This window comes from Trichosurus vulpecula, chromosome 5 (genome assembly GCF_011100635.1).
Source record: "Trichosurus vulpecula isolate mTriVul1 chromosome 5, mTriVul1.pri, whole genome shotgun sequence".
Taxonomy (NCBI): Eukaryota; Metazoa; Chordata; class Mammalia; order Diprotodontia; family Phalangeridae; genus Trichosurus; species Trichosurus vulpecula.
Window position 1 is genome coordinate 166,348,851 of NC_050577.1, and position 288,358 is coordinate 166,637,208.

The 288,358-nt window shown below is 38.3% G+C and overlaps 1 protein-coding gene and 1 pseudogene across 5 annotated transcripts; both read left to right on the plus strand.

The window, feature by feature from the left end:
• Positions 1–68,938: 68,938 nt before the first annotated feature.
• BEND7 (BEN domain containing 7) lies at positions 68,939–221,804 on the plus strand. 5 transcript variants are annotated; one of them, XR_005010531.1, is made up of 10 exons: positions 68,939–69,448; positions 71,899–71,982; positions 113,515–113,817; positions 116,698–116,820; positions 120,858–121,120; positions 149,039–149,264; positions 194,771–194,890; positions 203,891–203,944; positions 210,362–211,991; positions 221,725–221,804. XR_005010531.1 is itself a non-coding variant. In XM_036762085.1 (9 exons), exons 1-9 carry the CDS (start codon positions 69,388–69,390, stop codon positions 210,421–210,423), a joined length of 1,296 nt encoding a protein of 431 aa, XP_036617980.1. In that variant the 5' UTR covers positions 68,939–69,387; the 3' UTR covers positions 210,424–212,831. The 5 variants fall into 5 exon arrangements, 4 of the variants coding, with proteins under 4 accessions (XP_036617980.1, XP_036617983.1, XP_036617981.1 ...); XM_036762085.1 differs by lacking the exon at positions 221,725–221,804 and having other exon boundaries at positions 210,362–212,831; XM_036762088.1 differs by lacking the exon at positions 221,725–221,804 and having other exon boundaries at positions 211,907–212,831.
• A 9,736-nt stretch (positions 221,805–231,540) lies between these two features.
• On the plus strand, positions 231,541–232,016 carry LOC118851922 (annotated as a pseudogene).
• The last annotated feature ends 56,342 nt before the right edge of the window (positions 232,017–288,358 follow it).

The following is a 288,358-nucleotide window of genomic DNA, read 5'->3' on the forward strand; positions in this document are numbered from 1 at the left end:
CTTCTCTTGATTCTTGTGTTTGAACCTCAAATTTTCTATTCAGCTCTGGTCTTTTCACTGAGAAAGCTTGAAAGTCCTCTATTTTATTGAAAATCCATATTTTGCCTTGGAGCATGAAACTCAGTTTTGCTGGGTAGGTGATTCTTGGTTTTAATCCTAGCTCCTTTGACCTCCAGAATATCACAGCCCAAGCTCTTTGATCCCTTAATGTAGATGCTGCTAGATCTTGTCTTATCCTGATTGTGTTTCTACAATACTCAAATTGTTTTTTTTCTGGCTGCTTGCAGTATTTTCTCCTTGATCTGGGAGGTCTGGAATTTGGCTACAATATTCCTAGGAGTTTTCTTTTGTGGATCTTTTTCAGGAGGCGATTGGTGGATTCTTTCAATTTCTATTTTACCCTCTGGCTCTAGAATATCAGGGCAATTGTCCTTGATAATTTCTTGAAAGATGATATCTAGCCTCTTTTTTTGATCATGGCTTTCAGGTAGTCCAATAATTTTTAAATTATTTCTCCTGGATCTCTTTTCCAGGTTAGTGATTTTTCCAATGAGATATTTCACATTGTCTTCCATTTTTTCATTCCTTTGGTTCCGTTTTATAATTTCTTGATTTCTCATAAAGTCACTAGCTTCCACTTGCTCCAATCTAATTTTTAAGGTAGTATTTTCTTCAGTGGTCTTTTGGACCTCCTTTTCTATTTGACTAATTCTGCCTTTCAAGGCATTCTTCTCCTCATTGGCTTTTTGGAGCTCTTTTGCCATTTGAGTTAGTCTATTTTTTAAGGTGTTATTTTCTTCAGTATTTTGGGGTCTCCTTTAGCCAGTCATTGACTTATTTTTCATGGTTTTCTCATATCACTCTCATTTCTCTTCCCAATTTTTCCTCTACTTCTGTTACTTGCCTTTCCAAATCCTTTTTGAGCTCTTCCATGGCCTGAGACCAGTTCATGTTTTTCTTGGAGGCTTTTGTTGTAGGCTCTTTGACTTTGTTGACTTCTTCTGGCTGTATGTTTTGGTCTTCTTTGTCACCAAAGAAAGATTCCAAAGTCTGGGTCTGAATCTGAGAGCGTTTTCACTGCCTGGCCATGTTCCTAGCCAACTTACTTGACCCTTGAGTTTTTTGTCGGGGTATGACTCTTTGTAGAGTATACAGTACTTTGTCCCAAGCTTGAGGGGCTGCGCTGTTGATTTCAGAGCTATTTCTACACAGCAAGCTCTGCCACACCAGCACTCCTCCTCCCCCAGGAACTGCCAACCTGGACTGGACTCAGATCTAAGCTGGCTCTGTACTCCCGCTCAGATCTGCTGCTTAATTCCTCCCATCAGGTGGTCCTGGGGCAGGAAGCAACTGCAGCTGTAGTTCTGTAAGCAGCCTCAGAGCTGCATCACCTCCACTGCCCCCAGGGTGGTGGCCAAACTGCAAACTCCTTTCACTCTGTCCCAGAAGCTTTTCCCACTAACCTTCTCTGTTGTCTTTGGTGTTTGTGGGTTCAGAAGTCTGGTAACTGCCATAGCTCATTGATTCAGGGCGCTAGGGCCTGTTCTGCTGGACTTCTGGTCTGGTTGGTCCAGGCATGGCTCACGCTGGGCTCTGCTCCGCTCCACTCCCAGTTCCGTGCGATAGGCCTTACTCCCGACCATCCAGGCTGTCCTGGGCTGTAGCCCTGCTTCCCTTTGCTATTTTGTGGGTTCTGTAGTTCTAGAATTTGTTCAGAGCCATTTTATAGGTGTTTTTTGTAGGTGTTTGGAGGGACCTGAGGGGGAGCTCACTCAAGTCTCTGCTTTCCAGCCGCCATCTTGGCTCTGCTCTCAAGATCCAAATGAGATATTTTTAAAGATCTCAGTATAGTGCTCAGAACATAGCTGGCAGTATATAAATGCTTGTCTCCATTACATTCCATGACAAGACATTATATCACATTATACTTCATTACATTTATCATAAGCCACAGCTTACTCATACTGTCTATGTGACTCACCATTGCCTTCTCTGTGACTGTCAACAAGTGAAAACTGTTTTGACTGGTATGGTTCCAGCCCCCAGGTTCCAAGTATACCAAGACTAGTAAGCCCAGAGCTTAGATATTAACCCTGTTCAGCCTCTGGTTGGAATAGCACATTTGGGGTTAAGTTCTCTACATCCCTGCCTCTCATTCCCCACTCCTTATTAGCAATTTAGAAAATACCCTCATTTTACTGGTTCCATAAAAAACGAGTTGATTTCCTATTGGCATCATACTGCTTCCCATATAAGTTTGAGCCCTGAGGGGCACTTGGCTATCCCCTTCCATGTGCTGCCCATTGTGGGCATGGAGGCTACACACTAAGACTGACCTTAAAAGCAACTATTCTCTTCCGCTTGTCAGCAGCAATAAACTTTGCTAAAAGCTGTCTCTGTGTGATCTGTCTCTTGTCATCTGAACTTCCCTGAACTATCATTTTTAATTCCTCGTAGACTGAAGGGTCCTGTGAATCTAAGCCATAAAGCAACACTCATTAATATTGATATTAATATTAATATTAAATAGATGGGCCTTTGTTCCTGGGAAAATTTAGGGTCATTAAAGAGGCTTTGCAATTTTCTAAAAGCAATTCAGCTCATTCATCTCTTGCTTAATTCTGGGGTCAATTCACTGCTGATTTGCACTTTCTGTCATGTGTATATATGTAAATATATACACACACATATTTACACACATATGAACATATAAATGTATATGGACAAGTTCTATAGATTATACATTTGACTTAATGTCATTATTTGGGCAATAAATATATTTCATCCACTTGGCTTTTCCTATGTATACGGTTAGACTAAACTCTTTTGAGTGGTTATAGATTTCTTCCAATAGGTTCTACAATGTTTCAGGACCTAATGCAACCATGGCAATGTCATCTCTAAACAATAATATCTGAAAGACGTCACTATCCATATAAAATCTCTCTTCAACTTGAATTTTGTGTTAAATCTCTTCTATCATAAAGGCAAATAAATATCTTTGTCTAACATCGGTCACTTAAGTAAATAGACAAAGGGCAGCTAGATGGCACAGTGGATAGAGTGCCAGGCCTGAAGTCAGAAAGACTTCTTTCTGAGTTCAAATCGGGCCTCAAACACTGGTATGACCCTGGGCAAGTCACTTAACTCTGCTTACCTCAGTTTCTCATCTGTAAAATGGAAATGGCAAACCACTCCATTATCTTTGCCAAGAAAACACCAAATGGGGTCATGGAGAGTCAGAAATGACTTAACTACAACAACACATAGATAAATAGCTAGCTAGCTAGATAGATAGATAGATGGCTGTCTGGCTGACTGGATAGATAGGCAGACAGATAGAATCAAAAGAAATGAAATTGATTATATTTTAACATATTGGAAACAACTCATTACTGATATGGGAATCATTCTAGAGTCAGTTGTTAAGAGCACAGATCAAAATTAGTACAAAGCTAGAAGAATAAAAAGGAGAAAAAAGATAAGGCATGCAATTGAAATAATTAAATCATAATCTATTCAAACTATTTATGGACAATAAAATGGATAATGGATAAAAAAAGCCATAGAAACAGACACTAATAATTTCTGATAGTTGTTAATTGATGTAAACCACTTTTTATAAAAAGGAGACCAAATGAAGTTGAAAACACCTTAGTTAGCACATGATTAACAACCTGCTGAGCAAATCAATCAATCAATCAAGTATTTATTAACCTCTTGCCTTGTGTTTGGTACTGTTAAGTGAAGAGAGATAGCAGCCAATATCAACACCAGTTTAGAATATAAACTTTAAAAAAATCTCATGGAGAAGAATGACAGAAGATTATGAACATTATTGCCTCATGAAAAAGTGGAAAGTAGAAAAAAGTTGAAAGTAGTGGAGGATAAGCTCGATTTAAATAATATTTGATGAGAAATAACAAACTAAATTATCACAACAGCCTTCAATGATAAAAATTAAAGAAGGACAAAAAAAGAAAAATGAAAACAATCCACAAAGGTGTTTATAAGAAAACTGTTCCACCATGAAGGACAGGAGAGACACCATACTTGGTCTCTAACTTCACAGTTGCGTTTTTACTTATAGTGGACATAAAATTCCTCCAAGTAAAATAAAGATGGGAAAAGTAGTTGGATTAGACAAAAAAAAGAGAGATCCATACTGGAGGCAACACAATTTTGAAGGCATTAGGTGATCCATTCATAAGGCATATCAGAAGGAAGTGAAAATACTAAATACATAGGAAGGAAATCTTAGACCTTCCTAATATTAAAAAAGATAATTGACATTAGCAATAAAGCTGCATTGCCAATTCCCCATGTTAAAAAAAATTTATTAGAATCTCTTCACACTGACCTCTTTGCTGTTCCTCAAACAAGACACTCCATCTCCTAATTCTGGGCATTTTCACTGGCTGTTGGCCATGCTTGGAATGTTCTCCCTCCTCATTTCTGCCTCCTGACTTCCTTGGCTTTTTTCAAGTTCCTGCTAAAATGCCATCTTCTACAAGAAGCTTTTCCCAATCCCCCTTAATTTTAGCCCCTCCCTCTGTTGTTTATTTCCAACTAATCCTGCATATAACTTGCTTGATTGCACAAGCATGATGATATCTCCCTCATCAGACTGAGTTTCTTAAGAGCAAGGACTGTATTTTGTCTTTCTTTGTAACCCCAAAACTTATCATAGTGCTTGGCATGTCACAGGTGCTTAATAAATGTTTACTGATTTTATGACTGACTGAAGGATGTTAGTAGGGAACAAGGAGACTTTCACAATTGATATTCCACAGTGAGATAATATCTTTACTGTCATACAACTTACTGAAAGGTATGCAAAATACAAAATCCCACTGTGCTTTCTTTTTTATTATAAAAAGCATACAAGCTGGTAGAATTTCAGGGCTCTCTTCCAACAAAGTGTCTCCCTTCCATATATCAAAATCATTCAAGATTCCTTGAAAAATAAGTGATAATCTTTTTTAATGACATTCTGATGATAAATTAGGTGAGAAATTTGTCAGAAAATTTTTTAAGATTTCCTATCATATGCCTAACCCAACCCTAGACCTACCCTACCCATTTCCCTGAACCAGGGGTGGGGAGCCTGTGGCCTCATGGCCACACATGGCCCTCTAGGTCCTTGGGTTGGACCTTTTGATTGAGTTCAAGTTTTACAGAAAAAAAACCCTTTTATTAAGGGGATTTGTTCTGTAAAGTTTGGATTCAGTCAAAGCACTTGAGGACCTAGAGGACCACATGTAGCCTCAAGGCCACAGGTTCCCCATTCCTGCCCTAAACCCTAACCCTAATTTATCCCTTCTCCAACTTACTCTCCACATCTCTGCAAGGAGTTGGTCCATGTCTTAGATGGACACTATTGAAGGACAATGACCTGCCCCAGAATTGAAAAGGCAGAGAAGAGCTTGACTGGATTTGGGAAATTAAGTATCTCTCTCCCTGAAATAAAGTTTCATCTTTTTAAACATCCTTATTCTTCCAGGATTACTGCAAGCCTCTGGGTCATGAGATACAACAGTAACCAAAAGATGACAGTCACCAATCATTCAAGGGCAATTCAAAGACACATATTGAACATGAGTAAAAAACTAACCTCTATCTATGTAGATATAAATAAGTTTTTAAAAGAGAATGGTAATTTCACAAGTGTGGTGAATTGCTTTCCATCAATATAGATAAGCAATTCTGTAATTTCTAGTCTTTGAGATATACCTGAAGACACTGAGCGGTAATTGCCTTACCCACAATCAGAGAGCAACGTGTCAAAGCAAGACTTCAGGTCTGACTCCAGGCTAGTCCTCTATGTTATCCTTCAGCATATTGCCAACAAAGTATTTTGTAGAAGAAGAGTATCAAGGATATCAATAGAGAGATGCATTCCTAGGGAGAATATGCCTTAGGAGCCAGTATAGCGCAGCAGAACATTCACAGTGTCTATAAACAGAGGACCAGATTTCATCTCTGATACTACCTGGTGACCCCAGACAAGTCACTTAACTACCATGTATTTTGTAGACCAAGATTTTAGTAGAACTGGGATGTCTTTAGTTAAGCCTCACCTTTGTTATTGTGAGACAAGTTTTCGTGGGGTAGATCTGGGGCAGTTACAATTAACTGTGCCCCAAGGTGGACTGACCCAACTGTGGGTCCTTTGGCAAAGAGTATATGAAGACAGCTTTCAAAATGGTGGAGAGCTCCTGATGCCCTAGGGATCTATTTGTGCCAACTACTTTTATCTCCTTAAGAGTAGATTTTATCTGCTTATTGACTGACTGACCGACTGATTTTACCTTCCTGTGGACTGATTTTATCACCGTGTCGATTGCTTTTATCTGTAGGTTACTGAATATGTTTTTATTAAAGGTACTATTCATTTGAATCCATGGACTCTGAGTTATTCATTGCACCAGATATGAACTATGACCAGCACACTGGGCATCAGTTTCCTCATCTATAATGTGAGAGGGTTGTACCTGATGGCCTCTGATGTCCTTTCATGCTCTAGATCAATGATCTTCATATGCCACTATTATTGGATAACTCATATATTTAAAGTTTTTCCATTGCTCTCCCTTGCCCACTCAATAAAATACAAACTGATCTTGGCATTCAAGGCACTCCACAGTCTGGTTTCAACATCTTTGTCCAGCTTTACCTCACACTGCTTCTAGTTCATATATTCTACATTCCAACAATACTCTCCATTCACTAATTCCATCTTGCCCTCTATTATCTCTTTGTCTTTGTTCACATTGTCCTCTGTGCCTGGAATAGATGTCCTTACTCCAACATTTTCATCTGTTTATGTATTCCTCTTTCTTTGTGGCCCAAAATAGATTCCATCTTCTCCAAGATGTCCCCTTTACCCTTCTCTTTCCCCATCAGCACTCCCATGCTAGGAAAAAAATCCTGCCTTCAAATTTCTCCTAGCACTTTGCTTAGACTTCTCCTTTGCACTGAGATTGTGGTTGTTTAATCATTCAGGCATGTCTAACTCTTCATGACCCTATGGACCACAGCATGCCAGACCCTTCCAACCTAAGGGACTCACCTTCTCATGCCATATCTTTTAGCCCTTTGATACTGTCCATGGAGTCTTCTTGGCAAAGATACTGAGGTAGTTTCCCATCTCCTTCTCCAGGGGATCACCTTTTGTCAGAATTCTCCACTCTGATCTGTCCATCTTGGGTAACCCTGCACAGCACAGCTCATGGCTTCATTAAGCTATACAAGTCACTCCTCCACAACAAGGCAGTGGTCCAAGAGTGGATAAATGAGCACAGGTTAAGTGACTTGCCCAGGGTCACACATCTAGGCAGAAGTAGCATTTAAATTCAGGTCTTTCTGACTTCAAGTCTAGCATTCCATCCTAGTCTACCCCATATGGCTGCCTCAGATTACTGTACTAAGATTACTCTACCTTGAATCATTTATAATTATCTGTGTCCTTGTCTTTTCCCAAGGTAGGGTGGGAGGATCAAGCCTAAAGAAGGGTGGCACCCCTCAAAATTAACCTTGGACCTTCAGATTTCAGGCATTTCTAACAAGAGAGTCACAGGAATTAATTTATGATATAGCTAGGGCTGTTTTTGGTAATCTTTAGGTTTTTAATGTTTTAAATAGCTTGGTTTTAAGTGCCTTTGAAATGTTCTTTAAAAAAATGTTTAATTTTGCCTCACTGTTATATTACAGCACACAAATGATAATTTATTAGTCCTAACATTCCTCAGAGAAGAGATTGGAGGAGTTGACACAGCAAACTTGAGGACTGGCAAGGATACAGTAGCAGGGGAAGTTCAGAGAGTCTATTAGAGCAGCTGTGTGGTCTGATAGAGAGGATCAGGGTAACTCAGAGAAGCTGTTAAGAGGATCCAAATAAGCAGATTAGTAGCATACCATAACACATGCAGGCTACTTTAAAATTTCCAAGTCATTGATTTTGATGCATATGTAAACATGTACATCAAAATCACACGCTATATTACTGGCCCTAAGTTGAGAAATGGAATACAAAGTGATAGAATATGTCCTGAAGGTGCAGAAGAAAGGTGCTTGTTTTTGAAGGATGGGAGAATGAAATGACTGAGAGACTTCTGAAATAGAGCAGCATAGCTTTCTAATGTTCTGGTGTCAAAGGAGAAGTCATTCAGTTGGAAAATACACTTTTCAAACACCAGGCACCTGCTTCATCCTTTCGTGCAAATATAATGAAACATCTTTATAAAATTGTCTTAGCTATGTCTAGTTTTTTTTTAAAAAAATTATACATAGCCTATCCTCAAATAATTGTAGTGAAAGGGGGATGAAGAAGATAAAAAGGGCAATACAATAAAATATAAAAGTCACTATAATTTATCAAATTCAACAAGAAATTATTTAGTGCCTACTATGTGCTCAGCACCAATACTAGATATCCTGCTTCTCATTTCTTCTAGCACAATAATATTCCATTACAACCACATACCACAGATTGTTTAACCATTCCCCAGTTGATGGGCATTCCTTTGATTTTCAGTTCTTAGCCACCACCAAAAGAATTGCTATAAATAAAATCAAAACTTCTTGATGCACTTACAATCTAGTCAAGGAAACAAGACACAGACACAAAAACTATTAGAGAATAAATAGCAGGCAGCCTATAATCAAGTGATAGATTGTATAAATTTTAAGATATGCCTAAGTATTTAGAGCTTCTTTGCTATACCTAAATTACGACAAATCAATAAACATTTTAAAATTTGGTTTTCACTCTGTTCCATGTTCATTACTTTATCTATTTCTATATCTTTTATATCAAATTAACTTTCAACAGTCAGATGAGCAGTGATCTCAGTATTATGCTGATATTAATCATTCCATCAGTGAGCATTTACTAAGTACCTACTATGTGCCAGATATTGTGCTAAGTGGTGAGGATGCAAAGACAGAAGTGAAACAGTCCCTGCAGTCAGGAAGTTTGCAAATTAGCCAGGGGAACAACATGTGCATGTGCAAAATAAACACAGTGTGATTGGGACAGGAAAGTACCAGCTACTCAAGGGTATCAGGAAAATTTCAGGTTGAAGACACTTGAGTTCAGCCTTGAAGGAAATGAGGGACTCTAAGAGATGGAAGTGAGAAGGGAGTTCATTCCAGGAATAGGGAATAGTGAAAACAAGATTACATACATAGAGGGCTATGTATGAGGGAAGCCAGTTTGAGGTGACCAGTGTGCCAGTATAGTGGGAAAGAATGTTGACTGTGGAGTCAGGCAGGAGACCCAGTGCTGCTCCGTATTACCTAGATGGTACAGTGGACAGAATGCTGGAACAGGAACCAAAAAGATCTGAGTTCAAACCCAATCTCATACTAGCTGTGTGAATCTGCCTCAATTTCCCCACCTGTAAAATGGGAATAATAATAGCCCCTCAACTCCCAGGGTTATTATGAAGATAAAATAAGGCATTTGTAAGGAGCTTTGTGAACCTTAAAGTGCTATATAAATGTCACCTGTTATTATTCCCTATATGATCACAGGAAAAGTTTTTAAACCTCTCTGGCCTCAACTTCCCCAACTATAAAATGAGGTAATTAGAGGAGATGACCTCTGAGGTTCCTTCTAGCTTTAACTCACAGAAACTAAAGAAAGGAATATGGCAACTAATTACTTATAGTTTCCACTTACCTACCAATGTCTGATTAATAGGAACAGGATATTTAAAAATCATGGCGATAGTAAGTCATGGCTTCTATAGGAAAATCAAAAGCTTTTAATTTCAGGTGGGCAAATATTTTTAAGCACATTCCTGAAAAATGTAATAGGTGCTTAATAAATACTTGTTGGCTTTCTATTAATATTTTCTAACATATTTTCCATCTAAATTTAATATTTAAAATTTCTAATTGATATAACAGTTAGTTAATAGAGGAATCCAGATCTCTTACATGTATTCCAGTAAAGATCTAAAAGTACACCACATTGAATAATGATCAAGAAATCCACTGAGAAACTTCTTCATCCAGCCCAGTATTTCACACACACACAAAGAAAACCAGAAGCCTCTAGGTGATGACGGAAGGATCCCACCAACGAAACAATCAGAAGCTCAGGCAAACAGGCCAGAAGCCTGCCTGGGCTCTGGCTAGGGAATACTCATATGTCACTGTGACAGGAGATATTTCAGAGGGCCTGATGCCTTCCAGCACTCTACAGATGCTGGAGGCACAAATACACCAGAGGAGATGGAAACCAGCAACAGGAGTCCAAGAAATCAGAGATAGGAGCAAACAGTCTGACTACTCTTTCCAAGAGTGCAGGAGGGGCGCAAAGTCCCAAACCAGGAACTGAGGCTAGAGATATGAGTAAACAGAGGAAAACACTATACGTAATAAAGAAATCCCATGGATCAAAGGATGCCCAAGAAATAAACCCAGAAGAGAATAATTCCATAACAAGCACAAGAAAATCCTCAGGGGGAAAAAGGCCACAAGGATTCCAAAAGTGGCTGGAAGAAATGAACAAGTAAGAACGAAATTACATATGAAATAAGAACTCTGGAGAAAAGAATGAAAGGAGAATAAATAGCTTACCCTAAAGGTAGAATCCTTATCCCAGTGGCGAACTCCCTGAAAATTAGAATGGAACAAAAAGAACTCTATGACTCCAAGAGATAACAAGAAATATTAGAGCAAATCAAAAGACTGTAAAATAGAAGACAACATAATGAATCTATGGCAAAAAGGAAAAAAAAAACATCCCTGAAAGTAGTTTGAAGAGAGAGAGTTTAGACTCCCTGAAAAACACCTGGATACCATATTTTAGAAAATCATAAAAGAAACTTCCTGGATCTCTAAGAACCAGAGGATTTCAAAATGAAAATACAACCAAAAAAATAAAAAGAAGAAAAAAAACAAATCACCTCCTATAAGAAATTCCAAAAAGTAACTGAAATTCCTGAAAGAAATGGAAAAATATCCAGGAGTATAATAGCTTCCAGGGCTATTATTACATTAAGGGCTTCTAGGACAAAAGAAGAAAAAGAAAAAAAAGCTTCAACAACCCAAAATTAAGGAGTTCAAGTACCAAAGAGCCTGAATCAAGATCACACAAATTATTCTAAAATTACTTAAAGGAGAGAAAATATTTTAAAATGACATTTCAAAAGATAAAAGATTAAAAGACAAAAGATAAAAACTAGGAATAACTTACCCAGAAAGAACTGGTATGCCTTCATTTTCTCTCTCCCAAAAACACACTGGGGAGGGGGAGGTGCTGGAGAGGGAGCGAGGATGGGCCTCAATAGAATACAGGACATTCAAGCAATCTTGGTGGAAAAAAACAGAACTGAGCAAAAAATTTAAAATCAAAACCTGGGAGTCAAAAGCAACTTAGAAAGTCAAATATATATTAAGTATCAGAAGAGACTAAATGAGGATGATTTGCATACATCTTGATAGGAGGGGGAAAAGAAACAAATAAATGTTCCCTCAAAATTCCACTGCCTTCAATGTCCAAAGAGATAGCTAAGAAAAACAAATACAAGACCATGAGGTGTTGTTGTTGTTGTAACAGTTTTAAAAGAAGAAAGAAAGAAGAGGGAAAAGTAATGTACTGGGAAAGAAATCAGAAATAAGGGAGAGAAACTCATTATTTTTCATAAATGGGGGTATACAAAAAGGATATACAAGGGATGGATTCAGAGAAGTCTAAGAAGACTTATATAATCTGATGCAGAGTGAAGAGAGCGCAACCAGAAGAACAATTTATACAATGACTAAAACATTTTGAAAGAAAAAAATACCTTTGAAAGATTTAAGAACTATGATCAGTAATAACCAGACAACTTCATAAGACAAATGATGAACTAACAGAGAGGTGATAGACTAAAGGTTAAGAATGAGATAGTTTTGGACATGGCTGACATATTTATTTGGTTTTGCTTGATTTTTCATTTTGCTACAAAGAAGGGTGGTACTTTTGGAGGAGAATGGAGTTTAAGGGGAATAACAGAGAAGTGATAGTGGTGCCAAAAAAGAAGAAAAGACAGAAAAGAGAATCAATGAAACATTTTAAAGATACACAGACAGGAGCATAAAGAAGTGTAGAAAGACCTAAGACCCATAGGTCAGTTTTAGATGAAAAGTTTTAAATTTATTCTATACTTAAAAAAATAAAGTGGCACATAATAGAAATTCTCAGTTTTATATACAACACTTTTTGTTCTTTGTAAATGGAAATAATTATGTCTGTACATGTTTGCAGTATAAAAAAAAACTTTTAAAAATACCTAAAATTAAATCAGCTATATGATCCAACATATACATTATGTTTAGCAGAAAGCAGCACTGAGAGACAACAGATTAAAAAAATGCAGGAAGTAAATCTAAATTCAAACTAGGAGAATCTACCATGATGAATGCTCATTTTCAGCCCCATTCCAAATCAGCTGTTGGTTCTTGGCAATTCTACTTTCACATCTTCTTTTACATGTAATTGTAACCAGAATGGCCTTTGTTTTCTTTGAATGACTCAGCTTACCTCATTGAGCCTCTGGATGCTGTGGCTTGCTCTTCTGGGGCAGGAAGCCCAGAGAGCATGTCAGGAAGCAGAAAACTTCCTGTGTGATGACTCATGGGGCTGGCTGAGGGGAGGTGTTAATGTCTACGCTAGGGGGAGGGGCCAAGTCAAGAACCAATCGTCCCTGGTCATTCAGGAGGCGCTTGATGATGTCAAAAACCCTATAACAGGGGAGAGGACAGCTTGAAGCTCTCTCTTTCCCCTTCCGGTTGGTGTGGGAAGCAGTGGCAAGCAAGCGTGACTCTGGGCCAGCCCTTGCTCTCGGGCCGAGCCCAGATGTTGGTAACTATGAATTGTATTGGGTCTGTCTGTTGATATTTGTAATTTGCTTGTATTTTGGTTTCGAGGTTCGGGGTGCTGGTTTGTTTTTCCCCTGAACTAAATGAATGTTTTGAACCTCAGGGTGCTGGTTTTTTCCCCTGAAGTAAGTCAATGAATCTGTATTTGGTCTGTCTCTTGATGCTTGTCTGTATGCTCACCTGAACTAACTGAATGCTAATTGAATGCTGGCGTTTTTCCCCTGAACTAAATGAATGTTGTCTGTATGCTAACTGAATGCAGGATTAAAGTAAGCTGGTCAACCCCTTCACCGTGCTTTCCTTGCTTAAGCAGATAAAAAGAACCTGTGCTTTTCCAGCATCCCGGCAGCCTCCTGGGTGCATCTTACGCCCCCACAGAAGCTGCTAGCTGGGCTGTTAAAACAGTAATATTAAGAACTATACCTATAACAGTACCTGGCACATGATAGGTACTTAATAAATATTTGTTAAATGACATATACAAACAATTTAACTATCAGTTCTCTTAATGTGTAATCTTTTGTTCAACAATCAATGACTTTGATGTGTTATTGGAGAAACAATGAAAGAGATAGTAGGAGAAGAAATAGGATAGGAAAAGAAGTAGGAGGAGAACCAAGATGGTGAAGTATCCCTAAGACCAAAAGAGGAAAAAGTGTTCAATGGGATAAGGATTGGACTGGGGCAGGGCAGGGAGTATGGAGTAACAACGGTTTCACAAACTGCATTAAGACTAAGGATGATAAGGAGTCTAAAGGGTCCATGAATTTGGTGATTAGCAAGTACCTCTCCTAATAAATGCTTTTGGGATTTGAAAGCGCATCAACTCAGGACTTTTGATATCAGAAATCTAAATAAGAGTTAATAAACATAGATACAAAGCTGGTAGCTCTGAGACCTGAATGTGGGTCTCCTGTTTCCCATTCTAGTGTCCCTTTCCCTTTGGCATCTTAATTTATTGACATAGACTTTTTTCTGCTCTTAGTCAATCTGTTGATTCCCTCTCCCATGGCTATCAACCTTGAAAAAGCTCTGCCCTCTGCCTTGCCTGCCTGCTCATCAAAGGCTGATCGCTGAACTGCTTCCATGTCCAATGGATGAAAACAGCAAGGTATAATGGTCAAAAGCTAAGGGCCTCTGCATTGCATTTTGCTGTTTGGGGCTTGTAGATAAACATGTAGTCATAAACACAGAGCAAAAGACCCTAGGGTTACATAAAGGGTGACTTAATTTTGTGTGCATTTCTGCTCTGAAGAGTCCCAGCTGAAGTTTTGTGTGAACAGTACAAATTGTAAAAGGCAGAGCTGCAGAGTCAGTCATAAAATGTCTTGACTCTCGCAGTCACCAAGAGGGTCTCTGTTAACTTCTGTATAGTTCCATTTGGTAGAGGACACCATTCTTGATTAGTAGCAAAAAGTCACCTCCATGCCATTTGGAATTTTGTGGCTAAGCACAGATCGAGCACTGTTAGGTGAAGCATCGGTAGTCAAGACTGCCCATCTATATTCTTTGTAATGTACTAGCACAGACAGAAAAGTCAATAACTGTTTGATATTCCAGAAAGCATCCTCACACTGGTGAGTCTAATTCTACAGATTGCCTTTTTGTGGTAAGCAGGAAAGTGACTCAGGAATGGTTGCTAAATTGCTGTGACCTTTTGTGAAATGAAAATACGGTAGCAGTTGAACATTTTCAATAAGACTTGAGGTTCTTGCCTTGTTTTTGCAAAAGGAATTTCATGGATTTCACATACCTTGTCTTAGTGGGAGGTGAACAATAGTTTCAATAATATAGTAGTATTAGCTCGCATTGAAAACTGTGATTTAACATTTCTCCTTTCTGAGTTTACATAGACAGAGGGTTTGTATGTGAGTTGATTATGTTAGAATGATTTCTAAAAAAATAAAGGGGTGATAAAGAGGGATGCACTGGGAGAAGGGGGAAGAAAGAGGTAGAATGGGAAAAAGTTTTTCACATAAAAGAGGCACACAGGAAGAGTTTTTACAGTGGAGGGGGAAATGAGGGTGGGGTGGGAGTGGGCAAGGCTTGAACCCCAGTCTCATCAGAATTGGTTCAAAGAGGGAAGAAGACATACATACATGCATGTGTATATGCACATACATATATGCATGTGTGTATGCATGTCAATATATGCATGCACACACCCTCAACTGTATACTGAAATGTAAATTACCTAATAGGGCAAAAGGAGAGAAAGTGAATAAGAGAAAGGAGGGAGGATAAGAAAAGGGACGGTAGGTTAAGAGAGGTAAAACAGACTTTTTGGGAGAGACAAGATAAAAAGAGAGAGAAGAAACAGAGGAAAATGTGATGGAAGGAAATACACTGTTAGTAATCATAACTGTGAATGTGAATAGGATGAGCTCACCCACAAAACAGAAAAAGCAGAATGGATTAGAAGCCAGAATCCAACAATGTGCTGTTTACAAGAGACATACTTGAAACATAAAGACACATGCAGAGTTAAAATAAAGGGCTAGAGCAGAATCTAATATGCTTCAGCTGAACTTAAAAAACAGAAACAAAAATGCAGGCATAGCAATTATGATCTCAGACAAAGAAAAAGCAAAAATAGTCTAATTAAAAGCGGTAATCAAGGAAACTACATTTTGCTAAAAAAAAAAAAAGGTACCATAGACAATGAAGTAATGTCGAAAATTTTTACAGCAAGTTTCTCTGATAAAGGTCTCTTCTCTCAAATATATACTGAGTACAGAACTGAATCAAATTTATTAAAAAAAAAAAGAACCATTCCCTGATTGGTAAATGGAGATGTTAAAAAGGCAATTTTCAGAAGATGAAATCAAAACGATCCATAGTCAAATAAAAATGCTCTAAATCTCTATTGATTAGAGAAAGGCAAATTGAAACAACTCAGGTACCATGTCACACCTATAAGAAATGATAAATGCTAGAGGGGATGAGGGAAGAATAGGTACACTAATGAACTATTGGTGGAATAGCGAACTGGTCCGATCATTCTGGGGAACAATTTGGAACTAAGCCAAAGGGTTATAAAACTGTTCCTCCTCTTTGGTCCATTAATACTACTACTAGGTATGTATCCCAAAGTGACTAAAGAAAAATGAAAAGAACCCATATGCACAAAAACATTTATAGCAACTCTTTTTGTGGTGGCAGAGAATTGGAAATCAAGAGGATGCTCACCACTTTGAGAAGGGCTGAAGAAGTTGCAGCATAGATTGTGACAAAGTACTGGTATGCTATGGGAAATGATGAGGGGGATGGTTTCAGAAAAAAAAAACATGCCAATAGCTACATAACCTGATGCAAAGTGAAGTAAGAACAGGGAGATCATTGTGCACAGTAACAGCAAGGGTGTAATGGTGATCAACTGTGAAAGACTTGACCACTCTGATCAATACACTGATCCAGGGCAGGTAGGTACTTCAGTGTGGATAGAGTGCCTCCCCTGGAGTCAGAAAGACCTTGAGTTCAAATCTAGCCTGAGATACTTACTAGTTGTATGACCCTGGGCAAGTCACTTAATCCTGTTTGCCTCAGTTTCTTCATCTCTAAAATGAGCTGAATAAGGAAATGCCAAACTACTCCAGTATCTTTGCCAAGCAAACCCCAATTGGGGGTCACAAAGAGTTGGACATGACTGAAACTAAACAACAACATGACAGAAAAATGCTATTCACTTCCAGAGATAGAAGTGATGAACTCTGAGTGCAAACTGAAGTATAATTTTTTTACTTTATTGTTCTCACTTTTTAAAAAAATATGGCTAATACAGAAATGTTTTGCATGATTTCACAGATGCAACTGATATTATATTGCTTGCTTTCTCAGTGGGTTGGGAAGGGGTGGGAGGTAGGGAGAGAATTTGGAACTCAAAATTTAAAAAGAAAAGAAAGCTAATAAATAAATAATGAATTTTAAAATTTTCTCCCTTTTTTCTTTCATTTCATTTTCTTCTTTCTTTCTTTCTTTCTTTCTTTCTTTCTTTCTTTCTTTCTTTCTTTCTTTCTTTCTTTCTTTCTTTCTTTCTTTCTTTCTTCCAAAACAAAACTGAAGGATCAGTTAGAACCTCCTAAAGTCTTTCTGGGAGTTCATCATTTATTGATTCCATGCTAAGACTGACATTGAAATACTGGGCTACACCTTTCCAGGGCTAAACAGCAGCATTTTCCTGAAACATTGGAAAATTCCTAGACAACAGAAATTTGAAACTGATAAAACTTAATTAAGAAAGCTCCTTGATGAGGGATGATTGTTTTACCAAAACAATGTACCACTGCACGTAGCTGGAACTTAATAAATGCTTGATGAATGAGTATCTACAGTAGCATCACTTGGTGATCTGTTGTTGATTTGCTTTGTGTTTTACAAATATCTCTGCCCCTTTCCACCACTAAGAGCTTATCGATTGGTACAAGTATGGGTGTTTTCTTGTGCCTTCCTCCACCTCTGGTTTGAGGGGCTCTTGGTATGGCATGTCTGGGAATCCTCCAAAGCATAACCTGAAATCTCATAGAACATGGTATCATGGGGCCAGCACCAGGCAATGTGGGCAGATCTGTTGCAGTACAGTCTGGCTTTGAGGGGAAAAGTTCAGAAACACATCATTTATCCAATGATGAAGATAGTTTATCATGGAATGTGGTAAAATTGCTCTACCAAATTATTCAGGCTGGGTGAGAATCAGCTAATGTTTCCATATGCCCTTGCAATCTTATTTGTAAGTACAGTAATCACATTGACCTTCAGGGGAGCTCTTCCACTTCCCCAGGTGCCAGTTGCCCCCAGGAGTTCCCTTCCCTTCTGCTGGTAGAACAAGTAGACTTTTTAACCAAGTAGTCAATCAATCAATGAATGAAATTTATACTTCTATATACCAAGCACTTTGCTAAGAGCCAGGGATGCAAAAAGACTCAAAAGAAAGTCACTGCCTTTGAAGGGAGACAACAAGCAAACCAATATATACAAAGCAAGCTATATACAGGATAAATAAGAAATAATCAACAGAGGGAAAATACTGGAATTAAGAGGGATTGGGGAAGGCTTCTTGTAGTAGGTAGGATTTTAGTTGGGACTTAAAGGAAGCCATGTAGATCAGTAGTCAGGATGTAGGACAGAGGAGGAAGAGCATTCCAGGCATGGGGCCAGCCAGAGAGAATGCGTGGCACTGAAAGCGAGAGTTTTGTTTGTAGAACAGCCAGGAGGCCAGTGTTACTGGATGGAAGAGTATGTGCCAGGGAGTAAGGTGTAAGAAGACTGGAAAGGTAGGAGGGGCTAGGTTATAAAGGATTTGAATACCAAACAGATGATCTTGTATTTGCTCCTAGAAGCAAAAGGAAGCCACTGGAGTTTATGGAGTAGAGGGGGTTGCATGGTTGGAGCTGTGTTTTAGGAAAATCACTTTGGAGGTTGAATGAAGGATGGATTAGCATAGGGAGAGACCTGAGGCAGGTCGACCCACCAACTGGCTATTACAATAGTCCAGACACAAGGTGATGATGGCTTGCGCTACAGTAGTGGCAGCATCACAGAAGAAAAAGGGGAATATTTGAGAGATACTGCAAAGGTGAAATCAACAAGCCTTGGCAAGAGCTTGGATATGGAGGGGTGAGAGATAGTGAGGAGTCAAGGATGAATCTATACCTGCACAGGAATACCTTAAACAACCTCCCCAATAAATGGTTCAAGAGGACAGATGATGAAGAACTTTTTGTGCTAGTAAGAGTTTCTATTTGATGCTAAAAAAAGCCACCAGTTTACTAAATGCTTGCATGGGAACAAGGGCCCTTTTCCTTTCATTGTAAATTAGATATTGGCTGGGGGTGAGGGAGGAAATAAAAGTCAAAGAGAACCTCCAAGATTAAAACAAATCTATGAAGAGCTTTGATTCTGGGCCACAGCTTTTATAAGCATATGGTTTGCTCATGGTCCAAGGTTGAATTCATATTTAATAACTTAAGTGTGATACTTGTAATTTTCTACTGTTATCATTGTCCAGGCTTAACAAGATCCCTTCCCTTGTGAAAATATGTATTGCCATTATGGTGCAAGAAATTATGAGGGGAATGGTTTCAGAAAAACCTAGGAAGATTTATATGAATTGCTACAAAGTGAAGTGAGCAGAACCAGGAGAACATTGTATACAATCACAGCAATACTGTACAGTGATCAACTGTGAACGACTTAGCTATTCTTAGCAATATAATGATCCAAGACAATTCCAAAGGACCCATGATGAAAAATGCTATCTCCCTTTAGAGAGAACTGATGAACTCTGAGTGCAGATTGAAGCACACTTTTTTCACTTTCTGTATGTTTCTTGTTTTTTATTTATTTATTTTTTGGGTAACATGACTAATATGGAAATATGTTTTGCATGATTTCACATGTCTAATTGATATATTGCTTGCCTTCTCAATGAGTGGAGAGAGAGAGGGAGAATTTGGAATTCAATTTTTTTTTAAAACAAATGGCTGAAAATCAATTAATTAATTAGAAAAACATGTATTGTTGAAAATCAGCCAAAACAAAAAACAGCAAAGGATAAGCAGGCCTTTAATATAACAATATTTTATTACTACAAAAATTAATCCGGGCTAAATCCAGTTAATTGTTGCAGCATGGAAATTATGGAAGGCAAAAAAAATCATGAAGCCTAATAACAAACACATAACAATTAAACACAAAATGAATGGTGCAGACAGTAAGTGCTAAAGAGTTCGTTGTGAGTTGTTTTCGGTTAGGAAAGACTCCATGGTGTAGATATTCTGTCACTCTGTCCACAATGCTAGAATGCCTTTACATCCTTGATAGACACTTTTAGTGATTTGTCTACATGGCCTCTGAAGCTCCTTCCAACCCTGAACTTCTGTTATTCTGAACATGTATTCATCGGATCCCTCCTCCTCCCAATGTTACTTCCCTGTGACTATTTCCTTTTTGTTTTTGTATGGGCAATACCTAGCACAGAGCCCCCCACGGAGTAGATGCTTAATAAAGGTTTGTTGAATTGAATGACAACATTAATAAAGATGGACTAGCTAAACTGGCCGGTAAGGAACAGCTGCAGGCCATAGCCCTGAGGTCTTCCTTTCTCCCATCTGAGAGTGATTTAAAACAGGGAGAACTAGAACTTCTGGGCTAATATGAATCTTAGGCTAGCCCATTATGCTGCTGGAATTATGGAAATCAATACTTCCTTGTGGCAGAGTAGCAAGACTTTAGGAGTCTGGTGTTCACAAGTAAACATGTTTTCTGTAATGTGCATATCTCTGTGTGACAAGATGTAATATAATGGGTGATCCTCCATACTCAGGCTAGTCCCCTGTTATTTTAGGTTCTGGGATGGCATGAAATGAGACACTTGTAGGTCAGCAATTAACAAAAGGAGAATTACAAAATCATAGCATAAAAAGGATATTCAACAAGGGCATTTCAGCATTTATCTTGTGTAAACACAGTATCACTAGCCTCCACACGGCAGTAGGGCTAGTGGGCAGGGCATGACATTGTGATTGATGGGGTCTTGAAACACACACACAGTCTGAAAGGACCCAAACTTCACATAGGTGTGCCTTTAATAGGTGACCTTAAGTTACCAGTAAGTCACATCAATATGGTCAGAGGCCATCGGCAATCTCCTTCAACAGAGATGCTGTTTGAGCCTTAGCCCTCTGCACTAGTCAAGCTTGGGGAAAACTTCCTTGCCTTTTAGGGAAAGAACTAGCCCAACCTTTGTAGGGGGAAGGTAGCCAGATGGAGTGTGATTCTATCAAGAGAGGTCTTGTGTGCTAGGCAATGCTTTCAACTTCCTGAGCTCTTAGGTACAGAAAACACTAGAAGGTTTTGGTGAATTCCTTGACAATAACTTCTGGTTCCTTTCCTATTCTCTCAGTAGTGCCCATTTCAGAGACTGCACACCTGCCTGACATAATGCTGGTTTCCCCAGTCACAGAATCACAGAATCTCAGAATTGGCCTCATTCTCCAGCTATCTTACCCGTAGCCTTACACTGAATGGTGAGGCACCGTTTGGGGAAACAGTTGTAGTGATGACAAACTCTGCATGTGAGGATTGCAGCTCAGAAAAGAATCTCTGATTCAATCTTGTACTCACAGTTTTTTACACAACCTTCTGAAGAGGTTGGTTCTACTGTAACTTGGTACCGCTCAAAGAGACAGTAACTATCTTTCAATAGTGTTAACTGCTTGCTAAGACGGCCCCATGTTTTATCAATTGGATGAGGCACTGGTACCATACATCAAAGGAGAATGGCAAGGAGCTTCATTTGATTGGATGGTGCCCTTGATGGAGGAGGGAAGCCTTTTGCAGGTGTTCTACCATCGCATTAAGCCTAAGTTACAAACCATATTGGGATATCTCCACAGGAAACATGGTGCTTTGATTTCTACGCTAGAATAGAGAAAGGCAGTGAATTAACCCATGGATACATGGATGAGATGTATTTATTTAGAGATTTATTTAGGGCTGAGACGATCATAGGATCATAAATTTAATTAATAAGGGACCTCAGAGGACATCTATTCTGCCACCTTCATTTTACATGTAAAGTATATACTGTCCACATTGGATGTGTATTATCTACATGGGGATGTCTAACTATACAGAAAAGTGGCTCACAGGGAGGCATTTTTAGATGTCTTTGGAATCTTGCCCACCCTTTTCCAAGAGAGACTGTGAATAATGACTTGAGGGAGTGGAGGAGAGAAAGTAGAAGGGACCATGAAGCTGACCCTTTTGTCCACTGGTTTCTGAGACTGGGGTACTAGACTAGAATTATATCTCACTGCTCCCCTAAATATTGTGAGCCAGGGGTAAAACAGGATCAATGCAAAAAAAAACCCACCACCACTTTTCTATTACTATCCCTTAAGGGGGAACAGGGGAGAAGATAGTCTTTCACTTACACCCACCAGTTTGACTGTCCCCCGAATACTAGTTACACAACATCATCACAAATCGGGAATAGCAAGTAAACCTATTTATCACTGCAAATAGAAATCAAACAAGTTATATAGATCAGCATTGCCCAGAAAATACACAGAGGGAACGAGTTCTTCCACTGGGAGCTAGACACCTTGGCTCAAACTAAGTGACAGGCCCTGATCTTACTCAAGGGGAAATTCCCTGAAGTCTCAAGAGCTACAAGCTGGAAATCAGGGTCATGTTGAGGAGCTGGCTTCCCCTACCTATCAGTTGCTTTCAAATCCTCTCAATCTCCCTGTGTCTGTCATGCGTGTGTTTGTCGGTATCTGTGTCTGTGTGTCTTTGTCTCTCTCCATGTGTCTGAAGTCAGTCCCCAAGAGAGCCTGGAACCACATATATCTCTCTCAAAAAAGAAAGAAATGATGAAAATGTCTCCTCCCCAGAAGCTCTAGCACCAATTCTGCTCTTCACACAGGTACACAGTGTTGCATCAGGATTCTCTCCACCAATTATGAAAACCTCATCCAAAATGCCTCAGGCATGCATGACTAGAAACCCAGGTTACATTCAGACAAGGAAATTGAGGCTCAATTGGCCTCAGGTCAAAGTCAAATTGGCCAAGGTTACATAAGTAGTAAACAGCAGAAGCAGGATTCCCCCAATTCCATATCCGATTTTCCACTGTGCCAAGATGCCTCCAAGTAAACGGTGCTAATGAAGATTTTTAATAAGGGCCTAGATGAAGGGGAAAAGAAGGGAATAAACATCTATCATGCACCTACCATGTACTAGGAACTGTGCTAAAAACTCTACAAATAATATTTCATTCAAATCTCACAACCCTGCAAGGTAGGTGCTATTATTATCTCCATTTAACAGTTGAGGAAACTGAGGCAGACAGAGGTTAAGTGATTTCCTCAAACACATACTGCTAGTAAGTATCTGAGGTCATATTGAAACGAAGGTCTTCCTGACTCTAGACCCAGAACTTTATCCAAGAGGTCTGGGACCATTTGACAGGCTATCCCTCTCTGATAGATGGAGTCACATACTAAGTGACTTCCAGGTACAAAGGAAGAATCAGTCTATGTTTTGGGTGTGGCCCAGAAACAGGAAGATTTAACTTTGCAAGTTCAAATCTGACCTCAGACACTAATTATCTATGTGACTCTGGGCAAGTCACTTAACCCTGTTTGCCTCAGTCTCTCATGTATAAAATGAGACAGAAAAGGAAATGGCAAACCACTCCAGTATCTTTGCCAAGAAAATCCCAAATGGGGTCAGGAAGAGTTGGACACAACTGAAATGACCTGAATAACAAACACTATCAATACCTCAATACAAATTAATTTATCAGATCCTTCCTAAACTGACATAGCTAAGAATCAGTTTGGATAAAGGATTTGAAATAGAAATCTAGAGCCATAGGTACTGCCAAGAGATGGCAGGTCTACATAGGAGGCTTTGATCCTTCATGCAATGAGATCCATTTAACATGACCTCTCTCTCCTCTCTCTTCTGGCTTGCCAAGTCTGATACTTCCTTGGAAACCAAGTTCACCATCCATTATCTTGACAAAGCTTTCTCTTGCTAACTACAGTCCCATGATTTTTCTTTTTTCCCCCCTAACCCAGAAACGAAAAGGTGAATAATGGTAATATGCAAAAGCATTAGACCTTGGTATTTGCGCTTAATTTTATAATGAAAAACACAACTTATGAAAAGTAAGACTGGGAACTAGGAATTTTTTTCCCCATCTGTTCATGAGCCTACCTGAAAGAAGAATGGTCAAATAAGGGGAAAAAATGAATGTGTTCATAAAGAAGTGGTTAAGCCATGGAGCTTTATTCTTATTCCTGTTCATGGGTCTGTTACTTATTACAATTCCCTTTTCTGTTTTCTCTTTATGGTCAAATGCTCTTATTTATAAGTTAAATAGGCTTTCTTCTTTAACTATCCATGCTGAGATTGTCAAAAAGTGCCATTTACTATAACTAAATTATTGTTTGGTCATTTTCATTCGTGTCTGACTCTTCATGACTCCATTTTGGGGTTCTCTTGGCAAAGATACTTAAAGTAGTTTGCCATTTCCTTCTCCAGCTCATTTTTTACAGATGAGGAACTCAGGCAAACAGGGTTAAGTGACTTGCCCAGGATCACACAGCTAGTAAGTTTCTGAGGCCACATTTGAACTCATGAAGATGAGTCTTCCTGATTGCAAGCCCAGTGCTCCCTCCTCTGCCCCACCTAACTGCCCCATAACTAAATTACTTAAAAATGGCGGTAACTTTGAGCTCTCGAAAAGCAGTGAATTTTAGGCAACAAGCACAATGTCTATATAAAGATCCAGAAATCCTTTTCAGATTGTTTCTGCAACAGAATATTAAGCCTGTATATGGGAGAAGCATAGAGATGATGTGTGTGTAGGTGTTTCTATGTGTGGTATATCTATAAAGTAATGAGGCCAATTAAAAAAACAAACAAACATAAAAATTGTAAGAAAATTTGAATATCCAAATATGCAGTGTCCTTCAAATAAGCCATCTTAGAAAGTGAAATTTTTTCCCAACAATGCTACTAAAAATGTTATTACAACACTATTAAATTATTATTATTATTATTAAGTGTTTATTATTAAACATTATTAAATTATATCATTAAAACATTTTTGGAGCTCTTCTTTTGTAACTAACTTGAGAGGCAATTTATGAGCCCCACAAGAAACTGATCTCATTTCTTTATAGGCACATTTTGTTTCACCCGCAAATTGTGTTACCAACTTGATTATACAACTTACTCAATATCTCAGTATACTTGGTTTTGAATGACTTTTCACACACACACACACACACACACACAGATTCACATAGACACACACATATATACATGTGTATATGTATATACACACATATACGTTTAGAAATTATCAATACCAAATGTAATGTTATTTGCCATTCCCTTAATGATCCCAGTAATATCAGAATGTCAGTAATATCTTTATATTCCTTCCTTTAAGATATTTACTCTCAATTACATAGAGCTGAACCATACCCTAAGTTGCTATATTACCTTGTAAGGGAACGGAGCTTCAGCTGGATCTCACCTTCTAATGTCCTTGTCCCCTTCTACTGGGATTCATGACATGAAGGGTGAAACAGCCAGAATGAAGTGGTTTTACTTGTCTGGATTGCCAAGGGTGACTGGGTGCTCATGACCAGGCCTTGCTGCTGCATACTGCCTTCTCCCTCTCTCCTCCAAAAAGTATAAGATGCTTTTTTTCATGGATCTTTGGGTTGGGAAATCCACTGTGCTTTGTATGCATGGAATAGGTTTGCTGCCTTGTTATCTTAGTTAAAGACCCTTTATTTCTCAACTCATGGCTGATTTATTTCAGAACTGGATTATATGTATATACGTATGTGTATATACACACACACATATATATATATATACATACACATATGTATATGATACATATACATGCATATGTATATTCAGAGGATGAAAATTTACCAATGTTGAGGATATTTATAGGAATGTGACCTAGGTTCTGAAGGTAATTTTCAAAGTACCAAAACCAATTTTCCACAATAGTAGTAGTATTATCAAAGTCAGTATGTAGTCTCCCAAACACAAGGAAGCCCTCCATGGTGGAGAATAGTAGCAGGTGGAGGAAAGAACACTGGATTTAGAGGAGCTGGGATTGAGTGCTAGCTCTGTTCACTTACTGCCTATGTGACCTCTACGGAATCTCCTAGCTCTATAGCAACAAGCCTAAAGTTGCCACAACCAATGTAACATTATAATTACACTTAATACGTTATCATTAAATCCCATTGTAAAATTGCAAAAGTATAAATAACCTCTTCTAGTCAATGATTGCTTTATAGCTATGGTGTCAAACTCAAATAGAAATGGGTCCCTGAATCTCATGTTGACTTATAAACCCACAAATTAACATCATCTGTGTTTCATTTTATTTTTATATTATTATTTTTATTTATTATTATTATTATTTAATTTATTTTGTTAAACATTTCCCAATTACATTTTAACCCAATTGGCAGCATTTTGGAATTTTGCTGATAGAGGTCCCAATCTTGAGCTTAGATTAAATATCACAGTCTTCTATGGGTACCCCTGTTCTCTAGCCACCTCCACAACTGGAATATTAGGTTAGGTAGGAGCTGCCTTTATATTGGCCTGTAGTATACATACAGTAGGATTTTTATATATGGTCTATAGCCTGTAGGCCTCACTCTTGTATTTGTAGATAGCTATCTAAATCCACAGACTTGCTAATCCACAGTTCTACCTCAACACTCCCTCATGGGGACCCAGGACTAATCAGGAATTATTGGTTATACATGTTCTTTAGAAAGGGGAGGGGTCTGAGCACAAATGGCCCAAAGGAAGGAGCTATAGTACAAGTCCATCTCCACAATGCTCAGTGGAATAGTTCCTAGCTGCACATCATTTTGCCTGACATTTTTTTTGAGACTAATTAATAATATGAAGCAGGTTATATTTGTACTTCAAGGGGAACAATACTAATTTGTATTTTAAAATCCTGTTTTTAAATATGTTTCATTACCTTTGCCAACAGAACTTTCCCCCCACCCCCTCATCCCCTATACCCAGATAACTGGAATTATTGGTTGTGGTAAAGACTATGATAAGAATACTACATAAAATATGTAAAAAGGTATCTCATCTTCCTCCTTTCTTCCCCTCCATGAAAGTCTTCCTGATCCCCATTGTTGATTGCATTCTCCCATTCCTTTACTTGCAGGTGTCTTTGACAGGCCTCTTCCTGCCTCCAGGCCTCCAGGGGAAGGAGAGATATGCCATTCCATCATTCTATCTCACAGAAGTCTCTTCTTTCACCATGCCTACACACACACACACACAATTTCATCTCTTGCCTCTCTTCTCAATTGGCTTCTTCTTCCCTATGGGGGAAGGAGAGATATATTCCATTTTATCAGCTCCCTCTACTGGCCCACTCACTTGAGCTGCCTAAGTCCCTGAGAGGACTCCACCCTGAAGCCAGACCTCTAGGGATGTCGATAATTTACCTGAAATCATTCCTTGATGATTAACAAATATCAATCTGGTCATACTCTCTTCTTCTCAGCGATTCTGAACCTCTACTGTCATCATTCAAACCCTAGTCTTTACCTGCCCACCACCTCCACTATCTGATTCCTTACTCTCATTCTCCTAACCCGCTGCCCAAATGTCCCACTCTAAAGCTACCCACTCCTTCCATTGAGCTTTCTAGGATGCCTGTTCCACAGGTAACAAATTTGCTTTCATCTTAGTTTCTTTTCCCACTTCTTCCACGTCCTGATTCTGAGACCTGGCTGCATCTTGATGACTCAGCTTCCGGGTCCTCCCTTTCTAGCACTAACCACACTTTCATTCATTCCCTCTTCCTCCCCATCTTCCCTCCCCTCACTTGCTCACTCAATGGTCAAAGTGGGAAAGTTGGAATACAACTTGTCTCCCATTGCCACTTTCAGGCTCTCCCTCTACCATCACCACTAATGCAACATCTCACGATTGGAGGATCTCTCAATTCATATGTACCAGAATTCTGGTAGCTGTTGTCTACTGACCAGCAAGACATTCCCATTAATGAGTTCAATGCCTGGCTCACAGTCTTTTCTCCCCTCCTCAATTCCTACCCTTATGACTTCAACATACATATTGATACTCTCTCACACACCTTAATCTCTCAATTTCTCAATTTACTCAGTTTTACGCATTAAGAGGATCTACTTCTCCACCCTACTTCAGCTACATACAGATTTAGGTGGCAAGCTATGAGAATTTAGATACATTTTCTGTTATACATCCGTTCTTTGCCAGCATATACACCTGTGCCCAAAAGCTCAAAAAAAAGTGCATTTGGCATAATTACAGACCATGTAGCTCTTATAGTGCTTGGATGTTCATGGCAGGAAGGGTGCCTCAAAGGTACATTAGGAGGGACTATTAGTTCAGAGGAGAGGGAGATTAACTTCATCTGACAGCAATGTTGAATAGAGAATCAATCTCAAAGCCAGAGAGTCCTGGGTTCAAATCCCACCCCTGAAACATACAGAATGCATGATCCTGGGCAAATCACTTAACTTTTCAGTATGCTAGGCAATCTCTAAGACTATAAATTGGAGAGAAGATGCTGATCCACATTTGTAAAATCACCTTCCTCAGCTGGGAGTTTCCTATACCAAAGAATTCACAATCCCTATTTCTGTATATCTATAGAGAGATATAAATATACATATTAATAATAACTATTTACTAACTCAATTGCCTAGATGAGTTCCTATATATGTATATGTAGTGTGTGTGTATTATATTTATGCACGTGTACGTATATTTATATATTTACATATATATGCATATATAGTGTGAATACATTAATACTTCAAAAGATATGTTCTATTAATGTAGGCACTCTTTCCACTGATAGATCCCAACCGCTTAATAAACAACTTTACGAGTTACTGTGGCTGAAATCATCACCCGGTGGCCGGCTTTCTAGTGATAAACTTCTCTGAACTTAACTAGGTTGGTCTTTGAATTCTAGACAGGTTTTTTCCTACCATTTGACGCTATTTTCCAACTTGATGCGTCTGTTCATTTGTGTTCCACTGGCATAACCTTTGAGAGCTCTGGGTAGCTTACTAACCATGACGATGAATCAGGCAAATTTTAGGGGAAGATGTTATACATAAAACATATTAGTTATATAAGTGCTGAGATAAATTGATAGATGATAAATCATTTTCTTTCTCTCTCATCTTCTATATCCCCTTATCTACCATCACCTTCCTTATCCCTTACAAATATACTCAGGTCTTTTTTAACAACAAAAACAATGATAACAAAAGCCCTTCACTGTACCTTGCCATTCTATTAAACTACTATCTTATATTTCCTCCCTTTTGTAAGAGATGGGGGAGTAGTTTTGTTTTCACAGAGTTGAAAGCATTCCTCTTCCTCCCCCTCCCCCCCCCCCCCCCAGCTTTAACAGAATGTAAGTCAGGTGACTGGTCAGAACTAGTTCTAATCAAAGTTCTGGGGTGAAAAGTTAGAGGCTTGTACACATGCTTAAAGGAGCCATTTGAGGATGGTATGACATAGGCAGTCAGGGGGTTGTGTCTGGCCAATGAAGAGCCTGGCGAGAGATTTGAAGGGAAAGCTAATAAAAGGACTGGCATCCATCTGAGTCCTTTGTACTCTGCTGTACTCTGTTCAGGGGACGTGCCCATTTATTCAGACCAAATAAATGTAAAACAAGTGGCATCCTTTCTCATGAGAAAGCAACAAAATTCCTTTTTGCCTTCTCTCAAAAACAGACTCTGTCTATTTTTAATGTGAGTAGTGGTCTCTGACCCACACACTTTCATTGCCGAAGTTCTACAAGGAACTGTCTAGACTTGATGCCTCCATTTTCTCAATAGCCACTCACTTCTTAACCTAATGAAATTTGATTTTCAACCACAGCACTCTTCTGAGACTTCTCTCTCAAAGGTCACCAAAGATCTCTTTAATGCTAAAGCTGACTGTCTTTTCTAAGGACTCATTTACAGATTTGACTGCAAATGCCCTTAGGCCTTTTCCTAGCAACTTTTTGCCTAGGGAAAATGCCTTTTCTAGGGTCTCCTCCCACCTGTCCAACTACTTCACAGTCTCTTTTGTGATGTTATTGTCTACAGCCTTTGCCCAAGCATTGGGGCATTCCTCAAAGTTCAGTGTTGAACCTTCAACTTCTTTACCGCTAGCAGTAGTATATATATTGCTATACTTTGCTCTCTTCAGCTGTCTGAGCTGTGAGTCACCCTTACTTCCTACATTTTTATGCATTATTCCTCCCCTTGCTATAGCTTTGTGTTCTTTCACTCCCTTGACTCCTTCCCTCTGGGTGTGGCTTTCCAACTAACCAAGCCTGGGAAGACGGCAGATTTTTGCCTCCAGCCTCCAGATACAGCCTCACTGTTTACTAACTCAATTGCCTAGAAGAATTAAAGTATGAGCATTTTCTCTGCTCTGGGAAGTAATAAAATGAATGAGTAATTCTATACTATAGCTCTGGCAGGAAGTGGGTAGTGTTCTTCATCTTTGCTCCTCTGGAATTATGCTTTATCATTGTATTGACCAAAGCTCTAAAATCTTTCAAAGTTTTTTTTTAATATAATGTTGTCATATAAATTGTTCTCCTAGTTATGTACACTTCACTTTGCATCAGTTCATAGAGGTCTTCCCACTTTCTTCTGACACTCTCTATGTCATCATTTCTTATAGTGCAGTAAAATTCCTTTATATCTATATGAGAAAATATATTCAATCACTCTTCAATAAGTGGGCACTCCTCTTATTTTCCAGGGTTTTTTATACTATTAAAAGACATGATATAAATATTTTTGTACATATCAGATCTTTTCATCTTACTTTGATCTCAGGATATATGTCCACTAATGGAATCATTGGATCAAAGCGTACGCAGTTTAGTGACTTGTTAGGTATTATTCCAAGTTTTCTAGAATGGCAGGGTTGGGGAACCTGCAGCCTTGAGGTCACACATGTGGCCCTCTATGTCCCCAAGTACAACTTTAATGGATTCAGTGGAAAGCTGCACTTGAGGGCCTAGAAAGTCACATGTGGCCTCAAGTCCGCAAGTTCCCCACCCCTGGCCTAGACCAATTTACCAACAGTATATAGTCACCGCTATCTTCATGGTTAGTCAGGTTCATCTTGTTGTTTTACGTCCTTCATTTTTGAAGAGGCCCAATGACATTACAGGGTGATGTCTTGAATCCAGGTTCATACTTCAGTTATTTTAAACTATTCCCTCTCATTTACTACCATTTACTAGTTGCCAAGTTCACCCAATTCTACAATCTCAATATCAGCCTCTGTCCCATTTGCCCCATTTACACTATAAAGACAAGAAATGTCTTTCGGATATCACAAAGTTCCACTTTAATGACCATCTATAGACTATATATTAGAGGTTATAAGACCAAAAATCCTCTATCATTAGCCCATAAGCCCCCATCTGTGTGTTTCCATTGTCAACTTGTCAGTAAATCATTTAGTTCTTTAGGAAAGGCATTTACTCAAATGGCATAGCAAGGTCAGTAGTTACAAAACATTTCCCTCAAAATTAGGAGGGAGGGTACTTTCTCACCAATACACATAGAATCTGTGATGAGGGGAAAGAGTAGGCACAAACTTAGGGTAAAATGGTAGTGAACGTAGGGAACACACATGGCCGAGGCAATTCACAATTCCAGAATATAGGGCCTCCATGTCCTTTCATTCTTCATTGGGGTCTTCTTGAAGTTCACTGAAGGGCATGATGTCAGTGATGGATGAATCACTCTACTGATCATCTATGATGGTTTCGTTGCAGGGCACAGCTTCTCTGATGGATAGGAGACTGAGCTGGCTTGGTCCTTACAAGGCATAGCATCAGAATATGATGTGCAAATCCCCAACTGGGCTGAATCAAGTAGGTTACTCAGCCACTGGGCTCTTTTCAGGGCACAGTGCCTATGCTGGATGGATCAACCTTGGGCTTATTCTTCAATAGACAACTGCAATCTTCCACCACCTTTACCTGCTGGCTCAGCTTGATATTGTGTTCTCTTTTAGCTCTGGTGTTACAGTACTCTTTTCAGTAGGAGTGCCACTGTCTCCTTTTAATCAGAGCAACCTAGGATTGGTAAAAGTCTCTCCTCTTTGACTCTCTAAGAGTCAAGGCTCTGAGGTTTGCCACCTCCAGGTAATAGGTTGGGGAGATCTAGCCTCTCCTGTTTGATAATCCTTCCTGCTTCAGAAATGGTTCCCTCAGCCAGGGGACTCTTCCTTGGCTTTTTTATTTTTATACCCAAAGGCTTTTTCTTTTACTATTCAAACTTTCTATCCTAACATTTTTGGCAATCTTTTACCTTTGCTGAAATCTACTAGGTATATTCGTTTTTGTGCCAAAAACATAGGCTTGATGCAAATACTCCAGAGCTACTTTCTCAAGGTTTGCCTATAATCTGAAACCATCTCTTAACATTTTTGACAGAAATATCTTGTTCTTATATATTTACAATGGTTTGCTCACAATGGTGGGGCAGCTAGTTGGTACACTGGAAAGAGTGCAGGGGCTGGAGTCAGGAAGACTCATCTTCATGAGTTCAAATCTGACCTCAGACACTTACTAGCTGTGTGGCCCTGAGCGAGTCACTTAATCCTATTTGCCTCAGTTTCCTCATCTCTAAAATGAGCTGGAGAGGAACTGGCAAACTACTCCATCATCCCTGCCAAGAAAACAACCCACAATGGTGTGGAGAACAACAACAACCCCCTCACAAAAAATAAAAAATCCCTAATTCAGCAACATCAGCTGTAGAAATAGTCTGAGAAAATAGCAATGTCAGAGATAGTTTGGAGCATTAAATTGCTCAAGCATCTGGAGATGTTTTATTTACAAACTGTAGACACAGAGACTAAATCAGCTTGTACTTAAAGGACGTGATATTGTAACTATCTGAAAATCTACTTGCCCATGCAACAAAAAGGAGCTCCACTCACTTATCTTTTTGGATTCCTGGTATAGCATGCTACCTTTGGGGGACAGTCCTTGCTACACTGGTAAGGGGACTGAATAGTTTCCTAATTTATTATTTTTTAGTCATGTCCTACAGTGGTTTGCCATTTCCTTCTCCAGCTCATTTTACAAATGAGGAAATTCAGGCAAATAGGGTTAAGTGATTTGCCCAGGGTGACATAGCCAGTAAGTGTCTGAGGCCAGATTTGAATTTAGGAAGATGAGTCTTCCTGACTCTAGGCCCAGCACCCTATCCATTGTGCCATGTACTTGCCCTAGGTATTTCCTAAGACCTTAGAGATATAAGACTATATAGTTTTCAAGTCACTTTCACATATATTCTCACTTAATATCTAAAATAATCCTGTAAAGGGGAAATAATAGACAGGGCAGCTATGGCCCCCACTTTACAGATGAAGAAACTGAGTTTCAGAGAGTTAAATGAATTGTTCATAGTAACACATCCATGAGAGGCAGCATGGTATAGTGGATAGTTGTTATGGGAGTTAGGAAGCCTTGAGTTTTAGTATCCCTGACACGCACTGGCTATATGACTCTGGGCAAGTTACCCAACTGCTCAGCACCCTAGGTACCTCTCTGAGACTGTAAGTTGCAGGACAGGTGCCAATCTACATTGGTAGAGGGATTTTCCTCATTGGAAGTGATGGGGGGGGGAGGATATGGACCCTTGAACTTTCCCATACATTTCAGCAGCCCAGATCCCTGACATTAACCTGAGGCATCCAGCCTAGCCCAGTACAATCCTTTCAACTGTCCTTTCATTGTGGCCTCTGACCTAGCCCAGCCTTTCATTCTCTGTTACCTCTGGACAACCTCAGGCTACTTTCCACTCCTTAATCCCATCAAGATCTTTTCATTTCCTTTTTTCCTTTCTCAGTATAAAAGTACCATTCTCACCCCCATTAAGTGCAGACTCAGGAATCTTGCCCACCCAACTGGTGTCATAATAAACTCCCTACTTGGCCCAACAAAAGGCTTGAGTGGTCAAATTCTTTCAAGGCAGACCCGCCCTGTACCCTTGCATTTCAGGGTACCTAGCACCCCTAGACTGCATTAGAAGTTCCCTATAACAATGAAATCACAGCTCTGGTCTAAAAATAAAACATGTCTAGTAAATGATGGGTCCATGTCTTATGATTCTAAGTTACATCATCTTTTTACTACATTGTAATGCTTCACTCAAATACAAAAAAGAAAATAATAATGTAAATAAAATCTATTTGTATAGCAATAAAAAGTAAGGAAAATTTGAGAGGATTAGGGAGAAAGGAGACCTTGCAAAATCCCATGACTTTTTTACTTTTCTTGAAAATCACTAATAAAGATTGAAGGGGAAAGTGAAAACTTGAAGTGCTAAATACAGTCAAACCTAGCTAATTCTCACTTTGCTTAACTGCAAAGTCGATCATTTTCACAAAAAAGGCAATCTCACCCCAATTTGCAGCAGAGATTGCTAAGTAAAATCCTATACTGTAGTCATATTACTAACCTTTTATTTTTAAAACCTGCTATTATATACTTTAATGTATAAAAATTATTGAAGTTAAACTAATGAAGAATTGTTGAAACATATCTTGTTTGATAGAATTCTATATTTAACTAGAGAGTTTCACAATTTCTAATTATGGGACCCAACAAAATGGTCTCCTCTTTGTAAAAAATCAGCAAGATTTCACAGTGCATATGAAAACTGCCTGAAGTGCTATAGTAATAATTATACATACATATCATATACATATATATTAACCAAATTGTCCAATACAACACAGAGCTCATTAAAGTCATCTTGAGCAAAATATCTGAAAACTTAAACACATCTATAAACTGAGTTCCAGCAAGAGTAGAATAGGGCTTGTGCTAGTCCATGGGCAGCAGTTACAACAGCGTATAACAATAATAATAGCTCATGTCTGTATATTGCTGTAACATTTCCAAAACACTTGGCTTAATGTTTCTAGTCCCTATTACTGTTGCCTGAGTGGTGCTGAGGATGAATTGTCAGTCTGGAATAATGATGGGGTAGAAGATTGGTGGGCTAAATCCAAGCTAGTACGGAATGGAATGGAAAGAAAGATAGAGAGCTCATCGTGTTATTAGTGAACAAGGAAGAGGGGTATAGCAGCAATTAACTGGTAAACAGAGACTAGTACCTTAAGATGTATACCAAATTATTTTAAATCCCAATATGTTTTTAAAGGAACAGTATTCATTTATGGAAATATGCCTACTGTATTTCAAAAGATCCATTCTAAAAGAAAAAAAATTATATTGGTGGTCTCTGAGATGAATTGGGTTGGGTTTCCCAATGCTCGGGGAAAAACTGTTTGGGGAATCCTTTTGTGCCGGTCATGATAGCCAATCAACAACTTTTATCCTTTTTCCTTTTCCACCTTTCTTTTAGGGAGAAGAATAAATGAGTGAAAAACATTTTATTAAATGCTTACTATGTACAAAGCATTGGGATAAGCTAGGGATACTAAAAGAAAAGTAAGATAGTCCCTGTCTTAAGAAGCTCACATTCTAACGGAGGGGTTTTCAACTGCAAGTCAAATTAAAAGACCCAGTGATCCTTAGTATACAGCAAATAGTAATAGAGCTTCTTTGGTGTCAATTCCAATAACAAAACCCTACCAGTTTCTGATATTGAACCATTTGACAACATCAAGGATTTTGGTGGGAAGATTTTTTTCTGGGTTTTTAGAAGTGGTGGTAGCATCTACAGGGGGAATTTCAAGATCTCATCTCAAAAAGGGTCAGGATGGAAGCAGGGCTGGTGGTCTGGGGGAGCTGCTGTTCCTGGAGTTCTTGGGCTTATCTGCCTATCAATGGTGATTGATTAACAGATAATGATAGTGGCAGGATGATGGGCTCCTTCTCCATAAGGATTGTTCCTCTCAATGATAGCTGCAAAGATTGATATGGAAGCTGGGCTAGTGGTCTGCCAACCATTGCTATCCCCAAGGTTCTTGAGCACAGGTTCCCAGGTTGTCCTCGTGAAGGTCTGAGGGAAGGTGGTGGTCAAGATGGTGTGAACTGCATAGCACATGCCATCTCTGTGCCATCTCCTATCTATCCCCCAAGTGCCCTGTTGCTTCAACTAGGTTGTATTGTCTGTCATGGATGCAATATGGAGGAGAGGGTGTACTCCCATAAGACCTTTTAACAGCTTCCTTACATCAGAGGTACATGGGAAAAGCTGACATACGGACATTCATTTTTTTTCAATAGGGGATTTCCTGGACAATGTCAATGACATAAAAAGAACTCAGTGACCAATAAATGCATTTTTTTAAACTTAAGAGTCCTTGTATAGGAAATGAAGGCTCTGTTACTATTTCTGTGGAACCTAGACATCAGGTATATCTAAGGTTTCTCAAAGAAAACTTTGGGTAGGGGCAATAAAAATCAAAGAGAGTAATATTTTCATGGCTATTGCTAAGAATAGATGCAGTTCCTATAATTCAATTCAGTAAACACTTAATAAACACCTACTATGTGGCACATAGTACTGTGCTAGAGATTTGGGATACAAGCTAAAAAAACAAAACCATCCCAGCCCTCAAGGATCTTATGTTCTATTATTATTTGGAAATGTCACGGACACAGGGAAGTAAATACAAAATATATTGAAAGTAAATAAAAGTAATATTCACAGAGGAAGGCACCAGCCAGTGGGAGGATGAGGAAAGACTTGAATAGGAAATGATATCTGAGCTGAGTCTTGATGGAAGCTAGCATTCTATGAGGCAGAGATGAAGAAGGAGTGAATTCAACTTCTAGGAGATAACTATGCAAAGAAACAGAGACAGAAGACAGAATATTATGGGGAAGAAAAAGTATCTTGGCCAGTTTGGTTGGACTATAGAGTGTGGGAAAGGGAATAATGTACAATTAGCCTGGAAATGTAGACTCAAACAAGATTGTGAAGGGTCTCAAATAATGAACAGAGAGGTTTATAACTTTTACTGGCAAAAAATACAGAGCAATTGAACTTCCTGAACAGAGAAATAAATGGCATGGTCAAACTGTGCCAGGAATCAACAAGGCAAAGCTTACTACATGCCAGGAACTATGTTAAGTGCTAGGAATGCAAATACAAGCAAAAAGAAAATCTCCGCCACAAAGGAACTTACACCTGATGGGTAAAGACAACACATAAAAGAGAACTGGAAAGAGGGAGTATCCACCTAGGAACACAGTGAAGAAGTCCAGAGAGTGAATAGCTGAGCTGGGAGAGGAATGAAGGAGTGAACATGTTGGCCTGAGCACTTCCTCAAAATGCATGTTCCAGGAGGAATTTACCAATCAGAAGAGGAGACCATAGGAATAGAGGATCTTCCAGAGAAGACTGCAGGGAGTCATCCTTCAGGGTGAGAAGGCTACTGGGACATGGTGGAGAATCTAAAGAATCAAGAGCTGAGCTAGGTGAAAAAAGGGAGTCAGCATGGCTGACTTAGACACTTTTCCAAATGGAGATTCTAGGAAGAATTCACCAGTCAGAGGAGGGGACTCCAAAGAGAACTGACAAAACTTGACAACTGATTGAGTATAAGGGGTGAGAAAGAGTAATGAGATGAAAGTAATTCCTAAGTTGTTAATCTGATTAACTGAAAGGATGGTGGTGTACTCAACAGAAATAGGGAAGTTAGGAAGAGGGGTGGGCTTAGGAGAAAAGATAATCATTTCCATTTTTGATATGTTGAGTTTGAAATGCTTACTGGGATATCCAGTTGGAAATATCCAAGAGGCAGTTGATAATACAAGATCGAAGCACAGGAAAAAGACTAGCACTGGATATAGAGATCGAAAAACCATCTACACAGGGATAAAAATTTAAAATATGAGAACAGCTAAGATGACTGAAAGACAGGGTACAGAGAGAAAAGAAAGATCGGAGCTTTGGGAAACATCCAGAGGTAGAGCATTGGGAATGGATAGAGATCTGTGGCTATGCCAAGAGCTCAGAGTGCTAGGTCACAGGTTACACAGGTAATAATGTTGGTAAATTGAAGGTCTGTGTGAAGTAAATTGGCTGATTTCCATTATATTGATAAAAAAATACTGATATTGTATCATAATTATCAATACTTAAAGAATGCTAATTACAGGGTAGATAGGAAGCTGGCCTCAATGGCAGGAAGATAAGTTCAAGACTTGCATTTGGCCCTTGGGCCATAATTTGGATCCCTCCCCTAGACAACTCTCTAAGACTCGGAATTAAAGACGATGTGCCAATACGCATTGGTATAGGGAGTTTTCTCATCCGGAGTGAAATCAAAGATCTAGTCTCTGTCTTTATGCATAGTAAACAGGGTCAGCTCTCTAAAACTCAAAGTTACAGAGAAATTGTTGTTGGAGAGATCTTCAAGTTCCTTCAATTGATGAAATCACAAAAAGGAGCCAGCTTCCTTTCCATCATCCCCCACCCCCTCCAACAAGACATTACTTTGGTAGTCTTAAAGAGAGATGTCAAAAACTCAATGGACTACAAATTTTGTCTTGCCTTGAAAGTCTGTTTCATTTGGGCAGTCTGCTTTCCGGAGCTGTAGGTGAACAAAAGAATATAAATGATAGCTAGTATTTATATATCGCATGAAGGTTTACAAAGTACTTTACAAATATTATTTCATTTGATCTGTATAACAACCCTGTGAGGTAGGTATTAGTATCATCCCTATTTCACACTGAGTCAGATTAAGTGACTTGCCTATGGTCACCTATATAGTAAGTGTTTTGAGGCAAAACTGAATTCAGATCTTCCTGAATCCAAATCTAACACTTTGTCCACTGTGCCACCTAGCTGCTGTTCACTTGTTAATGATTCAGATCAGTTATTTATTGAGCAAAGGATATGTATAAAGGGACACATGCTACTCCTGTTACAAAGTCATCCCAAGATCTCTCAATCACCAAACTCTGGTTTATCCAGCAGCATGGTTCTCAATAGAATTCTCACCAACCAGGAAAACCACCACTTAGGGCCAACAGGACTAGCTGAGGTGACCCAAGAAGTGAATGTGAGCAAAAGCTTTTTATACCATGAGATGTATGAGTCAGAACCAAGTCACCGGGAAATGGCTCAAAAATAGATGCAGCCTGATAAAGGAAGTAGGTACTATAACCCTTAGACTGTAAAAACACAAGAAGATGTAACATAGGATGAGGTACATAGGGCTTGTTGTTGCCAGAATGCCTACTCCTCCATGATCTCTGCTGCTCTGGTATACTAGACCAGTGTTATCAAACTTATCTAGAAATGGGGACCACTAAAACACTAAACCATACATTGTGGGGCACAAATTGACTTAGGAAACCACAGGTTTACTATTTCTTTTTTATCATTAATACATCAACAAATTAAAATCAGATGGGAACTAAATTTTAATCTGATTTGGGCTGCACTCAGGAGTGCTGTGGTTCAATCCCTCTGCTCTGGACCACTACCCAGCCCTACAAGGGAATCCCATTGCTCCAGGTCAACATAAATCATTAGGATAGTACATAGCTATCAGTTTGGCATACTCCCTCAACACTAAATTAGCTATAAAAAATGAATATAAGCGCTGTCAGTATATTAGGTACATATGGGAAAAGAACAAAATGAAAACATATTGACAAAATATGCCTCTTGTCTATAAGATGTTCATTTGATCTCTATTCCAAGTCCTCTTTGACTTGATTAGCACAGGATTGAAAACTGTAGGATATGAGGCATGCAGAAAGCTATTAGATCATCCAGTCCACTTTGGAAGACAGCATATAATTATTTGTTCCCTATAGAAATATGTCCTAGAAGTTTGTCTAATCCAATTCAAATGACTGCTGTAAGAAGCTTTAACCACTTTTCTTGGGAGATTGTTCCCGTTAAGTATACCTTAAATAGCTGAGGTTTTTTTCCTAGACCTTCTATCCCAATTTGTCTTATTTTAATTCAATCCCATTACTCCTAGTTAGACCCTTTTCTCTTCCATTCCTTGTAGATAGTTATCATGCTCCCTTTTAGGCATAATTTAGCCATGCTCTACACATTAACTGCAGCAGACAGTATATGGTATAAATTACAGAAAACAGCGATGTGTGAAGACATTCTGTGGTGAATAAATTAAAGCATTAATTTCAGACATATCAAACTAACACTCTCTTAATTTGTGGTTCCTATAATTTTCAGACCAGTTTCCAGACCAGTTGCCAACTCTTCCTCATGGGAAAATTAAGTGGAGAGAGAAGAATAAAATAGATTCTTTCATTTTATAGAGCAGAAAGAACTTCAGCTCCTTTCAGGATAGATTTGTTTTAAGAGGTCAAAGGTGATGGGGAAAGATACTTTAATTAATGCACTGGGTTGCAGAGTCGGAAATCCTAGGGACTATACAGTTTTTACCATGAAGAGATTTTCTGAAACTGATTTTTCTTTTTTATCTGCAAAATTGGTATAATAGTATCTACTTATTTCACAGAGATTATGAGGATTAGTTAGATAAAAATCACTAAGCAACTAAAATTCTTCAAGAGAATTAGTACATAAGTATGTAAATACATATGTATATATATATATATATATATATATATATATATATATATGTCTAAATGGCAGAGTGAACCAAATAACAACATGAAAAGTTTGGGAAATATGAAAGGGAAAGACTGCCATTTCTTCTCCATATTTGCTTCTAACTTATTAATAAAAGAAAATATAGCACCCTTCTCACACATAGGGTCCTCAGAAAAGGAACTCTTATTCAAGGTATTCTGTCCCTTGCTCAAAAGCACCCACCAATGTGACTACTTTGGCTAGTCAACCAAAGGTCACAATTAATTCAAGGTCCAGAAAATTGATGAAATGGCATAATAGGGTAAGAACTTCCCCATGAACCTACGGCATATTCTCCTACAAATATACACATCAGTGAGAAGAGTGGGTACGCAAAGGCATCATGCACGCTGGCACATGTAGGGAATAGATATGTTCAGGGAATGCAAGGAAACATTTATGGATAGTTCACATACACAAAGGGGCGACTTACTCTAACCATGAAGGGTTGCGGTTGGTGTCTTCCAATGACGTCATCAAATTGTTCTCTCTGGAAGTTGCATCGCATCTCTGCTGTCCCTGTGTGGGTGTCATATCTTTGTTAACTGTCATCTCTCTTGTTGTTCTGGACTTCTCTGCTCTCGGTTGGGTATGTCCCTCCACTGGTCTCCTTCTTGATACCCACATTGTTCCTACAACCAATAAATGAAAATTTATTAAATATTTACTATATGCCAAGCTTAATCTTAAGGATAGAAAGAAAAAGCAGAAAGAATCCCTACTCTAAAGGAGCTTACATTTTGATAGGGGAGGAAATGTATATAAATCTGTACATAAGAGATAAATGCATAATAGAAGTTAACTTTAGAGGAGATGGCACTATCAGCTGGGAGATTAGGAAAGGTTCCCTGTTAGAGGTTGAATTTGTTCTAAGACTTAAAGGAAGCCAAAGTTTTCACTAGTTGGATGCTGGGAGGGAGAGCATATGGGGGAGTCAGAAAACCTATTGAAGCGAGTGGCATTTGAACTAAACATAAAGGGAGTTCAGAGTTCCAAGAGGTTGAGATGAAGAGGGAGAACACTTCAGATATAGGGGTGTGGCAGATGGGGAGGGACAGCCAATGTCATTCCCCCATAAGGAGAAGCAAGTAGGCCAGTTTGGCTGGAACAGAAAATATAATATGATATGATATGATATGATATGATATGATATGATATGATATGATATGATATGATATAATGTAATGTAATATAATGTGATATAATGTAATATAATAAATATAGAAATGTAATACAGAAAAATGTGAAATTAGTCTGGAAAAACAGATTGGAGTCAAGCTGTAAAGGTCCTAAATGCCAATCAATCAATAAACATTGATTAAGCCCCTACTATATGCCAAACCCTGGAGATAACAAAGACAAAAATGGAACAGTCTCTGCTCTCCAGGGACTTTCCACTCTATTGGGGAAAGCAACATGAGCACATATAAGAATATACAAAATAATTACAAGGGGATTTCGAAGTTGTGGAGCTTCTTAAGAAAGAGTGATATGGCTGGGAGAAAGCTGGGTGCCCGAAACCAGCAGAGATCCCCAGGCCTCCCAACATAGGACGGCAGTCTCTGGGAGCGACGAGAGGCAGCGCAACGCCACCAGCCGCGAAAACACCCAGTCCTGACGCTTGCAAAACCCAGGAACTCGGACTCTTGAACTTCCGGAAGACTCAATGGCCAGGTAAACGGCTCTAACCCCTCCCCCCCTCACCCAGAGAATTCCTCGGGGAAAAAAAAAAAAAAAGAGAACTGAAACAGAGGAGAGAGTAGCGGGGCTTCACAGGACAAATACTAGAAGCTCATTAGTCCCAGAGGGGAAGAGTCGGCAGGGGGCCAAGCCAGGAGCCCAGACGTAACCTTGCTCCCCCAGGGGAAGCGCCAGTCATCAGCTCAAACAACAAACAGCTGAGACCATTGCTGAAAAGCAAGTGCTGGAGAGCACCCACAGGGAGTGAGACGCCAGGGAGCCAGACCCCTCCCCCACACCTCAGGAAAATGAAGGTTATAATTCTAGACTCACAACCCCCAGAATAAGAAAGCTGGGACAGAAAGCCCTGAGACTCACAGATAGAAATTCGTTGTAAAGCCAGCAAAAGGCAAACCAACATGAAGAAGAACACAAAAAAACCGAGGACAATAGATTCTTTTTATGGAGACAGGCAGGATCAAAATATCGACATAGAAAAAGATAGCAATGACACGGTAGATACATCAGATACCTCAAAAGCTAATATGATCTGGTCTCCAGCCCAAAAAGCACTGCTGGAAGAGCTAAAAGAGGATTTTAAAAACCAAATTAGGGAGCTAAAAGAAAATATGGAAAAAATGGAAAAAAGGGAGAAAAAATCCACTGACGAAATCAAGTCCCTAAAGAATAAGATTGGCGAAATGGCTACGGAGATTCAGAATCTAGAGAGGGAAAAGGACACCCTGAGAGGTGAAATCAACCAATTGAAAATGGAGGCTCAAAAGCAAAATGTAAACACTAACTCATTTAAAATTAGACTTGAGCAAGTGGAAGCTAATGAATCTATGAGGCATCAAGAAGTAATAAAACAAAACGTAAAGAATGAAAAAATAGAAAAAAATGTGAAATATCTGATTGGCAAAACAACTGACCTGGAAAATAGATCCAGGAGAGACAATTTGAGAGTTATTGGTCTACCGGAAATCCACGATGAAAAAAGGAGCCTTGACAGTATCTTCGAAGAAATTATCAAAGACAACTGCCCAGAGGTCCTAGAACCAGAGGGCAAAATAGTCATTGAAAGAATTCACTGATCACCCCCTGAAAGAGATCCCAAACTGAAAACACCAAGAAATATTATAGCCAAATTTCAGAGCTATAAACTCAAGGAGAAAATACTGCAAGCAGCCAAAAAGAAGCAATTCAAATATCGTGGAACTACAGTCAGGATCATGCAGGATCTCTCAGCTTCCACATTAAAAGACAGGAGAAATTGGAATATGATATTCCGAAGGGCAAAGGAGCTGGGACTACAACCAAGGATCAACTACCCAGCAAAACTAAGCATAATTTTCCAGGCAAGGCGATGGACATTCAATGAAATAAGGGAATTCCAGACCTTCCTGATGAAAAGGCCAGAACTCAATGGAAAATTTGATCTCCAAATACAAACTTCAAGAGAGACATAAAAAGGTAACCAGGGGGAAAAACCCCACAAACTTCATTAACCAATAAGCTTAGGTTGTTTACATCTTTATGTGGGATTATATCATCTTATGTATGTTTTTTATGTATATATCTATATACATATACATATACATATATAAGTCATTCTTGTGAATGGTACAACTATTGTGACAAATGAAAGGGATATACATAGGTTGTGAATGCCTGTATAAATTAACTGATGTAAAGATATAAAATATAAATAAGAGATATAAAGGGAGGGCTATGAGGGAAGTGGTAAAGAGGTTGTAGAAAAGGGTAAATTACACCAAAGGAAGTGGAAAAAAAACATATTATAGTAGAGGGAAAGAAGGGAGGGAGAAGAGCAGTATTTGAGCTTTACTGTCATCTGATCTAGTTCAAGAAGGGAATAACATACTCTGATAAGTTTAGAAATCTAACTTGTCCTACGGGAAGTGGGAGGGAAAGGGGGGAAAAAGGGAGTGGGGAGGGCAGAAGGAAGAGGAGAGGTAGCAAGTGGGTAACGGTAAGATAAGGGAGGGGAATAAAGAGGGAGGGTTAACTGAGGAAAGCGGCGGTCAAAAGCAAAACTTTGTTGGGGAGGAGAAGGAGAAAGGGAGAAATAAAAGCATAAACAGGGGGAATTAGGATGGAGAAAAAGACACAGATAGAAATCATAACCCTGAACGTGCAGGGGATGAACATTCTCACAAAACAGAAGCAGATAGCAGAATGGATTAAAAACCATAATCCTACAATATGCTGTTTACAAGAAACGCATCTGAAACAGGGGGATACACATAGGGTTAAGGTAAAAGGCTGGAGTAAAATATATTGTGCCTCAGCTAAAGTAAAAAAAGCAGGTGTAGCAATCCTAATCTCAGACAAAGCAAAAGTAAAGATAGATCTAATAAAAAGAGATAAGGAAGGACATTATATCCTGCTAAAAGGCACCATAAACAATGAAGCAATATCATTGCTTAACATATATGCACCAAGTGGTAAGGCATACAAATTATTAGAGGAGAGGTTAAGGGAGTTACAGGAAGAAATAGACAGCAAAACTATAATATTGGGAGACCTCAACCTCCCCCTTTCTGAACTTGATAAATCTAACCTCAAAATAAATAAGAAAAAAGTTAAGGAGGTAAACAGAATTTTAGAAAAGGCACATATGATAGACCTCTGGAGAAAACTGAACGGGGATAAAAAGGAATATACTTTCTTCTCAAAAGTACATGGCACATACTCAAAAATTGACCATGTACTAGGGCATAAAAACCTCACAATCCAGTGCAGAAAAGCAGAAGTAGTCAATGCATCCTTTTCAGATCATGATGCAATAAGAATCATTTTTAATAAAGTACCATGGAAAAATAAGCTAAAAACTAATTGGAAACTAAATAATTTAATTCTAAAGAGTGAGTGGGCCAAAGATCAAATCAGAGAAACAATTAATAATTTCATTCAAGAGAATGACAATAATGAAACAACATACCAAAACTTATGGGATGCAGCAAAAGCAGTTCTTAGGGGAAGTTTTATATCTCTAAATGCCTACATGAATAAAATAGGGAAAGAGGAGATCAATGATCTGGGCATACAGCTGAAAAAGCTAGAAAAAGAGCAAATTGAAAACCCCCAATTAAATACCAAATTAGAAATACTGAAAATCAAAGGAGAGATTAATAAAATTGAAACCAAGAAAACTATTGAATTAATAAATAAAACAAAGAGCTGGTTTTATGAAAAAACCAATAAAATTGACAAACCTTTGGCCAATTTGATTAAAAAAAGAAAGAAGAAAATCAAATTACCAGTATAAAAAATGAAAAGGGTGAGGTCACCTCTAATGAAGAGGAAATCAAAACAATAATTAGGAATTATTTTGCCCAACTGTATGCCCATAAATTTGACAACCTTAGAGATATGGATGAATATCTACAAAAACATAAACTGCCCAGACTAACAGAGAAGGAAGTGAAATTTCTTAATGACCCCATATCAGAAAAAGAAATTGAGCAGGCCATCAATGAACTCCCTAGGAAAAAATCTCCAGGGCCAGATGGTTTTACATGTGAATTCTATCAAACATTTAAAGAACAACTAATTCCAATACTTTGTAGACTATTTGGGAAAATAGGTGAAGAAGGAGTCCTACCAAATTCTTTTTATGACACAAATATGGTACTAATACCCAAAACAGGTAGAGTTAAAACAGAGAAAGAAAATTATAGACCAATTTCTCTAATGAATATTGATGCAAAAATTTTAAATAAAATATTAGCAAAAAGATTGCAGCAACTCATTACGAGAATAATACACCATGACCAGGTAGGATTTACTCCAGGAATGCAAGGCTGGTTCAATATTAGGAAAACTATTAGCATAATTGACCATATCAACAACAAAACTAGCAAAAACCATATGATCATCTCAATAGACGCAGAAAAAGCCTTTGACAAAGTACAACACTCATTCCTATTAAAAACACTAGAAAGCATAGGAATAAGGGGAACCTTCCTCAAAATTATAAATAGCATCTACCTAAAACCATCAACAAGTATTATTTGTAATGGGGATAAACTAGATGCATTCCCAATAAGATCAGGGGTGAAACAAGGATGTCCATTATCACCCCTATTATTCAATTTGGTTCTAGAAACATTAGCTGTAGCAATAAGAGAAGAAAAAGAAATTGAAGGAATTAGAATAGGAAAAGAAGAAACTAAATTATCACTTTTTGCAGATGATATGATGATTTATCTAGAGAATCCTAGAGAATCAAGTAAAAAACTACTTGAAATAATAAACAACTTTAGCAAAGTTGCAGGATATAAAATAAACCCACATAAATCCTCAGCATTCCTATACATTACTGACAAAGCCCAACAGCAAGAGATAGAAAGAGAAATTCCATTCAAAGTTACTGAAGGCACTATAAAATATTTGGGAGTCTATTTGCCAAGACAAACCCAGGGCCTATATGAACATAACTATGAAACACTTTTCACGCGAATAAAATCAGATCTAAATAAATGGAGAAATATCAGTTGCTCATGGTTAGGCCGAGCTAATATAATAAAAATGACAATTCTACCTAAATTAATCTATCTATTCAGTGCCATACCAATCGAACTACCAAAAAATTTTTTTACTGAGCTGGACAAAATAATAACAAAATTCATTTGGAAAAACAAGAGGTCTAGAGTATCTAGGATATTAATGAAAAGACATGCTAGAGATGGTGGTTTAGCCACACCAGATATTAAACTGTACTACACAGCAGCAGTCATCAAAACTGCCTGGTACTGGTTAAGAAACAGGGGTGTGGATCAGTGGAATAGGATAGGTACACAAGTAGGTGAAATCAACAAGTTTAGCAATCTACTCTTTGATAAACCCAAAGAAGCCAGTTTCTGGGCTAATAATTCACTATTTCACAAAAACTGTTGGGAAAATTGGAAAATGGTAGGGCAAAAACTGGGCATAGACCAATATCTTACACCATATACCAAAATAAAGTCAAAATGGGTTCATGATTTAGGAGTAAAAGTTGATACTCTAAGTAATTTGGGAAAGCAAGGAATGGTTTACTTATCAGATTTGTGGAAAAGTAAAGAATTCATGACCCAACAAGAGATAGAGAGCATTACAAAATGCAAAATGGATAATTTTGATTATGTCAAATTGAAATGTTTTTGTACAAAAAAAGCCAATGCAACAAGAATTAGGAGGGAAGCAGAAAATTGGGAGAAAATCTTTGCAACTAGTATCTCTGATAAAGGCCTCATCTCTAAAATATACAGGGAGCTAAGCCAAATATATAGGAATACAAGCCATTCCCCAATTGAGAAATGGTCAAAGGATATGAACAGGCAGTTTTCAGAGGAAGAAATTAAAGCTATCTACAGGCATATGGAAAAATGCTCTGGATCGCTGCTGATTAGAGAAATGCAAATCAAAACAACTCTTAGATACCACATCTCTCCTGTCAGATTGGCTAAAATAACAAATCAGGAGAATGATAAATGCTGGAAAGGATGTGGGGAAATTGGAACATTGTTGCATTGCTGGTGGAGTTGCGAGCTGATCCAGCCATTTTGGAGGGCGGTGTGGAACTATGCCCAAAGGGCTATAGAAATGTTCATACCCTTTGACCCAGTAATACCACTTCTAGGGTTGTATCCCAAAGAAATCACGCAAGCGGGAAAAGGACCCATATGTACAAGAATATTTATAGCAGCTCTCTTTGTGGTAGCCAAGAATTGGAAAGCAAAGGGATGCCCATCAATTGGGGAATGGCTGAACAAGCTGTGGTATATGAAGGTGATGGAATACTATTGTGCCATAAGAAATGGGGATGATGCAGACTTCATAACAACCTGGAAAAACCTACACGACATAATGCTGAGTGAGCGGAGCAGAGCCAGGAGAACGTTGTGCACAGCCACAGATATGTGGATTCCGTGAGGACCAACCCTGACATACTGCGCTTCTCTCAGCAACCTAAAGGGGCAAGGACAACTCCAGGAGACTCACGATGGAGAATGCTATCTTCATTCAGAGAAAGAACTGCAAAGTTTGAATACAGACTGAGGCACACTACATGCTCGCCTTTTCTGCTTTTTTGTTTTTGTTTTTGGGGTTTTTTTTTTTGTTTTTTTTTTTTTGTTCTGTTTCTTCTTTCTCATGATTCATTCCATTGGTCAAAATTCTTCTCCACGACTTGACTAGAGCATAAATTAATTCAATGCGAAGTTATACATGACAGTTATATGAGACTTCATGCCGTCTTGGGGAGGAAGGGGGGAGGGAGGGGAGAAAAACTGGAACTCAAAACTATGTAGAACTGTGTGTGGTAAACTAAAAATAAATAAAGGAAAAAAAAAAAAAAAAGAAAGAGTGATATGATCAGGCCTGTGCTTTAGACATACCATTTTGGCACCTGGGTGGAAGGGTTGCCAATGAGTGAGTGTAGAAGCAGAGAAGTAAATTAGGAGACCACTGCATTAGTCTAGGCAAGAGATGGATGTCCACTCTGGCTAAACCCTTCTGCTCTGGAGTGATGTCTGAACAGAATTAACTTGAGCTGGGAGTAAGGTGAGGTTTGATTTGCTACCCCCAATCAACAAATCTCAGCAGCTCTGCCCCAGAATGAGTCACAAAGCTAAGTGAATTAACTCTCCCAGGATGGAAGGCGGGTAGAGTCTCCCAAAATCCAAAGGTGACAAGAGGAGGGTGATGGCAAGGAAGATGGCTAGATGCCCATTCTGGCTAGACATCGATAGTGGGATGGATGGATGGGATGAAGTTTTATCTGGGATTAAGGTGAGGTTTGATTTCTAATCATAGAGTTAGAGATGGAAGAGAACTTTGAAGTCTCTTCTTCAACATCCTCATTTTACAGATGAGGAAACTGAGGCCCAAAGAGATTAAGTGACTTGCCCAAGGTTAGGTAGCAAGTGGCATAGTCAGGATTTGAATTCAAGCCCTCTAACTCCAAATCCAGCACTCTACTCCCATATTATTGCAAAAAGATTTAAAAGTTCTTTGCAAATTTTTGCCTAGGAGCCCTTCAGGTGTAAATTGTATCCTGCCCACAAACATATAACACGTAGAGGGGCTCCCCTCTATCTAAAAAAACAAAACATCCAGTAAAGTGCTTAATACAGTGCCTGGCAGAGAGTAAGTAGGCCCTTCACAAATCAATCCTTCCTACCTTCCTTCCTTCCATCCTTCCTTCCTCCCTCCCACCCTACCCTCCAACCATATAGGGAATCATACCCTTACCTGTGGGTGCTCTATCAAAGGAAAGTAAATTTTGATTGCTGAAACCTCCTAAGATATCTTGGGATTTATGGGCTAGATTTCTTTTTTCTCTTCCCTTTGCCCCTATAGTCTCATTAAGGATTTCTTAAAATATAGCACTGGAAAACCAGGTTTTGATAAAATTTCATTCAAATAGAACTACTTGACCATACCTTAAACCCAAATCACTCTGGCTCTCACTGATTGGTCAACAGCAGGTCGCAGCCCAAGCCTCACTTGGTCATAGTTTGGGTTTTGATGGCTTGGAGTGAGTGTAAATAGCAATTACTTCTGCTCTGACCAGAAACCCTGAGTGTCTTCCCCTCCCAGACTGATTTTTGAATAAATAAAAGAGGCCATTTTTTGCCTCATTTCTTACCTACCTTTAATCACTGAATGGGTGTTGCTTCAGACAAACTGTGACCTAGGAAAGACCTCAGCTTAAAAAGGCCAAGGTCTCCCACTTCACCCAGGGCCATCTCCACTTGTCTAATGTATAGCTTGCTACTGGACCCATTAGGCTCTGGAGGAGAGAGTGAGGCTGGTGACTTTGCACAGCCCTGCCTCACTTAAATACAATTCACTTCCAAGTCAAGACATCACCTTCCTGATGTCACTGGTCCCCTTTGAGAATGAAGGACAAATAACAACAATGTGCTCATAAGCAAGCCAGCAAGTCTCTCATTGTCTTAGTTTTCTGATCTACAGAGATAATTCTTATGTAATTAGAAGTATCCTGCCTGATCTGCTCAACTTGGGCACCTTTCCTGGAACTCTGGAAGCATACAATGGCCTTTTCTGGTGGGCAAGCCCCTAACCTGAACATTTGAAAACAGAAGCTTCACTTGTCTCCAAGTACCTCCCACACTACCCCAACCTTAAAAGACAGACAACTTCAGACTCACTCTGCTTTCTTCCTCCCTACTGAAAATGTGGTCCGACACTTTGAAAAGCTCTTCCTTGGTAATGGTAGGAACAACATTCCTATGGCACTGTTACCTAAACTAGGCTAGTTTTTCCAATGGCCCTACCCCATACATGCTATGCCAATTTTTCCTTAAAAGGTACCAAAACCATTCTTGAGACTTCACTATTCCAGGGGCTAAGGTTTGCGCCATTCATTAGCCTCTTGCTGGCCCAAGCACAAAAGTCAGCAAATTTGATGTTAGGAGTTCTTCCTTTCCTCCAGCTTCTGAGTGTGAACCAGTCTGGCAGACAAGCAGGCAGAGAAGGAGGCACTCTACTGAATCAATGTTGCCTTCTTGCTGAATATCCCTTCCATACTAGGTCTAAGTAACTTTCATTCTGTTGTTAGATAGTCCATGAGTACCCTCATGTGTTCTAGTCCTGAGCCTGAACCTGAACTACCAGACTGGCCTGACTCAGGACTGGAATAGCACATCTAGCAAAAGTCAACAGGATGAGATCAAAAAGTCACTGGGTTCACAACGTGGTCAAAGTAGGGAAAGGGTGATATAGATGCAGAGGAAGGCAAACTTCAGGTAGCTCCTGTGTTTCTGGTAGTGATGCCTCTAGCTGTGACTTGTTTTTGTGGTTTGTCCTTTGTTTTTGAAAGGGACCCATGATATCATGATATTGAGGTCGGGGTACGGTGTGTTCAGTTGCGGCTGATCAGTCCAGTATGAGTTTGGAAGGCTCTACCACAGGCTGAGCAAAAGTCATTCATTAATAAAACAGTAAAATAGTGGTGATGAGTGATGTCTAGACTTGGAGGTGAATTGGATTCAAGTGAGGCAGTCACACAAAGTTTTCGGCCTCGTTCTCCATTCCAGAATCATCAAAGTATAGTGACAAGACAAAAGTGAAGACAACTGGTGATGGCTTGGGATGCAGTGGATTACCTTGGTGTCTTCAATGTCTGACCAAGCCCTAAGTGCTCCACAGCGCCTGCTTTAGCCACCTTTGGAACAAATTATTCTCATCTACCCATTCTGCCCAAGGAAGTCTTTACATGCTTGGGGTAGACATCTTCCTAACCTACCTACAGGTTTGAGTCCTATCGATTACTCTCAACCTGGTTTAGCCCATCTGCCAAGACTGTTTTACTGGCGCGTGCCTGCTGCACGTGCTATAGCTTCCTGGAACCACAGGTGAGAGTTGAGTGACAAGTGGACACCTAAGATGTATGAACAGCCCTGAAAAGGGCTTGGCAAGCCTTAACACCAGAAGTGCTAGCTCTCACCAAACCTCCCATACACCCCTGACGGTGTTAGATAGTAGATTGTATTCAGGAACCAGAGACAGGTATGAATGTGCTCTATATATTCCAAAGGTGATAAATACTGTAAATGGTTGAATTTTGCATGGTTTTTAAAATTTGGGGGTGATAGTGATCTCTAGGCTCACTAGCTGAGGAAAGCCTAAAGTCCCTAAAGTTTTGAACTGGGAGACTAAGAACTATACTGAAAGAAATGGTTGGGACTTTTTCTATGGCCATTTGGGAAGTTCTTGGGAACTGGACCATGTAGACTAAGAGTCTGGAAGAGGCACCTGAAAAGTGTTTCAGCATTGAGAATAGGGACAAAAGTGTGGACTATACCCTAGGATATCCTGGGAAGGGGAAGTATACCAAATACACCCAGATCTCTGGGGAAAGTCAGTTTAAAAGAAGAGACAGGGACAGCTAGGTGGCGCAGTAAGTAGAGCACTGGCCCTGGAGTCAGGAGGACCTGAGTTCAAATACGGCCTCAGACACTTGACACATTTACTAGCTGTGTGACCTTGGGCAAGTCACTTAACCCCAACTGCCCTGCCCCCCCCAAAAAAAAAAAACTAAAAGAAAAGACAGCTTCACCTCTAGCTCCTCTGAGTTATGTCTCTTTCTGACTGAAGGATAGGTGAGGGTCCTCTGCAGAGTGGAGTACCATCCCTCCCCCTGGCAGAGATGATGATGTACAGTTAGAGTACATAAGGGTAGTGCTCAGGCTGCAGCATAGGCAGCACATTTTGCTAAGCTTAGCCCAGCCAAGGTGGACAATAGCAGCAGCTGTGGCAAAAGCAACATTTTTCTGGCACAGGAAAACACGTGGGTATGGCACTTAGACCCAAGCAATAGCAGCACCCATGGCCACACTTTAACTCCAGCACAAGGTGGAAGTGGGGAGCAGCAGCGTGACATAGTATGCAGACTCAGACTGTGGCACAGGGGAGTGACAATAGGCTTTATCACTGGAGGCCAGCACTCAAGACACCAGCAAAATGGAACAGTGCTCAGGCCCTGGAACAACGGGCAGTGTAGTTAACCCCAAGAGCAGTGGGCAGCAACGAAGGCAGGCCTAGCACAGCTTGTAATCTGAAACTACTAGAGCTTTTCTACGTTGTTGCTTCCAACATAGTCTCCAGTGGTTTTTGGACATCTTCTTCCGAAAGAGGGCTTAGGACCTAGGGGATGATGTTGTTGGAAGATGGTTTGCTTTCTGGCAACAGGGCAGGGCCCCTGGAAGAAGGGGCACAATTCCTCAGGAGAGACATCTAAAGGGACAATGAATTTAGTGTTTCCCTCTCCTTGTTACTGATAATGAGATTGCATTGACTCTCCTTATTCTGGTCAGACCTCACTCAAGCTGGCAAGGAATTTAATCTAAAGTGGGGAAGCCCACTGTGTTCTACACAAGCTTGGATGGAGACAGATTCTTTTGTCTAGATAGCCCAAGACTGGGAGTGGTCTGCTATAGAGATATTTTCTCTGTCCAGGGGTGAAATGATGGAGTGACATCAGCCCCTGTTGGAAGGGTATATAAACTGTGCATTCTAACTCCAAAGGAGCTCAGTTACAACTGCAGCTCCCATGCATTCATATGCATGCCTGCCTGCTTTGAGAGAAATAAACACACATACAGCCTAATTGTTTTTCTTAGACTGAACTCTGGAGGTTGACATCAGGAAAGGTTAGCTTTTCCTTAAAAGGTATTGAAACTACTCTCATGATGAAATTTTTTTCCCAGATTCCTGGTCACCTAAGTACAAAAGCTAGCACAACAAGAGTCAGAACAGTCTTTTGACGACTTGCCAACACATCAGCATGGTCTGTACAGAGGTAAGAAAATTGCCATTAACTGAATTAGTGTTTTTATCCCTGCTGAATATCCTTTAAATGCTATGGCTAAATAAACTTTCTTTTGCTTATTATTAGATGGCCTACAAGTGGATCTCATTTTGTTCTAATCCTAAACCTGAATCACCAGACTGGCCTGAGTCAGTCCTGCACTATAATGACTTGGACTTCCTGACTTGGAGGATTTCTTTCCCTTTCCTACCCTGTCAGCTGTGGTGACTGCTGTACATGGCAGCAAGCTGATGTGCTTGCCTAGATAAGCCCCTACTATCTGACTACCTCTTCAACTTTTTGTTTCTTTTCCAGAGCACAAATAAAAGAACAGGAATCCTGACATGGCTATTTCTATCCTTTGTGGCAAACTTATGGCTTTGAGAGATTGGGAGTTCTTAGGTTTCTCAATCAGTGCTCACTGGCAGTAAGAGTAGTTTTCTGCAACTATACTCTTCTCAAAGAAGATGATCACAGATGGTAGAATGAACTCAAACCAGGTGGTTTGCCAGGAGATACAGGCCTTGCATGAGTTGTTCAGATAGTGTGAAGCCAAGGTGAAGGCAAAGTGTCTATTCAACAGTCTCATAAAGTTTAAATATTTTAATGTTGTAAATATCAACCTTCAAGAAGAGTATGATAGGAAGAATGGGTTATTTTAAATATTTTAATGGAGGGAAGGGAGGAAGAAGGAAGGAAGGAAGGAAGAAAGGAAGGAAGGAAGGAAGGAAGGGAGTTTTGCATGGCTTACTTACAGCCAAGCACTGAGCAAAGAGCTGGAGATTCAAATACAAACAAAAAGAATGATAGTGCTTGTCCTCAAGGAATGTACATACTAATGTGGGAAGAGGACACACTAAAGGGGGGGGAGGGGGGATGAAGGTACTTAGTACTGAGACTCTTTGGAAAAGACCCTGAAGTTAAGAAGATTGAAAACAAAAGGGAAAATGGAAGCCAGAGAATGAGAAGGATAGATGGTGTCATGGAAACAATGAACATGAACTTGGACAGAATTCAAGAGATAGTGGAGGATAGGCCTCGTGTGCTGTGGTCCATGGGGTCACAAAGAGTTGGACGCAACATGGTTTTGAAGTCAGGAGGCCAAGTCTGAGAGGGTGTGAAGTCTTACCTGGGCTCCTCCACAAAATCAAGGCCGAAGGAGGAACTCATCAGTGGGAGAAAGGAGATTTTACAAAGGGATATTCCAGGTTGAGAAGGCTATGAAATGGTTGGATACTTGTAGAGGAGGGCCTAAGCAAGGAGGTAAGTTTTAAGGCTTTGTTAATGCACCTGAGGAATCTTTTGTGTTCTATACATTTCTCTTGCACTGGAGAGAATATGTGACAGTCCTATAATGGATCTGCTTTGTACCTTCTGTGAGAGACTCTAATAATCCCTTTCAGGCAGGCCACCTAAAAACTTTAAGTGACTTTGCCATGGGGCTCCATGGTGGGGTCATAAAAAGTCAGAGACAAAGAGGAAAAGAATGAATCAATTTCCTGAGAGTCTGGACTCCTTTCAGAACTGAACCAAGTCAAGTCTATGTGAATTCAGAACTGGGGACCCTTGGTAGGAGGGGTACTTTTGCTCCCTGGGTAACTAGATCTGTTACACTTGCACTACCTTTCTTCCAGGGGTGTTTTAAGGAAAGTACCTTGTAAACCTTTAAAGCACTATATGCATATCTTTTTTAAAATTCTAAGGTGGTAATTGCCACAGATGAGTCAATTTTATGATACCTATATCCAATAAATATGCAGCTAGTTGGCTCAGTGGATAGAGTGCTTGGACAGTGGTCAGCAAGATCTGAGTTCATGTCCTGCCTCAGACACTGTATTGTTAATGTAGTTTTGCTTAATTTGAAGATGTTCCCATCCATTAATAGGCCCATGTTGACCTGCTTAGATCACATGGAAGCCTAAGTCACATGTGGTGGGAGGAGCTTGCTGAAAGGGTGGAATAGGAAGGGTGGGGCAGCAAGTTGGTCAGAGCAGTTGGAGCGGTGGGAAGAGAGAGGAAGCAGGCAAGCAGACAGCTGGGATTGTGAGCCATTTGTTTGTGGGAAGGCCCTAGCAGGGCTTTGGGATGGTGTTGCTCCCTGCTGTTATAATGTGTATTAACTTCTTTGTTGCTTTGATGGGTTTGGTTTACTGGTGTTGGGATTTGGCTTTCTGGTGTCTGAATGAATGTTTTGATTCTGTCTTCTATAGAGAGAGTCTATTATGTTTTGCAATTCAGAACTATGCCAATATATTCATAGTCACCTTTGGCGCTGTGAATATTGCATTGGCGTTACAGACACTTAGTAGCTGTGTGACCCTGGACAAGTCACTTAACTTCTGTTTGTCTTAATCCACTGGAGAAAGAAATAGTAACCATTCTAGTATCTTTGCCAAGAAAACCCCAAGGACAGTATTGGTATGCTATGGTCCACGGGGGTCTCGAAGAGTTGAGTACAACTGAACAAATAATAACAACAATAAAATATTCAATAAACATTATCCAACGTTAAAAAAAAAAGCTAGTACACGTGTTGGGGCTGATGGAGCAATGGAACCCCTGAAAAAAGAGTCCTTGAATTTTTCCCAAAATTTCAGCAGCCCAGATACCTGGTGTTTGCCAGAGGCATCCAGCCCATCTCAGTATAATCCTTTCAACTGTCCTTTCAATGTGGCCAACCCTCCCCCCACCCACCAGCCCAGCCTTTCATTCTCTGTTACCTCTGGATCACCCCAGGCTACTTGCCACTCCTAAATTCCATCCAGATCTTCCCACAGTCTTTTTCTATATAAAAATATCAGTCCCATCCTCATCAAATGCTCAGATTCTTAGAATCTGGCCCACTTGTATTGGTGTCACAAATACCACAGACTCACTAGGAATCTTGCCCACCCAACCAGTGACTTAATAAACTTGCTACTTGGACTGAAAGAAGGTTTGAGTGGTCGAATTCTTTCTAGGCAGACCCTTGCCCTGTACCCTTGCATTTCAGGGTTCCTAGCACCCCTAGACTGCAATATACATACCATAAAACCTGTCGAAAATTGAATAACTGTTGCTAATATCTTATCTTTACTGATGTTTGGCCCTGACCTCTGCCATGCCTTTCCTTTTTTCTATTTTGATAATTATTATTTCTCCCTCTGCCCCAAGGCTCATGATAATGATTTAAAGAGAGTGAGTAGTAATATTGTTTTTCACTTTTCCTCCCTCATCAAGAGTTCTGTTCTCATAACTATTATTTTCATTTCTGTGGGAGTCTGTAAGAACATGCTTTTGGAACAAGCAAGAAGCCCCAAGACAGGATGGGGAATTAATAAAAGCTATACAGGTGAAGAAATCTGGAGAGTCTTCTTTCTTTATGTTTCCCTTAGCAAGGACTTTCTTCCTGTAGGCCAGGAAGGGCACCTAGAATGAGGAGGTATTGCAGTCTAACTGAATATTCTGGATGACCGTGTTGGCTGCAGCAGCCATTGAGCACTGATGCTGATGCTGATGCTACCTGAGATTGTCTGCCAGGGGTCAGGACCATGGGAAGAAAGTCAGTAGTGCTTCTCCAATCAGCAGCACCCAAAGGACAAACAGCAACCAAGCAATCAACAGTGCCTAGAGATACAGATGACTGACACCCTTCCAGTGGGGGCAAATTGGTAGCAGAAGAGACTGGCAGATCCTGAAAAGATCTATAACCCTTGGATAAAGATAAAGGTTTTTGGATATGTTTAGGGCAGAAGGCTCCATTTTGGAAGTTTTGCTTTTCTTTTCATTTTTGCTACATCTAATAAAACTTTGTGACCAAAATTCAATGTCTTTGTCATGTGAATGAGGGAGCTATTTGAGAATAGAGATTCCAGATGAAAGGTGTGAGATAGAACCATAGATTTTCCATTTTTAAAAAAAGTTTTTAAGCAACATTTTCCATGATCCCCTAGTTTAAGTTTACAACCTTACCAGTATAGGTTGTAAACTGTAACCTCTGATGGTGTGGGAGCTTCTCTCGTGTGTGTGTGTGTGTGTGTGTGCGCGCGCGCGCGCGCGTGTACACCAGAAACACTCTGATGAAACCACTTAGCTGGGAGCTTGAGTAAAGCATCACCTGACAGAAACAGAAATTATATTTCCTTGCTGGATAATTAATAAACATATTGCCTTTTTGTAGGCTTCATGGAGATAGCACATGAGTTGATGTGGCCTACGTATACTTTAGAATCCATCTGGCATCCTACTTTAGGTAGGGCAGTTCTTGAGCCGAGTGCCTATATTACTCACTAACACACACACACACACACACACACACACACACACACACACACCCCCTTAATAAATTAATGAGTAAAATGCTGGTGCCAGTAATGTCTGGGTGGTTTTGGGTTTTTTGTTTGTTTCAAATGTTGCAAGAGAATCACAGAATTTTCAAGTTGTAAGGGACCTTAGAGAACATGTGGCCCAAGCTATCTGTGAAGAAGGATAAATGGTCATCTACCCTTTGCTTAAAGAACTAAAGTGAAGGGTCCTTCTTGTATTTCTTCAGGCAAGCCATTTCAATTCTGCTGTGTTGTTGTTCAGTTGTGTCCTACTCTTTATGACCCCATTTGGGGTTTTCTTGGCAAAGATACTAGAGTGGTTTGCCATTTCCTTCTCCAACTCATTTAACAGATGAGGAAACTGAGGCAAACAGGGTCAAGTGACTTGTCCAGGGTTACACAGATAGTAAGTATCTGGGACTGAATTTGAACTCAGGTCTTCCTGACTCCAGGCCTGGATAGACTCCACTAATTTTGGAGATCTCTAATTGTTAAGCAATTCTCCTCCCTTCCCCCCACCCCAAGATCAGGTTGAAACATTCGTCTTTGCAATTTCTCCCCATTGCTCTTGTATCTGACCTCTGAGATGAAATAGAACACATCTAAGCCCTTCATGTTGACATGAAAGCCCTTCAAAGATACCTGTCCTGATCTCTTCTTTAGGTATAGGGATAACTTCAATGTTGCCTTCCTTATCGTTTTCCTCTGGACATTCTCAGTTAATTACAAGTGCTTACATATGCCAGGCATGGTGCTAAAGCTTAGGAACACAAAGGAACCCCCAAACACTCTCCCTGCCCTCATGAAGCTCATGTTTCAATGGGAGAGATAATGAGTAAATAAATACGTACATATGAGATATACACAGAGTAGATGGGAAGTAATTTGAGAGGGGTGGTCACTGGGGCAGTGAGAGGAGTCAGGGTGTGGCAGAGGTCAGGAGGGAGAGCATGGAGGACAGCCAGTGAAGAGGCAGGGAGGAGAGAAATTACTTTGTGTTCCAGTAACATCAAGAATGCTATTGTTACTGGATTATAGAATATATTTGAGGAAGTAAAGTACAAGAAGAATGTAAAGGTGGGAAGTGGCTATATTGTGAAAGGCTTCTAATGCCTAATTAAAGATTTTATATTTGATCTTGGAGCCAATAGAGAACCACTCGAGTTTACTGAATGGGTATAGGGGAAGATGGGTGATATTCTCCATCTTACCAATATCCCTCCTAAAATGTGGTTCCTAACACTGAGTACAATACTCCAGGTGTTGTCTGACCAGGGTGAAGTATAGAAAGACTATCAATACCTTATTCCTGGACACTATGCCTTTCTTAATGCAAGATAAGATGGCATTAGTTTTTTTGGCTTCTATATCATCACACTGTTGACTCATGTTGAGTTTATAGTCATCAAAACCACCAGATAAGTTTTAGACAAACTGCTTTCTAGCTACTTCCTTCATTTTTCACTTTTGAATTTGATTTTTGAACCCAAGCATGACTTTACACTTAACCCTATAACACTTTATCTTATTAGATTCAGTCTAATTTCTTAAAAGATTCAGTTCTGCCCAGTCAATATTTTTTAAACCTATTATTCCTCCTGGTTTTGTGTCTGCATGTTTTATAAGCATGCCATCTATGGCGTCATCAAAATCAATGATGAAAATGTTAAATAACAGGGCCAAAAACAGATTCTTGGGGTACGGCATTAAAGACCTCCTTCTGAGTTGACATAGAACAAGTAATGACTATTCTCTACGTTCAGCCATTGAAAAAATGCTGAATTCACCTAATTGTACTATTGTCTGTCCCCATCTCTCTATATCTTCCACTAGAATCAAAACTTTTTGCTAAAATCTAGGTAAACTTTATCTGTTGAATTTGCCTTCATTTTTGGTCTTTATACCCCCAGCACAGTGCTTGGAATAGAGCAAGAACTTAATAAACCATTATTAACTGATTCTCCCCTATACAGTAAAAACCAAAAAAAATAAAAACCAAGAAAACTGACAGCAAAAAACTTTCTTGTTATCCTTAACCTTATTCAGCCTCACTTCATTTTAAGCTTTTCTATTACATTATTCTTTTAGAACAACAGTTATCAGGCAGCTAGATGGTGCAGTGAGTAGAGCACTGGTCTTGGAGTCAGGAGGACCTGAGTTCAAATTTGACCTCAGACACCTGACACACTTAGTAGCTGTGTGACCTTTAATAGGACTGAAGATAAAGTCTTATACATGGGTTAAAAAAAATTAACTTCATAGGTCACTTAACCCCAATTGCCTTGCCTTCCCACCTCCAAAAAAAAAATAACTACAGTTATCCCTTCCACATAGAGACTTTACCAATCTTGGTTTCAAGGTCGGCACAAAGAAATTACAAGGGAATTTAACTGGAGTTTTGTGGAGGGTGCAGAGGACATATGAAGGCCAGCAGATAACAGAGTCTATGACCAAATACTTAACCCAAATTTTACAATAAGGTGCTTAAAACATTCCATAAAACAAAGAGTTGAGACTTCTTCTCTGGTATGAAGGGAGGGCCAAAAAATTTTACCTGGATTTTCTAGATCAACAGGGCACCAGGCCCCTAACCCTGGCTATGCGGAAGAAATAACTATACCACACTTTTTAGTCATCTTCTATTATCTGCCCTTGCCTGCAAAGGACCACCAGGTGGAGTTGGTGAGCAAGGCTAGTCATATAGTCAATCACAGTGTAAATAGACTAAGGGGCCTCTGTGCAATTGCTAGATAAAGGCAAAAGCTTTTTTTTTTTTTCTTCTTCAATAACTCACCTCTATTTTTCTAGAGGCAATGGTTTTCTTTTCAAATCCAGTGATCAAAAAATGGTTATTTGCTTGCTCAGCAGCCCTAGGCTCATTTGAGTATTTTTCTGGAGGATGGTTTTTCTCTGTTTATGTTTCCATCTTTCTGTTTTTGTCTTTCTCCGCATCTATGTCTGTCTCTTTCTCTTTCTGTCTCTCTCCCCTCTCTCCAATAATACTTTGTTCTATGGGATCCTAGCTACTCTTCTTTCTGTGAAAATTCTGGAAATGCTCTTTTACCTGTGTATTCTGCTCTCTCCAAATCTAGGACACATGTCAGATTATTCTCAGCTCTCCTTTTCTCTACCACAAATTATAAAATGAAACAATTACTTCCCCTTCTCAAGGTTCTGATCATTGTCATCTCATCAACCAGATCTTCCTTGTGGGTCAGAATCAAAACCAGAATATAATTTTTGGAGGACAAATGATCATTAAAGAAAGTCAAGAAATTATTAGCTGCTCTGTTTTTGGCATGAGGAGCTCCATCAGATGTCCAAATAATTGAAATTCCTCATTACTATTACACCATGTTTCTCTGCCAGGCTTTTGATCTGTTTTAATAAAAGATGGAGAGATTTGGGCTATGTGAGAATACAATTAGGCAGATTTGGAATTATTTGTGTCAACAGATACCAAGTTGTCCTTAATGGCTTGATGCAGATTTGGAAGGAGGTCTCCAGGAGAAGAGTACCCTTGGGATCTGTGCTTGGCCCTGAGCTATTTAATATTTGTATCACTGACTCAGATATAGGTAGAGATGGCATGTTTGTCAAATTCACAGATGAGAATAAAGTGGGAAGGTGGACTACTGGATGACAATATCAGTATCCAAAAAACCCTTGAAGAACTAGAGCATTAGCTTGAATCTAAGAAGATAAAATTTAATAGGATTGAAAATAAAGTCTTATACATGGGTTAAAAAAATTAACTTCATAAGTTCAAGTCTCAGTGATATCTATGACATCACATTTGCCTTCTACATTAGGATCCTTTCATTAGTTAATCCTGTTTATTCTCTATGTTTTGTACATTTATTTATAGACACCTGAGGCCAATGAATTAAATATTGGTACTTCATTGGATTTTGCCTCCTATAAACTTCTAGGTGTCACTAGACACCTGGATTTAGAATTGATCTCAGACACTTTCTAGCTATATGACCCTGGATAAGTCATTTAATTTATCTGAGCCTCAGCTTCATTTATAAAATGGGAATAGCAAATATATTCCAGGGTTGTTGTGAAGATCAATTGAAGTAATATATTGGGCGCTTCGAAAATCTTAAAACACTACATAAACATGGGCTACTACAAGTCTTACTGTATTGTACTTATTTTCTATGATATTTATCTTGGTGGATATACATAGGATATCTTCTCCTTCCCCCTTCTTTTTCAGTTTAAAGTCCTTTTAATTAAAATCATTATTTCCTGACAAAATCAAAAGTATATACATTATTTTTAAAAAGTATAGGGTCTTATACAAAGTATTTTTTCAACAATTATTTGTTGATTTGACATAGATATTGACATGATCCAGTCTGTGGTCCACCTTTTCAGAATAATGGTCCACAAACAATGCTTTTGAATAAGGTATTCCCTTTCTGAGCCATATCCTAGTCCTGGGTCTCATGGTCAGGCAAAAGATTCAAGGGAAATCTAACTGAATTGTCCAAACCATTCTATTATATTTGGCTTTTATTCTTAACTATACATATACTAGTCTCTATGGTAAGTGGAATTCATATTCCCACTTGAACTGGAAGTGCTAATCTGTTAATAGCTTCCCCAGGGTTTTGCATCTTGGTATGACAACTTCAATGATTTCATCATAGTTTAAGTGTAATAAAACCTCATTGTATATTCACAGGCATTAAAGTTCCTAAATGTCTGTCTGTTTAGTCAGTCTGTTTCTTAACTTTGTTTTGGTCAGAGAGTTTTAAAAACTTTAAAAAGACAAAGCTGAGTACTAAGACTTGTGACTTTCCATTTAGGGTAGTCAGAAAGGAAATAGGGAGAGTAGAGGAAAGAAAGGAAAGGAAAGACAAGAATAGATTTAGTAATGTATGGATTTGGTTTGAAGGGTTGAAGACCTGATACTACACTCACAAACAAGACCTCCAGTAATGGTGAATTCACTACATTCCAAGGTGGTTTAATGCAATTTTTGGATAGGTATAAATGTTAGGAATTTTGTCCTCCTAGTGAACCTAAATTTTTCTCTTTGAAATTCCTATCCCTCTTAACTGCCCTCTTGAGCAAAACATAAATTGAGTAACCCTTCTACACCGCAGCCCTTGAAATACCTAAAGATTACTGTTGTGTCTTGTACATATTGTCCCTTCTCCAGGCTAACCATCTTCCAGTTCTTCAGTCTATGCCAAGTCTTGAATTTTCTTTTTTTTTTTCTTTTTTTTTAAGTTAGTTTTCAGCATTGATTTTCACAAGAGTTTGAATTACGAATTTTCTCCCCATTTCTACCCTCCCCCCCACTCCAAGATGGCGTATATTCTGGTTGCCCTGTTCCCCAGTCAGCCCTCCCTTCTGTAACCCCACTCCCCTCCCATCCCCTTTTCCCTTCCTTTCCTGTAGGGCAAGATAAATTTCTATGCCCCATTGCCTGTGTATCTTATTTTCTAGTTGCATGCAAAAACTTTTTTTTTGTTTTTGAACATCTGTTTTTAAAACTTTGAGTTCCAAATTCTCTCCCCTCTTCCCTTCCCACCCACCCTCCCTAAGAAGTCAAGCAATTCAACATAGGCCACATGTGTATCATTATGTATAACCCTTCCACAATACTCATGTTGTGAAAGACTAACTATATTTTTCTCCTTCCTAACCTATCCCTCTTTACTGAATTTTCTCCCTTGGCCCTGTCCCCTTTCGAAAGTGTTTGTTTTTGATTACCTCCACCCCCCTCTGCCCTCCCTTCTATAATCCCCCCTTTTTTTAATCTTCTTCCTCCTTTTTTCCTGTGGGGTAAGATACCCAAATGAGTATGTATGGTATTCCCTCCTCAGGTCAAATTTGATGAGAGCAAGATTCACTCATTCTCTCTCACCTGCCTTCTCTTCTCTTCCTACAGAACTGCTTTTTCTTGCCACTTTTATGCGAGATAATTTACCCCATTCTATCTTTCCCTATCTCCTCCTCTCAATATATTCCTCTCTCATCCCTTAATTTGATTTTATTTCTTTTAGATATCTTCCCTGCATCTTCAACTCATCCTGTGCCCGCTATCTATCTATCTATACATACATATATACATATATACACACTCACATATCTATATATCTATATCTATATATATGCATGTTCCCTTCAGCTACCCTAATACTAAGGTCTCATGAATCATACACATCATCTTTCCATGTAGGAATGTAAACAAAACAGTTCCACTTTAGTAAGTCCCTTGCAATTTCTTTTTCTTGTTCTTTTTCTTGATTACCTTTTCATGCTTCTCTTGATTCTTGTGTTTGAAAGTCAAATTTTCTATTCAGCTCTGGTCTTTTCACTGAGAAAGCTTGAAAGTCCTCTATTTTATTAAAAATCCATATTTTGCCTTGGAGCATGATCCTAAGTTTTGCTGGGTAGGTGATTCTTGGTTTTAATCCTAGCTCCATTGACCTCTGGAATATCATATTCCAGGCCCTTCAATCTCTTAATGTAGAAGCTGCTAGATCTTGGGTTATTCTGATTATTTCCACAATACTCAAATTGTTTCTTTCTGGCTGCTTGCAGTATTTTCTCCTTGATCTGGGAGCTCTGGAATTTGGTGACAATATTCCTAGGAGATTTCTTTTTGGGATCTATTTGAGGAGGCGATCGATGGATTCTTTCAATTTCTATTTTGCCCTGTGGCTCTAGAATATCAGGGCAGTTCTCCTTGATAATTTCTTGAAAGATAATATCTAGGCTCTTTTTTTGATCATGGCTTTCAGGTAGTCCAATAATTTTTAAATTATCTCTCCTGGATCTATTTTCCAGGTCAGTGGTTTTTCCAATGAGATATTTCACATTGTCTTCCATTTTTTCATTCCTTTGGTTCTGTTTTATAATATCTTAATTTCTCATCAAGTCACTAGCTTCTGCTTGCTCCAATCTAATTTTTAAGGTAGTATTTTCTTCAGTGGTCTTTTGGACCTCCTTTTCCATTTGGCTAATTCTGCCTTTCAAGGCATTCTTCTCCTCATTGGCTTTTTGGAGCTCTTTTGCCATTTGAGTTAGTCTATTTTTTAAGGTGTTGTTTTCTTCAGTATATTTTTCAGTATTTTTTGGGGTCTCCTTTAGCAAGTCATTGACTTGTTTTTCATGGTTTTCTCACATCCTTCTCATTTCTCTTCCCAATTTTTCCTCTACTTCTCTAACTTGCTTTTCCAAATCCTTTTTGAGCTCTTCCATGGCCTGGGACCAGTTCATGTTTTTCTTGGAGGTTTCTGTTGTAGGCTCTTTGACTTTGTTGACTTCTTCTGGCTGTATGTTTTGGTCTTCTTTGTCACCAAAGAAAGATTCCAGAGTCTGAGACTGAATCTGGGTGTGTTTTTGCTGCCTGGCCATATTCCCAGCCAACTAACTTGACCCTTGAGTTTTTCAGCAGGGTATGACTGCTTGTAGAGTTAAGAGAACTATGTTCCAAGCCTGGGGGGATGTGCCAGCTCTGTCACACCAGCACTCCTCCTTCCCCAAGAACCCCCAACCCGGACTGGACTTAGATCTTCAGCAGGCTCTTCACTCTTGCTCTGATCCGCCACTTCATTCCTCCCACCAGGTGGGCCTGGGGCCAGAAGCAATTGCAGCTGTAGTTCTGTAGCTGCCCTACCTCCTCTGTCCCCAGGGTGGTGGCCGAACCCATGAACTCTTTTATAAACTCTGTCCCCATCAGCTTTTCCCACTAACCTTCTCTGTTGTCTTTGGTGCTTGTGGGTTGAAAAGTCTGGTAACTGCTGCAGCTCACTGGGCATGCTCCGCCCGGCTCCTGGTCTGGTTGGTCCATGCTGCCCACACTGGGCTCTGCTCCACTCCGTTCTGTTCCGCTCCCAGCTCCGTGCGGGATAGACCTCACCCAGAGACCATCCAGGCTGTCCTGGGCTGGAGCCCTGCTTCCCTCTGCTATTTTCTGGGTTCTGCCTTGAATTTTCTTACCTTACTGATTTCCCTTCTATGGATGGGCCCTAGCTTTAATGATGTTTCCTCTCCTACCTCTGTCAGGCTGTCTCTGGTGCCTCCAAAGGCTCCTTCCTCTATACCACCACTCTTAGAATCTTTTGTTGTTTAGTTGTTTCGGTCATGTCCGACTTCGAGTTTTCTTAGCAAAGATACTGGAGTGGTTTGCCATTTCCTCCTCCAGCTCATTTTACAGATGAGGAAACTGAGGTAAACAGGGTTAACTGACTTGCCTAGGGTCACATACCTGCTAAGTTTCTGAGGCCAGATTTGAACTCATTAAGATAAGTCTTCCTGATTTCAAGCTCAATGCTCTATCCATTGCCACCTAGATGCTCCTCTTAGAATCCAGTTCCCCTCAAGGTTTTGCTCAAGCACAGCCTCCTAGAAGAGGTCATTCCTGATTCAACCAGATAGTGCTCCTCCCAAAATAATTCATTTTATACATATTTTGCATTCATTTATCTGTGTACATATTGTTTTCCCCTAGTAATACAGGAACTTCAAAGGCAGGTACAATATTTTGTTTTTATGTTTCCAGCACCCAGCACAGTACCTGCTACCTAGTGTAGGTGACTAATAAATGCTTTTTAAATTGAAACAGGAAGGGCAAGGAGGATATAACCTCCCCTCATTCTAGACTAGAAGTTCTTAACCTTTTTTTATATCATAGTCCTGTTGGCAGTCTGGTGAAGCCTAGGGACTCTTTTTCAGAATGTTTTTGAAAGCATAAAATAAAATACAAATGAAACCAATTATATTGAAATACAGTTACAAAATAAGAGAAGTCCGTAGACTCCAGGTCTAGAACCCCTGTTCTATCGAGTAAGCTTTTCTTAATGCAATTTCAGATTCCATGAACTTTTTCGGGGGGGGAGGGGGCACTGTAAACTCATATTAAGCTGGAATTCCACTAAACCCCCCAGTTCATTTTTATATGAATTAGTCATATCTCTCCCTGTGTTTGTACAGGTAATTTTTATTCCAAGTATAGAACTTCAGATTTATCCCAATTGTGAGAGGTTCTCTCACTTAAATATGAATATATGATTTCTACAGAATTCTTCTGTCAAAAATGAACTAAGGAGGGGCAGCTAGGTGGTGCAGTGGATAGAGCACCAGCCCTGGAGTCAGGAGGACTTGAGTTCAAATGTAACCTCATACACTTGATCCTTACTAGCTGTGACCCTGGGCAAGTCACTTAAACCAGATTGCCTCACAAAACCAAAAAAAAAATGAATTAAGAATAGTTTGGTGGGAATTGTTTTTTATTAACCCATGGTGGCTGATATTGATCACTGCTTTAATTCCTAAGTATTCATAAAACATGCCTTTAATAACGGTGTGGCAGAATCTTGCTAAGGCAGCAAGCAGGTCCTGGGAACACATTGCCTTCTTGCCAAAATCAGCCTACTTAAGCGCAGAGATAGTGATTACCAATAGTCTGGCTGCAGGACTAGCAATTCTTCCTATGGTAATTCACTAAAGCTGGGAAGGAAGGAACTGAATGAAATGTGGGCAACTGTCAATCATTGTAGAACAGGTATCATACACAGATCAACACTTCTGAGTGTCTAGAGGAGAATTAGAAGAAAACATAATTAGGAAAGAGTTAACAAAATAAATAAAAATGCAACAGAACATAATGTTAAACGTGGTTTCCTAAGGCGACATGCAGCTGGCAGAGATCTTTTTTTTGCACAAACTTCTGTATGAGTTTGACCCCACTGGTATAGTCTCATTGGGTGGGGTCCATGGTGAAATATGGTGCTACTACCAATCACCATGTCCTCCAATCCTCACTAGCCTGTAAGTTGACCAGGGATTTGTTATACCTGGTGTCTCCAAAGACCAAGTGGGACACCCTGTACTGTAACCCAACTATTCCTCCACCTAAATTCCTCATGCAAAATGATCATGTATCTACAAGGCACCTCAGGGGTCATCTAATCCAACCTCTCCTTTTATAGAAGAGGAAACTGTGGTCCAAAGAGGTTGTGACTTCTCTCCACCAATCACCCTCTCCCTTTTCCTGTCTCCTTTTGTGTGGTCTTCTTTCTTTAGATTGTGAGTTCATTGAAGGCAGGGATTGTCTTTTTATATTGTGTCTGCAGTGCCTGGCACATAGTAGGTACTTAATATTTATTGGATTTATTGGATTGGATTGTCCAAGATCACACAGGGAATAAGTGACAGAGATAGAATTTGAATATAGGTCCGATGACTCCAGCTCAATGGTCTGTGGTTCTCACTATAGTGCTGTACATCCCAAGAGATAGATAATTATTTTTTCCCTTTCTCCCAGAGGATGGTAAGAAGAAGAAACAAACAGTGTCCTTGATGTGCTCTGTGCTCCTTAGAGATGCCTATAATAAGTCTAATGAAATGCTTATTGTTTATTCCTTTTATTTTGATATCATTACGCCAGTCTTTTGCATTTGCCTTAGGGATTTCGAGACATCAGAGACCGCTAATGCAGAACCTTAGGGATGACAAGTTTTCTCAGGACGACCCTCAATCCACACGTGTTCTCCATATTCCGGGGCCACCCCTACGAGACCTGTCGTCAATATTCGGGGCTCAGTGTCAATGCTCTCTACCCTTCTCAAAAGTACTGGTTCATTTCCTATGTAGTATTTGTGGACAGGAGAGTTAACCTGTAACAGCTGCTTAATAAAATAGGAGTCCTGAATCAAAATTCAGGAATTTGAGAGTGGGAGGTGGTTTGGGGGTGACGGGGCATACCAACCTCCCCAGCACTGAAGCAGTCAAGAGGGGAGGACTCCACAAGACTTGGAGTCCCTAAAGAAAAAGAAAGAACCAGCAGGATCCTGCCCGTGACGGGGGAGGCTCCCCAGAGAGCTCCCAGGCCGGCGGGGGGTGGGGGGAATGACCACAGCAGCACTCTCCAAAGCCGGGAAGAGGAGGCACCCCCCGCCGACAGCGAGCCCCAAGCCCTGGGCAGATGGCGGCTACGCGCGCGGGGTGCGGGGGGGACGAATGGGGGGGGGGGACGGGGAGGGCGCGAGCGAGGGCCGAGAGCGCGAGCGTGCGGCGACAGCGGTTCGCGGGAAGCTGCTCCGTCCGTCTGTCAGTCCTTGGGTCCGTCCGGCGGTGCGGCCTCCGCCTCCTCGGGATGGCGTGGGGCCGGGGGCCGAGCCCGCGGAGCGGCCGGCGGGCTCGGCTGGCTCCCTCAGCTCGGCCCCCAGGGGGATGGCGGAGGCGGGGAGGGGGGCGGCCCGGGGCGCCGGTGCGAGGGCTGGCTCCCCCCAGCAGGTGGCACCGGGGTCCCAGGCAGCGCGGGCGCTCCCTCCTCCGCTCCTTCCCCTCCTTCCCTCCGCCCGCCCCGGCGGGGGGGTGGGGGGGTTGGCGAGCGCCTCTGACCCGGCTCCCCCAGCTCCGCCGCCGCCGCCTCCTCCTCCCGGCCCGACCCGACCTACCGCCGCCGCCTCCTGGCCGCCCATCGCCACCCTCGCGCCGCCGCTGCCGCCGCCGCCGCCGCCTCGCGGGGAAGGAGCAGGAAAAAAGCGCCCGGCGCCTGCCCGCCCCCTTCCAGCCCTCTGCTCCCGGGGCCAGCCCCGAGCCAGCCCCGGGCCAAGTCCGGCCCCAGCCGAAAGTTGTGGTGGAGGGCGGCGGGGCCCGGGCTCGGCGGCTTCTTAGCCTTTCCTTCGGGCCAGGGGCCAGGGGTGCGAGCCTGGGGGGCTAAAGCAAAGTGGCAACTTCTCCCGGGGAAGCTTCCAGCCCCGCCCACGCCCGGGTCCGAAACCGCCCGGGGGCCGGATTTATTTTGTGCGTTTAAATTATTCTTACAATTATCATTCCTGCTGATTCGAGAGACGGACCTTGGTCCTCCTGGCGGCGGCTGCTGCGGCCGGGTGACAAGAGCCGCCGCCACCTCCTCATCCACCTCCTCCTCCTCCTCCTCCTCTCCCTCCCCCCCGTCCCTCCCTCGCTCTGTCTCTCCTTCTCTCTCTCCCCTGCCACATTCCCTTCCTCCTTCCTTCTCCCAAGCACCATGGAGTTCTCCGAGAGGAAAAGAAGCAGGAAATCCCAAAGCTTCAAACTGGTGAACCAAGGTAAGAAGAGAAGGAGAGAGAGAGAGAGAGAGGAGAGGAGAGAGAGAGGTGTGGGGACCGGCGAGGGGGCTTTTCTCCGGTGGGTGCCAGAGACCCGTAGAAGGGACTTTACCGGGGTGTAAACATCTCCCCAGCCGCCAGCGCTCTCCAAGCCTCTCCCCCCACTGTCATTTCCCTCAACCTCTGTTGTTATTTGTCAATGCAATTGTATATTTTCAAGTCAGTTACTGTATCTTTAAAAAGGGTTATTATTATTATGATTATTATTTTTAAAAGAACCCGCTCTAAAGCGGGGGCGTTTTGCTGGGGGGGGGGGCGACGACAGTGTTGATGCTTGGCGGCGAGACCGTTGTACACAAAATAAAGTTGTATTGTGAAAGGGGGTGGGTGGGGGGAGGCAGGATGTTATTGAACGTAAACAGCCCAAAAAGCAAATCAGGAAATTAGCAAACAATGACACTTAGGGAGCAAAGAGCCTTCTTGTACATTCTACTACTGTGGTCAGGTTTGAGAAGTGAAGTGTTTGCTATTAGAAATCTGGACTAATGATTACTGCCCTTGTGGCCAATTCCCCCCCGCCCCCCCCCCTCCCCGCGCGTATGAAAGGTTTTGGTGGTGTTTGTTTTTTGTTTTTTTTTTCGGAGGAAAAACCAATGCTCATGTACAAGGAAGAATTGTTGCTATCTAACTTGTTGGGTTGTGTGATTGGTTTAGGAAAAGATGTTTTAACAAGAATTATGCATCTGGTAAAAATCAATTTTTTAAAATTCCATCAAATCTCTCTATAATTTAACAGGTGTATATCTCACATGCTCGGGTTTAGGTTATTTGGAGGGTAAAGGGCAGTAGGACGGGGAAAGGCTTGTCCGTTGAGGATGAGTTACTTGTAAGCATCTTAATTTTTCTAATTTGGCTTAGAAAAGACTGAGAAGAATTAAAGCCCAAGGCAAAAAAAGTAAGATATATCTGTTAACTACCTTGTGCCTTGTTAAGTTCAAAGCAGGTGATTAGTACGGTATAATGTCACATTTATATTTTGAGGGTTCAGAACATCTTTTTTCCTTAAGCCTCTTTTTTGAATCAACCTTAAATTTAAACAAACACAGAAACTGAGAACCAGTCTGTTTTTCCTCTGATGTTTTATGATCTCTTGGGGATGGGAGCAAACCAACTTTTAACAATTCTAAAAAGTCATCATATAGACTAATGAAAAGTGGAGGGCTATTTGCAAATAACAGGTTTTTTTTTTTCTAATTAAACCCCAGCTAAGCTAAATGTTAGTGTGGAGCAAATAAAGCCTACTTTTAGTTTGTTCGAAAATTCATTTGATTATATGTTTTCTTCTTCCTATTTAAACGGATTTAAATAGTTGAGCAAGTGGATAGCATTTGGTGAAAGGTTTTTTCAGTCACTGTGCCTATTCAAAATACTAGGTTCTTTTTGATTCTTTATAACTTTTCCCAACAGAGTTGGTTGCTCACTTCAACTTTTAAAAGTTTCTCCGTATATAACCTGCCCTTTTTTGGGGGGCTTGATTCATTCAAGAATATATGCTACTTATGTTTTTTCTAACTTTAGATAACTTATTACCATATCTTGAAAATGAGAGTTAGTTGTGTAGGTATTGGTCTATAATGTCCAAGGCCCTCAAAAGGCATGAATGTAAAAAGAATTCTACATTTAAGGCAGATATTTAGGTGATCCCAATTTGTAGGAACTATATCAAAATCACATGAGCCTCTACAGAGAGGATAGTGAAATAACTGTATTTCCTGATGTAGCAAGTTTATAACAAATTCTGAGTCTGATTCTTTACTATGCAGGTGCATTTTCAGAAAATAAGCCACTGCATATTAAAGTGCAGTAACTGAATGCAAAGGATACCCTTGTGTGAAAGATGAGACCCTAGCTTCCATATTCAAATTCTTCTCTATTTAAAACAAGTTAGTATTTTTCATATGGGCTTCCTTTTAGACTGCTTTTAATTCCCAGTATTTTTAAGTATTAACTATTAAAATCAAGTGTGTTGTAGCTAAATATTGGCAATACTCTTAATATGCCCCATACAAATTTAGTTGTAAAGTTAAGTGTAAAAGACTTCTATGACCTGGGATGCAGCACACTTTCCCTCTTGATTACGAATTTACTTGCTAGAAAAATATCTGGACTTTCATGTTGACATTCTTGTCAGTGAAAACTTGACATAGGTCAGGCAAAGCTATTCTCAAAAATCCGTGAAATATTTGTTTTGTACAGTTTCAGAAATACTGATAAAGTTCTTGGGTGCTGCTAGAGAATTTGTATTCTGTGGTTAATTTGATTTTTAAAAATTACAATTACAAATTAAACTGTAGAGTTTTAATACCATATGTAATAAGACTCTAGTGTTCAATGCCTTTTTATATCTTCCATGTCATTAGAATTCTAATTTTTGGTTGTTTGTCTTCTAGATTATCACCATGAGATATATAAGGTGTCTGACTTCAGCAATGATGTTAATGGAGAGGCCAAAGAGACACAACCCATTTTTTTAGGTAGGTTCTTATGTCGATTAATGTCTGAGCAAAACAGCGTGGCCATTTGCAATTAGGGAAAAAAAAAAGATTGTGCAAGAACGGGAAATGTCTGCCATTGCTTAATGTATGACATTCTTTTCAAGACCTTTTATTTTACAGATTGCCAATATATCCCTTATTAACATTGCTAAAAGTTGTAATTTCAGACATAAATGTTTATTAGTGTCTACACACAGTGCTAATTATCACTCACTCACAGAGCCAGATGCTGACTGTGCAGTTTTGTAGCTCTGTGCTCACCCCATTTACATTGCATATTTGCTGGCATGCTTCACTGGCAATAGTTTGTGTAATTGGGGTATTACATCTTTGACATCTGGATAACAGAAATTCAATTTCCAGGAAGCTGCTATTTGTTTGGTTTTGCTTCTGCCTTGGGTGGGATAGAGGATTAATGTGCTGTCATATTGTAATGTCCCTTCACCTCTGTAGCCTGGTTGCTAATCCTGCCATGACAAAATTAAATTAAATCTACAGTTTTAGAAGTTTGAGGAAAACAGAAGTATTATTGCCTGTCTAACTATCTCTTGATAGTACTAGTTGTCACTGAGGGGCTCATCATTTTCATGTATTTTTTATTCATTTCAAGCTATTTTGAGTTCCAGTTACGTACAAGGGCACTACCATACAGGATACACAACATGGTCCTTCTTAAAAAGCTTTCGGCCTACTAAGAAACATGTACAGAGTTATTATACAAAGTAGTTATAACATTATAAGTGAGGAGTAAAGAAAATACCAATAGAATTCAGAAGAGGGACACATAATGTCTGTCAGGCAAGTCGTGGGGGTGGTGACATTTGAGATGAGCCGTTGACGGAAGGGTAGGATTTCAATAAGTGGAGATAGAGGGGCAGCACATTGCAGACATAAAGAATGGTACAAAGAAAGGTGGGAGAAGATAGGATGATATCAAGAATAGTGTGGAGTCTAATTTGGCTAGGGTGTAAAGTATCCTACAAAGGGAGCTAAAATAGGATAAGAGTGGAAGGGTAGAGTAGTTCAAAGGGTGGTTCAGAATTGAGGAGGGCCTTAAATGTCACGACAAGGAGTTTGGGCTTTATTTGATAGTCAGTGGAGGGTTATTGAAGGTTTTTGAGGAGGAAGTAATTGAATAGAACTGTGCATTAGAAAAATTAATTTGATGACAATGTGTAGGATGGATTTGAGTGGAGAAAGAACTGAGGCCAGTTTGTAAGCATGCAGAGAGGCTGATGGCCATAGAAACGGAAGGGAAAAAACGGTTTGGAGAGCGGTTGTGGAGGTAAAATCAAAAAAGAACTGGAGGACTAGTTAGTTGAAAGATGGCAGAGATGAAAAAAGATGACTGAGTTTTTGAGTCTGAGTGACTGAGAAAAATGTTTTACCTTTAACAGAAATGGGGAGATGAGAAAAAAGAGCAAGTTTTTTTTTTTTTAAAAAAGATGACTTTTTGAGTCTGGATGACTGAGAAAATTGTTTTACTTTTAACAGAAATGGAGAAATTAGAAAAAAGAGCAAGTTTTTTTTTAAATGATGGATTTGGTTTTGTACTTGTAGAACCTGAGCTGTTAGTTGTACATGAAATTGGAGGTAGCATGTAGATAATAGGAAAAGTGTGTCTTGAGTTCAGGGAAGAGATCAAGACTAGAAGTATGGATTTAGGAATTATCTATCTAGAAGTAATAGCTGAAGCATGAGAGAGTAAGATTGTGAAAAAAGAAGGGAGAAGAAGACTTAGGACAGAGGCAAAGGGAAATCTACATATAGAGGATGGAAAGAGAGGGAGGAGGTGCTATAAAAAAGAGGTGGAAGAAGAACAGCCAAAGAGGCAGGTGGAGAAGCGTTGAAACCAAGAAAAGGACTTCGAGGAGGAGAGGGTGGTCAATAGTGTTATATACTTCAGAGAGTTTTTGATCAGAAAGAACAACTGTGCTTTCCTCTTACCATCCTCATTCCCAGCTCACCTAAAGGACAAGTAGAACAAAAGTAACATCTCTGACTGTCCTTCAAACAAGTATAGCTGCATGACGGATGGGTAGGTAGGAAAAAAAAAACATTTCCATTCTTCATTTATCATTTTTGGTACGAATATTGTACCTGAAGATCTTAAAATTATTGTGTATTGACTCACAGTTAGCTACGTGGTGGGTCCTAGTAATTTATACAATAATTGAGATTTTACATAGCAGCCTAAAGCAGTGGGGTAGTAAATAGAGTAGTCCTGGGCCATCAAAGTCTGCTTTAGGCTTTGCCTATTCTAGCTTTCATGTGCATGTGATGAATATTCTAACCACAACCCTAAAGGAAAAGGTTAATGCAGCACAGTAAAGAAATAACATGTGGAAAAGAACAAGTAAAAAAAAATACTGGAAAGTATTACCACTTGAATTTGGGAGAGCAGATAGGTAAATGACAACAAATAGAAGTCTAGAGTGCAAGCTGGGACGGGTTAGCAGGACTCCTGGATAGGCCCAGACTAGTCGGGACTAAGGTCAGCATGTAACTGAGCAAACCTTCCTTCCCAAAACAACAACACAGCATCTTAAGGTAAGAGAGTATAGCTTGCTTAGGTAGCCTCTATTTTGTGTCCAAACAGACAGATACAGACACATGCAAAAGCCCTGTAAAAAGGTAGGGGGAATAGACCAAACCTTTGTGTAAAGAAGTGAGACAAGGTGGAGGACATTTCAGTATTTCTTATATCACTAAACTTTTATCAGTTATATCACATAACCTTTTTTTTGTCAGATATACAACACCATCTTTAATTGGTGCTAATACATCTAAAATAGTTCATTCTGTTAAAGGAGGCAGTATTACTATGGTGAACATAGCTATCAGCATTGGTTTACCTTTCTTAAAAGAACTAAATACCTAAGGTAAAAGTTTAACCTCCAGGAATTTCAACCAGTTCACAATCAAATGAAATTTTGTGACCTACAATCAGAATATTTTTGGATTGTAGTTTTTTCAGTACCCCTAAATTTAAACAGTTGGAATTCTTTTTTAAGTACTGCCTTATTCAGTCTTTTGAAATGAAGGACTAGCTTTTTAGTGTAAAATCAGCATTTATCATAAAATAGGGAACATGATGTCCTTGATTTAGTTATTCTCCAAAGAAGTGGGCTTTTTTTTCTGTGTACTTGGAAAATAGTAATGACACTGTCAAGTGCCTATTTATTTTGGGTATGACAGGCTAGAGGCATATAGATTGAGGAGCATGAAGGATGCTAATGTAACCAGTATATAGAATGAAATAAAATGAAAACTCTTAAAGATGACATCACTGATTTCCTTTTTTTACAGCCAGAACCCATGAAGATAAAGCACATGAAAAGAAAGATGAGTTTTAGAATGCATAATTGAATTTATTGTTAAATAAGGCCTTTCCTGTCAAGGGCAAAAGAGTCTATGCTTTTAGTAGTATCAAACTATAGTATGTGGTATTTCTCAAAATCTTGCTTACTTTGAGGAAAGTAAGATATGCTTCTCAAAGAATATCTTGATTTTGTGGTAGCTAGAGTAATAAAATAAAGTAGTAAAGGAAGAAGTGATTATAAAATTAATATTCCAAAAGGATCTGTGATTAGTATTATTAGCAGCATCCACAGGTTAATTAAAAATTCTGTTGCTGATAAGAAAATTCATGTTTTCAGTTTATGTAGACACTTCTCAAAATATAGATTTAAGTGGTATTTACTATACAATATACCGAAGCATGGCTATGACACTACTTAGCTTGGAATTCAGTGAACTCGAAAGGAGTTTGTTACTAAAAGTACCAGATGGACAGTTATAGCAGTCTTACTCAGTACTCAGAACTGAAACATGGACCTTCAACTTAATATTACATGGAGTCTCCATTTATGCCAATTTGTAAGATAACATTGATGAGATTCAAGTTTAGAAAAAAAAACAAAATTTTTCCGTGCTTCAAAAGAATTCCTCAAATCAAATATACTTCCAAAAAATTGTATAAGCTTTTTACTGGCATCTTTCATGGAGAGTTCAGTTAGTTTTCTTCCTGGATCAGATAAAACATTGTTTGGCCAATCGGTGTTTTCCTTCTGTTTTGAACCATGCAGTAATATTAGACCAGGGTAGTTCACTATGTAGACTTCCAAATTCTAATATTTCCCATGATGATAAATAGTTTAATAATTTGAACACTCATGGAGAAAAGTTCTGTGAGAAAAGAGAAGTATGAATACAAAAGAAGTATGAAATATCTCCTGACCTCAAGAAGCTTATAATCTAGTTGGGACCTATAGGAACTCAAGTAGCAGTTAAAATAATGATATATGGCAAGGCTGTTCTGTTGTTTCAGTTGTATCTGACTATTTATAGCTCTATTTGGGTGGGGGTTTTTTTGGCAGAGATCATGGAGTGGTCTGCCATTTCCTTCTTCAGCTCATTTTTTAGATGAAGAACTGAGGCAAACAGGGTTAAGTGACTTGCCCAGGGTCACACAGCTAAGTAAGTTTCTGAGCTCAAATTTGAACGTATGAAGATGAGTCTTCCTGATTCCAGGCCCTGCACTCTATCCAGTGCACTACCTAGCTGTCCATATGGCGGGGTATTCGGTGATTAATTAAGTAGTATAGGTAAATGCCAAAGTGAGTAATGTAGGTATTAAATTCTTTAGCAGTTCAGAGAAAGGAAAGCAGAGTGCTCTTAGGGACTTCAAGGGAGAGGTGAGATCCAAAATGGACCTTGAAAGATAGGACAGGATGCCCATCAATTGGGAAATGGCTAAACCAGTTGTGGCATATGATTGTGACAGAATATAATTATGATACAAGAAATGATGAGCAGGATGGTTTCAGAAAAACCTGGGAAGGTTTATATGGATTGATGCAAAGTGAAGTGAGACCAAGAAAATTTGGAACACAGTAACAGCAATATTGAAAGGATGACCAACTGTGGAAGACTTAGCTGTTCAAATAAAGACAGTGATACAGGACAATTCCAAAGGACCCATGATGAAAAATGCTCTCCAGCTCCATAGAAAGAACTGATGAAATTTGGAGTGCAAGTTGAAGCATACTTACTTTCTTTTTCCTGTTTTTTTTGTTTTGTTTTGCAGCATGGCTAAGATGGAAATATGTTTTATATAGCTTCACATGTATAATTGATATAGTAATTGCCCTCTCAAGAGGTAAGGGGGGCACATGGGAGAGAACTTGGAACTCAAAATTTTCAAAAATGAATGTTAAAACATTTAAAAGACACAATTAGGAAATATTTAATGAAATAAATAAAATATATTTAAAAATTAATACAAGAAAGATGAGTCAAATTTGGATAAGCATAGAGAAAGGGGAGGGGAGTAAGAGGAGATGGTAAGAAGAGCATGGGCAGAAGTACAGGGGCCATGAACATGAGAAGCAGAATTATATGGTGGAGAGACTTGGGTTTGAATTCTGTCTATTATACTTCCTACTATGAAATGTGGATAAGACACTTGATTTCTCTAGGTCTCAGTTTTCTCGTCTGTGAAGTAGAGATAAAAATAACTGGTTCCTACTTCATAGTTCTGTTGTAAGTACCAAATAAGATAATGCGTATAAAAGTTCTTTGTAAGCCTTAAGGAACTATATGAATTTTAGGTGTTGTTATATTGTAACCTAGTGGCAAGGAAGAGATTAAGTAGCGAAGAATGCTGAAACAAGTCTCTGGATATTTTAATGAGCCAACTAATACTGCTTAGAACAATGATATAAACTTTAAATAGAATTTTGGTTTAGATGTTTGATACTAGGCTAATACACTAAACAGTATAAAGTCTTGAAACTGTACTTACTACTCTTAACATTTGAAAATATTTTGATTATATATACAACATTCAAGTCAGATGACAGACTTATAGAATGGTTTTAAAGACAATTAGAAAATTATTTGTTGAGTCAAATTTTAGAGATTCTCTTGAGGAAACAAGATTTTTGTTTAATGATCAAGAGAAGCATCAAATGCTGCTATGCTGACCAAAGTATTTACATGAAAACTAAAAAAAATTGATGGTGGGAGGGTGGATTGTGACTAACCTAGATTGTGATTAACCTGCAATATTAATATGAAGTTAAGACTCAGTAGCCATACTTCCTCTCTTCTCTCTCCTGTCTCTTTTAGCTACCATCTTCTTTCTTTTAATGCATAAGTTATCCTTCATTTTTTGTACTTCTTTATTAATTACTTTTTACTTAACTGAATTTAGTTTCATACCTTCATACGTATATTCATTGCTTTCCCTTCTTACTCTGATGACCCTAGTTTATTACACTGTTGTAATCTTTTACCTAGATTATAATAATAACCTCCAAACTTTTCTCTTTTCATCTAGACTTTTTTCCTAGCTTATTATTCTTTCATACTATTGTAAGATTTAGGTTTAATCTCCTTAAAATACTAAATTATTATCCTGGTCAAAAACTCCCTAGTCATTGGCTCCCCGTTGACCTGTGAGATAAAGGCCAGACTCTTTTTCCTGGCCTTTGAGGCCCTGTACATTCAGCCTCCAGCCTGCCTTACCGATCTTCAACTATTTCCTCATGAGAACCTTTATCCATAGTCAGAGGGCAGTCAGAGAGTGATATACCAGATGAGAACAAATGCAAACGTCCTATAAACACACCCTGCCCTTTCTCACCTCCATGTCTGTTCTCAAACTATTTAATCCTCTTAATTGAATAAGCATATACTGGAACACTTCTGTGTTCCAGGCATTGTGTTAATTTCTGGGGATAAAGATAAAAAAGAAACTGCCTATGTCTTCAAGGAGCTTATATTCTATTGCGGAGGCCAGGCAGGGAACAACATGTATAAACAAAGTCAATACAGAATAAATAATTATTGTATGTTTGGAGGACACACATCAATATAAAAGGACATTGTGGAAGGGAAAGATAGAGCAGGAAAGGGAAGTGGTGAGAATGAGACAGGTATGACAACAGAGAACACTGACCAAGGATGGGAGTTTTGGTCTGGCAGCGCACTATTTGGAATCAGAAGACTCTGAATGAAATGAAGTGGTGATAGATTTCTATGCTTTTCCTAGTAACAATGATATTGTTAATTTGATTACTTCTCCTGACTCCCTGCCGCCACCTTTCTTTCTTATCCCTATCTTTGAACATTCATCCTAGTCTTCGGGACCAGCTCAGATCTTACTTCATAAAGATCTTAATTCTAACCAGAAGTTATTTTTTCCTCCTTTGAACTCATCTGTCATTCATTCATGTGGCACTTGCTATGGGCTACTTTATGTTGCATTTTGTGTGTGTGTGTGTGTGTGCGTGTGTGTGTGTGTGTGTGTGTGTATGTATCTTATTTCTCCAACTAGATTTTAAGCTGCCAGAGGGCAAGAATTCAGGCTTCTGATTTTTTGTGTAACCATTCTTTTCTGTCCCCAGTTTGTTCTGTGTCTAGCATGGTATACATGGTAGGTGCTCAAATACCTGTTGAATGAATGAATACACTTGTTTAGCTCTTGAGGAATCTAGTTATAAATTCATTCTTATCTCTATACAAATGTAGACTATTGAGATTTCAGAAACTTTAATCAGATAAATTGTATTGTGTTTTATTTAAGAAAGCTTTTTGATCATCTAAATCAGAGGAGAAATTTGTTGACCTGAGAGATCTGCCTAGAAATGGAACAGATTAAAAACAGTTTTTATCAAGGGGAATATGAAAGACATAAACTAAAGAAAGAAATGCATATTTGAAGAGTCAGAAATGAAAAAAGTATATGCCAGTACTTATTTAGAGCATGGCTATATGTTTTAAAACATTATGAACTTTTAAAGTGCTTAAGATAATATTTACTTGACTTATAAACAGATTTTGACGTTCTCTTGTACTCAGCATTTGAAGGACAAGTTTTTCTAACTTAACTAGAGTAAAGGATATAAAAAGCATACTAAAGAATATCTAGAGAACTTTATACGTATAAGCAAAATGTAGTTCACATGGGAATATAGATTTTGTACACTGAAGAGAATATTATAATCATATTTAAAATAAAATGAAATTACCACAATGGGATAGGCATCTCATAGTAAAACATTGTGCAGAAAACATGGAAAGTATCATATTAGTTGAGGGAAAGATTAACTTATTAGGAGTGTGAAAGAAGTAGAAAGAGACACTAGTTAACTAGAATGTATGGTTCAAATTAGATCGGAATTTGCAGAATGAAATAGGCCATTTTGAAACACCACCCACTGGTTTTTGACAGGTCTAAACTACACAAGCAATGACCTGACATGAAAATTTGCTTTGCCTGTTTATATATTTAATTGGATGCTTACAGTTAGCATACAATTGTGTGTTTTTTAATTCACCAGAAGTATTTCTTTTCTTCATTTCTTCACTTTTGGTGACAATTCTTTTTTAGTAAGAGTTGACCCAAAGTATAAATATACCATGTTATAACATTCGGCCAGGCTAGTTTTCAGTTAGAACATGGTTTTAGTTCAAAAAATATTTATCGTCTACTATGTTCAGAACACACTGTGTTGAATGAGACAGTCTTTAGGTAAGATAAAATCCCTGCCGTTTTGGGATTTATAGTCTAAGTTAAGGTTGTGACTTCAGTCTTCAGGTGAGTCTTTTAGCTTTGGACAGAAATGGTCTATTCTTTTTTACAGATTACACATCTACTTCTAGTCAGCTGCCTTTCAAGTATGTAAAGGGGGTACCAAGAGAATGAATATAACAGATTAGTGCAAATTCTTCACCATTACTAGCAAAAGAGATCAAAGGGTATATTTCTGTTGATGGTTGGATAGTAATTCCTGTGCAAAGACTCATATTATGGCATATTAAATTTGAAAATCATAGCTTAAAACTCATAAAGATCAGATTCTTATTCAACATTCCTAATAATCAACACCCTTATAAATTAGAATCATTAAAATTGGTTTTCTTAGAATTACATATTAATCTTTTGCAAATTTGTGGAAATATACTGTAAAGAATTTTAATTCTAGGGTTCTAACAATATTTTTTATACTTGAAAATCAGACTTTGCATTTGAAAGGTTAATGTACAAAACTAATTATACTATCTGGTAACCAAATGTGTGATAAGACATTTGTCTCTGTAATTAACAGCAAGGAACTTTTATAGTTTCATAAAATCAAATGCTACATACAGTATTCTGTGTGCATTTGTTTGGAAGAGATGTCCAAACCAGAAATGTTTATGGATGATATAAAGTTGTGCTGAAATGTAATGCAGGTGTCTGTGCATCTTATAGCATTTCTCATTGTTGAAATGGAAGCCAGAAGATTAATAACTTTACTTTGTCATGATAAAATAAGTAATGTGTTCTTGGAACAGTGGTACAGTACATAAGTTACTCAGTAATTCCAAGAATTTATTCTGTTCCAGGAATAATATCCTTAACAATTTATTTTTACAGAAAAAGTTGATCTAACATAATAGATTATGAAGTTGCTTGTATGTTTAATGGAATTATATCTCAAATGTGACTTTATACCTCCACATAAATGTAAAAGTAACAAAAATGTAAAGTTAAGGTACAAACTTAAACCTAAAAAGTCAAGAGATGGAAAAGTTAAGGTTCTTTTGGTAACATTAACTCATTCATATTGCTCATATATTATGTTTTCGATTACTAGTAGGACTTTAATGGGTAACTGGGTATGCATTGTGTGAAATATAAGTAAGTAAGTGTTATAAGAATGCATTTTTAGTAGTTTTGCACTTAAATTTTCACCTAATTTTACTTTAACATCCATATAGCCTAGTTTATAGGAGTTCTATTCACCTTCCAGAGTTGCTTTGTCTTGGACCAAGTTAAGTTTTCTCATTTGTTGGATTAGAGATACACTACCTGCCTTCTCCCCTTTTTGGAGGATTAATTAGAAAATTATGCTGTAGAGTCTACAGACTTCCCCAGTATAACGGAGTAGTATGAAGGCACATATGGTCTTAAGGAGCAGTCTATATATATTGGTGGAAAGGACAATTGTATCTGCAGTTTATGTAGAAGTGTGTGTCTCCTGTACCTTTCTGGTAGCTTTTAGTTGTCTCCAGTATATTTCTTCACTCATGCTTTATAATTTCCCTTATTAAAGCGTATATTTTTATTGATACCTTTTGTCTTTATGTTGAAGTCATTTCTGGAAAAAAAAAACAACTCCCCTTCACCTCCCTTCCTATTGAACCTTCCCTTCTAAAAAAGAAACAATCAAAAGCAGTGGAAACACTTTTTTGCATCTGACAGTATATACAACATTCTGCCGTCGTGCCTCGTCCCTCTGCCCTGCTGAGAGACATGTTTTATTTTCTATTCTCTGAGACTGGCACGGGCATTTCAGTTGCTAAGAGTTTGGCTTCCTTTTTGTGATTTTTTCATTTATGTTGTTGTCATTGTGTAGTTTGTTCTTTTGATTCTGCTTATTTTACTTTGTGCTGGTTCATACAAACCTCTCCATATTTCTTCAAATTTATCATATTTGTCCTTTCTTGCAGCACAATAATGTTCCGTTACATTTATACAACCTACTTTCATTCAGCCATTCCCCAACTGGTGGATTCTCATTTTATTTCCAGTTCTTTGCTACCACAAAGTGCCATAATGCCTCATACCTTCTTGTGCAGTTTTCACTGTAGTTGCTGTCTCACTCCTAGTATTTCCAGATTTATTGAAAATGTAATCATCTGCCATCAATTCCTGATGTGCCCTTGTATCTAAAGTCAGTAAAGTTCTTTTAACTTCTTGGAAGGAAGGCATTGTGTGAGGAGACATTACTTCTATAGTGATCATCATTAATGTTCATATTGAAGATTCAGTTGTTATATGTGTACATATTTAATTGCTTAGATTTTTTTCATTCAGCATTCAATGAGTATCTACTATGTTAGGATTTAATAATGTTCTTTCATACATTACCACTAATACAGATTTTTAAATAAACACTTCATTAAAGAAAGGACAGTTTACACCTTTTTGTTGCTGGTATTATTCTGAAGAAAGTTTTCTGTACAGCCAGTTTCATAGGGAAGTAGCATATCAAGTCATATTGAGTTGTCTGTTCCCAACATAAAACGATAAAATTATATCTTTTGTTAAATGAAAACCTATTAAGTACTACATGAATACTACAAAGATAGTAGACAATATCTTTAATTCCTTGCTATCAGTAATTTTTCTATGATAGCTGTTGTCAGTTTTTTGAAGCATTGTTTCTACATGTTTCTATGAAATATTGGGGTAAGTTCTATTTCTTTTTTTCCTGGCCTTTAATTACAAACTTTGTAGATCTAAAAGTATTCACATGGTTTCTACCATAGGATGAGATGTATATACTTTGTTGGCATGGCAATATAAATCATGTTCATTTTAACAGATAATTGTAAATGTGTTAGTCTAGCTAGAACATTGAAAACAGTTCTACATTCCTATTAGGAAAATAATTACATACAGCATTCCTCTTAGGAAAAAGGTTTTATGTTTGGAGCAATCAAATAATTTTTATTTGTACTATTATAAAGAAGGTAATTATAATAAATTGTTTCAGTGTTTCTACATTGTATCTTGCCATAGCTATGGTTAGACTAATACTTGTAGATATCACCTACTACATGCAATAATATTTTCCTGAGAATGATGCATTTTAATTGATTACTCCAGCAGTTCTCTGAGGCTTCTATGCAGGGGCTCTATACAAAATTTTGGTGCTCATTAGCCATTTAGAAGGGCTGTTCTATTCAGCAGAGAAGCCCTCTTTGGTAAGAAGAGCTGTGCCAGCCTTTGGGTCCCCTTTCCTTCTCCATACTCAGTTCTACCTTCCTCTCTTGGTCCATAGGGACTGTTTTTGAAGAAGCAGAGTAGGTACCTCAATACACATCTTTTCTTTTTTTATTTCCCCGCCAACAGGTTTCTCTTCTCTCCAGCTTAATTGTAGCATAAGGCAATATATATGTTCATCTAGATTGTAAGATCTTGAAGGTCAGGGACCTTGTCTTATATTTCTTTGTATCTCCTGGAGCACTTGGCACTATGCTTTGCACATAGCTCAGTATTTGTGTGTGTTTGTCCTTTGTTCTTGAAGAGGACCATGACATCAGGGAGATGATGACATGACTTGGAGTTGACTTTGATTTGAGTGAAGGAGTGCTGCGCAAAGTCACCAGCCTCACTTTCTTCTCCAGAGCCATCTGGGTCCAGTGGCCTGATATTCACCAAGATGGCTGGAGATGGCCCAGGATGCATTAGGAGCCCATGCCCTTTTCAGGCTAAGATCTTTTCAGGTTCTCACTCTGAGCGAGCTAACACCCATTCAGTGACTAGGCCTCTTTAAGAAGTGAATTTTGGGGAGGCAGTTGGGTTTAAGTGGCTTGCCCAGGGTCACAGAGCTAATAAGTGTCAAGTATCTGAGGTTGGATTTGAACTCAGATTCTTCTGACTCCAGGACCAGTACTGTATCCGCTGCGCCACCTAGCTGCCCCAGCTCAGTATTTGTTGAGTAAATGAAAGAACTATCCAGATATTCTTTAAATCATTTGAAGTGGGACTTAAAATAGAAACCCTTAAGCACAAATATCACTTGACTGCATTTGACTGTTTAACTTTTTCTTAGATGTAATTTTCTACCACCAACAAAGGGCTTCCAACAGGTTCCAATCTTATTTGCTTCTAGATATCCCATACTATACAGTTTTTGGGTAAACCAGTCAAGTGGCTCACTCCAGCCCTTCCACTGTCATTATGTGCCAGTCTAATGTTATTCAAACCCTTTCACTGCTGAGTTATGAGTTCCAAACTCATGTCACTTATCAACATGACTGTTATACCTGAGGCTAGCCTGTTGAGACCCTGATAACATCTGCAGCTAATCTGGGTTTGAAGTAAAGGTGCTAACCCCAGATTTGTTATTTAGAACAGGGTTTCCCTCATATACCACATAACTTTTCCCTTAGTCTCATTCTTTAAGTCAAGAAATTCTGTACTTATGACGGGATCTACTCTGAACTGTTTCTTCACTTTACTGTTTTTTATTCGTTTTTAAAATTTAAAACTCTAGAGCCCAGTACATTAGGTGGACACCCAATGGCAAACTTAAGAAAAACCATGGACTGGAGTTAGATAGCGTGGGCAGGCAAGGATGGGGAAACTTTGTAAGAAAAAGAATTAGAATATTGGGGAATCCATTTTTCTCTCGAACCCAGCCGTATCTTCATCTTCTAGTTCTTTAATTCTGTGTAACGGGAAGATATAAACTTTCTTGTGGTTTTTTTTTCTGATACTAAATGCAGGAATGGATTGAAGAAATATCCATATTCTTTTTATGTTTAATTTCTTTATTTTCAGTTTTCAATATTCATTTCTATAAGTTTTAAATTTTCTCTTCCTCCCTCCCCAAGACAGCATGCAATCTGGTATGGGCTCTACACATACATTCCTATTAAACAGATTTTCACATTAGTCATGTTGCATAGAAGAATTACAACGAATGGGAGAAACCATGAGAAAGAAAACAAAACAAAAGAGAAAACAGTCTGCTTGACTCTGCATTCTGACTCCATAGTTCTTTCTCTGGCTGTAGATGGCATTTTCCATCATGAGACCTTTGGAAAAGTTTTAGGTCCTTTTATTGCTGAGAAGAGCTAAGTCTACCAAAGTCAGTACTTGCTCACTGTGGCTGTTACTGTGTACAGTGTTCTCCTGGTTCTGCTCCCTTCACTCAGCAGCAGTTCATATAAGTCTTTCCAGGTTGAAGATACAAACTTTCACTAAGACGTGGTCTCTCCTATCATAAGTTGGTAGATAGGAACATACAAAAACACCTAAGATAATGGATCATGAAATAAGTGGCATCTGTCTGGAATTTTAAGGCTTACCTAATGCTCTTAATGTATATTATTTCATTAGATCCTCATAACAACTCTGTGAGAGAATTTATTGGACTATGGATGTTATAATTATTTTGAAAGTAAGGAAACTGAGACTTAGGTTAAGTAACTGCTGATGATCATGTAGCTAGACTGTGTTAGAGAAAGGATTGTGAACTGAGGTCTTCTTGATTCAGAGTGCTGTGCTTTTTTTCATGACACCAAACAATCTCCCTAACTATAACTTTAATGGATCTGTGATCTCACTCCATTGGGAACTCTCCAACAGTGTAGATTGTTAACCATCCACGCCTTACCATCCTGTGCAGCTCTCGTTCATGTCTTCACATAATTCCACTTCAAGGTCCATGTAACATGCTGAGGGCCTTCTTAAAGGTCACTTGATATTGTTTTGTTATCAACTTATGCAAAATATTACATGAGAGGTTCAAAAAGAGTGCTATGAGGTTTAATGGGAGAAATGCCATTATCGATTGGGAAGATTAGGGAAAGCTTCATAGAGGAAGTTTCAATCAAGTGTTGTTTAAAAGGATAAATGGAAATTTAATAAGTAGAGAAGTGGGGTTGAGAATGGTATTGTAGGCATGGGGAACATTGTGAACATATGCATGGAGGTGGGAAACCTTACCTCTGTGCAAGGGTCATTGAGTAATCCAGTTTGTCTGGAGTGTAGTACATGAAGGAGGGAATATGACTACAATTTTATACATAATGTAACAAAAACTGAAGAGATTCAATGTTCAATTTTAAATCAGGGTTTGTGAATGGTCTCTATATTATAGGCATACCTTAGTGATATTGTGGGTTTGGTTCCTGACCACTACAATAAAGTGAACATTATGGTAAAGTAAATGACACTAATTTTTTTGCTTCTTAGTGCACATTAAAAGTCATGTTTACACTATACTGTAGTTTATTAATTGTGCAGTAATGTTATGTCTAAAATAACAATGTATATACCTTAATTTAAAAATACTTTATTGCTAAAAATGCTAACCATCATTTGAACCTTCAGCAAGTTATAATCTTTTTTGCTGGTGGAGGGTCTTATCTTGGTGTTGATAGCTGCTGACTGATCAGGATGGTGGTTGTTGAAGGTTGGGTGGCTGTGGCATTTCTTAAAATAAGACAACAATGAAGTTTGCCACATTGATTGATTCTTCCTTTCATGAAAGATTTCTCAATAGCATGCAATGCTGTTTAATAGCATTTTACCCAGAATAGAACTTCTTTCAAAATTGGAATCAATCCTCTCAAACCCTGCTGTTGCTTTATCAACTAAGTTTATGTAATATTCTTCAATAATTTTGTGTCTTAGGGCATAGGGAGGCCTGAGGAGAAGGAGAGAGATGGGGGAATGGCTGATTAGTGGAGCAGTCAGAACACACACACAATTTATCAGTTAGGTTCACCATCTTATATGGGTGTGGTTTGTGGCACCCAGAATAATTACAATACTAAAACATCAGTGATCACCATAAAAGATACAGCAATAATGAAAAAGTTTGAAATATTGTGAGAATTACTAAAATATGATACATAGATATGATATGAGCACATGCTGTTGGAAAAATGGCACCAATAGATTTGCTCAATGCAGTGTTGCGACAAACCTTCAATTTGTAAAAAAACAAAACCAAACTGCATTATCTTTGAAGTGCAGTTAAGTAAAGTACAGTAAAGCAAGGTATGCCTGTACTTGAGGAACTTTTTACATGGCCAGAAAGTTAAGATACTGTCAGATTGTGCAAGACCTTGAATGCCAGGCCATGGAGTTTGAACTTTACTTAGAAAGCATTGGAGGACAGGTGAAGGATTTTAAATAGAATAGTAATATGATCGCACCTTTGCATTAGAGAGATTAATCTGGTAGTTGTGTTAAGAATTAATAGGAGAGGGGGAAGAATGGAACTGAAGAGACAAGTTGGGAGTGTATTGCATCATACATATGGATATAGGGAGGGTCTGTACTAGGGTAGTGGCATTGGGACTAGTCAGGGAGAGGGAATAGATATAAACTATATTGTATATGGAAAATCAGTTCACCTTAGTTATTATGTATAAGAGGCGAGGGAGAGGAAAATTTAAAAGATCATATGCCAGAGTTTCACATCTAGAAAATTGAATGAATGAACATTGATTCCACTAATAGAAATTATGAAGTTTTAGATCATCTATTTATTTTTTTGCATATGAAACATTTTTGTTTTGTCATTGAAAAGGTACAAAGGGTACAAAGATGGGAAGGAAGAACAGTAAAGCAAATTTTATCTTCCCTAGAATGATGTAAAAAGTAATCAGGAAGCATTAGGAATTTTGAAGGTGATAGTGATGAGATGTAAGTTTTCTAAAAGTTTCAAGTGAAAATGGCTTATAAAACGCATAAACGTACATGTAGTAGTATTGGCACATGTGATTTCTGTAATGACTACATGTTATTCCCTATGCCCTATTTAGTAAAACAATATCTGTTACCACCATCACAACGAAAAAGCTATTAGCAACAACCACTGGATTAAGTCCTGTGGGCAGCATAGTTATTTCTATCTATTCCTCCAGTTACAAAATTAAGCCTCCTTAATACATCCCCAGTTTTGTTGTGAATGAGTTCTTTTAGATCTTCTGCCGTCTCTTTAAACTTCCTTTGCCTCTCTGCCAATTAACTGAAACTTGTTCTTCCATTGATGATTCTACATGCCTCAGGTTATGTGTAATGGAAGTCTTACGTTTTTCTACTTGCCTAAACTAAGGGTACAGGAGTTGTGATTCCTTATTAACCCCCTGCAGCGACTAGACTATTATTTAACCACCATCACTCCAAACAGCTTCTTCCAAAAAAAATATTGTGAACTTCACAAATGTTAACAAACGTCAACATTTCTTTATCCAAAGAACAGAAAAAGAGGATTGTGTATAACACCATGAATTTCTTTTAGGGCATTTTCCCCTTCAAATGTATATTAAATTTAACATAGTTCTAACACTGCCCCACTTGCCTGTGTCCCCTTATGAACTTCGTTCTGCTTTTTTATGTGTATTTTTCAAATACTTCATTGGTGTTCGTTCTCATTCTCTCTCTCTCTCTCTCTCTCTCTCTCTCACACTCACTCACTTACTAATAACCATTTTCTTTCCTCTCCCCATGATCCCTCTTCCCTCCCTCCCAAAAATGTCCTGCCTTACAACAGATAAGTCTAGACAAGCAACACAAATCCATAGGTTGGCCATGCCTGGACCATGCCATTCTACACTTCTGTGCCATGATTTCTATGCCAAGTGATGGGAAGCAGGATTCATCATCAGTCTTCCAGAGTTGTGAGATTGATCATTGAAATGATGACAGTTCTGAAGTTTTTCTCCCTTGTTTTCCTTTACCATATCATAGTCATTGTATATATTTTTTCCCAATTCTGCTTCCTTTGCTTCACTTCATTTAAGCCCTCCCAAGTTTTTTTGATCTATGCCTTATTTCTTATGGTACAGTAATATTCATTTATATTCAACCATTCCTAATTGTAAGGTACCTATTTTGTTTCTAGTTCTTTGCTACAACAAGAAGTGCTGTTATAAATATTTCTGTGCATATGTGCCCTCTGCTCCTCTCTTTGGAGTGTGTGCATCGTAGTGGTATCATTGGGTCAAATGGTATAGAGTTTTGTAACTTTTAGGATATAGTTCCAAATTACTTTCCAGACTGGTTGAACTAATTAACAGCTACATCATTAGTACATTAATGAGTTTGTCCTTCCATAGCTTCTTTAATAATTGTCATTTTCTGTTTTTTGGTCATCTTTGCCAATCAAATGGTATGAAATAGAAACTTGTCATTTTAATTTCCATTTCTCTTTTTTAAAATAGTTATTTATAGTATTTTTTTCATATTATTGTTAGCATGCATTTCTTCAAATTTCCTGTGTATTTTAGTTATCAGCCCTTATCAGAGAAATTTGCGACAAAGATCATTTCTCAGTTAACTAATTCAAACTGCATGGATTTTTTTTTTGCAAAAGTTTTTCCATTTTATGTAATCAGAATTGTCCATTTATTACCCTTTAATCCCTTGCTTGGTCAAGAACTCAGATTTCTCTATCTGTAGTTGTGAAAGACTTCTCTGTTCCTCTGATTTGTTAATACTATGACATCATACGTATAGGTCACCTTTAGCTTTGGGAGTTATTGTGACTTATGAAATGTTGGTCTAAGCCTAAGTTCTCCCAGTCTTATCCTTGCAGTTGAAGTCCTTGGGTTTATTGAACATTATTTTTATCTATGTTGTTTACTTAATCAGTTCCACTAATCACATTTACAGTTTTTTTTATCACTACTGAATGCTTCTCTTCTTACAAAATCCATCCTTGTCATTTTTATTTACTAATGTCATTAACATTCCCATATGCTTCTCAGTGACTTCTGAATTTGGTTTTCACTCCTTCTTCTCAGTCAGGAAGAATTTAAGTCTACATTGCGCCAGATACTGTGCATGGTAGGGGGGGACACAAGACAAAAATGAAACAGTCCCTGTTTTCAAGGTACTTGTATTCTATCAGAGGAGACAGTGTGCAAATCTATATAAATATATGCAAATTAAATACAAGATCAATTTTTTGGAGGTAATACTAGTATTTGGGATTAATAGGAAATGTAGGATATGATATTTGAGTTGAACTTTGAAGGAAACTAGGGATTCTGAGATGTGCAGGTGGGGATCAGGTCCATTCCAGGCCTGAGAAACAACCTGTACACAGACAGAGGGAAGAGGTAGGGGTGCTCAAGGAAGAATAAGAAGGTCAGTTTGGCTGGATCCTAGTGGATATGAAGGGATATGAATGTATGATAAGCATGTAAAAGTGGATTGGAGCCTACTTTATCAGTTTGTCCTGTCTTCATTGCTTCCACACCTAACCTGAAGTTACAGTCTACCATTTTAGATATGTTATCCAATATCAGCTGGGCTCTTCTAGGAGGCAGTTAGGTGGTGTGGTGATCTGGTATCTGGAAGGTTTGAATTAAAAATCAGCTTCAGACTTACTGATTATGTGACTTTGGGGAAGCCTGAGGGAGACCTGAGTTCAAATTTGTCCTCAGTCACTATCTGTGTGACCCTGGACAAATCACCTAACCTCTATCTGCTTCAGTTTCCTCAACTGTTAAATGTGGATAGTAACAGTACTTACTTCCCAGGGTTATTGTAAGGATCAAACGAGATAATACTTGTAAAGTGCTTAGCAAAGTGCCTAATATGTAGACACTTAATGAATGCTTCTTTCCTTCTTTGCTGCCTGCCCACCTGCACTAAGGCAGGCCTTTTGTGGCCTCCTTAATCGGTTCCTCATCTCACTACCTGCAGAAGGTACTCCATACTTTGGTTACTACATACTTTCTCTTCTTTTTCAAAGCCTCCAGCACTTCCACCTGTCTTATCCCCTCTCTCAGTTGAGGACTTTGCTTCTTATTTTACTGAGAAAATTGATGTCATGTGACATGAACTCCTTCATCCCTTTCTCTTCATCTCAAAACCCCTTGACATATTCCTCCACTCTCTTTACCTTTTCTCCATTCTCCTAAAGAGAGGTGGCTCTTCTTGTGAAGGTCAGCATACATGCTTGGTCCCAGCTCTTAGCATCTTTTCTAACAAAATTGCAATCTCAATAATTTCTCCTCTCTCTGGAATCTTGCATATCTCTTTGTTTACTGATTCTTTCCCTATTGCCTTCATATATGCCCAAGTCCCTCTTATCATTAAAAACCCTGCATTAGACCCAACCCTTCCCTTAAATTATTTTCTTACAGTATATCAATCCTTCCTTTTTCAGTCAGACTTCTTTTTTTAATTATTTTTCCTCCAATTACATTTAAAAACAATTTTTTTATTGCTTTTTTTGGCAGGACAATTGGAGTTAAGTGACTTGCCCAAGGTCACACAGGTAGTACATGAGTCAAGTGTCTGAGGCTGGATTTGAGCTCAGGTCCTCCTGACTCCAGGGCTGGTGATCTACTCACTGCGCCATCTAGTTGCCCCTAAAAACAATTTTTCAAATTCATCATAAAACATTTTTGAGTTTCAGATTCTCTCCCTCCCTTATCCCTTATACATGTACAGTCATGCAAAACATATTTCTACATCAGCTATGTTGCAAAAGAAAACACAGACAAAAAAACTGAAAAAAAATAAAGAAAAAGTATGCTTCAGTCAACATTCAGACTCCAGTTCTTTCTCTGGAGATGGATAGCATTTTTCATCATGAACCCTTTGGAATTGTCTTGGATTATTGTTTTGATGAAAATAGCTAAATTATTCACAGTTCTTCACTGAACAACATGCTGTTATTGTATGCTGTTATTGTATTCAATTCTCCTGGTTCTGCTCATTTCACTTTGTATCAGTTTATGTAAATCTTTGCAGGTTTTTCTGAGAGTATCCTGTTCATCATTTCTTATAGCACAGTAGTATTCCATCACAGTCACATAAAACAACTTGTATAGCCATCCCCCAGTTGTTGGACATCCCCTCAGTTTCTAATTCTTTGCCACCACTAAAAGAGCTGCTATAAATATTTTTATACACATAGGTCTTTTTGCTTTTTATCTCTTTGGGATACAGATATAGTAGTGGTATTGTTTGGTCAAAGGGTATGCATGGTCTTATAGCCCTTGGGGCATAGTTCCAAATTTTAGCCAAACTGTTGGAAAAAATTGTCAACACTTGCTGCCTCTACTTCCTGTCTTCTCCCTTGCTCCACAACCCTATATAGTCTATTTTCTAACATCATCACTGTAGCAACAAACTGGCTAGCAGCTACTGTGGCTGTGTAAGACCAATAACACCAGCATACAGAAAGGCTGCTAACGTAGGTTCTTTGATTTATTTTTCTAAGGAAAGCAACTTTAAGGGGTTAACAATCTCAGTTTAATTAAACACACATATATATATGTGTATATATATATACATATACATATATATGTATATACGTGTGTGTGTATATATACATATATATACACATATACATATACATATGTGTGTGTGTGTGTGTGTGTGTGTGTGTGTATACACATATATAAATAAAATTAGTTCAGGGGAAAAAGATCAGCTCCTTGAACTTCAGGGCAAATACAAAACAGAAATTACAAACATAACAGACAGACCTTGTCTGATCCAATTCACAATCAATAGTTACCAGAGAAGCACCAATATCTGTCTGGGTTATCAAGGGGGGGGCATGGTGCAGTTACAACGGCTTGCCCAGAATCTCAACACTCGTTCAATGAGTGAGCCCCAAAAGTCAAACACAAAGCTCAACTCAGTTGTATACTGTTCGGAGCCCTGGGGGTCTGACCTCACCCAGGCTGAGTGTGTGAAAGTTCCCCATCCCCAGTATCACATCATAAACAAGTCAGTGACTCCTGATTGCATCAGTGCTGAGAAATAGCTGAGAAATACTCCAAAACAAAGACGGCAAAAGGTTTCTCACCCATTCAAACAAAGGGGATACTCGATAGTCTTAGCATTCCAAAATGGAAGAACTGGGAAAAGTCTGATTGCTGTAACAATCACTCAGCCTGAAACAGCTCTTCAATATTTCCAAAGGCTTCTTATTTGCTATATCTGATGCTCTTTTCTCAGTCTTCATCTTTCCAACTGATTACTAAATTTTGAGTTTTCTTGACAGCATTTTTTTTTCCTAGTTCTCTCACCCATCTGACCTTTGTCTCCCTTTGCTGACTAATCATCTATATTACATTCTTTATTCTTGATAAACCACAAGGGTATGTCCTAGGTCTTCTTCCATCTTTACATGCTTTCTCAGTAACCTCATCAGCTCCCATTGGTTAAATCTTTATTCTCGTTGCAGTTGACTATATATTTAGCCCCAGGCTCTCTTCTGAGCTTCAGTCCAGCCTTCAGTCCTCTTGTACATTTCCAACTGTATGTCCTAAAGACATCTCAAACTCAACATGTCTAAAACTGAACTATTACCATCCCCCTTCTTCCTACTCCCCCAACCCCCCAAATTCTCCATTCTACTGAACTTCACTATTTCTGTTGAAGATACCATCATGCTTCTAGTCTCTTGGGTTTGAAATCTTGGCATTATCCTCTACTCTTCACTTTCCTGAACCATACATATTCAATCTGTTATTAATTCTTATTGTTTCAACCTTCACAACTCCTTCTTACCACTTAAATAGCTACCATCTATAATATTAATGGAATAGGAAGATCTTCCTCGTCCGTTAATAGGCTTATGTGACCACATGTGTTCAATCACAGCTGGGATACATCCTGATACATCCAGCCTATTGGGGGAGGAATTTGTCTAAGGAAGAGCTTACTGGAAGGCTTGCTTGTAGGAAGGTTTTCACCCCTTTTGGTACTAAGCCAATTAGGCACTGAGTTATGAGTGTTGTGATGCCTTCTGGCTCTGAGCCTATTAGCCAAAAGTGTATATATACTCTGAGGTGAGATTTTGCTTTGGCGGCTTACTCTTGAGGAAGGATCTTTTGATTCCCTGGATGGGACTCTGAGTAGCCATTTGTTAGAGACTCGCCATCCCCACTACTTAGATGTTTGATGCTCCCCCAATCCAGTGGTGTATGTAGATGGTCGTATTACTTTGTTCAGACAGTTGGAGCCCTGTCTGTTGATCTCTGTGCTAATTTCTCTCCTTTTATTCTCTGCTTGTATTTTCTCCACATTCAGAGCACTGACCTTTCCCCTGAACTAATGAATGATTTATATATGTTTGATTTTTGTCTTCCCTTTTAGAAAAGCAGATCAAAGAACGTCTGCTAGCAGGCCATCCTGGGTGTGCCAGAGTGCTTGCTGTTACACCACTTTAGATAAGGCCTTTGTCATTTTTCTGCTATATTATTGCAACAGCTCCCTAATTAGTCTCCCCTTCCTCAAGTCTATTCCCATTTCAGTCCTTTCTATACACTGCTGCTAAGGTAAATTCCTTATTTACAAATCTGACCATGCTATTCCTCTACTCGGTCAACTGCAGTGGTCTAGGATAAAATATAAACTTCTCTGCTTAGTTTTTAAAGCTCATCTCAATCTGATCTTAACTTATTTTTGAATATTCCTTTCCCACACTCTGTGACCTAGCCAAATTGTCTTTTTCTCTCTTGTTCAAATACCACACACTATTTCTCATCAAAATGCCTTTGCCCTTTTACCTCAAATTATCACCTTTTCTCCCCCTTCCTTTTCACAGCCAGACTCTTAAAATAGTAACCTATACTTTCTGTTGAAACTTTCTTATTCATCAGTTGCTTGCTGTGTGGTTATTTTCCTCAACACTAATGAAACTCCTTGCTCAGAAATTATCAGTGAAACCCTAATTGACAAGTTCATTGAGTGTCAGTCCTCATTCTGTTGACTACACTGCATTTGATACTGTTGATCATTAGCTCTTACTGTAATCATAGTCTATTATGTAATTTTTTGGCACAGACCTCTTTCCCATGGTCCACCAAAGGAAACAGTCAGAACCTACTTGAAGCCTAATTTAAGTTAGTTCATTCTTATGGGAACCTGTATACCTTGAAGCTTCACAAATATCTGCAGGTACTTCCTCATCTTTCTTACCTTGACTCTTTAAAAATTATCTTCTCGTTAATCTTTAAATAAGAAATTTTGTTATTGCTTTTTTTCTTTTTTAGCATCTAACAAGTCCCAGTGATTGGTTGTGAGTGATATAAAGCAAAACAGATGAAGAAGTTGGTCCAGTTGGAGTTTGTGTGCTATGGCTCATACCTACCCACTGCTTCTTTACCAGTAGGCAAAAGGATGCTTTACCATTGTGTTGGCTGAAGTCATGGTTGATTATTTCATTGGTCAGAGTTCTGTAAGTCTTTCAGTGTTGTTTTCATTTAGATGGTCATGTTCAGGGTGTAAATTGTTTTCTTCATTCTGTTACTTTTTTGTGCATCTTTGTTCATGTATTACCAAGTTTCTCTGAATCATTCATATTCATCATTTCTTACATACAGCAATTATGGTTACATTCATTTGCCACTATTCATTCTGTTCTTTCTTTCTTGATGGGCACCCAACTTTCATTCTAGCTCTTTGCTACCACAATAAATTATTTTTAAAATTCATTTTACATTATTTTCAAGTTTGAATTTTTTCTCTCCTTCCCCCTCTCCTACTCATTGTGAAGGCAAGAAAAACAAAATCCATTACAAATAGGTATGGTCATGCAAAACAAATAAATTCCCACATTAGCCATATCTCTCCACTCATCTACCCGCCATGATCCTCCAAAAAAGAGAAAGAAAAAGAAAAAAGGAAGTATATTTCTGTCAGCACTCTTGAGTCTATCAGCTTCATATCTGGTAGTAGACAGAACATTTCATCATGAGCCCTTTGGAATTGTGGTTGGTAAAGACCGCAATAAACTCTGCTTTAAATATTTTTGTACATACATGGAACACATTCCTATTTATTTGATGTTAGGGTATTTGCCTAGTAGGGCTATCATTGGGTCAAAAGGCATGTATAGTTTTAATGTTTTAGTATAATTAAAAATTATTTTCCCGAATGGTTTGATAATAATTTATAGTTTCACCAACAATATATTAGAAAGGAAGGAAGGAAACAAGACTTTATTAAGTACCTTATTTTATAGTTGAGGTAACTGAGTCAGACACCAGTTTTTGGAGGAAGAAAAGGAAGAAGAGGTTTATCAAATACTGGATTATTATTTCTGATTTCTTCTGTTTATTGTTTACCTGTCTATTCAGTTGATCAACACTTCCACTTTAAAACAATACCACACAATACCAGATACTTCTGATGATTACTTCTGGTGATCATTTGTAGTGCCAGGCCCCTTTAACTTCGTTTTTGTTTGTGATTTCCCTTGAGATTATTGATCTTTTGTTACACTAGATGAATTTTGTTAATATTTTGTCTAATTCTAATCCTTTGTTAGTCTGGTATGACATAAAATCTGTAAATAAATTTAGATACTTTAATTTTTATTATCTTGCTGTGGTGCAACCAGAAGTGCTAAATGTTTCTCCAGTTATTTAATCTTCCTTTATTTCCATCATCATCGTCAACTTCATTATTACCAACATTATCATAGCTACCATTTAATACTTTAAATATGATTTACAAAGTGGTTTACATAAATTATCTCATCCAATCTTCATAGCAATTATTATTGCTGTTTATGATGTGTTGTTATTCTTTATAAAGTTGGTGTTATTAATGTCCCTGTTTTACAGATGAGGAAGCTGAGAGAAGTTAAATGACTTGCCCAAGGTCATGTAGTATCTGAAGGGGATTTGAATTAGGTCTTTCTGACTCTAAGTCCAGTATTTTACTACAACACTTAGCAGTTTGAAGCATGTTTTGCGATTGTATTCACATATGGCCTGAGTTTAAGTCCGAGGTATTTTACACGTGTTGTAGTTATTTTGTGTAGGATTTATTTTTCTATCTTCTCCTGCTAGGTAGCGTGTGTGTATATGTGTGTGTTTATGTGTTTCTTATAGATTTGCCATAGATTTCTAGAACTATATCTAATACTATCAATAGCAACTGGAAACCTTATTTTATCTCAAGTCTTACTGGAAAATCTTCTAGCATTTTCTCCATTATCAATAATGCTAGATCATGGTTTTATATATTATATATCACGTTAAGGAAAAATCTGTTTAACCTTTGGTTTTTTAGTGTTTTCCAATAGGAACAAGTGCTATATTTTGCTTAGTTTTTTTGCAATTATTGATGTAATGTTGTGATTCAGAAATTTTTTTCTTGTTCTATCTATGGTCTAGCAGAACAGGTTATTTTCCTAATGTTGAAGCATCTCTGGTATAGATCCTACCTGAGCATAGTAAATAATCCTTCCATTATGTTGCTGTAATATTTTTGCTAATATTTTATTCATTATTTTTACATCAGTATTCATTAGTGATATGGCCTGTGGATTTCTTTCTCTCTTTTATCTCTCTGTGGTTTTGAGGATTAGAATCACAGTTGTCTCTTAGCAGTTTAATAAGGTATTTTCTGTCGTGTTTTTTTTTTGGTAAAAATTGTGTAATCTAGGAATTGATTGCTATTTGAATATCTAATATAATTCACTAATGAGGCCTTATGGGTCTGGGGATTTTTCTTGGGGGGTTATTTATGGATTGTTCAATTTCCATTTCTGATATTGGGCTGTTTAAATTCTTTATTTCTTATTCTATAAAACTAAATATTTTGCATTTTTATAAATATTTATATATTTTATCCTAAATTTTCCACCTTATTGCCATATAATGGGGATGAGATCATATAATCATACAGTTAGAACCAGAATTGTTCTTAGAGACTTTCTATTTTAGCCCCCTCATTTTACAAAATGAGAAATTGAGTCAGAGTGGTGAAGTAACTTATCAGTGTCACAGAGGTAATAAGTGACAGAGCTAGAATCTGAACATCATTCCTATCTCTACATCCAGTTATCTTTATAGTGTACTATTCTCTTTATTTCTTCTTTATCATTATTAGTTATACCTTTGCAAATTTGATTTTTCTCTATTTTTTTTTTTGGTTTTGTTTTGTTTTCTTTTTGCAGGGGGGAAGGCAGAGCAGTTGGGGTTAAATGACTTGCCCAAGGTCACACAGCTAGTAAGTGTGTCAAGTGTCTGAGGCTAAATTTGAACTCAAGTCCTCCTGACTTCAGAGCTGGTGCTCTACTCAGTGTGCCACCTAGCTGCCCCTCTATTTTCATTTACATTGTGAATGTAAATTTAAAGTCTCAACTGAAAACTCCCCTTTTTATCCTCATAGCATTAATCTTGTTTTTGCAAAAATTTTTCAATTTTTTTATAATTTTATAATTTTTATAGTTTAAATTATTTGATTTATGTTTTGTAAATGCCTCTGTCCCTTTTAAAATTAAGAATTATCAATTAATCAGCAAGGATTTATTAAGCATCTACTAGGTGCCAGGTACTTTGCTACTCATTGGAAGTATAAATACCAAGAATGAAATAATCTCTACTCTCGAAGAGCTTGCATTCTAATTTTTTTTTTATTGCTCTAAGTTAATTGAGGTCATATCATTATTTTTATTCTGCCGGGTAGCCCACCCAAGAGTCATAAACATCTCACAAATTATTTAAGTTTTTCTTTTATGAATGTTTCATAATTGTATTTATATGTCTTGCATGTGCCTCATTAGTTTAACTGTCAGATATTTTATGCATTTTGTACTTATTTAGAATGGGCCTTCCCTTTCTTTTTTTTTGCCTGGGTTATATTCTTGCTTTATATTAAAAAAATTGTTGATTTGTGTGGATTTATTTTATATATTGCTGTTTTGTTAAGGATGTTAATTATGTCACTTTCATTGCCAAATTTTGGGGTTTTCTAAGTAAACGATCATCTCATCAATAGATGTTAATTTTGTGCCTTCTTCGACTGTGTTTTTGGCTCTAATTTCTTTCTCTTGTCATATTGCTATTACTACCAATTCGAGAACTATAGTAACAGTGAGGAAAAAGTTAATCCTTGCTTTACACTTTTACTTAATGTGAAAGCTTCTAGTGTTTCCCCATTGTGAATAATTTTGTTGGTTGGAACCTTTCACATCAGGAAGTTGCTCAGAATCAGTTTCTTTTCTTTTTTTAAATTTATTTTTATTCTGAACTTAACAAATGTCAAATAAAATAGCCATTTCCATATATAGAGTAGACCATAAAAAAGAGAATTTTATAGGAAACTGCAGACTGTTATTATATACAGCTAGCTTTTCTTTTAAAATATATAATAAGTTCAGTGTATAGCTTAAGAGCTGTCTTAATTGTTTCTAGTTCTTTTGGGTTTTTCTTCTGAACTCTGCATTTTTAAGAAAGGTCCTTCAGACTCACTTTTTTTGCTCTTCTATCTTTATTCTCCTTTCTACCCAACCTCCCATTGGAAAAAAAAGAAAATAATTTTTAACAGCTATGTGTAGGGGGCAGCTAGGTGGCACACTGAGTAGAGCACTGGCCCTAGAGTCAGGAGGACCTGAGTTCAAATCCAGCCTCAGACACTCGACACATTTAGTAGCTTTGTGACCTTAGACAACTCACTGAACCCCAATTGCCTTGCCTTTCCCCCTCCAAAGGAAAAACAAAAGAAAAGAAACCAAATATGTGTAGTCAAGCAAAACAAATTTCTACATTTTCTGTATCTGAAAATGTGTGATTTATTTTGCATCTCTGTTAAGAAATGGGTAACATGTTTCAATCAGTCCTCTGGAATTGTATTTTGTCATTGAATTGATCAGAGTTCCCAAGACTTTTAGAATTTTGTTTGTAACTTTGTCGTTGTATAAATTGTTCTACTACTACTTACTTTACTGTGTAACAGAGACCTTCCCAGATTTCCCTGAAACCATCTCTTTTGTCTTCTGTTGTGAGACAGTAATATTCTGTTATATTCATGTATCGTAAGTTGCTGAGCCATTCACCAATAGATGGTTACCCCTCCTAGTTTCCAGCTTTTTTCTGTTTAAAAAAGAGATGTTATAAATAGCATATTAGTCCTTTTCTTCTTTCTTTGATATCTTTGGAGTATAGGCTTAATAGTGGTATATAAGAGCTAGTTTTGTTACAGGGACCTTAGGGTCAAATGCTTTTCACTATATTATTGATTTAGAGCTGGAAAGGGCACTGGCAATGACTGAACCCAGCCTATTCATTTTTAAGTGAGAAAATTGAAGCCCAGAAAGGTGGTAACTTGCCCAAGATCAAACAACTAGAAAGTAGTGGAGCTGGGATTGATTCTAGATCCAGCGCTCTGCACTGTACCATGCAGAAACATTGTATAGTTAATCAGTGAATATGGTTTATCTATACTGTCTTGAAGATTAAGCTTCACTGTAATAGTCCGGGAAAATGATTAAGGAATACTTCTTTGTCTATTGTCTTGTTTGATATAATTCCTCTGCAAAATACCCCATACTTATTTGGACTGGTGATTATGATACCAATCTTATTGTAATACTAATGCCCTGTCAGCTCAAGAGGTTTATATCCCATAGTTACATTGACCACCTATCTCTTTGCATCTTCTTTGGTTTTTGTAACACAATGCTATTCTGGTTCTCCAATTCATAGGATCATTGGATTATACATTTAGAGCTTTTATAAAAGGGACTTTAGAGGCTATTTAATGTAACCCCCTTATTTTATAAATGAGGAATTATTTTTCTTTGTATATCTACAATTTTAGTATTAACCTACGAAGAACTTCTTTATGTTAACTTTTAAATTATTTTAATGGAAATATAGGAAAATACACACAATTGGAAGGCTATCTACCAGCACAAAGTTAAGTTTAGCACATATAGCAAGTATGTCAGTGCCCGAATAAATTTATAGATTTAATGTCATACCAGTAGCCTCATTCAAGGAATTAGGTACAACAGAACAAAAATTTATATGGAAAAAAATAGTAGGCAAGTAATTCAAGGAAAATTATACAAAAAAAATCAATAGGTAACATGCTGTAACAACAATGTTGCTACTGGCTACTACTGTGGCTGTGTAAGACCAATAACACCATCATCACACAGGAGGGCTGCTAGTACAGGTTCTTTGATCTGCTTTTCTAAGGAAAGTAACTTTAAAGGATTTACAATCTCACTGTAATCAAACATACATTTATCGTTCACTTAGTTCAGGAGGAAAAACCAGCACTTTGAACTTAAGAGAAAATACAAACGGAAATTTTAAGCATATATTATATAAACAGAGCAAATAACACACAGAGATCAACAGCAGGCCTCTTATCTGCCTGACCAAATCACAATAATTACCAGAGAGAGAGAGAGAGGCACCAACATCTGGGTTTTCAAAGCCAGGGGGCTCCAGCAGCTACCCAGAGTCTCACCTGGTCAAATCACATGACACTTCCAGCGAGCGAGAGCCCCAAACAAAATGCTAACCTCTGAGTTTATATACCCTTCTTAGGGTTCCAAGGCTTTACATCTAATCAGTAAAAGGGTGTGGGCCTGGGGCTTTACATCTAGTTAACAAAAGGGTGTGGGCCTGGGGCTTCACACCTGGCAAGACTTAATCACAGACACTTGATTACTTTAGCATTCTAAAAGAGAAAACAGTAAAAAGAAAAAAATCCCACCTTAATTACTGTTACAGCTATTAAGAAATGATGAGCAGGTGGACTTCAGAAAAACCTGGAAAGACTTATAAGAATTGGTGCTGAGTGAAGTGAGCGGAACCCAGAGAACATTGTACACAGTAAAGCTACATTGTGCGATGATTGACTTTGATAGACTTAGCTCTTCTCAGCAATGCAAGGATCTAAGATAACTCCAAAAGACTCGTGATGGAAAATGCTGCCCACATCCAGAGAAGGAACTATGGAGTCTGAATACAGATTGAAGCATACTATTTGCTCTCTTTTTTTGTTTGGTTTTATTGTGTTTTTTATTTCTCGCAGTTCTTCCCATTTGTTCTAATTCTTCTATACATTATGACTAATGTGAAAATATATTTAATCAGACTGTATATGTAGGGCATATATCAGATTGCACGCCATCTTCAGGAGGGTGTGGAGAGGGAGGCAGAGAAAATTTAAAACTTATGGAAGTGAATGTTGAAAACTAAAATAAATTAAAATTTTTTTTACATTCTTTAAAAGGAGCAAAATGATCTACTCATGTAAAAGAGGCCTACCTTTACATTTCCTTGTTACTGTTACTTGCCCCTTTCTTCTTGCAAATTTGACAAAGTTTGAAAGAGACACACCCTCACATATAAAACAGAATGTAAAATAAGCATTAGGAAAATTGGAGAGCAACAGGGCAGAAACGAGTTTTGATTTACTTCTTACACATCCTGTAGTAAAATCTGGTTGCATGAGTGGTCTAAGCAAAAACATAAAATCCTGGAGAACAGAATAATATAGGTAAGGTTTTATTGTTTTCGCCTAAACTGTTGCAGTAATCTCTTAACTGCTCTCTCTGTCTTCCAGTCTTTAGAACATTGTACATCCCATCCTACATACTGTTGCCAGAGAGATCTTCCTAAAGTGTAGCTTTGATGATGTAACTCAGAGCTCAGAAATTTTCGGTGGTTTTCCATTCCCAAAAGAATAATGTCCACCTTTCTTAGTATGATGTTAAAATCACTCATTGTGATGACCCTAGTACACCTGAGCAACTAGGTGAGAAATGAGGAGATGTCTGAGCTGAACTCCCTCCTTAAATGGATTTTGGAGTTGATGGATGCACCCTGCAATCATAGAGGCTGAAGGTAGTGATGATGTTGAATAGCAAGTCTGATGAAGAGAAGATGGTTAGCCTTGACAAATGCTGCAAGAGAGGTCATCATTAATTATCATTGTTATGTAATTAATATTATAATAAGTAATAATATTATTTTACTAACAATATGAATAATAACTCATCTTCATATAAATGTTTTAAGTTTTGTGTGTAATCTTCACAACAATCCTGTGATGAGATCTTGTTATCATCATTTTATAGTGAGGAAACAGACTAAGACAAATTAAAGAGCTAATAAGTGTTTTAGGCAGGATTTGCACCCAGATCTTTCTCATTCCAAGTGCAGAACTCTATCCACTGTAACATGATGGGGACCGATAAAAGGCAATCAGCTTTGGCATTTAAAAGATCATCGATAAACTTGGAGAGAGGAGTTTTTGAGTGATCACTGAAGCCAGCTATCACCTTAGTTCAGGCTCTTATTGCCTCTCACCTAAATTACCTGACATCCTCCTAATTGGTTTCCCTGCCTCAATTCACTGATTGCTATAGTCCATCTTACATAGTGCTGCCAAAGTGATTTTCATTGAGTTCTGACCACATGAATCCTCCAGTCAGTCGTCTCCGATGGCTCTCTATTATAAAATATAAACACTGTTTAGCTCTTAAATTTCTGCACAACCTGTCTCCAACATGCCTTTTTAGCCTCATTTTACTTCATTTTTCCTCCGACACCCTGCATTTCATTCCTTTTTTCTGTTTCTTATACATGACACTAACAATCTACAAGCCTTTGCACTGGCCATCTCTCCTATTAAGATTCAACTCAAGCATCATCTTCATGAAGTCTTTTCTAATATTTGTGCTATTTGTCTTTTTCAAACTATCTTGTATTGAGCTGCTTTGTATTTATTAATTTTGTAATTATGCTACATAAATTTTTATCTCTACCTGTTTCTCCCATTAGAATGTAAACTCTTTATGAGGAGAAATTGTTTTCTTCTTTGTAGATTCTATTTTGAAGGTTTGAAGAAGGGAAAGAGAGGGGAGGTTAAAAGGGATATAGTAGTGTTGGAAGGAAGTGGACTTGCTATTTCTCATAATTTGGGTGTGCAAGAAGGAAAGTTACAAATATGGGGGACCAGTGGGATGGGTAGGCATCAGATAAATCTCATTCTTATCTAAAATGGAGAAAGGATAGGTTAATCGTGCACATATACATACAAAGAGTTTGGTGTAGAAATATATCAGACTTAATATGAAAACAAGTAGAGATTGGGAAGGGGTTGTTAAGAAGGAAGACAATACTAATGGAAGATAACAGTTGGAAGCAAAATAAACTTTTCAGTTCTTAAAGTGTATTGGCAATTAAGGTGGGACTTTTTTACTGTTTTAGAATGCTAAATTAATTATCTTTGATTGAGTCTTAGTAGGTGCAAAGCTCCACACACACACACACACACACACACACACACATACACACACTCGCGTGCGTGCGCGGTTTGCTAACTAGGTGCTAAACCCCAGGCCCACACCCTGTTGCTAAGTAGGTTCTGAGCCCTCAGGGCCCTGAACAGGATATAAAAACTCAAAGGTTAGCATTTTGTCTGGGGCTCTCACTCACTGGAAGAGTAGCCCATGACTCTGGGCAAGCTATTGTTAAAAGAGCTCCCCCGCTCCTAAACCCAGATGTTGATGCTTTCCTGGTAACTATGAATTGTAATTTGGTCTGTTTATATTGTGTATGTGTGTAATTTGTTTGTGTTTGCTCTGAAGTTCAAGGTGCTGACTTTTCCTCCTGAACTAAGAGAATGATGTTTGTATGTTGGATTAAAGTAAGATTGTTAACCCCTTTATGTTGCTTTCCTTCGTAAAGCAGATCAAAAGAACCTGTGTTAGCAGCAGCTCTTGTTGCTGGTCTTGTTGGGTCTTACACTCCACAACAGCTGCTAGCTGAATTGTTGTTACAAGGAGTAAGAACCAAAATCTAATGGGAAATACCTTAGATGGCCTTTTAGACAATTAGGGAAACAAACTATGGTGTGTAAGTGTAATGCAATATTATAGTGCCAGAAGAAATGTCAAAAAAGATGGTTTTCATAGATTATTGAGCAGTCTGAGTTCATTTGAAGTAAAGTGAGATAAACCAAGGGAATTGTTTATACAAAGACAGCAACTTTGTAAAGAAGAATAACCTTTAAAGTCTTAAAAATGTTGATCAGTACATTGAACAGCTGTGTCTCCAGAGAACCTGTGATTATTTGCCCAGGTCTCACAACTAGTTAATAGCAAAGTCAAACTTGAACTTACTCTTCAAGCTTCTTTCCTGTCCATGGACTTTAAAAGATGCACAATGAGTTTCCGTTGTATTTCCTATGTATTTTAATTTCATGTGTTTATAAACATTATTCTGAAAAGGGATCAGAAAAAATGTAAAGGACTCTGTGACAAAAAAGGTTAAAAACCCACGCATGTTTAAAAACTCATGCTTCAGAGACAGAATTTATGCTGTTTCTAGGAGTTCCCAACTTAATGGGGGGACAATATAAAAATATGAAAAATTAAATTACAAAGGTTTAAGTAGTAGTTTTAGGAAGTAGCAGGATATATGATGACACATAGCACTGTGATTATCATTAGTAGTACTATCATTATTTTATTAATGATTATAGAGATGTTCATATGTATTTTTGAGTTCATCTGTATAGGTGTAATAGCAACAATTCATCTTTTGGAAGTAACTCATAAATTTACCAGAAATCTACATCCACTTTTCCATTGCTTCTGGTTTACAATGCAACAGTATGGATGTAATGATATAATCAAAGAAGTATATGCTCAAAAATAATTCTCCCTTAACAAATATCTTAAGTTGCAGCTAATGATTTAAACTTTAGGAAGGCAGTAGTTTACAGAAATTCTAGATACACTTGAATCTTGATATAATACTGTTTACTGTAGTATAGAATCCATTCTTCTGCCTTAATATCCCAAGCAAGGGTCTTTATAAAAGTAGCCAAAAATATCTATATCTATAAGGCAGCCTTGTGGAGTAGATCAATAAGATAGAATATTAATGAAGTTTGTTGCTGAAAAGAATCAAATCTTACTACAGTTCTTTTCCTATAACCTTCCCTGTCTCTTAGGTGGCCTGTCTAGACTCACGAGTGCCCACTTCTCTGGGGTCCTTCATATCTTCTAAAGGAAAATGCTAAGCTTCTCAGACTTCATTTTTTGTCTTGTGATTTTCACAGACAAAAGGCTTCGATCTATAGATCTCAAGGCTTTCCTTATGTAAACTTTTTATGCAGACGTAGCTCTAGAGTCTTACTTTCTTTTATGATTCCCTCATATAACAATTAGCTGTTGGCAACTTTTCCAGTGGCATGCTGAGGTTCAGACCCCTTTTCTTTTGTTTTTTATATAGAGGGTAAGGTTAGGGAGTTGAACAGGTTTATGATAACCTCATTTGGACCACTAATATGAGATGGGGAAGGAGAAATAGTTGTCCCTCTTTATAGGCCATCTCAGGACTCCTCATGACTTCTATAGTCTCTGAAGGTAGAGGGATAGAAGTCTAAGGGAAAGATTTGAAAAGATTTTATAGTTCCTGGAACTAGGGAATGGCCAAACTGACTTCTCAAGGCTGAGAAATATTAGTGGGCCCTGCGATGAATAGTGTGCAGGTTGTGTGGTCCTTGTTGTTCTTGACACCTAGCCTTCCATCTCTCAGTTCTGAGAATGCATTCCCTCCTTACCTTCACTTATTAGAATCCTTAGCTTCCTTTAAAGCTGAACTCAAGACCATCTACATGAAGCTTTTCCTCATCTCTACAGCTGCTAGTGCCTCCTCCAAAATTGTCTTGTGTTATTTTTGTGAAAATTTTTGTACTTTTTTCAGATTCCATGTAAAAACAATTTTAAACTTTTTTTGAGTTCCAAAATCTGTCCTTTCCTTCTTTCCCTCTCCCCTCCCTGAGATGGCAAGAAATTAGATAACAATAACAAATGTGTGGTCATGCAAAACATACTTTCACACTATGTTGCAAAAGAAAACACATACCAAAAAAACCCAAGAAAAATAAAGTTTTTAAAAAAGTATGTTTAAATATGCATTGAGACTTCATCAATTTTTTCCTCAGATGATGGATAGCATTTTTCATAAGTTCTTTGGAATTGCCTTTAATTATTGTATTGCTGAGAATAGCTAAGTCATTCATAGTTAATCATACAGTATCGCTGTTACTCTATACAATGTTTTCCTGGTTCTACCTCACTTCACTTTGCTTCAGTTCATGTAAGTCTTTCCAGGTTTTTATAAAAGCATCCTGCTTGTTATTTCTTATAGTACAATAATATTCCATCAAAATATTATGCTACAACTTGTTCAGCCATTCTCCAATTAATGGGTATCTCCTCAATTTCCAATTCTAGGCCACCGCAAAAAGAGCAGCTATAAATATTTTTGTATATATAGATCCTTTTCCCTTTTCTATGAGATATAGATATAGTAGTGGTTTATGTACGTCAAAGCATATACACAGTTTTATAGTCCTTTGGGCATGTTCCAGATTACTCTCTAGAATGGTTGGATCAGTTCACAACTCCACCAACAATGCATTGGTATCCTAATTTTTTCACATTTCCTTCACCATTTGTCATATTTCTTTTCTGTCATATTAAACAATCTAATAGGTATGAGTTCTTGTCCCAAGATCTTGGATCTTTGAATTTATCAAACACTAGATTGCTGTGGTCATTTACTACTGTGTATTGTGTACCTAATCTATTCAACTGATCCATCATTCTGTTTATTAGCCAGTACCAGATTGTTTTTATGATTAGGCCACCTCTTCATTTTTTTTTTCATTGATTCACTTGATATTCTTGACTTTTTGTCCTTCCAGATGAATTTTTAACTACTTTTTCCAGCTCTAAAAATAATATTTTGGTAGTTTGATTGGTGTGGCACCAAATAAGTAAATTAATTTAGGCAGAAGCATCATTTTTATTATATTGTCTTGGCCTACCTGTGAGCAATTAATATTTTTCCGGTTGTTTATATCTGACTTTATTTGCGTGAAAAGTGTTTTATAATTATGTTCATGTAGTTCCTGGGTTTGTCTTGGCAAGCAGACTCCCAAAGTAATTTGTAATTGTCTTCAGTTATTTTAAATGGAATTTTTCTTTTTGTCTCCTGTTGCTGAACTTTTGTTGGCAATATATAGAAATGCCAATGATTTATGTGGATTTATTTTATTTCTTTCAACTCTGCTGAAGTTGTTAATTATTTCAACTTACTGTTTTCATTGATTCTCTAGGATTCTCTAAGCATACCATCTTATCATCTGCAAAGAGTAATTGTTTTTTTCTTTATCTTCTTATTTCTTCTATTTCTTTTTCTTCTGTTATTGCTATAGCTAGCATTTCTAGTACGATAGTGATAATGGGCATTCTTGCTTCACCTCTGATCTTTTTGCAAAGGCTTCTAGTTTGTCCCTATTACAGATAATGCTTACTGATGATTTTGTTGTTGATCTACTTATCATTTAAGGAAAGGTTCATTTATTCCTATGCTTTCTCGTGTTTTTAATAGGAATGTCTGTGTTGTATTTTGTCAAAAGCTTTCTCCGCATCTATAGAGATAATCATAAGAATTTTATTATTGATATGGTTAATTATGCTGATAGTTTTCCTGCTATTGAACTAATCATTCATTCCTGGTATAAATCCCACCTGGTCACTGTGTATAATCTTTGTGATATATAGTTATAATCTCCTAGCTAACATTTTATTTAAATTTTTTGCATCTCTTGTATTTATTTTGAAGTATATTCTGTAATTAATTTTAGTGTTGATGGAATTCTCTTTCAATTATATATACTCATATGTTGCATATACTTATATAATAATGGTTGCTACCATTTATATACCAATTTAATATTTGCAGATATATATGATTTTATATATAAATATACATAATATATGTGCATAATCTAGAACATGTATATACATACATGTGTATTAAATCTCATTGAAACCTAATAAAAACTCTGTGAAATAGGCATTGTTATACCTATTTTACCCTTGGACAGACTGAGGCTGAGAAGGGTTAAGTGACTTGCCCAGGCTCACGCATCTGGTAAATGGCTGAGGCAGGATTCAAGCTCAGATCCTCTGGACTCCCTAGTCTAGTGCTGTATGTTTTTGCATGTGTAGATAGTGTAAGTTTTGGTGGGGTTTTTTCTCTCTGCTTTATAGATGAGGAAATTGATTCCCACTTATTTGAACAGAGTAACACAAGCTGAGACTCTAACCTAGGTACTCTGATTACAAATATGGTTCTATTAAATAGCTCCCAATAGGGGTTAGCATTCCCTAATGGTGTCATCATTTCTTTAAAATACTTTATAATTGCATGGTGCTTCATAATAGCATCAAATAGTGTTTAGTAATTGCCTGTAGAGAATGTATAGTAGACTAATACCACAATTAAAAAATCCTTTGAGTACAAAGCTTCCCTTAACAAAGCTGATTTAGATAAGGAGATGGTTGAGAGAAATTTTCATTTCCTTGATAGTTGCAATGTAATTGAGAAAGAGTAAGCCCTGAATCACTGCTTAAGTTTTGGGTCAGGGGCCAGAGTAGGCTGAGGGGAAAGCAGTACGTTAGAAGTTTGAATGAATCAGTCACCTAAGATTTGAGAACCTGTAGTTTTTCCATGTTCAGATATTCTGAAATCTCTTCATCCAACCATAATCTATTGGCTCTTCACTTTCTGCCATCCCTTACATAATCTTATTCTTTATCAGCACTTTGACTTCTTGTCTCTTGACCCTCAGTTCTCTCCCAGGCCATCACCCTTGCATTAGCCACTCTCTCCTCTTCTCCCCATCTTGACTCCTTGGTGAACCAGTTCGACCCAATCCTCCTCTCTTCTTCTCTGTCTTCTTTGCTCATCCAGATCATACCTTCTGACCATTGGTGTCCTTCAGGGTTCTGTGCTGGGCCCTCTTCTCCCACCATACTACTTCACTTGGTGATCTCATCAGCTTTTATGAGTTTAATTACCATCTCTATCCTGCTGATTCTGAAATCTACCTTTCCTGCCCCAATTTCTCTCCTGATCTCCAGTCTTGCATCTCTCGCTTGCCTTTCAGAATCTCTAACTGGATGTCCTCTAGATATCTTAAACGTAAGATGTCCAAAACAGAGTTCATTATATTTCCCTCTAAATCCTCTGCACCCCCTCTTCTACATCTACCCAATCATTTAGAGGGCAACACCATCTTCCCAGTCCCTCAGGTATGCAACATAGGAGTCATCCTGGATTCTTCACTGTCTCTCACTCCCCATATCCAAACTGTTATCAAGGCCTGTTGATTTCACCTTTGCAACATCTCTTAAGTATATATGAATCTCTTCTCTGAAACAGCCACCACTCTACTGCAGGTTTTCATCACTTCACACTTGGATAATTCCAATAGCCTGTGGGTGGATCTGTCTCGAGTCTCTCCCCATTTTGATCCATCCTTTCTATTCAGCCACTAAAGTGATTTTCCTAAAATGTAGATCCAATCATATCTGTTCCCTGCTTAGTAAACTCCAGTGGCTCTCTATTACTTTTAGGATCAAATATAGAATCCTCTATTTGGTATTCAAAGCTCTTTATAACCTAGACTCTTTCTACTCTTCATATCTTATTCCTTGACACATATTCTTTGATCCAGTGGCACTGGCTTCCTGGCTGTTCCATGAATAAGATACTCCATTTCTCAGCTTTGGTCATTCTCTCTGGCTGCCCCCCATGCCTAGAATACTCATTCTCTTCCATTCCAACTACTGATCTTCCTGGTTTCCTTTTAAGTCACAACTAAAACCCTACCTTTTACAGGAAGCCTTTCCCAACTCCTCTGAATTCAAGTGCCTTCCCTCTGTTAATTATTTTCTATTCAACTTGTATAAAGCTTGCTTTGTATGTGTTTGTTTGAATGTTGTCTCCCTCATTAGACTGTAAGCTCATTGAGTCTGGCACTGTCTTTTGCCTCTTTTAAGTATCCCTTAGCACTTAGCATAGTGTCTGGCACAAAGTAGGCGCTAAAATGTTTATTGATTGATTGCTATATGCAATACCTACTTAAGTGGGTGGGGGGCTGTCTTAAGAGAGGCATCTTTGTCCTTATCATCAGCAAACCAAGGAAGCTGGGTTACAACAATCCCATGTTGTGTGTAGGGGAGAGAAGAGGTTTCTTAAGAAGGAATCCATTTTTTCAATGAATCCTGGTGTCTTCTTTTTTATTTCTATCTCATTTACCAATTCTTTAAATAATACTTATTAATTACCCTCTACTATGTATGGTTTCCTTTGCTAGTTATTGGGAGAAGATAGAAAATATGACATGATCCCTGCCAGTGTGATAGAGTAGAAAAGAGTTGGATGTGCAGTCAGAGCACCTAAGTTCAAATCCCAGTTCTACCATTTACACCCAGCGTGATGATCAGCAAGTCAGTTGATTTCTCTGGGCCCCAATTTCTTCACCAGTTAAATGGTTAAGTTCCTTCCAGCTTCCCTTCCAGTCCCTTCTAAGTCTGTGATCTCCAGGAACTTACAGATTGATAAGATTTTTTAATAATAAAGTATAATGTTAGAACACATTATTTTTGTTAAGAGAAGTATTACTGATCCAGGTACTTTATAAAACATTACAAATGATACAGTTCTTTGGGAGAAAATCTTTGCAACTAGTATCTCTGATAAAGGCCTCATTTCTAAAATATACAGGGAACTGGGCCAAATATATAGGAATACAAGCCATTCCCCAATTGAGAAATGGTCAAAGGATATGAACAGGCAGTTTTCAGAGGAAGAAATTAAAGCTATCTATAGGCATATGAAAAAATGCTCTGGATCACTACTGATTAGAGAAATGCAAATCAAAACAACTCTTAGATACCACATCTCTCCTGTCAGATTGGCTAAAATAACAAAACAGGAAAATGATAAATGCTGGAAAGGATGTGGGGAGATTGGAACATTGTTGCATTGCTGGTGGAGTTGTGAGCTGATCCAGCCATTTTGGAGAGCAGTTTGGAACTATGCCCAAAGGGCTATAGAAATGTTCATACCCTTTGACCCAGCAATACCACTTCTAGGGTTGTATCCCAAAGAAATCACACAAGAGGGAAAAGGACCCATATGTACAAGGATATTTATAGCAGCTCTTTCTGTGGTAGCCAAGAATTGGAAATCAAAGGGATGCCCATCAATTGGGGAATGGCTGAACAAGCTGTGGTATATGAAGGTGATGGAATACTATTGTGCCATAAGAAACGGGGATGATGCAGACTTCGTAACAACCTGGAAAAACCTACATGACATAATGCTGAGTGAGCGGAGCAGAGCCAGGAGAACGTTGTGCACAGCCACAGATATATGGATTCCGTGAGGACCAACCCTGACATACTGTGCTCTTCTCAGCAACATAAGGTGCAAGGACAACTCCAGGGGACTCACGATGGAGAATGCTATCTTCATCCAGAGAAAGAACTGTGAAGTTTGAATACAGATCGAGGCGCACTACATGCTCGCCTTTTTTGCTTCTCTTTTGTTTCTGTTTTTGGGTTGTTTTTCTTTTTTGGTTCTGTTTCTTCTTTCTCATGATTCATTCCATTGGTCAAAATTCTTCTCCACAACTTGACTAGTGCATAAATTAATTCAATGCGAAGTCACACATGACAGTTATATGAGATTCCATGCCGTCTTGGGGAGGGAGGGGGGAGGGAGGGGAGAAAATCTGGAACTCAAAACTATGTAGAACCGTGTGTGGTAAACTAAAAATAAATAAATAAATTTAAAAAAAACAACAACAACAACAAAAAAAAAACACAAATGATACAGTTCTTACGCAAAAAAATCTTACCTCCTGATAATTATGAACTCTTTCTCCTGACACTTGCTAGGGGATGGGGTGAGGATGGAACAGGAAGCCTGATTACTATTGTCTATATGTAGAAAACATAAAGTAGTAAAGTGACCTAGCCAGGGTTAGAAAGCAAATGAGTGACTATGGTATGACTGGAAGGCTTTTGTCTATGCTGCCTCACCCTCTGCACGTTCTTTTACCTTATGCTTACTTAGCAGAAAACAAAATACTTCTTACTACAAAGGCCTTGGAAAATATTGATGAGATAAAGCGAGTTCAAGAAACCTTTTACCATGAGAAAATTCAGTCTTTTTCTGGTGTAGCCAGGATGAAGTTGGTAGGTTTATTTTATGCATGTAACTAGCATCAGAAATCAGTAATTTCATGTGTGGGGGAGGAGGTGGAGGGAGTTTTTTCTCTTTTCTAATTTGCAGTGATAACTCTGGCTCTGTTTTCATTAGGAGATGAAAGCATGGAAATTAAAAAACAAATTACAGGGATGAGAAGATTACTGAATGACAGCACTGGAAGAATCTATCAGCGTGTTGGCAAAGAAGGAGAAAAACTAAAGGAAGAACCCCAGGATTTAGACTTAGTCTGGGCTCAGAGTTTGAATTCTTCCACTGAAGTCTCAGAGAGCCTCCATCCTTCCCCCAGTGGTACATGGAATGAGTTACGATCCCAAATTGGCCAATTCCCAGGGCAGTATGGAACCCGATCGAAAACTTTCCAGAGTCAGTCCAAAACTACTGGAGGATCCAATGGTATGATCTTAATTTATGTTCTTATTTTCATTGATAAGCTTTATGTTATATGTGGTTTATTTGTTTGGGTTCAATACAGTAAACTCTTAATCACAAAAATCAGCCAAATCTTTTTAGAAGAGGGAGAAATCTCAAAGTTATAATTGAAAATTCCCCCAACTGTACCAAGGTCCAAGAATGTTTTTAACTCCCTTTAAGAATTAGGCATTGTTTACTTGACTAAACTATGCTAGAAGCAGAGGTACTACTTTAAGAAATTAAGCTATTCATGATTCTAATCTAAAAAACATTAGCACCTATAGGGTGAAAAATTTCTAGTCTGTGGGAGGTATCTCTCTCTCTCTCTCTCTCTCTCTCTCACACACACACACACACACACACACACACACACTACTGTAATATAATTAAAGGGCATTAGAGAAGTACAAAGTAAAGCATTATGTGCAAGATCCAAAGAGGAAAGTGATTTCTGATGGAGGTGTGTAAGTGGGTGTGTAAGTGGTCAGGAAAACTTCATGGGGCAAGTAGCATTTAGGGAATGGACACGTAGGAATTCCATGGGCAAAAGGGTACATTCCAGGAGTAGGGAGCAGAGTGAGCAAAGGCAGAAACCATTCCCTCACAAGCATGATAGAAAATTGACCTTTGCTCTCAAAAGAGGCTTCCTAGTGAAGTGATATATTTATATTTCCTTTTGCTTACTCTTTTATTTTTCTGTAATATCAGCGCAGAGCGTGCCAGTGATACTGAATTCATAGCCAAGAAAAGGACTTTATAACCCTGAGTCCAAAGTGGCACCACGGCTTTAAGCTTAACCATCAGCTACTGAAACAGCAATCCATATTTTACAGCTTAGCTTCGTTAGCATTGAAAATAATTCACTTAAAGGAAAATTCACATGATGATAGTGTGTCAGTTTTTTTCATAAGAAGTTTTGAAAGATTGTATATTGGAAATAATAACTAGTATTTCTTCACATTTTAATATCCCATGTTACATTTCCTATTTTCCTTCATATACATTATACATTGTTGAAGCTTTGATTTGTACAGGAAGAAGACAAATAAGAATATATTTGAAGGGAAAGTGCATTTTCAATTTCTTTAGAGAACGAAGGTCCCAAAGATATTTTTCTCTTTTGCATTTTATTTTATTAAATTCAGATTTTGTACTTTGCTTTTTAGTATCCTTCACAAAAAAGAAAACCTTAATCTGTTCTTACTATTTAAACATTTTTGTGATGTTTCTATAACCTTTAGCAACTAGTTCAAATGCAAGAAAAACTACTTTAAAGACACCTGCCGATAAGACAGCAAGGTTGTATTCATATATTCTCTTTCTTTCAGCTGTTATACCAACCAAATTCACATGCTGGCTTACTTCCAGGATGGATGGAGATAGCTCTTTAAAGACTCCTCCATAAAAATAAAAAGTCAGTTCTCTTTAAAATTAAAAAATGATTTATAACAAGTTGGAAAAAGGTTGCCTTTTTCCTCTAAAATTGATAAAGATTGTATCTAGGAACAGTGACTATATTTAGTGACCAAGAATATTCTTCTATAAGATGGTCTAAACTCTGTCAATATGAAGAAACGATTTTTTTTTAAAACCAAAACATTATTTTTATGTGTGAAGTTTGTAGGCTCTTTCCTTCATAATTGAAAAGCAAGATCTCATTTTCCAATTTGCAGAATTGATAGTGGATTTACATTAGTAATGTTGTTTATAATTAGTAGGAGTTAGCACATAAATTTCCCATGTGCCAGTGTCAAAACATTTTTTAGCATTTATTGCATGTGTACTTTTATTAGATAGGTGTTGACTATTTATAGACATATCATTTAACTCATATGTAATTTTTGAGTCTTCACATGTCAGTTTGCTACAATTATGAATCTAAGATTTCCTGTGACTCAGAATTTAAAAAGTATGTTAAGAATCAAGTAGTTTTACTGTGGTCAGTTTTTTAACTGTATTCTTGGTCAGGAGAAGCTACATGGATTAAAATTTATGTTGTAGAAATTAAATTGTTTTTCATATATAAGGTGTCAGTCACTAAAGGCCCAAGTGTTCTTCATACTCTGCTTTTGAGAATGATGAGTGTGAATATTGACATCAGAAGGATTTTCATAGTAGGAATGAATTGTGCAGTTTTGCCACAACAACTATGGGGAAAAGTTGTAGCCTAACAGGAAAGGGAATAGAAGAGAGTTATATGAAATAAAGGGGAATTAAGTGATGGGTGAAAAAAAGCTGGAGGAGATATAGGTAAAAATGTAGAAGGTCCTTTGTCAAGTTGAGGGAGTACTATATACATGCTACATTCTTTCTTGACCTTTCATATTCTCCCCATCCTAGAACAAACTCTCAGCTTTTATTTTACCCACTGTTACTTGTATTATGAGGCATTGTTCTTAGTATTCAAACTATTTTTGAGTAGTTAGATTCTCATTTAATTCTTAATATAAACCTTTATTGCATATACAACTACCAGTTCTTTGCAAGTCTATTCTTTCCTAGAGTCGGTTTTTTTATGCATAATACAGTGAGAGTGTTTATAATGAATTTCTATGCTATTGTTATCTTAGATGAACTAGTCTGACAATAGAGAAGCCTGCTGTGAGGTTGCATTGTGTTCATACTTGCATGCAGTCTTTGCCAAACCACGAAGCAGCATGTATCTTACAATATGGAAGTCTGTATAATTGGATAAAATCAGACCCCAAAATTCAGGTTGTGAAAATTATTGGGTACATTTTCCTTAGGCATGGTTCCATAATAATAATATATGCATCAAAATCCTGTCAAGAGACATTTTTTTTCTCTCTTTAAATTTTATTTTTTGGTTTGGAGTCTGTCATGTTTTTCTTTCATGCTTAGGAGAACTTCCAGCAGTGAATTCATCAATTGGATCAAACTGCTGTACTTGTAACTGCCAGTCAACCTTGCAGGCCATTCTTCAAGAACTCAAGACCATGAGAAAATTAATGCAGATTCAAGCAGGTACAAAGATAATGGCCTCAAACCTGGTTCTTTCAACTTTTAATGCACATCTGACATCTTTAGGAACAGATATTTATTGTGCCTTCTTTATTAATCCCTCCCACCTTGCGTTCTTAGGGTGTTCCTTCATGTTATCAATTTTATTAGCTTTTTCTGCCTATGTAATCCATTCATCCTTTAGCAAATCAAACTTACTTTTTTTCTTACTAACAATGTTCTTTTGTCTTTATTCACTGTATGTCATCTGAGATCTTCAGCTACTTCACAAGTATTAATTTAATTAAATTTCTGAATATTTCTTCTACTGTATTTAATGTTTTTATGTCCATTTACTGCCGAAGTAAAGAGAATAGGGGCAACCTAGCTCATTACTTCTTGAGATGCTTAGGTTCAGGGCTTTATCTGAAGCCATCTGAAACCTGTACCTGTGTAGGAATTCTCTTCTACTTTCACTGTCCCAGAAATCACTTTAGACATGTTCCATGCCAAGTAGTCTGTGAGTGTCTGTGAGTGACCGTAGAGAAGTCCCTCTGTTTTGCTGTATGTACGTAGCTGCCACCTAGAAAGCATGGACTGTAGTGTGACTTCCAATAGTAGATGAACATGTAGGAACAGATCAGTGAGAAAAAATAGTGGGCCTCATTGATCTTTCCTCTAATTATTGCTCATCTGGCATCTAGCAGATATACATTGTGTTCCTGATGGTTCAAAGAAATTAATTTGTATTCTTTTTTGAGGTGACTCTTTGTTGTAGTTTTCTGAGGCATTAAAAAGATGGGAGATTTGTATTTGGTCATAGAGCCTCATCAATGGTGGAATCCTAGAGTTCCCAGGATTTGTTCTTAACTACATCAGTTATATTTCCCTTTCTTTACAATTAGAATAAAAGAGAATTACATTAGTTTTAGAGAAGTTAAGGACTTTCAACAAGTCATGAAATGTCTGTTTTGTTAAGGAAAAAAAGCCTCAATATTAGTCCCAAGAAGAAAAATGGAAGAAAAAAAGGGATGTAAATATATAGTACTACCATCATTTTAGAGTTTTAGTGCTGATTAGGGAAGGATTTTTTTTGCTTGCTTATAGAATAGTAAGATATTTCACATTTTTTTTCCTATCTAGTTAGCAAATTTTAGTAAAATCCCAACATTTAGTGATGTGGGTTTGATTCCAAAAGCTTATTGTTTAGCATATTAGCCACACAAGGTCATATGGACTAAATTCTACCTTTTAAATGGGTAACATACTCGATGAAAAGTAAAATGGTGATTTTTAAGTATTTTGTTTTATTGTGAGTAAGGATAAGAATTTTACTCAATCTGTTCAATAATAACATAATAATAAATAAATAATTTCAGAGACAGCAAGGTAGGTAGAAAGTTGACTGGGCCAGGAGTTAAAAGATTTGGATTTAAATCCTGCCCTTTACACTTCCTGGCTGTGACTTTGGGCAAGTCACCTAAGCTCTCTAAACCTCAGCTTCCTATTCTATAAAATGAAGACAATAGTATTTGTATTACCTACTTCATAGACTTTTGTGAAGAAAAAGCTCTGTAAACTTTAAAGTGATACGTGGAAATTATCTCAGTAACCTGGCACATAGTTAAGGTCTCCTGAAGTAGAGTTCAGACAGAAATAACAATTACTTTTATATATCATGTAGGATTTTTTTTCTCAGAGAAAGCACTTAACTTTATTTGCATTTTAGTTTATAAAATTCTCATTTAAGGAAACATGAACATGAAAATATAATGATAATTTTGATATTTCAACTCCTTGCTATTGAAATGACAGGCTACCAAAAACCTTTCTACCATAATTGGATACATGCCACCTTATCACCATGTTTTCTTTTCTGATTCTTTAGCAATTAGGATGGTAAACTATACATGAGAACTTCAGGATTTTATAGTGCCACTGATTGTATAGAAGATAAAACAGAATTGGTTGTTCTCATTTTCTTTAATTTAAAAATGTAAAACTTTATATTGTATTGTGCATTTTCTAAAGATGTTTTGCCTCCTAGACTTAAATTTGTACTCTTGTTTTTAAAAGTTCTAATTCTACTTCAGGGAAAAGATGAAGGACAGCAGTCAGTATTAAGTTTGTGGGTAGGAGATTAAGCTATAGCTAAAGAGGCAAAGTGAGCTGCAGAGTTTGATCAATTCCTTAGCACCTCAAGTTAGAAAAACTTCTTTGTGAAGAATTCCCACAACTAAAGCAAGAACACTGAGGGAAAGAAAGCTGACCTGGGAGTCAGAGCACTGAGCTTCTTCTGATACTTTCTATGACCATGGTCAAGTCACTTCCCCTCTCTGGGCTTCATTTTTGTCATCTGTAATGTGAAGGGATTGGACTAGATGACTTTTAAGATCCTTTCCAGCTCTATATTTCTGTTCTTAACCATTTTGATAATTGTGTGAGTAACCCGCTTCACTTGATACATGTAGACATAGCACAGACATCAAGATAAACCAGGTAGGCCAATTACTATAGTCATGGTCAATAATTTTTTCCATTTCTATGCCTCTTCTTGGGGATAAATTATTTATGATCTTTGGACAAAAATGACAAAGTATAACAAAATTTTTTTAGCTTAATAGGAGTTCTTTAGATTTCATCTTATATTTATTTGTGAATTTATTACAGGCATGCCCAGTAGTCACACTTAGCAGTGTTTTGATGGTTAAGGATATAAATAATGATGTGTCTTTATGGCAGTTTTCATTAAAGGGTTCCAAAATAGGTTACAAACTTTCATTATTTTTTTCAGAGCAAATTTGTAAGGACTATAGTTGTTACACTTTAATTCTTCAAGTATTTATTCAATATTAGAACTGTTTAACTTCTGTGGTGTCTTTCATCTTTGGATTTCAAAGTGTTTTAGAGCTTGCATAAATTCACTTAATAGTCCATGAGATATAGAAACATTGTTCCCATTTTTCAGATATACAAAACTGAGGTGCAGAAAGATGAGACCATGTGGACAGAGCTATGAACATGGTGGATACTTAGGAAATAATTTGTTGAATGTATGAATGAATCTAATGAGTCAGTAACAGGTCCTGGGTTTAGATTCTGCCTACATGCTCAGTGACAGGCGTCGCTTGTATTGTAAAATAATTCCAAACTCAGATGTTTTGCTCAGACTTACAAATCACATCTGCTAGTGCAACAGCACATAGTTACCACGCCTGCATCTTTACCAATCATGGAGCCACGCAAAGAGCGGCTACGACAAAATGCTGCAGTTGAAATGTTCATGGGATAATCATAATAATGATAATAACAGTAACAACAGGAACAGTAAGAACTGAGAGCTACTGCTTGAAGTTTTACACATTGATGTACTCAGGACAGCCCTAAAACATAGATGGTACAAATACAATTACCGTTATTTTATATTTGAGGCAACAGAGGCTCAGGAAAGTTGTGACTTGCCCATGGTCTCATGGCTAATAAATCTAATAAATAGAAAAGCTATTACTCAAACCCAATTATTTTGATTCCAAATTCACTGCTCTTTCCTTCCATTGCATTGAGTATTTATGTTGCAGAGTATTAACGATGTATTCTTAAACTAAATTCCTAGAGTGATTCTCTTATGTATTAGATAAATCTCATTTATAAAGACATATTTTAAAATATGATACATTTTTTTAGAATACCTCATAACTGCCTCTTTCCTTATAACTTATGGTACTAGTAAATTCCACTTGAGATATTCCCTGTGAAGTTTTGCTTGAAAGCCAGTAGCAAGGTTTTTCTCTTAGATGGCCTTTGTCATTTAAAACTTTCTTTGGCAGCATTCCAGAACTTGCATTAGATGGCTGCCAGATTTTTTTATTAGCTTTTGTGTCCAGCTTGAAGTTAATTTTGTATTTTATTCCCTTAATCCATGTTGCCAGGCCATATTTGAGGTCCTGATATGAAAGAGCTTCATTTTAGCATAAAAGTTGTAAAATAGTAGGCAGCTTGATTAGAAGTTTTAAATTGAATTGGCAGGTACTTTTACCATACTTCTGTTTGTTTGTTTGCAGTTGGAAGTCAAAACAGACAACAGCCCCCAATTTCTCATCTGTGCTCCCAGAGAACAGCTGTGTCCCGAAAAAGAAATAAAAAGAAAAAAGTACTCCCAAAGATTACTGAACCTCTTCCTTTGAATAAGAAGCCCAGTGTAATAGAGAAGGAAAAGACAGCAGTTACCTCTGAACAGTCTGTTCTCCAAAAAGCTGAACGCATCCCAGTGGAGGAGAATCACGTTTTAGGATTTGGCATTGTTCTTGAATCACCATCTTCAGATGTAAGTTGATATTTAATATTGTAGAATCTGTGATTTAACTTGAGATAAATTTGTAGTACTAACAAGTTTCCCTCACCAGCTAGTACAAAATACACATGGGGAGGGGTAAGAAGATAACTCATTAAACTTTTTAATAAAACAGGACAAATTATTGATCCATTTGAAAGTAAGATGAAGAAAATAGAGATTGTAAGTAACTTTTTTTTGTTTGAAATGTTCCTTTCCTCATATTTTCTGTCTTTATAAAGTTTCTGTTCCTTAATCTTGAAGGAAAGAGGGTGATTGATTTGCTTTGTTGGTCAGGATAGTGACATCTAGAAAAAACTCCTTAGTAAAGAATCTGATCGTTAGTTTCTTTTATACTTTTAATTTTGAAGTGGCAGTTTTCAATTTTCCTTATCGTAGAGAACTAAAAGAACATAATTAAATTCTTTTGTAGATGAGCATAAATGAGCAGAACCCTGCAGATAAGGTCTCACCTTTCCAGAAAAACAAACTAATAATAAAAAGGAGAACTTGTGCTAATTCTGTTATAGATATAAGCTACATTGCTAATTAGGTTGCAGTTTCTTGCCATTTATATAATAAAAGGTTAATGTTCTTCAGAGGTTTTTCTATTTTAATATCATAGCTAGAAATGTTACAGTTGTTGATATTTGATGACTTGTAAGTGTCCTACTGACCGTATTTTTATTTAGTGGTTAATAAGCTAGCTTCTTTAAAAATATTTTTAATATTTATAATTGATATTCTGTTTACAGTACTGTGTATATTTGAGTATATTTGTGTATTATGAATCACATATGCTATGAGAATTCCTAAAATGAACAAAAATGAGTAATCTTTTATTGTGAAATTATCAGGCTATGGCCTAAGGATCTTGCTAAGAATTACTACAAAGTTTAATAATGACTTTACACATTTAAAACATTTCAAAAATAACAATTTATTTCTTATCTGAAAGTAATTCGTGTCTTTGGCATCCTCAAACCCCTTTTCAGTCACTCCTTTGCTCCCTGGTGTATTCATTATATGTGTTTTCAGCATAGCCATTGACCAAGGAGTCATCATCTGGTAACCAGTTACCTGGTGATGTCCTCTGTGCAATTAGTTAGATTGGTTCTTGGATGACAGATTTATAACCTGGTGCTGAGCCTGGATATGAAGCCTTTCCAGATTGGTAGAAACCCTGACTTTTCACTCTGTTGAAGTGACCTTCCTGAATCAAGATACGCCACAGTGAGGTATTATTGTATTATCATGGTACTTCTAAGAATCACTCAGACCAGTTTTCAGACCATCGTAAATTTAATTTCTGATAGTATTCTCAGTGCATAATCTCTGATGAGCAAGCGACAAGTTCTGAACTGTTTCTATTTTTGACATTCTCACTACAAAAGAATGATAGCAGCTGAATAAAGGTCTGGAGTTGATTTCATCATGGGGCCAAAGGCAACAAAAAACAATTTTCATAAGATACTTTGTTCACTTCATCTTACACTTGTTTAATTTTTTGCATTTACAGTCCCAAAGCCTAGCATAGTGTGAGACACTAAGTAGGTACCATTTTTGTGATTGATTCATTAATTGATTATATATTTTGAATTTATGCAAACAGACCATCATGAAGAAAAATGCAGCTTATACAACAGTATACGTTGCAGAGGGAAGAATGAAGTAGGGCATTTTTATGAAGAATTACTAAGTTAAGTTATTGTATGCTTTGATACTTCATGACTTAAGTATGGAAATAGATGTATAGGAAGACAGCAAAAACTGTTTGGAAGTATGTGTTTTGTACATATATTTCTAGTCAAGAGATAAAAGAAGCCAAAGGCTTATAGACTGATCAAAAGCCTTAGCTGTGAACATTATGAATACTTTAAAAAGAAAGTTAGAAGCTGTTGTATGTGGAAAGAATTGATCACTGTGAACCTTTGGAAACTATGGAGGTCATCAGGGAAGAGAGAAGAAGGAAGAGTATTGGGAAATAATACTCATGCTTAGATGATGGGAGATAGATGATTTTGTAGAAAGGAATATTTGAAAGGACCAATATACTCTATCCTGGTTCTCATTATTCCTTCATACTCTTCTTTGCTGGATCTTTGTTTAGGTCATGCCTGGTAACAATGAATGCTCTCCAGGGCTCTGACTTAGGCCCTTTTCTCTCTACACTATTTGTCTTAGTGATTTCATCAGTTGCTATTGATTTAGTTATTGTCTCTGTGCTGATAAATCTTTTATCTACTCATTGAGCCCACAACTCTTTCCTAAACTGATAGTTGATTTCCAATTGCTTATTGGAAGTCTTAAGCTGGATGTCTCATAGACATCTTGAACTCAGCATGTCAAAAACTTAATGCATTATTTTTCCTCCCACCCAATTTTTTCTCTCTTCCTACCTTCTCTATTACTGTTAAAGGAACCACTATCTTCCCAGACTTTCTTACAAATTAGGTGTCTTCTTTGATTCCTGTCTCTCTTTCGTGCCCCAAACGCAGTCTGTGGCCAAGTCCTGTTGATTTCACTTTCATAATATCTTTTATATATGCGCCCTTCTCTCCTCTGATATTACCACTACCCTGGTACAGGCCCTCATCACCTCACACCTACACTATTAACCTAGCCTTCTGGTTGGTCTCCCTATCTTAAGTCTCTCTCTGCTGCAGTCCATCCTCCACTCAGCTGACAAATTGATCTTCCTAAAGTACATATTTGACCGCATCACCATTCTGCTCACTTCCGTTCAGTGAACTTCTTGTCTCTTTCAGGATCACATATATAATTGCCTTTTAAAACCCTTCATAACCTGGTCCTCTTTTAACTTCCGAAGTTTTCTTACCCTTTACACACCCTTTGGCTCAGACCAAATTCCTCTTGAATAGTCTTGAGTTGAATCTTTGTTTACCTCACCTGGCTTCCATATGATGATATATTTGCCTTTTACATCTAAGTTGGTTTTACATCTAAGTCCCCTGTCCAGCCATATTCCTCCTTTTCCTACTCATTAGAGTTGTATCTCTTAAGAATTTCATCCTTGAAAATTTCTCAGAGATGACTTTGTCTGTAGCGTTATAGATCATATGAATTTACCTACCCTTTCTTTGAATGTTTTAAAATCTGCTTTCCAAAAATCTCAAGTGCATGTTGAGTACATCTGCCTTTACTCTCATTTGTTAGAAAACCTAAAATGACAGTAGTGGTTACTTCTCCCTAAGGTTCCCATCATTTCCACTCCAGCAAGTAGTTCTTTCTTATTGGTCAGATTTAGATCCAGGATAGCAGGTACCCTCACTATATTATTTTCCTTTTGAAGACTTAAATTGTCACTGTCAAGCCAATAAATTATTAGCTACTCTGCTTTTGACAGAGAGCACTCCAGAAGATGTCTAGATAATTGAAGTTCCTCAACACTACTATATTTTGCCTTTATGCCAGGCTTGCGTTCTGTTTCTTGAATTCTTTATCTATTTTTTCTTTCTGTCCAGTTGGTCTTGATAGTAGTATTTACCAATGCCATACACTCCTCTTTCTCTTAATCTTCACCCAAATAGTTCCCATCATGTTTTCTCCACTCTGGTTCTTTGGACTAAGTCATGTCAAGGGAAGAGAATAAGCATTTATCTAGCACCTACTATGTGCCAGGCACTGTGCTAAGTGCTTTACAAATATTATCTCTTTTGATCCTCACAATAACCTTGTGATATAGGGGCTATTGTTATCATCTCCATTTTACAGTTGAGGAAACTGAGCAAACAGATTAAATGACTTGCCCAGGGGTCACATAGCAGTAAGTGTCTGAGGCTGCATTTGAACTCAGGTCTTCCTGACTCCAGGCTCAGTACTCTATTCAGTGGGCCACCTGGCTGCCTCTAGCAGCTAAGTGAGTATATTTTCTTAATATACTATTACTTTTTAAAATTCAATTTTTGAAAAATTTTCAATTCCAAATACTCTCCTTTCTCCCCTCCCTTAACCACTGAGAAGGCAAGAAAAGTAGAAGTCATTACAAATACTTATAATCATGCAAAACAAATTTCTGCATTAATCATGTGCCATCCCCCCAAAAAAAAAGAAAAAGAAAAACAAATAGAAGAAAATATGCTTTATTCTGCACTCCAAACCCATTGGAGCTCTATGTGAAGGTGGGTAATACGCTATTCTTAAAACCACCACTCTCCTGCCCCCATTTACCCGGCCTGGTTTCATTATTGTTGTTTTTAAGGCAAATTCCAAAGCCTTAGTCCATCTATGGTTCCCTCTAAGTTTCAATGATATCTGTGAGGCCTAATTTTTCTCATGACATTAAGAACTCTGATTTACTTTGATCATTGCCTATATTTTTTTGCATTTGCACATAGATATTTTAACAATAGGTTTTATAGTTTTATAGTTTATTTTTTATTCATGGTATCACATACCGTCCTTTTTTCTGTTCTTTCTTATTTGGAAATGTTCATGTTTGTCCAGTTCATGGTAAAATTTTTAAAAAAGATACCCATACGTAACATTTTTGCTACTACCCATTAGGTTAATGATAATACTGATATAGGCTACTTGGTAAATGCTACGTAATAGCTCACAAACTGCTTTACGATTTTAGGACCCAAAGTAATGAAAGAGGGACATCTATACAGGAGGCAATTCTTTGTCAAAACACAGTATTAATTGTCAGTTTCCTATGGCTCTCTTCAAGTCTAGAAGAAATTTGGGTTTAAAATTCCTCCAAAGGGAAAGAACAGGAATGGGCCACCACTATTTAAAAGGAGTAAAGATCTCAAACTCTTCTGCCATCTGGTTCACATAGTGGATTCTTGAGATGAGGGAACTGGAGAGAGTAACAGCATTATAGTTGTTCAGTTATTCAGTTATGTCCAACTCTTGGTCACCCCCTGGACCATAGCACACCAGGCTCTTGTCTCCTTCACTATCTCTCGAAGTCTGTCCCATCCTCTGCCATCCCTTTTTCCTTTGGCCTTCAATCTTTTCCAACATCAAGGTCTCTTCCGGTGAGTCCTATCTTCTCATTATGTAGCCAGTATTTAAGCTTCAGCTTCAGTATTTGACCTTCCAATGAATAGATTGAATTAATTTCTTTAAGTATTGACCAATTTGATCTTGCTGTCCAAGGGACTCTCAAAAGTCTTTTCCAGCACCACAGCTTGGAAATGTTGATTCTTTGGTGCTTAACTTCCTTATAGTCCAACTCTCTCAATCATACATTGCTATTGGAAAAAACCATAGCTTTAAATATATGGACCATTGTTGGCAAGGTGATGTCTCTGCTTTTTAGTATGCTGTCCAGATTTGCCATAACTTTCCTTCCAAGAAGAAGGCATCTTTTAATTTCATGGCTGAAGTCACAGTCTGCAGTGATCTTTGAGCCCAAGGATATAAAATCTGACACTGCTTCCATTTCTTCTCCCTCTTTTTGCCAGGAAATGATGGGACCAGTTGCCAAGATATTTTTTTTTTTGATGTTAAGCTTCAACCAGATTTTATACTTTTCTCTTTTACCCTTATCAAGAGGCTTCTTAATTCCTCTTCACTTTCTGGCATCAGAGTGGTATTGTAAGCATCTCTGAGATTTTCCCGGCAACTTTAATTCCAGCTTTTGATTCATCCAGCCCAGCATTTTGCATGATGTATTCTGCATATAAGTTAAATAAACAAGGTGATAATACACAGCCTTGTTATACTCCTTTTCCAGTCTTACACCAATCAGTTGTTTCATGTTTGATTCTAACTGTTGCTTCTTGATCTGCATACAGGTTCCTCAGGAGACAAATGAGATGATCTGGTACTCCCATCTCTTTGAGGACTTGGCACATTTGGTTGTAATTCACATAGTCAAAAGCTTCAGTGTAGTCAGTGAAGCAGAAGTAGATGTTCTTCTGGAACTCACTTGCTTTCTCCATAATCCATGGAATGCTGTCAGTGTGGTGTCTAGTTCTTCTGCCTCTTTGAAAACCGGCCTGCTCTTCTGGCAATTCTCAGTTCACATTTTTCTAAAACCTAGCTTGCAGAATCTTAAGCATAAAAGCTAGCAAGCCTCAGCACCCACTTTGAGGTAGGTGGTAGGTTTGTTGTTGTTCAGTCATGTCTGACAATTTGTGACTCTGTGGACTTGTCTGTGGGGTTCTCTTGGCAAAGATACTGGGGTGATTTACCATTTTCTTCTCCAGTGTGTTCCCATTTCACAGATTAGGGACTGAGACAAATAGGGTTTTTTTGACTTGTCCAGGATCACACAGCTAATAAATGTCTAAGGCTACTTTTGAACTCAGATCCTCCCAATTCTGGGCCAGTACTCTATCCACTGAGCCACCTAGCTGCCCTAAAAGCTTAGAGGTAAGATGAATGAAAAGCCCAAGAGACAGAGTTTCTGAGTAATTAATAATTAATTTATTAACTAGGTTAGCTGATAATAAATTGGTGGTAAGTGGTTTCAGTAACCAAAGACAAAATCATGAGAGATCCCTGAATGTTTAAATACTTTTAGAAAAGGGAGTGCCCCTGACAAGTGAAAATCAACCCTGATTGGTAAACAGTTTTTGAGGGGGTAGACTTTCAAACGAGATGATGGGCTGAAAGCCTTCAGCTCCTCCCGTTGAGAAGGTATCGTGATCATGAGACTCAGCCACCTCCAGCAATCTGGACAAAGCAATCCGTTTTCTCCTTCGTCAGCTGGGTTACCCTAAGCTCTAGTGGTGGGGCGGGGCTGCAAGGATATGGACGATTCTTTAGGGCTGGAGTTACATTCTAAACAGAAGTAAGGTCTCCTAGTTGGGTGGGGTCCTTCCCAAGATCATGGAGCATATACCCGAAGAATTAGACCAATCTCATCTGTCAGCCTTGTCCTTTAAAGACTGGCTGAATGACCTACAGGGGCTCATCCCTGAATGAGGAACTAGGAAGGAAAATCTTAATCCTGATTTAACAATTGGTTATTAATATAATAGAAAAATAGTCACTTCTCTCAGAACCATGCCACCCCAAACTATTGTGCTCTGTCTTCTCTCATATGCTGTGGAAGAGCATTGTTATCCAGTTGAGTCAGATTCTTCATGACCCCCTTTGGGGTTTTCTTGGCAAAGCTACTGGAGTCTAACATTTCCTTTTACAGTTCATTTTACAGATGAGGAGCTGAGGCAAACAAGTGACTTGCACAGGAACATGCAGCTAGTAAGTATATGAGGCCAGATTTGAACTCAGGAAGCATTATCGTGCTCTCCTATGAAGCCATTGGTGCTTCTGAAGCTATCAACACAAGTTGAGATAAAAGAGGGAAGAGAAGAGCAGGATACTCCTAGGTAGCCACTGAATTTCCTGCGTACTACAAATACCATTCTGCATTCTTCTCTGGACCTACTCACAGACCAGTTCAGGTCCTCAACATCTATCGCCTAAACTACAGCAACGGGCTCTTAATCAGTCTTCTCCCTTTCCAGTTTCTCTCTCTAGCACCAATCTCTCCTCCCCAAAACTGCCAAGATTATCTTCTAAACTACAGGTCTGATCATGACACTTCCCTGTTATCTTTAGTAGTTTCTAGGATAAAACACAAATTCCTTAGTCACAAATATAAAGGCCTCTATAATCTGGCCCCAGTATACTTAAACAACCTTAATATTTCCCATCACTCACTTGTTTCAGTCAAATTGGACTTGCCATTTCTCCCCACTCTCTCTGCATTTCCACCTCAGAATCCTTTATTGTCCTTCAATGTTCAGTTCCCATCAGCTCCTTGAAGACTTCCCTGGACTGCTCACTTTCTAGTGGGCTTTCCCTCCCCTAATTAACTTTTATTTTTTTTAAACTTTTTTTTGTGTACATTACATTTCCTCAGTGGAATTTAGCCTGGTTCAGAGACTTTATTTTTGTCTAGCATAGTGTCCTATGTTTAGTAGGTGCTTTATAAACATTTGCTGAATTCCATGACCAGATCTATGCTTCAGAAAAATAATTTAGGCAAGAATATAAAGGCTGGCTTGTAGCGTTTAAATGGAAGACTTCTAAGGAGGTTGTTACACAGAGCATTAGAATTGAGAGGGACTTCTGAGGCTATCTAGTGCAACTTGTAATGGTTCAATAATCTTCCCTTTAATATTTAAAATATAAAATCACCGAACAAGACTACTGTCTCTTCCCCCAAACTCCATCATCTTGATATGTGCAATAGGGTAGATTGGTAGATGACGCCTTTCATAATCTTCCTCTCCTTTCAGTGCTCAGCTAAGATTCTTCTTCCTCTATGTCATCTTCCTTGATTGCCTCCTTCAGCTGAAAATGCTCTCTCCCTGCTCAGATTTCTTTAGATCACTATATCACTTCCTACTTTCAATTTACTTATCTTTGTATCTGTATACTCCAGAAGCAAGTTCCTCAAAGGCTAGGCTTTAGCTAGTGGCCTAGTTCAGTACCTGGCACACATTAAAAGCTTAATAAATGTTGAAATGAATTTACATCCTGAGGGTGGGTGTAGGAACTGGAAGAGTTAGAAGAGGGAGGGGCTAGAAGTCATGAAAGGAATGTGAGTAAAACATGTCTTATTGAGACCGGCACCATGAGTAGATCGTATACTTACTGAGATAGAGATGGTCATCCTGCACTTGGAAGTTAAGCTACCTTGAGTTCTCCAGAGGCTCCTGCAGATATGATTGCCATGCTCAGGAACAAGGATGGCAGTGTCAGTGACTTATTCAGTATCAGCATGGCCACTATCTCCACCTCGGCAGCAAAAAATGGTAGGACGCTTGAAAAGAAAGGAGAGAAGAGACAAGCCCAGACCTACTCTTTTTAGTTTAAAACCCTATTCATTAGATTTATAAGAATTCAGGAAAACAAATTTTACCAGCTCTTGTTCAGTACACTTCATTTGAACCAAGAGTCCATCGTTCCTGTATCTTAAGTCATGGTCCAGAAATCCAGATCCTCTTCTCAGATTCCATTTTCTGAACTAGTTATTTACTTCTTGAATCTTTTTTTCTTCTTAAACTCTTGCTTTCAATTGATACTAGTGAGGAAAGCACCACCTGTGCCCCCAAGGTTTTCATTTATTCTTCATTAATATGTCATAATTTTTACAGATGATTTTAAAGTTATTCCTGGCAGTATTATTTGTATCCATGTGAATATCCAGAAATGGGAAAGAGTCAGAAGGTGTGATAAGTCTTGGGAGGTTTTCAGTCATGTCCTAGATATATACTCTTGTTAGACAGCAGACCTCTCTGTTATTAGTCATGTCAACAAATAGTTTATCAGGTCTCCCTGGCAGGGAGTGAGCAACCACTATTATTTGTGTCTTCTTTTTTGATCTTTACTGGATAAGTCCTAATCTGATGCCTTCATATCCATTGTGGATCTGTACCATTATTCCTTTGGACACAAAAAGTTGCTGCTTTTTTGGGTGTCCAACTCCATCCTTAACAAACAGGCTTATAGCTGTTATCTTGCTTTAAATGTTTTGTGGCCCTTCTTCCTTTTCCCTTTTCTGTCACAATCTTATGCTCCCCAGCCTTTGGACACTTAGCAGTATTCCTTCTGCCTCTTCAGATTCTTTATTGTCTTTGTTTTTATATTGAAAACCTTTGCTATTTTTAAAAGGTATGCTCCATTCTACCTGATAACCTGGAAAATGGAGAGGCAGTCCACAAATCCTTTACCTTTTTTTGAGGAACATTACCCTGCACTTTGAGCTACATGACTGTTTCAGAAAGATAATTGTGCAATCTATGCAGGTCACTGCAAAATTTCTCCTCTCCATATTTGCTAGAAATCCTCTGTCATTATTTTTCATTAAAATCTAAAATAACAGGAGTATATTATCTTTTCTTAAAAATGGCCCTACCATTCATTCATTTTCCCATGGTTGGAACTTTGATGTTATCTTTGGCTTTTTCCTGTCTTATTCCTCAAGTATCCAATCTGTTGTAAAGTGCTGTTGAATCTACCTCTATGTATCTCTCACTCATTTTCTTTCTCTGTGTTCCTGCTGCTACTACTCTAAGTACTGACTCTTATTACTACATACCTAGAATGTTTTAATAGCCTCCTAACAGATCTCCCTAACCCTTTTTTCACTATTCCATTTGATGCATCCTTTATACCCCTCCTATTCTTGCCATCCTAATATGTGATCTTGTCATAACACTTTTCAGCTCAAAAAATGGCATTGTAGTGCCTACCAGGAAAAGTTTAGATTCCTTTCACTGTCATGTGAGGGTCTCACCAATGCACTTATGTGTTATTTTGTATTGCAGTTATTTGTTTAGGTGCCATATCCATCTACAAGATTACATAAACTCTCTGAGAGGGCAGAGACTAGATCTTGATTAAACTATATATCCATGGCAAAACTGATAGAGAGCCAGCCTTGGAACCAGAAAGATCTGGGTTCAGGTTCCACTTCCGACATATTCTTTGTTACCCTGGGCAAGTCTCAACTCAATAATCTAGGCAGCTCTTTAAGACTATGTGTTGCAGAGAAAATGCTGATCTGCATTGGTAGAAGTTTCCTAATTATGAAGTTCCCTATATCAATGATATCACAAACGTAGGTCCTTTATCTCTCTCTTAGCACCAAGTAGAATGTATAGAGAATTTTATGTACCTGTAAACAATTTGTGTGATAGTGAAGAAGTGGTTCTATTTAAAAAATCACCTAGAAATGCCCACATGCTGCTTCATCTTGTTTTCACCAAGAATGCTCCCATTGCATTCATTGACATTGTCATACTTTCTAAAAATGAAAAAACAGGCATGCGTTGATAGTTGTGGATGTCTTCTTTCTGAATATAACAAGGGTTCAATAGATATTCATTGAGCCAGACTTATAGATGTGAATAAAAAAGATGTCTTTTCCATTAATCTGCTGAGTACTGAATTAACCAACAAACATTAAGTCCCTACTATGTGCCATACACTGTCTCAGGGCTTCCAAAGATACAAAGGATAGAGATACTGAGTTAAACAATTCCTACTCCCAAAGAGCTTACAAGTCCATCTATAATTACGTACAGAATAAATACAAACAAATGTACAGTCATCAATTAAAGGTAGTTTAGGAAGAAAGGCATTAGCAGTTGGAGGATCATGAAGGCTTCATGTAGAACATGGTCCTTGAGTTGTATTTTGAAGGAAGAGAGTGATTCGTTAAGGCAGAAGGAGGAAGGGCAGTGAATTCCAGAGATGGGAGACAGCAGTGCAAAGACACAGGAATGGGAGATGTCATGCTATATGTTTCAAGCCAAGAAAAGGCTAGTTTAGCTTGACTGCAGAGGGTGAAACAGGGAGTGATGTTCAGTTAAGCCAGCAAGATAGGATAGGGCAAGTTTGCAGAGAGCTTTAAAAGCTAAACAGAGGAGCTTATATTTTATCCTAGAGAATTGGAATTGATTGAGTAGGGAAGTAATGTGGTTAGATATGCTCTTAAGGAAATCGCTTGGCAGCAGCATTTGGAATGGATTAGAGTGGTGATAGACTTGAGTCAGGACACCAGTTAGGAAGCCATTGAAATAATCTAGGTGAATGGTGATAGAGACCTGAACTAAAAGGTACCTGTGTGAGTACAGAGAAGTGGTCAGGTGTAAGAGATATTGTGGGGGTAGATTTGGCAACTGATGATGTATGTGAGGTTAGGGGAGGCAAACTGCATGGGGGACGAGAAGACTAGTAAAGCTGAATTCAAGTGCAATGTTGAGCAGAGAGATAAAATGTCCTACTTATGATCCAAACAAATGAAAGATTTGCCTGGATTCCCCTGCCTTTGTGATATTGGACAGCTCATTTAACCTTTTTGGTCCTTAGTTTATTCATCTGTAAAATAAGTTTGAATAGATAAGATGGTCTCCAATTTTCTTTTCAGCTCTAAATCCTAAAATTACTTATAGGTGAGGGTGAACCTATGTGGCTTTTATAATATTTAAATAAATTGTTAGTATTCATTATTATTTACTATTTTGATTTATCAGTATTCTCTCTTATTAAGAAACATATGGAAAAGGCCTTTTAGATATTCGTGAAATATTTATAGTAAAATAGAATTCACTGGCTATTATATTTACCATATAAAGGTTTCATCATTCAGATTTTATTTAGGTACAATACATGAAGAATTTGCCTATTGCTTCTTTATTTCCTGATTATTATTTACTAACAAGCTATCACATTTGGTAGAGTACATTGAACATTATCTGTGAAAGCTCAATTAGGCACTGATTATCTTTGATTGGAAAATCACTTGCTCCTACAGAAAAGCAGAAATAAATCAGCATTTTATCTTCAAATTATGTAATTAATATACAGATTGATTCATGTTTTCTTTTTTTTAATTTATTTAATATATTTAGTTTTCAGCATTGATTTTCACAAAAGTTTGAATTACACATTTTTTCCCCGTTTCTACCCTCCCTCCACTCCAAGATGGCGTATATTCTGGTCGCCCCATTCCCCAGTCAGCCCTCCCATCTGTCACCCCACTCCCCTCCCATCCCCCTTTCCCTTCTTCTCATGCCCCATTGCCTGTGTATCTTATTTCCTAGTTGCATGAAAAAACTTTTTTTTGTTGTTGTTTTTGAACGTCTGTTTTTAAAACTTTGAGTTCTAAATTCTCTTCCCTCTTCCCTCCCCACCCACCCTCCCTAAGAAGGCAAGCAATTCAACATAGGCCACATGCGTATCATTATGTAAAACCCTTCCACAATACTCATGCTGTGAAAGATTAACTATGTTTTGCTCCTTCCTAACCTATCTCCCTTTATTGAATTTTCTCCCTTGACCCTGTCCCTTTCCAAAAATGTTTGTTTTTGATTACCTCCTCCCTCCATCTGCCCTCCCTTCTATCATCCCCCCTTTTTTATCTTCTTCCTCCTTCTTTCCTGTGGGGTAAGATCCCCAACTGAGTGTGTATGGTATACCCTCCTCAGGTCAAATCCAATGAGAGCAAGATTTACTCATTCCCCCTCACCTGCCCCCTCTTCCCTTCCTACAGAATCACTTTTTCTTGCCACTTTTATGCGAGATAATTTACCCCATTCTATCTCTCCCTTTCTCCCTCTCTCAATATATTCCTCTCTTATCCCTTAAATAGATTTTATATTTTTAGATATCATCCCTCCATATTCAACTCACCCTGTGCCCTTTCTGTGTGTATATATATCTATATCTATATATATATATATACACCTACATATATACATAGACACACACATATGTATATACATGTATATACATACATATATATACATATTCCTTTCTGCTACTATGATATTGAGGTCTCATGAGTCATACGCATAATCTTTCTATGTAGGAATGTAAACAAAACAGTTCAACTTTAGTAAGTCCCTTATGATTTCTCTTTCTTGTTTACCTTTTCATGCTTCTCTTGATTCTTGTGTTTGAAAGTCAAATTTTCTATTCAGCTCTGGTCTTTTCACTGAGAAAGCTTGAAAGTCCTCTATTTTATTGAAAATCCATATTTTGCCTTGGAGCATGATACTCAGTTTTGCTGGGTAGGTGATTCTAGGTTTTAATCCTAGCTCCATTGACCTCCGGAATATCATATTCCAAGCCCTTCGATCTCTTAATGTAGAAGCTGCCAGATCTTGGGTTATTCTAATTGTGTTTCCACAATACTCAAATTGTTTCTTTCTGGCTGCTTGCAGTATTTTCTCCTTGATCTGGGAGCTCTGGAATTTGGTGACAATATTCCTAGGGGATTTCTTTTTGGGATCTATTTGAGGAGGTGATCAACGGATTCTTTCAATTTCTATTTTGCCCTGTGGCTCTAGAATATCAGGGCAGTTCTCCTTGATAATTTCTTGAAAGATGATATCTAGGCTCTTTTTTTGATCATGGCTTTCAGGTAGTCCAATAATTTTTAAATTATCTCTCCTGGATCTATTTTCCAGGTCAGTGGTTTTTCCAATGAGATATTTCACATTGTCTTCCATTTTTTCATTCCTTTGGTTCTGTTTTATAATATCTTGATTTCCCATAAAGTCACTAGCTTCCACTTGCTCCAATCTAATTTTTAAGGTAGTATTTTCTTCAGTGGTCCATTGGACTTCCTTTTCCATTTGGCTAATTCTGCCTTTCAAGGCATTCTTCTCCTCATTGGATTTCTGGAGCTTTTTTGCCATTTGAGTTAGTCTATTTTTTAAGGTGTTGTCTTCTTCAATATTTTTTTCAGTATTTCTTTGGGTCTCCTTTAGCAAGTCATTGACTTGTTTTTCATGGTTTTCTTGCATTCTTCTCATTTCTCTTCCCAATTTTTCCTCTACTTCTCTAACTTGCTTTTCCAACTCCTTTTTGAGCTCTTCCATGGCCTGAGACCAGTTCATGTTTTTCTTGGAGGCTTTTGGTGTAGGCTCTTGGACTTTGTTGACTTCTTCAGGGCTTATGTTTTGGTCTTCTTTGTCACCAAAGAAGGATTCCAAAGTCTGAGACTGAATCTGGGTGTGTTTTCGCAGCCTGGCCATGTTCCCAGCCAACTTACTTGACCCTTGAGTTTTTTGGGGGTATGACTGCTTGTAGAGCAAAGCGTACTTTGTTCCAAGCTTGAGGGGATGCACCGTTGATTTCAGAGCTATTTCTATACAGCCAGCTGTGTGACACCAGCACTCCTCCTTCCTCAAGAACCACCAACCCGGACCTGACACAATCTTCAGCAGGTTCTGCACTCCTGCTCTGATCTGCCACTTAATTCCTCCCACCACGTGGGCCTGGGGCCGGAAGTAACTGCAGCTGTAGTTCTGTAGCTGCACCTCCCCCGCTGCCCCTGGGGCGGTGGCCTAACCTCGAACTCTGTCCCACGCAGCTTTTCCCACTAACCTTCTCTGTTGTCTTTGGTGTTTGTGGGTTGAGAAGCCTGGTAACTGCCACAGCTCACTCATTCAGGGTGCTAGGGCCTGTGCTGCCCAGCTCCTGGTCTGGTTGGTCCTGCTGCCTCCTACGCTGAGCTCTGCTCCTCTCCACTCCGTGCGCAATAGACCTCATCCAGCGACCATCCAGGCTGTCCTGGGCTGGATCCCTGCTTCCCTGTGCAGTTTTGTGGCTTCTGCAGTTGTAGAATTTGTTCAGAGCCATTTTTTATAGGTTTTTGGAGGGACGTGGTGCCTCCCCTCCCCAGCTTTAGCAGAATGTAAGTCAGGTGACTGGTTAGAACTAGTTCTTATCAAAGCTCTGGGGTCGATTCACGTTTTCAACAGAAAAAATATCTAAACTAAAATAAATGAATTAAAGCATTTAATAAATGCTTACTATGTACAAAGCACTATGCTAAGAACTGGGGGTACAAATAGAAAATTGAGACAGAAACCTGCTTTCAAGGATCTCATATTCTAACGGGAGAGACAACTTTTGTGGAAGGTTTTAGCTATAAGTCACATAGAAACATCCCATGGTCTTTAGCATGCATTCGTAAAGGAGATAGTAATGCCTATTGAATGTTATTTTTACTGATTAAAAAAAGTTATATCTGTTTTTAATGTTGAACTATTTGATCCCAAGGACCTTGGTTGGAAGAATTTTCTTTTTAGGTCTTCAGTAGCTGTGGCTGTAACACTTACAGAAACAGTTATATGACATAAGTATTGCTTGCCAGATTAATGACTATACACATGAAAAATATATTTAAAAAATAATAACATTAGGAAGTTGGTTCTGTAATTGCAATGGGGAATTCTGTCTGTAGCTCTTATCAGCATTAATAGGAAATTTCCTGTTTTGTTCCTTAAGAAGGAATAGGAAATGAAATCCCTTGGTTGGAAACATGCACATTAAAGCCCAGGTATATAGATGCAATACTTTCTCAGTTTAATGTCCTCTAGCTTGTTACAAGCCCTCTCAGATCAAGAGAAAACAAAAATATAATGAAGAAAAGTTTTCAGGGAGTGTTCTGAGCAGGAAAGTGGGGAAGGTATGTAGGATCGGGTATTTGGGAAACTGGGCTTCCAAAAACACACCCTATGGAGACACACTATAGCAGAGCTGGAAGGGGGCATCAAAGGAATAAAAATGTATTTCAGTAAAGAAGGATCCTAGAAGTGTTTGGGGGAAATTTTAGTTTTGGGAATGCATCTAAGAAGTATTTCACAACTTATCAGTAACTATTGTTGTCCCACCACCACCTCTAATTCAACTTGTCTAAATAGTTGTCTATCCCTATCCTCCAAAGCTAGCTTCTCCTCCTGATTTCCGTGTTTGTTACTGGTATGATCATCTTCTGACTGCAGATAATTTTCCTAGTCTCTTAGGCTTAGAACTTTGGCATCAACTTTGTTTCCTCTGTCTTGTCCATTACTTCCATTCAGGCACCAAATTGTGCAGTATGTACCGTCTCAAAATCTTTCTCATAATGATTCTCCTTTTTTCAGTTTTTTGTTTCATGAGTTATAGACTCTCATTACTTTCTACCAGGACTGTTGTAATCTATTAATTTGTTTCCCTTCCTCTAGTCTCTTCTCACTGTAATATGTCACAGTTGCTTTATTAATCTTTCCAAAACACTGTTTTCAGTCATCTTATTTGTGCTGCTGAAAAACATTCAAATGGCTTCCCATTATCTAGAGGCATTGTAGTATAATAGGAAGAACACTTGGTCAAAAGACCTGAGTTTTTGTCCAAGACCATTAGCTATGTTCCCTTAGACAAGTTTTCTTAACTTCTCTGAGACTCAGTTTTTGCTTAGATAAAAATGACCTACTTATCTCCTACAGTTGTGAGAATCAAAGCCTATGAAAGTGCTTTGAAAACCAAGGTGCTACAAAAGTATAAGATAGTATTATTGTTATTACATAATAAACTTCATAGTCCTGGAATTCAAGGCATTACACAACTTGGTTCCAACTACCTTTTCCACCTTTTCTACTTCCTCCCTAAGTTGTGCTAGCCAAATTGATAGGCTCACTCTCCCATCATTGCACTCATTCCCTCTTCTGTACCTTTGACCTTATTGTTCCCTCCACCCAATATGTCCGTATTTTCCTGTTCATTAAGTTACAGCTTAATTCTTACTTATTACATAAAATTCTCTGACAATTAAAGCCCATAGTGAGCTCAACTTATTAAGAAACTTGTAGTAGTATTTTCTGTACCACTCACTTGGTATCATGCTGTTTTTTGTAATGTTGTTTTTGTACAAATATACATAAATACACACATATATATACACACATGTGTGCACATACATAATTGTATATGCATATACATAAATGTATGCATATGTATACACACATGTATACATATACGTATCTATACATTGCATTTATGTGTATAACTCTCTGTATATGAACACACACTTGAAAAACTTATATTAGGAAAAAATTATTCTGCAGAGTGGATCAACCAGAACTGGATGAAATCAAGTAAGGCTTCATACGTATGAATTTAAGCGTGATTTTGGAGGGGAAGGATAGATTTAATGGAGATGAAGTGAGAACATTTCAGACACAAGGAATGGCATATGTGAAAGTTTGGAAAAAAGTAGGAAATGGCTCACTTGTTTTACTTTAAATGTACTAAAATTCTATGATTCCTGAAGTAATTTTCACTAAAGTAAAAAAGAAGTCATTCTGTACTCTGGGATGCTCAGCAGAAATAAAGTAGCTTTTAAGTTCTTTATCAGAGTATTGCCTCTGCCCATACATACTACTGCAAAACCTCAAGACCACTTGAAGATGACCCTAGGTTTATCTAGGTGTATTAGGAGGTGTGGGTTCTTAGAAGCTGTGGTAGAGTTTAACATGATTGACAGATTCCGAGTACAATCCTAATAGCAAATTGTGTCTGCAGCCTATAACTAAGACTGGAGAGGTTCATTTCCAGTAGGCTGGCCATTGGTTGATGAATCCTTTGGCTACAGAGACCCATAAAACAAAGAAAAATAAAAAGTAACCTTCAGTTTTCTGTGTTTTTCTTCAACTTCTGTTATGACAGTGGAATGCTCTCCTTACTCACCTCTGCCTCTTTGTTTCCTTGGCTTCAAGACTCACCTCAAATCCCAGCTTCTTTAAGGGTGTTCTGTCCTCCTCCTAGCTGCTAGTGCCTGTAATTACACCTCTGAGCTTACCTTCATTCTACTCAGAATAATCTCTTGTATGTATCTAGTTATTTTCATCTTTATCTCTCTATTTAGAATGGGAATTTCTGGGCAGGGACTGCTTTTGCCATTCTTTGTATTCCTAAGTGATTTGCACCACACCTGGCACATAATTGCTTAATAAATACTTGCTGACTGACAGAGCAAAGAAAAAGGAGACAGTGGTTGCTAATAATTACAGTTTTTCATTTATAAAGATTAACTTTATTATTAGTATTCTAAATATGAGATTGTTGTCCAGTGACTAGCTAGTATATGCCTTACAGCAGAAACTGAATCATATCAATCTTACCATTTTCTCTAAATGAGTCCAGAAAACAAAAGGAAATTGTATCTAAATGGAAGGAGGGCATGCAGTTTCTCCTTGGAGAGACAATTAAAAAAATTATTATTATTATTCATACAAAGGCAAAGAGATGCATCGTTTTCATGGTATAGTTAACTGTTATTGAAGTGCTTGATTAGCATTTGCAATAAGAGCCCTGTGAAAATAAATGCAGCTTATCAACTTCTTTTGCAAAGGATAGCAAAGTAGACAAATTATGAGAACTTGATAAGACCTATTCAGGTGTATGTACTTTGATGCAAAGATGAAAATACATGAAGTTGGTGAAAAATGTATTGAAAAATATGAGAAGGCATGCAACTGGGGAAAATTCTTTGTAGAAATTTCTTCTAATAAAGGCCTAATTTCTAAGCTATCTAGGGATATAATTCAAATGTATAAAAATAAGGACCATTTTCCAATTAATAAATGGTCAAAAGATACGAAGTTTTCAGAAGAAATACCAGCTATACTAGCCATAGGAAAAAAGCTCCAAATCACTACAAATTAGAAGAATGCAAATCAAAGCAACTGTATGGTTCCACCTCATACCCATCAGATTGAGAAAGTTGACAAAAAGGGAATGTGGGAAAGGCTGGAGGGACTTTAGGAAAACAGGGACTGTGAACTGGACCAGCCATTTTGGAAAGGCAATTTAGAACTATACCTGAATATTACTAAACTGTACATAATACCCTAAAGGGATCAAAGAAAGAGGAAAAGGACCCAAATGTACAAAACTATTTAGCTCTCTTCTTGGTTGCAAAGAACTAGAAACTAAGCAGATGAGCGTCATTTGAGGAATGGCTTAAATTACAGCATGTGAATATAGTGGAATACTGTTATGCCATAAGAACTTCAGGGTTCAGGGAGGCTTGGAGAAGACTTGTATGAACAAGAATTCTTCATTCTCCACAAACCCATCCCCTTTCCAAATTTTTCTGTTACTATTGAGGGCACCACCATCCTTCTCATTATCCAAGTTCACAGTTTTGATGTGATCCTCATTTCTTTTACTCAGCTCAATATCCAGTCAGTTGCCAAATCTCTTCTTGATCTCTGCTGCATCTCTTATACGTGTGCCTTTCTCTCCGCTCACAGCCCTCAGTCTAATTCAAGCCCTTATCATTTCTCACCTGCAAATTCCTTAGGAAACAGTGATTAGCCTTCTTTTGTCTGTTTCCCATTTTTTAGCATCAAGAACTTAATAGATCAGTTTGCATTTGCCCAGATTACCTTAGTAGTTTTTAATCCTTCTAATTTGGTATTGATTTTGATCTTTTCCTCTAACGAATTGATAGGCTGACCGTATAGAGACTGCTGATTTCAAAGCATATCCTACATCAATAACCAGTTTGTTAACATGGAATTAATTTTGTTTTTGTGATATTTTGTGTTTGTCATGTCTGTTGTTTCCCAATTCTCTTCTCAAAGAAATTACTCATGACATATAGATTCTAGGCTTCAGGATATTCTGTAAATTTTTGGCCTGTCATTCTTGTTCTTGAGCCAAATTTTAAAATATGTTTGTTTTTTACTTCTGACCCTATAACTACCTTTCCATTGAAGTTAATGTGTATTAAAAGATATATATATATATGTACGTATATATGTATGTTTATTAATTGTAGGGTCCTAGTGACTTCTTCATAGAATTTATTATTTCCTTATCTTTTTAACAGCACATAAGCTAATGCTCATCGTGAATACCAAATAACTTATGATGTTTCTTGTTGCCCTTGATGGATAAATAATAATTCCTTTATTTGCCACTCTATGGAGAATCCATCAGCATTCCTTTCATTTAGCTGTAACTTTTTCTGATTTCATTTCTGGTGAGAATGTCAAGATTGATGTTATTTAGTTCTTCTAATAGAGGAGGTCGTAATTTTTGTGCCTTGGATCCTTCTGGCAGTCTAGGGGAGTCTATGGACCCCTTCTTAGAATAATGTTATTAAACGCATAAATAAAACACATAGGGTTACAAATGAAATCAACTGTTTTGAAATGGTTACCAAAATATTTTTAAAAACCTAGTTAATGGTCCCCAGATCAAGAACCCCTGTTCTTCTGGTATAAGATGTCATACTTAGAATACTAGTAGCTAGGTTAATGCTTATAGATGATAATGATGAAGATGAAGATGATGATGACCACTATGACCATCATCATCATCGCCTTTATATGGGCCATACATGATTTTAAACACTTTATAAATATTCTCTCATTTAATCCTCACAAAAATCCTAGGAAGTAGATGAAATAATTATCTCTATTTTATAGTTGAAGAAACTGAGGCAAAAAGAGATTAAGCGACTTGCTCAGGGTCACGCTGCCAGCAAATATGTCTGAGCCTGAATTTTAACTCAGGTCCTCCTGACTCCAGAGGTGATCTTTCTACCACTCTATAACACTACAGAAGTGGAAGAGGATTGAGGACTATTTTATAATTTTTTTTTTGTTTCATCGATTGCCATGGCCCAAAAATTCATGACTGAGTAGCAAGGTATGCCTTTCTGTACTTTGCTAAGCTAATCCTTGGAAAGTAGACCTAAGCTGTTGCCACAATTGTACTTGAAACATCATAGCAGTATAGGGCCTTCCAGAACACCCCATGATGTTATTGGTCCTCTTCAAAAACAAAAGACAAACAAGCCTTTAAGAACCCGTGTTCAGCTTTATACTCTGACATAACTTTGAAGTAGGGCTTTATAGATGATGTTTTTGCTTGTAAACAAAAAATTCCAAAGATAAGACTTTTGAAAGATTCCTTTTTCTTGTTTTACTTCTTTTTTCTTCATATTTTATTATTTAATATTTTAGTTTTCAACATTGATTTTCACAAGATTTTGATTTGCGAATTTTCTCCTCATTTCTACCCTCTCCCCCACTCCAAGATGGCATATATTCTTATTGCCCTGTGTTCCGGTCAGCCCTCCCTTCTCTCTCACCCCACTCCCCACCCCATCCCCTTTCCCCTTTCTTTCTTGTAGGGCAGGATAAATTTCTATGCCCCATTCCCTATATATCTTATTTCCCAGTTGCATGCAAAAACAACTTTTTTTTTTGAGCATCTGCTCTTAAAACTTTGAGTTCCAAATTCTCTTTTCTCTTCCCTTCCCACACACCCTCCCTAAGAAGGCAAGCAATTCAGCATAGGCCACACAGGTATCATTATGCAAAATACTTCCACAATAATCATGTTGAGAAAGACTAACTATATTTCCTTCCATCCTATCCTGTTTTATTCAGTTTTCTCCCTTGACCCTCTCCCTTTTCAAAAGTGTTTGCTTTTGCTTACCTCCTCCCCCATCTGCCCTACCTTCTATCATCCCCTCTTTTTTATTCCCCTTCCCATACTTTCATATGGGGTAAGATCCTCAATTGAGTGTGTATGTTATTCCCTCCTCAAGCCAAATCTGATGAGAGCAAGATTCACTCCTTCCCCCTTACCTTCCCCTTCTTCCCTTCCAACAGAACTGCTTTTTCTTGCCACTTTTATATGGGATAATTTACCCCATTCTATCTCTCCCTTTCTTCCTCTTTCAATATATTTCTCTCTCACCCCTTGGTTTTATTTTATTTTTTTTAGATATCATCCCTTCATATTCAGCTCACCCTGTGTGCTCGCTCTCTCTCTCTCTCTCTCTCTCTCTCTCTCTCTCCCCCCATATATAAATATATATATATATATATATATATATATATATATATATATATATATATATATACACACACATACATATACATTATATATATATATGTTCCCTTCAACTACCCTAATACTGAGAAAGGTCTCATGAATTATACACATTATCTTTCCATGTAGGAATGTAAACAAAACAGTTCAATTTTATGATTTCTGTTTCTTGTTTACCTTTTCATGCTTCTCTTGATTCTTGTATTTGAAAGTCAAGTTTTCTATTCAGCTCTGGTCTTTTCATTGAGAAACCTTGAAAGTCCTCTATTTCACTGAAAATCAATATTTTGCCTTGGAGCATTATACTCAGTTTTGCTGGGCAGGTGATTCTTGGTTTTAATCCTAGCTCCTTTGACCTCCAAATTTCATATTCCAAGCCCTTTGATCACTTAATGTAGGAGCTGCTAGATCTTGTGTTATCCTGATTGTGTTTCCACAATACTCAAATTGTTTTTTTCTGGCTGCCTGCAGCATTTCCTCCTTGATCTGGGAACTCTCAAATTTGGCAACAATATTCCTAGGAATTTTCTCTTGGGGATCTTTTTCAAGAGGCAATCAGTGGATTCTTTCAATTTCTATTTTACCCTCTGGTTCTAGAATATCAGGGCAGTTTTCCTTGATAATTTCTTGAAAGATGATGTCTAAGCTCTTTTTTTGACCATGGCTTTCAGGTGATCCAATAATTGTAAAATTATCTCTCCTGGATCTGCTCTCCAGGTCAGTGGTTTTTTCCAGTGAGATATTTCACATTGTGTTCCATTTTTTCATTCCTTTGGTTCTGTTTTATAATATCTTGATTTCTCATAAAGTCACTAGCTTCTACTTGCTCCAGTCTAATTTTTAAGGTGGTATTTTCTTCAGTGGTCTTTTGGACCTCCTTTTCCATTTGGCTAATTCTGTCTTTTAAGGCATTCTTCTCCTCATTAGCTTTTTGGAGCTCTTTTGCCATTTTGGTTAGTCTATTTTTTAAGGTGTTACTTTCTTCAGTATTTTTGGGGTCTCCTTTAGCAAGTCGTTGACTTGTTTTTCATGGTTTTCTTGCATCACTCTCATTTCTCTTCCCAGTTTTCCCTGTACTTCTCTTACTTGCTTTTCCAAATCCTTTTTGAGCCCTTCCGTGGTCTGAGACCAATTCATATTTTTCTTGGAGGCTTTTGATGTAGGCTGTTTGACTTTGTTGACTTCTCCTGGCTGTATGTTTTGATCTTCTTTGTCACCAAAAAAAGATTCTTGAATCTTTTTCTGTGTCCTTTTTTGCTGCCTGTTCATGTTCCCAGCGAACTGTTTGACCCTTGAGCTTTTTGTCAGGGTATGACTGCTTGTAGAGTAGAGAGCACTTTGTCCCAAACTTTAGGGGCTGCACTGCTGTTTTCAGAGCTACTTCTACTCCACCATCACCACAAGCTCTGCCACAGCAGCGCTCCTCCTCCCCCAAGAACTGCCAACCAAGATGGTGACCCAGATCCAAGCAGGCCAAAGCAAGAGAACCTGCCTCTGCATCAGCAAAGCCCTCCTTGCACTCCCACTCCGATCCACCACTTTATTCCTCCCACCTTGTGAGCCAGGGACTCCGGAAAGCAGCTGACGCTGGAGCTGTGGAAGCAGCTGCAGGAGCTTCCTACTACTGCCGCCGCCACTACTGCTGCTCTACCTCCGTCACCCCCAGGGCTGGAGCTGGACCGGTTTCACCCATATCTAGCAGTTTTCCCACTAACCTGCTCCATGGTCTTTGGCATTTGTGGGTTGAGAAGTCTGGTAACTGCCACAGCTCAATGATTCATGGCCCTCAGGCCTGCTCCACCCAACTCCCGATTTGATTGGTCCTGGCAAGGCCCACTGGCCCACCTTGGGCAGCACTGCACTCCCAGCACCATGCAATAGACCCTTCCCAGCAACCATCCAGTCTGTCCTGGGCTGGAGACCTGCTTCCCTCTGTTATTTTGTTGCTTCCGCAGCTCTAGAATTTGTGTAGAGTCATTTTTTTGTTTTTTGTTTTTTGGCATGGCAGTTGGGGTTAAGTGACTTGCCCAAGGTCACACAGCTAGTGTGTCAAGTGTCTGAGGCTGGATTTGAACTCAGGTCCTCCTGACTCCAGGGCCGGTGGTCTACTCACTGCGCCACCTAGCTGCCCCAGAGCCATTTTTTACAGATGTTTGGAGGGATTTGGGGCAGAGCTTAAGCAAGTCCCTGCTTTCCAGTCACCATCTTGGCTCCCCACCCCCACTCTTGTTTCACTTCTAACATGAAGCACATATGCCACTTGGGGGCAAATAAATAAGGAAAAATATTTTAATTAATTAATTAATTTTAGTTTTCAAAAAACGTTCACTTTCATAAGATTTTCAGTTCTAAATTTTCTCCTCCTCCCTCTCATTCCCCCTCTCCAAGATGGCATGCAGTCTGATATAGGCTCTACATATGCATTCATATTAAACATATTTTCACTTTAGTCATGTTGTTAAAGAAGAATTAAAACCAATGGGAGGAACCACGAGAAAAGAGAAACAAAAAAAGATAAAGCAAATAATGTGTTTCAATCTGCATTCAGACTCCACAGTTCTTTTTTCTGGATGTGGATAGCATTTTCCATCATGGGTTTTTTGGAGTTATCTTAGATCCTTGCATTGCTGAGAAGAGCTAAGTCTATCGAAGTTAGTCATTGCACAGTGTTGCTGTTATTGTGTAAATGTTCTCATTTCACTTGGCATCAGTTCATGTAAGTCAGGAAAAAATTTCAAAAACATAGTAGTTACACTTAAAGTACACCAAGCAATGATTTTCACATGGTTTATACAGTACCACCATTTTATGTAAATGACTCAGTTCTCAACTCTTTTCCAATTTCTCAAATATTTTATATTTTGTCATGTTTTTTAACAATACTACTAATAAACTTTGGAGCTAGCAGTGGGAGTGGCATGCATTTAAGTCCTATTTCTGACACATAACTTGCTGTGTAGCCCTAGACCAAGTCACTTAAATTCACGATGCTCTAGGCCAATCTACCTTGGTAGAAGACGTTTCTTTATTCAGGAGTTCCTCTTTGATGAAAGCCAAGTCAGTCCCCGTCTTCCTTCTCCCCAAAATCTTGATATTTCTTATCACGTGAAAAGAGGTTTTCCAAGAGGATATTATAATGCTAGCAATATATTACCTTTTATAATACTGTCTGTCTAAATGGAAGATTTCAATATCAAATTTGGCTTAATTTCTCATAATTTTCTCCCACATTTTTGAGTCTCAGATCTCTAGGTCTCTACAATTCACACTTAGAGTTACTTATTTAATTTTTGAGTAACGAGGTAAGGAATGTGGGTGTATTGAGGGGTGGTTATCAAGAGAATATTTCTCCCTCTATCTCTTGGTACTTATACCTCTGAACATGGATCTAACATTTAGGTTCCAAAAAGCTATGCAAATATGAAATGAGGAAGAGATCACTAGGTGGCAAGTCACGTGAGAAAGATCTGGGGTGTTAGTAGACTACAAGTGAGTCAAAAGTACATTATGGCAACCAAAAATTCTAGTGTGATGTTAGCATTAAGGTTAACAGTGTTCAGAACAAGGTATTGGTTCTGCCTTCTCGCAATGGGATTATTTATTTCATTTTGATGGCTGTTGGAGTACTATAAGTAATCATAGAAGTGGCCTCAGAGGCTACCTTGTACCTTCTGTATTATAGACAAGTGGTTGTTTAACCTTTTTTTGAAGACCTCCAGTGATGTGAAATCATACCTTGTTAAGTCTACCTTTTCCATTTTGGGTTAGCGCTTACGATGCTTTTCCCTATATAAAATTTAAACTTTCCTCTTCGCAATTTCTATCAATTGTTTCTAACTGTAAGCAACAGCTATCACTTCCTGCTCACCTTCACCATCCTCTGGCTGAGTCTTCTCTTCTTTAGGCTGTGCTCTGACCACATCTCTATTCCTGTGTTCAGTTATGGCCGCCACATCTTAGGCAGAACTTTAATAAACCGGAGTCAGACCAGAACGTGAACAAGGTGGAGACCGTGGCATCATAAGCATCATCTAAAGGAGCTAGGGATGTTTAGCTTGGCCAGAAAACAAAACCTTAGTAGGAACTTGGTAGCTCTCTTAATTTATTTGAAGTGTTTTGGAAGAAGGTTTCATTGATCTGCAATTTTGCAACAATAATAAAATTTTTAATAATAATAATAATAACATTTATACAGCACATACTATGTGCTGAGTGTTTTATAAGTGTTATCTCATTTGATCCTTACGACAATCTTGGGAGATAAGTGTTGTTATTATTTCCATTTTACAGATGAGGAAACTGAGGCAAACAGAGACTTACTCAGAGTCACACAGCTATTATGTGTCTGAGGCCAGATTTGGACTTTGGTCTTTCTTACCCCAGACCCAGAGCACTGGCCATCATGCTACCTAGCTGCTTCTAAGAACTGGGAGCAATTAGTGGAAGTCACAGAAAGGCAAATTTAGGCTTTATAAAAGGGGAAAATAAACTCTAGTAATTAGAACTGTCCAAAAGTGAAATGGGTTTCCTTAAGAGGGAGTGGTTTCCAGTTCTTAGGAGGTCTTCAAACAGAAGCTAACAGGCCACTTGTTAGTAATATTGTAGTGGAGATTCATTTTTAAGTGTCATTTAGATGAAATAACTTCCAACTCTGAATCTGTGATGTGATGATAATGCTCCTTCAGGTAAGAAACCCTAACATCTAATGAACTCTTTCTGAGGCACCTTGGGATCAGGTAAATCATTTCTTCTAAATGTGATAGAGCATCTCCAAAATATTTTTTGTTCTTCCGGTTAGAACAGAAAGTAGGTACCCCTGCCTTACAAGAGAATCTGTGCAGTTCAAGCAACGTTCTGACCATGGATCTTCTGTCTAAAAAGACTCCAACATTTTGTTTTAGAAACTCCATCAGAAATCAGGGATGGCAGAAGTCAGGGATAAATGTGTTATGAGGTTCCTTTCCTTGACTTATGACCTTGTTATATGACCTGTAACAACTCAGAAAGTAACTTTGACTCTACATTTCTATTTAGAACAATTAAAGCAATGCCTGACTTCAACTCAACTCAGTAACAATTCATTAAGCTCCTATGCCCTAGCACCTGTGCTAGGGCTCTGGGGATATAAAGATGAAAAATGATGGGGGCCATGTCTTCAAGGAATTTAATATCTAATTAAAATCCTTAAAAACGTAAAATGCAACACAAATACAAATAAGTATAATACAAGGAACAGTGTAATGGGACAGAGGAGAGATTTTCAAGCTTGAAAGTTCGCAGAATATTTTATAATAAAAGCTTTAACAAAGAGCCTGTTTAAATGAAGCATTTTTCTTTTTGATTTTGGAATTTGTCATTTGTAAAATGTAAATTGATTTATATTTTTAAAGTTATGGTAGGCTAGCCCTAGTTATATTTCAACATATTCAAGTTTGAAATAATCGTAATAGGTTTTTGTAATACAGTTTTTTAGTATGTTTATTTCATAGTGTCATCGAATATAGAGTTGAAAACAATCTTAGTAATCCATTTTTAAACAGCTCTAATAATTAAAATTAAATATGCTTTTTAAAGCATTTAATTTTTAAAACATAAATTAAAGAGCCATGAAATATAAAGGGTTGTGCAAATCAAACTAGAAATATTTGTATGCAGAATATTGGGGTGAGTCATATATAGTTTATGGGCATTTCAATAAATAGTAATGTTTTGTGATGTACAAATGTTCAAATAGAATATTCCTGTAAGATAAATACACTTTTTAATACAATATTTATATTCTTTTGGTAGCCAGAAGTGCAACTTGCTGAAGGCTTTGATGTATTTATGCCTAAATCTCAACTGGACTCCATATTGTCAAACTACACTCGCTCAGGAAGTCTTCTCTTTAGAAAATTGGTGTGTGCATTTTTTGATGACAAGACTTTGGCAAACTCCTTGCCCAATGGAAAGAGGAAAAGAGGACTCAATGACAACCGGAAAGGACTAGACCAAAATATTGTGGGTGCAATAAAAGGTTGGTTTGCATAATTTCATTTAACGGGTTTTTTGTTCAATTTTATTTTTATTATTCAATAAAATCTAGCTTGAAAAAAAGTGATAAATTAACTAAAATAATAGTAAATTAGCCCCCAAAACTAAATTTTAATTGACAGGGTGTTTATTTATGAACATTGTCACTCATGACTCTAAACACTATCACTAGAGCTGGCTATTTGCCTGGTGAATATGTCTGTTAATATATGATGAGTCAAATGGACCAACTGCAGCACCAAAAAGGAAGAAGGGTGTGTGTGTGTGCGCGTGCGTGTGCATGTGTGCGCGTGTGTGTGTGTGTGTGTGTGTGTGTGTGTGTGTAACTTGGCACTTCCTGTAAGGTTTGATTTAATACACCACATAATTACTAATTATGAACTTGATTAAAAAACTTTATTTTCATAGATCTTTCATTTGTTTTAAGAATTAAAGCTGTAACATATTCTTAAAAAGTAGTGAAATTAAATATAACAAATTTCAGGGCACAAAAATTCTTTTCCCCAGGTTAATACTACTATTTAATACTAATGTTTAAGCCTAGTTATTATTCTATGAAATAGAGTTATGCATTCTTGTTTGTTTCTGTCCTGTATTGAAGCCTCATTGTCCATGACAAGTATCTTAGCATATGCATAGAAAAACATGGGTCCTTTTGCCTTAAGTAATTTCTTGAACGTATGGCTATGATCCATTGTCTTAACTATGGAGAAGCATGCTTCTGGTGAATTTATAGAATGTACTCAAGTGCATTATAAGCATGTAGCCAGCCATAGCCAATTCCTTAGCTCAAGTCCATTGCTTGACTTAAAAATGTACTCAGTAGCAAGAATCTGCTGAAGATAATCATCAAGCACTAGGTTGAAATATTTAAATGTTATTTGAGAAATATTTAAATGTTAATTCTTAAGTAGGAGAAAAATCCAGGAAAATGAAATTTTGGTTAATGTATTAATTAAAAAGAGAATAATTGATAAAAAAAATTATTTCATTGTTCTTCTGAACCAAATGTCCATGGAATGGAAGTACAGGTGTATACACACACACACACACACATACACTTGTGTGTTTACATATTACACAAATGTGTGTATATACCTGTAGTTCCACTCCATGGACATATGGCACAGGTATTCTGTCTATATAACACACATATGAAGGATATACATTTATATATTCTTTCTTCTCCAGTCATCTTGAAAAATAAATTAATTTTATAGTAATAAAAGGATATGTAGAAATTGACTATTAATTTTGCAAAGTAGAATATGTTTCTCAATAGAGTTAGTAAGTGCTAGACACCCAGTGTGTCTCTACTGTAGCTTCCTTTGTTTATTGCTGAAACTGAAACCTTTATTAATACACAACTTCTTATTCTCCATCAGAATGTTTTTTTTGCTTAATGTGACAGTTAAGTTGTAGTTAATATGACAAGCTGCAGAGATGACACAGTCTGTTCCATTTCAAGACAAAGTGGTGCCGTCTAGAGTGACACTGAAAATAGGGTTTTACTATCTGAAAAATGGTCAGTGATATAACTACAATTTGCTGAAGTAAAGATGGGCCCTGTTTCAATTTAATGTGTTTGGGATCTCCTGAAAACTTGAAGGCCAAATTTGAAGATGCTTGTTGTTGCCTAAGCTTTTAAACACACTGAAGAGTAGCCAGAAATTGTTTTAATTTTCCTTTTTTTTTCAGGACAGTATATTAACATTATTAAAGAGATTGGAAATTAGGAACCATCAGTGATCATGGCCCATTTTAAAAGGAGTATTTGAGATATCCTAATAATGGATAGTAGATGAAATTTTTCATTGCAAGTAGACAGATACAGGTTTGTTTTCTCATCCATTTTAGATTGAAATATTGGACATTATGCAAGTGTTTGGAAAAGGTGACTTATAAAAGGAATATCAGGTGTGCCTTGATTCTCTCAACTTCCCACTCCAAGGCTAGAGATTACAATAACCTCAGGACATTCAGCCTTGACAGTATTTATCACAGTGAAGTGTTAAGGCAATTGTCCAGATAATTCAGGCTTAGGGAACAATTGACCCAAAATATTCAAGTAATGGAAACAAATGTAGTTTCTATTTGAATTATCCTGGTAATATCCTTAAACCCCACTCAAGTTTGTAGACACAGCTTCAGTAAACCTAATTCCTAAGGTTGGTTGGTTGGTTGGTTGTTATTCGTTCTTGAAGAGGACCAAAATGACATCACTGTGCTGGAGTCAAGATTCAGTGTGTCCAGCTGTGGCTGATCAGGCCAATACAAGCTCAGAATGCTCTGCCACAGATTGGGCACAAATAGTCCGCATGAACATGTGGGGTGGATGCTCCCAATTTGTGCATCCTGCATTTCCTTTGAGCTGTTTCAGTTCTGCTTTGCTCATAAAACATAGCACTTTCTCTGATGTGGGTGTGCCATGCTGAGTGGTCCTGTGCCAATGTCTCCCATGTCACACAATCAATTCCAAAGTTCTTGAGAGAGACCTTGAGAGTGTCCTTGTATTGCTTCTTGTGACCACCATGTGAATGCTCATCCTTCTGTAATTTCCTATGCTTCACATGATAGTAATATTTCTCACCTCTACTGAATTTATCTTAAAGGTTTTTAAAACAACTTTCCTTACAATGTTGGTAAGATCTACCAACTAATAAATACTGATAAACATTTTATAAAAAAAAAAGCCATATATAAATGTTCATCCCGTTCTCCTAACACTTGTCTAAATGTCCTTTTCAACTCATCCAGCCCTTATTAACTTAAAGTTGATTAACCCATGTATTATAAGATGTGCTATTTTAAATTTAATTTTAAAAAATCATTTATGCAAAGTTTTTGTGGCTCTTCTTAGAGATAGCATATGTTGGTAGGGAAAAAGAAAAAAGTTTATTCTTCAACTCAAGTCTGCTATATCAGTTAGGTTAGGAGAGTTTAATGGAAGTTTAGTGGGTTTTTTCCTTCCATTTATGTAAGACCACCATTCTATCACAAGTCTCTTGTATCATTATTATTACCATTTACATATGATTTCAAAAGATTTTATAAACATCTAAAAACTTAGCAATTCCATACAACATCCTACAGAGCACAAAGCAATATTATTATAATCCTTTATAGCCTACCGAAACTAAAGAACACAAAAGAATCCCCAAGAGACTGACTCATCATAGCACAAATCAGTGATAAAACAAACAATGGGGCTTCATTTCTTGGAGGAATTTTAATTCTGTAGGTAAAGTAGTGTCTTAGAATGCGTATAATTTGGGACACAACTTGGTTAGAAAGGTAATTGTATTACTAATATTGGTTATTAATAATCCCAATTACTGAGTTCATTATATTTTGAGAATTTAAATTCTTTGTAACTTAAATTTTTTCTTCTATTTTATGCTATTTAATAAATTTTGATAAAACATTAAATATGCATTTATAATGTTGATCAAGATGGTGATTGGTAAAGGAACCCTTCTCACCTATGTTCTTTGCAGTTTAACTTTGAAAAAGAGATAATTATTTCATAATTAATTCATAACATAACAATTATGCTTACTTTCTCATCTCTATGAAATCTTTATGAGATTGATCTACAGATGTCTCAAAGATATATCCTTGTTGAAAATATGAGAAGCTATAGAAAAGCTTATACAAAATACAGCAGGCCTCATATTTACAGTTACACAGTTGACCCAAAGATACAGAAAATAAAAGATACCACTGCTTTTATTCTTTGTTGATCGTAAGAATCTTGACTCATTAGAGCAAAACATACTTTTAAATGTTCTCTAAAAAGGTGTCTCTTGTGATATCAAATCCTTGATAAACAAAACAACAAAAATAATTAATTTTGTTTGGCAACCCTCTGATTATCCATATCAAGTGAGGCATAAAACGGGAAGATGGATATTTGCCAAAAGTATTTGCCTATGTTGTGGAGGATGTCCATCACAGAATCCAAATGAAAGAGGCATTCATTCCCTCTGAAGTTAAACTCCTCCAGTTGCTATTTGTGGTTAATATACTGATTTCATCAGCCTTACTATGAATAGCATCCTGAACGAGATCAACAGCCATTTTGCCTGACACTCTTTACACAGGAAAAATGCCTGTTGTCTAGGCTGTGATACATAGATGACTGGACATCCCGTTAAGCTAGCCTGTCAGTACGTATATCTTGGATAAAGAATATAGGTGTACTGCGTGTTGTACCTATACTGTAAAGGAGGAAGAGAGAAGATTGGAAATTGTGTATTCCTTTGAAGAATCTTAGCAGCGTGGAGCCATGTTGACTTTGGTTCCTAGCATAGCCTTTCACCCTGACCTATTCAGAATGTGTGCTCCTTGAGCAGTCTTCATGGTACATTTACTCCAAGGTTCTTTTCTTTTTAGAGAGGTTAGCAAGAAAACAATTTGCTGTGTCTGTGCTCTGAGAATCTGTTGTAGTGTGATCGTGGGGGAATAACAGGGTGTGATAGCCTGCCAGAGCAAAGATTACTTTAAACTCAACTTGTTCCTTTGCGTCTCGAGTTTGCCATCTTGAAAAGCACCTCAGGCAGCCAGTTTTTTTTTAGTTGATATTTTTCACTTGATATTTGCCTTATTAATCTCCTTGGCAGCTTACTTCTAAACCACTTCAGCGTGGAAGAAATTATAAAAGATAACGAATAATTTTTATACAATGAAAAACGTTGCTTCCAAAGTAATAATTAAATGTATAAACAGGAAGAAACAATTTTGTATTAAAAACCTCACGTATAAAAGGATATGAAAGATCTATATGGAATTGCTGCAAGTTTATAAGAAGAAGAACTATTTTTCAGTAAATCAGTGGTCAACAAATATAAATATGCAGTTCTCGAAGGAGCATAAATGATTGGCTACTTAATACCGTAAATAATTTGACTAACCACATTTGCATGGACAAAAGGATGAATTAGTAACTGTTTTGAAAGGTTTATAATTTGGGACAGAAATTATTCCAGAAGGTAATTGTAATTATTATCAATATTACCAATAATGATAATTAATGACAGACAACTAGATGTTTTAGTGGATGGAGCATTCAATTTGCACACCCCGAATTGGAATCTTACTTTAGACATTTACCAGTTGTGTTACTCTAGGCAAGTCACTCAACTTTAAATGAGATAATAAAAGTAAAGCACATCGTAAACCTCAAAACAGGTGAAATGCTAGCTATTGTTATTATTATTTACATTAGAACATTTAGAGAAATATAACTTAAAACAACTCTGATAGTGCCTTATACCCATTCAACTGACCAAGATGGTAAAAGATGATAAAATTTGGTGGCAGCGAGTGTATGAGAAAACCATTTTGAAAAGCAGTATGGAATTATACATTCAGCCCCAAATATTCATACTTTTTGATCCAGTGATCTTATTTTGAATTTACACCCTAAGGTGGAGGGTACGATGAGTGATAAGAAGGTAAGACTTACAGGAACAGAAAACATTATAGCATTATTTATAATAGAACAAAACCCTGAAAATAAACTACATGCCTGCTGATTGGGAAATGGCTAAATAAATTGTGGTACATGAATGTAATGGAAAATTACTTCACTATAAGAAATTATGAAAATGAAAACAAATGAAGAATACAAATGTGGGAAGATTTATATGAAACAATTTAGAATGACAAAAGCAATATTTGAATGGCTGCCATGTGGAAGAGGGATTAAATTTGTTCTGCCCCAGAGGGCAGAATTAAAAGCAGTGGGGGAATCATGTAATCCATGGCCCAGTATCCCAAACACTAGGCTTACATGGATAGAGTTAATCTTGGGGGCTTCCCTTCATATCAGTCTTTCTTTGCATCATTTCCCTCTCAACCTAAAGTTGCTTCTAGGAAATCTTAGAGTATAAGTTAACTATAGTTCATTTGGTTCTTGAAACATGTGAGTAAATTGGTCCATATCCAAAGCAACAATATTATGTACAGGACATTTTTTAGCATCTCTCTGAAAATACAGAAACACATAAAGGACTGATAGTAGCTGATAATCCAGTTCAACTCATAGTTCTCTTGCTCTCTTAGACCTGCTGTTTTCCAAAAAATGAAGATAAGAGCAAAACACTGACTGCAACTGACCTACTTTTTTGTTGTGCCAACATAGTAGTGACCCTTCCCCCAACAGCTTTCCCTCCACAGTCCTATCCGACAAATTAATTCTTAATCCATCCACACTGAGTTTAAAATGAGTCAAATAGTTACATCCACTGCACTTCATAGGGAGGTACAATTGAAGTCCTAAAGACTCACTTCCCAATGAATTCATCATCCCCGAATAAACCTCCTATAAAAATATTAGCCTTGATTTAAGAAAGTATTTCCTAACAATTAGAGAAATCAGGGAACAGAATGGGTTGCTTCTAGGAGTCATGGGATTCCTCCTTACTGGAGATCTTCAAGCTAAGACATGTTAGTTGGTTATGTTGTAGAGTGAATTCTTGTTCATTTGTAGGTTGGATTATATGGGCTCTCAAGTCACTTCCAGCTTTGAGATTATGAGTCTAGAACAAAACCTATCATTTTTAAAACCAGCGTTCTTCCAGTGATTCTATAAGGCCAAGAACCAACAATGACTTGTATACCAGAAACACTATGACAGATATCATCAAAGGGATATATAGTCACACAGACTATATATATTCATATCCACGTATATCCACATATATTCAATCCACACATGTTCATAGGTCAGCTGGTCATGTAGTAAGAGCAATGTATAACAAATGAGCACCCCAAGTGTTGGTATGCTGTAACGTCCTAAGATCTAAAGGAAGGTCTCCATGTTAATTGATACAGCTATAGAAGATTTAATGGACAATCAGCACATAAGATAAGAAGGCATAGATGAATTGCAGTATGCCCTTTTGGAAAGAGTTTTTCAGTCAGTTAATCATGTCTGACTCTTGGTGACCTCTTGAACTGTAGTATGCCAATGCTCTCCATGGGGTTTTCTTGGCAAAAATACTGTAGTGGTTTGCCATTTCCTTCTCCAGCTGGATTAAGGCAAACCTCTGTTGTCTCATTTAACAGAGATTAAGTGACTTGCCCAGGGTCACACAGCTAGTAAGTGTCTGAGGCAGGATTTGAGCTCACGTCTTCCTGGCTCCAAGCCCAACCTTCTGTCCACTAAGCCATCTAGCTGCCTTTTTGGAAAGAGTACCCATATTAATTTCATTATGGATCCATTGAAGTAAAATGGAATTATAAGTTCATGATAGTTACTTCTTGGTAGTGTTAAGCTACGTAGGGAAGAGGATTATATGGTACTATACCTTAAGATTTTTACCTGAAGGTAAAACTAAATATTGTGATTTGAAATTAGAACATAATTGGTAACCTATAAACAGATTAGAGTATTTCACTTAGGTGTTTTCTCCTTACTTCATTCTGTACCTACTGTAGCCTCTGTAGACTGTGCAGTTATCATAGATAGATAGATAGATAGATAGATAGATAGATAGATAGATAGATAGATAGATAGATAGATATGTACAGTGACTATCTGAACACTCCACAGTAAATTTATTTTTCCTCTGACCTAGGTAATGATTTTAATTTGGACTAATAATGATTACATTTAGGCAATTTTATCATCACAATTTGTTAATGGTATAAATCAAAATGTATTGGATTAACCCTATTCTTGGATCCTGTGACATTTAAAGGAGATTATAAGTTCATCAGAGAGCACTGGTTGGCTACTTTTATTCACTGACATAAAATACACAAACGTCTTTGCTTTCTTGGGGAGATGGTAGCACCGATGGTCTGCTTAGATAACAATAACAGATCAGAACATCCTCTTGGAGGGAACACTTCTTGGTGGTACTCCAAGAAATGAACTATGATTCCTGTAAGATTAAGAAAACTGGCTGTATTTGGCTTACACCCTTCCTTGAGATTTGCTAAAATGGGCCATTAAAGTGTAAGACCTCTGGATATGTTATGATCTTGTCCCATCCTCTTTATATGTGTGTGTATGTATGTGTGTCTATCTTCAATGAAGTATTTAAAAATTCATATGGACTCTTTGTTTTCACTTTTTGTTTTGTTATACTTATTCTTTATCTAGAATTTGTTTAAAAAGACTGCTTTATAACAAGAATAGAAAAGGAACAAATTTTAAAATTTGATCTTGTTTTAGTTCACCACGTTTGGACTGTGAAAAATGACATTTAATTTAATATTTCTAACTTCTATTATTTTTTTCTGTTAAATTATATGTATTCTCATAATACTCTCAGCTAGGAGGATGGTAGAGATATGAGCTCAGATTTTGTTCCTCTTCCTTGTTGATCCTTAAACTACATAAGGAACCAAGCCCTAAAAGGAATATATTACTTCTAGAAGCAAAATGAGTTGTCTTAATGTTTAGAATTCCATCTTACAATGCCCCTCAGTAAGATGTTGTTGCAATATTGTTGAATTTGTTCCAAATTCACTTTGGAATGAGCAAAAGCAGTCTTAATGTTTCATATGGCCAGTTAGCTTTTGGTTTATGTCAGGCATATTCAAAATGGATTTTTAGTGAAGCAATATATGAGCCATGCCCATTTAATATGTGCAATGAATATGGGGACAGATCTTACCTTGGGGATAGTGGGGAACACTGAAATAGCAATCAATCAAATGGAGCTGACTGCATACAGAAAGGAGTTGATAATCTTAACCATCTCCTTGGCAAATTAAAACAGATAACTGAAGGCTTAAATGTTTTTACAGACGTCTATCAACAGTAATAAGAGTTAGGTCAACCTAGTGTTCAGTATTTAGGTATGCAGATATTTTTATTAAAAGCTTTAGTTTGATCAAAAATAATTAGGTAGCATAGAACCATAAACTCTGTAAGTGTTGGCTGCAGTTAAAGATGAAAGAACAGTCTTCATCATGTAGAGTACAGAAGGCATTGTTTCTTATTTATGAATCCACAAGAAACACTAAAAATATAGTGATAAAAATTAAAAAAAATTCTTTAGTTGACAAATCCTTTAGATGACAAATTGGTTTAATGTTATTCATGTTACTTAGTGTAAATATGCCCTAATATCATATGACTTCTTAATCCATCAGTACATCTTTCTGCCTGTGTATTTACGTGATATTCATCACCACAGTACCAGGCTTTAGGTAACTACCTCAACAAAATTTGAGAGCTTATTTTTTTCTTTAGAACAATGCTATGGATTTCTCTCTCTTTTGTGATTAGTGTTGTTAAAGGTCAGAGCAATAACTTTGAGTTTTTGACTCCATTTATTTAATAGAAACAAGGCCATGTCACTAAGGTGGGAGCCAGGTATGTGGTTCTGCCACTCCTATTATCACTACCCACTGTCTGTCCTACATAGCCAAAGGCGAATATTGTGAGGTGTATATGTTGATCTGACATAGATGCAAAGGTGTTACAGACAAACAAACAAATCTCTTCATACCTTTTCACTGAAACATTTGGATTTTTAAAAAAAGTGGCAGATGTTAAAGGAGGGAAGGTAACCTTCTCAGGTGCAGCAAAATCCATTTTGGTCCTGTAAGAGTTATTGTCACATTAGCTCATCTTGAGGTTAATTTGGTACCTCATGGATGGAATATTACAACTCAAAAGCTATGAGGCAGTAAAGGAAAAAAAAGAAGTAAAGAAAAGACAGAGTAGAACATTGAGCTAAAGCAAAAAATAAAATTTAATAGGGGGAAATGCAGATGGAGATATATGTATATATACACATACATACATACATATGTGTATATATATACACATACATATATATGTATACTGTATGTATAGATATAGTTTTAGAGCTGAAAGAGTTCTCATAAGCCCTGTAGCCCAATCTCTTTATTTAACAGATGAAGGAACTGAGGTCCAGTGACATTAAGTTGTTTGTTGAGAGTCTTGTACTTGGGTTAAAAAAAATCAACCCCATACATATAAGATGGGACATACATGACTAGACAATAATTAGTCTGAAAAATATCTGGGGGGATTTCAGTGGACTACAAGTTCAGTTTGAACCAGCAGTATGATATGGCATCCGAGAAGCCCAATGCAGTTTCAGGCAGCATTAAGAAACTTTTAAGCCAGGATTAGGGAGGTGGTAATTCCACTATACTCTTCCCTGCCTAGACTACATCTCAAATGTTGTATTCAGTTTTGGTTGCCCTATTTTAGGAACAACATTAACAGCCTAAAGGAAGGCAGCCAGGGTAGCAAAGAGACTCGAGATCAGATGAAGCTCTTTTGAAGGAAATGGAGATGTTTATCTTGGAGAAGAGACCACTTGAGAGGCTTTTGCAGTGGCAAGAGGCGTTCAGGGCCTGAACTAGGATATGAGTAGAGAAAAAGAGGTAGATATGAAAGATGTGGAGGTAGCACTGACAAGACTTGGCAGCTGATTGAAAATAGGGGATGAGGAAGATTGAAGAACCAAGCATGGACTTAGTCTGTGAATCAGAATGACTATATAAATACATTGGTTCCCCAGAAGGAAATAGGAAAGGTTACAAGAGAGGCAAGTTTAAAGGAAGTGATAATGAGTTCTGCTTTGGACATGTTGAGTTTAAGGTGCCTATGAGACATCCAGATGGAAACATCCAAATGGAGTTGTTATTGATGTAGGATTGGAGTTCAGGACAGAGATTAGGGCTGGATATGTAGATTTGTATGTAATGTATTTAATCTGCATGGAGATAGTAACTGAACCCACCGGATCTGATGTGATCACTCAAAGAAGGTATAATGAGAGAAGAGAAAAGGGCCCAGGAATGCTCTTAAGGACATGTGTGGTTAGGTGTAATTACACAAAAAAGCAAACTGAGGAGTGGTCGTACAGATTGGAGAACCAGCAGTGAATCGTGTCACAAAATCAGGAAGAGAAAATATCCAAGAGGTAGTTAATCAACAATGTCGTAAGGTACAGAGAAGCCAACACATATGAGGAATGAGAAAAGACCATGAGATTTAGCACTTAAGAGGTCACTGGTAACCTTAGGGAGAGCAGTTTCATTTTAGTTGTACAGTTGAGAACCAACTTTTAGGTATTGAAAAATAAATGGAAGGTGAAGAAGTGACAACAAGGGGTATAGATAGCTTTATAGCAGTATTGCTGTAGAAAGGTATAATAGAATGAGTGAATAGAAGGATCAAGTGAGGTTTTTTAAGAATGAGAGTCTCTGGGAGGCCAGGTATACCAGTGAACTATTGCTGGAGCTGTGAATTGGTCCCGCCATTCTGGAAAGCAGTTTTAAATTGTACCTAAAACATCACTAAACTTTTGCATACCCCAGCAATATGACTACTAGGCATGTAATAATATATTCAAAAAGAGATTAAAGAAAAAGGAAAAGGACCCTTATGTATAAAAATATTTATAGCAGCACTTTGTGTTGTAGCAAAGAACTGAAAACAAAATGTGGTACCCACCATTTAGGGAATTGCTAAATAAATTATTGTGTGTGAATAAAATGGAATATTATTGCATTTCAAGAAATGACAAAAGACATAGATTCAGAGAAATTGGGAAAATCTTATGAACTGGATAAAGAGTGAAATGAGGGGAATTAGAATATATTATACAGCATATATTATACATGTACTATGGAATACAACAATTATACAATGACTGTATCATTATACAGAAAAACAATTTTGAAAGAGTTAAGAACTACGATTAATGCATTGAACACTTTTGATTCCAGAAATCCTATGAGGAGTCATGTTTCCCATCCATTGACAGAGGGATGGATAAAATATGCAGAATGATGTGTGTATTTTTAGACATGCCCAGTATATATACATACACACATACATATGTGTGTGTATATCTCTTTATTTGGGGGTGGGATATGACTGAGTGACTGAGAGTGCGGCTGGGTAATCATAGTAGTGAGGCAAAATTGAAGGAAGAAAAGGAACATCGATGTATTTTTACAAATGCACAGAAAAGAGCAAAAGTAAGCCCAAAGGGGACAAATAGGGCACCATATTAAATTTTAAATATAATTTTAACAAGCCATATGGGATAGAGATTCATGATTTCATATGCAGAACTCTTAATGTTCTTTTTATATTGGAACGTTCGTGTTTGTTCGTATTTGTTCAAGTTCATAATGAAAAAGTCAACTTTTTGAAAAATGAGTTTCTTTACAGACAGCAAGAACAACTCCAATAAGTTAGGAGAAATTGGATATGTGAGAGTGAATAGTGATGATCAAAGGGGCATATGCCCAGAGAGAATGGGAGGGTAAAGGGTAAAGGGCATGAGTAGTTCAATAGAAAAGAAGACAACTTAAAGGAGTTTTGAGGTGTACAGTAAGGGAGACGGAAGAATTTGTGATGGATGACCTCTTCTCAATAAAAGGTGAAGCAAGTTCTTCTACTAAAAAGATGTGATAAAGGGAGGAGGTAGGAGGCTTGAGGAAAGAGAAATTTTGGAATTGCTGCTTGCTGAAGTGTAAAAGAGGATCAATCAGGGGATGAAAAGATTGCAATGAAGTAGTGAGGACCCCTTTGAGATTATATAATATGAATTTGTAGTGGACCCGTTTTGCATAGATGGGTGACTGTTCAGTGATATTCAGCACCCAGCAAAAAAGAACAGAGAAGGAATATTGTAGAGGCAACCAGGGTTCGGGTTTAGCTAGACTTAAGCAGTGATAGAACAAAGGGAAAAGGCATTCAATATATAGTAACAACAATATATAATAACAATATATAGTAACTTTTATTATGCTCAGATGGATCTGCTAAGTTTTGTTATGCTCAGATGGATCTGCTATCTCATCAATTTGAGGATTCCTTCCAATGATGAAGATCACAACCTATCCATGCCTGTCCACTCTCTTGTCCATATTCTCCTATAAGTTTGCGACAGGGCACTGGAGGTCTTCTTTTTCTCCTGACACAGCAAAGGTATCAGTAGAATAGGCTGTCTTCCTTCTCCATGTGACCAGCCCATTTTCCCTTCCAAATATGTATTTTCTTGGTGACATATCTTATTCCTTTTCTTCCATGTTCCACATCAGTTACATGCTACAAACTTCTTCATATCTGTCATGTACCTTTCCATTGCCCTTTTGTGATATTAATTTTTAATTCTTCAGAGACTGATATTCCATGTTTCACTGCCATACAGCATTATCAGTAGAATGCTGATATTAAAAAGGTAGGCTTTTGTTTCCATTGGAAACTTGTGGTCATTAAAGGAACATTGCAGTTACCAGAAAACAATCCAACTTGTTGCCTTTCTTTTGTTCAGCTTGAAGTTAGATCTATCCATTTGTATGGTCTATTCCAGAGATATACCTACTTTATAAATACATGCATACATACATACATGTATACATACATATGTGTGTATGTATACACACATATACTGATAGATTTTTCTCTGTAAATCAATGTTGAAATTTGGACACCAAACATTCTTCAGTCCGCTTGGTCTTTCCTGTGCGGACTTTCATGCTGAACACATTTTAGTGGTTACATATCCATTAGAGGAGGCTCAGCAAAGTTGTAAGGCTTGTTGCAATCAACTTAATGTAATTCACAGACAGGAGCTTTTGAGAAACTTCACTATCCACAGAGAAACACTCTTCAACTTGGACTCTGCACTAGATTTCCTTTATCATAGTGGTCAGCACCTTTGTGGAGCAAATATCTCCATTTTTATGCCTTACCTGATGTTCAGAATCTAAAGGTTGTTGAACATTGTTATATTCCTTTTGTTCCTGTAATAATCTGAAGCAGGTTATTCCTCTTATAGAAGCAGCTAGGTAGCGTAGTGGTTAGAATACTAGGTCTAGATTCTGGAAGACTGGAATTAAAATCCTTCTGACTTATTAGCTCTGTGACCCTGGGCAAGTCACTTAACTTCTGTCTGCTTCAGTTTCCTCAATTATAAAATGGAGATAATATTCAGACCCATCTCACAGTGTTGAGCTCCAAATGAGATAAAATTTGTGAAACAGCCCAATGACAGGCTTATTACCTTATTTTCTTCCTTTTGGTTATATCTTTCAAGGAATCTTGAATGATCTTAAAATATGTACTGGAGACACCTTGTTGGACAAGAGCCTTTATGCTAATTTGATTTTAATGAAAGGAAGAGGAAATGCATTAGGGGGAGTGGTTAATGATAGTGTCATCCCTGTGAAGAAATCAAAATGAGTTATTAAAGAAAGACACAGTTATTAAAAGAAAAGTTACTAGAAGACATAGTTACTAAAAGAAAAGTTTTTAAAAGAAAAGACACAGAAGTGAATAGAAAAGGAAGTTTAGAAAGAAACACAAATCACTTTTGAAAAGTAAGAATTTGAATTAGTTATGCACTTTTTCATTCATATTTCATATAGTCATCTTTTTCTGATCACTTTGTATCTGTAAATGCCCTTTTATGTGTTCAAGAGCTGAATAAAAAAGAAAAGAGCCTTTAATATAGTGTTTTATTCAACTAAATCAAATAAATTTTTATTACTAAACAGTAAGCACAATGGGATCTTATCTTCTCTGCATCTTTTAGTTAATCACAAAATAGTAAAGATTTAGGCTCCGCAACATAACTGCTTGAATATAGGCAGGCAGCCTTCCCAACTCTTACATACTTACTCCAGCAAAAACCTGAAAATTGTACCAGACAAAATAATGATCAAGAAACTAGAGTAAATTACTTATTCTACCCTAAAACTGAAAAATTACCCAGAGGCCCATCGTTAATAGGAAAGGGGGCCCACCAGAAAAGCCAGTGCCAGTGCAGGCAGACATGGTAGAAACCTGGTAATGTGACAAGAGACCAGCCTTAGATGCTGGTAGCCTATAAGATTCTGTATCCTGAGGCAGCAAAAGAAGACTTCCCCATGAAAACTCCAGGATGGTCAGAAACCCACATTGTAGCTATTGGAAGCCACCAAAAGCAGCAGTGCTCAGATACAAGGAGCTTCAAGGTCCCTAGCACTGTCATGAGATGCCATGAAAGCATCAGAGGACCCTAAAGATCTAGTGCTGTGAACCTTAAAGATCCAAGGGAGCCTAATTAATTCCAGGAGAAAATAAAATCTACATAGATTTTTTTTCACTCATGTTCACTACATGTTTTTTAATTGCCCTTGAATGATCTGGGATTTTTAAATTATCTTAAACTCCAAATCACTCTGGCTTTCACTGATTAGCCAACAATTTGTGCCAGGCCAAGCCCTACTTGGTCATTGTTTGGGCCCTGATTTGCTCAGAATGAATGTAAATAGCAGTTGTTTCTGTTTGGGCAAGAAACTCTGAGGCTCTTCCCCTCCCTGACCTTTTTTTTTAAGAGGCCATTCTTTGCCTCATTTCTTATTAAGCTTTAATTACTGAAAGGGCTTTGCATCAGTCAAACTGAGACCTGTTGAAGACTTTAGCTGGAAAAGGCCAAGGTTTGCCAGTGCATCCTGGGCTATCTCCTGTTGTCCTCACCTTTATGTGGCCATTGGACCCAAATGGCTCCAGAGGAGAAAGTGAGGGCTGGTGATTTTGCACAACCCTCCCTCACTTAAATCCAATTTACTTGCTTGGCATCACCTCATGATGTCATGGTCTTCTTTGAGAACAAAGGAAAAACAGCAGCCTCAGCAAATTGTATCAGTAAGGCAATAAACACAACATCAACAATAATTGTGAATATGCCTATGTAGTTCTGTATCACAAAGTATACAAGACTCTCCATAAAGAAGGTAGAAAAAGTATAACATTTATTCAGATACCAGAGAACCCTATCCCATAACCAAATGTTCAGCTCCCAGCCAGTTAGCCTACTTCATCATAACAGCAAGGAACTTAAAACACAATATCACAACCTGGAGCCTAGCAATCCCAAAACCTCTCTGACCCCCTGCTGGGGTCTTCCCCAGAACAAACTCAGAGTACAGCTAAACCTGTTCAGTTCTAACTATCACAAGGGTGGCCATTAGCAGCCATAACTGCGCTCTTGCTGTCGCACGCTCGCTCTCTCTCTCTCTCTCTCTCTCTCTCTCAGCATTTCCTGTGACATAACTTCCTTTTCCTGTCAGGAAGCTTCTCCCACACATGTAACTTAGGCTTCCTGTGACATAAGCAGGTCACATGGCCTATTAATGGATGGGAAAGATCTTCAAATCTAAATTGCTACTACATAAATCCAGGAGATGAAGGTCAGTATAACAACCCAAGTAACCAGGTTGACACTAAGTATAGCAAGGGATAGAGCCTCCCATTCAGAAACTACAACTAGAGAGATAAGTATCCCAAAGAAGATTCAGATTACCATAAATAATAGTAATAGTCCCAGAAATAATTTTAAAAAATCAAACTTGGAGAGTAACTCCACAACAACTGCATAAATTCAAAAGAAAATGGATTTTCAAAAAAAAAAAACTTTAAGACAACCTAGAAGAAATGAAAATGAAATGAAGTCTTTCCTACTTCTTACTACTGATACCCTTGCTGTGTCAGGAGAGGCCTCTAGTACGTTTTGGGGAGCAGGAGAACATGGACAAGAGAGTGGGCAGGCATGGATACATTGTGATCTTCATCATTGGAGGGAACCCTCAAATTAATGAGATAGCAGATCCATTTGAGCATAATAAAAGTTACTATATATCTTCCCCTGCCTTTGAATGCCTTGTCTCTTGAATTGAAAAAATAAATAGCTTAAAACAGAAAGTCATAAGCTTTATCCAAGTAATAGACTCCCTGAAGATTAGAATGGACCAAAAAGAAATCAATGATTCCACAAGACAGCAAGAAATATTAGAACAAAATTAAAAGACTGGAAAAAAATATAAAAAGGTATCTCTTATCAAAAACAACTGATATGGAAAACAACTCAAGGAGAAATAAAAAGTCTGTATACTGTATTTCAAGAAATCAGAAGTGAAAACTGCCCAGATATATTCTTGAAGGCAAAGTAAAGATAGGAAAAAATCTACCAATTACCTACTGAAAAGTGCCTCCAAAGGAAAAGGAAATGTTGTTGCCAGAATGCAAAGCTTCATTAACAAAGAAAAACTGTTACAAGACTCTTGTACAGAGTAGAATAACTTAACCTAGAAAGCTGAATGTAATCCTGTAGGGGGAAAAATGGATCTTTAATGGGCTAAGAATTTTCAGATGTTTCTGAATTCTGAGCAGAGTAGGAACTTTGAAATGTAAACATAAATTTCAAGGAAAATATAGAAAAGGTAAATGTATTTGAGCAATTAGAAGGGGGTGTACAAAAAAGCAGAGTTAACATTCTGATGGAAGCAGAAGAAACCAGTATTGTTTCAGAACCTTACTGTCTTCAGAGGGTATTGAGGGAATTAAATAAGAAAAACAAAACAATCTTAGTTTGGATTGGTTCTGTTCTGAGGTTTTTAGAGGGCAAAGAAAAGAGGTAAAAGAAGGAATATACTAGTATAGAAGGGCAGAAGAAAAGGATGGAATTAGTGATTTCTCATAATTAGGGTATGTGAGAAGAAAAGCCATAAGGAAGAGGTAAGGGGAGTGGACCTTAGATAAAACTGAGTCTTGTCTGAAACAAATGAACGAGAGTTGAACACATAAGGAGATGCTGAAATACATGAAACTCAATTGGGTAACAGGCAGGGAAGGAAAGTAGGATTAAGAGGGAAAATAATACAGGGAGAGAATAGCCAAAATCAAAACAACTTCTTGATACTGAAGGTGGGATTAAAAGGGGGAAAGAAAAAAAAACCAAGAAACTAAGGAGGTGGGGTGGGTGCTCACTAATTGGGGAATGGCTGAAATAGTATTTGAATGTAATGAAATATTATTGTGCTGTAAGAAATAACAAGAGACTCACAGAATCCTGGGTAGTGTGAATTGATGCAGAATGAAGTGAGTAGGAGAACAATTTATTCATGGACAGAGACATGATGAAAAAAAGCATCTCTTAAAGATTTAAGAACTCTTATAAAATCAATGAGGACTCATGAAATATATTAGTCAGCTCTTACAAGTGAGATGCTGGACTCAAGGTGCAGAAAAACAAACATTTGTGGAAAATGACTTTGTTTTGCTTGACTGATTGTCACAAGGGTTGTTTTTTCACTTTTATTTGGAGGAAGAGTTTGGGGGAAAGGGGAAAAATTAACAGTAATGTTGTGAAAAATTTGTTAATTCATGGAAGGAAGTACAAATAAGTGGACAGTTTTGAAGATAATGTGTTGAATTTATTATGTACATTTCTAAAAGCAAGAAGTATTGAAATGTGATCATCTTTTGTGTTCTGCTGTATGGAAAATGTTTTTTGGTGTTTATGTTCAGAATTTTAAAAAATAATTTTTAAAAAGCTTGTAAAGATATGGTCCATTGTTGAATACTTCTTGCAAAAGCCTGATTGTTCCTTACTGATATCTTCATCAAAGATGTACCTGATTCATGAATCAGGATGATGCTCATAACATTTTTGTACATGTGAGAGAGTAGTCTTATAGAGCAGTAATCTTTAATCTTTGCTTAGTTGTCCTTTTTGGTATTAATAATGTTAAGTAATTTTCTATGCCATCTTTATTTTCTCCACCTTAAGATATCATGCATATTGTTCTTCCAGAGCTTTCATAACTATGTCTCCTCTAGCAAGGATCTCCTCTATCTATTCTTGGTTCCTCTATTTTTCTTGTCTTCATGGTCTTTATTGCCATTTCTACTGCCCATGAAAACATACGCAGGTCTGAAATATTAGCGTCCAAGTGTGGTGGTTCTAGTATCCTTAATAGTAAAAATTATTTTAGTAATCTATAGAGATTGTATCCCTTTTTCTTCTATTTGTTGTCCTATTTTTGTCCTTAAATGACTTTGCTTAGCTGGATCCCTTGATGAGTATACCACTGCTTCTTTCTTCATTATGAGATTGTACTGGTTATAAATATTTTCATGCTTTGCAATATTTTACAAAATGAGTTTATGTTCCAGATTTATGTTGGCTTATCTTCTGTTACTTTCCACTTAACAGGTAAGTTATATGTTTGCTATAAGACATTATCTAGGTTCTTTTGATCTTTTTGTTATGGCAGTAGATTTATAGCAATTAAGTTTCTGGATAAAAAGATTCTAACTGGTACTGGATTCTTTTCCCATTTCCCATTTTGCATTATTGTTTTTTAGAAAAATAATTTAGGATTGAGTTGTTTCAATTGGATATATTATCTTTTTCTGTCATCATCATTTTACTAATTCTGAACTTTACCTGGACAAATCAGTGATGCAACTGGACAGAGATAGCTAATTCAGGGATAATTGCCACATCAATAGCAAGTCTTTTCTTATCAGTTAAAATATAATCTATTACATTTTTGTGGTATTATTTGGTTCTCACCATGACCAGAACCTACCAATTCTTTTCTCGAAGAAAATATTCAGGATAAAAAGGCATGACGCATCTGCATGCATCCTCTACAAAGTTCTACTCTGATGTCTCATCACTGTGTGGAGGTAACCCTTGTTCTTTAAGTCTGTGCCAGTGGAACATAATCTTTAGCAAGAAAGACTTTATTGACCCTGGCAATAGACTGACTCTTTTCTCCAAAAATCAGCCCTGCTAAGTACAGGGAGAGAAACTCATCACCAGCAGGCTAACCACTTGAATCTTTTGGCCATTGCAACTTATAAAAATGAATGAATGAATGAACGAATAAGTAAATGTATATTAAAAATGTCTTTCGTTCCTGTATGCCCCCTTCTGCTTTTACAGTAATAGTGGAAGAGTAGTAAAAGTGGACATAGAAAGCTAAGAATCATTTTATTTTAATTTGACTTTAGTTTGACTATTGGTACTTGAGCTCCTTCCCCTTCCAGTGATCGTTAAATAGACATAACTGCTAGAAGAGCTGAATCATGTTTATTATGACAATTCAGCCTTACTACGATCAAAACCAGATAAAAGAAAGAAATCATTTAAATACCGAAGTTTTTACCTTAGCAGCTGAATCATAAGCATTTAGGAGAGGTGAAGGGAAATAAATATTTGCTAGCCATAAGATAATACAATAGTATCCTTTGACCAGGGCTTCCTCATGGCTCCTGGGGACATTACCACTTACTTCTTTCTCAAGTATCAAGGAAGAAGAGAGATTGAATGCTTGGGCATCTTGATTTGTAAATTCCTGTTGATCAAGATCTGACTTAATTGATATTGTGTACCAGTTTCTTTATCTCATTCCAAAGTGTTGGAGGAGGAAGAACAGTGAGATTATCAGCACATGGAGCCTGTGGTTGTCTCCTGGTTTGTCCTGGTGTTTGAGGGTCTTCTGCTTGATGAAGATCTGATGGCAATAGGTGCAGTATTTGAAACTGATCCTGTTTACCTGTAATTGGAAAAAATAAAATATTATTGAGTAGAAAAAATAAAAAAAGAAACTAAACTGATTCCGGAGGTGAGACATCTAAGGCTTTGGCTCTGGCCACTTCCTTTATAGTGATACCTCTCATTAATGAGATCTTTCATGTCACTTTTGCATACCTCCTCTTAGTGGCACATTGTAACTTACTCATGGCCTCAGTGGGCTTTTCCATTGCCCTTTGGGTGGCCTACCAGCTTAATTATTCATAGACTCTGTTATTCTATAACCTATAGCTATATTACATCAACAGAAGTTTGAGTTTATTAAAAGCATTGCTTCAGAAAAGCAATAAAGCCTGATATCTTCCTCCCATTTAGTTTTGGGCCAAGCCCAGTATCCAGCCATATAGTTTGTCCAAAATGCAGGTACACGTGGACAAACTGTGCATTTTTTATCCAATTGCATATTGTAGTCTAGACAATAGGTATTATTAGTCTACTTGATTTTTTTAAAAAAATTTGATTGAGGAGAGCTTTAAAAACAGAATTTTCCTGAACTGAATGAATTTTTTTAATAGTAAGCCAATAAGTACAATGGGCTTTTATATTCCCTGCATCTTTCAGTGAATTGTGTGACTACAAAGATGTGACCTATCGAATGATCTTTTGTAAAAGCCAGCCTGTTCTCTTCTTAAACCTTCAGTGCCTCAGTGGATGTATAGATGATTTCTATTGCATTGAGATATGACCCCAGTAATTTTTGCTGTTTTCTTGGTTGCCATTTTTTGATAACATTAAAGTCCAAGATTTGTTTGATGCTTTTGATATCCACCTTTCACATGTCTTTGAAATTGATTCCTCAACACCTACAGAATTGTGTCACTTGTAGCACAAGCCTTCTCTGTATATCACTGTTATAGTTCAGTTGCTCTTCCCATCTTTGTTTTCTTTAGCACCATTTCTCTTCCCTCGTCCAGCACATCAAGAGCTATAATCTTAGACTACAACTTTGGTAGCTCCTGTCACAAGTGGAAAAAAAGAATTTGTTATGTAAATCTTTACAATTTTTTTTTCCATTTTTGTTCTAGTTCATCCTTAAATGCCCTAGAGACGACGTACATCACCATTTTCCCCCTAAACTTGTTTGTTCTCCTCCTGTTTTTCATAAGGTGATACGAAGTTTTGTCTTCTACCATCCTCCTCCATACGAGGTCACGAACAAGCTCAGTTTATAAACTGGTATTGTCTGGTTGCTATAACCTTCTGCTTTGCAAGGAAATCAAGTGTTTGACTCAGGCAGTTCCAAAGCTCTTTTCATCTTCACTTTGTGGGAATTGGTTTAGTTAAACTTCCTCAGAAAATTGTTGTAGTCTGTTGTCTGTCCTTTTATTCATTTCTCAATTTTTTTTGCATTGCTTGCTCAGATGAGTCAAGGAGGAGTTCAGTTGGATGCCGTAGCTTCTCATTTTTATTCTTCTAATTGATTATTGATTTTATTTTTGCTCAAACAAATTATTGTCCTGATTGTAGAAAGACAGTGAATTCAGAAAGTACTCCCACATCTGTAACCAGTAATTTCCTACCTATTAAAATATAGTCAGCTTTATTTTTGCAATGTAATTTGGATGTTCACCATATCTAATACCTCCTGACTCTCTTATCAAAGAAAGCATTGTTTGAGAAAATATAGATGTGAGTCTTCCAGTCTTTATCGCTTTTTACCACTCTAATTTCTTAAACCTGAACCATATTTTTAACCAAAACTTTCATTTTCTCCATCTTTCTGTTGACATAATTGAATATTAAAGTGTATGTTGATTTAATTTGGAGGGTCTTAACCAAGTGGTTTTTTTTTGTAGAATTGCTCTACCCTCCTTAGCCTTTGCAACAGCTAGTGTTGGTAGTATTTTTGAAATTTCTTATCACAAATGACCAGATATCCAATGAAATTGGACAACAACAGGGTTCTTATTGCCTTTGAACATGTGATAAATCCATGTTTTGTCTCTCCAAGACAACTGTGAGCTATCATTCCATTTAGCTTAAAATTCTCTTGTCTTTTGGTTTCACTTATAGCAAGAACGTCAAGATTGAAATTATTCGTGTCCTCCATTACTGTGCCTACTTGTTGCTCACAGGACAAAGACCTCCTATTTAGCATAGCATACTTTGAGTTTATGTTCACATACTGTCTAAGGCCTATGTGACTCTTCTTTCTCTACTTTTCACCATTGTCAATAAAGAAGCAGAATGGGAAGAAATACATTTTGTATTTTTCTTTGTTTCATGGGTTGCCATGGTCACAGTCAGAGAATCAATTCATCATCAGGTGGTCAATATCACCAGGTGATGAGCCTCTCTATGCTTTTTGAGACTTGTCTTTGGAAAGTAGACATAGTCTTTTCTGGGACTCTAATGATTTCCAACCTGCTACATAAGCCGATCAGATTTACATTCTGCTAGCATGGACTTTGGGTTATATGCCATTGTAGTGTTAGTTGGTGCTAGTTTTGCTAGGGCCTCCTGACTGTCTTGAATAAAGCAATCATAATGTATTAGCATATAGTTTTCTAGCTTTTTACAGCGCCCCCCCTTAATTCTAAGCCATCTTTTACAACATTTTTTTTAAATTTCCCTTGTAATACACTTTTTTAAGTCACCAAAAATTAAATTGATTTAATTTGGAGGGTCTTCAAAAGAGTTCTGTTTCAGATTTCTCAGCTGTCCTTTGCAACAGAAGTTGGCACATATACTAAAATTATTGTTTTATAAATGATTATCATAAATACTATAAGATGCGGCCAACTTGAAATTACTGCACTATTGCACTTCATTCCTAAACATTGTTTTTCTGAAGACTTACTCCATCACTCCTTGCTGATAATCAAATACTCAAATTGACTTGTGATCTCATCAATTTTGGAGTTACCTTCAATGGTGTAGATCCCATCTATACCTGTGTATACTATGTGACTTGTTCTTGTCCTCCCATAAATTTGGTATAGGAGGTGTACCCCATGCTGGAGGCCTTCCTTATTTTCTCTTGATGTTGCAAGGATACCATTGAAGTATTCTGACTGTCATTCCTCAATCTGGTCACATGACCAGCCCATCTTCTCTTTTTCTCATACAATTCCTTGATGAAATGTTTTACTCCCGATTCTCAGAGTTCCTGAGAGGTTAAATGTTGTAGCCTATTTACATCAGCATAAGCCTTTCTAGTGCCGTCTGTGATATTTATCTTTAATTCTTCAGAGGCCAATTCCATGTCTCACTGCCATATAACACCACTGGTATTTTTTAAATAGGCCTTTACTTCCAGTGGAAGTTTGGAGTCAGTAAAGGAGTTTTACAGTTTTCTCAAAGGCAGTCTAAACTGCTATGTTCTTCCTTTAACTCTAGTTCTAATTTACAGTTTAATCTGTCCTGTCTGTTCCAGCTTTATGATTGGTAGTCAGTTGCATAAGATTCTTAAACCTTTTTGTATCATGGACCCCTTTGGCAGCCTGATAAAGCCCATGGACCCTTTGTCAGGATAATTTGTTAATGCATAAAATAAAATACATAGAATTATAAAGGAAACTAATTATATTGAAATAAAAATATAACTTTTTCCCCACGCAATTTCATAGTATTGAAACCTATCCAAGGGCTTCTTAAGGGATCTGTTAACCCCAGGTTAAAAAGCCCTGCTATGTAGGTTTTCCATCCATATGTATAATGAAATTTGGTCAATAAACATTTTTTCATCCACTTGTCTTTCCTATGTGAATAGTTATGCCAAACTCCACTGCATGATTACAGATCTCTTCCACGAGACCTAAAGCTAAATGCAATGAGCACAATGTCATCTATAAACAAGACTGTCTGGAGGACCTTTGCATATACTGGGAACCCCTCTTTGAATTAGACTTTGTCCTGGATTTCCTCCACAGTGGTCAACACCTTTGGCAAGCATATATCTCTCTCTTTTATGACTCATCTGGTGTTTGTTAGCAGAAGGTTGTTGAATAGGGTTATTTCTGTTATCTTGAATGATTTTGATGTGTGAATGGGACACCTTATTGGAAAAGAGCCTGTAAAACAGCATTTTGTTATATAGAATCAAATTAATTTTTTGCTGCCAAACAGTAAGAACAGGAGCTTATATTTTCTATATCTTAAAATTAATTGTGAAATGGTGTGTGGAATATCACTTGTGAAAGTCTGCCTTTTCTCTACCAAAATACCCCTCTTGAGAATGTTTTTAATTTGTGTATAACTAACTTCCACAAAGATTTTGTATAGATAGAGATTTGGCATAGAGATTGGCAGTTAATGATGTGCTCTTTCAGTCCATGTTTTTTATCTTTACCATGGGATCTTAGCATCATGTATTTAGAGCTAACGGGAATATAGGCCATCTAGAACAACTCTTTTCTTTTAGAGATGAGAAAACAGAGACTTAGAAAAGTTGAAGTCACCTGCCCAGTGGATCACACGGTTATTAATTCCTGACTCCACAGTGAACATTCCATCCACAAGGCCGCATAGTTTTCATAAAGTCCCGTATCCTTTCCATGCCTTTGGTATATTTCTTTTCTTTAGTTACCTTGCATGGTGATTCTTCAGGGCTTTTCCAGTTGGATTTCTTCTATCACAGATCTTCTTATACATTTGTTCCAATCAATTAATCAGCACACATTAATTGCTCACTATGTGCTAGGCAGTGTGTTCAATGCTATACACATGCACGCACACACAGACATGTTACACAGTTCTTCTAAAAGAGCTCACATTCTGATGATGGAGACAACACTCTTAACAAAATTGTACACATGTGCATGTGTATGTGTATGTATTCTGTGTAAATGGGAGGTAATATCAGAGGGAGGGCACTGTAAGTGTGTATGCAAGGCAGGGTTAGGGGAAGATGTAGAAGGGATGGAAAGGCTTCATTCAGAAGATGGGATTTGAGCTGAGTCTCAAGAAAAACCTGGGAAGCCAAGAAATGGAAGTATGGAAGGGAAAACATTCCAAGCATGAGAGCCAGTCATTGAAAAGGCCCAGTCAGGAGATTTAATGTCCTTATGGGGAACAGCATGAAGGCCAATGTTGTTGGATCATGGAGTATGTGAGGTTCGATCTAGCAGCTTTTCCTATTTGAAGTTTATCAATAGTCTACAAACTGTGTGATCTGCAACTGTCACTACAGAAGTAGAAGGGGGCCACTCAAGATGAAGGACAATTTTTTATTTTTATCATGTGTTGCTATGTTAAAAAAAAACAAAAACAAAGAGGTGGGTAGCCAACTGATGAGATCCTGGGAAAACAGACTCATATCTATTGCTGGGGCCATGCTCAAAGCCTTTCTAATATAGTAGAACCTGAAAGAGCTTATGTTCCCCCAGCATCGGCTTAAAGAACCCAGAGTCATCCCCTGTGTTATGATGAGGCAGCAGAGAACTTCATACGGATACCACCTTTGAAATGAATAGAAGTACCTCACCTAAAAGTTAGTTTGTGTTAGGAGCTCAGCATCTGTGAAACTAACCTTAATATCTTGGGTAGTACCAAAAATCATCACAAATTGTAGCCTACAAGTAGCTCTAAATGTATATAAAATAAAAGTTATAACATTAAATGTAATAAAACCTTAGAAAAGATCAGAGGTTCGTAATGTGGGATCTATGAACAGGTTTTAGAGAGCAACACCATCCTCCCAGTTCTTTAAGCTTTTAACCTAGGACTCATCCTGGACTCCTCACCACCTCTCACCCCCCCTCCTTTACCATTTCTGAGCTATTGCTAAGGCCTGTCGCTTTCACCTCTGCAACCACTCTCCAATATGTCTCCTTCTCTCCTCTTATGCTGCCACCACTCTAGTCAGGCCCTCATCACGTCATGTCTGGGCTATTGCAGTAACCTGATGGAGGATCTGCCTTCCTTAAGTCTCTCCCCATTCCAATCCATCCTTATTTCAGCCACTAACAGTGAATTTCCTAAAGCGTACATCTTGTATCACCCTCCTACAATAAACTCCAGTGGTTCTCTATTGCCTCCAGGAGTAAATACAAAATGCATTCCTTGGCATTCAAAGCCCTTCATAATCTAGCCCCTTCCTACCTTTCCAGTCATCTTATACCTTACTCTATGTGCTCTTTGATCCAGTGACACTGGCTTCCTGGCTGTTTTGCAAACAAGATACTCCATCTGTCAGCTCCAGGCATTTTCTCTGGCTGTCTCCCATCCTTGGGATGCTCTCCCTCTTCTGCTCTAATTACTGACTTCCATGGTTTCCTTTAAGTCCCAGCTAAAATCTCACCTTCTACAAGAAGCCTTCCCCAACTGCTCTCAATTCCAGTGCCTTTCCTCTGTTAATTATCTCCTATTTATCCTGTATATATTTTGTTTTGTATATATTTGTTTCCATGTGGTCTCACTCATAAGATTGTAAGCTCCTCCAGGGCAGAGACTGACTTGTGCCTCTTTTTGAATCCCCAGAATTTAGATCAGTGTCTTGCACATAGTAGGGCTTAATAAGTATTTATTAATTGTTTTTAAAAAAATATTTTGATAACAGTATTTCAGTATAATTAGTTTCCTTTGTAATCCTCTATATTTTATTTTATGCTTTTAAAGACAGTATTCTGAGAAAGGGGTCCATAGGTTTCACCAGACTGGTAAAAAAAAAAAAAACAACATTAAAAGCCCCTAGTATAAAGAGTAGCCGCTTACTGTGAAGACTGATGACCTAAAATGTAGTTGAAAAGACAATATGTAAACACTTGAGGTAGTTACATAGCAAGGTAATATATAATTATCAAAATTATTATAGGCAGTAAGTACATAAGAGCATGTCAGAATTTCCAAAGCACATTATCTTGTGCATAATTGTAATGTTTGTTGAGTAAATGCAGACAAGCAAATGAAAGTGAAGAAAAAAGGAGAGGTAAATGTGGAAGCCATTTTGAAGCAAAAATCAAGAGAATTTGGTCACTGGTTAATTGTAGGAGATGAAGACGATGAAAGAGTCTTTCTATCTCCAGTTTTCCATGTCAAGTAACTAGATGAATGTCAGGTGTCATCATTGGAACTTAATTTCTCCGAATTTCTGGTTCTTCACTTGTAAATAGGGAGAATGATATTAGCACTACCTATCTCTCAGGGTTATTGTATCAAAAAGGTTGTAGAAATCTTATTAGAAATGGAAGAGACCTTAAAGATAACCTAGGCCAGTAGTTACATTATTTTAGGGAAAATCTTCATTTCTTTAGTTATCTAACAATTTTTTGAAAAGCCACATTATCTTATATGTGTATCTGCATGTATACATATTATTATAATTGAGGTCAGAAACTTGTTTAACATCGTCTGCCCTGGTTTATACATTATTTTATTTATGTAAATTAATATAATATGACAAGCATCATGGCATAGTAGATAGTCAGCCTTGGAATTAGGAAAACCTGGGTTCGAACTCTACCTCTGACACATACTGACAAGTTTTTTAACCTCAGTGCTCCAGGCAATTCCAAGACTATCCACTGTAGAACAGTTGCCAGTCTACATTGGTGGAGGGAGTTTCCCTGTGCCAATTAAATTGCACATCTGAATTTTTAAAAAATGAGTATATGTAGAAAGCCCGAATAAAAATGTTATGCCAGAAGGACTTTTTATGCTGTACTTGGACAGCTTAGGGATGAGACACACAATTACAATGAGTTTATCAGATTAGCTAATTGTTATCTTGGATGGCTTGGGAGAGATATGGAGCAAGATATTGTAGATATAGAAGTGGCTATCATCACCAGCAACAAGGTTTCTAAGATACTATGTATGTGTGTATATATATGTGGGAGTGGAGGTGGAGTGATATTTCCCACTTCTAAAGCTGATATTATTAGTATTAATGGAGTCAACACAAAGGCGCTCCCTAGTTACAGATGGAGCCATGATAGCTTAAATGTCTCACTCAACAACTAAGAGATTAATTAGAAGTAAATCAGTAAACTAATAAGCATTTTAAAGCACCTGCTATGCACTAGACACTGTGCTAGGCATTAGGGATACAAAGAAAAAAAGTAGGCACATAGTCATTTCTGCTATAATAGTCTGTAATAGGGTGTGTGTGTGTGTGTGTGTGTGTGTGTGTACACATATATGTAAGTTATTCTTGTTAATGACAATAGCAGAAGATAGGTTGCAGGACGCTAAGGGAAGAATGAATGGTGAAGCAACAGGTATAAACAATTCATCGGACAAGTTTGCTGATAGAAAAAAGAAAGAGTATTAATTAGTAGCATTAATTAAAGGGTTTCATTTTGTTTTTAAGACAGAGTTCTGTGATTATTTGAAGACAAAAGTGAATTATAATATGGAGAGAAATATAGAGAGAGAGGATTCTAGAGAAGGAAGGAAATCGTGTGGGAACAATAAGATCTATTAGGATTTAGAAGGGAATAAAACCTAGAACCCAAAGAAGGAATTGTACTTAGAAGGAATGAGGAATACATCTTCCTCTGAAACTGATGTGAACAATAACCTGTGACCTAATATGCACTACTAGAAGAAAACTGAGCTGGGACTCATAAGCCTGAGATCTAGGTCTGTTTTTACCACTGTCTGACTAAATGACCTTGTATGAGTTTCTTGATCTTTTTAGGCCTCAGTTTACTCCTCTGTAAACAAATGTCAATATCTTTTAAACCTACCTACCTCGCAACGTAAGGAGTTAAATTGCTATCACCAAGAAAAGTGCTATTCAAATGCAAGGTCATATCATGAATGTTAATGATGATAACCATCAGTTTTTATTTTATTGTTAGGGATATTGAGTCTGTAGGTTCATATGACAAGAGCAATAAATTTTAGTGAATGAAGAGAAGAGCTATAATACCTTCAAGGAATTGATGATGGTAGCAACACTGGGAGCAAACATGGATGTGAGCTTCATGAAAGCCCTTGCTTAGATTTTACTCCATTGCCAGGTAATCTTCCATCTGCAACGTGCCAATAGGGGAGTTTAATCTCTGGGTATAATTGTTACTTTTAGTGCTTTTTGACCATAATTTACAAGACTATAAACTCCATGAGGAGAAGTGTCACTTAATAAATACTTGTTAACCAAATAATATTGAATAAAGAGGATTGGGATCAGGAGCAGAAGAAAACATTTGAACATTCTATAGAAGGTTTGACATTTCAAGATTGTACTCTAGATGTTGCCATTCACTGAAGGCTTTGGTCTTTACAACACATGTAGCTTGATTTATTGCAAAATAAACTCCTGTATGTAATGAAAGCAGAAATTTCCTCATGTAAAAATATGTTCATTTACAAAATATATTAATAAGTAGCCCTTGTGCTCTAGAGAAATGCTACCCTGACTTTCCATAGTTCTACAATACCTACTGGATTTTCCCAAATTCTCTATTCTATGTGTTCCTGAATTTTAAAAAATTTCACTTTTTAATTTCACTGTTATTTTATTTTCACCTAGGGCAAGGTCTGCAAACTTTTTTAAATCATGTATTCCTATCAAATAAAATTTTTGAACATGAACCTTCATATGTATATTATGTGCAAATGATATACTCCTACACTAATAATTATGTACATTATATAATTTACACAAAGACAAAACTTAAAAAAAATGAGATAAAGATTAGTAATATCAATCCTGAAGTGAATAGAGAACTATGAGATTTATTGAGTAGGGAAGTGACATGGTTAGTCATAAACCAAGCATTTACTCCATTTTTACTACATTTCAGGCACTGTGCTAAGCACTGGAGAGATAAATAAAGGGGAAAATAGCTCTGCCCTCAAGGAGCTTACAGTAAGGGAGAAAACATGAAAATAAAAAGATACAGATGAGGGAGGTACAGGATATATTGGAGGGAACCTCAAAAGGAGGACTCATAGCCGGAGGCACTGGGAAAAGCCTTCTTTAGAACAGAAGCCATGGATTGGAAGAGGAGGGAATGACATTTCAGACAGGAGGGAGAGCCAATGCAGAGGCACAGAGATAGTCACAGTGTGTCATATTCAGGAAACAGGAAATAAGTCAACATGTTGGGGCACAGAGTTTGTGGAAAGGAATAAAATGTGAAAAGACTGGAAAGGTAGGAAGTGGTCGGGTTGTGAAAATCTTTAAATGCCAAACAAAGCACTTTTGATCCTGGAGGTAACAGAGAAGTACTGGAATTTATTGAGTGTGTGGGGGCAGGGGGCAGTGTGTGTGATATGGTCAGACCTACGCTTGATGAAAATCACTTTGGCAGCTTTGTGGATTAGAGCGGGGATACATGAGTTGGGGGAAACCAATTGGAAGCCTTTTGTAATAGTCCAGGTGAAAGGTGATGAGGAGTTGGACTAGGGTGGTAGCTATGTAAATGAAGAGAGGGGATGTATACAAAAAAATGTGAAAGCAAAAAAAAAGCAAAATTTGGCAACTGATTAAATATGTTGGGTGAATAACAGCAAAGAGTCAAAGATGACATCAAGGTCACAAAACTGGGTGACTGGGAGGATGATGTTACCTTCATCACTAAAAAGGATGTTCAGAGGAAGGAACAGTTCAATAGGAAAAGATAATGAGTTCTGTTTTGGACATGCTGAACTTGAGATATCTATGGAACATTCAGTTCAAAATGTCCACTAGGCAGTTGGTGAATGGGACTGGAGCTCAAAAGAGGCTTGGGTTTGATACATAGTTCTGGGAATTGATTCCAAGTGAAATAATATAGAAAGAAAAGACAAGAGGTACCAGAACCGAACCTTGGGGAACACCCACTATGGGGGGCGGGTAACATGGATGAAGATCCAGCAAAAGAAGACTGAGTAATGATCAGACAAATAGTATGAGAACCAACAGAGAGCAATATCAAGAAAACCTAGGGAGGAGATAATATCTAGGAGAAGATGATGAACAGTGTCAACTGCTGTGCAGAGTGAAGGATGAAGATTGAGAAAAGGCTATTAGACTTGGCAGTTAAGGGATCCTTGGTAACTTTGGAAAGAGTAGTTTCAGTTAAATGATGAGGCTAGAAGCCAGATTGCAGAGGGTTTAGAAGAGGGTGAGAGGAGAGGAAATGGAGGCATTAAATGTGGATGGCTTTTTCAGAGCATTTAGCTAGTCAAACATGTGCTTTAGGAAAATCATGCAGCCAAGTGGAGGATGGATCAGAGAAGAGAGATTTGAGGTAGGGAGACTAATGAGGAGACTATTGTAATAGTCCAAGTGAAAGATTATGAGAGCCAGAAATAGGATTGTGGCTTTAGAGAGAGAGGGAAAGATGCAAACCGTGTCATGGAGGTAGAATTGAGAAGACCAAGCAGCCAGATTGGGTATGTGGGGTGAGTGAACAAACCTAAGGAATCCAAGCTGATGCCAAGAGTGTGAACCTGGATGACTGAGAGGATGGTGGCACCCTCAACAGTGATAGAACTACTTTTGGAAGAAGAAAGTTTCAGGGGAGAAAGGTAATTTCATGTCTATGAAGCAATCAGAACATACATAAGCCAGCTCATCCTGTGCAACTCACTTTGTCCCATATAAAACGAAAAGGTGGGAGGCAGGACTCTTAATCATAGATCACCGTCCTAGAGCACAAAGATCAATCTTTAAGGGGCACCTGTCACCACCATGATGTATCATATTTCCCCATGTATAAGACGCACCTTAATTTTGGGGCCCAAAACTTGAAAAAAAAATATTACATAAAGTTATTGAACTCAAGTTTTATTCGTCTGATCATAGCTTTCAGGCATCTTTTGGGCAAGTCTGGTGTGTGTATGCATGCTTAGTCCATTCCGTTTCATGAACCTGAAGCACCAATTGTGTCCTCCTTTGAAATCAGTAACTTCTTTTTTCATCAGCAATTCTTCTTGTCTCGTGCTGAACCATCTTTGTGGACACAGGAATTCCAACTGCCCTTTGCTCTTCAATCCATATCTTCAATTCCCTTTCTAAATCAGGCCATTTTGCTGACTTGCCTCTCATGGCCTTCTTCTGCCCTGGCGTTTTCAGTAGGGTTTCTTCTTCCCCGTAGCCAGTCTCGGATTGTTTTCTCAGTTGGAGGAGGACCAAACTTACGTTCAGCAGCATGATTTCCATTCACTTTTGCAAACTGGATCACTTTTAACTTGAATTCAGCACTGTACAAAAATCTTTTCTGAGCCATTTCTGGGCAGAATGTGGCAAAACATAACCTAATATACCCGTAACAAATGCAAAACAATGATTGCAAAGACAACAAGCATGAAAAAGCGGGTAGTGCAAGTAAAAAAAATCTACAACGAGTGCAAAAACAAGCGCGAAAAAGCAGAAAATGCAAGTAAAAAAATCTACAACCACTATATAAGACGCACCCAGTTTTTAGACCCCAAATTTTTCGGAAAAGGGTGCATCTTATACATGGGGAAATATGGTAGTTTACGGGTCCGGGGGTGGATATGCTGAGCAGGGGTATTAGGTTTTAATGCTGAGCTCAGAAGGGAGAAGGCTGAGAGTTTGCACAGTAGAAGGAGAAGACAAAGAGGAGAAATGTTCTGTGATAAGGGTAGGTATGTGGTTGTATTGGAGACAGACTCACAATTGGCTAGGCTATTGAAGGAAAGGTGGGATAGTCAACTCCTGCCTGAAAAAACATTCTCTCTACAACATACACGAAAAGGTCATTCATCTTTTGCTTGAAGACCTCTAACAATGAGGAGGAACCTAGTACCTCCTGAGGTCATCCTTTTCACTTTGTATAGATATAATTATTAGGACTTTTTTTTACTTAGAGCAAGCCTAAAATTTCTTCTTTGCAAGTTTCATTCATTGCTCCTAGTTCTGCCATCTATGAACAAAGAGACCATATGATAGGCTATCAGATACTTGAATACAACAATACTATACTCCTTCCCCAAATCTTCTCTTAAACATCCCCCATTTCCTCAAGTGGCATGAAATCAGCCATTATGGTTACCCTCCAGGATACTTATTTCTCCATCTTCTCAGAGCCCTTTATAAAATATGGTCCCCAGAACTGAAAATAGTACATACAGTATGACTATTCTTGAGGGATTACAGAGGAGCTTCTTAAATGTTTTCAGGTTTTCTATAATGAATATAATGTAATCTGCAAAGAGGAATATTTGGAAGACCTCACACTATGGAGGCCCTCTTCCATTCGGACTCTGTGTGAACATCTTCCTGATAACATCAAACACCTCTGATGAGCTTATGCCATACCACTATAAGACCTTGCTTGGTAATGATCAGAGGCTGGCTGAACCTTCAGAGTGATCTCTGTTATTAAATATTTGAAGGCATCCTGTATGATTTTGAAATGTTAATATGAGATATTTATGTGGGAAGAGAGCCTGTTAGGTGGCATCTTGTGTTACCAGATCAAATAGTTAATAACCCAGAGAAGTTGCCCAGAGAAGTTCATCAGTATTGTACATTACTTTCATGACGGCATACTTATGTGGGTTCTAGATAATGGATGATGCTCTCGGGCTTTCCCAGTCACCAGTGGAGTGAAGCAGGGCTGTGTGCTTGCTCCCATGCTTTTTAGCATGATGTTTTCAGCAGTGTTGTTAGACAACTTCAATGAGGATGAAAATGGCATCAAGGTCAGCTACTGCACTGATGGTAAAGTATTTAACTTGAAAAGGCTACAAGCCAAGACTGGAGAGAGAGTTGATGTGGGACTGTTTGTTAGCAGATGATTGTGCACTCAATGCAGAGCCTCTGAGGCTGAGATACAACAAAGTATGCATCTATTCTCTGCTGCTTGTACTAGTTTTGGCCTAACAATTAGCACCTAGAAAACACAGGTTCTCCACCATCCATATGTGGAACCATCAGTTAAAGCAAATGGAGAAATATTGAATGCTGTGGATAAGTTCACTTAACTTGGCAGTACACTTTCCAGGAATGTACAAAATATGGATGATGAGGTTGACACATGCATTAGCCAGAGCTAGCTGAATGTTTGGGAGACCCTGAAGGAAGTGTGGGAGAGAAGAGGTATTAAACTGCCTACCAGATTGAAAGTTTATCAAGCCATTGGGCTGATCTCATCGTTGTATGTCTATGAAACCTGGACAGTATTCCAACACCATGCTAGAAATCTGAATCACTTCCATTTGAATTGTCTTAGGAAGATTCTGAAGATCACCTGACAAGATAAGGTACTGGACACTGAGGTTCTTTCTCAAGCTAAACTGCCAAGCATTCAAACCCTGCTGCAGAGAGTACAACTCTGGTGGGCTGGCCACATTGTTCAAATGCCAAACTCATGTTTGCCTAAAATTCCATTTTATGGAGAGCTAACACAAGGCAAGCACTTGCATGGAGGTCAGAAGAAGTGATATAAGAACACTCTCAAGGTCTCCCTGAAGAACTTTAGAATCAACTGTGCAACATGGGAGACACTAGCACAGGACTGCCAAGCATGGCATGCCTGCATCAAAGAAGATGCTGTGCTCTATGAGCGAAGTAGAATTGCTTTAGTTCAAAAGAAACCTGAGATACACAAATTTAGAGACATCTCCATCCCAAATGTTCATATGTACTATTTGTGCCTGACCTGTGGTAGAGCTTTCTGCACTCCTATTGGTCTGATGAGCCAGAGTCAGATACTCTATACCTTGACCCTAACATAGTGATGTCGTTTTGGTCCTCTTCAAGAACGAAGGTCAACAACCAACCAACCAACAAGTGGAATTTTTACATTATCTATACCTTTTAGTAAATTGTGTGACTAGAAATGTGGTCTTTATAGTATATTGTTTGCAAAAGCCTGCTTTCTCCTTTCATATGCCCTCAACTGGGACACTTTATTGTGTATATTATTCCCATAAAGATTTTGTACAGATGAGAAAATAATTAATCCTCCCAATTGTTAGTGCCTTCCTCTCCACAGTAAGAGAACTGTACTTTGTTCAGGTAAAGTTTGAGCTAGATAAGTTCTGAATTCCCTTCAAACATGAAATCTAAGAGTTCTGAAGAAAGTGGGATTAAAGCTACCAAAAGAGGACCCATTTCTATCTTGTTTCTTACCTCTATACTATCCTTTTCCTGGTGTACAGGACTGCCCAATGTAATATTAATAATAATAATAATATCTGATATTTATATATTACTTTAAGGTTTGAAAAGTACTTCATAAGCATCTTATGGTGGTTCATATACTTAATTACTTCTCAAGGTTTTATTTCCAATTTATGAAAAAAAAAAGTGGATTTGCAGTTAGAGGTTCCAGGTTTGTAATCTGGCTTTTCCACTTGCCACTTTTGTGGCTGTATACAAATGATTTAACTTCTCTTGGCCTCAGTTTCCTCAACTGTAAAAATAGGTTTTTGAACTAAGTGATCTCCAAGGCCCTTCCCAGCTCTAAAGTCTCTGCTCAAACAATTTTATCAACATAATATGATCCTAATTTCTGCCTAGTTAGTTATTTATCCCTTTTGTCAATTTGCATTTTACCCATAGTACTGTGGTTCTTTAGGGTCTCTTAAGATTGTTTTCTAGCAAGGCTTTAGAATAGCACTGAGTAGTATGAAGCCAGCTCCCTTGTTCTGCTTATTTGGGAACTCAAGTGAAGAATCCTCTCTCAGCACTGTTTGATGCAATACTTGAATTGCCAAGCTTTTCCTATCTAACCAATAGTTAAAACACTGTCATCAAGTCAGAAAACCTTGACAATTGTTTTCATCAGTTTAGCAAGTGTTTCATCCTACTTATGGTCATTCATGTGAGATAGATGAGGTAGTCCCTGCTTCTTCAACTGTATTTGTTGAAATTAACTTTTTTTAATCTGCAACCAAATTCCATGTAGTATTCTGCTTCCTAACACAAGTAGTCAGAAAATCAGCATCGAAAGCCCCTCACTCTGGTGTGAAGAGATCACCAGTCAGGGAGTATGACCAGTCTACAGTATTCTGAAACATGTCAGATGTGCGGTGTCAGCCATTACGCGTAAGAGACTTCATTAAGTGCCATATCACTACAGCAGGTTTTGCTCATCCACCATTAGTTTATTTTCATTTTTACATATTTGTGGGAGATTATTCAAATGAATGTAAACATCAAGGAAAAGTCATTATTCATATATAGATCAAAATTAAAATCTGTCGTTTCATTATTTAACACACTTTCTTAGGACATCAAATTATGTTAAAGATAGTGGGAGCTTTGGCTCTTTTATTTAGTGTTATTGTTGGCCTTATTCCAATCCTTCAGGTTATTTAGAGTTGTTTAAAATTAGCCTTTGTTTCTCCATAATAGCATTGAAATAGAAAGGAGGAGGTAACTTCAGTTAATGACCTATTGCATTCTGAGGACAAATGCAAATTGTTCTACTATGATTTTTAATGACCCACTATTAACATAGTCAGAACACAGTGCATTAATGCAGTACTTCTTTTCACATCATTACTCCTAATGGAACTGTTACAGGCATAATAACTTGACCTTTTGCTATAATTTCAAATGGTAAGAATATCTTTGCTTATTCAATACCTTTATTCACATGGCATATTGAGTCATTCAGATCAATATAATGAAAATCTTTTGGTCTTGTTCTTAGGGCTCATCTGTATGAGTATAAGGAAAGGTGGGATATATAGTCTTTAGTAGGTAGAGCTAGTTGAATATCTTTTTGAAGTTAGGATGCGATTCATGAGCTAGAATGTCAGTAATGTGCAGTGTAGACATTTTTGTGATGTGTACAATGCTGTACTTCTAAGGATCTCAGACAAAAAGCCTAGGAGGTAGTTTTTTTCCCTGACCCCTTTCTATTGAAACTACATAGGACTTAACTGAGAAGAGAAAATAAAGACTAACTAGGGTTTCTAAAAGAGTGTCTTAATGGCTGTGTTCAAGGTGTGATTAGAAATATCAGGTTTGAAGCAGTTCATGGTAGCTTTGGTGGTGAAGACATTCTATATTCTTCATCCAGTTCTCATAAACTCAATCCTGCATACAGATAGTATCCAGGAGTTGCTATATTTTAGGAACATAAAGGGTGGGGAATGAGTTAATTTTGACCCCACTGATTTAAAAAGGAAAAACCAATATTGTGTGTTTGGAGAAGCAAGGAGGAATGTTTACCTGCATAAGAGAAAAAAAATACATTTTCAAGCCTATAAATTGTCTACAAACAAGCAGTAAGCTAAATATCCATTTTCACTATTTATCAATTTAACTAAGCCTGCAGAGCTTCTTTTTGGCTATACTTTGATGAGTATATTGTTACTATTAGACTTAAAAGTAATAAACTTTATTTTTGATATTCTAAGTGATCATGATCATTTCCTTCATGCAGTCTCATATAGTTTTGACACTTAGACCCCATCTGCCTCTTCTCTTTTACTTTAGAAAGAAAGGTTTACGATTTGGTGCATCTGCTTCCTCACTACCCACTCCATATTTCTTGCGGTCTAGCTTCCATACTCACCACTTTACTGAAACATTTTTTTTTAAAAATAGCGTCAACAAAACTAAGCAAGATGCCAACCAAGTATGACGGTGTATGAAATGCTCTATAGCCCTGCCCTCCCACCCCCACCCTTGGCACGAGTAAAATTTATAAGACTTAGTGACTATAAGTGTATATGAGACAAAAGAGGAGCCATATAACACTGAAGTTTCAAACAACCAAGACAGTCATACCATTGACAGAAGAGTAGATTTGATAGGAAAGAGATTAAGTTAAATTGGGGATATGTTGATTTTAGAATGTGAAGGTAGAGATGTCATATAGGTAATTGAAGGTTTGAGGCTTAAGCTCAGGTGAGAGTCTGGGTGCTGCAAATAGAGATTTGGTTCTCATATGTGGAAAGGTAACATTGAAGCTATGGCGTTGAGTAAAATTGCTGAAGAAAAGAATATAAAGCAAGGGTTCTTAGTTTTCTGTTATGTGATGGACCCCATCTGACAGCCTGGGGAAACCTATGTCCCCCTCTTAGAATAATGTTTTTAAATACATAAAATAATACAAAGGAAACCAATTCTATTGGAATACAATTATGAAAATATGTTTTAAAACCAACCACATTTATAGGCCCCAGATTAAGAACCCCTGTTATAAAGAAAGAAGAAAAGATGGCTAAAGAGAGAACCTTGAGAAACACCCACATTAAGTAGTAAGGAAACTCATGATGAAACATACTCTCCACCCCTAGATAGAAAGCTGATGAACTCAGAGTACAGATTGAAGCACATTTTATTTTCTTTCTCCTTTTTTCTTTTTTTCTTCCTTCCTTTCTTTTACAGAGCTAACATGGGAATTTCTTTTGCATGACTATCCATATTTGTAAAGGGTTTTATTTTTCTTGCCTTCTCAGTGGTGGGGGAGCTATGAATTAGTACAGTCATTCTAGAAAGTAGTTTTTAGAATTGTGTAAATAAACTGCCTAACATGCTCATAACCTATGACCCAAAGATTCCATTGACAGGCATATACACCAAGTAGGTCACTGAGAAAAAGAAATGCTCCTCATATATCAAAACGTGATCACCTTTTCTGGTAGAAAATAACTAGGAACAAAGTAAATACTCACTGATTGTGAGTACATGACAAATTGTGGTACATGAATGTTATGGAATTACTTTGTTGTGACAAGTGACTACCATGACAAATACAGAGAAGCTTTGAAAGACTTACATGAGTAGTTGCAAAGTGAATTACACAGAGCCAAGAAAACAGCCTACACAATGACTATAACAATATAAATGGAAAGGACAACTATAAAACAATAAAAAATGAATGATGAAAAATTACAAAAAAAAACAAGCTTGCCTCCCAAAAAAGATATGAGAATACACCCCCCACATACACACACACTCTATTCCAGAGTGTGTGTGTGTGTGCGTGTTGTAGGCGGGGGGAGAGTTCATGAGTGTGCAGCATTGCATATAAGATTTTTTCTGTGTATCAATATTGCTAAATTATTTTCCTTCCACTTTTTTCCTTTTCCTTTTTAAATTTTTTTTATATGGGACAGTTCTCTGGGAGGTGGGGAGAGAGGAAAATACAAGGAGAAATCTACATGATATAAAACAAAAGATATCAATAAAAATCTGCTTTAAAAAAGATCATTGGTGGCCTCTGAGAACAGTTTCGAAGAGTTGTGGAGTTAAAAGGTGGATAATAAGGGTTAAAGAGGAGTAGGAGATATAGACAACTTTTCCAAAAAAATTTGGCTGTGAAGGAAAGGATATAATTGATAGCTGGATGGGTTAGAAAGGTCAAGAAAAGGTATTTTGTTGTTTTTTGGTTTAGGGTTGCAGAGACCTAAGCATATTTGTACATAAATGGGAAGGATCACATGGAGAGGGAGAGACTGAAAATATATTTAGAAGAAAGGAAGATTGTGAAATAAGATCCTGAATGAGATGGGAGGGAATAGGATTATGGACACAGGTAGAATTTCACAACATCCTGCACAGAGTATGTGATGTTCGTAAGGAAATAAATACGTATAAAAAGCAGATAACAAACATAGCATGGAAGCATGATATCGTAGTGATGGGAAACTTAATTCATCTGGATTTCTGCTAGAGCTTTCTCAATTCTCCACCAAAAGCAACCAATAATTTATATTTGCTTTGTCCTTCAAAAGATGGTATAACCAATGAAGGGAATTGTCATAATGGAGCTGCTTCACAAGTCAGACATTCCTTGTTACTCTCTTCTCCAGGTTTTCATTACACTGCTCTCTTCTGGTTCTCCTATCTTGTCTAATCACTTCTTCATCTCCTTTGCTCAGCTTTCAAACCATGTGGTGCCCAGTAACCATGGCAGTCCCCCAAGGCTCTTTTCTGCCTCCGTTCACTTGGTAATCTCATCAGCTCCCATGGATTCAATTGTCATCTCTATGTAGATGATCCTCAGATCTCCTTTTGGAGCCCCGACTTATTTCCTGATTTCTAAATCTCCTGAATCTCCAAGTGCCTGTTGGACATCTCATACTGGATGTTTCACATCTCCAAGTGCCTGTTGGACTTCTCATACTGGATGTCCAGTAGACATATTAAGCATAAATTCAATATGTCCAAATCGATCTTTACCCCCACACCCTCCTAACTTTTCTCTTACTGTCAAGGGTATCACCATCTTCCCAGTCACCCAGGTTCACACCCTATGTGCCACTTTTGACTCCTAATTCTTTCTCACCCTCATACCCAATCAACTGTCAAATACTGTTGATTCTACTTTTAAAACATCTCTTATATATACCCCCTTCTCTCCTCTGGCACTGCCACTACCCTGGTACAAGCCTTCATCACTTCATGTCTGTACTCTTGCGGTAGCCTTCTGGTTAGTACGCCTGCCTCAAGTCTCTCCCAACTCCAGTCTTCCTTCACTGTGCTATCAAAGTGATCTTCTTAAAGTGAATAGCTGTCCAGATTACACCCCGCCTATACACCCCAATCAATAAACTCCAGTGGCTCCCTGTTGCCTCCAGGATCAAATATAAAATCCTTTCTTTTACTTTTAAAGCCCTTCATAACTTAGCCTCCCTCTATTTTTCCAGTCTGTTTATACCTTGCTTCCCTCTATTTGCTCTATAATCCAGTAACACTAGTCTCCTTGCTGTTCCTCAAACAAAGCTCCATCTTCCAACTAAGCATTTTCCCTGGTTATCCATCCATTCCTGGAATGTTCTCCCTCCTTATCTCTGCTTCTAGGCTTCCACAACTTCCTTCCAGTGCCAGCTGTAATTCTGTCTTCAACAGGAAGCCTTTCGTCATCCCTCTTAATTCTAATGCCTTCTATAGATTGTTTGTACATAGTAGTTTACATGTTATCTACACCATTAGACTATGAGCTCCTTGAGAACAAGGACTATTTTTGCCTTTCTTTGTATCTTCAATATTAGTAACTGGCACATAGTTGTCTTTCAGTCTTGTCCAACTCTTCATTTGGGATTTTCTTGGCAAAGATATTGGAGTGGTTTGCCATTTTCTTCTCCAGTTTGTTGACTGACTGACTGACTACTGGAATGGAATTTTTGGAAGCCTTGGGTAAAGTAACCACTAGATCCAACTTAGAGTTTGTGAGAGAGGAGAGCTAAGGATTCTGACATAAATCTTAAATATTAAGAGAACATATTTCAAGGTATCCAGAGGAAAAACGGGATCTCTTGGATTAAAAGTCCACAGGAGAAATCAACTTAGAAAAGATGAAAAGCTATCAAGAATGAAATTTTTTGAGAAGCCCATTCTGATGATCAGGTTAAAGGAAGTTGTCAAAGAGATATTGTGGATGAACAGGGAAATTGTCAACTGGTGTAAATTTTTAAAAGACATATACAGAAAATAGAAGTAAGGTCGGGTAACAGTATAAATACAAAAGTATAACATGGTCCTTCTGTTCTGTGTCAGGAGCACAGAAGTTCAGAATGACCTGAGGGAAGCAGAGATTACTAAAAGTGGCAAAAGGTGTGTGTGGATGTGGGGGGGCAGCTTTTGCTTTAACTATGTCAGGAGAAAGAACAAGATCAAAAAAGGGGATAGGACCATTCAGGGTAGGTGAGACAGTGATAATGCACAATGGAGAATACAGAACCACTGAACTCCCAAGTTCCTTCTATTTTGTCTGCCCCCTAAAACAAGACAATATCTGGCCTTGGGAGCACAGGGGAATAGTTGTTCATAGGGAACCAACACCCAAGATAAGTTGAGAGATAAAGAACATTTAGTTACCCTTCATGAATTCAAGATGAACTGCACTCCAAAAAGAACTGACTGATGTGATTTCTGAACTATAGCCAGTGATCTTTAGAAGTGGTCACCTGTGTAAGGAATGCATTGGAATGGTCCATAGCTTCCTTCAGAGCACAGCTCAGATGCTCCCCATCACACAAGGCCTTTTCCAATTCCATTTCACTCCCCTCCCCCACCCCTAACTTGTTCGCATTCTTTTGCTCTTGAAATGACTTTATAGTTTTGTGCGTGGAGCGTCCTCCATTTAGAATGTAAGATCCTAGAGTGGCATGGCCTGTTTAGTTTTGTCTCTGTGTTCCTGGGGCCCGGTGCAGTACCTTAGGCACTTAATAAATGGTTGTTGAGCTGAATTGAATTGTATTGTGGAGAATGGGAGAGGTACCATAGAATTGGTGGACAGGGTGCTGATTTTTAAAAAGAGAGAAAGAAGAAGAAAGATTTTGTTGATCAGAGTTGCAAAGTCTTTCAGAATTGATTGTCCTTACAATACTGTTGTTATTATATAAATTGTTCTGGTGGACGTGACCTGTTCTTGATGAAGCCATGTTGGTTCTTTGTGAGCTTCACTTCGACTCCTGAAAAAATTATAAAATAGTTTATTAAAGGGATGATTATTGGACATCTAGAAAAGAAAGTAGTCATCACGGAGAACCAACACAATGACCTACCATAATTGCAGAAGACTCATAATAAACATGGATCCCTGCCTCCAGGCAGAAGTGACAAACTCAGAGTGCAGAATTGAAGTATATATTCTTTTCCTTTATTTTTTTCCTTTTCTTTTGGACATGGCTAATTTGAGAATTTGTTTTGTATGACTATACATATTTGTAATGAGCTTTGTTTTTCTTGCCTTCTCAGTGGGTAACTGAGGGAGATGGGAAGAATTTGGAACTAAAAATAAAATAAAATTGGGTAAAAAAAAAGAACAGATAATGACTGGTAGACTTAATTTCTTTTTTGACAGGGTTACTAGATAGTCACATCAGGAGAATGCTGAGGATATAGTTTTGGACAAAGATTTTAATTTTAAGCATTTGGGGAAGTCCTTCATGCTAGTGACACTAATATAGTTAGGTAGATTCAGAATTTGTTGATTGTACAGACTCAAAAACTACTCATTAATGGTTCAATGACAGCTGGGAAGGAGAACTTTTAGAGTACTCCAGAGATCTGTGCATATCTCTGTACCATTTAGTATTTTAGACAGTAACCCGAATAAAGGTATAGAGAATGTATTTATCAAAATGGCAGATTACAGAAAGATATGCAGGAGAGGGATAGCTAACCTGGTGAAGGAAAGAGTCAGAATCCAAAAAGATCTCATCTCAACTGGTACATATATTAGGTCAAATAGATGAAATGCAATAGGGATAAATGTAAAATCTTATACTTGGGCTCAAAAATCAACTATATAACTACCAGGTGGAGGCATGGATAGATAACATTCTGAGAAATGTGTGCGGGTTTCATAAGTTCCTTATAAGCTGACAGTGTGTAATCAAGGATAAGAAAGCTAGCAGTCAAGAAAGCTTATGCAGTTTGTGTAAAAATAATTTCTGTTTCTCAAAAACTCTCTTCCTTCGAGGCTTAGTTCAAATGCTACCTCTTCCATTACTTCTCCGATAATACTATCAGTTAGTGATATTTACCTCTTCAAATTACCTTAGATTATATGTAGTTATATAGAATCGTATTATATTATAGCATCATATTTCCCTCATTCCATCTAGTAGACCAGAAACTATTTTGTCTTTGAATCCTCAACTTCTATCCCAGTACCTTCTGCTAGTAGAAGCTTAATAAACTTGTATCGATTGATAATAGCATCACCAACATAAAATTTTTGAGTTAATGCCTCTCGGTGTTACACTTTTTATGCCTTCTCTTGTATACCCATGTCATTATTCTACTTGTTGAAAACTTGTAGAAGAATCCACCTTGTATAAAGAATAATGAATAAGATCTCTATCTGCAGGGAACATAATCACAAATAAGAAAGCTAACACAAGTTAGACAGCTAATATTGTTCCAGCATAAAAAGCAGATGAAAAATTGTAGCTCGAGCGTATGAAGTTTTAATTTTATGTGGCAGGAATAAGGAAAGAAAAAGCTAAGATTAAAAAAATAAAGTGTAACGCAACATTGCAATATAGAGATATTGTATAGTGGAATGATTGATAAAAAGCAAAGTTTTAGCTATGTGAAGGGGAAAGTTTGGAGGGGAGTATACAGTGTTTCTGGATACATACATAAGAGAATAGTTAGAAGCTACATATGAACCAGAAAGTGTCACGGACATGCTGTAACAACAAGATCATGACATATAATCACTGGGGCACTCAGAGCACGCTTCGCAATGCTGTGTGATTTGTGATTTCTTCTGCTACTATCAGGAAGCTCTTAGACTCATATCTGCTTTGATCATTGAAATTGTATAAGACACCAGTGAGGGCAACCAGAAAAAAAATAGTTCATGCTACAAAACTGAATGTGTAGCCAAGAGAACATAACTGTTGGTGTTGGAAGGGAAAACAATCTTTTTTATAAACTAAAATTATCATCCTTTTATAACCCAAGTAGAGTAGTTCAACAGGATGCTCCTTTTTGACCCAATGAACATTAACTTGAAAAGACCGAGTTAAGAACCCCTCAGAAGTAGAGTATAAGGTAAAAATGTCACCAACAGATCCTTTAGCTTTGGTAGTAGTACTACATGCTGCTATAATCAGAGAATTGTCTTTCAAGGCTTTTATCTTACATGATTCACTGTAGTTTCTGTCTTGCTTGATTGGACAGCTCTTTCCTAGAAGCTAGTGCAATAAGATGCCAAAGGGTGACTCAAAAGTAGATTTGGAACTTTTGTAAGTCTGGCATCAGTCATAAGATTTTTAAAAGCTATACTGTATAACACGATTGCATTTTCATTTAATCTGAGTGATGATTGAGTTGGTATGATGTCACCATAAGAACAGTATCATGGAGGTTTTTTTTTTTTGCATAATTTTATTGAGACTTTTTTGCCAAGCTTCCATTTGTACTGGAATGACACTTGAATACTTCCCTATACCATAGATGCTGAATTAATGAGATGACACTGTCTTTCTGGCAATTTTGCCAAGCAGTCTGTCTTATCCTTTTTTGTCCATGGTACCATTTCTGCATTGACTATAGGACAGGTGTCTACCAGATATTTAGGACATTTGCATAATAGAACTTTTCCATGTTAGTTACTTAATACTTGAACTAGTTCTACTGGAACAAAGGCGAATTTGGCCCGAAGTTCATTCTTTTCCACCTTTGCCAAAGATACCATAGATCCATATGGATAATGCCCACTGCAGTCCTAAGCAGAATTCCTGTCTGTTATTGATACATTTTTAAAAATTTTTGGCCACACACCTTCATATATCTTCCTTACCATGAAATTTAACATTCTTTTATATTTCCTTTCAGTCTTCACGGAAAAATACTGCACTGCTAACCATGTGGATAAACTTCCTGGCCCAAGAGACTGGGTACAGATTCTACAGGATCAAATTAAACTGGCCAGAAGAAGGTTAAAAAGAGGTTCAGGTATGCAGAGGCTTCAGGAAAGCAATTTCTTTTATTTTTTAAAATTTTTAAATGTTTTTTTTATTTTTAGTTTTCAACATTCACTTTTATAAGATTTTGGATTCTAAATTTCCCCCCTCTATATCAGTAAGGCAGGATTCATGACCTCAGGGATGACCATGAACATGCCTATGTGGTTCGGAATCGCAAAGTATGAAAACCTCTCTAGGTAGAAGGCAGAGGAAGTATAACATTTATTTGGATTCCAGAGTATCAGTTCCTAAGACCAGTGATTCCAATTCAATATAACAGTAATTATATTCCAAAACCAGTAAGCCTACCTCAGTGTAGCAACAAAGAAATTATAACACAGTATTACCAGTACCATATCATCCTGTAACCTTCCCCCCTGCTAGGGCCTTCCCATAAATAATCACTCACACATTCTAACTGTCTGCTTGCTTGCCTGCTTGCCTGAGTTCTCTTCAGGTCTCTCCCTCTTCAATTCTGGTTCTCTCACACTCTGGGTTCTCTTTATATACAGGCCTAGCCAGCACCTAACTGAGTAGAACTCAGGTCTCTGATTGGCTGAATTCATGATTGACTAGAACTCAGCGCACATCCCATTGGCTCTGGTCTCAGAAACTCCCCTTAGGGCTCTGAGGGCTTCATGCCCAAATCAGCTTAGTGCCTAGTTAGGTCTACTTACAAACAAAGATATAATCCAGCTTTCCCACCTAGCCCCACCTGAGACCTATTGAATGGATGGGGAAGATCACATTAATACTATACCCTCTCCCAGGTCTCCCCTTCCAAGAGGACATGCACTCTGATATACGCTATACATGTATGATCACATTAAACATATTTCCACATTAGTCACATTGTGAAAGAAGAATCAGAACAAAAGGGAAAAACTGTGAGAAAGAAAAAACAAAAAACAACAAAAGAAAGAGAAAATGGTATGTTTCGAGCTGATTTCAGACTTCAAAGTTCTTTGTCTGGATGTGGATTGCATTTTTCATCATGAGTTTTGGAATTGTCTTAGATCCTTGCTTTTCTCAGAAGAGCTAAATCTGACAAAGTCAGTCATTGCATGATGTTACTGTTACTGCGTATGTTCTCCCGGTTCTGCTCACTTCACTCAGCATCAGTTCATGCATGTCTTTCCAGGTTTTTCTGAAGTCTGCCTATTTACTATTTCTTATGGAACAATAGTATCCCATTACATTCATATACCACAGCGTGTTCAGCCATTCCCCAACTGATGGGCATCCCCTCAATTTCCAATTCTTTGCCACCCCAAAAAGAGCCACTGCTATAAATATTTTTGTACATATGGGTCCTTTAGGGAAGCAATTTCTTGAACTTAGTGGTGAAATTTGAGCCTTTGGATCAGTTAGTCAACAAACATGTATTATGCACTATCCGCCAGATATTGTACTGGACTCAGAGGCAAAAGTGAATCAGTCCTTGCCTTCAAGGACCCTGCATTCTTTTGGGGACAGTAACACATAGAAAACAGATCTAGAGCAAGGTGGTTTTTGAAAGGAAAACATTAAAAGCTGGGCAGGGGGGCTGTTAAGAAAGACTTCACATGGAAGCTGGTGCTTGAGCTGAGTCTTGGAGAAAATTGTTTCATGAAATTTTATTTTTAATTGCTTTTAAAACATAAAAATGCAGTACTAAGACATGGGCTTTTGGGGGGGGAGGTGATGGGAATATAGACATGATTTCATTAGCATAGGAAACTCCTACTGAGGAAAAGCCCCTCTCCCACTGCAAAGCCACAAATACTGAGCAACTTTTAGTCTTGGAGTGTTGCCTGGGTCCCTGCGAGGTGGGAGATTTATCCAGGGTCATCTAGCCAGTTTGTGTCAAAGGTCACCCCGAACCCAGGTCTTCATGACTTCTCTGTCTACCAGGCAATACTTCCTCAAACTGTGATAATTAGATATAAAAGAGGAGCAACCTAAAACCAGAAGTGAGGTAAATCATGTGGGTAGTACAACTGAACAATAATGATTCATACCCCATAGATTCCATAGAGGCAAATGAATGCAATAGAAGCATAAGGAACTCTCCATTTGACAGAGTTTTGGACAAGTCAGAGGGATGAGGTCAGCCAGCACTGGGCTGGGCTTAAAACTGGCATAAAACCACATAGTCCTTGATTATGACACACTGCTCAGCCCTTCAGCTTTGTCTCAGCATTAAACTCTTACAGCCTGAAACCCAGACCTTGCCTCTTACCAGTGCTCTCTCACTTTTAACTTTGCTATGGATTTGACTCTGATAAAGTGCAGTCTCTTTGAGGTCAGAAACTATTTTATTTCTGTCTTTGTATTTCCAGTGCCTAGTACAATATCTGACATAAAATGGGACTTAATAATATTTATTGAATGATTTTTTAAAGTGTATTTGAGTGGTCTTTTAAAATAAACTTGTCAGCATAGTGTGCTCTTTGCTTTATATATGAAAGTCTTGTTTAAATGAATTTTTAATTCTTAATTGAGATAGTAGAAATCATGTTAAAATATTTGCTTTTAATGTTATAATCACTGTTGTCTATCAGTCTTATTTGTGGTTTAATGAGCTTTACTTATAAAAAATTAGCCTCTTTTAAAATTCTTATTTACTTCTATTTGCCTCTTATTTTTCTCTGGGTCTGCATGGACTTAGAAAAGATATATTAGTTGTTTAAAGTGAAAAAAAGAGAAGCGATTTAACTCAAACACCATAATTTTTTTCTGGTTCACATGCTGTCCCCAGAATTATTCTTGAAGGAATATTGAACATTTAGTAAGTATGCTTGGTTAAATTGTGACAGTGAGATATCTTATAAGATGTAGTAGCCAATAAGAAAACATGTGAAGAGGGCAAGGTGACCTGCCTTTGTCCTGAGGACTTTTCTAAGAGGTTCATCAATACAAAAACTTTAGGAATGGCCATGCTACAAACCTCAGGGGATTTTGTAATGTGAAATCTTCTTTAAGGTTTTATTCCACTATAGCAGGTGTTTTAAAAAAAGGCATTAGTTAATTGGTATACTTTTAAATTTTTGAGAAATCTTTATTTCCCTTTCTCTGCCCCAGACCGCATTTTGACAGTTATCATCTACATTGTTACTATTGCGTTACCGATACAACCTCAGAAATGATCTAGCCCAACTCATACTTTATAAGAATCTCTTTAATTACATACTTAACGTGTGGTCATCCAGATTTTGCTTAAAGACTTGTAAGGGGAAAGCTATTGTATACTGAAGTCAACCCATTTTACTTTTGGATAGTTGCAGTTGTTTACAAGTTTTTCCATCTAGCAAAATGACATTTTTTCTTTGCAACTTTTACCCATTGCTCCTGAGACCAAGCAGAAGTCTACTCCCTCTGGAGTGACGGAAAGTAAATTTAATTGGTTCAGCACTGTCATTTTGTTAGGTATTTTGTCCCCTCAGCTCTCACGCCCCAAAGCAGATTTCCAGTATAAATCAGCATAACTTGCTGGGTTCAGAAGAAAAAATGCCATCTCTCAGGGATACCAGGTAATAATCAGAACTAAGTTAGTAGTACCATGGACTAAATTCTTCCTGGAAATTCCTATGTTTATATAGCAAACTACTAGAAAATTAGCATTTTCTTCATTTTTTATAATAGTATGAGAATGTAGTGAATGACAAAAAAAACCTATTTGTCTTAGTGAGAGGCAATTGCATTTTGCTTGGGGAAAAAGGAGTTTCAAATATGTAAGTTCAGAAAGTAAACTCGAATTTTACATAATTACCACAAAGAATACCTGGGTTCATTCACAAAAGCAGAAAAAAGTAAAGTTTAACAAAAGAAACAGCCATATAACATTGTAAACCAGAAATCAACCATCCATCAGGCCTTCTGGTTCTAGTTATGCAAAAACAAAACAAAAAAATGAAAACCATATGACCTAAGATGACCAATTAACTTCTATACTGCATTTTCTTCCTTTACAATACAGTATAAGGTTAATATCTGCCCCAACCTGCCTCCTTCACAGGAGCAGAATAAGGTAAATGGAAAAATATGTGATCCACTAGAGCTCCTCAGGAGATAAGTGCTATATCAATCCAGGATGCTGCTATTGCTAATTTAACTTAAATGCTGCAGAGACCACCCAGAGAGGGAAAAGAGAGTATATTGTGTTAAAGAACACCTGCCTCTAGCCGTGGAAAGCTGTTAGCAGTCTCTAAAGTGCTTGAAGAATATTAGTTTCAAGGCAAATCTTTGATGGTAGAGGTCATAAAGTAAGGAGATATATTGGAGTAGAATATTCTTTAGAGACAGGAACAGCCTTGCTGTCAATGGGAAATATGGTTGAAATAATAAACTTTGTTTTAAATATTTAGCACAATTTTGAGATTATTTGGCACCCTCTCTTGCAACTCCTGTAGAGCCACAGTTCCTCACTAAATCCCCCCTTTTTAGATCTATAGTATTATATAGGTCCCATGTTTTAATTTCTGTACACTCTCTCCAAAAAAAGATCGGCATTCCCATTCCCATGCTCTTAAGCAAAAGGGAAAAAAACCTGGGGGGAAGAGAATTAGCTAGGGAGAATTTCTGTTAGCATCTCAGCAATCTTATTAATAATATGTATGCTCTAGCCACCACAAACAATTAGTCTTTCTCCCATTACATATCCCTGGCCCTGTGGAATGGGCCCCAAATTGAAAAACCGCTCTCTCCCTTGCACACTGCTGTCTGCGCCCCCCCCATGCAGAGAATTAAACCTGTTGTGTGCTCGGGACACCAAGTTCTGACTCCATCATCAGCTAATTTGTAATTAGGGAGCTTTTAACCCTTGACCCCTGACGTTAGTTTGATTTACCTATATATTTTTGATGGCCATCTACACGCCTAGCTATACCGAAAGGGGAAATGTCCTATTTGTACGTCCACTGTTTTAAAAAAGGAAAGGAGACTGAACTAAAGTGCATAAAGAAAGAGGCTGTTTGTTCACAGTGTTGGTACTTGATCCTAGGCTTTGTTTCTGGTTGTGTCTGAGCCACAGCACTTTTGAAGCTGGGCAGCAGAACTGGGTGCCATGTGCTCAGCTGCATAGCACCATGATCAGAATTCCGCAAAATTACTTATTAACAGGAACATGGCAAGGCTTTAAGGTTTGTGTCCCCCATCTTTCTCATCCCTCCATGTCCTCAAAAGGAGCCGTTGTAATATCTCTTGAAATGGGAACACTGCCCCTGTAAATGCCATTTTATTTCCTTTGAATTTGGCAGGAATATTTTCAGAAAGCCCCAACAGATACCTGGAGGATTAGGCCCTAAGTATTGTTTTCCTTCTACTTTCCCTCATGAGTATTTTCAATTTGAATGATAATATAATCACTATATCATCCATTCTCCACAACTTCAACCTCATTTATCATGTTTGGCTCAGTTCCTGGAATTAGATACAGACTCTGACTGGGCAAGCTAATCAACAGACTGCTTAAGAAAGCCCACACTGCTTCTAGAAGGGGGAAAAAAAAACCTTCCCCTACACAGACTTTGAAAGGTTGTTATCCTAATCCAAATAGAAATTCATTTGGGGCTCTCATCATATGTAATATATTTTTTCTATAACTGGAATGATTCCTTTCCTGGTGTGGATTTTTTTATATCATTTTCATTAGATTATTACCTCAGATCTGAGACCACAATTTTTTTATTTGTGTTAGATCTGAGAGTAAAGCTGTCACTGCTATTAAATTTTTATTGGCCTTGTTCAATCTTTTCCAAATTTCACAACTTGACTGTCACCAGGGAAGAAAGACTATGAGATTGTTGTTACAAACAGATGTTATAATTAAATTTAAATAACACAATCATGTTCTTCAGCCATGACACTTGGTTCCAATTCATGCAACCAGCATATCTTAATTTTCTTTTATTTTTTTATCTGTTATATGCCCTCCATTCTTAAGAGTATACTTACTAAAACACATAATTGCATGGGGTTATTGTTGAAAGGATTGGTGATTCTGAATCACAAAGGGAAAAGATCACTAAAAACTGATTTTTGCAATTCTGTGCCTAACTGAAAAGGCTCCATATATGTAAATTCCAGGAAGTAAATAACTATTTCTGAGGTTTATTGTATTTTAGTTGACACATAAAATCACAAATGTGATAAATGTTTGAGCTCTTACTGCTGCCTCACAAAAATATTTTAAGGTTGTGGTCTACAGAGAAAAATTAACTCCACCTGCAGTACCCTCACTCTAACGTTTGCTCCTCTTCCCTCGTCTTTCAGTCACTCATCCACCAGTGTTTCGCAAGTACCCTACATCACTGTCTTTGCTCCTTTTCTTATTATTTCTTGTTTCATTGTTTGGGATAATTTCAGCGCTTATTCAGCTGTTATTATCATACCCATTTTACGGATGAGGAAACTGTGAAGTAAACAGAGGATAGGAGACTTGCCCAGGTTCACACAGCTACTAAGTTTCTGAAGCTGGATTTGAACTCAGGTCTTCCTCCGTCCACTGTGCCTGCCCTTCCCCCCCCCCCCCAGCTGCTGTATATGTTAGTGTGTGATGAGGGGCCAAATGTCCACTAAAGTCAAAGCTATGTGAAGTGGTGGATAAAGTATTAGACAGTGAACTAGAGGAAACACATTATCCTTTTTTCATGTCTAAGTCAAGGTTGTTTAAAGACAGTAAAGTAAGAATGTAATATTAATTTGGTCTCACATCAACCCAGTCATTACTTGGTGGCCGTAGGGTGTAGTGAATGGAGCGCTGGACTTAGGAAAACCTGGGATCAAACCCTGCCTCAGACACTTATTAGTCGTGTGACCTTGGGCAAGTCACTTAAGGAATTGGTGTCTTAGTCTCCTCGTTTGTAAAATCAGGGGGTTGGACTCGATGGACTCTTAAGTTTATTTTAGTTCCAAATTCATGATCCTGTGATCTGTTACAGACACCATTTGACTGGCCTCCTGAGGTAGGCTTCGTAAATGCACATGCATTGATCAGCAAAGCCATTGTAAATGAGAAGTAAAGGGGTTCAGTAGAAGATTTTAGGCAGCATTTACTTTGAATTAGTGCATGGAAGACTTGACAGAAATGATCAAAATGGGTGATGTGCAGTTTTTTTTTTAAGTATTCAAAGCAGAATGGGAAAAAGTTCCAGTCCAATAAATTAACAAAATAAACTTAGGAATTTTCTTTTGTGTACCTTAGTGGGTGTTTCTCTAGAACTATAGGCTTCCTGGAAACTCCAAGCAAGATGAGATACCTATCAATCAGGGATGGGCAATAGTTTGCATTTTTAGACTCCAGATGGAAAGGATCCTTTGAAGATTAGTTAAAAATTTTTAAATTTCTTCATAATTCAGCCAAACATGTATTAAACATCTACTATATATGTGAAAGATACCACTAAATGTTGAATGCACAAAGTACTTACAATCTAGTAGAGGAAGATGTTGCATGTACGTAGATAACTATGATCGAAGTTTGAAATGTTTTATTGCATAGGAGAGGGTAAACTGACATAAGAGATTCAATACAGGAATGATAACTTCTTTCTGGAGTGATTTAGGAAGTAATACCCTGTGCATTGAGATTGAAAAGAAGATCTCAGTCAGTAGATTGGGGGATGCTATCCACTGCCTAGCATAATTTTGGTTTTCATGGGAATTTATTCTCTCACTAGTTATTAACATGCCATGTTAGGAGTACATTAGCAGAGCTGGCATCAGTCTACACTAAGGCAGAAGGGTAAAGACTTAAAAGGTAAGTTGGGACCAGATAGTGGAGGACATTGAATTCCAGGGTAAGGATAGAAAAGAACTATATGTTGTTATCAGGTAGATGACACTGAAAGTTAAATGTTTCAGTCCTTCCTCTTGTAAGGTAAAGCTTTATTTGCCAGAATTTTTTTGGGGGGGGGATGGCAAGTGAAATTCAGCCCTCTCACCTGCCCACTGACTCATTTTAAGTGTCCTAATTTTTTTAAGTCCATGTAAACCATCCATGACATAATCTCCCTTAGGCCACCAAAGGTCTATTCAAGTTTTATTGCAATTTGAGCCTTATACCCACATGGGCTAATTTGAACTAGTTTGAACACTTTTAAGTGCTAGATTCACTCCAACCAAACATCCAAATAAGGTAACTAACTTTGGTGAGAGAGAGAGAGAGAGTGGGGTGTGTGTGTGTGTGTGTGTGTGTGTAATGTGCTTATATGTGTGTGTATATATATTCACATATATGCACTTATACATGCATAAACATATATGTATATAACATTTAATATACATACACTCTGTGTGTATGTATGTATGTAAAGGTTTAGTTTTCGCTTCAGAATTTTAGTGTGAAGATCACCTTCAAGGACCAAATAATATTTGACATTTATATAGTGCTTTAAAGTTTGTAGAAGACTTTAAATGCTTCATCTCATTTGAACCTCATGGCAGCACTGTGAGGTAGGTACAACAGGTACTCCCATTTTACAGCTGAGGAAATAGAGGATCAGAGAGGGTAAGTGACTTGCTTATGTTAGCACGGCTAATAAGTGTGTCAGAGGCAGAATATGAACCTGAGTTTTCTTGACTTCATGCATAATTCCAAGCTTCCTCTCTACCAAAACAAAAGGGTGGACAAACTTCATACCTTGAAATTTATGATGCTTTGAATTTTGTAGATATTTGTGTTGATTGGAGCAGATTTGTTCATTTGTGTTTAATCAGGGTATCTGTTCGTGTTTACACTGTTGTTTAAAGGAAAACAATATAAAATAACTTTTATGTTGCACAGGTTCTTAAAAATTGTCCAGTTATTTACTAAATTAAAATTTGCTATGTATTATTGTCAGAAAATTACTTTGTTTCAGTACTAACGTAACCTATTGTATTGGAACAAATTCTAAAAGAAGGTGAAAACTATTATGTGTATTGCAGCTTTCTAATTGCATTACTGTATTCAGTGAAATGAATGTGTTCTCTGAAACTAATGAGATTTGTGTTTTATGTTTGTAACCAGCAGAGGTAGCTGACTGTGATGAAAAACTGGACAGCATTTCTGTACCACCAACAGGTAAAATACATTTACATTTTGATCACCTGCTGGAAAATATAGTGCAAAAATATTTGAATGGAAAATGTTTTTAATATCAACAACGTAGATGCTTGAGTGTACTGATTTTATAAAAGCCCCCTTGTTATCAGAGGTTCTGAATGTCCTGTGTCCAGGGAGTTTTTCACATTGACTGTAAAAAGCATGAAAATCTTACAGTTTTTCCTCTTACTCTGATGCATACTTATAAAATCTCAAAAGAACAAATCCTAATAAGTTAGTGTTTTGATATTCTACAGGCCAGAAATGGGCCTTTGCTTTCACCCACAAAACCTTCATATTTTTTAATCCTAACAAAATCATATCTTTTTCAAAAGATGACTGCCATTGTGTCTGTGATTAGTCCATATCTATACAATAGCCATAAAATGGTTCTAAAGAATAAATTGTTGCTAGACACGTGGTGGATGCTCAATAAATACCACTTTTTAATCAGTTAATTTGATGTGTCAATTAATATAACATGGGTGGTAGTTTCTTTGTAGCACAACTGAATTAGTCCATCCTTTGTGAATTTCCTCTCTTCCCCATTTTTACAACTAAAACCCCTTAGCATCATCCTTCTTCCTCCTTTTCTTTGCTTCAGTCTCTGAGGAAAAGGTAGTTCTTCCCATTGCAAAGGCCATCTCTTCTACTTGTACCTTTGTTCCTGTCACCTCCCATCTATGCTGGAAGTTTGTCCCTTCAACACACAGTTCTAATCTTTACTCTTTTTATCTATTCACAGTCTTTACTTATATGCTTAGATAGGCAATGTGGTATAGAAGATGTAGTTGGTGCAGCACTTGGAGTCAGGAGAGGATGTGGGTTCAGATTCGGCCTCTGGCATCTATTAGCTGCGTGACCGTGAGGAATTCTCTTAATCTCTCTAAACCTATTTCCTTATCTGCAAAATTAGAATTCTTAGCATTCATAGAACCCTCCTAACTGGGTTATTACAGAGTTCAAATGAGATAGTATGTATAAAGTGCTTTATAAACTTTAAAGTGCTATATAAAGTCAGTTATTATTATTATTTACTCCTCCGATGCCCAGATCTCCTGTATCCTAATGAAAAGGTTGATGGGCAGTTGGCCTGATGAACCCAAAGGATTACAGGGTGTGATGACCCTTTGGGGAGGACTTTGATTCCATCTCCATATAAAGGATGTAGGACAGGCCCAGTGATAACTCGTTGAAAGAATGGGGCAGTTTCTGTTGGGGCATGACTCGTGACACCTCTTCAAGTTTCATCAGGGAGTGATTTAGTTGGCTTGGAATATTGTGAATCAGAGCAATTATTCTTTTGTGCAGGCCCCATAAGTTGGGGCTGTTTAAAACCTGGCTCCTTTGGGCCTGTTTTCAAAGAGTTCTGATTGGCAATAGAACCAAGAACATGTTTGAGTCAAAGAGCAGGTGATGAGGGAGCATGCCCACAGCCTCCCTCCTGAGAGTCAGTAATGGCTGCTTTGGGAAAGAGGCACATGGATATAGCATGTCTTTTTAGCAATGTGACTTGAGAGGAGAATCCTTAGACACCAAGGTCCTACCCCTAGTTGAATATGTACCCACTACTCTAGTACTCTAGGCTTATACAGGCCTGCTCTTGGAGGCAGCCATCCACTAAAAAAAAAATCCTACTTCTGGCTCATTTGTTTCCAGTTTTCTCTAGGAACATTAGAAAAATGGCTGGAATATATTTCATGCCTAGGTTTCCACAGACGAAGGTGAAAAGGTCCCTAGCTCCCATAAAAGCTTTTAAGGTAACAGTGAAAAATGCAGATAAGGCATGACAGACTCACAATAACCCATAAACAATACAGTTTTCCCTCCTCCCGAGGGCCCTAGACCCCCAGACTCATAGTACTACCCTGAAGTCCCCTTAGAATGGAAACAGTTGTGATTGCTAGAGAGCTACCCCATCAACATTCATTCTAGTACAGAGATTCTTAACCTGGAGTCCATGAACTTGATTTTTGTTGTTGTTTCATTTTGATAGCTGTATTTCAATATATTTAGTAGCTGTGTTTTGAAAGCCACATTTCAATATATTTAGTTTCCTTTTTAACCCTATGTATTTTATTTTATGCATTTAAAAAACATTCCTCTGAGAAGGGGGTGATAAACTTTACCAGACTTCCCCAGGGGTCCATGACACAGAAAAGGTTCAGAATCCCTCATCTGGTGAGTCATGTGTTTACTCTAGGGATGCAGATTTATGGCACCACCCTATTGGACTGGACTCCCCTAGAAGGAAAACAAATTTGGGCTTTTTGGAAAGGCAATTCCCTTCCCATGGGGTGTATGCTGACTGAAAATCTTACCACAATAAAGGAGGACACAGTTCAGGTCTTTGTTCACTCATACCATGGCTCAGCCTTTTGCTGTTCCCCCAACTTCAGGGCCACATGCTCAATCCTTTTCTAAGAGACTGCTGTTGTCTGGCCATTCCCCCTTGTCTCTCTAGAAGAACAGCTTCTGGAATATTCAAATTTGGAATTGCTAAAGAGACAAACCTGAGATTTATGCTGCCAGGAAACTCCATTCTCTCTCTCTAGAAATCTGGGTCACCTCACTCAGTCAGTTAGCATTTATTAAGGTGCCTACTGTATATCAGGCACTGTGCTGAATACTGTGCTCAAGCTAACTCTTAAGGAACTTGAAATTCTCCAGGAAATCAGCAATCAGTCAAGGAGGGTTCAGTAATTTTGATCTCTCAGACTTAGGGGATACAAGGCTGCCTTTCCATAGCTGAAGTCAAGTAAGTTCTAAGAGACTAAGAACCTTCTTCTTGGGTCTCCTGAGTGAGAGCATGTGTGGCTGTGGTTGCCTCTGGCACAAGGCAGCTAGTTCATTCCTAGTTGAGGAAAGAAGACTACATGTCCATCCCCTACTCCTGCCTCCACCAGAATCCAGATCTGCTCTTTGTTATAATCTCTGAATCTCTCCGGAAGGGGCAAAATGGTCAGCTGTGCAACTTGACTCCATTTTAGAGGCCTAGCTCCAAGGAGGAGACTGAAGCACAATAGCCCAAGCCAGCCAAATCATCCCCAATTGATGAGTTGTCCCTTCCCACTCCCACCTCCTCCCACATAAGCCGTCTCTCATATATCTCTTCCTTTTCACAGCCATATTTTTACATTCGTTGCCTCCAGTTTCCTCACCTCCTACTCACTTCTTATAATTAATTGGACTTCCAACCCCACCACTCAACTGAAATTCTTCCTTACAAAGATTACAAAGATTATTTGCTAAGTCCAATAGATTCGTCTCAGTCCTCAGCTTTCTAGCTTTTTCTGTAGCTTTTAACACTGTTGACCACTCCTTCCCTAACTTCTATGGCATTAATCTTCTGGCTCTCCTGCTTGTCCAACTATCTTTTTTTAGTCTCTTCAGCTGGTTATGTCCCAGGCTCTGTCCTGGGCCATTTTATTTTTTGATACCTTTTTTCTTGGTGATGCATCCACTCTTATGGATTTAGTTGTCATCTTTACGCAGGTAACTCTCATATCTACCTACGTAGGTCTTCTCTGTCGTCTGAGTTCATCCCGCATCACCAGCTACCTGTTGGGCATCTCTACCTAGATAAGCATTTCAAATTCAGCTTTTACAAATGAGAACTCATTCTCCTTTCCCCTAGATGCACTTCCTCCCTTCCTAACTTCTGTATTTTTGTGGAAAACACCACCCTTTTTCCTATTCAAGGAGTCATCTTTCACTCTTCCCTCTTCCTTATCCCCCCCATTCCAATCATTTGCCAAGTCTTCAGTTCTACCCTTACAACATTTCTCCTATCTCTTCCCTTCTATCTACTCATGCAGACACATCCTAACAAGACCTTTATCACCTCTTCTCTGCTCAATGCATTAGCTTCCTAGTGGTTCTCCAGTTTCTAGTCTATCTTCTCCCCAATTCATCATCCCCAGGTGCCAAAATACTATCTTAGTCCAAGGTCTGACCTGTTACTGACCATTTTTACTTAAGGATAAAATACAGAGGCCTCTAGCTCTGAAAGTCTTGTACAAACTGGTTGCCTTTTCAGACTTATTTCACATTCTTCTTCATGTATTCTACATCTAGCCATGGGGGCCTCCTTGCTGTTCTCTATATACAGTCTCTCATCACTGGCTCCAGGACTTTGCATAGGCATGCCATGACTGGTGGGTACTTCCTAAGTCTAGCTTGCTTCAAGTTCAGCTTAGCTAAGTTGCCCTATGTACGTGAGGTGTTTTCTGATCCTAACCCTACTTGTGTGTTAATGTTTGTCCCTTTCCCTCCAGGAGATTGTGAGTTCCTTGAGGGCCAGGACTGTTTTTAATGTTGTCTTTGCATCTCCAGAACCTTGTAGAGTGCCTTTTATAAAAATAGTAGGTGCTTAATAAATGTACTTTGAATTGAATGCAAGTTAGACACACTTTGTCTCATTCCGCTGTCGTTACTCAGTGCATTTTCATGTATTGGCTGAGTAGTAACAAGGATAATGTTATGCTAGTTTTATCATTTTCTTTCTTCCACACTTCCTGAGATAATCTTAAAAGAGAGCTTCTATTCACTCTAGATGAGATTTAATGCTAAGACTGACTCTCTGATACACAAACAGAAAGATGAAAAGTGGATCCAGAACAACAGCAATGTGCTAAGGGGTCTAATAGGCGTCTTAGTTGTCTCGTTTTCCAGACTGGACTTAAGTCAAACACGTTCTGAGCCTTAGAGGTAAAACATTCCATCTTCACCTCTTAGGTTCTTTTCCCTTAAAAAGAAAGAAACGGAGGTTAAGGTTTTTATGACTACCTTAATCACAGTGTATGCTTATTATTCTTTTCCTTAGAATTTCAGCAGAGCCAAAGCACAGTGTACAGGCCATCAGCCGACCAAATCACATGTATTTTTGTGTATTACACAAAACAGTTCTGTGTATTAAGCAGTAGTTGCTAATTTTGTGCCATCTCATGGAAGAAAACATTTGAAGTATTATAAGACAGATTTTTCTATAATAAAAAAGGGTAAAGTTTTTTCAACAAAAACTTGCAGGATTATTTTTCCTTTGGCAGAATTCAGAACACATGCAATTGAAAATACAGAAAAACAAAAACACTTTCATAATAATTAACTATTAAAAATTGTTAACTCCAACACAGAGACAAAAGTTATTCCTAGTTTGGATGAATATAGAGATGGTTGCAGAAGCTATGGAATAAAGGAACTTTTTTTTTTGAAGGAACACTTAAAGGAATAGTAACTACAGCAGGCAATCCAAGCTGACAGCCAGCATGGTATGGCAGATAGAACCCTAGATTTTGAGTCAGGGAACCAGATTTAAATTTCATATCAGACATTTAGCTAATTCTGTCATCATGGGCAAGACATTTAATTTCTCAGAGCCTCAGTTTCATCATCTGTCAAATAGGGCTAAAATATTTACACTATCTAATTTACTGATTTGTTATTAGGAGATTACTTTTTCCATAGCCTAAAGCACAATATAAATGCAAGTTGTTAACAAATAACTAAATGTGAATCATTATTATTAAACATGGTGAGATGACTTATAGAGAAAAATAGAAAACAGGCTATACCTCCATAGCCAAGGTGAAATAATAAAACAATTATCCATATAATTGCGTAAAAATAATTCCTTAACAAAACAGAACAGGAAATTGAATTAACTAGACAAGAGGTCTGTTCATTGCATAATTATCTAATTCTCCGCTTTTCTTTGCCTCTATAGACCCAGGTTCGGTCACATATATGTGTAAGATATTTATGTCCACCAGAGCTATCAGGGAACTGAAAAGTAATTTGGACATTGAAAATAATTTATGAAGTAAAAAGGAACAGCCCATTTCTAACATTTAAGATAATGGCTTCTGTATCTGAGAAAAAAGGGCTTTGTAGGGTCATTCATTCAACAAATATTTATTGAATACGTATGACAACTATCCTAGTACAAGGGGGATACAAAAATAAGACACAGTCTGTGCCCTCAAGAAACAGACTATAGTGGTAGTGATGAGGGGTTTACATAAAGAAAAGACAAAAGATGTGAATGTACAGCAAGAGAGGTATAAAATGCCCTGTTATTTAAGTGTAGGGAGAGATTATTTGTGACTGGACATAGGAGAGAGGAGTAGGGATTCAGGAAGGTTTCACTGAGAGTCCATTTGGGCTTGCTTTAATAACTGCCATCCACACTCATGATCTTTCCTATCAAGTGCATTATTTCCAGTTACTAACTTTTGTTACTAAAAAGAAAAGCACAGTTAACAATACTATTCCTCGAAGAAGAATGTGAACGATTAAGTGTTTTACCTCCTAAGAATTCCTGTGTCTAACTGTTACAGAAAACAACCATGTCGTTCATTATAGAAATTACTTTTTTGTTTCTTGCCTGTGTTTTAGGTAATATTTTTGAAACCAGGACAGAGAAGATGGAAGACATAGAACCAGATTTCACTGCCTAGACTTTCATTTCTGTGGCGTTTCATTAGCAAATGTAACTCTTTGTTTGGAGATTTCTCTAAGATCTGTGTAGGCATTTCAGGTTACCGCGCCATGTGGATGTTCTATAAAGTTTTACCTTCAAGTCTGAATTGTTTTCACGTGTTTTCTCTGTACATGGACAATCAAGCCATTAAATTGTTTCAAGATCCTTCATCATCTTTAGAATTGATTTGTTACTCTTGGAAAGTCCCATATATTATCCAGTTAGTTTGGTATCCATTGTAACACAAAGCAGTTCTCTCTCTCTTTCTCTTTTTTTCCTTCATCTCCTCCATGGGATTGTGCACAGTGTAATGCTGCATATTTATTTTAACTTAAGTTATGTAGATATAGAATACAGATAAAGAAGACTGGCAATTCTCCTACACTGAGAGCACCCTGCTGAAAGCCAAAATAAACTTGACCTCCATTGGCTTAGAAGATAAAGTTTTCTTTTAGGGGACAGGATAGCTCTTATCTGTTAGAACCAAGATAGCTCTGTTATCAGTGGAACTAAAGTGAGACTTTGGAACAGATTAAGTGCTAATGATATCTCTGTTCTTGGAAACCAGAAATCTTTTGAGCAATAGCAAGTATTTGTGAGATCTAGGATCTCTCTACATGATGGAAAGGTAGCTGATTGGAAATTGAAATTTTAGTCAATCTTTATAATTAGCTTTCCAAAAAACCAGCACACAACAATTTCATAGACCATTTTAAAACTGCATTGCACGAATCAGATATTTGGACATCATGTGGACTCCACCTTAGCCACAAAGGCACTTAGTGAAATATTCTGTGTTTTATTTGATTTTTAGCATTGTTATGCAGCCAGTTTAAGCAAACTCAAAATATTAAAATCTGGGTTTATAGAAAAATATAAATTGGCAGATGGTTATTCACTTTACAAAAGTATTTATCACAGGATTTCTTGAGATAGCATGCTAATGCATTTTAAACAGATTTGACTCACAATGAGCTTATTTATTTATACATAACTTTTTAGAAACACATCTATTACATAAAGCAAAATAAAATTGGAATTAAGTGCCACTTTTGGCACTTTGGCAGATCAATTAGAAGGGCTAAAAATTAACCTTAATTTTTAAGATGTGGACCCTCCACTTCAACAATAGCTCTGTTGACAATCTAATATCTTTCCCAACATTTGTTTCATAGAATCATAGAATGTTCAACAAACATTTATTAAGCACCCATTATGTGATAGGAACTGTGCTGGAGATGCAAAAGCAAAAAGGAGACAGCCTCCAACTTCAAGGAGCTTACCAGTGCTAAACTGGAAAGAACCATAGGCATCATCTAGTCTGAGCCCTTCTCCTTCTGAGTCATTGAACTGAAGCCAGAGAGGCTAAGTGATTTGTAGCTGGTCACATAACTAATTAGTGGCGGAGCCCAATTAGCACCCAGGTCTCCTGACTCCTGTTCCATTGTGCTTTCTACTAGGCCACACTGCAAAATTAAAGTGAGATAAAAGGAGAACTCATAGATAAACTGCTATTCCATTTTGATCATCAGCCAGTGAACTAATGTGAGTACTGAGTGTAACTATGGAGTAATGAGACTGGTTTTTCCTGTATAGCTTATGGAATCAATCTTACTACTTTACAGTCACACTTTGAATGTTTGTGGGAGGGACTTTGGTAGGATGAGATGATCCAGAGAAGCTGTTTTTGATACACCTTTTAGTTTTCCTTCTTTTTTTTTTAAACAGTCTAATTGAAGAGCTAGAAACAAGGGCTTTTGTTTTTCTGCAACACATATTCTGAAAATTTGTCTTCTGCCTCTCAGAAGGAAATAGTTATCAATGGAATCTAAAAGATAAATTGGTGACCTTTCAACTCCATTAAAATATAATGAATATGTTGCCAGTGAAGGTGAAAATGGTTGCTTTTGAACCATGGAATCTGTTAAATGTGTACCATGAACCTTCCAAACTATTTCCTTCTGAGGCTCAAGTAATCATTTGTACTATGGCTTGGAATTTTCAGCACTTGGGGAGGGGTGGGGGTTGTTGTAACCCAAAAATAATTGCAATGAATCCACAAATTGGAGTTACATATTGCAAAACTGCAACAGTGAAATAATGTTTTGTAAATTTAAATTGTTTTTGTGTTTACCTACTGTGACTACTGTTCAGACTTTATTCAGAAATCTTTTATAGGCTTTATTAGCAAAGAAAAATCATTCCGTATCTATGGCTGATGTCTCAATCTTATGTACATATGTTTTATTAATATGTAAATATTTAGATATTTTTAAATTACAATGTTCTTTAAAACAAATTCAACAAAGGACTAGTTGTGAAAATGGTGTATAACATTGTGTTGTGATATCAATTCCTGAGAAGCTCCTTATGTCCGTTCTGAAAGAAAACAATAAATAACTTTAATTGAACATGCATATTTCTTGCTTATGTACCAGATTCCTGTATGTGTGAAAGAGTTAAAACTGCCTGTTAATTAAAAGGTATTTATTAGTACTCCTGTAATTTTGTGCAAGAAGTTGTGTCTCCTTGTGGAGCTGATGGAAAATATATAGATTGCCTCCAAAATAAGATTCTTCAAATGTTGGAAAATAACAGACTCTGCCTGCCTGTTAGATCAATGACTATATCAAGTCCCACAATAACACTTGAGCATTAAGTGCTGATATGCTTGAAGCCTAATTTTAAATGAATTAGGTGGCTTTATAATCCTCACTTAAAAGGTTAAGCTCTGCTTCTATGGAAACAACACATCAGAAGGCCAAACCAATCTTCTGTAATGCAAAGTAGTTAAAACATAGTGGCTTCATGCTCCACCTTTGAACACAGGATGGCGCTACTCACTCCTATGGCAGCTCCCTGCCTCCTTTTCCCTTTCCTCTGGTCAGTCACCTCTTGACTGACATCTTGATCTGAAGGGTCCCCTCCCTAAAGTAAGGCCTCGGGGGCTGAAGCTAAATAGGAACTTCCCCTCCTCCCTCACCAGTAAAGAGGGAGCAAGGCCAGTTGATGGCACAGAAAGATTAGTCAGCACCCAGGGGTTGGCCAGCTACCAGCCACCACTTTCATACTGACCCCACAGACTATCTCTCCCTTCTTTTCCTCTTTAGGGCTGCTGTCTTTGTGTGAACTTCAGCCAGACATGGGTGTGGGAAGAAGAAAGGGGTAGACACTGTGGTGTACATTGGATCTAACAAACCCTTAGGAATGGCCCAGCCCATCATGCAGTTGTGGTACTCTGTCTCTGACACCATCCCTCAAGGGCATAGAGCCAGTGATGAGGGAAAATCTATATCTACCTGAAGCAAAGGAACAGAGAGATAATTGTCCGAGGAGCTTCTCCAAAAGACAGAGCCATAACTAAAGAAAGAAATATTAAGTGAAATTGCAGGGGGCACCAAGAAGGTTGCGTACCTTGGATCATTTTTGATCCCAAAGGGAAACATAGGGCATGTTTCACTAAAATGTATTTCATTCAGTTTAGTCCTGTTCAACCTTTGAAAATATGGCGAGTTAAAGATGCCTTCATGACTAGTAGATTAGAGCAGCCTGCTGAAGGGAACCAGCAACAGATCCAGAGTGGATCAGTTTGTCATCTTTCACATTGTACTCCTAGCAATACTCCAAGGAGTTTATGCAGTAAGTTGTGTCTCCTTGTATAGCTAATGAGAAACATAGATTGCCACCAAAACAAGATTCTCTAAATGTCACAAACTGTCGGGCAAACTGTTAAATTATCAGGCTACCATACTGAGAATTTTTTTCCCCACCAAATAATGAATGATAAAATCCCTACTACCAGGCACTCTCAGGCAGTGCTCTCCAGATTCTTTTGATTACAACCCCCCCATCAGTAAAAAATTTTGAACACGCCCTCCATATACAGTATGTCCCCAAAGTCTTAGTGCAGTTAAACTCCACTCCTTGTGCATTTAAAAATCACATACATCACTACTTTAATACCATATTGTATACATCGTACCACATTTGCAAAGTGTAGAGATTAGATAAAAAGAAATAATATTTTTAAATTATTTTATTAAAAAAGCAGTACAAAACCCCTTTTTTCTCTCACTAAAATATATGTATATATAATATTTTTAGTGACAGTCATGTCTTTGAACATGCTTCATTATTTCCAAAAAAATTCCTGTGTATGTCTTGGGGGGATAAGAAGGATTTGTAAATAATAATTGTTAGTAATTATTCATTCAATTTGATCAGTGTGAAACACTGTGGAATCAACCGATGTGAAACAAGTGGATTTCTTTTTTTTAAGCTACTTCTAAAAAAAATCAAATGTTACATGATGCACTGATCAAAAATAGGTCATAATGGGCAATAAACATAACAGCAAGAGTCATGTTTCTGTGTATACACATTCACTACATACAGAACAAAAACAAGAAAATTTACTTTAGCCATAAGTTTCCCCAAAATCCTTCCCTCTTTTTTTTAACCTGATGCTTCATAATGGATGGTACCTTAATTTCCTATATAAAGTGCAAGAAGGTGACTGATATATGTGTGAAAAAAATAGAATGGACAGACTGTGAAGGACTTTAAATGCCAAATAGGGAACTTATGTTTGATCCTAGAATCAATAGGAAACCATTGGAGTTTAATGAGGAGGGGGATAGCATGGTCAGTCTCTCACTTAAGGAAAATCACTTTGGCAGCAATTTGGAGGATGTATTATTATAGAGGGGAGACGTTTAAGTTAGGGTGATCACTTAGGAAGCTGTTGCAATAGTTCATGTGAGAGATGATGAAGGCCTGGACTAGGGTGGTGGTTGAGTGCTTGGAGGAGAGAAGGGGACAGATTTGAGAATGAAGAGATGAGGACAGCGCCCAGCTTCAAAACCTGGTAGACTGGAAGGATGGTAGTACCCTCGACAGAATAGGGATGGGTTTGGGGAGATGGTAATATAATGAGATCTACAATACAGATTGAAAATCATCTATATCTGACTGTCCTCTGCCACTGGGTCCCACCCAAACCAAAAGATGGGAGACGGGGGCGGGGGTAGAGTTTGGAGGGGAAGGGTGGCGGCAGAGCTCATATCAGTCATTGTCCCAGAGCACCAACCCCAGAGCTGGTTCCTTTCTCTACCCCAGGACAAAAGGATTTTTCTCTGACTCTCCCACAAAAGAGCCAGGGCAGGGGATAGTGGAGGCAATGGTGATATCAATAATCAATAAAAGGGGAGGAGGCAGTAGGAGTAATGACTTTCTCAAGAGAAGCAGCTATAGTGAGAGGCACTAACGTAGCAACATTCTACTCCTTATCTGCACCTGCTTAACTCTCTGCATGGCCCCATAGCAAGCATATATTCCCACTTCAGTGTCTAATATAGCCAACCTTCTTAAATCATGGGAAACTTATGTTGGCAGGTCAACCAAGAGGATGCCAACACAAGGTGAGTGTATGGTCCCAATAATGATTCAAAGTAATGCTTTAGAATTATGCTTTGAAACTTCAAAGGTGAACTTGTTCTCTCCTGTACAGATCCCAAACCATTCACATCTTTGCACTCAAAGTTCTCTCATATTTACTTCATAGAGGCTCCGCCAGATATGCTCATTACATTGTTTTAGGTCATTTTACATTTGCATCTGTAACAGGCAGGTCTGATTTGGGCCACTGGGTCCCATATTAATTTAGGTATATTAGAACAAAATGAGACTCTCATTGGTCATTCAGCAGTTAACAAAAGATTTACTTATCAGTAGCATAGGAAGGATATTCAACAAGGTACTAGAACATCTAGTTTGGATCAGTGGGGGTTCAAGGGACATCTTACCACCAAAGTGAAAAATGGTCTGGTCAGCAGGACAGAGTGTGGTGACTCACATTATATGATAAATGCACCAGGCAGGTGAAAAAATAAAGTGCTATGTGAGATACATCTTCAATGTCTGTTCTAGACATACAGCATGTACTGATTTATTAACTCGAGGGACTGGCTGTTTGACTGCCATATGATAGTCTGCACAAGAGGAATTTTCATCTCTTTGGATCTTTTTCCTATGTGGATTTTTAAGCTTACCCCTTTTCATCTGTAACTCGCGGCCCAAAACTAAAGTTTAAGTTTACATAGACTAGATTCAATATTGAAGAGGAGAAGGGTAATTCTCATAATCATGTTAGCTCTCAACTCCTCCCCCAGAAATTCCCTTGGAAGATCAGAATTTAATTTAGGTCTAGGCGGATTGTCTATTGGAAGTCATTGATCCCAACCCCTTAATTTTATAGATGAAGAACCTGAGGCCCAGAGCAGTTTAATGACTTGCTTGGGATCACACAGCTAGTAAAGGTCTAAGGTGGGACATGAACACAAGTCTTCCTTATCATGCCTTACAGACTCCCATCTTCTGTTCAAAACTTAGCTCAAGTGACACCGCCTACAGGAAACCCATCCTTATTTTCCCCAGTTGCTAGTAACCTCCCCCAAAATATCATACCCTCCTAGCTGTGTTTGGAGCCCAAGGTTTAACCCTAGGCCCTCTTCTCTCCTATGTTCTCTCATTTGGTGACCTAATCAGCTCCCATGTCATATTTATGCAAACAATTCTACACAACCAGCTTCAGTCTCTCTTCTGAACTCCATTGTCTCATCATTAGCTGCCTAGTTGACATTTCAGACTGACTGTCCAATAGGCATTTCAAACTCAACATGTCCAAAACAGAACTCATTAACTCTCCTCCAAAACCTGCTCCTCTTCTGGACTTCCTAATTTCTGTTGAGGATACAAGTCACACAGATTTATAATCTCAGCATCTTTGTTCACTCCTCACTCTTTATCACTCCACATATTTCATCCATTGCCAAAACTTACTATTTCTATTTCTAAATCATCTCTCACATCTGACCTCTTCTCACTACTCCCACAGCCATAATCTTAACTTAGATCCTCTTCGCCTCTTGTCTGGACCATGCGATATGCCCCTAATCAGTTGCCCTGTCTTGTCTTTCACCATTCACAATATATGCTTCACATGGCTGCAAAAGTGATTTTCCTTATTAAGATTAATCTCAGGGAGTGCAGCAGTTCAATCCATTTAACAGAAATGCCATGCTGTATGAAGGGCCCAGATACAAAGCAACCTGCTTGGCTAACCCCAGCAAAACCTATGCCTTGTGGCCAGTCATTGACCTTGCCAAGTCCAGCAGCAACCAAGTCTGCTTTGGAACTATCTAGGCACCTTAGCACCTTCCTTTGTCCAACTCAGCAAGGTCACTCTCCACAGCCAACTGATTGAAATGAGAAAGGAAGTCAGGATTCCAGAGCTGTGAATTGTCCTGGCTACGTGGGTTCCCTGCTTGTATGCTTCATTGCCATTGTAATGTAAGCATGGATCCAGTCTTTCCCCCTGTGGACTCCATGGATATTAGTGGAAGACTACACCTCAAAATTTGGGGGGAAATGCTTGATAACCACTGTTCTTACTATGCTGTTTGAGCGAATGCCTTTGTTACTGACTATTAAGATCGAAGTGAGGCAATCCTTTCACATCTCCCTATCCCTCCTTAAATCTCCCATAGCTTCCCTATATATCACTGAAAAAATTGGGGAGCATTCCCTGAGAGCACTCTCTTCACCCCTGCTCTTCATCTGCCGTCACTCAGATGTCTTCTGCCTTCTCTTCCTTCACCATGTCTCACATGGAAAGGCAGCCCTCCTCCTTGCCAAGGCTAACCCTTCTGCATGAACAAGTGATCTCATGTCTTCCTTTCCCCTCCAGCAGATTGCTCTCCTCTATCATCCCTACTCTCACTAATCTTCAATTTTTCCCTATCTGCTGGCTGCTTCCCTACTGCCTATAAAGACAATCATGTCTCCCCTGTCCTAAAAAAGCAAAGCAAATAAAAATATCTCACCCAATCCTTACGTTCCTGCTAAAACTAGATATAGTTCTATATCTCTCTCCCATTTCATGACTAAACTCCTTAAGGCCATCTACAATAGGTGTGTCTATTTCCTACTCTCTTGCTCTGCAGTCTGACTTCTAACATCATCATTCAACTGAAACAGTTCTCTCCAAAGTTACCAAAGATCTTTTAATTGCCCATTCTAATGACCTTTTCTCCAACCTCATCCATCTTGACCTCTCTGCAGCCTTGGACACCACCAATCACCCTCTCCTTGGTAATCTTCCCTTTCTAGGCTTTCAAGACACTTCTGTGTGTGTGTGTGTGTGTGTGTGTGTGTGTGTGTGTGTGTGTGTGTTCTCCTTCCTGTCTGACCATTCATCTTTTGCTGGATCTTCATCTAGGTCATGCCCACTAACCATGGGTATCCCTCTAGGCTCTTTCCTGAGCCATCTTTGCTTCTTCCTCTCTACCATTTCTCTTGGTTATCTCTTCAGTCCCCATGGATTAAATTATTATCTCTATGTGGATGACTCATATTTATTTATCCAGCTGTAACTGGAATTATTGTAAGTACTGTCTTGCATCCTGGACTGCCCATCAGATATTTCAAACTCAGTAGTTGATAGTCAATTAACATTTCTTAAGCACCTACTGTGCTAAGTGTTGGGGATACAAATCTGAAAAAAGAGAGACAATTCTTACCCTCAAGGAGCTTATAACCTAATGGGTTAAAACAATACATAAAAGAAAGTTGAAAAGAAGGGGGTAGCCAGGGGTAGAGGGATGATGGAGAAACCAAAGAGGGTCAAAATGAACACAGCCAGGTGGGAAATGGAATGTCTGAGATGTCAGTCCTGTTCCCTCTCCTTCTGAGGAGGAGTTTATGGTTCCAAACTCCCACCAGAGGGGCAAAGGGTACCAGTGAAGTATGAGTAATAAGGCTGATTGGATCTTGCAAGATGATGAGACTTCCCAACAATAGGTTTACTAGGAGCATTGTGGGGAAAGTACAAAATGAGTGCAGCTGTATGGGAAATGAGACAATGTCTGGCTACATCAAATTGAATGTCCCGTTGTCCATTGCCCAATGTCCCATTGACACTTCAAGCTCAGCATATCCCAAGCTGAACTCATTTTTCTCCCCTAAACCCTCCTTTCTGACTTCCCTATTACAATTGAGAGTATCACCATCCTTCCAGTCACCCAGGTATCATTCTCAACTCCTCACTTTTTCACCTCATATCCAATCTGTTGCCATGGCCTGTCAATTTTACCTTCATAATCTCTCTTATACACATCCTTCCCTCCTCTGACACTGCCTCCAGTCATCATTTTACCTCTAGACTATTGCAATAGCCTGCTTATTGGTCTCCAATGTCTCCCCAGTCCAGTCCATCTTCCACTTTGCTGTCAAATTTCTCTTCTGAAGGATCCGGTCTGACAGTGTCATGCCACCCTTTCCCCCATCCCACCCCCTCCCCCATTCAATAAATTCCTGTGGCTCCCTTTGACCTCCAGGATCCGGTATAAAATCTTCTGTTTGGCTTTTAAAGCCCTTCATAACCTGACTCCCTCCTACCTTTCCAGTCTTTTTACCTATTCCTCCCCTCTATAGCAGTAAGGCAAAATTCATGACCTCAGAGAGGGCCATGGAAATGCCGGAGTGGTTTGGAATTGAGAACTATAAGGAATTCTCTACAGAGAAGGCAGAGGAAGTATGACATTTATTTAGACTCCAGAGGATCAAATACAAGGACCAATGCCCCCAATTTGATATGGTAGCAATAGTATTCCAAAACCAGTAAGCCCACTTCACTGTACTAACAAAGAAATTATAACAAAATATTAAAGTAAGGAACCAAGCCATACGTGTAATTTCCCCTCACTTCTAGGGCCTTCCTATAAAAGATCACTCATGAATCCAATTCTCTGCTCAGCATTCTCTCATGCAGCTCTGCTGACTCCGAGTTCCTTGATCTCCACAACTCTCTCTTGTTCAGCACTCTCCACCCTGTGCTCGCTCACTCACGCTCTCTCTCTCTCTCTCGATGCTGGCTGTCTGCTTCTGAATCCTACTGCCCTGTGCTCTGCTGCTCCCAGTTCTGGGCTCTCTTTTTACACAGTCCTAGCCGTCATCTGATTGCTTAGAATTCAGCACACATATCATTGGCTCTGGTCTTAGCAATTGCCCCTAGGGCCCTGAGGGCTTCACACTTCTCACAAACTAGCAAACTAGTTTGCTAACTAGCCTGGGGCCTCACATCTAGTTAGTGAAAGGGTGTGGGTCTGTCTCTAATCAGGCCTCCCTTTGTTGGCCCCACCAGAAGCCTATTGAATGGATGGGAAAGAACTTTCTCTTACTGATTGGCTTTACAACCTTCATGTGACATTGGCTTCCTTGCTTGTTTCTCCCACACAACATTCCATCTCCTGACTCCATGCCTTTTCTCTGGCTGAACCCCATAGTGCTCCATATCTTCTTTATCTTTCTTGCCTCATCTTTACCTCCTGGCTTCTCTAGCTTCCTTCAAGCCTAGCTAAAATTCCACCTTCTGCAAAAAGCCTTTGTTGATCCCCCGTAATACCAGTCCCCTTTGAGATTGTCTCCAAAATATAGATATAGATAGCTATATCTTGTTTCTTTATAGTTTGTGTGTGTGTATCTTATTTGCATATAGTTGTTTGAATGTTGTCTCCCACATTGGTCTATGAGTTCCTTGACAGTGCAGACTGTTTCTACCTTCTTTGTACCCCCAGCACTTAGTAAAATAGCACCTGGAACACAGTGGGCACTTAATAAATGTATATGGATTTGAGAAGTATAATGATAGTTCATAAGGAAGGTGTATATTTAGCCTAATGTGTATGTGTTTGTGCACGTGTGTGTGTGAATGCATGTATGTGTAGCCAAGGCATGTGAACCAACTTTAAATCAAGGAGTCCTCTTTAATGTGGTGGGGCTAGACAAGTTTACAATTTAGCAAGGAGGCAACTTGGTTAAGGCGGAGACTCCTTAAAGAGACACAACAGAGATTCCAGAGGGCCTTACCCAGATTCTCCTGAGCATACATTCCTCAACTGACCATGGATTTCATTGTTCTGGGGCTTGATGCAAATCAAGTCAACAAGAATTTATTAAACACTTAATATGGGCCAAGCACTATGCTAAGCTGTGGGTATGCCAAAAAAGGCAACAAGACAGTCTTTGCCACCAAGAAGCTTCCATTCTAATGCATAGTGCCAACCTATGACTAGGATTATGTTGAGTGCCTCCTCATCTATAGGAAATCCCTCTTCCATTTGGACCCTGCGAAAAAACCAACAACAACAATAGCTAACATTTATAAAGTACTTCGAAGTTGGCCAATCACTTTACATACATTATTTCTTTAATTCCTCAGAATAACACTGTGACATAGCTGCTCTTGTCCCCGTTTAATAGAAGAAATTGGCCCAGAAAAGCTAAGCGACTGGCCTGAGGTCACAAGAAGTATCAGAGGAGGATCAGAATCCAAGTCCTCCTGATTCCAACTCCAGCACTCCTTCTACTCCACCATATTCAAAGAAGAAAGAAAGGAAACCGCATTTATTGAGCAGCTATCATGTACTAGGCATAGTGCTAATCACATGTCTGCTTTCACTGGATCTTCTCGGCAAATCCTCTGAGGTAAATGCTATTATTATCCCAATTTTCCAGCTGAGGAAGCTGAGGCAGACGGACATTAAGTGACTTGCCCAGGGTCACACAGCTATAAGTGTCTGAGGTCATATTTAAACTCAGGTCTTCCTGACTCCAGGCTCAGCTCTCTATCCATTGTGCTGCCTAGCTGCCACTGACAATGGCAAATACCTTTTGTATGTCCTGCTAGATAAATATGTGTGTGTGTGTGTGTGTATTCTCTGTGTGTATATGCCTACACACACACACACATATATATACATACACACACACACAGGTGTTAGCTATTAAGGCTTAAAACTTCACCAAGAATTTTGAGACCTTTTATATAAACACACACACAAAACTCAAATGTAGTCCTTCTGAAAATCTCTGAAGTATCAGACGTTACCTCATTATTTATTATAGAATGGAAATTGTCACACAAATTTGGAGTATAGTTAGCATGAATGACCCTAGGATGAGTCAAAATGGTTTATTAATATTCACAGCCAAGCACAGTATCAGAGAGTATAGACAGATGGATAGAAATTCAATCAGAGATAGAGTTGCATGTGGCCCTTCTCACTCCCTCTCTCCAATAGGGTAGCAAGCAGTGGTACAGTGGGATATCTACTCTAGTTAAAGGCCCACAGCCACTGGGGTCTCAGATTTACACAGAGTTTTCAGACCAAGGGCCAGCCTTGGTAGCTGCCATGTTCCCAATGGAGAGATGGGGGGGTCAAGAAATGTGTACCAGTAGCAAAGAGAATTCTCTAAAGATTCACCAGGATGGCCTCATTTTATCTGTGCCATGGGGTGGGGAGGGAATAGGGCAGCCCTCAAAATGAGGCCCACATCAGCAAGCTTGGGGAGAGTTCCAGCAGCTGTTTCTAACTGGAACTGGTTGTGGTTAAGCAGAATGTGTACCAGCTTTGGCTAACAGGGACCAGGCCTGAGTGAGGAGGCCATAAACTCTTCTAGCTATTTAGGAATAGATTCTCTTTCTCATTTTAATGACACAGAAATGAAGGACCCTATAATAAAACTAAGGAGGATCTAGAAGTTTCTACTTCTAGATAAAAATTAATAGCATGGTATCACTGTGTTCCCTACCTCCAAATGTTTCTGATTCAGATAGAATGGCTATTCTTGGTTGAAAGGATTTTTCCCATTTGTTTTCATTTCTATTTTATTTGTAAAAACTGATAAATTTGGAGAGTTTGTTAAAATCTAAATTTGGAGACTCCTTTAAAATGCACTAATCTCAACAGCAAAGATAATACAAGGTGATAAGTTAAAGAGCTAATTTAGGAACCAGCTCTCTCAAATCCTAATCTTATATGCTCCCCAACATGATGCTTTAATTCACAAAGCAGAGCACACTTATTGTAAATATAGAGTGAAAATCAATTTTACACATCAGGCTGAACACCCTGAATTGCTTCAATGAAGATGGCGGGTCAATCTTGGTGATGCAAGCACTTTTGGCAGGGAAGAGAGGAAAGAGGGCATTTGATAGCTTGCTCTGGGCGTTAGGGAACCAAATACATCATCTGGATGTGAGGTACTCCACCTCCGTGCCTTCGCAGAGATGGTCCCTTCTGTGTGAAATTCTTGCTTTCCTCACCTTTCTGCCTTAATAGAATCCTTAGCTTCCTTAAAATCATATCTCAGGTACCACCCCCTACCCCAAGCCTTTCCCAATTCTCCTTGCTTGTTCATGCTGAAATTACTTTGTATTTATTTGCTTGCATTCATTATGGTTTCTCCGCAGTAGAATGTAAGCTTAATGGAGCTGGAAGGGGTCTTAAAGGTCCTTAAGTCCCCACTCCCCTCTCCCATTTTACAGATGAGGAAACAGAGGCACAAAGTGGTCCAGTGACTTTTCTGAGGTCACACAACTCCAATCCCAGCATCATCTGCCCTACTAGAGGATATGCTTCTTAAGGGCTGGAACTGGCTGTCTTTTCCTCTTTGATTTCCTAGCACATAAATACATTAGGCAGTTGCAAAACAAAGTGTTTTATGAGACCTGAGGAGGGACCTCATTTCCACATAGGAGGAGGATCAGGGTGGAAGCCGCCGCCTTGGCCTTCATAGTGTATCTACTAGGTAAGGGCTTATATAGCAGAGGGGGAGAGGTCCAGCGTGAGTTTGCCAAGTAAAACTGAAAGTAAGAACAACTTGCTCTTATTCTCCCCTGCACCTCCCCCTTTTAGGTAAAGGGTCAAAGTTTTAGCCTCAGGGACCTGCCCTCACTGCTCTTGGTTTAACCAGCCAGGAGGTTCCAACAAGTTCACTTTTCTAGGGGAAAGTGAAAGTCTGAGTTCACGTTTAAGATTCTGCTTGCTGAGAGAGCTCTACAATCATTCATAAAAGTAAACAAGGGCTCATTAGGTCCCAAGAGATCGGCAGAGCCTCCCCAAGCTGGATTAGCTCATACACCGCCATGTACAAGCTTACATGCCCTCTACACTTTCAGAACACAGTTAACATCTGGATGAATGTCCTGGTCAACCTAACTCGGCGTAAAGGAAATGGCTTAGACTATCGTGGACACAAACAGCATGCAAATGCTTGTTTGTGAACAAGCAAGCAGAGTGGGAAGGGAGATTCGATAGAGACAATTCAGGTGTTCCATATCCCTGACAGAGGCACCGGCAGTCTGACCAGAGCTTTGGCCACAAAGAGAAGAGCATTGTCTGACTCCTGGATAACTGCCCTTGTCTTCCCTTCTTGTCCCCACGATCTGGGAAAGGGAACCGTGACTGACCAGCTAGCGTTACTGCCATGCCGCTCCCAGTGGCTTCTCTGCCGTCTCAGCCTCAGGTTCCCACTTCCCTAAGCCTTTGCAGGCTTGCCAACTCTCATCAGGTCCAGTGCCCCCAACAGTACTTCTGTAGACATGCTAAAGCATATTTCCCAGGGGGCTATGAATTTAGCCTCTGGAACCACGATGTATCTGTGCTCTCTACAGCAGGATGAGTAGGAATTAACAGAAGGAAGGGAGGACAGGCACAAAGATAGGTGGGAGTATGTGGGACATATTAAATGGGTAGTGGACTGTCTAGTTTGAAGCTTAGAGTGCACTGAGGATTAATATGAGAAGCTGGGATGGTTTAATGAAACACAACAACACCAGGATTTAGAAACGTACAACCTGGGCTTGATTCCTAATTCTTCTACTTATGATCTGAGTGACCTTGGATCCCCTTCTACCTTTCTAGTGTTCTCTTACTCCCTGATACTGTAACTTAGACCTTACTCCAGTGACACTGGCCCCCTGGCTATTCCACAAACAAGACACTCCATCTCTCAGCTCCATGCATTTTTTCTGGCTGTCCCCATGCCTGGAATACTGTCCCTCCTCTTCTCTGACTGCTGATCTCTGTGGCATCCTGTAAGTCTCAGCTAAAATCCCACCTACTTCGGGAAGCCTTCCCACCCCCTCTCAATTCTAGTGCCTTCCCTCTGCTAATTATTTCCTGTTTATCTTATATATAGTTTGCCATATGTATGTACGTAGATTATATATTTGTTTGCATATTGTCTCTCCCATTAGATTGTAAGCTCTTTGAGGGAAGAGATTGCCTTTTATTATTTTATTATCATCATCTTGTAATTATTCTCTTTTATATCCTTAGCACAGTGCCTGACACTAGTAGGTGTTTAATCAATATTTATTGATTGATTGAAATCACCAGTTTCACATTTGTAAAGTAAGAGGGGTGTGTATGGATGAAATAACCTCTTAAGTTTTTTTTGTCTCTAAATCTATGGTTTTATAAAGCTAGAAAGATAAGATATATAGGGCCTTTGAATTCCATAAAAAAGGAACTTGAACTTTATATGGTATGGTCATGTGCAAATTGCTTGGGACAAATACTAATTTTGATGTTTTATTTTGTAAAAGTAATAGACATGGATGTGGCATTCTTGCACAAATCTGACTTTAAAAGTCTGACTTTTACAAGGTGAAATTGAGTTGAACCAGTTTCTCCACCATTAATTAGTTCTCAGTAAATTGCTGGATTTCATGCTATATACATGTGCTTCATTACTCTTTTCTTGTATTTTTAATTCTGTGAGTTTTTTAAAAGAATGAACATTACTCCAAGGAAATATGCAAAAGTTGTAATAAGAGTTACAATTTTTCAAATGACTATTAGAAATATTGCAGAACATCGGGACCACATGACCAAGATGGAGAACTAGACATTTTCTCTGATCCTCATTACCTCTCAGACTTCCCCAAAATAAGAATTAGGTTCAAGAAATGAAGCAATTTCACCTGTCTCCTTGGTGACACCACCAATCCTAACCAGGTAACAATATGATGAATTAACAACAGAGAAGGCTCATCCCTTCTCCCAAATGTGCTCACTTAGCATCCCCTGTCACCACTCCCCGTTCAGCAGGGCTGCAGAGACCTACCCATAAGCTTTAACAGAACTCAACTCTGCTCCACCCCTCTCCCTTCACCATGGAAAGCCAAAAGTCAAAAGCTTGCTCTGCTTGGGATGGCAGGAGGGAAACAGGTTATGCTGTGACAATGCTCAGCCAGAGAACTGAAGAACAGAGGGAAATGGTACAAGACACCAGAGTCTGAGTAAGGCTCCACCAGGCCTGAAGGAAAGAATGGCATCTAGCTGTGGCCAGATCTGTCTCCCTAAAAGTTACTTGGGCCCAAAACCAAGGCTAGTGAAAAGTCAATTTCCTATTATATGAATAGGCTGGAACAGCTTTGAAGTCCAGGCCCAAGGGAAGCCACTATCAAATGGCTTCAGAATGGCTTCTTGGTCAGAAAGTGACCAAGAAGAGATTATAAGAAAAACGGACCAAAATGATATAATTTATTTATATTTTATATAACTATTTTATATTATTATATATAAATCATACATAAAATTATATAACTCAGGGCACAAGCAGCTAAATCAACAGGGAAGATAGTAATAGCAAAAGGAAATTTGGTCTCCAAACCATCTAAAGAAGTACAGGCATCTTTGAATAAATATTGCAAGACAAAGGAAAATGACCTAATACCTGAGGAAACAGAAGACCCATGGATTTCCAAGAAAGCATGTGGGTTGAGTCAGATGTTCCTAAAAGGTTCAAGAGAGAAATAAGAATCATGAAAGCAGTATTTATGGATTGCACAGCAGAAATAATCAACAAAATAAAAATAGTGGCAAATACTATCAAAGAAACAAGAGAGATCAAATGATTGGGAGTGCAAAAACACAGAAGTTAAGGACAATCTGGAAGAAGAGGAGCAAAAAACAACTTTTTTTAAAAAAGCATGATTTCAATACTTGCAAAATATATTGATCTTGAAAATGGGATGCATAGAAACAACTTATGAATTACAGGTCTCCCAAAAGAACACAAGTCAAAAAATCTGAATAACATAATGCAAGAAATAACACAAGAAAATTGTCTAGAATTTCTGAACACAGAAAACAAAATGCCAATCAAAAGAATCCACAAATCACCTCCAAAACAACACCCTTTGCTGCAAACTTCAGAGCACATAGCCTATTCTCAGGCTACCAGACCACCACCACCTTGTCCACCATCTCCCCTCAGACCCTAATGGAGGTAACTGAGGACCTGAATAATAGAGCTTAGGAATAACAGTTCCCTCTACACCACCAGAACTGCTTCCAGCTCAGACCCCACAGCCATCATTGAGGGGAGAAATCACCTTCCTCATCACTACCAGCAACAAGTGCTGACCAACTGCCACCAAGAGGTAGATAGGTACAGAAGCTCCTCAGCCTTTTCAGTCATCACCTGGGGAATCATCTTTGGAGAAGGGACCAGTCATACTCACATAACTGCCAACACATCACCACATGGAAATCCAATTAGCTGAAGCAGCAGGGCAGAGAGAGAGACAGGGGCAGAGAGAGAGACAGAGACAGAGAGAGAGAGAGAGAGAGAGAGAGAGAGAGAGAGAGAGAGAGAGACAGAGAGAGACAGAGAGAGACAGAGAGAGAGACAGAGATTGAGAGAGAGAGACAGAGACAGAGTCAGACAGAGAGAGGAGTTAGTAGGTGCCAGACAAGTCAAACCACCATCATCACCACCACCACCACCTTGACAACAGTATCTTCTCAGACCCTGATGGAGACAACTTGAACACAAGAACCTTGAAAATAGCCCAGTGGCCTTGAGACATCGTCCTGGGAAGCAATTGTTGTGGAGATTCGGTCTGGCAACTGCCCCTGTAGGTACTACAGCCACACAACTTCTGCAGACTAAGAAAAAAAGTACCTGCCACCAAAGCCCTTGGCACCATCAAATGGTTCAACATCAGAAAATGATATGATTTTGTCAGTGAAAAAAGCATTAAAAGAGGCATTACCATCTGTTTTTGCCACCGCACCTTAAGAATCAAGCGATTTTTCCATCTGACTTGCCACTGAAACCTTCCATAAGTGCTATCTACCTCATTAGAACCTGAGCTCTGTATTTGTATCCTCAGCCCTAAGCACAATGGTTTGCACACAGTCAGTGCTTATCAAACGCTTTGTTTGTTCATTCATTCATTGTGATTAAATTGAACAATTCCAGTGACAAATAATAAATTCTCCAAGCAACCAGAAGAAATACCTTAAAATATAAAGGAAGGGAAAACGGAAGAGCATACATGATTGTGTACCCACCAGAACTCACAGAAGGGAATAGAGTAATGTTGACATACCCTGCAAATGAGCCTAATCATCAATGGAAAAAATATGCATGTTCATTTAAAAAGAGGCATTTGAACCATTCTTACAAATAAAACCAGTTCTGAGCAAGTTATTTGCTTGACGAACACCCTGGAAAGATTGAAACAGCTATTGGTGTGGGGAAGTCAAGCAATTCAAGGGTCATTCAAACCCGCAATGAAAGAGGATTAGTCTCTCTGAAGTATAAAGCAAAGTGCAATTGGAAATGAAAAGCAATGTCATGAATTGATAAACTATTGCTGTAAAAATGCACTAATTAATCCTCAGATAAAAAGTAAAGACTTTTAGAGAAGACTTGGAAGCTATTCATTCTTCTGTAGTGTGATGTAGGCTTCTTCAAGTTGAAAGAACAGCAAGAAAACCAGTAGGAAAATGATTGCTAACTATTATTATGAAGGAAAAAAAGACACTTGTCATAGACAAGGCAGTGTAAAGACTGGAGTACCAAAGACTGGAAAAAAGGTGGTTTTTAACTGATAAAACTCATTGTTTTTTCATTCAAGGCTACAGGAAAACCGTTGTCCAGAAGGTCTGGGTGAGTCTAAAAGGTCTGGACATCTTCATCATACTGTAAAACATCTCCCTAAATTTTTTTTGAGGAATGTTTTACTTCCAGGGGTCTTGGAAGTCTTGCATCCTTTGAGGTAATGGTGAGATCTGATAGCTATATTGATATACTAAGAAGCAGAATTCTTGCAGAATTATAGATATTTGTTAAATGGAGATAGAATGCAGTAAGAATAATTGCTAGCACTTACATATAACACTTTAAAGTTTGTAAAACACTTTACAAATATCTCATTTGATCTTCACAATAACCCTGAAAGATAGGTACTATTCTATCCTTACTTTACAGAGGAGGAAAATGAGACAGAGGTTAAGTGACTTGGCCAGGGTCACACAGTTAGTCTAAGGCCATATGTAAACTTAGGTCTTCCTGATTCGAGGTCCAAGAATCGTTATCAGCTATGCCACCTAGCTACCTAGACAATAACCTGGGAATTTTATTTAAATTCCGTTGAAAACCAATGGCTTATAATTAAGGTTAGACTTGGAAAAATGGACTATTCATCAAAGATACACTTAATATCCAATGTGATAAAAGTTTGGTTTAGTGATGAAGAATTAAAGCTATGGATCAAAATTTTGTGAACACAATGACAAGTCATGTAAAACAAGTGATTGGAACAAAAGAAGAACACATTGCAAATCAAAAGTTTTTTAAAGATGTAAAACATTGTAAGATTTACTGTATATGTCAATAAACTTAACGATTTTACCTTTTACCACTTAATTTGCATACAGTTGTAGTAAAAGGGAGCCTATCACAGTACCTTATACGTGGTAGATGAAATGTTCATTGAATTTAATTCCTGAGTTGATTAACTGGAGATTTTTTAAGCAAAGGAATGAAATAAGCTACATTTTAGGGGGAGCGGGATTTCTGAACCTTTGATTTCATAAGCCTGGGGGACCCCAATGTGCCAACTTCCTCCACCAATCTACAACTCATCCATAAACTTAGTTTAGAGAATTGCCTATGTCACCAAGTTGCTAAATAATTTTCCCAGATTCACACAGCTAAAATGTATCCAAGGCAGGATCTGTATCTATGGCTTCCTCATTACTAAGCCAGAGAGTGAGTGAATGATAAATGATGAATGAATGAAAAAGCATTTATTAAGCACTTACCACTTACTTATCTGCGATAAGCACTAAGGATACAAATTCTCTCTATAGCATGAAGAATGAATTGGAGAGGGCAGAGAATGGATGCAGGAAGACCTGGGAGGAAGCTATTCTAATAGTGTACATGAGTGGAAATGAAAGCCTGTATTAGAATGGTGATAGTGGAAGATGAGAAAAGCGACTGAATCCAAAAGCAGTTACGGAAATGGAATCAATGGGACTTGGTAACTAATTGAATGTAAGAGGGGAGGGAGAAACAAGAATCAAAGCTAGCCAGAGGAAATGGTGTTTGGTCTTCCAGGTTGAGTTGTGATGTCCCAACTAAGGTACCAATAATTTGGGACACTGCCAAGTGATGAGAGGTTTTCTATAAAAGGAGAAAGATGTAGAAAGTCTTAAATCATAAGTAATAGGTATCCAATCATGGCTCCAAAAGATGCATGAATGAAGCATGCTTCTCACTTCCTGAAAAAGAGGTGATGGACTGTAGGGGCAAAACGAGACATATGTTTTCCTACATAACCAATAAAACACAAATTTGTTTTGTTTGACTCGTATTATGAGTGTGGACTTTTATTTGGGGGTGTAGGAAGAGTTGTGGGAGAAAGTGGCAGAGTGGTGATAGTGATACAGAATAGAAAAGATTGTAATATCATAGATTTAGAGCTAAAAGGGAACCAACACCTTCATTTTATAAATGAGGAAACCAAGTGCCCAGAGATGTTAAGTCCAGGGTCACGTAGCTAGTGTCCGAGTCAGGATTTGAACTCAGGTCTTCCTAACTCCATGTCCAATAAGTGCTCTCTCCATTGCATCATGTTACCTCTCAGAGAAGAGTGTCTTTGAAACATTTGTAGTACACACAGAAGAAGACAGAAGGAAAGCCAGAAGGGGACACAGACAAACAGTAAAACGTTGGTACTATCATGTTGACATATATATAAAACAAGCTGTTAAGTAATAAATTCACAGTTTCATATGCAATCCTCTTTTCTGAGTTTTTAATATTGAAATGTTTATTTTGGTGATTTTCTAGTCTGCAATTTTTTTAGTCCTGGAGTCTGAGTATACCCATCAAGACTATATAGAGGCTGTCTGATAGGAACTTGGGCACCAGTAGCCCTAACAGCATGGTTGATGAATTGATAAATAACCAGACTGAGGACTTGAAAGAAACCTGTTCACTATTTGACAAGAATGGAAATGGTCTTATTATAGTATAGGGGCTGTGATAAGGTCACTTGGGCCGAACCCTATAGAAGCAGGATATGGATAGGATATGATTAATGAAGTAGATTCAAATGGTAATGGGACACTTGGCTTTCCAGAGTTTCTGATGATGATGGTGGTGGTGGTGATGGTAGGGTTGGCGGCAACAGCAAGAAAAATGAAAGACACAAATAGTAAAGAAAAAATTAGAGAAGCATTTCTTGTATTTGATAAGGATGGCAGTGGTTATATTGGTGAATTTTGACATGTAATGACAAACCTTGGAAAGAAGTTGACAGATGATAAAGAGGTTGATGAAATGATCAGGAAAGCAGATATTGATTATAATGGTCCAAAAAACCATGAAGAGTTTGTAAAAATGATGACAGCAAAGTGAAGACTTTGTACAGAATGTGTTGTATCTTATACAAATTATTTATTTGCCTTTTCTTTGTAACTTATCTATAAATGATCCCTCCTCCTCCCACTCCCACCATCCCCAGCATCAGAAGCATATGCAAGTACAGGCATTAGTACTTCACTCCTCCATGTTTTCCTTCCTTTTATCTTACTGTCATCATTCTGAAACTTTACTTTGGAAAATTGATCTGGTAACATGTTGCAGGTGGCATTCTCTGAATATATCTAAGCCCTTCTGCATATCTAAACATTGATGGAATTGATCAAATGAGGGGACATCTAGATTATGTCTTTAAAAAACAAAGAAGTGATTCTCTTTAGGAGCTAGCTGTCAGCATGTTGTTGAAGTGTAGAATTGTAAATCTGTGCACACTAAGGACAGTCAACAATAGGTACTTAAAGTTGTACCATTGCAAAACGGGCACATTATCCAGATACTCATATTCTCATCCTAGAAAACCATACTCATGCCAGAAAAAAATATTCTTTTGTTACTTGCTTTTTATTTTTAAAAACTTTGTTTAGCGACTTATCAAAAAAAGAAATCTGCTCATGGTAGAATTTGCCTCAAATCTATACTGTTGCATATTTGTTTTCCACTTTTAAAAAGTTACAGTGAAAAATTGATATCGTTGAGATTTGTGCTTAAATAATACGTTGGATTCAGGGACCTCAGAGGTCCCTTCCACCTCTGAATGTCTATAATGTAACATTACAAATATGAGAGAAAAGGCAATGAGAGAAGCCAGTGGCAAAGTAGCGAGGTCAGAAGGACAAGCAGGTTTTAGGACTTTTTCTTCTTCCTTTCACCAACGCCCCCTTGTATCCAGATAGTTACCATTGTTATCGATCCTACCTCCACAGTCCATCCCTTCTCTCCACTCAGATGGCTGCCACCCTAATTCAGGCCTCATCTCTTGCCAGACTATCATAATAACCTCTTAATTAGTTTCCCTGTTTAGGGCCACTCATAACAATTGGAATGAGGGTTCCTTGAGTTCAAGGAGTTTTGAAATAAGAGAGAAAATAATACATTTCTCCAATCTGTTTCAATTCCTTCATTTTGTAGCAAAAGCTTCTCCAAATGAGTGTTCATAACTCAGTAACCCTGGTTCCACATTAGGGAAAGAAAAAAGAAGCCCTCACAAAAGACTTATCAATCCACAGGAGATTTATTAAAGTATATTTTTTACAGCCAGCTGGGGCCTCCGAAGGCATGGAGATGGTGAGGGGTTGCTACAAATCCTCTAAATAAATCCACATCCAAATTAGGTAATGATATGGCATCTCCAAAGACAGCTTCCGTTTTTCCTTTTGCATAGAAGTTCCATCTTTTATCTCTATTAGAGATGCTCCTTCCTTTTGGGAGGGTTCAAGGATAGTGACTCCAAGATAGTGAATGGTGAGGCAAGGTGCTATCTCCTACCTCTATATACAGATCTATGCTTTGGCTCTTTGAGAGAAGTAATTTGTTGAAGGAAATAAAAGCTTGAGGCGGTAGTTAGCTGACGTTAGCTAACAAGAACCTGGCGAGGCTAATCTGTGATGCCAGGTGTGCTGGGGATGTTTTGGTCTGTCTGAAACAAGTCTCTCCCTTCTACAATCCATCTTCCACTTAATTTTCAATGTTCTTTCTAAAGTGCCTGTGAAACCTGGAGAGTCTACTAGCACCATGGCAGGAAACTGAACCACTTCCATTTGAATTGTCTTACAAAGATTCTGAAGATCAACTGGCAGGATAAGGTACTGGACACTGAAGTCCTTTCTCGAGCTGAACTGCCAAGCATTCCAACTCCGCTGCAGAGAGCACAGCTCTGATGGGCTGGCCATATTGTTTGAATGACAAATATGCACTCATCTAAAAGACTTTTATGGAGAACTCACACAGGGCAGAAGAAGTGATATAAGGACATTCTCAAGGTCTCTCTGAAGAACTTAGGACTTGATTGTGAAAGGTGGGAGACAATGGCACAGGGCCGCCTAACATGGCATGGCTGCATCAAAGAAGGTGCTGTGCTCTGTGAGCAAAGCAGAATTGCTTTTGCTCAAAAGAAACCTGAGATGCACAAGTTTAGAGACATCTCCACTCCAAATGCTGGCATGGACTATTTGTGCCAAACCTATAGTAGAGCATTCTGTGCTCCTATTGGTCTGATCAGCCACAGTCAGACACACTGTACCTTGAACCCAATGTAGTGATGTCATTTTGGTCCTCTTTGAGAATAAAGGACAACAACCACCACCACTCTTCTAAAGTGCAGGTCTGACAATGTCACCTCCCCTCCTTGCCCCAATAAACCTCAGTGACTCCCTATTTCTTTTAGGATCAAGTATTAACTCCTCTGTTTGGTGTTGAAAGACCTTCATATCTTGCTTCTCCTACATTTCCAGTCTTCTTATACCTTATACCCCACCACCTTGACATCCTCTGTGATATAGTGACACAGGCTTCCTTACCGTTCTTCTTACAAGATGCTCCATCTCCTGATTCTGGGCATTCTCATTGGCTGCTTCCCCTGCATAGGATGCCCTCCCTCTTCATCTCTACCTCCTGGCTTCCCTGGCTTCTTTCAAGTCCCAGCTAAAATCTTCCCCAGGAAGCCTTTCCTGATTCCCCTTGATTCTAGTGCCTTCCCTCTATTAATTAGTACCACTTTATCCTATATCTAGCTCCTTTGGACATAGTTGTTTGTATGTTGTTTCTGCCAATAGACTGTTTCACCTTTGTTTGTATCCCTAGCAATCAACACCATGCCTAGCAGATAGTAGATGCTTTTTGACTGACTTCTTGTTCAGTCACACAGGTAGTGTCTGAAGTGGATCTTGAACTCAGTTCTTCACTCCAAGCCCACTGTGCCATCCCGCCTTCCTGCCACAAAGCCGTCTGGCCTTCAATGTGCTACCACTCAAGTATGTTTCTCTTGTCTCCAGAGTTAAATTCTAAGTTCCTCCAGGACAAAGACCACGTCTACAACTTCCTTTGTATCATCCCATTGAGGCTAAAATAATAGTTTATACGTAGTGGACCTTCCATCAATTCCTCACTACTTGAAAGCTGGCTCTTAGATTTGGAAGCCTATAGACTTCATACACAATGACTGGTCTAGCCATGAGATGCAAGATGCTTTATAATTGGGGGCAGGTTCAGACCACCCAAGATGGTGTCACCCACATGAAACATGCTAGGGGACTCGTGGACATACCCCAAATCACCATTATACAGCTCAAAAAATGAACAGGGGGCAGCTAGGTGGCTTAGTGAATAGAGCACCAGCCCTGGAGTCAGGAGGATCTGAGTTCAAATTTGGCCTCAGACACATGATACTTACTAGCTGTGTGACCTTGGGCAAGTCACTTAACCCCAATTGCCTTGCCTTCCACCCCTCCAAAAAAAAAAGGAAAATGAACAAACTCTGAACTAGTGAGTCAGCAAAGAAAAGACTTCTGATTGAACAAGGAGAACCCCAGTAACATGCATGTTCATAGCAAGTAAATGCAGCTGTTAGGATTTTCTCCATAAAATCAAGTCCTACAACACAGGTATCTGAAGTATGCAAATATTCTCAGCAAAAGCTTCAGCTCCCAATTCCTTGTCACTCGGATAATATGTTCATCTAACCTATTTACAGGACTCTAGAGATTACTGCTTTACTTTGGGGGGAAAAATCATTCTACAGCTTAACAGGAAAAGGATATCCTCTCCGTAACTTGAAAAGAAACTGGAGACAGTGCTTTATAAAAAATGTATTAGTTGCAAGACGAGAAGAAACCCATCTGAGGTATAAGTGCATTTGACACATAGGTTCAGAAGAAAATGCTGTCTGAGCTTTGAGGATTTGGCAGAGACAGGGTTGGGAGGGGGATGGAAGAAAGATAAAGGAGAATAACTAAGAAAAATAAAATAAAATAAAAACAATCTGTGGGTAGAGAGTTATAACCAAACAGAACTCAGTATGTAATTGTTTTCATGTTGGAATTATAGTCATTATGTCCACATTTCATGTGCACTTACTTATATGAACAGCTTTTACTAATTATGTGTGTACATATTTTTACTTACACACACACACACACACACACACACACACTCATAGACTCTCAGCTACAGAAGGAACAGCCAAGGCCTTATAATTCAATATCTACCTGAATGAGGACCTTCCCCATACCATCCCCGACAAGTGGTCATCCAGTATTTGCCTGAAGACTTCCAGAGCTATGGAACTCACCAGCTCCTAAAACAGCTCATTCAACTTTTTGTTGACTTTAATTATTGGGAAATTTGTCCTTAAACTGAGCCTAAATTTACCTCTCTATAGCTTCCACCCATCACTCCTAGTTCATGTAGAAAAAGTTTAACTTCTCTTCCACCCGCCAGCCTTTGGACAACCATCAAGTTCCCTCCAAGTCCTCTCTTCCTTCCCTCTCTTTCTGGCACTCGACTTTCTGGATTTCAAAACCAGGCCTTCTCTACTGCTGCCTTATCCTGGAACTTCCCTCAGTTCCAGGGACCTCCTTTCCCTTGAGCAGCCCATCACCCCTGCCTCCCATTCCCCCTGGATATTCCCTCTGCAAGGTCTGGCCCCCATTCTCCCATTGATGAGTTCTTCCTGGAGCCTCCAAGGGCCCGGACCAGTCTGCCTTCATCCTCCTCCCAGGCTTTCTGGACTTAAGAACCCTGCCCCTGCACTGGAAACCTCCCTTTTCTATTCCCTCCCCTCTTTTCAGCCCCACTTTATGTGTCAATTTGCCTTGTTAGAATGTAAGCTCCCCGAGGGCAAGGTTTCACTTTCTTTTTGTTTGTACTTGTGTCCCCAGTATTTAGCACAATGCCCAGCATACAGTAAGTGCTTAATAAATGCTTGTTTCCTCTTCCTGTTCCTTCTGCAGATTAAACATTCTCAGTTCCTTCAACCAGTCCTCAGATGTCACAGTTTTGAGTTCCTTCTTCATCCTGGTTCCTCTTTTGTTTGCTCTTCAACTAGTCCGCGTCCTTTCCTAAGTGTCTTGCCCAGACTTGAACACAGTTAGGTATGGTTATCTTTAGCGGAGGTAGAGCTTAGGAGGGGATGTATTCAGGGCATAATGGATGACCACTGTAAGAGTATAAAGGCAGGAGACCAAGCTCTACAGGTGAGGAACAGAGAGAAGGCTAATGTGGCTACACCATAGAGCATGTGAAGGGGAGTAATGTAGGTGTTTGGTTGATTTTTTGGAGGCAATCATGATTAAGTGACTTGCCCAGGGTCACACAGCTAGTAAGTATCTGAGGACCACATTTGAACTCAGGTCCTCCTAATTACAGAGCTGGTGCTCAATCTACTGCACCACCTGGCTACCCCCGTAATGTAGAATGTGGATAGAAAGTTAGTTTGGAACCAAGTTGTGAAAGGTTTTAAAAGCCAAAGAACTTGTATTTTAATGCTAGAAACAATAGAGAACCACATCAGTTGGCTGAGTAGGGGGAATGATATAGGCAGCTCTGTATTTAAGGAAAATTCACTTTGGCAGGTGTGTGGAAGATAAATTAGGGGAAGGCAGGAAGGTGGGAAGACCAATCAGGAAGCCAATTGCAATGTTCCGGGTAAGAGGTGATGTGGGCCTGCACTGGAGTGCTAGCTCTGATTAGCCATACTTATGGAAGGAATATTTTGAATAATCCAAAATAGCAAGTGATTGGGGGTGGATCCAAGATGGCAGCTGGAAAACAGGAACCTGCTTAAACTCTCCCCCAAATCCCTCCAAGCACCTGTAAAGAATGGCTCTGAATAAATTCTGGAGCTACAGAACCCACGAAATAACAGAGGGAAATAGGTCTCCAGCCAAGGACTGCCTGGATGGTCACTGGGAAGGGTTTATCACACCGTGCTGGGAACAGAGCACAGCCCAGTGTGGACCATGCCAGGAATGATCAGGCCAGGAATAGAACAGGTGGAGCAGACCTTAGGGCCATGAATCACTGAGCTATAGCAGTTACCAGACTTCTCAACACAGAAACACCAAAGATCCTGGAGCAGGTCAGTGGCAAAACTGCTGGATCCGAGTAAGAGAAGTATGCAGTCTGGCCCCAGCCCTGGGGCAGCAGAGGTGGTGCGGGTGGCAGCAGCAGGAAGCCCCTGTGGCTGCTTCCAGCCCCAGGTCCACCCAGTGAAAGCAATCAAGCAATGAATCAGAGCAGGAGTGCAAGGAGCACTTTTCTGGTGCAGAGGCAGGGCTCTCTTGCTTTGCCCTGCTTGTATCTATGTAGTGGTCCTGGTTGGCAGTTCTTGGAGGAGGAGCGCTGCTGTGGCAGAGCTTGCTGTGTAGCAGTAGCTCTGAAAACAGCAGTGCAAGGTCCCTGAAGCTTGGGACAAAGCACTCTCCACTCTAAAAGCAGTCATAACCTGACAAAAAGCTCAAGGGTCAAGTAATGGGCTGGGAACATGAGCAAGCAGCATAAAAGGACTCGCAGTATAGAATCTTTTTGGGGGGACAAAGAAGATCAAAACATACAGCCACAAGAAGTCAACAAAGTTAAAGAGCCTACATCAAAAGCATCCAAGAAAAACATGAACTGGTCTCAGGCCATGGAAGAGCTCAAAAAGGATTTGGAAAATCAAGTAAGAGAAGTAGAGGAAAAATTGGGAAGAGAAATGAGAGTGATGCAAGAAAATCATGAAAAATAAGTCAACAACTTGCTAAAGGAGATCCAAAAAATACTGAAGGAAATAACACCTTAAAAAACAGACTAACCCAAATGGCAAAAGAACACCAAAAAGCCAATGAGGAGAAGAATGCCTTAAAAGGCAGAATGAGCCAAATGGAAAAGGAGATCCAAAAGACCACTGAAGAAAATACTACCTTAAAATTAGAATGAAGCAAGTGGAAGCTAGTGACTTTATGAGAAATCAAGAAATTATAAAACAGAAACAAAAGAATGAAAAAAATGGAGGACAATGTGAAATATCTCATTGGAAAAACCACTGACCTGGAGAATAGATCCAGGAGAGATAACTTTAAAATTAGTGGAATATCTGAAAGTCATGATCCAAAAGAGAGCCTAGACATCATCTTTCAAGAAATTATCAAGGAAAACTGCCCTGATATTCTAGAACCAGAGGGTAAAATAGAAATTGAAAGAATCCACTGAATCCACTGATCACCTCTTGAAAAAGATCCCAGAAAGAAAAACAAAATAGTAAGTGATCAGCAAATGATTTTCTCTGGAATGTGTTTTTGTGCCTAAATTTGCAGATGGCTCGTGCTCACTCGCTCTCGCTCGCTCTCTCTCTCTCTCTCTCTCTCTCTCTCTCGCTCTCTCTCTCTCATTTTCTGGGAATTCGCTGCAATTAAAAAAATGGGGCCACCAACTGAAGATCTAATAAAGGAGAAAGAAACTAGGGAACAGTTTCTTCAGTCATGATCATGATTTGGTCATGGGCACATAAACTTCTAGAGGGGTTTAGTCCTTTCATAAAAACTGTGGAAGTTGCCTACAATGCTGAGCAGCTTGAGTAACCCAGAAAAGACTGGTATCCATAATAGAGTAGCATTTCTAATGTGCTCAACTGAACCTTCCAGTGGTCCCTCATTTAACTGAACTGTCCATCTTTGGGAAAGGATATTAGTGACTGCATCACTGCTCTGCTAAAAACAACAACGGCAAAACTATTGTTGTGGTTGTTCAGTCTCATCTGACTCTTCATGACCTCGTGGACCATATTGTTCCTGAAGTTTTCTTGGCAAAGATACTCAAGTGGTTTGCCATTTCCTTCTCCAGTGGATTTAAGCAAACAGAGGTTAAGTGACTTGCTGTAATGACAATTTAGATTTGAAGATCTTTCCAGGGTCATATAGCTAGTAAGTGTCTGAGGTCAAATTTGAACTCAGGTCTTCCTGACTCCAGGACTAGTACTCTATCTCCCCAGATACCTGGCTGCCTCCAACAAAACCCCAAGTGGCTCTATATTGCAATTTTTAACTGTGGGTTTATCAGATAATCTTGTATATTCTTTAAGTTCTGTTTCTGTGTTCCATATTCTGTTTCATCTATATAATACCAAAGCATTTTTTTTAAAAAAATTATTGTTTTATAGTGCATTTTGATATCTGATAAAGAGATGGACTTTGAGTCAGGAAGAGCTGAATTCAAATTCTGCTTTATACACTAAATAGCTGGGTGAGCCTGGTCAGTAACTTCTCTACTCCGTTTCATTGCAGGTGAAATAAGGGCACCTAGATGGCACAGTGGATGGAGTGCCAGGCCTGGAGTTGGGAAGACTCATCTTCTTGAGTTCAAATCCAGCCTCAGACATTTACTGGCTGTGTGATCCTGGGCAAGTCACTTAACCCTGTTTTCCTCAGTTTCCTCAAATGTAAAAATGAGCTGGAGAAGGAAATGGCAAACCCCTCCAGTATCTTTGCCAAGAAAACTCCAAATGGGGACACAGAGAGTTGGACACAACTGAAAATGACTGAACAACAACAAAATAAGTGCATCGGCCTTAAAGGCCTGTAAGAGTCCTTCCTCCTCTAAATATATGATCCTATACTCCCCTTTCACCATTTTTCTTTTTTATAGTTCTCTATATATTTTTATTCATGAATTTTCCAATGAGACTTTTATTATGACATTAATTCTATGGCATTTTAATTGAGATTTCATTAAATCTCTAAGTCAATTTGGAATATATTGTCATTTTCATTATATCTGCTTGACCTAACCATGAGCAAGTTCTCCATTTTCTTATAGCTCTTTTTCTAGATCTCACCTTAGGTTTCATCACAGTCACCATTGTATCATATTTATCTGTGTGCATACAGACACCACCACACACACACTTTCCCTTCTACTCCTGCCAATTAGACTATAAGCTCCCCAAGAGCAGGAGCTAGATATCATGTTTTGTCTTTGCATCCCCAGAACCTAACACAGCACCTTTCTCATAGTAGGCACTTCATGAATATCCATAGAATGGAGTTAAACTATTTCCCACTTTCAGATGGGAAAATTGAGGGCCAGAGTTATTCACACAGAATCTAGATGCCCACCTCTAAGGGATGATGCAAATGAGAAAGGAATATAGAGCTAAGACTCTTGAGGGTAGGAGTAAGAAAGCTACATGGGAACCATATGAAGTCCAACATTTTTAAAAGTAACACTTTTCCCCCAATACTTTTTGAAATGACTGCTACTTCCCAAGTGGAGAAATAGATGGAAATTTGAAACAAATTTCTTCTCTTCCCTCTAACACGCCCCCTCACCGCCACCCCCAATTCCCTGAGTAGGAGATATTTTTGGAGTCTATTTTTCGGAACTCTAGTTAATTATGAATTATTTTGAACCATTGATGTACCTTTAATTGGTCCAGACCTAATAGAACCCCTGCTTTGAATAAAATCCTTACAGGGAGGAAGAAATAAGGCCATTTCACCCTGTGCTTAAGTTTTTGTTGGTTGACTTGGGAGGACAGGAGAGGCATGGGCAGGAGCCTATGGTTTTTGCAAGCTTTGGGCCTCAAATTTGCTGTGTTTTATCATTTGCAAAGGTACTGCCCACCCCCAATCATCTCATTGGTACTAACAAGTTACTAAAGTTGGGTGAGGGTGATGCATCTTCATGTAGAGGAAAGCAGTGAACTTAAGGTTAAGATCATAGGTTCATAGGATTTCAAGCTGGAAGGGTACTCGGAGGCCATCTGACTTGCCTAAGGTCATACAAAATGTAAGTGTAAGATGCAAGATTTGAGCTCAAGTCTGCTGATTTCCAATGCAGAACATTTTCCACTTCATTTAGGTTTGGGTTTCAGGTCTGACATTTACTGACCATATGCCTTGAAACAGAACTAGCATGAAGTAAATGGGCTCCAACCATCCCAGCTGCCAAGTCTTAGGGCCCATCTCCTCCTCTTGAGATGAATACTTCCTATCTTAGTTCCCATCAGGGACCTGTATGGTTGTTCTCTACTGGCCCCAGGCCACCACTCACTAACAGCTGTCCATTATTAATCCACTTCTTGGGCTGCCTTCTCACCATGGTGAGGCAATTGCTCCCCCCCCAACAATTGTTCATCCAGGGGACCCCATCCACTTCTACTCCAGACTCCTAGACTCAGCAGAGGCAATTAGAGCCAAAGGGTGGGGGACCACCAAGTATATCAGCAGTGGCCACCTTTGTCTCTCTCCATCCCACTTGCCCCTAGAATAAAATCATCACTAGCCCTCCCCAGCTTCTAGTCTCTACTGTCCTCCATTTCCACTACATCCTCTGAATTCCCTCCTTGATTATGGCGCAGCCCAAATATCACTGTACTGAGAGGTTACTACCTGTGCAAACTTGGGCAAGTCTCTTGTCTGTAAGGAAGGAGGTGGACTAGATCACTTTTGAGGCCTCTTTCCAGCTCCAGATCAATGATCCTCTAGATCCAAGATCTAGAGAACTCTTCCTCTTATGTTCCTTCTTTCTTTGGGTGCTGACTGGAACCTTACTGTCCTGATGACCCCACATCTCTTGGCATTCTCTTCAAGGTTGCCTGGACTGATGCACAGGACCAGGAAGAAGAGCTGCCCACTCACACTCGTCAATGATACTTTCAGACCTTTCTGCCTCCATCTTCCAGCACCCAGCAACGTACTTCTCCCCATCCTATTACTGCCATCTATGGACTTGTGGGTCCCTGACTCACAGCTTATTTCCTTCAGATGCCCTAGTGAGTGCTTTATCACCCTCAACTACCAAGACCTCTGTGACCTCCAGTCTACCTTAAACCACAATGAGAAGAGACACATCCTCAGGGAATTTACCCCAGGTATCGGAATTCCTAGTCATGACTTTGGATTTCACATCTCTAAATCTCAGTTCCTCCAGGACCTTGGTCAGGACCTGCTGGACCTAGAGTCAGAAGTTCTGAGTTCAAATCCAGCCTCCGACACTTGGCTAGCTAAGTCATTCAACCTTTGTCTTCTCTAGTTCCCTCATCAGCAAAATGAGGATAATGATAACGCTTATCTCCCAAAGTTATTGTGAGGATAAAAATTAGAAAATATACGTAAGGCACTTTGCAAACCTCTGAGGGCTAGACAAATGCTAGCTATTGTTATCCTCCCATTGGACTATGAGCTCCTTGAAAACAAGGACTTTTTATTGCATTTCTTTTTGTCCACGGTACCTGGCTCACTAGTTAACTGACTGGGAATATTAATGTTTATCTTCTGTAGACCTCGCAGACACATTGTGAGAAAATCTCTTTGTAAACCTAAAAGTGCTATATTAATGTGAAGTTATTATTACTACATAGAGCTTCAAGGATAAGTTATTTAAGCAGTGAGGCCCTTCAGTGTAATCCACCTTGAAGTCTTGAGCTCAAACAAGGAAACAATTGAAAGACACATTTTCTGTCTTTGTGTCAATGTCTCTCTTCCCCCAGCTTCCCTGATCCTCCTTCTCTTCTCTCTCTCAATGTTTCTCTCTCTCTCACACACTCTCTCTCTCTCACACACACACACACATACACACACAATGTGGGGTAGGCAAAAGGTGTTCAAAGAATAGTTTCAAAAATATTCACATACCCCGAAAGCTCTCCTGTGTGTGATGCGGACTGACTTCTTACTCCATCCTTTCTGCTTCTTATGTAAGAGCCAAGGCATGGAAGCAGCACAGACCAATAACCATTAGTTGGCTTCATGGCTAATGATGCACACCTGAGTTGTTGCACCAGGCAAGGTGGAGGGGATTAGCGAGACGTGGGTTATCCTGGGCATTCCTACCATTTTGTGAATCAACCAAAACATTCCTTTACAAAGAAACAAGACGGGGAATCAATACCGGGGTGGAGAGCCCCTAAAACATTCTCTTTCAGAGAGCAACAGAGATTATCTGTAAGAGAGAATCTTCATCTGCAGAGAAGGGGGGGGGGGCAGGAGTGGGAAAGAGAAAAGTGGGAATTCCGAGTTTCTCATTCCAGGTCAGGTGTTTTGTTTAGAGAAGTCCAATAGCAACCGGCTAACTCCTAAGGGAACGTGATAGCTGTCCTCAAATATTTGGAGGGCCGTCATGTGGAAGAAGGATTAGCCATTTTCTGTAGCTCTGGAGGGCAGAGTAAGGATCACTCAGTGAAAGTTAGAAGGAAGCAGATTCTGAGTCAGTGTAAGGAAAAGCTTATAACAATTAGAGTAATCTGGAAAAAGGACTTGGCTACTTTCTGAGGTAGTGAGTTGCCCATCACTAGAAGTATCCAAATAGCGGCTTGTGGGGGATATCATTGACAAGATTCATGTCTGAAATATGAGATGCCTTCTGAAGTTCTTCAAATCTTAAAAGTACAATTGGAATGTCTGAGAGAATTGAAGACAATAAGAAGAGATATTGTCACTTTCCTCAGTGGATATATATAGCTAGCATTTATATAGAGCTTTACCAATATTATCTCATTTGATCCTTCCAATGACCCTGGAAGGCAGATGCTATTAATATCTGTATTTTACAGATGAGCAAACCAAAGCATTGAGAGTTTAAGTGACTTGCCCGAGGTCGCACAGCTAGTAAAATGTCTGAGGCTACGTTCCAACTCAGGACTTCCTGACTTTAGGTCGAGTGTTCTATCCACTATGTCACCTAGCTGCCTATATATCCATCTTCTCTCCTCATTCTTCTCGGTCAGTTGTCAGTTTTGTGTGCTTATCTAGGAGAGCAGGGATATAGATAAGATCCACCCCCCAAAAATTTCACGTTTGTATTTGATACTTGGTTAACATGAGTATGTCTGAAAGTCTGAGAATTTACAATGCATCAAGGAGAGAAATGATGAAGACTCGCTCTCAACACCGAGCAGAGAAGGAGCTAAAAAGTTCTGTTTTCTCCATTGCACTCCCTGCTCCAGCATCAATTCTTAGTATCGATGTAAAATGCCATCCTAAGAGGAGCCAGGGAGTTTACACTTTCCCAACTGTCAAATTTCATTTCATTTCTGATTTTCAATTCAATTCAGAAAACTTGTATTAAGTGCCTGTTATGTTTAAAGCAATATGCCAGGCACTGGAGTTATAAAGATGAGCTTTATGATTGAATGAATGAAGTGGCTAAAAAGTATATATTACTCATTTTGTGCCAGGAATCGTGCTGAACCCTAGGAATACAAATACAAAAGCTTTCCAGGCTCTTCTTTTCTAATAGGAAGATACAGTATACAAAGAGAAATGGTAAAAAAAAAAAAATGTAATTCCTGTCCTCAGGGGGCTTGCAGTCCAGTAGAGGGGCTAGGATAATGTGCATTGTATCCACCACTAGAGACTCTAGTTGCTTATGTACAGAGATTAAGACAGCCAATTCAAACTCCAGAAGTAAGGCCAACACCCTCTTAACCTCATCCCCATCCCTGCTGTAATAAGATATCAGTGTCTAATAACTCTTTCCCTTTCCTTCCAATGAGTGTGAATACTACTGAGCAAGGGCCCGAAAGAACTATTTCAATAAGCTTTTCCATGTGTTATCTGCATTTTCTCCCACTGCAAAAAAGAAAACCTTTCAAGATGATTTTTCACAAGTAGGTCAGGTGTGATTTATCATACTCTGAACACTAACAAATCCTGGGGATACAAAACCTATAGCACATGTATAAATAATTTAGCTCAGCTGTGTAAACATTGATTCAATGCCTTTTCAAAAAAAATGAACAACCTTGTTTACTGAGTTGTTGTGGCTCATCTCTCTCTCCCCTTTCTCCTTTCTCTCACTCTCTCTCATTCTCTCTGTCTCTGTCTCTCTCTCTGTTTCTCTCTCTCTCTCTTTCTTTGTCTCTGTCTCCTCTCTCTGTGACTCCCCTTCTCTGTCTTGTTCTCCCTCTTCTCCCCAGCTCATCAGCGCCAATGAGAACTTGCTACAGAAATGATTAGTACTGAGAAAGGCTTTGAAATCCCAGAATTGTGATGATGAGTGTGTTTTCAGTTCTGCTTAGAAATGGGATTTTTCTCCCAGTGTCCCTTGTTTCCTGAAAAAATACTTGCTGCCTTTTGCATTCTAAAACACAGTGTCTTCTTATGGTTTCTAAAGACAGTAAAACCAATTTCGTTTTTAAATGGTCAATTTCAGCATATGTCTAAGGCCCGTGAACAAAGAGGTATATGAATGAGGTCTGAATAAATCACATTGTTAGATTCAAATAGATTCAACGGATTGAAACCTTTTGCCCAGTATCTCATGAAGGACTATTGCTTTTATAAGAAAAACCTGGGTTTTTTTTTACTTTTTGCTAGTTTGAAAAAACTTGTCTCTTTTCATTGATTTATCCTCTGGGTCATCTGCCATAAAAAGCACTTAGGTACGTGATAAATATGAATTAAGGGCTTATAGCACCTGGAGAGATAAGCAGATGTTATTTTTTATTATCTTCATTTCATAGATGAACTCACTTTTCATCCTTTTCATGCTAAGATCAGGTTCTGGCAAAGTTAGCGCCTTGCCCTAGGTCAAACAGAAAACAGGAGAAGCAACACTGGGGTTAGAACCCAGGCTTCCTAGTGGCCAGGCTGGGACTCATAGGTTTATAGGATTTAGAGGGAAAAGGAACTTAGACAGAGTGTACTGATAAATGTTTAACAACTGGCTGGGGGATGAGGAAATGTACCCATTGACTCAATTTTAAGTTTATTTTGCATTATTAACATTTTCTCCTTCACTTTCTTGAGTCTAAACAATCAATAAAACAACAAATCAAGCTCCGATTTATAGATTTGAGCTGGCTCCAGCACACCCCTGGCCTCAGAGGTCACAGAGTCTACCCTCAGTGGCTTTAAGCGACATACAAGGAAGTAACAGAAGTGAAATTAAAAGCCAGGTCTTCTGAATCCAAATCCAGGCTTCATTTTCATAACTGCTAGAATCCACTACCTCCAAAGAATGGGCCATGAGAAAAAAAGTTCTTGACACCAAAATCCTTGAAACTGTCAAATGGTTCAACTTCAGAAACTTATATGACTTTTCTCAATGGACATGACACTGAAGAAGATGTATCACCATCTACTTTGTCACTTTATCCTGAGTTCTTCTAGGTCTTTCCAATGGGCTTGCAGTTAAAACTTTCTATATGTGTTGTCTTCCCCTGTTAGTATGCGAGCTCTTTAGGAACTGAGACTTATTTTCCTCTTTAAATTTTTTAATTTTCCTCTTTTTATTTTTTATTTTCCTCTTATCTTCCCCAGCACTTTGCACATAGTAAATGCTTAACCGATGCTGTTTGATTCATTCATTCACATTCACTAAGGCTTTGCAAGCCAGAAATCATGAAGGCTGTGGATGGCCTCATTCACTCCAAATATTGGATCCCTATGTGACCCCACCTAACATTCAAGTTATTTTTCACTGCAAGTTGAGGAATAATCCAAAAACTGCACTTGAATCATTTCTCCAAGCCTCCTTTCCCATCAAGTCTTGGATTAGGACTGCAAAAAGAGAAGGCAGATAGTCTGGTCGGAGTTTCAGTTCTCACCTTGCCCATTTCCAAATCTCCACTTTCACCTTGCTGAGAAATGTTGCTTTTCCATCCAAGCCCTGAGGTTTCTTCACACCCAACTCATCTACTTTGGCTATAAATTAAGCTAAAGAGTAAAAGCAGTCCTTTGTTGTTAGCCCAAAACACACTGTTCCATGGCTCTCTCCCCATTCCTGCCTTTTCCTTAGGGGTGGGACAACACAATCAGGGGCTCTATATCTTGAAAGAGGCTGTTCTTTGGAGAGAAATTCCTTTCTCCCTGACACCTGGGGAAAAGGCTTATATTTTTCTTTCCAGGTAGACTTTGGAAGTTAGATGGTAGAAAGAGCTCCAGGGTAGGAGTAAGGAGATCAGGATTAAATCAAAGGATATGGAGATGGAAGAGATCTTACAGATCATGTGATTCACTCCCTTACATTTTTACAGATGAGGAAACTGAGGCCCCAAGAAGTTAGGTACTGTTTCAAGGTCACATAGGTAGGAAATCCCAGAACCAGAACTCAATCTCAGGTCTTTGAGTCTAAATACACTGAAATCCCCACCATATCATATTGTCTCATGTTCTACAACTACCTATCCATTCGACCTTGGGCACATCACTTCATTCTGGGCCTCGGTTTCCTCATTTATAACATGGAGCTGGCCTAGATGATTCCTAAGGTCCTTTCCAGCTCTGATAATCTATGAAACACTGGCTCTGGGCCTCAGTCTTCCTCATCTGTAAAATGAAGGGGTTGGACTAACTGCCCACAAAAGTCCCTTCAGGCTCTGTGATCCTGAAAATTCTCATGAGCTAATCGCCATCTGTAATCTATCCCTGCCCCAGCCTGGCAGCTGTTGGGTTCAGTTGAAGATTTCTGTCTCTGGGAGCCTAAGACTGCATTGTCACTATACACAGGGACTGAATTTTCATGGTGCTCTATATGCTTTTAATTGATACGAGGTACGCAGAGGCCAGGCATGACTAACTGACTAAGGAGACGTAAAACTAGATGGAAAGGCAGTGAGCCAAAGAAACACAAGAAGGCTATTCCAGCTGGCAGAAGCTAGTGAGGAGAAGGTTCTTAACCTAGCAGGCATGTGGAATGGTGAGGCGTCTAATACAAACTACTCTAAAATATCCCCTGTTCAACCTAGGTGCTGCAACACCTAAAATCCTATTAATAATTCATTCCTCTGGGTTCCGCGTTAAACACAAATGAACCTTAGTATGAATGAGTTTTTTCAGGTCATTACTGGGCAAGAGGAATATGGCAGGATGCCTGTGTTGGGCAAATGAGTCATGAGATACTGGGGGAGAGGTCTTAGAAGGAGAGATGAGGGTCAGGCAAAACAAGCTCCCCTACATCAGTTACCACTTGACAAAGTCCTGGAAGCATGATTGGCTGCAAGGAGATATTGGCACCTTCCCTCTGCAGACTCATTGGGCTATATTGGCATCTGCCTGGTATAGTTCAGTTTTCTGTGTCCTCATGCATGCAGGGGTATGTCTATGTGCCTGTGGAATTTCATGGGAGTGAAGCTGATCAGGGGTACAGAGAAAGAAGGAACATACCCTTCTCCACCACCACTCACCAGTCCTGTGCTGCCTTGTCTACAGTCTGGCCACTTGCCCTGAACAATAGGTTTTAGACCTAAAAATAAACAAATAAAGGAATATTTGCGTATGCAATTGTATTAGTCCAACAGCCTTCTAGCTGCTACCTGGTCTTGTACCAGACCTAGATCAAAGCCTACAAGTTGAATCTCCAGGAAGATAAATGTAAGAAATCAGGGAGAAGCTTTCAGCTTAAGCTGGCTTAGGTAACCAAGCTGGCTAGATGACACCGTTTTAATTTTCTCTAGCCTTATCATTTAATTCTTCAGAACCATTGCTTGCAGCTCAATTCTTTTTTTGACAGGGGGAGGGAGGAAGGCAGGGCAATTGGGGTTAAGTGACTTGTTCAAGGTCACACAGCTAGTAAGTCTGTCAAGTGTCTGAGGCCGAATTTGAACTCAGGTCCTCCTGACTCCAGGGCCGGTGCTCTGCTCACTGTGCCACCTGGCTGCCCCTGCATCTCATTCTTAACTCAATTCTCCATTATCCAGACTAAAGTCTGAACAGATTGGCCTAGAAAAGAGGAAAGCCTATGTGGTATATAGAATAAGAAAAGAATTCTAGAGCAAAATTCAGGGTTAAATGAGATAATATTAGGCATGTTGTTGGCATAGTGGAGAGAGTGTTGGGCTTAGAGTCCGGAAGACCTGAATTCGAATCTGCCCTCAGACACTTCCTAGCTACATGGCTGGGCAAGTCACTTAACCTCTGTTTGCTTCAGTTTCCCCCACAGTAAAATAGGGATAATAACAGTACTTACCTTGCAGAGTTGTTGTGAGGATCAAAGGATCCTATGTTTATAAAGTGCCTGGCACATTGGGAGAGCTATGCAAATGCCCATTTCCTTCTCTCCCTCCTCTTTATAAACTTAGAGATGAGTGGGACCTCAGAAGGCTTCCAATCCAACCCCTTACAAATGAGGCCCAGGATCCCCCAGATACAAAGTAGTAGAAAAAGGTTTTGAACTCAAATCCTCTGACTCCCCCACAGCCCCCAAATCCCAGCACACTTTCCACTGTACTAAGTGCATGGCCTGGAGCAAACCCCTTGGGGCTTAGTTTACTCACTTTTCCATTTATTGCAGGTGTTCTTAGCCCATTTTGTTGTCCTAGATCCCTTTGTCAGTTTGGTGAAACCCATTGCCCCCTTCTCAGAATGATGCTTTTAAATGCATAAAAAGAAAGTACGAAGGATTACAAAGGAAAGCAATTATATTGAAATGCCATTATCAAAATACTAAAAAAAAATAAAGTCCTCACACCCCAGGTTAAGAACCCCTGGTTACAGATTGTATCCCTGTAGTACGATGTAAGCATCTCAAGGATGAGGACTACCTTTTTTTCTCATTCTTGTATCCTAGAACAGAATACAGTGCCTTGTACGTAGTACGTGCTTACTAAATGCCTATTAGACTAGTTCATTTGAGTTGGTCCAATAAAGATCATCGTCCTCAATTCTATGTTCCTGTCTCACTCCAGTCAAGAATTTTAACTGTGCCTCCCATTACAACCCTTCCCTCATGTCACCCCCAATGCATTCATACCAACAAAGACAGCACATTTAGGTATTCAAAGAAGAATCAAAAAGAATGGCTTTTGAGTTTCACCTCCACCCTTCCCCTCTTCTTTTTCTAGCCTTGTCTCTGGGACTTGGGAAACAGTCAGAGGAAGATGAGGGAAATCAGGACATTAAACATTCAGTCCTAAAGAACTGTGAGTCAACTCTAATATCCCTAAGGATGTTAGGCCCAATAAAACTATCTTTCTGCTAGGGCCTAGCCAGGGAAAGAGTTTACTTGTGTTTGCAAGACCCTGCCACCAAGTCTAAAATCTACCACTTGGCTTTCAAGGACCTCCATCATCTGACCCCATTTTATCTATCTTAACCAAATTCTTCTCCAACTATAGGAAACAGATACCTTTCTTTCCAATTAGGCTGGTCTCCTCATTGCCCCCTTGGGGCAGCTTTACTCATGCTGTCCTTTTCACTTGTAATTGCCTCCCCACCTTTTCTACTACTATTTTACTACTATTACTACCACCACCACCACCATCACTACCACCACCACCACCACCACCACTACCACTACTACTACCACCACCACCACCACCACCACTACCACTACTATCACCACTACCACCACCACCACCACTACTAGTACTATCACTACTACTGTTACTACTACTCTGCTACTGCTGCTAGTACTATTACAATTACTGAAGTCCATTTCCACCAAAAAGTCTTCCTAGATGACTCCAATCCACAGTGACTCTCCTTTCTCTGAACAGAAAAGAAGCATGATCCAGTGGCCAGGGCGATAGATTTAGAGTCAGGAATACCTGGGTTGAAATATTTTCTCCTACTGTGTGATACTGGCCAAGTCGTCTGACCTCTTACTTTTCTCACTTGTAAAATGAGAGGGTTGGACTGAATGTCCTCCAAGGTGCCTTCTAGCTTTAACTCTACAATTCTACAAACTCCTACTGGATTTGCCGTCAGTTTGGGGAAGCTTAATTTTCTTTTTATGCAGGTTTCTTGAGCTCCCCAACTAAACCTCCTTTTTTTCTTCTTTTGAGGTAATTAGGGTTAAATGACTTGCCCAGAGTCACACAGCTAGTAAGTGTGTGAGATCACATTTGAACTCAGGTCCTTTTCACTCCAGGGCCAGTGCTCTATCCACTGTGCTACCTAGCTGCTCCCTAAACTCTTGAAGGCATGGACCATGTCATGCTTCTACATGTTCAAATCCTGCCTCAGACTCTTACTAACTGGGTGGTTCTGGGAAAGTCACTTAACCTCTATTTGCCTCAGTTTCCTTATCTATAAAACAGGGATCATAATAGCACCCCCTTCCCAGCATTGTTGTAAGGCTTGCATAGGATAATAGTTGTAAAGTGCTTAGCAGCTCCTGGCAGGTAGTAAGCTCAATAGGGCAAGGACAGTGTCCTAGCTAAGCTTTGTATCTCCCCGGTGCCCAGCACAATGCTGTGCCCACAGTAGGACTTTTCATTTGACCTTCAATTCATTGAACGAGTCCTTAATATGTTTTGTTATCAGCCAGGCAAGCAGAGGGGATTGGCTGTTGTCTGGGACTGGGGAAAAGAAGTGCCAGGTCCATAATTGTGCTTTCCTCTGTTGGCTTCTGTCTTATGTTGTTTACCCTTGATACACTAACAATGTGTCCTAGACCAGTTGTTGACTGGCTTTCCTTCCTCGGGGTGAAAGACAAGGATTCAGAAACTGGTGCCTGGTGATTCCTGGGCTCTGGCACTTCTAATCTTCTTAATTGAAATTGATTAGTTACTGAATGGCATCAGGACTGAGGTTCTGCATGTGAACAGTTTTTGCCTTTTTTTTCTTTTTTTTAAACCCAATTGACACTCTGCAGCCTCCAGTCTCCTTCTCAGAAAACACTGGCCCCATTGCTTCCCAGGTGCAGATCCAGAAAACACACAGATACGTAAATGGCCTGGGAAATCAAAAGCCCAGATAAAAATAAGTGGAAAATATTCTTGTCCTATAGCGGCTTAAAATTATACAAAAGCCCAGACAAAACTCTATTACCAATGAGAGATCTAATCAACCAATAAAGAGGTGGGGAAGGGTGAAGAGAAGGGGGAAAAGGGATGCTCTTAAAGCCCAGAAGATGAAGGGGGTGGATCACTAACATGTCTAAGAACCAACAGCAGAAAGATAAGAGAATGAAAGTGGAGAACCTCCTTAAGCCAAAGCTAAAGTGAACACTGGGAGAATTGTTAAAAAGTGAAGGCTACAACGCATCCCCCACCTATACCAGGAGCCCCTCAGAGCAGGCTGGAGCTGAGTTACAAACCTGTTTGGCAGCTAACAGTCTCTTGGCAAGGCCTTCAACCCAGTCCCTTACTTGCCAAACAGGTTTGCAATCTCCAGCCATGTCCCTCTCAAAGATTCTTCTCTGCTCACTGACTGGTCATTTTGGCTGGCTTGCTGACCGATCCCATTGTGTCCTGGACTTGAAGGGAGCAATACCATGATGTTACTGCATGTTCCAGGGTCTGGAAGATACCTTGATGCTCAGATGAAGAAGATGATAGAAAGTGTGCACCAAGGCGACAAGGGCAGCCATTAACAGCCAGGAGTGAGGATGTGCATCACTAAAGTTATGACTCACTAAGGTTAAATCATCATTATCATGGGCAGTGGAAGCATCCCAATAACACTTTGCAAATGCTCTCCTTTTGGTCCCCTGAGGATGAGACCACAGATTCTAAAAGCAAAGATCCAGATCATTTGGCACTAGAGCTTGAAACCACCTGTCTTAAAACAGCAAGAAGAGAGAGGAGCTTCAAGGTAAAAGAAGTGCTTATGCCGCCATAGCAACATAGTGTAATGGAGTGGTTCTCCACCTGGAATCCACTGACCCCCCCCCAAGGAGTTTGAGAATAGATTTGATAGGGAACCATGACCTTGTTCAGCAAAAAAAATCTATTTTCATGAACTTATGGTTTCCTCTGTAATGTATATAAAAACATTATTCTGTATGGGTTCCATAAGTCACCAGACTGCAAAAGGGGTGCATGCAAAAGGTTAAGAACCCCTGGTGTAATGGAAAGTGTACTGGTGGTCTGGAGATCAGAAGACCATAGTTCATATCTAGTCCCATTGACCACTGGCTTTGTGATCACTTATCTAAGTAAGTGAGTGAGTGAGATCAGAGATATCTGAGCCAAGTAAGGGTCCAGGGCAAGCCTCTTCACTGCTCTGGTGCATAGATTTCTTATCTGTAAAATGGGGATAATAACACCAATGTAATACACATTAGAAAGATATTGAGAAGAAAGTGCTTTGCAAACCTTAAATGTCAGTTATTATTATTGATTATTATTATTTTTCCATGCAAATTATTATTTTACTTTTTCACTCATGAAAATTAAACTCCACAGGTGGAGCGCATAAAATCACACTGCAGGCTGCATGTGGCCCATGGGCCATATTTTGGACAGCCCTGATTTATTATACTGGTACTACATTTTATAGCCCATAATCTTTTTTTGAGATTTTTTATTTTTAGTTTACAACACTCAGGTCCACATAATTTTGAGTTCCAGATTTTCTTTCCCCCCTTACCCCGCTCCCTCCCCAAGATGGCGTGGAATCCCATATAACTTCCACGTATAACTTCGCATTGAACTTATTTACACAATAGTCAAGTTGTAAAGAAGAATTATGACCAATGGAATGAATCATGAGAAAAAGGAAACAAAATTAAAAAATTTAAAAAAAAAAACAAAAACAAAAGAGAAAAAACAAACAAAGAGGAAAAAAAGGCAAGCATAAAGTGTGCCTCAATCTGCATTCAGTCTCCATAGTTCTTTCTCTGGATGTAGCTAGCTCTCTCCATCATGAGTCCTTTGGAGTTGTCTTTGCACCTTGTGTTGCTGAGAAGAGCAAAGTCTATCAGGGTTAGTCCTCACAGAATCCATATATCTGTGGTTGTGTATAATGTTTTCCTGGTTCTGCTCCACTCACTCAGCATTATATCATGTAGGTTTTTCCAGGTTGTTATGAAGTCCGTATCATCCCCATTTCTTATAGCACAATAGTATTCCATTACCTTCATATACCACAACTTGTTCAGCCATTCCCCAATTGATGAGCATCCCCTTGATTTCCAATTCTTTGCTACTACAAAAAGAACCACTATAAATATTTTTGTACATTTGGGTCCTTTTCCCCACTTGTGTGATCTCTTTGGGATACAACCCTAGAAGTGGTATTGCTGGGTCAAAGGGTATGAACATTTTTATAGCCCTTTGGGCATAGTTCCAAATTGCTCTCCAGAATGGCTGGATCAGTTCACAACTCCACCAACAATGTATTAATGTTCCAATTTTCCCACATCCTTTCCAGCATTTATCATTTTCCTGTTTTGTCATTTTAGCCAATCTGACAGGAGAGATGTGGTACCTAAGAGTTGTTTTGATTTGCATTTCTCTAATCAGTAGTGATTTCAAGCATTTCTTCATATGCCTATTATTATTATTACATATATGTGAGATGATGATGATGACGACAATGACTTCCTTGGTACCAGAGAAATTACGTAATTCATATTCACCAAGGAGAAGGAATTCAACTTATCCCAATATGAACGAGATGGAAAATTGGCTAAAGGTAACCTTTTTCATTTTTGGCTAAACCTTTGATTTCAGCAGCATTAGGAATTCCTAGGATGGAAGTTGCCTCCACCAAGGCAGATGGACAATTAATCTGTAAAGTGTAGTCTCAGAAAGTTGCCTTCGGTCAAGTTGTCCATGATGATAATAATAGCTAGGATGTATCAAGAACAGGTCTTGAAACCAGGTCTTCCCAACTCCAAAGCTGGCCTTCTAACTATTATGCCATGCTGCCTCTTTGGACTTTAGTTAGTCCTCTATCTGCAGTCAAAGGAAGGTAATCAAAGCTAAGCTGCTTTGTGGAGGTGTGGTGTGTGCACCAAGTCTTGACTATATAGAGCTGATAAATGCTCAACTTCTGGAATTTCCAATTGGTTCTTCAAGAGAGAATAAATATTTACCAAGAGACTTGGGTTCTTCAGACAACAGATAATGCAAGGACTTAGTAGACTGGAATCACACATTCTAGAGACTCCTTCCTCCTCCTGACCCGTCTCCCAGTTCTGAGGAATGCTGGGAGTATCAGAGGAAAAACATAGAATTCTTTTGCTCTATATCACCAGAGTACAAAAGTTCCCAAGTCTCTGGTGTCTTCTAGGTGCTCTTATAAATACCAAGAAGCCTAGACTTTCTCCCCTGTCTAGCCAATATACTAGACCTAGATCACACCTATAGTACTATCTGATATCAGGTTACATGAAGTTGTGGACCAGATGTTGGAGGCCCGTCTATGGCCAACTTGCACCAGAAATGTTCTGATCCTTCTAGGTAGTAGTCACTGAAAGACAGAAGTTGGTACAAATGAAGAAAACTGGTACATTGGGCTATATGTAGCCTTATGGCATAGGAAGCTTGTGCCAGGGAGAGGGATCCTTTGTTATTTTCAGTCTTTTCTATGAAAAAAATTAGGGATTCCAAATCATTGTGTTTTAGGCAAAGTTATCTGTATGACACATTTCATCATGGAATGCCCCACCGACCCAACACCACTGCCAAGGTCCTCCAACAGCACACGTAGACCAGTGGGTTAAAAATCTGACCCACAAGTCAACCCTATCCTGAAACAATGACCACAGACCTTGGCCTGGAACGGGCTACGCACAACTCAAACCATGAAGAAAGAAGGGAAGATCACCCAGAGATGATATCCTTTGGGTGAATCAGCCTTTTTTTGCTGAATTTTTTTTAAAATATTTTTTCTAATTACATGTAAAATTTTTCAACATTAATTTACCTAAAATTTTGAGTTCCAAATTCTCTCCATTCCTCCCTTCCACTCCCCACCCCCATTGAGAAAGCAAACAATTTGATATAGATGACACAGGTGTAGTCATGCAAAACATATTTCTATATCAGTCATGTTGTGAAAGAAAACACAGGCCAAAGAAAATCCCAAGAAAAATGAAGAAAGTCAAAAGTATTCTTCGATCTACGTTCAGACTCTATGAGTTCTTTCTCTAGAGGTAGATAGCATTTTCATCATGAGTCCCTCAGAATTGTCTTAGATCACTGTATTACTGAGAATGGCTAAGTCATTCACAGTTGATCATCGTGCAATATTGCTGTTATTGTGTACAGTGTTCTAGTTCTGCTCATTTCACTTTGCATCAATTCATGTAAGTCTTTCCAGGTTTTTCTGAAAGCATCCTACTTGTTATTTCTTATAGCACAATAATATCACATCACAGCCATCTACCACAGTTTGTTCAGTTGTTCCTTAATTGATAGGCATCCCCTCAATTTCCAGTTCTTAGCCACCCCAAAAATAGCTGCTATTTTTGTACAAATAGGTCCTTTTCCCTTTTTAAAAAAAAATCTCTTTGGGATACAGACCTAGTGGTGATATTGCTGGGTCAAAGGGCATGTACTATGTCTTTTGGGCATAGTTTCAAATTGTTCTCCTGAATATTTGGATTAGTTCACAACTCCACCAGCAGTGCGTTAGTGTCCCAATTTCCCCAATCCCCTCCAACAATTGTCATTTTCCTTTTCTGTCATATTAGCCAATCTGATAGGTTTGAGGTGGTACCTCAAGAGTTGTTTCAATTTGTATTTCTCTAATCAATAATGCTTTAGAGCATTTTTTATATGACTATAGTTAGCTTTGATTTCTTTTTCAGAAAAGTGCCCATTCAAATTTTTTGACCATTTATTAATTGTAGAGTGATTTAGAATCTTATAAATTTGACTCAGTTCACTATATATTTGAGAAATGAGGCTTTTATTAGAGAAACCTGCTGTAAAAATATTTTCCCCATTTTTCTGATTTTCCTCTAATTTTGGCTGCATTGGTTTTGTTTGTTCAAAATCTTTTTAATTTAATGTAATAGAAATTATTCACTTTACATCCTATAATGTTCTCTATTTCTTGTTCAGTCATAAATTCTTACCTTATCCATAGATCTGACAGGTAAACAATTCCATGTTCCCCAATTTTGCTTATGGTATCATTCTTTATGTCTAAATCCTGTACCCATTTTGACCTTATCTTGGTAGATGCTGTGATGTGTTGGTCTATACCTAGTGATGCCAAACTGTTTTCTAGTTTTCCTAGCAGTTCTTGTCCCCAAAGCTTAGATGTCTGGATTTGTCAAACATTAGATTACTCTGGTCATTTACTACTGTATATTGTGTACCTAATCTATTCCACTGATTTGCCACTCTATTTCTTAGCCAGTACCAGATTGTTTTGATGATTACTACTTTGTAATACAGCTTGAAATGTGGTATAGCTAAGCCACTTCCTTCAAAATTGTTTTTCATTGATTCCCTCCATATTCTCGGCCTTATGTTCTTCCAGATGAATTCAATTCTTATTTTTTCTATCTCTGTAGCATAGTTTTTGGTAGATTGATTGGTATGGTGCTGAATAAGTAAATTAATTTAGTTAGAATTGGCATTTTTGTTATATTGGCCTGGCCTACCCATGAGCAATTAATATTTTTCCAGTTATTTAGCTCTGACTTTACTTGTATTAAAACTATTTGTAATTGTGCTCATATGGTTCCTAGTGCAGCTCTTTCTTTACCAATATTTAGCATTTGTATAGTAAGTCAGTCAAGAAGCATGGAGTCAAAACCAAGCAGAGCACCTGATGGAGAATGGAGAGGTACCTGGAAAGTTTGTAAAGTTCAAAGCCCACTGTTAAACGAAGCCTTTGGGAGAAGTTTATTGCTCTACCCTCCAGGCCTCCAATCAGAAGGGAGAGCCAACTGAGGGAGTTGAGAAGATGCCAAATATCAAAAACTGAATCAATCGGCATAAATATATAAATATAACTTAAATAAATGCAAATAAATACAGAGCAATTAAATACAAGGTAGTATGGGAGGGAGGGTGCTAGCAGCTTGGGAGATCAGAAAAGGCTTCATGACGGTGCTTGAGCTGCATCTTAGTGGAAGAGAGGCACTCTATAAGGGGGAGGTGAGAAGAAACTTGAGCATTTCTGCTAAACTTTGTGCCAGGCACTGTTTAAAGTGCTTCTACAAATACAAAAGCCACTGTCCATCCTCAAGGAGCCTCCATTCTGATGGGAGAGAAAGCACACATGGGGAAACAGTGGCTAGGAAGGGGTGTTTTGGAATGAGAAGTCACAGGAGAGGTTAGTGGAACAACAGGGCAGTTGACTGATGCACCCTTTCCTGAAGAAATGGTAGCATTGATTTGATGATTTTATTGGAAATTAGGGAAGGGAGCATGGAGATAGAAATGTATGCGGAAGAGCAAAGATGGTGACCAGGGAAAAGAAGCATGGTCTGGGAGAGTTCGGAGCTAGATGGAAGAAAGGAATCCTACGTGGGAAGCAATGTACTAAGGGCTTTACAAATATTCTTTCATTCGATAGATACAAACAAGCTATAATCAGGATAAATGGGGGATAATTGACAGAATGCAGGCACTAACATTAACAGGGAACAAGGAAGATTTCTTGTAAGAAGGTACTATTTTAGCTGGAACCTGAAGGAAGCCAGGTAAGCCAGGAGGCAGAGATGAGGGATGAAAGAATTCAAGGTATAGGGAACAGTCCGTGAAAATGCCTTGGAGTTGGAAGATGGAATGTCTCCTCATGGAAAACAGAAAGGAGGCCAGTATCACTGTGTTACAGTCTATGGAGGGGACTGGAAAGGGAAGAAGGAGTCAGGTTATGAAGGACTCTGAATGCCAAATAGATGTCTTTTTTTTATTTTTTTAATTAATTAATTTATTTATTTTTAGTTTACCACACATGGTTCTACATAATTTTGAGTTCCAGATTTTCTCCCCTCCCTCCCCCCTCCCTCCCCAAGACGGCATGGAATCTCATATAACTATCATGTATAACTTTGCATTGAATTAATTTATACATTAGTCAAGTTGTGGAGAAGAATTATGACCAATGGAATGAATCATGAGAAAGAAGAAACAGAACCAAAAAAAAAACAACAACCCAAAAACAAAAACAAAAGAGAAGCAAAAAAGGCGAGCATGTAGTGGTAGTGCGCCTTAATCTGTATTCAAACTTCACAGTTCTTTCTCTGGATGAAGATAGCATTCTCCATCGTGAGTCCCCTGGAGTTGTCCTTGCACCTTACGTTGCTAAGAACAGCGAAGTCTGTCAGGGTTGGTCCTCACAGAATCCATATATCTGTGGTTGTGTACAGTGTTCTCCTGGCTCTGCTCCACTCACTCAGCATTATGTTGTGTAGGTTTTTCTGGGTTGTTACGAAGTCTGCATCATCCCCATTTCTTATGGCACAATAGTGCCATATACCACAGATATATACCACACATATACCACAGCTTGTTCAGCCATTCCCCAATTGGTGGGCATCCCTTTGATTTCCAATTCCTGGCTACCACAAAAAGAGCCGCTATAAATATCCTTGTACATATGGGTCCTTTTCCCACTTGTGTGATTTCTTTGGGAAACAACCCTAGAAGTGGTATTGCTGGGTCAAAGGGTATGAACATTTTTATAGCCCTTTGGGCATAGTTCCAAATTGCTCTCCAAAATGGCTGGATCAGCTCACAACTCCTCCAGCAATGTAACAATGTTCCAATTTCCCCACATCCTTTCCAGCATTTATCATTTTCCTGTTTTGTTATTTTAGCCAATCTGACAGGAGAGATGTGGTATCTAAGAGTTGTTTTGATTTGCATTTCTCTAATCAGTAGTGATCCAGAGCATTTTTTCATATGCCTATAGATAGCTTTAATTTCTTCCTCTGAAAACTGCCTGTTCATATCCTTTGACCATTTCTCAATTGGGGAATGGCTTGTATTCCTATAATTTGGCTCAGTTCCCTGTATATTTTAGAAATTAGGCCTTTATCAGAGATACTAGTTGCAAAGATTTTCTCCCAATTTTCTGCTTCCCTCCTAATTTTTGTTGCATTGGCTTTTTTTTTACAAAAACATTTCAATTTGGCATAATCAGAGTTATCCATTTTGCATTTTGCAATGCTCTCTATCTCTTGTTGGGTCATGAATTCTTTACTTTTCCATAAATCTGATAAGTAAACTATTCCTTGCTTTCCCAAATTACTTATAGTATCAGCTTTTACTCCTAAATCATGAACCCATTTTGACTTTATTTTGGTATATGGTGTAAGATATTGGTCTATGCCCAGTTTTTGCCCTACCATTTTCCAATTTTCCCAACAGTTTTTGTGAAATAGTGAATTATTAGCACAGAAACTGGCCTCTTTGGGTTTATCAAAGAGTAGATTGCTAAACTTGTTGGTTTCTCCTACTTGTGTACCTATCCTATTCCACTGATCCACACCCCTGTTTCTTAACCAGTACTAGGCAGTTTTGATGACTGCTGCTCTGTAGTACAGTTTAATATCTGGTATGGCTAAGCCACCTTCTCTAGCATGTCTTTTCATTAATACCCTAGATATTCTAGACCTCTTGTTTTTCCAGATGAATTTTGTTATTATTTTGTCCAGCTCAGTAAAATAATTTTTTGGTAGTTCGATTGGTATGGCACTAAATAGATAGATTAATTTAAGTAAAATTTTCATTTTTATTATATTAGCTCGGCCTAACCATGAGCAACTGATATTTTTCCATTTATTTAGATCTGATTTTATTCACGCGCAAAGTGTTTCATAGTTATATTCATATAGGCCCTGGGTTTGTCTTGGCAAATAGACTCCCAAATATTTTATAGTGCCTTCAGTAACTTTGAATGGAATTTCTCTTTCTATCTCTTGCTGTTGGGCTTTGTCAGTAATGTATAGGAATGCTGAGGATTTATGTGGGCTTATTTTATATCCTGCAACTTTGCTAAAGTTGTTTATTATTTCAAATACTTTTTTACTTGATTCTCTAGGATTCTCTAGATAAATCATCATATCATCCGCAAAAAGTGATAATTTAGTTTCTTCTTTTCCTATTCTAATTCCTTCAATTTCTTTTTCTTCTCTTATTGCTACAGCTAATGTTTCTAGCACCAAATTGAATAATAGGGGTGATAATGGACATCCTTGTTTCACCCCTGACCCTATTGGGAATGCATCTAGTTTATCCCCATTACAAATAATGCTTGTCGATGGTTTTAGGTAGATGCTATTTATAATTTTGAGGAAGGTTCCACTTATTCCTATGCTTTCTAGTGTTTTTAATAGGAATAGGTGTTGTACTTTGTCAAAGGCTTTTTCTGTGTCTATTCAGATGATCATATGGTTTCTGCTAGTTTTGTTGTTGATATGGTCAATTATGATAATAGTTTTCCTAATATTGAACCAGCCTTACATTCCTGGAATAAATCCTACCTGGTCATAGTGTATTATTCTCGTGATGAGTTGCTACAATCTTTTTGCTAATATTTTATTTAAAATTTTTGCATCAATATTCATTAGAGAAATTGGTCTATAATTTTCTTTCTCTGTTTTGACTCTACCTGGTATGGGTATTAGTACCATATTTGTGTCATAAAAAGAATTTGGTAGGACTCCTTCTTCACCTATTTTCCCAAATAGTCTACAAAGTATTGGAATTAGTTGTTCTTTAAATGTTTGATAGAATTCACATGTAAAACCATCTGGCCCTGGAGATTCTTTCCTAGGGAGTTCATTGATGGCATGCTCAATTTCTTTTTCTGATATGGGGTTATTAGAAATTTCACTTCCTTTCTGTTAGCCTGGGCAGTTTGTGTTTTTGTAGATATTCATCCATATCTCTAAGGTTGTCAAATTTATGGGCATACAGTTGGGCAAAATAATTCCTAATTATTGTTTTGATTTCCTCTTCATTAGAGGTGACCTCACTCTTTTCATTTTTGATACTGGTAATTTGATTTTCTTCTTTCTTTTTTTTAATCAAATTGTCCAAAGGTTTATCAATTTTATTGGTTTTTTCATAAAACCAGCTCTTTGTTTTATTTATTAATTCAATAGTTTTCTTGGTTTCAATTTTATTAATCTCTCCTTTGATTTTAATTATTTCTAATTTGGTATTTAATTGGGGGTTTTCAATTTGCTCTTTTTCTAGCTTTTTCAGCTGTGTGCCCAGATCATTGATCTCCTTTTCCCCTATTTTATTCATGTAGGCATTTAGGGATATAAAACTTCCCCTAAGAACTGCTTTTGCTGCATCCCATAAGTTTTGGTATGTTGTTTCATTATCATCATTCTCTTGAATGAAGTTATTAATTGTTTCTCTGATTTGTTCTTTGGCCCACTCATTCTTTAGAATTAAATTATTTAGTTTCCAATTTGTTTTTAGCTTATTTTCCATGGTTCTTTATTAAAAATGATTCTTATTGCATCATGATCTGAAAAGGATGCTTCGACTACTTCTGCCTTTCTGCACTGGATTGTGAGGTTTTTATGCCCTAGTACATGGTCAGTTTTTGAGTATGTGCCATGTACTTTTGAGAAGAAAGTATATTCCTTTTTATCCCCATTCAGTTTTCTCCAGAGGTCTATCATATGTGCCTTTTCTAAAATTCTGTTTACCTCCTTAACTTTTTTCTTATTTATTTTGAGGTTAGATTTATCAAGTTCAGAAAGGGGGAGGCTGAGGTCTCCCAATATTATAGTTTTGCTGTCTATTGAGGAGGAGAAGGGGAAAGGGAGAAATAAAAGCATAAACAGGGGGAATTAGGATGGAGAAAAGGACACAGATAGAAATCATAACCCTAAACGAACATTCTCACAAAACAGAAGCAGATAGCAGAATGGATTAAAAACCATAATCCTACAATATGCTGTTTACAAGAAACGCATTTGAAACAGGGGGATACACATAGGGTAAAGGTAAATGGCTGGAGTAAAATATATTATGCCTCAGCTAAAGTAAAAAAAGCAGGTGTAGCAATCCTAATCTCAGACAAAGCAAAAGTAAAGATAGATTTAATTAAAAGAGATAAGGAAGGACATTATATCCTGCTAAAAGTCACCATAAACAATGAAGCAATATCATTGCTTAACATATATGCACCAAGTGGTAAGGCATACAGATTCTTAGAGGAGAGGTTAAGGGAGTTACAGGAAGAAATAGACAGCACACAATCCAGTGCAGAAAAGCAGAAGTAGTCGAAGCATCCTTTTCAGATCATGATGCAATAAGAATCATTTTTAATAAAGAACCATGGAAAAATAAGCTAAAAACTAATTGGAAACTAAATAATTTAATTCTAAAGAATGAGTGGGCCAAAGAACAAATCAGAGAAACAATTAATAACAACATACCAAATAGATGTCTTTATATTTGATCCTGGAGGTGGTAGGGAGCTAGCTGCTGGAGTTGACTGAATAGACCTTACGTAATATATATTGCCTCAGTTGATCCTTTCAACATCCCTGTAAGGTAGATAGATAGTCAAAGCATTATCATTCCCATTTTACAAATGGGAAAATCGAGGCATGGCAATGATCATGCAGTTAGTGAGTGATAGATGAGATTCAAAACCAGGTCTTCTCATTTTAAATCCAATGCTCTAACAGACCAGCATCCTATAGTAACACTCCTATTGTAAATAATGTCAGGGAGCATTTGCAGAAATCCTAACCTGAAAAAGATAGAAGTCATCTGCTGGTTCCATTATCTTTCATGTCATGGCTTTTAACTAGCATGCGTTTTTAAATAAAACTTTTCAGTTATTTCATGGTAAAGAACCGACTAATAGTTGAAGAACAAGCCAGCTGACAGGTTTAGGACACTTCCAGTGATTATTTACATTTTAAAAGATGGGCTGCTGGCCAGAAGTGCCACAGGGACAAGTCTCTCCTGCCCAGATGTTTCACACCTTACATATCAGCAGACATTTCTACAGTGTTCTCAAATTTGCAAAGCATTTCCTCTGGGCTCACTTTCCCAACTTGCATTGGCCCTGGAAGTTTGGGTCCCCAGAAAGGTAACTACTACCTCAGTTTCTAGGGCTAAATTTGTAGTTTTTCTCCTAACAAGGTAGTCCATGAGCCCCTAACAGTGTGCTTTCCATTAACAATCAACAAGTAGATTCAATTTGCTCTTTAGAAGAGACATTTACTCAAACAACAGGGTAAGAAGAGTATTCCCCCAAACCCTGGGGGGCACCTTCCCCAAAATATACATAATTTATAGGGGAGAATGGGCATAAAATTAAATTACAATGATAAACTACAATGGCACGTGTCAAGGCATCCCATGTAGCCAAGGCAACTCACAACTCTGGAACTACAGGGCCTCAGGGTCTTTTCTCTTTCCAGATGATCCTCAAAAAGTTCACCATGGCACAGGGATTCCTATGTCAGTAATGTTGGGTTGTTTTACTGCTCTGCTGGGCATGCTCTTCACAGGGCATGGATATATTGGGCCAACCAGGTCACTTCTAATAGGGCATAGCATCTCTGCCAGATGGGTCAATATGCTGAACTCCCTGGCACCAATCTTCAATTAGCAGCTGCCATCTCTAAAGTCTCAGGTGTGAGTGGGTATTACCATATTCTTTTCAGCTGGAATGACTGTGCTCTTTCAGAAGGGCAGAGATCTGCAGATTAGGGTTAGCAGAAGATTCTACCTGTCTACCTTAGGGCCTCAGTGCTGAGATTTATCGTTTCCCTGGCAGAAAGTGGGAAAAATAGAGCTTCTCTTCCATGACCATTCTTCCTGATTCAAAGCTAAGATCCTCCAGTAAGGGATCCCACCCAGGATTATAGTGGTCATCCCAGTTACATTTCCCACTCCTCTGCTTAATACCCAACTGCAATCTGGGAAATGTAACTAGATCGTCACTATAAGCAATTTGGGGGCAAGTTCACTGTCTCTGTACTCTTTTTCACATGCAGTTTTACCATTCCAAGACTCATACCCCTTCCAAGGTAAGGGATTTTTTATATATCTTATTTTTTTTTAAATTTTTCATTGTCTGTGTCTTGGCAACTTCCAGCTTCAAATGGAAGTCTAAATGGGCCACACCCTTCCATGTAAAATAAGAAGAGTAGCTCTTACTTTCCAGCTCTAAGTATAGTACCCTAGAATTAAACCAAATCATTACCTTTTCAACAGCCATTGACTACAACATGAAATTTCTGGAAAGGAGCTAGGTGGGCCTGGAAGGTAAATAAAAGAGACAACGTGAACAATTACGGGAAATGTAGAATCATTAGTGTTAGTGTGTTCCCCCCCCCCACGAAGGATGTGGATTGGAAGCATTCATTGCTAATCTTGACAGCATTCAGTCCCTAACCTTTTGAAAGCAAGCAAATCACTGCCCACTCTGTGCCTCAGTTGTCCACTCTGTTTAATAACCTTTTAGGAGGGTAGAGGAAGATAATCTACATGAAGCAAAAGAACTCCCAGGAAGAAAAGGGCTCTGTAGTACTATTAGTAGTACTAAGTAGTAGTACTCTGTTTATGTACTCTCATTATGCCCCTTACTCCTCAAGGATACAACAAATCCCAACCCCAGCACTGCCAATTACGGCCCCTGTTAGGTCAGTGGTCAGACTAGCCTATTTATGAGGCAGCTCGATGCCAGACTCTGGAATGATTTGTTCCCCTGGCCTATTTTAAAGCAGAAAGCCATCAGGCAGGCTTCAAACGCAGCTAGCTACAGGTGGTATAATTAAATTCCTTTTCTGTGAGACACAATAGGAGGTGGGGCAAGTCTACATCACACTACCAAGACAAAAAACAAAAATAGATTGCTTTTTCCCACCTTTATCAGAAAATACATAAGAAAAATCAGCAATAGCCAGAGCCCATTTTTATTATTGTAATCACCGAATGCTTATGAGCTCCTAAAGCTGCCCAGTACAGGAGCTGTTTTGTGAGAGCCTGAGCTTAACTCTTTCTCCTTTTTGAGAGGTTAAATTGTGGCGTATATCAATAATCCTTAGTTCTATAAACAAGCCCAGAACAAGCAGACCTTCGCATGACAGTACTTGATTGCTAACAAACCACTCCAGACAGAACCCAATCCTGGAAATTAACAGCTACCTAGAACTGTAGTTGCTAAAAAGGAACTAAACGCTAGCAGGAACTTTAAAAGGAATTAAACACTGATATTACATCACAGCAACCCCTTAGGGAACACAAATCTTTGCCTTTATGGACAGGCTGTTATAAACATGTGCTAATCCCTACAATGTTCTAAAATAATCTATCCTTATTGTATAATCCTGCAAACCTGACTTTATTCACACAAATGCTCATGTGGATCTGTGACATCATCAATATGGGTGTGCCCTCCAGTGATACAATAGGCACTTAATAAATGCTTATTGAATGACTGATTGCAGTCAATGAGCATTTATTAAGCACCTTCTCTGTGCCAGGCACTGTGCAAAGTGCTAGGGGGTACAAAGAGGCAAAAGACAGTCCCCTACCCTCAGGGAGCTCACAATCTAATAGGGGAGACAACAAGCAAATATATACAGACAAGCTATAGACAGGATAAATAGGAAATAATTAACAGAGGAAAGGCACCAGAACTAAGAGGGACGGGTAAAAGGTTCCTGTAAAGATAAGGTTTTAGTTGGGGTTGTCTCATCCTTGCCCATTCATCCTGTGCTACTCCTGCGCCCGCCATGTTTTCCCATAACTTCAGTGTAGTGCTCCACTAAATGGGTCCATGAAGAAAGTGAGTGAACCTACATACTCTTCAGAATCAGGGAGACTCCTAATCAATGGTATGGAGGTAATTCCTATCATCTAAAGAGCCTATTGATAAATTTTCAATATGAACGTTTACAGGTCAGAAATCATCAAACACTAAAATCAGGGCTTGATTCATCATTTTGTTGATTGTCTAAACTTAAGAAAGTGATGGAGAAGATGTTAATAATGCAGATCATATTGTAAGTACATTTATCTTTTTCGGAGAGCTAGATGTTAAATATTTACCAATGCGACCCTGCTCCTATATATCATCCCCAGTTAACATGATGGAAAATCATGAGCTCTGACTTCTTGCGGTGCTCAACAATCCAGGCCTTTAAAGCTACAGAGGCATCCTGGTGTAACAGATGGAGATGTGGATTGAAGTTCTGACTCTCACACATACTGGATGTGTGACGCTAGGTAGGTCATTGACTTCTCAGTGCCCTGTGCAAGTTACCTGCATAGTAGAGGGTGTTTGCTCTTTTGGGAGTTCCCATACCCGTGAAATCACAGGTCCAGTCCAGGGCATGCCTACTTAAGAAACTGCTCATAATGTAGTTTTCTGGTAAGGGAAGAGCAGGAAGGGGAGAGTGAGATGGGCAGCGGGGAGCCGCATCTGTCACTGACTGTGGCAGGTAATTTGATATATCTGCCCAGTTCCTAGTCGGGAAGACATTATCATCGAGTTGCCTTTTCATGTCTGCGAAAAGTTTAGTATAGTCTGTTCATAGAGGGATACCTGAAATTGTTGGGGAGATAAAAAGGACTAAGCATGAAATCGAGGGCAGCAAGTTAGTGCAGAGAATAGAGCGCCGGGCTTGGAATCAGGAAGATTCTTCTTCATGCGTTCAAATCCAGCCTCAGATCCTTTCTAGCTGTGTGACTCTAGGCAAGTCACTTCACCCTGTTTGCCTTATCTATAAATCGAGCTGGAGAAGGAAATGGCAAACCACTCCAGTATCTCTGCCAAGAAAACCCCAAATGGGGTCACGAAGAATTGGACATGACTGAAATGACCGGACAACAAAAAAGCATGAAATCCTATAGCTCAGAGCAAAAGAAAACTCCAGAGGAGCAGGACGGGGGAGATGGAAGAGTCCTGGCCAGGGGGCACTGTGGTTCACTGGGAAGGAACCTAGATTTGGTATCTCTGCCTTTTGACTTCTCTGGCTTCCTTCAAGTTCCACCTAAAATCCTGCCTTCTAAAGGAAGCCTTTCTTGATTCCCTTTAATGTTAGTGCCTTCCCTCTGTTGATTATTTCCAATTTATCCGGTACATAGAGCTCATTCATACATAGTTATTAACATGTTATTTCCCCCATTAGACTATGAGTTCCTCAGTGATAGGGACTTTCTTTGTATCCCCAGCTCTTTGCAGAGTCCCTAACCAGAAAACGAGCTTAATAAGTGTTTGCTGCATGACTGGTTCAGATCCCAGCCCTGATGATCTGCTTGCCTGTGTGATGTTCAGCGAATCTCTTATCCTCTCCAGAACTCAGTTTCTTCATATGTAAAATGAGGGCATTGGACTAGCTGACCTGGAAGGAGACTTTCGTCTCTAGATCAATGATCTTATGATTTGTGCGGATGCTCAGTGAACCTGCACCTGGATGTTCTCTATATATTCAGAAGGGATTGAGTTGCAAATAGGCTTTCAAAGAAAAAAAAAACTCTTAATGATGGTAGCTTGTTTTAAGAACTATGTGCTGTCTTCAGAGAGTAAAAGATTAGAAAAGGAATTTTCATGTTCCATCTTACCCCCCACCACTACCCTGCACTCCTGACCCATTAATACCTTATGTCCAGGAAGAGTTATGGAGATTGCTGAGCATCCTGGAGAAAGACTTGGCCCAGTTGGTCAACAAATATTTATTAAATGCCTACTATGTGCCAGGTACTATGCTAAGCACTTGAGACAAGCCCAGGAGACAAGCCGTTGCATTAGTGGAAGACATTGCCTCAAAGGACTATAAGGAGCAAGAATGACTGTGGGATCTAGTCCCATCTGGCGACAACAGAGTGGCCATTTTGGCAGAGGAAAGTGTAGCAGACAATATGAGACCAGATTTTGCGAGCAGAGGCACTATGCCAATGAAAAGCAATGCAGTAGATCTCTAGTAGATGAAAGAATCCTCCATCCAGGAACTAAAGGTGCTTTAAGGGCTCCAAATTATGTGATCTTTTGGGATTCTGGAAGGCTAGAGCTTAACTATTGTGTCACATCCAGAGATTCAGGCACGTAGGTGGCATGGGGAGGGGGTGGATAGAGAGCTAGGCCTGGAGTCAGGAAGCTCTGAGTTAAAATCTGGCCTCAGACACTTCCTAACTATGTGACCCTGGGCAAGTCACCTAAGCTCTGCCTGCTCCAGTTTCAGCACCCGTAAAACAGGGACAATAGCACCTACCTCCCAGGGTTGTTTTGAGGATCAAATGAAATAATATTTATAAAGTGCTTAGCAAGGTAGACCTGTCACTTAACAAATGCTTGTTCCCTTCTCCCTTCCCTTTATAACATCACATATTTAGAGCTAGGAAAGAGTTTAGGAGTGATCTCATTCAACCCTTTCATTTTATTTTTTTAAGTATTTTTGATGTTTTGTTTTTACATTACACACATTTCCAGATTATCTCAATTGTGTGAGAAGTCTCTCCTGACAAAGTAAAACAAGCAACAACAGTGACCTCATCTGAAAGTGTATGCAACATTTCATGCCTGTAAGCACCCCCAACCTCTCTATTTTTAATGTGTTTTGTAAAATTTTGATGGAGATCTATTTTATACTCTCTATGCCATTAAAACAAAAAGAAAAGAAAAACAAATTCCTTATGACATTCACATAATGAAGCAAAACAAATGTCCTTTTAGATGAATATGGAAATATATTTGCATATGCATGTGTATATGTATATGTCTCACTCAACTCTCTCGATCCATCACCTTTCTATCAGAAGAGGGATAGCATATTTATTATTGGTCCTCTGGGATCATTAGCATTTTTCACCTTTCAAAGTTGTCTCTATGGTGTTGTCATTATAAAACCTCCCAGTTTTGCTCACCTCATTATTTAAATCACTTTATAAAAGTCTTATTTGCTTTTATGACATATGTTATAACAAATTATTTTTCTGGTTCTGTTTACTTCATCCTACATCCGTTTACACAAGTCTTTCCCTTTTTCTTTGAAATCATCTATTTCCTCATTTCTTACAGCACAGTGGCATTCCCTTTTTTGAGTTTAACTTTTTTATTATTTAATATTTTTAGTTTTCAACATTGATTTCCATGAAATTTTGAGTTACAAATTTTTTCCCTATTTCTACCCTCCCCCCACCCCAAGATGGCATATATTCTGATTGCCCCTTTCCCCAATCTGCCCTCCCTTCTATCACCCCACTACCCCCCATCTTCTTTCCTCTTTCTTGTAGGGCAAGATAAATTTATATACCCCATTGCCTGTATATCTTATTTCCTAGTTATATGTAAAAACAACTTTTTTTGGAGCATATGTTTTTAGAACTTGAGTTCCAAGTTCTCTCCCTTCTTCCCTCCCCACCCACCCTCCTTGAGAAGGTAAGCAATTCAACATAGGCCACACTTATGCAAAACACTTCCACAGCAGTTGTGTTGTGAAAGACTAACTGTATCTCCCTTCATTCTCTCCTGTCCCCCTTTATTCAGTTTTCTCCCTTGACTCTGTCCGTTTTCAGAAGTGTTTGCTTTTGACCACCTCTGCCCCCAGTCTGCTCTCCCTTCAATCATCCCCTCTCTCTTATTCTCTTCCCCCCAACTTTCCTGTTGGGCAAGATACCCAATTGAGTGTGTATTTTATTCCCTCCTTAAGTCAAATCCAATGAAAGCAAGATTCACTCGTTCCCTTTCACCTACCCCCTCTTCTCTTCCAATAAAACTGGTTTTCCTTGCCACTTTTATATGAGATAATTTACCCCATTCTATCTCTACCTTTCTCCTTCTCCCAATATATTCCTCTCTCACCCCTTAATTTTTTTTAAGATATCATCCCTTCATACTCAACTCACCCTGTGCCTTCTGTCTCTCTCCATATATGTGTGTATGTGTGTATGTATATTATCTTCAACTGCCATAATACTGAGAAAGGTTTCATGAGTTACACATATCATCTTTCCATGTAGGCATGTAAACAAAACGGTTCAACTTTTGTAAGTCCCTAATGATTTCTCTTTCTTGTTTACCTTTTAATGCTTCTCTTGATTCTTATATTTGAAAGTCAGATTTTCTATTCAGCTCTGGTCTTTTCACTGAGAAAGCTTGAAAGTCCTCTATTTTATTGAAAATCCATATTTTGCCCTGTAGTATTATACTCAGTTTTGCTGGGTAGGTGATTCTTGGTTTTAATCCTAGCTCCTTTAACCTCCGGAATTTAATATTTAAAGCCTTCCAATCCCTTAACGTAGAAGCTGCTAGATCTTGTATTATCCTGATTATGTTTCCAAAATACTCAAATTGTTTTTTTCGGGCTGCCTGCAGTATTTTCTCCTTGACCTGGGAACTCTGGAATTTGTTCACAATATTCCTAGGAGTTTTCTTTTTTGAATCTTTTTCAAGAGGCAATTGGTGGATTCTTTCAATTTCTATTTTACCCTCTGGTTCTAGAATATCAGGGCAGTTTTCCTTGATAATACCTTGAAAGATGATGTCTAGGCTCTTTTTTTGATCATGGCTTTCAGGCATTCCAATAATTTTAAAATTATCTCTCCTGGATCTATTGTCCAAGTCAGTGGTTTTTCCAATAAGATTTTCACATTTTCTTCCATTTTTTCATTCTTTTGGTTCTGTTTTATAATTTCTTGATTTCTCATAAAGTTGCTAGATTCCACGTGCTCCATTCTAATTTTTAAGGTAGTATTTTCTTGAGTGGTCTTTTGGACCTCCTTTTCCATTTGGCTAATTCTGCCTTTTAAGGCATTCTTCTCCTCATTGGCTCTTTGGAACTCTTTTGCCATTTGGGTTTGTCTGTTTTTTAAGGTGATATTATCTTCAGAATTTTTTGGATCTCCTTTAGAAAGTCATTGATTTGTTTTTCATGATTTTCTTGCATCACTCTCATTTCTCTTCCCAATTTTTCCTCTACTTCTTTTACTTGATTTTCCAAATCCTTTTTGAGCTCTTCCATGGCTTGAAACCAATTCATATTTTTCTTGAAGGCTTTTAATGTAGGCTCTTTGACTTTGTTGACTTCTCCTGGCTGTATGTTTTGATCTTCTTTGTCACCGAAAAAGATTCTATAGTCTGAGTCTGAGTCTGAGTCCTTTTATGCTGCTTGCTGCTCATGTTCCCAACTAACTACTTGACCCTTGAGTTTTTGGTCAGGTTATGACTGCCTTCAGAGTGGAGAGTGCTTTGTCCCAAGCTTCAGGGATCTTGCACTGCTGTTTTCAGAGCTACTTCTAAGCCTCCCCAAGCTCTGCCACATCAGTGCTCCTCCTCCCCCAAGAAACACCAACCAGGACCACAACCCAGATCCAAGCAGCACAAAGCAATAGAACGCTGCCTCTGCACCAGTAAAGCGTTCCTTGCACTCCTTCTCTGATCTGCCACTTGATTCCTCCCACCAGGTGGGCCAGGGACTCTGGAAGCAGCCACAGCTGGAGCTCTGGAAGCAGCCATCGAACTTCCTGCTGCTGCTGATGTGCCACTTCTGCCCTTCCCAGGGCTGGAGCTGGACCATGCACTTCTCTCACCCTGATACAGCAGTTTTCCCACTGATCTGCTCTGGGATGTTTGGCGTTTGGGGATTGAAAAGTCTGGTAACTGCTACAGCTCAATGATTCATGGCCCTGACACCTGCTCTGCCAAACTCCTGGTCTATTTTATTCTGGCTCAGCCCATGCTGGGCTGCGCTGTGCTCCCAGCAGGTGCGATAGACCCTTCCCAGTGACCATCCAGGCTGTCCTAGTCTGGAGACCTTCTTCCCTCTGTTTTTTCATGGCTTCTGTAGCTCTAGAATTTTTTCAGAGCCATTTTTACAGGTATTTAGAGGGATTTGTGGGAGAGCTTAAGCGAATCCCTCTTTTCCAGCAGCCATCTTGGCTTCGCCCCCAGCACTGTAGCATTCTGTCACATTCAGAGGAGGAAATTGTGGGCAAGTTTACATAGGTGGTAAGTGGAATAGCAGGAATTCATACCCAATGTTTTCATCCCAAATTTTTAATTTAATTTAAATTTATTTATTTGACATATTTAGTTTTCAGCATTGATTTTCACAATAGTTTGAATTACAAATTTTCTCCCCATTTCTACCCTCCCCCCCACTCCAAAATGGCGTATATTCTGGTTGCCCTGTTCCCCAGTCAGCCCTCCCCTCTATCACTCCCCTCCCCTCTCATCCCCTTTTCCCTTCCTTTCTTGTAGGGCAAGATAAATTTCTACACCCCATTGTCTGTGTATCTTATTTTTAATTGCATGCAAAAACTTTTTTTTTTGTTTTTGAACATCTGTTTTTAAACCTTTGAGTTCCAAATTCTCTCCCCTCTTCCCTTCCCACCCACCCTCCCTAAGAAGTCGAGCAATTCAACCTAGGCCACATGTGTATCATTATGTATAACCCTTCCACAACACTCATGTTGTGAAAGACTAACTACATTTTGCTCCTTCCCAACCCATCCCCCTTTATTGAATTTTCTCCCTTGACCCTGTCCCCTTTCCAAAGTATTTGTTGTTGATTACCTCCACCCCCATCTGCCCTCCCCTCCATCATCCCCCCCTTTTATTTTTTTTATCTTCTTCCCTCTTCTTTCCTGTGGGGTAAGATACCCAACTGAGTATGTATGGTATTCCCTCCTCAGGCCAAATCTGATGAGCGCAAGGTTCACTCATTTCCCCCTCACCTGCCCTCTCCCCTCCTCCCACAGAACTGCTTCCTCTTGCCACCTTTATGCGAGATAATCCACCCCATTCTATCTCTCCCTATCTCCCTCTCTCAGTATGTTGCTCTCTCATCCCTTAATTTCATTTTATTTCTTTTAGATATCTTCCCTTCATCTTCAACTCACCCTGTGTCACACATATATATACACATAGATGTGTATACACATACACATTCACTTATATATATACATAAACATATATATATATATATATATGCATATTCCCTTCATCTACCCTAATACTGAGGTCTCATGAATCATACATGTCCTCTTTCCATGTAGGTATGTAAACAAAACAGTTCAACTTTAGTAAGTCCCTTGCAAATTCTGTTTCTTGATTACCTTTTCATGCTTCTCTTGATTCTTATGTTTGAACGTCAAATTTTCTATTCAGTTCTGGTCTTTTCACTGAGAAAGCTTGAAAGTCCTCTATTTTATTGAAAATCCATATTTTGCCTTGGATTCATCCCAAATTTTACTATACTATACTGCCTTTCTTGTGGTTTTAAGCCTTTTTTTATTTTTTTTTTAAAGTTAATCCTACATCCTTACCTTCTTTGCAGAACTAGAGGAGTATAAATGTAAAACATTGCATATACTAACAAACTTACTTTATGTATTGATTTTGCTGAACTGGCTTTTGTTTTGTTTTGCTCCGTTAGAGAAGAGGAAGGGATATATTTGAAAAATGAAGGTATAGGCAGAAACCAATGTGCAAGACAGGCTGGGAGAAAGCTGGGCGCCCCAAACCGGCGGAGATCCCCAGGCCTTCCAACACAGGACGGGAGGCTGTAGCAGCAACAAGAGGCAGCAGCGCGATGCCACCGGCCATGAGATATCAACTCCTGAGGCTTGCAGCCCAAAGGTATGAAATGCGTCTTCTTCAACTTTCAGGAGACATAATGGCCAGGTAAACAGCTCTAATCCCTGCCCCTCTGACCCAGAGAATTCCTCGGGAAAAAACCCTGGAATAGAGGAGATAGAAGTGGGGCTTCAGTGTCCGAGCAGTGGGAATTCCTGAGTCCCAGAGGGGCAGAGCCAGCAGGGGTCAACACCAGGACGCCAGACATACCCTTGCACCCCCAGGGGAAGTGCCAGACATCAGCACAGACAACAAACAGCTGAGACCATTGCTGAAGAGCAACAGTGCTGGAGAGCATCCCCAGGGGAAGAGGAGACTTCAGGCAGCCAGACGCCTCCCCCACACCTCAGGAAACTGAAGGCTATAATACACAAAGTCAGTAAGTAGACTCAAAATCGCAAGAAAAAGAAACCTGGGACAGAGAGCCCTGAGCACCAAAAGCAGAAATTCATTGTAAAGCCAGGAAAAGGCTAACCAACATGAAGAAGAACACAAAAAAACCGAGGACCATTGATTCTTTTTATGGGGACAGGCATGATCAAAATACCATTTTGGAAGAGGATAGCAATGACACTATACCCACATCTGATACCTCAAAAGGGAATGTGAACTGGTCTCAAACCCAAAAAGCATTACTGGAAGGGCTAAAGGAGGATTTTAAAAACCAAATTAGGGAGGTAAAAGAAAAAATGGAAAAAAGAACACTGACAAAATCAAGTCCTTAAAAAATAAGATTGGCAAAATGGCTACAGAGATTCAGAATCTAAATGGAGAAAATGACACCGTGAGAGGTAAAATCAACCAATTAGAAAAGGAGACTCAAAAGCAAAATGAAGTCAGCAACTCATTAAAAATTAGAATTGAGCAAGTGGAAGCTAATGACTCTATGAGGCATGAAGAAGTAGTCAAACAAAATGTAAAGAATGAAAAATAGAAAGCAATGTGAAATATCTGATTGGAAAAACAACTTACCTGGAAAATAGATCCAGGAGAGACAATTTAAGAATTATTGGTCTACCAGAAATCCACAATGTAAAAAGATCCTTGACAGTATCTTTGAAGAAATTATCAAAGATAACTGCCCAGAGGTTCTAGAACCAGAGGGTAAAATAGTCATTGAAAGAGTCCACCAATCACCCTCTGAAGGAGATCCCAAATTGAAAACACCAAGAAATATTATAGCCAAATTTCAGAATTACAAAGTCAAGGAGAAAATATTGTAAGCAGCCAAAAAGAAACAATTCATATATCATGGAACTATAGTCAGGATCATGCAAGATCTCTCAGCTTCCACATTAAATGACAGGAGAAATTGGAATATGATATTCTGAAGGGCCAAGGAGCTGGGACTACAATCAAGGATCAACTATCCAGCAAAATTAAGCATAATTTTTCAGGCAAGGAGATAGAAATTCAATGATATAATGAAGGAATTCCAGACCTTCCTGATGAAAAGGCCAGTACTCAATGGAAAATTTGATCTTCAAATACAAAACTAAGAGAGACATAAAAAGGTAAACAGGGGAGGAAAACCCCCCACAAACCTTATTATTCAATAAGGGCAAATTATTTACATCTTTATATAGGATTATATCATCTTATGTATGTTTTATACATATATATGTATATATATATACATAAACATACATATACACAAATATATGTCAATCTTGAGAACAGTACAGCTATTATGACAATTGAAAGGGATACACATAAACTGTGAATATCTGTATAAAATAACTGATATAAGGATAAAAACATAATTAAGAGATGTAAAGGGAGGGTTATGGGAGAAGAGGTAAGGATGTAGTAGAAAAGGGTAAATTACATCAAATAAAGAGGCACAAAAACACATTATAGTGGAGGGAAACAAGGGAGGGAGAAGAGTAATATTTGAGCTTTACTGTCATCAGATCTGGTTCAAGAAGGGAGTAACATACTCTGATAAGTATAGAAATCTAACTTGTCCTACAGGCAGTAGGAGGGGAAAGGGTGAAAAAAAGGGAGGGGTGGTCAGAAGGGAGGGAAGAAGTAGCAAATGGAAAACAGTAAGATAAGGAAGGGGAATCAAGAGGGAGGGTAAACTGAGGAAGGCAGCTGTCAAAACAAAACTTTGTTGAGGAGTGGAAGGGGAAAGGGAGAAATAAAAGCATAAATGAAGGAAATAGGATGAAGAAAAAGACACATATAGAAATCATAACTGTGAATGTGAATGGGATGAACTCTCCCATAAAACAGAAGCAGATAGCCGAATGGATTAAAAACCATAATCCTACAATATGCTGTTTACAAGAAACACATTTGAAACAAGGGAATACACAAAGGGTAAAGGTAAAAGGCTGGGGTAAAATATACTGCACTTCAGCTAAAGTGAAAAAAAGCAGGTGTAGCAATCCTAATCTCAGACAAAGCAAAAGTAAAGATAGATTTAATTAAAAGAGATAAGGAAGGATACTACATCCTGCTAAAAGGCACCATCAACAATGAAGCAATATCATTGTTTAACATATATGCACCAAGTGGTATGGCATGCAAATTCTTAGAGGAGAGGTTAAGGGAGTTACAGGAAGAAACAGACAGCAAAACTATAATAATGGGAGACCTCATCCTCTCCCTCTCTGAACTTGATAAATCTAACCTCAAAATAAATAAAAAAGAAGTTAAGGAGGTGAATAGAATTTTAGAAAAGGCACATATGATAGACCTCTGGAGAAAACTGAATGGGGATAAAAAGAAATATGCTTTCTTCTCAGCAGTACATGGCACATACTCAAAAATTAGCCATGTACTAGGGCACAATCCAGTGCAGAAAGGCAGAAGTAGTCAAAGCATACTTTTCAGATCATGATGCAATAAAAATTATTCGTAATAAAGAACCGTGGAAAAATAAGCTAAAAATTAATTGGAAACTAAATAATCTAATTCTAAAGAATGAGTGGGCCAAAGAACAAATCAGAGAAACAATTAACAACTTCAAGAGAATGACAATAATGAGACAATATACCAAAACTTATGGGATGCAGCAAAAGCAGTTCTTAGGGGAAGTTTTATATCTCTAAATGCTTATATGAATAAAATAGAGAAAAAAGAGATCAATGAATTGGGCATGCAACTGAAAAAGCTAGAAAAAGAACAAATTGTAAATCCCCAATTAAATACCAAATTAGAAATACTGAAAATCAAAGGAGAGATTAATAAAATTGAAACCAAGAATTAATAAATAAAACAAAGAGTTGGTTTTATGAAAAAACCAATAAAATTGATAAACCTTTGGTCAATCTGATTAAAAAAAGAAAGAAGAAAATCAAATTACCAGTATCAAAAATGAAAAGGGTGAATTCACCTCTAATGAAAGGGAAATCAAAACAATAATTAGGGATAATTTTGCCTAATTCTATGCCCATAAATTTGACAAACTTAGACATATGGATATCTACAAAAACATAAATTGCCCAGGTTAACAGAAGAGGAAGTAAAATTTCTAAATAACCCCATCTCAGAAAAAGAAATTGAGCAAGTCATCAATGAACTCCCTAGGAAAAAAATCTCCAGGGCCAGATGGTTTTACATGTGAATTTTATCAAACATTTAAAGAACAATTAATTCCTACACTTTGTAGACTATTTGGGAAAATAGGTGAAGAAGGAGTCCTACCAAATTCTTTTTATGACACAAATATGGTACTAATACCCATACCAGGTAGAGTCAAAACAGAGAAAGAAAATTATAGACCAATTTCCCTAGTGAATATTGATGTACAAACTTTAAATAAAATATTAGCAAAAAGATTGCAGCAACTTATCACAAGAATAATACACTATGACCAGGTAGGATTTATTCCAGGAATGCAAAGCTAGTACAATATTTGGAAAACTATTATCATAATTGACCATATCAACAACAAAACTAGCAGAAACCATATGATCATCTCAATAGATGCAGAAAAAGCCTTTGACAAAGTACAACACCCATTCCTATTAAAAACACTAGAAAGCATAGGAATAAATGGAGCCTTCCTCAAAATTTTAAATAACATCTACCTAAAACTATCAACAAGCATTATTTGTAATGGGGATAAGCTAGATGCATTCCCAATTAAGATCAGCAGTGAAACAAGGATGTCCATTATCACCCCAACTATGCAATTTGGTACTAGAAACGTTAGCTGTAGCAATAAGAGAAGTAAAATAAATTGAAGGAATTAGAATAGGCAAAGAAGAAACTAAATTATCACTTTTTGCAGATGATATGGTGATTTACTTAGAGAATCCTAGAGAATCAAGTAAAAAACTACTTGAAATAATAAACAACTTTAGAAAAGTTGCAGAATATAAAATAAACCCACATAAATCCTCAGCATTCCTATACATTACTAACAAAGCCCACAAGCAAGAGATAGAAAGAGAAATTCCATTCAAAGTTACTGTGGACACTATAAAATATTTGGGAGTCTATCTGCCAAGACAAACCCAGGGCCTATACAAACATAATTATGAAACGATTTTCATGCGAATAAAGTCAGATCTAAGTAAATGGAGAAATATCAGTTGCTCATGGTTAGGCCAAGCTAATATAATAAAAATGACAATTTTACCTAAATTAATGTATCTATTCAGTGCCATACCAACCAAACTACAAAAAAATTATTTTACAGAGCTGGATAAAATAATAATAAAATTCATCTGGAAGAACAAGAGGTCTAGAATATCTAGGGTATTAATGAAAAGAAATGCTAGGGAAGGTAGTCTAGCCATATCAGATATTACACTGTACTATGAAGCAGGAGTCATTAAAACTACCTGGTACTGGCTAAGAAAGAGTCGTGGATCAGTGGAATAGGATAGGTACATGAGATGGAGAAGTCAATGACTATAGCAATCTACTCTTTGATAAACCCAAAGAATCCAACTTCTGGGCTAAGAATTCACTATTTCGCAAAAACTGCTGGGAAAATTGGAAAATGGGAGGGCAGAAACTGGGCATAGACCAATATCTTACACCACATACTAAAATAAAGTCAAAATGGGTTCATGATTTAGGAATAGAGGCTGATACTATAAGCAATGTGGGAGAGCAAGGAATAGTTTACCTATCAGATTTATGGAAAAGAAAAGAATTCATGACACAACAAGAGATAGGGAGCATTACAAAATGCAAAATTGATAATTTTGATTATGTTAAATTGAAATGTTTTGTATAAAAAACGCCAATGCAACAAAGATTAGGAGGGAAGCAGAAAACTGGAAGAAAATCTTTACAACCAGTGTCTCTGATAAGGGCCTCATCTCTAAAATGTACAGGGAACTGAGCCAAATATATAGGAATACAAGTCATTCCCCAACTGGAAATGGTCAAAAGATATGAACAGACAATTTTTAGAGGAAGAAATTAAAGATGCCTATAGGCATATGAGAAAATGCTTGAAATCACTACTGATTAGAGAAATGCAAATCAAAACAACTCTTAGGTATCACATCTCTCCTGTCAGATTGGCTAAAATGACAAAACAGGAAAATGATAAATGCTGGAGAGGATGTGGGAAAATTGGAACATTGTTCCATTGCTGGTGGAGTTGTGAACTGATCCAGCCATTCTGGAGAGCAATTTGGAACTATGCCCAAAGGGCTATAAAAATGTTCATACCCTTTGACCCAGCAATACCACTTCTAGGGTTGTATCCCAAAGAGATCACACAAATGGGAAAAGGACCCATATGTACAAAAATATTTGTAGCAGTTCTTTTTGTAGTAGCAAAGAATTGGAAATCAAGGGGATGCCCATCAGTTGGGAAATGGCTAAAGAAGCTGTGGTATATGAAGGTAATGGAATACTATTGTGCTATAAGAAATGGGGATGATACGGACTTCGTAATAACCTGGTAAAATCTACACGATATAATGCTGCATGATTGGAGCAGAGCCAGGAGAACACTGTACACAACCACAGATATATGGATTCTGTGAGGACTAACCCTGATAGACTTTGCTCTTCTCAGCAACACAAGGTGCAAAGACAACTCCAAAGGACTCATGATGTAGAATGCTATCTACATCTAGAGAAAGAACTATGAGGTATGAATGCAGATGGAGGCACACTTTATGCTCACCTTTTTTTCCCTTTTTTTCCTCTCTTTTGTTTTTGTTTTTTTTTTTGGTTCTGTTTCTTCTTTCTCATGATTCATTCTATTGGTCATAATTCTTTACAACTTGATTAGTGTGTAAATAAGTTCAATGCAAAGTTATACATAGAAGATATATTGGATTCCATGCCGTCTTGGGAAGGTGGAGGGGGGGAAGAAAATCTGGAACTCATAATTATGTAGAACCGAGTGTTGTAAACTAAAAGTTAAAAAAAATTTTAAAAAAAGAAAAGGAAAAATGAAGGCATATATAAATACAAAAGATATCAATAAAATTAAAAAAAATAAAGTTGGTGCTTCTCTAACGTCAACTGTATGGTGGAGTTCAGGGTGGGAACAAAAGTCAATGAAAGCATGTCATCCTTGAAAGCAAAGCCAAATCCTTTATACCATGGATATCCCTGTGACTAAAGATTTACAGACTCTGTGTCAAATGTACAATCCCGTCATTTAACTCTGTGAAAAGGGCAGCATAAAATGGGAAGAAAAAAACATGGAGAAAGCAAAATATGTTGGAGGAAAAGACTAAAGAAGTCTCCCAGCATCCACTTCAACCTTGGTCCCTGTAGGGTGCCCCAAAGATCCAAAGGCTTTCATGAACCAAAGGACTCCATGGGCCTACACACAAGGCCATTTAACCTAATAAAGCTAATTATGTATGAATAATAACAGCAGTTACTTCCATTTTATTTTTAACATATTAAAAATATTTTAAAATCCACAAATACGTTCACCAGCCCAACTTTCACTGGTGCTATGCACAAGTCATGCACACAGCCTGGTGTGCCAACTCACCTATTCTGTCCTTTGGCATACATCCAGGAAAGAAGGCATAACGACTCACTATATAATACTTTAGTTTACTTGAATATCAGCCAACAGTACAGAGCAAACACAACCTCATAAAGAATCAGAGGGAGGCAGATTCAAGTGAGCAATTTTTACTAGTCCAGTTCTATGCAAATATTTACTAGCTGGCCCCAAATTTTAAGCCTCATGCACCAGTGCTCCCAATATTTACATTATTGCGTTATCACTGTCACATAGGAGCACCACCAATGTGCTAGGTGCTCAGGGCATCTTACAGTTATTCTCTGAGATTCACGTCAAACCCAAGCAGGTCAGAAAAACAACAGAAGAATGAAATGTTTTTCAGAAAAAGAAGCAAGACAAATTGGTGTTGCTGTCTAGGGCCAAGCAGCACTGAGTACATTTCCATTATCTTTAAGAATCCTGAGGAATACATGAATTTCAGGCTAGGAGTCTGCAGTAATTTCTTTAGCAAAAATAGAGGTAGAGGTTCCATTGGTGTAAAGTATTGCATGTAATGTCTGATTTCTCCAATGTATTAATTCATATTGCTGAATTTCTAACCTTCCCTTTTTTTCTTTGCTTTAAAAAAATTCTTTGTTATAAAAGATAGATCTCTGGGAGGGGGAAGGGGAAAATGGAAGAATATGGGGGGAATATAGGTACTATAAAAACAAAATATTAGAATAATAGAAAAACTGGAACTCAAAACTATGTAGAACCGTGTGTGGTAAACTAAAAATAAATAAAACACCTTTAAAAAATATTAATTAAAATTTATTCTTAAAAATTCTTTAACAAAAACATTAACCATTACTGTCTAATAAATTTGATAGGAGACAGTATACCATCAAGAATTTTAAATAATTAAAGCCAGGTTCATTTGCTCTGAACAAGTGAATGTAAGAGTCATAGATTTCTGAGATGGCAGGGGAAACACAGGTCACTGGGGACATTGGGGACATCTAAAAGCAGGATACCATGGAAACTATTCTGGATAAAATTTAATTTATCTTTTTTTTATTAAGACCTTCAGAAGTTTTTTTTTAATTCCGTAGACTTTTTAAAAACAAAAGGCAATTATATTATATGTGTGTGTGTCTATGAGTTATTCCCACCATGAAACCAAAACAATTTCAACAAGCACACCTATCTGTTTCTATTGTTTCCAGCCTTATCTTAAACTACTCCCCTCCCCAATAGTGATGGCTAATAATAATAGCTAGTCTTTATGTAGTACTTTACAAGTATTTTCTCCAAAGCAGACAGAGTTTGTGACTTACCCAAAGTCATACAGCTAGTAAGTGTCTGAGACTGGATTTGAATTCAGATCTTCCTGACTCCAGGTTCTGCAGTCTACCCAATACACAACCTAGCTGCCTCTATGTAGCAATACATCCCCCACCCCTCTTCTCCCTGTCTCTGCTCGTGTATTCCCCTTTCCTGGACTGTCCTCCCTACCTTTCTGCTGGCTAAATTCCTATTCATTGTTTAAATACTAATTCAAAGACCACCCCCTCCAGGAAGCATTTCCCAATCCCCACAATCCCTGGACCTCACACTGCCCTTTGCACATCTTTTGTGCATTTATTATCACTATATATTATGGTAATTGGTGTATCTAGCAGGTACTATAAATATTTCTCTCTTTGGAGCACAGGAAGGTGGATGTCTCCCTCTACTCTCTTCTGGGTACTCCGGAAAGCAGCCTTATTCAAATAATCCCACCCTTCTGTCCCAGGAGGAATCATGGGGGAATAAGAAACAACTGAGGAGAGAACAAGGCTTAACCCCTTGGTGGTCTGGGGAAGCTTATGGACCCCTACTCAGAATGATGTTATTAAAACCATAAAATTATATGTGTATGTATGTGCATATTATATTTGTACACACACTGTGTGTGTATATGTATATCCAGCCTCACACTATATGTTCTTGGAAAAGACAGGAGCACTTGAATAGGCAAATAATGTCTTAGTATTATTATGAAAGTAGCTTTGACCTCAAGGACCTCCTGAAAAGGTGTTGGGGACCCTAAGGTATCCTTAGACCACATTTTAAGAACTGCAGAGGTAGCACACACACACACACACACACACACACACACACCCTTTCTCAGAATTACCTAAATTAATTATTCAGTACCATACCAATCAAACTACCAAAAATTATTTTATAGAGCTAGGAAAAACAACAAAATTCATCTGGAAGAACAAAAGGTCCAGAATATCAAGGGAATTAATAAAAAAATGCAAGGAAAGGTGGCCTAGTTATATCAGATCTTTAATTGTATTATAAAGCATCAATCATCAAAACTTTGGTACTGGCTAAGACATAAGTGGTGAATCAATGGAATAGGTCAGGTACACAAGAAACAATAGTCAGTGACTATAGTAATCTACGATTTAATAAATCCAGACTCCAGCTTCTGGGATAAGAACTCACTATTTAACAAAAACTGCTGGGGAAACTAGAAAATAATATGGCAGAAACTAGGCATAGACCAACATCATACACCCTATACCAAGACAAAGTAAAAATGGGTACATAATTTAGATATAAAGGCTGATACTATAAGCAAACTAGGAGAGCAAGGAATAGTTTACCTGTCAGGTCTATGGAGAAGGGAAGAATTTGTGACCAAACAAACAAGAGATAGAGAACATTATGAAATGCAAAATGGGTGATTTTGATTACATTAAATTGAAATGGTTTTGCACAAACAAAGCCAATGCAACTAAGATTAGAAGGGAAGCAGAAAGATGGGAAACAATTTTTACAGCCAGCGTCTCTGATAAAGGCCTCATTTCTTTTTTTTTAATTTATTTATTTATTTTTAGTTTACCACACACGGTTCTACATAGTTTTGAGTTCCAGATTTTCTCCCCTCCCTTCCCCCTCCCTCCGCAAGATGGCATGGAATCTCATCTCATATAACTGTCATGTATAACTTCGCATTGAATTAATTTATGCACTAGTCAAGTTGTGGAGAAGAATTTTGACCAATGGAATGAATCATGAGAAAGAAGAAACAGAACCAAAAAAAAAAAAAACAAACAACCCAAAAACAAAAACAAAAGAGAAGCAAAAAAAAGGCGAGCATGTAGTGCGCCTCAATCTGTATTGAAACTTCACAGTTCTTTCTCTGGATGAAGATAGCATTCTCCATCGTGAGTCCCCTGGAGTTGTCCTTGCACCTTACATTGCTGAGAAGAGCACAGTATGTCAGGGTTGGTCCTCACGGAATCCATATATCTGTGGCTGTGCACAACGTTCTCCTGGCTCTGCTCCGCTCACTCAGCATTATGTCATGTAGATTTTTCCAGGTTGTTACGAAGTCTGCATCATTCCCGTTTCTTATGGCACAATAGTATTCCATCACCTTCATATACCACAGCTTGTTCAGCCATTCCCCAATTGATGGGCATCCCTTTGATTTCCAATTCTTGGCTACCACAAAAAGAGCTGCTATAAATATTTTTGTACATATGGGTCCTTTTCCCGCTTGTGTGATTTCTTTGGGATACAACTGTAGAAGTGGTATTGCTGGGTCAAAGGGTATGAACATTTCTATAGCCCTTTGGGCATAGTTCCAAACTGCTCTCCAAAATGGCTGGATCAGCTCACAACTCCACCAGCAATGCAACAATGTTCCAATTTCCCCACATCCTTTCCAGCATTTATCATTTTCCTGTTTTGTTATTTTAGCCAATCTGACAGGAGAGATGTGGTATCTAAGAGTTGTTTTGATTTGCATTTCTCTAATCAGTAGTAATCCACAGCATTTTTTCATATGCCTATAGATAGCTTTAATTTCTTCCTCTGAAAACTGCCTGTTCATATCCTTTGACCATTTCTCAATTGGGGAATGGCTTGTATTCCTATATATTTGGCTCAGTTCCCTGTATATTTTAGAAATGAAAAGGCCTCATTTCTAAAATATACAGAGAACTGAGTCAAATTTGTAAGAATACAAGTCATTCTCCAATTGATAAAAGGTCAAAGGACATAAACAGGCAGTTTTCAGAGGAAGAAATTAAAGATATATATAGTCATGTGAAAAATTCTCTAAATCAATATTGATTAGAGAAATGCAAATCAAAACAACTCTGAAGTACCACCAAAACAGCTCTGAGGTACCACATCACACCCAATTTGGCTAACATGACAAAACAGGAAAATGATAAGTGTTGGAGAAGATGTGGGAAAATTGGAACACTAAAGCATTGTTGGTAGAGTTGTGAATTGAACTAACCATTATGGAGAGCAGTTTGGAACAATGACCAAAGGGCTATAAAACTGCATACCCTTTCACCAAGCAATACCACTTCTAGGTCTGTATCCAAAAGAGATCATAAAAATGGGAAAAGGACCCGCATGTCCAAAAATATTTATAGCAGCTCTTTTTGTGGTGGCACAGATTTGGAAATTGAGGGGTTGTCCATCAATTGGGGAATGGCTGAATGAGTTGTGGTATATGAATGCAGTGGAATACTGTTGTGCCATAAGAAATGATGAGCAGGTGGACTTCAGAAAAACCTGGAAAGATTTATATGAACTGATACTGAGTGAAGTGAGCAGAACCAGGAAAGCATCACACACAGTAACAGCAACATTGTGCGATGACGGACTTTGATAGCCTTAGTTCTTCTCAGCGATGCAACGATCTAAGACAACTCCAAAGGACTCATGATAGAAAATGCTATCTACATCCAGAGAAAATCTTTGGAGTCTGAATGCAAATGGAAGCATACTATTTGCTCTCTTTTTCTTTTGTTGTTTTGTTTTGTTTCTTCTTTCTCATGGCTCCTCCCATTAGCACTGATTCTTCTTTACATCATGACTAATGTGAAAATATGTTTAATATGAATGTATAAGTAGAACCTATATCAGATTGCACACCATCTTAGGGAAGGGGGAGAAGAGGGAGGGGGAGAAAATTTAAAACTCAAAATCTTATGGAAGTGAAATATTGAAAACTAAAAATAAATAAATTAATTATTTTTTACAAAGAATAATGCTGTTAAATAACCAAAACAAAATATATAGGATTACTAAAGAAACCAATTACATTGAAATAATTGTGTATATATATATATATATATTATATATTCATATATATTTATACATATATATATTTATACATACATATATATTCATATATATGAACAAATGTATGTATATAAATATATATAAACATCATGTATCTATATACATATATATATATTCTTAACCTGGGGTCTGTGAACTTGGGATGTATGTGTATATATGCATATATGCAATATGTATATGTGTGTATATGGAAATAAGACAAGTTCATAGACCCTAGGTTAATGTATACATACACATGCATATATGTATGTGTGTATACATGCATATTTGTATATATACACAAATTCATAGACCCTGTGTATATATGTACATATATGTATATGTATACACACATGTACACCCCCCCCCAGGTTAAGAATACCACTCTAGACCTATGGGAGGCACACACACACCAGGTCCTGGGCAAATGGTGATATCAGACTATAAACTTCACCAAGAGCAAATATAAAAAGGACAAGATAGACCTGAACAGAAGCGTGATGGAAAAATTGGTTCCTGGTATCTGGTTCTGCTTCAATGAGGCCTAAGGTTATGAAAACATACGTACAAGGAAATGGAGGCACCTTGGTCTAGAACACCATTCTGATCTCTAAATGTATTCTGCCAAGACACCTGCTTAATTAATCTGGGGTCCATGGACCCTACCTGAAGGGCTTTCCCTCTGTGAGGCTGTGTTGGAGACCTGTTTCCTTGGGAAAGGGAAGGACTGATGCCATCTTCTGAGAGATGAAGAGAAAAGCTCAGGAGAGAATGAGCTACAGGTAGAGAGAAACAGTTCTCAAACTTTTTGGTGTCAGGACCGCTTTACCTTTTTAAAAATTATTGAGGATCCCAAAGTTTTTGTTTATAGGGGTTGTAACATCTATCAAGATTACCATGTGAGTAATTAAAACTAATAAAAATTTAAATATGTATTTATCAATTCCTCTTAAACTAATAATAAACCCACTATATGTTAATAAATAACATTTTAAAGAAAATTACTATATTTTCCAAAACAAAAAAATCAGTGAGAGGAGTAGCATTGTTTTATCTATTTTGGCAAATCATTTTAGTGTCTGATTTAATAGAAGACAGCTGGATCCCATATCTACTTCTACATTCAGTCTGTTTTGATATGTTATTTTGGTTGAAGTATATGAAGAAAATCCCAGCCTCACACAGATATGTTGTTAAAAAGGGAGGAGCACTTTAATAGGCAA

What these genes read in the sequence shown, in the direction of transcription:
- BEND7 (XM_036762085.1), top strand. Translation starts at nt 69,388, where the DNA reads ATGGAGTTCTCCGAGAGGAAAAGAAGCAGGAAATCCCAAAGCTTCAAA. An exon ending in CTTCAAACTGGTGAACCAAG is followed by an intron (nt 69,449 to 71,898) that starts GTAAGAAGAGAA and finishes TTTGTCTTCTAG; the next exon opens with ATTATCACCATGAGATATAT. An exon ending in CATTTCTGTACCACCAACAG is followed by an intron (nt 203,945 to 210,361) that starts GTAAAATACATT and finishes CCTGTGTTTTAG; the next exon opens with GTAATATTTTTGAAACCAGG.